This window comes from Stegodyphus dumicola, chromosome 11, assembly GCF_044657685.1.
Source record: "Stegodyphus dumicola isolate Sdum_Otavi_A_Nest chromosome 11, ASM4465768v1".
Classification (NCBI taxonomy): Eukaryota; Metazoa; Arthropoda; class Arachnida; order Araneae; family Eresidae; genus Stegodyphus; species Stegodyphus dumicola.
Window position 1 is genome coordinate 142,902,500 of NC_140778.1, and position 288,358 is coordinate 143,190,857.

General features: G+C 34.0%; 2 protein-coding genes across 10 annotated transcripts in view; both read right to left on the reverse strand.

Annotated features, from left to right (window-relative positions):
• Positions 1-50,515: 50,515 nt before the first annotated feature.
• Positions 50,516-179,523, reverse strand: Smn (survival motor neuron). Of its 6 annotated transcripts, XM_085827267.1 has the most exons (13): positions 179,391-179,511; positions 157,988-158,056; positions 150,177-150,242; positions 136,285-136,326; positions 131,529-131,753; positions 128,841-129,068; positions 111,786-111,824; positions 108,200-108,322; positions 99,772-99,810; positions 90,801-90,914; positions 84,545-84,580; positions 73,627-73,725; positions 50,516-50,680 (listed from the first exon to the last, which is right to left on the reverse strand). In XM_085827267.1, exons 1-13 carry the CDS (start codon positions 179,409-179,411, stop codon positions 50,615-50,617), a joined length of 1,167 nt encoding a protein of 388 aa, XP_085683393.1. In that variant the 5' UTR covers positions 179,412-179,511; the 3' UTR covers positions 50,516-50,614. The 6 variants fall into 6 exon arrangements, with proteins under 6 accessions (XP_085683393.1, XP_085683398.1, XP_085683394.1 ...); XM_085827272.1 differs by lacking the exon at positions 128,841-129,068 and having other exon boundaries at positions 179,391-179,523; XM_085827268.1 differs by lacking the exon at positions 84,545-84,580 and having other exon boundaries at positions 179,391-179,513.
• A 22,540-nt stretch (positions 179,524-202,063) lies between these two features.
• Positions 202,064-288,358, reverse strand: part of LOC118183171 (alpha-tocopherol transfer protein-like) — a 168,667-nt gene continuing 82,372 nt past the window's right edge. The window contains exons 1-2 of one of the 4 annotated variants that reach the window (XR_015044143.1): positions 204,477-204,997; positions 202,064-202,244 (exon numbers count right to left, since the gene is read on the reverse strand). Coding sequence is in view for 2 of the 4 variants with exons in the window: in XM_085827273.1 (XP_085683399.1) it covers positions 271,760-271,774 (15 nt within the window). In the remaining 2 variants the exon portion in view is untranslated. Of the gene's footprint in view, positions 202,245-204,408; positions 204,998-258,976; positions 259,200-271,710; positions 271,775-288,358 lie in introns of those variants that run through there. The other 3 variants (XR_015044142.1, XM_085827273.1, XM_085827274.1) reach the window with 3 other exon arrangements.

Consider the following 288,358-nt stretch of genomic DNA (forward strand, 5'->3'; position numbering starts at 1 on the left):
TTTAACATATCGAGCAAACAGAAAAAAGCTTTGAAATTTCTGGTCAGGAAACACGAATCGTATTTTCGAAAAGGAGAAATAAAGAAAATTTCCAGCGCTATTACCCAAGAACACTTAATTTACATTTTCACTTTAGATCTGCAAAAATCATCAAAAAAGCTTCTTCATTTAGTAATTGGGGTTCTCTGAATACTTTCATATAAACAATAATATTTCTTCTTTAGTTACCGACATTAATTTTCTAAACTATCTCTTCCCATTGCTTTGAAAATTCCCTGTATTACCTTTTTCACGTTTCCTTACTATTTCGCTCGACAAATCACACCACATTCCGTTCCATGTAAACTCGTCTCACTCCTCCCACTACTGAAATTTCGTTTCCCTGTCATTAAGTGGAGCCTCCCTTTTCCATAACCGACAATCAGTGCTTCCAAATGAAAATTGCATTTATAGGTTACATTTCAATAAGATCGATGTTACAAAATGAGAAGAAAGTTCCAAACTCTAATTAATGAATTAAAAATTATTGGTATTCTTGGAATATATATGTTATGGAAATATCTGCAGTGAAGGCTTAGTTTAGAAACTTTATTTTATTTTATTATTAAGATAATAAGAAGGAGAATTTTTTACATTGCCAATGCCAATGATTCAAAACCATGTACATCCACATCAGAAAAATATCTAAGTAGTGAGCAGAAAATTGCATAATTGGTTATCATGATGCACACTAGAGGGAGCTACATTAGCTCCAGAAAATTTAGGGATAAGAAAAATCAAATTTTGATTTTCTTCGGAAGTTTTATGACTTAAAACTTTTTTTGTATTTTTTAATTTTATATTTAAAAAAAAAATTTATAACACATAAATACGACACTAAAGCAAAAAGGAAAGATTTTACAGATTAATAGGCTATCCAGACAGAAATTTATTTGCCACTTGAAATTATTGGCATTCAATGATTAAAATTACGTAGTGTCTATGGTTCAAAACCATGTACCTCCTCACCAGAATTACATAAATAGGAAAATGGCATAAGTAATAAACTTGATGCTCACAAGAGGGAGCCACATGCCTCAAGAAAGTTTAGGGATAGAGAGATATTGTAACTTAAGAATATATACATTTTTTAGATATTGAAAAATTTTTTTTGTATTTTTAATTTTTTATACATTTTTGGGGGGTATTTTATATTTTTTATATACACGATACATTAATGCATAAAGCGGAGAGGAAAGATTTTACAAGATTTCCTTCATACACATAACACTGATATTGCCCTCATTACTGAAACACACGCCACGCCCGCACACTCACTAAGCATCCCAAACTATCGCAGTTACAGGGTGTGATAGAATTCGGTACAAAGGAGGAGGCGCCCTTATTTACGTAAAGAGCAGTTTTAACTCAAGCTATCATTCTTCGGATAATAGTAATGGATCTGGAGAAGTAAGAGCTACTGTTCACATTCCCAACTGGGGAGGAATCACAATATGCACCCTTTACAATCCCCCTCACTTAAACTCCAAGATCAACACCTTCTCAATCTTTTAAATAATCCATTTCCCACTTTATTAGGCGGTGACCTAAATGCCAAACACACCAGCTGGGGATGCCGTAGGACCAATAAAAATGGCGAAATTCTTTATAATTTCCTTTTTAACAACCCATTCTACATTCATCCCCCAAATGAGTTCACTTTCCGACCGACTAATACCAGACAGTACCCAGATATTCTGGACTTATTTTTATCATCCACGAATTTTCCACTTGCCACGGAAGTGACAGACAATTTATCATCGGACCATGTTCCACACACTTGGAATGGCACATGGCACACTTGGGAATCTACATAGTGGAGAAGGAGCATATTTCTAAAAGCACAGACTGGAATAAGTTCAAAAATTTGGTAAACATTCAGATCCCAAGCAAGTATCCACTAAGCACCACAGAGGATGTTGATAACGCCATACAAAATATTACTGAACATTTAAATGATGCCTTCAAGAATGCCACTTTGGAAATAAAAACAAATACAGATTATTTAAAACTACCCTCAAACATAAAAATCATGATCCGAGAAAGGAACCGACTTCGTAAGCTCTACATCTATTCACGCGACCCAGCGGTTAAGTCGTTGGTCAATAAAATGAACAGACAGATTAAAAACCTCATTGACGAGCACCGCGTCACCACCTGGAACCACACGATTGACAATCTTAACGTTAAAGATGCTGCATTCTGGAAATACGAACACAGAACAATTCAAGCCAAACACAAACCCTTCCAATCCTACTTTTATAGAACATGTAATTAACACTATCGAAAGATGGCTACTCCAACCTACTGTTTGGAACATCCCAAATTTCACTGTCCCCACTGAAGTAAACACCATTATTTCAAAATTGCATAATCGCAAAGCACCCGGCAAGGACAATATCTCAAATAGAATGATTAAAAATTTACTGAGTCGCTACATCCCCAAACTATGTGGAATCTTTAACGCCTGCCTGTATTTGAGCTACTTCCCAACTGCATGGAAACATGCAACGATTATTCTTATCCCTAAGCCCGGGAAAGATCTTAACACGGGTAGAAAGCTGCCGTCTGATTAGCCTGTTACAAACATTAGGCAAAATTTTCAAAAGAATTATTTATAAATGTCTGGATTTTGTACTGAGCTCACTGCCTGATCAGCAGTTCGGATTTAGAAAAGGACTCTCTACCACCATGCAGCTGGTTAGGATAGTGGAGTTTATTAGTTCTGCAATCTATAAACATCAGACGACGGCGTTTCTTATGCTAGACGCGGCCAAAGCTTTTCACCGCGTCTGGCATAATGGGCTTCTTTATAAAATGCTTCCTCTCAATGTCACCCGGGAGATGATTCTATTAATTTATTCTTTTATCACGAATCGCACATTCGCCATCAGATACGGTAATTTCTACTCCCCCCTCAGGCAAATTCAGGCCGGCATCGTCCAGGGCTCAAATTTAGGTCCAGATTTATGCAATGGATTTCTCGCTTTTTGACGATAACATTAACTGCATCATAGCAAGTTATGCTGATGATACAGCCACTCTGTCCTGATCTTTAAATCCCGACCATGCAATTAAACGCATACAGGGCCACATGCGAGAAATTGAGAAATGGTGTTGTACCTGGAGAACCTGTATCAATGCCATCAAATCACAGCTTTTGCTTATCGGACGACATAGAAGGAAAAACGTACACACTGAACTCACACTATTTAATGAAAAAATTCCAAAAGTTAGCAAAGCAATCTATTTAGGTGTGCAATTTAATACAACACTCACCTGGAAACCCCATATGTCAACTGCTGTCGGCAAAGCAACTGGTATTGCTCGCACACTCAACCCGATCATCAAAGCATCCTCAAAACTTGATCTTGCGCGGAAAAAGCGTATTTATACATCAATACTTTGCCCTGTGTTCACATATGCTTCACTGGCCTGGTGTACCGCATCTAAGTCAGATTTCCAAAAACTCCAAACATTCCAAAATAACTTCCTTCGAAAAATCACGGGAGCGTCTTGGTTCATCCGTAACGAGGATTTACACAAAGAACTAAAAGTCGAAGATATCAAAACGCACATTGGACATATTAACAATAACTTTTTCAAAAAAACAATTAGCAATGACACGGTTCATTTTGCCGATAACTTTTAAGTATGAACTCTTAGAAGATGATTTTAACCTACGCCCATATGCCACCCATCTTTTAACATTTGATATCTGATTCCTGTCCTTTGCAGTCACTTTTTATTTCTCATCTTTTCATATTCACAAAGGCCCTAAGGAACAATGTTGGTTTCACGTAGTAATTTCACACACAAGCATCATACATAGGGCATATTTTGATACCCTCACATCTCTGTGTTCTTGCAACATAATTACAGGCAAGGTCCTATATATATATATACATTTTCCCCCTCCACCTAGTTCACCCATTAGTGGCAAACCAAATAAGGTCTCGTACGTGTGGACTCCCTGCTAAGGGGCACCTGAGGTGCTGGTAAGAGTGCGATGAAGTTCGCACTGAGACCAGCCTAAGTAACAGTATCACAGCAGACCGTTTCACTAAATGCGAATCCAATGTTTGTTCGTGAAAGAACACTGTTGGCTATGGGAAAAAAGACGCGTGCCTCTTTGCAGTGGGAAAAGATATTTAGTCCAGCGCCGTCGAGCTGGAGAGGAGAAATTAAAACTGATTCGTCGAGGTCGGTCACGTGGGTGGTCACCTTCCCAAGTACTGACCCCGGGAAGAGCAGCTTGGCTGGAGATTGAAGAGATGGGCTCAAAGGTTCAAAAAAATTAGTAAAGAACAGTCATTATGGTGGAAATTTCTTAAGTTTCTTCAAGGTGGGGAACGAATCTTCTTCTTCCGCGAATTTCATCAAGAGTGAGGCTGCTTTGAAGCCGGAGCAAACTTCTCCGCTGTCAACTTCACTGCTTGAATCGTCTGATTTCTGTTAATGAAGCTGAGGAATCTTCTTATTTTTCGATCTCGTAGCCATTCGAAAGCTTCTGTAAAATCGTCGGGAGGGGGTTTCAGTCCTTTCTTTACTTTTGTGTTGTAGAAAGTCTTCGGAGGAATAGTATTTTCATCGGCTATTTCTTCATCTTGCTTATTGAGGGTCTGTGGAAAATCAGCAGCGGTAGGAATAGGAACTGTAGGTTTCGCGGGAATTTTCTTTTGGTTTTCAAATCTTTCGAATCTTTTTTTGTAAGCCGGGCATCCTCTGTATGAGCTGACGTGCTGGCGTGACGTAAATGGCAAAAAATGCATGTGGGTTTTTCTTCTGCTTTTAATGGACAAAGTTTGCTGTGGTGTTGCTGTCCACATTTACAGCAACGTTCAAGATTTAAACGTAAGTTCTGTGAATGGCCGAATTCTTGACATCTGTAAGATTGTATAATTCTTTGTTTTGGTGAGTAATTTTCAATTTTAATGTTGATACTGAACATATTATTTAATTGATAAATGGCTTGGCCGGCTGATGATTTCTTAAGTTCGAGTAAGTAAATTGGGAGCTTTATAATGGAACCTTCTTGCTTTTTAGTAAATTGAGTAACTTTAATTATGGAAAAATTCCATCTGGCAAGATCTTCATAGATTGCTTTTCAAAAGGACTTTAATGGGTTTCTTGCTTTCCAGTAAATAGGAATGGAAGGGGATACTTCGTGATTGCAATATTTTCGTAGCTGCGCGGTAGTCATCGATAGTTTTAAGATTATCATAAAGAAGCCTGGCTTTTATATCTGCTTCGAATTCTTCTTTACAAGATTCTGTAATTTATGTACTTACTATGTAATCCAGTCAATCAGATTTTGTTTGAATACAATGGGAGGTGGGATTTCATCTTCATTTTTCTCAGCATCGTATTCTTCTCTGTCATTAAGATATTCAAATCAGTTTTCAATTGTTATATCCATTTGGGTTTCTTCAGGAGGAATTTTAGCTGTTTTTTGAGGAGTGATCCATTCTTGTTTATCTTCAGGGTTGTTGTTCATCGGCGTCAACGGGAGTGTATAACATCCTTTTCCAAACTTCGCTATTAGCTGCTTGTTTATCTTCTCCAAGTCTTCAATTGATGTCGTTGGTCCTTTCTTCACGGCTTCTGCATTGGTTTTGCTCGTAGATGGTTGGTTCGAGTCATCATGATAATTTTTCTTAACTTTCTTTGACTTATTCTTCTTTGCATTTGGCTCCAGGAGAAAGTCTTCTTTCCATAAAGGAAAAGTTTTATTCGAGATTGAAGAGATTTCCGAGTATGCATCTCTATAATCCGTATCAATAGGTGTCTTTAAAAAGGACATTTTGCCTTATCCGAGGATAACTATCGTAATTTGTACTCTCTGACCACCTACGGGACTGGGTCAGAAACATAGAAATTTGGAGAGATCTGCTGTGCGTATTGTACACTCGCTGTCTCAGCTCCGAATGCCATAGAAGAAAGGGGCATGTCTACGCCTTCTAACTGGAAGATAGATACTGTATTCACGTCCGATGAAGGAGCGGTCTTTTCTGCAAGCTGCGAATAGCAGGATCATACGCTGGTAACTGTTGAAGTGCACGATTATCAATCTGTTTAATTTTGAGGAATACATTTTGACTTTTTTTAATAACAACGTCTATGGATCCTCATCCATACTCCAAATAGAAGATGCATAGATGAGAGAGGGTCTTTGTCCTTCTCTCTTCTATGCATCTTCTATTTGGAGCATGGATGAGGAAACGCAGAACTGAATTACCGCAATTTCCGAAAGAAACGCTGTGGCGTTTCTACCCATGCGGCGTTTAGGTGCACTAAAAATAAAATATTTCCTATGATGGTCATTGTACATAGTTTGAATGGCTTGTCATTGTCCTTCTCTCTTCTATGCATCTTCTATTTGGGGCATGGATGAAGAAACGCAGAACTGAATTACCGTAATTTCCGAAAGAAATAAAATATTTCCTATGATTGTCAGTGTACATAGTTTGAATGGCTTGTCATTGCGCATAGACTGGTGCTGTTCCCAACAAAAGACCACTTAGTTACTTTTTGCGAACGTTATTTTGTTTACATTCTTTTCCTTGAACAGACCTACATGCCTTATTCACCCTAAATGAGATCTCAGAACAATAACATTCTTTCCCCTTTCAAATCAACATTCTCATCAGTTTGAATATTGTCTCTCCTCTGCCATTCGATGAATCTTCCAGGACCCAACTTTTCCCCACTTGCCTTTCCTGCAATTTTTTTCAAAAGCGGACACGAATCCACCTGCCTCGCAATAACGAACTCTGGCGTATTTCCCCTTCAGCATGAATGGATTTTTCTTGGCATTCTGCCAAGTACAGATCCCATAAGTTTGGGTACAAGTACTTGTTGGATAGTTTTTAAGTAAGAAGGGAGCGGAAAATTTTTGAAAATGTCCCTAAACGGCACAGAAGCTATACTGCTGGTTTTAAGCTTAAAGTAATTTCACGTGCTGAACAAATTGGAAATCGAGCAGCAGCTCGAGAGTTTGAAGTGGACGACAGACGTATTCGATGTTGGAGGACTGAAAAAGAACTTCTTAAATATATGCCACAACAGAAATGAGCCAAAAGAATTGGTACTGTAAGGTGGCCAAATCTAGAGGACGACCTTGAAAACTGGATAAAGGAGCAATGAGGAAAGGGAATGGCAATTTTGATTGTAAAAATTCGCTTACAAGCAAAATTTATAGCAAAACGAATGAACATAAATGATTTCAAAGGAGGTGTAGCAGATTTATGAAAAGAAAAAATATTTCTGTGCATACTAGAACAATAGTCGGGCAACAATTACCAATGGATTGGCAGGATAAAAAGTCATCTTTTCTTAAATATGTGACAGCTATTATTGACAAAAAAAAAAAAAAAAAAAAAAAAAAAAAAAAAAACTTCTTCGGTCACAGATAATAAATATGGATGAAACGCCGTTAGCTTTCGACTTTCCTGCAAACAGAACTGTTGATGAAACTGGTGCAAAAACTGTATCTGTGTTTGTGACGGGGCATGAAAGAATGTCATTTACATGTGTGTTAGCTTGTGCCGCAAATGGTGACAAGCTAAATCCGATGATAATTTTTAAACGAAAGACTATTCCGAAGGGAGATTTTTCTAATGACGTAATTATTTGTGCAAACGCGAACGGCTAGATGTGCGAAACAATCATGCATGAATGGCTACAAAAAGTTTGGCAGTGTCGTATGGGATCCTTTTTTCAACCAAAGGAGTTATTGATAATGGATTCCATGCGTGCTTATTTCTTTGAGTCAGTGAAAACCAAATGTCAAAAATTGTCTACGACCGAAGCAATAATTCCTGGTGGTTTGACAAAACTCTTACAACCGTTAGATTTCTCAGGTTCCGTTAGATCCTTCAACCGTTAGATCCTTCAAAGTTGGAAGTCCGAAAGCGGTGGGAGTGTTGGATGAGTGAAGGATTGCATACATAAACCAAAAGCGGTAAAATGCGTAGAGCATCTTATGAAGAAATTGCAAAGTGGGCAGGAAGTGCATGGTAATAGGTAGAAACATCGTCAATAATAGCAGGGTTCAAAGAAGCTGAAATTATATCCTTAGCTAAAGAGACTGTAAACTGGGAGGATGAATGTGACGATCTGGAAGACTTAGATCAGGATTTACTAAATCTTTTTAATTCAGATAGTGAAGAATCAGATTTTGATGGCTTCATATGATGTATAGTTTGCTGTAATTCGTAAGTAAAATTTAAAATTTCCTTAATCGTCAATAATAGCAGGGTTCAAAGAAGCTGAAATTATATTCTTAGATAAAGAGACTGTAAACCAAGAGGATGAATGTGACGATCTGGAAGACTTAGATCAGGATTTACTAAATCTTTTTAATTCAGATAGTGAAGAATCAGATTTTGATGGCTTCATATGATGTATAGTTTGCTGTAATTCGTAAGTAAAATTTAAAATTTCCTTTTGTCAACCAAATTTAATATTTCGTTGTTGCAACATTTTTTATAATACAGTCAAAAGTCGTTAATCCGGACTCGTCGGGACTTCGGCGATTCCGGATTATCGATTTTTCCGGATTATAGATCATCAGTTTAAATCTCGTAAGATGGCATGCAGAAATTATAAAATTAAAAATATGAAACCGTAATTTATGAAATAAAGAACAATTATGATCTAAAGGGTATCAAAATTTGCAAAAAGAAAAAGCTTAATATTTATTTGTTTACTTTATTAAACATTTCTTTCAATGTAAGTTGTTTAAGTTTTGCTTCGTTTCATGTGATAATACTTTCTCTTTAATTCTATTAAACAGACATAATTTCTTGTTCAGTTACAAAGTTCCGCCGTTCAAGTCCTATAATTGCTGTGTCAAGAATACCGACTAATTTGTCAATCGAAATGTTTTTCTTTTCAATAACCTCTGTCACTTTTCTTCGCTATCGGAAGCGAATTATAATGACGAGGAACTTGTTTTAAATCATATCAAAGACGAAGCATATCGAGATGAAATACTACATTTGGTAAGGAATTATAAGCCAAATAAAATAAAAACATCTGCGCTGAAGATAAGGATAGTGCTGACAAATCAACTTCCAATTCATTACGCGCCCGCCGCCGAGCAGCGTGAAATTGATAAACAGATATGGATTTCAAAACATACTTTCGCTTTAGATCCTTTACATATTAACAAATATATATCGGAAATTCTATTTGATATAATCGAAAGTTTAAGCTTACTTTTATAAAATTGCTCTTACAGTCTGCAAAAAATAATAAGCCGGATGCAATTCGAAAATTAAGGAACAACGCAATCATCAACATTAACTGAAATAGATAATTATTTAGCTTATACGTCCATTATACATAAAATGCGCGCGCGAAAACGTATTCTGCACTTGCGCAAACTCATATGCGCAGTCGTAAAAGGTCTTACGCGCACGCGTGAATGCCTCTGCGCATGTGTCAACGCGGCGCATGCGCAGAAAGTTTTTAGTTTTGATGTCCGGATTATAGATCATTCCGAATTATGGGTGTCCGAATTAACGACTTTTGACTGTATAGTATGAGTATTACAAATATGGACTTCTTTAGTGGGTAAATATAAGTATATACGTGAAGGTAAATATATTTTCCCCATTTCTTACCTTTAATTTATTTTTGAGTTATGGTTTCATTTCATGCATTTTTCTTAACTAGTATGTCATATATCAGGACTTAGGTTGCGTTTTTGCATCTATACGGCCCACGACGATGTCACGCGCAATTTAATCTATTGCGGCGTTTACGCTGATGCGGTGTTTCTGTGTAATTTTAATTTTTTTCCGCCATTTTTCTCGAGTGCGGCGTTTACGCTGATGCGGCCTTTCTTCCGGAAATTACGTTAGGAACTTTATGATGAGGTGTGCAGAATGCTTTAGAAACAATGACTGTCTATGTCCTATAGAAAGGTATAATGCAGTAACTGCCGCCCAGATGAGAAAGTAGTTAGTGACTCTGACTACCGTACCGAAGGGCCAGGGTTTGATTCCTGGAGAATACGTGGATGTAAATTGTTTAATTGTTTATCTCTTCATAGGAGGCAATAATGGTCACCTGTGAGGTGCGTCCATAATAAAAAATGACCACCACTTCTGGCCTTCATAACGGCCAAAGACTAAAATGTCTACAATGCTGTGATAAATACTTACATGTATACAAAATATAAGAAATATCTTGTGTGTAAAGAAAGATATAATTCATTATGTGCTTATCATATCCCACACAATCCGCTTCAAATTAATTGTATCATATTTTATGGGTATGAAACTCTTTATTCAGGAAATAAGAAGAACACAATTCAATATGAAAAGATTCAATAGACAACTTAAAATAGCTTGACAATATTTTTCAGTGATGGCAATAACCTCTAGCTGCATGTCCAGCATGATGTGTATCATGTGATGACTTCTGGGTCTATTCAAAAAGGATGAAACATTATATAGGATTCAAAGCAAAAGTAGTGGTTAGAAATGTACAATAATATCAAAAATCAAAATACTTCTCCACTTAAAATAATTACATAAATATGATAATATTTAAGATAATCACAAGAAACTTATCACCTGTTTTCTACAGAATAGCAAAAGATGAAGTATTTTCAAAGTTATGGGACCATTTGTACTGATGCACATACTCAAAATACTAAAAGACTGTGGGGTTCAGCAAAATGATTCTATAAAAGACAATGTAAAACTATGCAACACCATTTGTATGGAATTAAAGTACTTCAAATTCTGGCTCCATGCAGACAGGCGAATTATCACTCCTTCCAAAGAAGTAACACTAAACTCAGAAGAAGGTTTAATATAAATATTTTTGTTAGAACTTTAATTAATAGCTTACACTGTTAATATGCATTATGCAATTACAGAACAAGTCACTACTTCTTTCAGGATTAATGGAACATAAAAGTCAAGATAAAACTGAAGTAAGTAATAGCAAGGTCTTACTATACATTTTAGCTTACACCTCTTGAATCATATGAGCAATTCGACTAACAAAGCCTACAGCTGAGTGATATAAATCTGAGAGCTGAGTGAAAAAAGTTTGTAGATGATTAGTGACTGATGCCAAAAAAAGCTTGCTTTTAACTCCAAAGATTCTGCTCTTATATATGTTAAAAAGTTTGCAGCGTGGTCGGAGATGATGACAATACAGTTAAAAATAATAAAATAATGAGTTAATAAACCCCTACCAGTTTTTGGATTTAAACAAATTTACATGGCACCATTCACAAAGATAGCAATTTTGTTGCCATTTTAAACATTAGGGATTTTTAGTTGCTGGAATGATTGGCAGTAATTTCAATAAATTTATTTGTCACAAAATTTCAAAGTCTGAGATCATACTTCATATGCTTATACAGTCAAAAGTCGTTAATCTGGACTCGTCGAAACTTCGGCGATTCCAGATTATTGATTTTTCCGGATTATAGATCATCAGTTTAAATCTGGTAAGATGGCATGCAAAAATTATAAAATTAAAAATATGAAACCGTAATTTCTGAAATAAAGAACAATTATGATCTAAAGAGTATCAAAATTTACAAAAAAAAAAAAAAAAAAAACTTAATATTTATTTGTTTACTTTATTAAACATTTCTTTCAATGTAAGTTGTTAAAGTTGCTTCCTTTTATGTGATAATAATTTCTCTTTAATTCCATAAACAGACATAATTTCTTGTTCAGTTACAAAGTTCCACTATTCAAGTAATATGACTGCTGTGTCGAGAATACCGACTAATTTGTCAATCGAAATTTTTTCGTTTTCAATAACCTCTGTGTCACTTTCTTCGCTATCGGAAGTGAATTATAATGACGAGGAATTTGATTTAAATCATATCAAAGACGGAGTACATCGAGATGAAATACTACATTTAGTAAGGAATTATAAGCCGAATAAAATAAAAACATCTGCCCTGAAGATAAGGATAGTGCTGACAGATCAACTTCCAATTCATTGCGCGACGCGGCGTTCCCCCCCCCCTGCCGCAGAGCAGCGTGAAATGGATAAACAGATTTCGGAATGGTTAGAGAAACAAAGGATATGCCTATATCCATTTTTTGCAGCAATTCCACTTTTTGTTTGATGAACATCGAAACATACAAACAGCTTTGTAGATCCTTTGGGAGCTCCAGCATCGGAAATTCTATTTGACATAATCGAAAGTTCAAGCTTACTTTTATAAAATTGCTCTAACAGTCTGCAAAAAATAATAAGCCAGATCCAATTCGAACATTAAGGAACAACGCAATCTGCAACATTAACTGAAATAGATAATTAGATAACTTTAGCTTATACCGTTCGTTGTACATTAAACGCTCGTGCGTAAACGTATTATGCGCATGCGCACATGCATATGCGCAGCCGTAAAGGTCTTGTCCGAATTAACGACTTTTCACTGTACCCGACAATTATATCTGATGACAACCCACCTAACACAAGATGCAGTAAAAACATAGCAATAATGGTCCGACTGGCAACAATGAGGTTGTAGTAACTTTAACAATGTCTTTGCCTGCACTGAAGACGAAATTATTTACTGCTGCATAATGGCAATTTGTCGACGTTGTGAAACAATCACTCATTTTAAGTTTTCACTCATCATTTATTAGAACTTGATTTTTAAAAGAGAATGACTAATTCTAGTCTTTTGAGAATTTAAACATTTTTTCATGACACATTTTCTAATTTTTCATCAACTTATTTCATCTAAACGTTAATGCGAAGAAACACATCTCTAGAATAAGAATATAAACTTATTATAAATAATTTTAAGTATTAAATTTATTTAAGCAGGTGTCCTAAATTATTAATTAAAAATTTAAAATTAAATAATATTAAGCATAGTTCTTAAAAATCAAAGTAATACACTACAAAGTCCGAAATTGGAACTTGTCAGGTCAATTCCGGATTTGGGATTTTAGTATGATGGCATGTAGAAATCATAAAATTAAAAATACATTGTGATTTATGAAATAATTAATAATTTATTATCTAAAGGGTATCATAATTTACAAAAAAAGCTTAATATTTATTTGTTTACTTTATTCAACATTTCTTTCAATGAAAGTTGTTTAAATTGCTTCGTTTTTGTTCTATACTTTCTCTTTAATTCCGTAGATATAATCTTTTGTTCAGTTATACTGTTGAAATCCTGTAACTGCTGCTTCGAAATTTCCAACTAACTTGTCAATCGAAATTTTCTCGTTTTCAGTAACTTCTCTGTCACTTTCTTCACTATCAGTAGCGGTATTTTTGGATCTAGAACGATACTACAGACATTGCCATTCATTAATTGATTGATGACTGAGAAGCATTGTCATCAGAATGAGAAACTTTTTTTATATCATCTTCATTTATTACCACTTCTCCACATTTCTTTACAAAATTCATTAATTGGAAAATTTCACCTTTGCTTTGTGATATCTAAAACCCTTTAAAATTGGCGGCTATCATCATCAAATTCAGCTATCCTTCACTATACATATTTGGCTATGCATCATGAGCTTGGCGACTAACGACAAGTTGTTCCGTTACATTTTATCTTGCTTCTATCGCGCACTGAGACTATTAAGCCTGAATTGTATTAGTTTAGTTATTTATAATACTTATGTCTTTTTCTTGCACACGCTTAAGGCTTATCAGAGTTCTGAATAAATAAATTTCCACATATACTTAAGCCTTATTGAGGGCCAGTGCTAGATATCTTACGGCCTGATGCTGTCTCTATGGGTCCTAACTTCTGCGACTCAGTGCGGCCATACGAGCTCTGGCACTGGTTCTGGATTTATGTGAATAACAAATCAGTTATTCTTAATTCAAATAGGCCTAAACATAATTTTTGGGTCTATTAGTATCATCAACAAAATCTATTTTTAGCATATGGAAATAAATTTTTGGTAAATTTTTCCTCGTCAACATTTTTAATGCATTTAACTTAAATCTGTAATCATCACCAAGCGCAATGTCAACATAAAAGGTTACCATACTCCTTTATTATTCAATTACTACCATAAAAAATTGTTTAGGCATCACTACATGAGTCATTACCCAAGTTGTCATGTTTTGATAAACATGCGGTGATGAAAGAAAAGTATAATAAATAATGATTCGCCAGGTTGGCATCAGATCAACAATGTATGTATGTGGAATGTTTCTGTTTGAGATGTGTACCAAGCAGATACGCAGCAACGGAGCCAAATTACTGATTGTACAAATTTATGCTAAAATGATTGTTTTTCAGTAACAAGGTACAGTTAAAAATCTTTAATCCGGACTCGTCGGGATTTCGGCGATTCCGGATTATCGATTTTTCCAGATTATAGATCATCAGTTTAAAGCTGGTAAGATGGCATGCAGAAATTATAAAATTAAAAATATGAAACCGTAATTTATGAAATAAAGAACAATTATGATCTAAAGGATATCAAAATTTACAAAAAAAAAAAAAAAAAAAAAAAAAAAAAAAAAAAAAAAAAAGCTTAATATTTATTTGTTTACTTTATTAAACATTTCTTTCAACACGCGCATGCGTAAAGCATACATTACGCATAGTCAAAATTAGAAAATTGCAATCAGAACATTATTTGATGTGTACTAGTGATATTTATAATGAGTTTGATTTAAATCATATCAAAGACAGAGTACATCGAGATGAAATACTACATTTAGCAATGAATTAAAAGCCGAGTAAAATAAAAAAATCTGCCCTGAAGATAAGGATAGTGCTGACAAATCAACTTCCAGGTCACTGCGCGCCGCAACCCCCCCCCCCCGCAGAGCAGCGTGAAATTGATAAACAGATTTCGGAATTGTTCGAGAAACAAAGGATATGACTTTATCCATTTTTTTCCAGCAATTCCACTTTTTGTTTGATGGACATCGAAACATGCTTTCGCTTTGTAGATCCCTTGCAATGGATCCTCCAGCATCGGAAATTCTATTTGACATAATCGAAAGTTTAAGCTTACTTTTATACAATTGCTTTAACAGTCTGCAAAAGATAATAAGCAGGATCCAATTCAAAGATTAAGGAACAATGCAATCTGCAACATTAACTGAAATAGATAATTTTAGCTTAGCTTAGACCATTTGTTATACATTAAATGCGCATGCGTAAATGTATTGAGCGCATGCGTGAACGCATTACATGTTGACGTATGCGCAGAAAGTTTGTAGCTTTGAGGTCCGGATTATGGGCATCCGGATGAACAACTTTTGACTGTATTTTATTTAGTGTCGAAGTAAAATTAAGAATCGGGACTCTCCAGATGTTTTATTATGCGTGGAGGGGGGAACCAAATGTGCATGCATAAAAGCCTACGAGAAACACTTTGTTGGTGGTTTTGAGATTCAAATTTTAGTTCATTCCGGATGATGGACGTACGGATTTCGGACTTTGTACTGCATAATATAAAGTAAATTATTATTAATTCATGCATTTGTAATGAACTAAAGTAAAATTCATTTTTCCTAAATATTAATAAAATGTGAAATTTAATTCTCTGCATGTGAAAATTTATTTACTAATAGTAATATAATGTGTGTAAATTTAACAATACATGTAAATTTATTTCTTTGTTAATATCTATCGTGTAAAAAATGTGTACATACCATTAAATATCTTCTATAATTTGAAATACACTCATGTCCATAAATTAAGGATAATGCAAAATCAGGCAAGGGAAGAGTTGAGCCCCGTTCACATGCAACGTCCTTCGCACAGCTGCCGTTAGCAAGGAGAGAAAAAGGAGACATGAAAGAGTTTCGTCTTTAGGACCCGTTCAGACCACCGTCTTCCTTCCCCTTTACACCTAAGCCTCTGTGAACAATCACGTCTCCGAATTGGCAGATTTCTAATACTGTTTGCACATTTTTAACGTTGTTTACTGTTGTTAATTTTGTAATCTGGACTTTCGCAACTGGTACCTGAACTTTCGTAATGGTTCCTGAAAAATATATGCTTTTTAATTATTATTATTATTATTTTATAAGCTGTTATTTAGTTCACTCTTGGTGCTTTTCGCTATTTTTAAAAGATAGTCATGGATTTTTAAACTGCTTCCCGATAAGATATAGAACTCAAACTTTGTACATACACTGCTTGTGGATGTGGTGTCACACTTTTGATTTTTAGAGGATTAGATGTTTTTCAAATTTAAAGTTAAAACGATTTTTTGCAAATATTAACAAATAAACTGAGAATCTCAGAATATTTTAGTTTGCACCATAACACATTGTGGAGAAAAAAAAAATTAAATGAAATTTTTAGCATAATTTTTTTTTAAAAATATTTTGGGAGAATTTTTGAAAATCGTTCATATTTTTAGACTTCTTGACGCCCATTAATTTGAAAATTTCATATCTAAAACTATATCGGTTACAAACTTCGGAAATTTTTACAGCTTATAAAACAAACGTTTCACATTTAAAAAAATTATACAGGAAATTCATTGGATGATTTTTTTACTTTTTTGAAAGATGTGCAATGAAGGAGAATGGGAAATATTGGTTCTTCTTGGGCATCAATTCGAAACATCGGTTTCAAAGTAATAATCTCATAATACCTCACTATTTTTATGACATTATTTATGCTATATAAGTTGTTATTGTTCCCAATTGTTAGTTCAGCGTTAGATTGGAGATATTTCTGAGTTAACTTTCTTCTCATGGAGATGCCCTCCACGCAGTCCAAGTGAAGCCAAAAAAGGGGGGAAGCATGGCCTTAGTAGTCGTGGCTTAGAAAGATTGACGTGCTCTAACCACAGCCAATTTTGTTCCTGGTAGTCGTAAAGTATCGCAGATTCTTCACGTCCTCTTACCCTTACTTTTTTCGCCATTTCATTTTATTTCTACATTATGTAATTGCAATAATTTCTACATTATGTAATTGCATCCTTTAATTAATGAATGCTAGCATTAAAAGTACTGTGAACACAGAACAGTAACTATGTACTCAAACTATTATTTGATTCTAATTTGCTTGTTCTATGTATATATAATTCTCAACTTTTTCATGTTATAAATATTACTTATGTTTCGAAAATACTTAATTTGAATAAACAATGATAGAAATATGTAAACTTTATGTTGGTATTTTAAAACTCACACAACAAAAGTGACTAAAAATCAAATCCAGTTATTATATATCTACTTCAGCACAAAATAAAATGTAGTTAAACACATAAAAGGCCTGTAATGTAATTATGATCAGACATTAAAGTAAACTGTTTTCTTTTCCATGGAGAGCTAGCCACTCCCCCTCCCCTTGTTTACTTATGGTTTTGCTATCACAGATAAGTTAATCACGAATACCGCTTTTATTATTAGTATGAAAATGTAAATCTGAGAACTATATATGTTTCTTCCTGTACTTTACACAAAGAAAATCTCAAACTCTTTCTTGAAGGCCATTGAAACACAAGTTTCGATTATTCTACTTGTATATGCACGTTCTAAAACATTCTTTTACATGGACATGAAGTCAGAAATGTAGACATTATTTCGCTGTAACAATTCAGTGACTTTCACATCTACGCATACAAAATCAGAAAACGCACTCAGAACTTGAAACCAGCTGGCGTTTTACCTCACATCGCTTAGTAAGGTAATCGTTTCCTTGCCCTCACGTGGCGTGGCTTATTTCCTTCCCCTGGCTTCAGTTTCTTCGTACTGCAATAGCAGAGACGCGATCTCCATGTATTCTAACCTCCTTGATGAGGAATATATTAGTAAAGGTCTCATGACCAAAGACTAATTATGTGCTTGAAGATCCGAGATCCGAAGTACAGTTGTTGTTGACTGATAACGTAGCACTCTGAAATTTCTCGAAAATGTTCAAACAAAATCATAAACTCTTCAGTATCAATAATCAGTACTCAAATGTAGCAACTAACTTGGGACAGAGAGAGTATATGATGATATTCATCACTAAGAGGCTAGATTCATTGTGATTAATGTCATGTATGTCATTATTATATGCTGCCTGTGCTATTGAAATACTTGGTATTGTTTTGAATATCTGTAGTGTTGCGTTTACTCTTTAGAGCTCAAAATCTGCATTATTTAAAATTTTATTTTTTGATATTTCCTAAAAAAGTATTTTATATTAATTAAAAAAGAGAAAAAATCTTCAGTACCTGAAACCCAATTGCTTTTAGAAATACTTTTTCTCTTATGTATTAACAAATTTTAGATCATCATTTATTAATTTATTAATTACATATTTAATAGTTGGTCCAAATTATTTTGTTTCACAGGACAACTTATATTAATGCGATGAAAATTTTGTGCTGAAATAGTTTATGTTTTGAAACTACCTGCTAACTTCGTACTATATAAATAATTTAAAAGTAAAACATGTGCTCTAAATAACCCTTAAATTAGAATAGGTAACTCTAATAAGTACAATCAAAAATAGCTAGATGCATGCAGGAATTAAAATTAGAATCTAGTATTTGACGATTATATATGAAAAAAAACAAAAAGGGGGATATCCTTGAAATTTCATGCTTTCTAAATAAAAATATTTTTATTAAAAAGAAATGCATAATTTCAGACAACTACAGATTAATCGTTTTTAAATTCTGAATATAAGAAGACAGGTATTTGCCTCGGGTGCCATTTTGCTCATTGTTAACGTCCCAAAGCGTAGCGGACTAGTAGTGCAATCTTGCGGTTAGTAGAAATTTCAGGCAGGCCACCGAAAACACAAAAGAACATTTTCACAGTGGCAGGCCTTGAGTATAAGCTTTCCTTGCCTCACTGAAGTCTGTGTAATATGCATAGTATAATGTAAAGTGTGTCCTGTGATGTAGTGTTAAGATGAATGTTGTATGATCTCTTTCAGTACACCATAACAATGGTGTACTGGAAAGAAGAGTGAGATTATCGCTTTACATCAGGGATGTCAAACTTATAGGTACACTTGGGCCAAACAAACAAGGTTTAACTTTAGGCAAGCTGAAAAAAAAAAATCAATATTCATAGAAACGTAGATTTATTTCGAATAATACAATAATAAACATATATATATATATATATATATAGAAAAGAACAAGAAAAATTTAATGTTTACGTCCTGATACTTGACATCTCTCTGCTATTATCTTTCCTATTTTGGGAGAAATTTTGTTTGCAGTGATAACTTTCAATGCTGACCCAAGGTGAGCATCATTAATACGTTTTCTAATAGGAGACTTATTACCTTTCATGACTGAAAATAACTGCTCGCACCGATAAGTGCTACCAAACATGGAAATAATTTCATATGCGAATTTTCGAGTATTTTCAAACCTGGCTGGTAAATATTTGTAAAATTCAGGCACGCCCACTTCAATGAATTTTGCTTTCAAATTTGAGTTGCATTGAATTTCGATCACCTCCATTTGCATATGGCTGGGTAATGAGTCGATACTTATTGAGAAAATCGAAGAAAACAAAAAAAATTTGTCTTTGAGGGAACTAAAATCATTAAACCTCGTTTCAAATTCAGTTGTTAAATTTGCAATTTTTTCTGCGTATTTTTGATACGAAGAAGTATCATCTAAATTTGATTTGTTCATGCTGCACGTCGGGAAGTGCGTCAAATCTTCATTTTTAAGTTGTTTTTCCCAAAGAACTAGTTGACATTTGAATGCTTTAATTATGTCGAACATGTTCATAATGATATGATCTTTTCCTTGTAACGATAAATTTAAATCAGTTAAGTGTTTGGTTATATCAACCAAGAAAGATAAATCTTGTATTCATATTGGATCGTAAAACAAACTTACGTCTTGATTTTTCGTTTTTAAAAACTGACATATTTCTTCTTTCAAATCCCAGAATTATTTGAGAATCTTGGAGCAAGATAACCAACGTACCTCGGTATAGAAGGACAAACCCAAATATTCCAATCTAACTCACTTAAGAAAGCAGTGAATTGACGCTGATTTAAACCTCGAGATCTTATAAAATTTATAACTTTTTTTATATATGACAAAACATTCTCCATATTTATTACTTTCGTGCATAGAACTTCTTGATGTATAATACAATGCATGTGATGAATGTTTGATTCGTGAATTTCACTAAGTTTTTTTCCTTAGTAATGCTACGAAGCCCTTGTTTTTCCCGGTCATTGATGGAGCGCCATGTGTAGCTACAGAATTTAATTTTGCCAAAGGTAGATTGTATTTCTGCAGAAGTCCAAAAACACAAGTAAATATATCTTCTCCTGTGGTAGTACCAGGCATCGGTATTAGTTCCAGTAATTTCTCAAAAATGTTAAAATTCTTGTCACAAGAACGAAGAAACACTGCTAATTGAGCTTTGCCACTAATGTCCTTGCTCTCGTCACAGGCAATGGAGAAACTTTCGAAACTAGATGATTTTGCTTTGATCTGATCACTTAAATTCGCAGCTAAATCAGTAACTCTTTCTGCAACTGTATTTCGAGACAATGAAATTGATTGAAAAGCCTTCACATTTCCAGGACAAACAATTTTTCCAGCTTTCATTAGGCATTCCTTGATGAAATCACCGTCAGTAAAAGGCTTCGAATGTTTAGCTATCAACTCGGACAAGACGTAGCTTGCATGTACCACCGCTTCACTTTCTTGCAATACTTTACTAAACATGGACTGTTGCTTTTTCACTCCTAACTTCAGCTCTTTCAACTTTTCTTCTCTCCTTAATCCTTCGTAATTGTTATATTTCAATTTGTGTTGTTCGTAATGACGTTTAATATTATGTAACTTTGGTACATTAATAGGATTATTACATATCAAGCAGATTATTTTATCTTTTATTTCACAGCAAGAATATTCTAATTCCCATTTTACTTGGAATATTCTATGTTCGTCAGCGATTTTTCGTTTAATTTTACTACCACTTGGTTTTGATATAGACATACTGAATACAAAGGTCTGGAATAAACACGGTTAACGTTAAAAGGTTAACAAAAATTTATTCTTTCCCTTGACTGAAATACCATTACAGAAAGAAAATAGTATGCCATCAGACTCCCACTCAGTTGCTAGTACTCCAGCTAAAGTGGATTTCGCAATGGATAAAAAATTTCAGAAGATTGCAGTCAAATTCCTAGAATTTGAGGAAAAATGTAAGAAAATTGATTTGCCCCAGGACAAAGTATTACTTGCCCTTAGGATGGTTGAACAGATGATAAAAATGGACTTGTACAATTTCTGTTATTCTTTTGCATGATGAATTTGATGTTAACTTTTCTTAATTTCGATTTTGCTCGGGTTTCAGGGGATAGCACCGCCCTCCGGACTCAGCGTTCCTGCTCTGGTTTGTAGACACGCCTACTTCTCATAACTGACACCTCCCTCTACGCCTGCCATGCTTTGGGTCTTCTTTTTTTATCACTTCAATAGTTCAGCTTCAACTTCAGAATTTTTAAAGTCATGTGCTTATACGCAACTCTTCATGAGCTGGAAACAGCAATAATTTGTCTGATTGATTGATTAATTGATACTAAAATAAAAGAGTGATAAATATGAAGAGAAAGACCGAGTATATGGAATATTACCCGAATGCTCATATAATATAATATGAAATCGAAATCCCAAATGCTGTGTATAGCGTATGGGCGGGGTCCAGGGTTCTGGTATTTTGAATCTCAAATGATCATGTGTTGCCTTGATACTAATCTTTGAATATTATATCCAATATAGCATAGATGGTATATCTCATTCAAGGTGTGGCTTTCATACGTGAAGATTGTCTATCTCCGATGCTTCTCTAGTTTTAACCACGTGAATATTTCGAAGTACGTCCCTTGCCTCGTGCATTATCGCTATGCCTAACGAACATCGTTCAGTCCTTGGGGACCAGTCGTATGCTGTATTAAAGAATTTTGGTCATGCTTTGGATGATCCTGCAAATAAAGAGATATACGAAGCTCTTAACAAAGTGGATGTTCTGCAAGAACAATTACGAAACGGCAGGCCTGCTAAGTCAGCACTAAGGAAACCGCTTAGATTTTCCTTGCCCTTATGGAGGAAGAAAGCCTTTCGTTGGATCAATTCTGTGATAAAGATTTCATGAAAGAATTTCCCAAAAAGCATCCGATTGTGATTGAATTTCACCGAAGGCAAGCTGAAAGGAAGAGAAAGCAGTTTCTCATATGACAGAAAACTACAGATGATGAATGGCAAACGCCTACGAAGACTGCTAAGATTTTCGCTGCTCCTGTTAAGGAACCGTTGAAAACCCCTACGAAGAATACTCTCGCTGCTACTGAGATTTCCAAAGGAGTAACGTCGAATTGTTTTGAAGCTCTCGTTACAGTTCCTGATCCAGTGGCTATGTAATTCCGTGACAGCTCATAAAAGTGAACGACTTGCACCAATTTTCTGCCCAAGACCGGATGTGAAATGGAGCGAATTGAGAGGACAATTTAACAAATTTGATGTCAAGGATTACGTTGGTGTTTTGACTAACGATAAAATCACTCTGTTTTTTAATACAGCCGATCAAAGAGATAGAGCACTAGCTGTGCTAATGAAAGATGAAGTGCAATTTAGCACCTTTCACCCTAAGAAAGATACACCGCTGAAAGTGGTTATTCGTGGATTGCCTGACGACTTGTCTGTGGAAGAAATCAAGGCTGAGTTGGTTAAAGATGAATTCCCTGTATTAAACGTAACGCAGTTTACCAAGGAAATTGATGGAAAGGAAATAAAGTTACCAGTTTTCTTTGCATCATTCAAGAGGAACGAAGTGAGTAGAAACATCTACAGAAAGAAAACTCTGCTGGACCTAAGATTCAAGTTTAGAAGATACAGATGCAATCTAAGCAACATGATTTGCTTCAGATGTTAACGATATGGACACGGTCAGATGTTTTGTAAGAATTCGCCAAGATGTCTCAAGTGTGGGCAGGGACACCTGACCTACACATGCAAATTAGCCAAAGAACTGAAACCTACTTGCACGAACTGTAAAAAGGATCATATTGCTACTTCGAAGTTATGCGAATTTAAACCAAAAATTCGTGTTGTCTCTGACAGGATGAAAAGGATTTCAGCGCGGAAGTCGCAGTCTATGAATTTGTCTCCGTTGACTGAAAAACCATTAAAGAAAGAAAATAGCATGCCATCAGACTCCCACTCAGATGCTAGTACTCCAGCTAAAGTGGATTTTGCGATGGATAAAAACCTTCAGAAGATTGCAGTCAAATTCCTAGAATTTGTTCAAAAATGTAAGAAAATTGATTCACCGCAGGACAAAGTATTACTTGCCCTGGGAATGGTTGAACAGATGATAAAAATGGACTTGTAAAATTTCTTGTATTCCTTTGCATGATGAATTTGATGTTAAATTTGCTTAACCCCTTCGAGCCGAGTAGCGAAAACGCGCGCTTATCGCTTAGGCCGGCAGTGTCTTACGCGAGCGTCTCTCCAGGGCTGGGGGTTTTTGCTACTAAGCCTAAATCCATGAAATTTCCGAAGTATCAACGCATTGTTAATAATGCTCTATAGAGTATTTAAACGGCTTATGCTTTATAAATATTTATATATATATATACTTTAATTACCTTATTTCTTGTTTAAATGCATATTTTACACATTTTATTTTAATTACTCACCATTTTATGAATTTTAACATTATACATCTGAAAACTAAATATATTACTTAAAATTCTCTTTTCGTATGAAAAATTTGAAAACAGGGATCTACACACAGTCCTACATTACATTCCTTGCACTCGTAATAACTCATTTGCCGTTTTGGAGGATTTTTCCGGGAATGTGAACAAACGAAGCATCGTCGTCTCATTTTCTTATCAGTCTCTTCTGAACAAAGTTTTGGAAAATGTCTTTCAGTTAATCTTTCAGAATCAATATCAGAATTTCAGAATCAATATCTGAAATATTTTGCATCATTTCTGCTATTTCATGCTCTGTTAAACATTTTCGACGCTTCGACATTGCAATGGTAAAAACAAAGAATTCACGTCTAACAAGATGTAATTATTATCTAAAAACTGAACTGCAAACCGAAATACCCTACGCTTTAGAGCAAATAAAACTTCTCTACTTACAGTAAACAACTACCACCTGCGAATAAAGTGCGATTTAAAGAGACGTCATAAATCACGCCATTCGGAAACATTTATTTCCCCGTTTGTTTATATAATCAAAAACACATGTATGTGAGTCATGCTTCTCTCATTTCGAGTAGAAGGTCTAATTTACATATATCTGAAACCATATGGACATACAGTGCCATCTTGTGGCAGAAATTATAGTTTGAAAAAACGTTCCAAAGTACTGGCACAATTACGTGACAGTCGGTAGAGAATGGAGCAATCCTCTGGCACGCCTGCGTGTCGGCCGGTAGGTAAGTGCGTTCGTTGCTGGCACGTATACGTGACAGTCGGCGCGAAGGGGTTAATTTCGAGTTTGCTCGGGTTTGCCCTGGGAATGGTTGAACAGATGATAAAAATGGACTTGTACAATTTCTCTTATTCTTTTGCATGATGAATTTGATGTTAACTTTTCTTAATTTCGATTTTGCTCGGGTTTCAAGGGATAGCACCGCCCTCCGGACTCTGCGTTCCTGCTCTGGTTAGTAGACGCGCCTACTTCTCATGACTGACACCTCCCTCTACGCCTGAAATGCTTTGGGACTTTCTTTTTTTATCACTTCAATAGTTCAGCTTCAACTTCAGAATTTTTAAAGTCATGTGCTTATACGCAACTCTTCATGAGCTGGGAACATGGGCGCTATCCCAGCAATAATTTGTCTGATTGATTGATTGATATAGTATAGAACTGGTGCACAGACAAAATGGAAGAAGCAGTATGAAGGATTCAGGAATTCAATTAAACATATGAGCATAACACTGAATTATATCAAATTGAATTATTGTATTGTTGGTACCAAATTGAATTACATTGATCCGTAAGACACCTTGAACACTTTGCACTGCGATATAAAAAAATTAATATTTTACAAAATTGCATTCTTTTTTAAAAATGCAGCTTTTATAAAGTTGTAACAGAACTATTTGGACGCAATCGAATTATTTTATCGAACGTAGATTCAAAATGTGAGATGCTCCGTTTTGGTGTAGATTCTTGTTGTGATGAATATTTTCTTTGTAACTGTTCCTGTGCTGTGTTAATAAATACTTTTAGAGCTAGCCGGCGTTTGTGTTTATAGGAGAACGGTTGCAGAGTTACACGTCTCAACCTCATAATGAATAGAGTAAAAATAGTCCACTCAATCGATAATCAGCGGTACAGAAGTAAATAAAAGTTTTAAGAGAAATTTTCTTTTTACCACGTCTGCTATTGCATAAATAAGTTAAACTATTTCAAAGCAAAGGGGATACTTGCGAAGGTAAGAGAATCTCCTTTGTTTATCAACAAAAAACTTCCAGTACTTCAGCAAACAATATCTCGATGTACGAGGCGATGTGACTGCCTAATCCGAAGAGCTACCATTGTATAGTTAATTATGGTTAAAGCTTATTAAATGGGGTCCTGTGTCAAAACTTGGATGGAAATAGTTATTGTACAATATTTTGTTAAAAAAGAAAAGTAGGGCCCACCAGCGTAAACGGGCGGCTAAAACCCACCGGGAACTGGAGAAATTCAACCAATCAGAGACAACCGTTGCGCCAGGAACTTTTGGCGTCATTTTTAATCGCCAAACGCAATTTTTGTGCAAAACTGGTATACAAGAAAGCAGTTGTTAATGTTATGGTAACTTGTTCGTATTTCTTGGGTAGAAGTAGTTCATTTGTTTTGGTTATTTTGTGTTGCCCTGATATGATTTAATATTTAATTTACTGTAGAAGCGATAAGTGAAGTATGTAAATCTCAATTTCGAAAACAAATACAACTTTGTATTTTACTCAATTGGCTAACTCGATACCCAATAACTTTTCTTTACTTTTAAATAAAGGGTGGAAATAATAATTGATAAAAATTACTTACTGTGAAATTTCTGGGCTCTTTGTGTATTTGAAAATGCTTGTTGATATCTAGGTTCAGATTATTTCATGTACTCTAAACATCGTGAAATTCAATAAAGAAAAATAGTTTAAGAATGTGTCTTTTTTTTTTTTTTTTTTTTTTATTTAAACTACTTTTAAAACTTTTAGAAATTTCTCTTTTGTATATTTTTCCGTAGGCAAAAAGCACATCAACAAAAGCTCCTACTGAAATATAGAAAATACAATGATTATTCAGAGAATCTGTATATTAAAATGCTGATGTGGGATAACTCATAAAATAACCCAATAACTCCCAAAAGAAAAAAAAAATAATTGAAAAAATTAACATGAAACTTGTTTATGCATTATTCTCCATCGAAATAATTCTGTTTCATTTAATTGTGTTATGTAAAAATAAAGATGTAATTTTTAAAGTCTTGGAACATTAGCACAATCAAGTAATTTTTATTCATGATGAATCTGTGGGGTATTTTACACTTTATATTACACCTTATGTGTTACTATGTACATTATTTTCTTTCATTGCCAAGACTTTTCTGAATAATATGCAGTAATTTATCACCTTCATTAGTCTCCAGAGTTTGTAATTATATTTTAGGAAATCACACAGTCTTTAAGCTGCAATTTTAATTCCACTTGCTTATGATTTCAGATGTCATGTATTAATCCCTAGCAGAAATTCTGTATAAGTTTTCTTGAAATCCAAAGCATTTTCTTTTTCTGTACAAATAAAATATTCCAACAACAGCTATCACCATTGGATGCCTCTAATTATTATTTTGTAAAGAGCAACAAATTGTATATTGTAGTCTACACATCTGCTGCCTATGTTGTGGTGAATTTTCACAATTCTGTATTATGCATATTAGAGCACGCATAAAAATATTTCAATTGGTAAGAGATTGTATAAGTGTTTTCTTTCTTTTTTTAAAAAAGTTCTGTATCAATGGTAGTAATTTATTTAATTCATTATTGCAAAGCAGGAAAACAGTATCTTCTTAAGGGTAGAAGACTTTCATGAAGTATATGTTTAAAAGAATATGACTTCTGTTCATGCGGCACAAGAGAAATATCCCATGCAGCTAGCCTGTCCACCAGTGTTCAAACTATTAGTGCTTCTTAGTCTTATCTACTCGACTGCTGATGAATACTAATTATGGAAGATAGTAATAATTTTTCTCAGTGTGAAAATTTTGTGACCATTTTATAGAAAGTTTCTCACTGTAGTCTGCTCCAGAATCTTCGGATGAAGTTATCATTACATGATATATCATAATTTATTCTTTATATTAAAACTGATTGGGGAACTTCTTTTTTTTTTTTTTTTTTTTTTTTTTCATCTGGAATAATTGTTCTTAGTAGCAGAATAACTGCACACAAAGGACTCTGTTTATAATTGTTATTCTCCAAGGAGATTTAATAAATTAACATCATTCAGTTTATTATACCAGTGTTGTATAAGAGTCAAAAACGGCTTTAAGACAAATGGGTGGTATCTGAGTATAAGTGTGCATTTAGTTACAATAATTAGTAATAATCATTTATTGTTTTACAATGGTTTACATTAATGTTATGTTTTCCTAATATCTAACATGTTAAATAACAATTCTATTTTGCTTGGTTTAAGGTTGGTTCCTAGGGACCAATGCTATATTTAATATGTTAAGAAATGACTGATGAAGTGTTAAATTGATAAAAAACAACTTACTTATACATAGAAAACAAACACTTGAAATTTTGTACTTCAAGTTATATTTTGTGATTATCCATATGATCCATGCGCAAAAAATATTTTAAAATATAGTATTAAAAAAGAAAATTTACAGAGTTTAAAAATTTATTAAAAAATATTCATATTATGCTACATAATCTGATATTTTGAGCAATATATAGTATTAAATTGTAATTTATCAACCTAGATAAAATTTTGATTAAAATATCTAGTGGTGAGCTATTAAAATATTAACAAAGAGCACACACTTTATTTTATAAAATTCAAAATACCAAATTATGTTTCATTTTTAAATGTTTTAATTTTTACAAAAACGGAATACAAAAATGGAAAACAAATAGTAACTGTGCATGAAAAAAAATTAAATAAGAAATATCATGGAAATTACATAAAATAGCAAATAAATTTCATGATGTGTACAATTTGTGCCAGAAGTTGCCCCTTAATTTTTTTCTCACATCAGTTGATAATTTGTAAGGTTTTAAGAACCAGCAGAGATTTTTCAAAAATTTTTCTATTCTGCTAAAGGTTTCCCCATTTAGCATTGTCTTTAAATCTAAAACTTCATGTGAGTCAAAGAAGGTCTTATTGTGGAAACACTTTTCGTTAAGCTTAAAGCCTGCTTATCTTCACCTCTATTAATACTAATAGACTTTATAATAACTATACCTTCCTTTACACTATTAGGAATTCCATTATGCAGTTTTCATGTTAAAACCATCTCGATGGAAATCCTAAAATAATTTATTTATATTTCATGTTTTAATGTAAAATTTAACGTATGTTAAAGTACGGTTACAACATGCAAGACGTTTTTCCCTGGAATAAGTAATAAGCAAACAAAAAGAACAAAGGACAAATTGAGCAAAGGACGCGTGCAAACTTCGTACATCTCATCACTGAAGATATCATAATGGACTTTTTGTACCCCATTTAATGTTGAAAACACCTAATATTACTGATACTAAGAATAGGCTAAATAGATTTCACTTGTATATATATCAAAGCTATATTTGCAGACATCTTTAGAAATTTCAAGTCACTTTCAACTCAGACTAATTGCCAAGCAGGCTCATTTCCATTGTAGAACTGATGGTAATGAAAAAGCTGATTTCCTCACACAGAAAAAACAAATTTACTGAGTGCATTAGATTTCACTTTCTAAAGCTTTTGACGAATTTAATTTGTAAATTTTTCATGCAGAGTCATTTCGAGCATGTAATCGAAGAACTTGGAATGCTGTTCGAACAAATCCACCTGTGGTCCCAGGTTCTAAAAAATATATAGTTGTCACAAAATTTGTCTGGTCATGAATTTCAAGATTAAAATAAATCAAGAAGGCTTAGAATGATGCAGAATTTGTATAATTCTTATTAATTTTGAGTGTTATCTGATATCTGTTCTTCAAAAGGCCAGGAATAAAAACCTTTTTTCATTTTTATTGAAGAAGAGGGACCTACGTCTGTTATTTCTTAAAACTGACACAAGATTTTATGTTAAGCTGCTATTTTTGCCTTACTTTAATTTTATATGTTTTTGTCAGTTAAGTATGACATACTTTTATCTGCTCTTGAATGTCAGAAACATTAATTTTTCTAAACCATGGGTTGTATCAAAATAAAGTACTTTGGAAGTAGATTTAAGCAAAATAAGTATGTTTCAGAGAAGACTCATAAGTATTACAGAAATATAAATTCTAATTGTATTGGAAGCCTATAACTTTAAAATACATAATTACAAATGTTTGATATGTACATATTTGGTTATATTACCTGTCCCCATACTGCTTGATAAGAGTACTCTAGCTGATGTATTTTGTGTAATATCTACATGACACATATATTTCACTGGCATGTCGGTTTCCGCAGCCACAGTAATCTTGTTTGCAGATCAGACTTAATATTGGGTACAAATACTTTATTTTTCATTTACCATTTTATACAGATCATCAGACCAGATAAGCTAAGCAAAAGGTGTCCAAATATATAGTTAGGATATAAACCTAACTATCAGTGTTCAGCAGTCTTACCATTCATGGGCTCTTTTTCAGATGATTATCAACTGCATTATATTACATTATAAAGATCTTCCCATTTTACACTCCTCATGTTATGCTAATGACAATTTTTCTAAAAATCTATTTGTTACATGTATTAATCCTTCACACATCCTTCTTTTGAAATTCGGAAAGAATTCCAGATTTTATTAGATAAACAAAACAATTTAATAAAATTTCATATTAACCTTTTCAAAAATACAGTACATTTGAGATTTTTACTATCAATTTATATATAAAGAAAGAAAAAAGCAACACATCTTCTGCATAGGCCAAATTAATAAGCCCTTTTTCATGTGCATTTTTTTCTTGATGATCAAAAAATAAATTCTTTCTGTAATTTTCAGTGCCACAAAATAAAGTGAAATGTACAATTTAGCATAAAACTTTAGCGATACAACACCATACACCTTTTTTTGCGGGAACAAGCTAGAAATTTTATTACACATTTCACGTGATAATCCACCGAATTTTCCGTATTCACTACATTGTCTTTTATAGCAATAAAAGTTAGAAAATTATTATAAATTGATGCGAAAAAGACGTAATCAAAAGATACGAAAAGAGGAATATGAGCGGAAAATAATTCCAAAACAAACCCTTCAATTGCTGGCATAAAAATTGGTCGCCAAAAACAGTCTCCGGCGGTAGCTTATTCTGATAGGTTGAATTTCTTCAGTTCCCGGCGGGTTTTAGCCGCCCGTCCAGCGTAAAAGTCGTTGAACACTGGTAGTCTGGGGTGCGTGACAGTTAGTTCGGGGTGCATGTTAAAGTGTGCTAGAAATATTTTTTGTTAATTAAAGTAATCATGTAAATGTTTGCAGAAATTAATAGTTAAATTTTAAAGAAACTTATCATGAAATCTGTTATAACAACATTACTATGCTTTTGGAACACTGACGTATAAATTTTAAATAAATTTAAATTATTATGCTAAGAAGTTTTTTCTAAAATTTATCTAGAAGAATAGGATTAGATAAACAGGACTGCTAATTAACCTAATCAATCAGGCCTCTCAATAAATAAAAGCTAATTTTTTAACCTAAAATTAAAAACTGGATGAAACTGGATAAATAAAAGCTAATTTTTTTAACCTAAAATTAAAGATTGGGAAGTTTGTGTAATATATTTGGAAATATCTCAACATATAATTCATTAGAAACGCACACTTAAATTAATAACAAGCTAATTAACAGCAACATTAAGCTTAATTTCATTCAATCTAATACAAGCAATCGATCAGGATCTCCGCATAACAGAAGTTATATTGTTATCTTACGTAGATTAGGTTCGCTCTACCAGTTTCATATCAGTTTCACAAATTGGGCACTTATACGATATTGCAATCAAACTGTTCTCCATAACACCACTCGATAACGCTATTTTTACATCTTCGTTCCAACTGATTAAAAAAAAAAATCCACATTCAGATAATTATCCATTCTGCAGTAAGCATTGAATTAGACACACTCATCAATAATCAAAACATTCAGAAGTTACGGTTATAATTTTTAAATCCTGCATTCAATCGTTTGCTATCTTAATGATACATTTGTGATTCATTTTTTGGTATTGAAGCTCAACTAATAGGTCGTCTTTTCATGCGCTCCCGTGTTCAGCTTGTTTCTTTCTTATGAAGAGTGGATTATTCGGGATTCGATTAGTGTTTTGTGTTATTCAGTGTGTTTCTACTGTAATTCTAGTCTTAATTACTGTGGATTAATGCGTTTTTGACCGTGTTTTGTGCTATGGTGTGCGTTGTGGGTGTTAAGCCTAACACGTGCTAGTGTCAGCAATGGATCCGAAGGATTACCCGCCGCTTCCTCCGCCCGAGGTTGTGAACGTTATTAAAGAAAATCTCTCTGGTTTACCCGAGGAGATATGTGCGTATGCAGACAAGGTGTTAGGAAAAGGTTGGAGTCAGCTATTAAACAAGGATTGTTACGATGCGGAGGATTATGAACTCGCGCTTCAGCAAGTGCTGCTTCTGAATGCTGCAGTTCGTGTAGATAATCAGTTAACGGAAGATGATCTCAATACATTATGCAGTGAGGAGGTTAAGCAAAAACGTCTGGATATACACCAAAAAGGGAGTGGAAAATTTTTTTAACAGCCAAAACACTGGCTTTGTTATTTCAGGGTAAGTGCGACGTTTTTAGTGCCCAAAATCCTAGTATTGTAAATTTATCATGTGCTAAGTTGAATGTGAATGTTGTTAAGCATGTCCCTAAGATGCAGGTTATATCTACTGTTAATTCTGATAACTGTAATGATACTGTATCAAGTGTAAAAAATGTTAGTGATAAATCTGGTGTAATTGCACAAACTCCTAGCGGAGAAAAAACAAAAATTTTGCTTAAACGGCCTTCGAAAAAAGGAAAAAGATGTGTGAGCGAAATTCAGGATTCAGAAGGCTTTACACAGCCGCGTAATACGGCTCGGCCTAGTAAGTTAGTCAAAGCTAATGCAGAAATTAATGTTAGCAATAAATTTGATAAGCTAGGTGAAAATTCTAATGCAGATAATACTGCCACTAATAATGATATGGAAGTTAGTAAAGAGATTGAGGTTATTGAAATGCAACAACCGAAGGTGAAACCGATAATGGTGAAGCCTCCAATTAAATTTTCGGATTTCTCTAAAAAATTGAGGGGTGAAACTAATTTAGACTTTGCAGCTAAAGTTACTGGCGAGTTTTTAAAAGTTTTTCCGAAAACGGAAAATGATCACCGTCAGATAACAAAATATTTGGATGAAAAAAGTGTAGATCATTATTTAATTACCAGAAGGATGGATAGGCCCATCAAAATAGTTATAAGAGGTTTACCTATCGATTGCCCCTCAGATGACATTTTTGAGGATCTGGTTAATTTAAAGTATAAACCTCGAAAAGTTACCCAAATGCACAGAACCAAATCTAAGGCTCCTATGCCTTTGTTTCAGGTTCATTTAGAGAATGTACCAGGGGTGCAATCTATTTATGATGTTAAAAAACTGCTATGTTTCTTTGTTGAAATACATCCTTATAAAGTGCGTGGAAATGTTGTGCAGTGTAACAACTGCCAACACTTAACCACAGTAGTGAAAATTGCAAACTACAACCAAGATGTGTGAAATGTGCGGGTGCACATCGTACTGATAAATGTAATGTTAAAAAATTAGACTCTCCTATTTGTTGTAATTGCCTGCAAGATTACCAATTATCGCCAATTACACCACCAATTATCGCGGATGTCCGAAATTCCCCCGACGCATAGTCATAAATAAAACTGTGAATAAGAGTGCAAACTCAGAAAATGTAAATAATGGTACTAAAATGCCTAGTACTTCTAATGCAAATTTGAGTTATTCTGCTGTTGCCTCCGGGCGCAGTTATGCTAGTGTAGCCAAGAGTGACGTTCAAAGATCTGTAAATACTGTTAATAATTTTAATGTTGATATGCAGTGGTGGTGCTGCTAGTGCTACTGTTGGTTCGGGTATGTTTATGGACTTTCTCAAGATAATCAAAGAGGTGTGTGATGTTTTTAAAGGCACCACAGTTATGAATGTTTTTCAAAAAATCTCGGCAGCCATGCCTGAATTGCGGGCTGCGGAGCATTCAATCGATTAGTTGTTTATATTATTTAATGTTTTTGACAGTGTTTTTTCCAATGTTGAATAATTATGTATAGTGTAAACAATAGGTACTTAAGTATTATTACTTCGAACGCAAATGGTAATTAATGAATTGCGGGATTTTGCAAGTGAGTACAGTCCCGACTTATTTTTCCTACAAGAACACAAGCTTGACCCTAAAATATTATTGTGTGTGGCAAATTACTATACCTACAAGTCGCACAGAAGTGCTACTGCTCCTCGCCCACGTGGAGGTGGCACTGCACTTCTTGTCAAACGCTGCATTCCCCATTATCACGTGAACATTCCACAGCTCTTAGCCGTGGAGGCCACAGCTATCTGCATCACAACAGACACTAACACTCCATACACTTTTGTCTCCACCTACATTCCTCCCATGAGACCTGTGGCTGTCGTTCAGGATAACCTTGAAATTCTACTCACACTTGGTACACATGTTATTATTGGTGGAGACTTGAACGCAAGACACCGCGCATAGAACTGCTACACTTCTAATGCAACAGGCAGACTGATTTATTCCTTGGCCGCGTCGGCACGGTTTAAATTGGCAGTTCCAAGTACCCCAACACGGTATGCTGCTGGGTCCACCGCAATTATTGATTTTTTCCTGTTGCGGAACACCAGTTCTCCACTGGATATTTCCTTACTGGACGAACTTTCAAGTGATCACAATCCTGTTAGGATTATTATGGACCTCAGCAGATATACTACATCAGACACCAGGGCCTTTCGTATAGACTGGCAGGTCTTTGCCAAAGCCCTCTCCAACACCCAGTACACATTACCCACGATACACAAGGGGAGTGACATTGATAGTTTGGTCAAGGACCTCACTGAAAATATACAAAATGCTTATGAGAAAGCACAAGTTGAAGTTAAACCTGGTATGAAACACAAGCCTCAAGAGCTCAGATTATTGATTAAAGAGAGAAATGCTGCAAGACGAGCGTATCAACGTACCAGACACCGTGATGATAAAAGGAACTTCAATCGCCTGTGCGAAGCGGTCAAGTTTCTTACAAATAAACTCTCACAAGATCGCTGGACTAACTACCTCAGATTTCTTTCTGCAGAGGATAACTCCTTGTGGAAAGCAGTGAAGGAGGTACAAAAAATGCTATAACGCCATTCCGCCCCTTCACGGCCCTCAACGGATCTATTACACAGGAACTGAGAAAGCAGAACTTTTAGCTCAGCATCTGGAATCTCAGTTCTGCATTAACAACATTTCAGACTCAGACACTGAACAGCTTATTGCTGACTTCTACTCCATTTTTACAACACAGCCATGCACAGACAACATTATCTCAGCCATGGTCTGTCTCTATATCATGCGAATTGCAAAAAGGAAGAGCCCTGGAGTAGACGGGGTCAGAAATGAGATGATGCGTTGTCAAGATAATACTCTACTTCACCAAGCTAGTGAATATCATACTACGATGGCAATACTTCCCAACCTGTTGGAAAACGGCCAAGATTGTCCCTCTGCTAAAGCCCAACAAGCCAGCGACTGCTCCTGAGAGTTACCGACCAATCAGTTTGCTAAGCTCAATTAGCAAAATCGTGGAAGCAGTTATTCTCCATAGACTAAACATCTTCCTGGATGAGCAGAAGATCCTCATACCCTATCAGTTTGGGTTCAGGCGTAAGCACTCGACAACGCATCAACTCTACAGAGTTGTTGAGTTAATAAGCAGTGGGATGCAACAACATCGTGTCACTCGTGGCCTTTTCTTAGATGTCGCCAAGGCCTTCAATAGAGTATGGCTGGATGCCCTCATATACAAATTACACAACCTGGGACTCCCAGGCTACATCACAAACATTATTAAATCCTACCTAACCGGTAGACACTTTGTCGTTCATGTTTCTGGTTCATTATCGACAAACCGGCCTATACGGGCTGATGTTGCACAGGGATCTCTTCTAGGCCCTACCCTATTCAATATTTACGTGAACGACATCCCCACTACACACAACACAACACTAGCCATGTATGCAGACGACACAGCGATCCTTACGCAAAGTGCATTTGTTAGTTCAGCAATACAACAGCTACAACACCACATCCACTCGCTAGAGACTTGGCTGACCAAATGGAAAGTCAAAGTGAATGTCGACAAGACACATGCCATACTGTTTACTACTAAGAAGAATTTCCCGACTCACCTGTAAATGTATGGTGTGGACATTCCCTGGGTGAAGCAGGTCCCTTATCTTGGGGTGATCCTCAGTAAATCTCTTACATGGAACCCACACGTTACACACATTCTCAGGAAGTTTCGAGCTAGTAAAGCTTCACTCTTCCCCTTAATTGCTCGAAACAGTGTTCTATCTATTGATAATAAGTTGCTCATTTACAAAACCATGTTGCGTCCAATTCTTAGTTATGCATGCCTCGTCTGGGCATACTCGTGCAAAAGTTTGAGAAGGCAGTTACAAGCTGCCCAAAAAGGGGGTATTGCGTATGATATGTAATGCCCCCTGGTACATTCGGAATAGCCAAATTCGTAAAGAGTTAAGAATAGAGGATCTTTGTGATTTTTATTACTGCCTATCTAGGGCATTTTATGATAAACAGAAACTTCTGGACAATTCTGTGGTTGTTAACTATTGTTATGATACTAGGGACCCCAATTTCAGTAAACGCCCAAGGGCGATCCTAAATGTTAGTAATATGTAATTTTGTATATGTGTTATGCAAATTGTTGCTCAGATTCTTTATTGTATATTGTTCTTTTTTCCTCCTGATTGCATTTTGTTTTTACTAATGGCACTAAGGCGTCGCACTTCGTATTTTGTTTCTCTTGTGTCTACATGCATTCTACTGTGAAATAGTTGTTAAAAAATAGTTAATTATGTATGGATTAGTAATTAGGTACTTAAGGAAAAAATATGTATTTAACTATCAGCAATTATGAATTTAAACGCTTACTCATTTAATTATTTAGCACATTCAGTTATATTTCTCATAATTCGAAACTTTTATCATGTTATTCGATGAGGGGTAGGGCTATGGCGCCCAGGCACCCTGGTGGTTAAGCACCGCAGTTCAATGTATCATACATTTGTGAGAAATAACTCGTTGCGTTAAATGCTAACACTACCACACAACACACAAAAGTACAGGGTGATCAGCGAATAAGCCCTGATTTCAAAATTAAATATCTCTACGACAAAGATCGATAGAATTATGCGGTAAGTTGTACGTTCATTAGCCAAACTGTAAAAATGGTGTACAAAAGTTTAGAAAATTTAGTTACGAAAATAGTTAACAGATGGCGCTCTGCGCTGAAAACTCTTTCTCTGAAAAGAGTAAAAAAAAAACAATAAAGCGAAGCAGCAATCAAAATGCAATTTCTTCAAAATGTTCACCGTTCGAAACAATGAAGTGGGGTAAACGAACAATGAAATTTGACAATCATGTCTTGCAATGTCTCAACGGAAATGGAATTACATGCAACATCAATCAACGATTCAAGCTCATCTAGAGTAGCGGGATTGTTTCGATAGACAGTGTCTTTCAATGCGCCCTACAGAAAGAAGTCACAAAGTCACTCAGATCGGGAGAATATGGAGGCCAAGCTCTTCCTGTGTCAGTAAATTGCGGATAATCTAACGCAATTACTCTATTTCCAAAGTATTCATGAAGAAAGCGAAAAACTTTATCTGTTCGATGTGTTCGAGCTCCATCTTGCATGAACTAGTCGATACCTGGTCGAGCCTCCAACGCTAGTTGAGTGCTGACAAATTGTTCCAAAATTGTAACATCAGTAGTGATCGTTTCTCGTACGAAAAAGGGTCCGATAATGCCTCTGGCGTATTTTAAATCTCAAATGATCATGTGTTGCCTTGATACCAATCTTTGACTACTATATCCAATATCTTTCTTTTTTAAAAATGCAGCTTTTATAGAGTTGTAACAGAACTATTTGGCAGCAATCGGACTATTTTATCAAACGTTGATTCTAAATGTTTGGTGCTCCGTTTTGGTGTAGATGCAGCCCATGTAGTAACTTTAGGTCTGAACTTTAGGAATCCAGTGCTTTCTCTTCACACAAATGAGGATTTTTGGTACCCTAAAATCTCCAGTTTTGTTTATTAACGACTCCATTCAAATGAAAATGTGCCTCATCTCTGAACCAGATGCAGCTCACATCAAATCTCTGGTTGTCGACCATTGTTAGAATCTGATTCGCAAAGTCAACCCTTTGTTGCACAGCTTTCATGGGTATGGCCTGATGACTTTGGATTTTGTATGGAAACAGCCGTAGGCTATTTTTTAATATTTTTTGCGTGCTCGTGTACTTCAAACCTGTCTCTGATACCATCCGTCAGATGCTTTTCCTAGGATTTTGCTGAACATTTCTAGAAACGTTGGCTGCATTTTCAGGAGTGACTACAGTTTACCTAGGCCCAACATTTAACTTTCGATCATCAGCCACGCTGCCAGTCCGTTCAAATTTCGCGAAGAGCATGCGAATGGTTTTCGCATCCGGTCCAACTGGAGCATTGAATCGGTTTTGAAAATAGCGACGCGTGTTGCCGTAGGACTGTGTTCTAATCGGTGAAATTCCAGAACCAAAAAAAAAAAAAAAAAAAAAAAAAAAAAAAAACACGTTGTTCAATGGAATACATTATTTCACTTTCTACGCTAGCCTTTTTTTCACTAGCCAACAGTCGCACTTTCGAATTCAAAGCATATTTTTAAAGGCTATTGATAGGTCATTGCGATTAGAGCGCCATATGTTAACAATTTTCGTAACTAAATTTTCTAAACTTTTGTACACCATTTTTAGTTTTGTTAATAAACATACAGTTTACCGCATAATTCTATCCATCTTTGTTGTAGAGATATTTAATTTTGAAATCAGCGCTTATTTGCTGATCACCCTGTAGATTTGTAATTAAAAAAAATCTCGCGCAGAACGTTATAAACCTAACATGTACACTCAGTTAAAATATAATTTAAGTTTTCTTTAAATACGAAGCTATAGCATACTTATGATTTGCTTTTAAGAAGAGGCGTAACACGCAAAATTACAACATAACAATATACGTCATAAAAAGCCGTGTCCAAGCATAAGAGAAGTAACACTGCATTAACTGATGCAGCCTATTTTCCGAGTCTAGCCAGGAAAGCTAGCATTGAAAGAATTGTAACTCTTTATGCGCTGTTAAAGAAAGTTTTTTAATTTTCTTTTTTTTACTGTTTTAAGGAAGACTGCAAAAACACGTTGTATATCATCAAATTTAACACCTTATTTCTAAGCCCCGCCTTCTATAAGACTTCGTCCTGCGTCAAATGCTGTGAATAGCGTATGGGCGGGGTTCTGGGTTTGCGTATTTTGAATCTCAAATCATCATGTGTTGCCTTGATACCAATCTTTGACTACTATATCCAATATTTTTCTTTTTTAAAAATGCAGCTTTTATAAAGTTGTAACAGAACTATTTGGCAGCAATCGGACTATTTTATCAAACGTTGATTCTAAATGTTAGGTGCTCCGTTTTGGAGTGGATTCTTGTTGTGATAAATATTTTCTTTGTAACTGTTCCTGTTAATAAATACTTTTAGAGCCAGCCGGTGTTTGTGTTTATAGAAGAATGGTTACAGAGTTACACGTCTCAACCTCATAATGAATAAAATGAAAAATAGCTCACTCAATTGATAATCAGTGGTACGCAAGTAAATTAAAGTCTTACAGGAAATATTCTTTATATCAATTCTCCAATTAATGAATCCAGATTGCTTCAAATATTTCAAAGCAAAGTGGGTTCTTGCGTACGCAAGAGGTTCTACTTTGATTTAATGGAAAATTATTAGTAGTTCATTACATGGTATCTGCGTGTACAAGGCGATGGGACTGCTAATTCAAAAGACCAATTATTGGCTACTTAATTATGGTTAAAGGTTAGGAAATTTTAACCACTGCTTCCTTGTTCAATGCGGTCCTGTGTCAAGAATTAGACGGTAATGGCGATTTTTCAATATTTTGTTAAAAAAAAAAAAAAAAAAAAAAAAAAAAGGTACGTGTATTATATTGAAGAAGCCCACCAGCGGAAAAGTCCCTGAATACTGGTAGTTCGGGGTGCCTGACAGCCGATAAGCCACATAACCTACAGGTCATTTAGCCTAGACGACATTTAACCGGCAGCTCGAATGCTTGCATTTAAACAATAGTTTTGGTAAAATTTTTCCTTATGTCTCAACCAAATATATAATATAATAATATCGATCACAAACTTGCTGAAATTCTATATCAATTCACTTTTAAGTGTTTTTATTTTTTCCATGTCATCAAAAATTCCATTCCTATCTCTGTTTTTAATTCTTGTGTAATTTAACATATCGAGCAAACAGAAAAAAGCTTTGAAATTTCTGGTCAGGAAACATGAATCGTATTTTCGAAAAGGAGAAATAAAGAAAATTTCCAGCGCTAATTACCCAAGAACACTTAATTTACATTTTCACTTTAGATCTGCAAAAATCATCAAAAAAGCTTCTTCATTTAGTAATTGGGGTTCTCTGAATACTTTCATATAAACAATAATATTTCTTCTTTAGTTACTGACATTAATTTTCTAAACTATCTCTTCCCATTGCTTTGAAAATTCCCTGTATTACCTTTTCGCTCGACAAATCACACCACATTCCGTTCCATGTAAACTCGTCTCACTCCTCCCACTACAGAAATTTCGTTTCCCTGCCATTAAGTGGAGCCTCCCTTTTCCATAACCGACAATCAGTGCTTCCAAATGAAAATTGCATTTATAGGTTACATTTCAATACGATCGATGTTACAAAATGAGAAGAAAGTTCCAAACTCTAATTAATGAATTAAAAATTATTGGTATTCTTGGAATATATATGTTATGGAAATATCTGCAGTGAAGGGTTAGTTTAGAAACTTTATTTTATTTTATTATTAACCTTTAAGAGACGGGGCAGTTTGGAAAGGTTTCACTTAAAAAGACGGGAAATCCAAATGCATTTCTACCCCCTTTTAGCTGCCATTGTAAAGGGAGACTACTACTCTTTTGGAACTTTTCTGTAGGTCGCCTTTGTTAATTTTCAGATAAGGGACTAGGGAATAATGTAAAAGAATTTGTTGTCTTTTCTGCTGTTTCTTTTCCTTAAACTAGGGAAACATATTATAATGAGATTTCGTAGCTAAATAATTGTCGTATGTTGGAATATTAACTTTTGACATTGCGTCATAATGAAAATATGCCTTAGCAGCATATGCACTCCTATAATTTGTTCATAGTTTATTCCGTTTTTATCTGTTTCCAAACTGAATTTAGTTTAGAATTACATATACTAATTAACGTTTTTAATTTATACTCGAAAATGATTTTTAACATATGCACTCCTATAATTTGTTCATAGTTTATTCCGTTTTTATTTGTTTCCAAACTGAATTTAGTTTAGAATTACATATACTAATTAACGTTTTTAATTTATACTTGAAAATGATTTTTAACTATTTGTTTCTCGTATAAATCGGCAGTTCGCTTTTATTTGTTTCCAAGCATTGTGTAACAGCATATATTTATATATCAAACAAATCCCGTTGTATTTTTCTTATATTAGTTTAGTTTACCTTTTTCATTAGTATTCTTACTTATTCAGTTTAATTTATTGATTCCCCCCATTGTATCGTAAGTTATTTCATCATTCAACAACATTGTCGTTCAATGTTCTTTCTTGCAGTTTTGTGATAAAAGCTTTTTTTAATCCTTTAGTATTTTTTAAAATTATTTTTTTTTTACTTTAAAAACAGATTTTGATTATATTTTCATTGCATTGCACTCCATTGCATTTTGCATGTTTCAAACAGCAATATTAAATACAAAAATTACAATAAAAATATAAAGAATAAAAATATAAAGAAAAAAATACATTTTTAATGACACTGAAAAGTTGGTGAAACTAATCCTAGTGTCAAATTGCTAAGATTTCACTGCTGAGGGAAACGAAAGGAATTTACGAAATCCCACAGTTGGGAGGCGCGCAGAGATAAATCTTTTAAGTCCTGGGAGGCGCGAAGGTCACATCGCATAAATGGAAAGGAAATTTGATTTTCTTCGGAAGTTAAATGACTTAAAACTTTTTTTGTATTTTTTAATTTTATATTAAAAAAAAAAATTTATAACACATAAATACGACACTAAAGCAAAAAGGAAAGATTTTACAGATTAATAGGCTATCCAGACAGAAATTTATTTGCCACTTGAAATTATTGGCATTCAATGATAAAAATTACCTAGTGTCTATGGTTCAAAATCATGTACCTCCTCACCAGAATTACATAAATAGGAAAATTGCATAAGTAATAAACTTGATGCTCACAAGAGGGAGCCACATGCCTCAAGAAAGTTTAGGGATAGAGAGATTTTGTAACTTAAGAATATATACATTTTTTAGATATTGAAAAATTTTTTTTTGTATTTTTAATTTTTTATACATTTTTGGGGGGTATTTTATATTTTTTATATACACGATACATTAATGCATAAAGCGGAGAGGAAAGATTTTACAAGATTTTCTTCATACACATAACACTGACATTGCCCTCATTACTGAAACACACGCCATGCCCGCACACTCACTAAGCATCCCAAACTATCGCAGTTACAGGGTGTGATAGAATTCGGTACAAAGGAGGAGGCGCCCTTATTTACGTAAAGAGCAGTTTTAACTCAAGCTATCATTCTTCGGATAATAGTAATGGATCTGGAGAAGTAAGAGCTACTGTTCACATTCCCAACTGGGGAGGAATCACAATATGCACCCTTTACAATCCCCTTCACTTAAACTCCAAGATCAACACCTTCTCAATCTTTTAAATAATCCATTTCCCACTTTATTAGGCCGTGACCTAAATGCCAAACACACCAGCTGGGGATGCCGTAGGACCAACAAAAATGACGAAATTCTTTATAATTTCCTTTTTAACAACCCATTCTACATTCATCCCCCAAATGAGTTCACTTTCCGACCGACTAATACCAGACAGTACCCAGATATTCTGGACTTATTTTTATCATCCACGAATTTTCCACTTGCCACGGAAGTGACAGACAATTTATCATCGGACCATGTTCCACACACTTGGAATGGCACATGGCACACTTGGGAATCTACATAGTGGAGAAGGAGCATATTTCTAAAAGCACAGACTGGAATAAGTTCAAAAATTTGGTAAACATTCAGATCCCAAGCAAGTATCCACTAAGCACCACAGAGGATGTTGATAACGCCATACAAAATATTACTGAACATTTAAATGATGCCTTCAAGAATGCCACTTTGGAAATAAAAACAAATACAGATTATTTAAAACTACCCTCAAACATAAAAATCATGATCCGAGAAAGGAACAGACTCCATAAGCTCTACATCTATTCACGCGACCCAGCGGTTAAGTCGTTGGTCAATAAAATGAACAGACAGATTAAAAACCTCATTGACGAGCACCGCGTCACCACCTGGAACCACACGATTGACAATCTTAATATTAAAGATGGTGCATTCTGGAAATACATCAGAAGACAAAAAGCAAGAAAAACTAAAAACATGGCACTGAAAAACAACACTAAGCACTTATATACGGATGAAGAAAAAGCAAATGCTTTCGCTGACCACTTCACAGAACAATTCAAGCCAAACACAAACCCTTCCAATCCTACTTTTATAGAACATGTAATTAACACTATCGAAAGATGGCTACTCCAACCTACTGTTTGGAACATCCCAAATTTCACTGTTCCCACTGAAGTAAACACCATTATTTCAAAATTGCATAATCGCAAAGCACCCGGCAAGGACAATATCTCAAATAGAATGATTAAAAATTTACTGAGTCGCTACATCCCCAAACTATGTGGAATCTTTAACGCCTGCCTGTATTTGAGCTACTTCCCAACTGCATGGAAACATGCAACGATTATTCTTATCCCTAAGCCCGGGAAAGATCTTAACACGGGTAGAAAGCTGCCGTCTGATTAGCCTGTTACCAACATTAGGCAAAATTTTCAAAAGAATTATTTATAAATGTCTGGATTTTGTACTGAGCTCACTGCCTGATCAGCAGTTCGGATTTAGAAAAGGACTCTCTACCACCATGCAGCTGGTTAGGATAGTGGAGTTTATTAGTTCTGCAATCTATAAACATCAGACGACGGCGTTTCTTATGCTAGACGCGGCCAAAGCTTTTCACCGCGTCTGGCATAATGGGCTTCTTTATAAAATGCTTCCTCTCAATGTCACCCGGGAGATGATTCTATTAATTTATTCTTTTATCACGAATCGCACATTCGCCATCAGATACGGTAATTTCTACTCCCCCCTCAGGCAAATTCAGGCCGGCATCGTCCAGGGCTCAAATTTAGGTCCAGATTTATGCAATGGATTTCTCGCTTTTTGACGATAACATTAACTGCATCACAGCATGTTATGCTGATGATACAGCCACTCTGTCCTGATCTTTAAATCCCGACCATGCAATTAAACGCATACAGGGCCACATGCGAGAAATTGAGAAATGGTGTTGTACCTGGAGAACATGTATCAATGCCATCAAATCACAGCTTTTGCTTATCGGACGACATAGAAGGAAAAACGTACACACTGAACTCACACTATTTAATGAAAAAATTCCAAAAGTTAGCAAAGCAATCTATTTAGGTGTGCAATTTAATACAACACTCACCTGGAACCCCCATATGTCAACTGCTGTCGGCAAAGCAACTGGCATTGCTCGCACACTCAACCCGATCATCAAAGCATCCTCAAAACTTGATCTTGCGCGGAAAAAGCGTATTTATACATCAATACTTTGCCCTGTGTTCACGTATGCTTCACTGGCCTGGTGTACCGCATCTAAGTCAGATTTCCAAAAACTCCAAACATTCCAAAATAACTTCCTTCGAAAAATCACGGGAGCGCCTTGGTTCATCCGTAACGAGGATTTACACAAAGAACTAAAAGTCGAAGATATCAAAACGCACATTGGACATATTAACAATAACTTTTTCAACAAAACAATTAGCAATGACACGGTTCATTTTGCCGACAACTTTTAAGTATGAACTCTGAGAAGATGATTTAAACCTACGCCCATATGCCACCCATCTTTTAACATTTGATATCTGATTCCTGTCCTTTGCAGTCACTTTTAATTTCTCATCTTTTCATATTCACAAAGGCCCTAAGGAACAATGTTGGTTTCACGTAGTAATTTCACACACAAGCATCATACATAGGGCATATTTTGATACCCTCACATCTCTGTGTTCTTGCAACATAATTACAGGCATGGGCCTATATATATATATACATTTTTCCCCCTCCACCTAGTTCACCCATTAGTGGCAAACCAAATAAGGTCTTGTACGTGTGGACTCCCTGCTAAGGGGCACCTGAGGTGCTGGTAAGAGTGCGATGAAGTTCGCGCTGAGGCCAGCCTAAGTAACAGTATCACAGCAGACCATTTCACTAAATGCGAATGCGAATCCGATGTTTGTTCGTGAAAGAACACTGTTGGCTATGGGAAAAAAGACACATGCCTCTTTGCAGTGGGAAAAGATATTTAGTCCAGCACCGTCGAGCTGGAGAGGAGAAATTAAAACTGATTCGCCGAGGTCAGTCACGTGGGTGGTCACCTTCCCAAGTACTGACCCCGGGAAGAGCAGCTTGGCTGGAGATTGAAGAGATGGGCTCAAAGGTTCAAAAAAATTAGTAAAGAACAGTCATTATGGTGGAAATTACTTAAGTTTCTTCAAGGTGTGGAATGAATCTTCTTCTTCCGTGAATTTCATCAAGAGTGATGCTGCTTTGAAGCCGGAGCAAACTTCTCCGCTGTCGACTTCACTGCTTGAATCGTCTGATTACTGCTAATGAAGCTGAGGAATCTTCTATTTTTCGATCTCGTAGCCATTCAAAAGCTTCTGTAAAATCGTCGGGAGGGGGTTTCAGTCCTTTCTTTAATTTTGTGTTGTAGAAAGTCTTCGGAGGAATAGTATTTTCATCGGCTATTTCTTCATCTTGCTTATTGAGGGTCTGTGGAAAATCAGCAGCGGTAGGAATAGGAACTGTAGGTTTCGCGGGAATTTTCTTTTGGTTTTCAAATCTTTCGAATCTTTTTTTGTAAGCCGGGCATCCTCTGTATGAGCTGACGTGCTGTAAATGGGAAAAAATGCATGTGGGTTTTTCTTCTGCTTTTAATGGACAAAGTTTGCTGTGGTGTTGCTGTCCACATTTACAGCAACGTTCAGGGTTTAAACGTAAGTGCTGTGAATGGCCGAATTCTTGACATCTGTAACATTGTATAATTCTTTGTTTTGGTGAGTAATTTTCAATTTTAATGTTGATACTGAACATATTATTTAATTGATAAATGGCTTGGCAGGCTGATGATTTCTTAAGTTCGAGTAAGTAAATTGGGAGCTTTATAATGGAAACTTCTTGCTTTTTAGTAAATTGAGTAATATTAATTATGGAAAAATTCCATCTGGCAAGATCTTCATAGATTGCTTCTGTGGCTGTGGTTTCAGGTAAATTCTTCAAAATGACTTTAATGGGTTTCTTGCTTTCCAGTAAATAGGAATGGAAGGGGATACTTCGTGATTGCAATATTTTCGTAGCTGCGCAGTAGTCATCGATAGTTTTAAGATTATCATAAAGGAGCCTGGCTTTTATATCTGCTTCGAATTCTTCTTTACAAGATTCTGTAAGTAATTTATGTACTTTAATCCAGTCAATCAGATTTTGTTTGAATACAATGGGAGGTGGGATTTCATCTTTATTTTTCTCAGCGTCGGATTCTTCTCTGTCATTAAGATATTCAAATCAGTTTTCAATTGTTATATCCATTTCGGTTTCTTCAGGAGGAATTTTAGCTGTTTTTTGAGGAGTGATCCATTCTTGTTTATCTTTAGGGTTGTTGTTCATCGGCGTCAACGGGAGTGTATAACATCCTTTTCCAAACTTCGCTATTAGCTGCTTGTTTATCTTCTCCAAGTCTTCAATTGATGTCGTTGGTCCTTTCTTCACGGCTTCTGCATTGGTTTTGCTCGTAGATGGTTGGTTCGAGTCATCATGATAATTTTTCTTAACTTTCTTTGACTTATTCTTCTTTGCATTTGGCTCCAGGAGAAAGTCTTCTTTCCATAAAGGAAAAGTTTTATTCGAGATTGAAGAGATTTCCGAGTATGCATCACTATAATCCGTATCAATAGGTGTCCTTAAAAAGGACATTTTGTCTTATCCGAGGATAACTATCGTAATTTGTACTCTCTGATCACCTACGGGACTGGGTCAGAAACATAGAAATTTGGAGAGATCTGCTGTGCGTATTGTACACTCGCTGTCTCAGCTCCGAATGCCATAGAAGAAAGGGGCATGTCTACGCCTTCTAACTGGAAGATAGATACTGTATTCACGTCCGATGATGGAGCGAGGTCTTTTCTGCAAGCTGCGAATAGCAGGATCATAGGCTGGTAACTGTTGAAGTGCACGATTATCAATCTGTTTAATTTTGAGGAATACATTTTGACTTTTTTAAATAACAACGTCTATGGATCCTCATTCCATACTCCAAATAGAATATGCATAGATGAGGGAGGGTCTTTGTCCTTCTCTCTTCTATGCATCTTCTATTTGGGGCGTGGATGAGGAAACGCAGAACTGAATTACCGTAATTTCCGAAAGAAACGCTGTGGCGTTTCTACCCATGCGGCGTTTAGGTGCACTAAAAATAAAATATTTCCTATGATGGTCATTGTACATAGTTTGAATGGCTTGTCATTGTCCTTCTCTCTTCTATGCATCTTCAATTTAGGGCATGGATGAAGAAACGCAGAACTGAATTACTGTAATTTCCGAAAGAAACGCCGCGGCATTTACGTTTTAAAACTTAAATTTTCAGGGGGTGCGGCGTTTCTACCCATGCGGCGTTTAGGTGCACTAAAAATAAAATATTTCCTATGATGGTCAGTGTACAGTTGGATGGTAGTTTGAATGGCTTGTCATTGTGCATAGACTGGTGCTGTTCCCACACAAAAGACCACTTAGTTACTTTTTGCGAACGTTATTTTGTTTACATTCTTTTCCTTGAACAGACCTACATGCCTTATTCACCCTAAATGAGATCTCAGAACAATAACATTCTTCCCCCTTTCAAATCAACATTCTCATCAGTTTGAATATTGTCTCTCCTCTGCCATTCGATGAATCTTCCAGGACCCAACTTTTCCCCACTTGCCTTTCCTGCAATTTTTTTCAAAAGCGGACACGAATCCACCTGCCTCGCAATAACGAACTCTGGTGTATTTCCCCTTCAGCATGAATGGATTTTTCTTGGCATTCTGCCAAGTACAGATCCCATAAGTTTGGGTACAAGTACTTGTTGGATAGTTTTTAAGTAAGAAGGGAGCGGAAAATTTTTGAAAATGTCCCTAAACGGCACAGAAGCTATACTGCTGGTTTTAAGCTTAAAGTAATTTCACGTGCTGAACAAATTGGAAATCGAGCAGCAGCTCGAGAGTTTGAAGTGGACGACAGACGTATTCGATGTTGGAGGACTGAAAAAGAACTTCTTAAATATATGCCACAACAGAAATGAGCCAAAAGAATTGGTACTGTAAGGTGGCCAAATCTAGAGGACGACCTTGAAAACTGGATAAAGGAGCAATGAGGAAAGGGAATGGCAATTTTGATTGTAAAAATTCGCTTACAAGCAAAATTTATAGCAAAACGAATGAACATAAATGATTTCAAAGGAGGTGTAGCAGATTTATGAAAAGAAAAAATATTTCTGTGCATACTAGAACAATAGTCGGGCAACAATTACCAATGGATTGGCAGGATAAAAAGTCATCTTTTCTTAAATATGTGACAGCTATTATTGACAAAAAAAAAAAAAAAAAAAAAAAAAAAACTTCTTCGGTCACAGATAATAAATATGGATGAAACGCCGTTAGCTTTCGACTTTCCTGCAAACAGAACTGTTGATGAAACTGGTGCAAAAACTGTATCTGTGTTTGTGACGGGGCATGAAAGAATGTCATTTACATGTGTGTTAGCTTGTGCCGCAAATGGTGACAAGCTAAATCCGATGATAATTTTTAAACGAAAGACTACTCCGAAGGGAGATTTTTCTAATGACGTAATTATTTGTGCAAACGCGAACGGCTAGATGTGCGAAACAATCATGCATGAATGGCTACAAAAAGTTTGGCAGTGTCGTATGGGATCCTTTTTTCAACCAAAGGAGTTATTGATAATGGATTCCATGCGTGCTTATTTCTTTGAGTCAGTGAAAACCAAATGTCAAAAATTGTCTACGACCGAAGCAATAATTCCTGGTGGTTTGACAAAACTCTTACAACCGTTAGATTTCTCAGGTTCCGTTAGATCCTTCAACCGTTAGATCCTTCAAAGTTGGAAGTCCGAAAGCGGTGGGAGTGTTGGATGAGTGAAGGATTGCATACATAAACCAAAAGCGGTAAAATGCGTAGAGCATCTTATGAAGAAATTGCAAAGTGGGCAGGAAGTGCATGGTAATAGGTAGAAACATCGTCAATAATAGCAGGGTTCAAAGAAGCTGAAATTATATCCTTAGCTAAAGAGACTGTAAACTGGGAGGATGAATGTGACGATCTGGAAGACTTAGATCAGGATTTACTAAATCTTTTTAATTCAGATAGTGAAGAATCAGATTTTGATGGCTTCATATGATGTATAGTTTGCTGTAATTCGTAAGTAAAATTTAAAATTTCCTTAATCGTCAATAATAGCAGGGTTCAAAGAAGCTGAAATTATATTCTTAGATAAAGAGACTGTAAACCAAGAGGATGAATGTGACGATCTGGAAGACTTAGATCAGGATTTACTAAATAGTTCAGATAGTGAAGAATCAGATTTTGATGGCTTCATATGATGTATAGTTTGCTGTAATTCGTAAGTAAAATTTAAAATTTCCTTTTGTCAACCAAATTTAATATTTCGTTGTTGCAACATTTTTTATAATATAGTATGAGTATTACAAATATGGACTTCTTTAGTGGGTAAATATAAGTATATACGTGAAGGTAAATATATTTTCCCCATTTCTTACCTTTAATTTATTTTTGAGTTATGGTTTCATTTCATGCATTTTTCTTAACTAGTATGTCATATATCAGGACTTAGGTTGCGTTTTTGCATCTATACGGCCCACGACGATGTCACGCGCAATTTAATCTATTGCGCCGTTTACGCTGATGCGGCGTTTCTGTGTAATTTTAATTTTTTCCGCCATTTTTCTCGAGTGCGGCGTTTACGCTGATGCGGCCTTTCTTCCGGAAATTACGGTAGGAACTTTATGATGAGGTGTGACAGAATGCTTTAGAAACAATGACTGTCTATGTCCTATAGAAAGGTATAATGCAGTAACTGCCGCCCAGATGAGAAAGTAGTTAGTGACTCTGACTACCGTACCGAAGGGCCAGGGTTTGATTCCTGGAGAATACATGAATGTAAATTGTTTATCTCTTCATAAGAGGCAATAGTGGTCACCTGTGAGGTGCCTCCATATTAAAAAATGACCACCACTTCTGGCCTTCATAACGGCCAAAGACTAAAATGTCTACAATGCTGTGATAAATACTTACATGTATACAAAATATAAGAAATATCTTGTGTGTAAAGAAAGATATAATTCATTATGTGCTTATCATATCCCACACAATCCTCCCACTAAACATTAATTTTGTAAGCATGCATAATGGCACAATATAGTACTTTAAGACTGTCATTTGCAAGAACTTGAGTGGCACCTTGTGTAAATCAACATCTCTATATATTGCCTAAACCTGGAGCTGAGCCTACTTGAATTTGTCCTAAACTAAAATTTTGGAATGGCTCTATCATTTTGAGATACACTTAATGCCATATTCATTAATGTTAATCCACAATTCACTCATGAGTAATCAATTTCGAATACAAAATATTATGAACAATTTTAACTACAGCAGATTCTGCATATTCAAATTAATTGTATCATATTTTATGGGTATGAAACTCTTTATTCAGGAAATAAGCAAAGAACACAATTCAATATGAAAAGATTCAATAGACAACTTAAAATAGCTTGAAAATATTTTTCAGTGATGGCAATAACCTCTAGCTGCATGTCCAGCATGATGTGTATCATGTGATGACTTCTGGGTCTATTCAAAAAGGATGAAACATTATATAGGATTCAAAGCAAAAGTAGTGGTTAGAAATGTACAATAATATCAAAAATCAAAATACTTCTCCACTTAAAATAATTACATAAATATGATAATATTTAAGATAATCACAAGAAACTTATCATACTGCAAAGTCCATTGATGCATTGCAAATGGAAAACACAAAAAAATTATTTCAACTAGGCATTGGTTATGCACCAACCATTCGCAAATAGTTAAAAGTTTAAAAAAATATAATGAGCATAAATTAGTGGATCAAAACAGATTTACAATCGAACATTATTAACAATGCAAAAAAATTTGAGTTTAATGCGCAAAAACTGTTAAATATATGTTGAAACAAATGATAAATGAATTTATCAATGAACCAATTTTTTTTAAAAAAACTTAACAAGAAATATCAAATGTTATTTCATGTCATTTTAATCCTTTTATAGACGCAAAGTAAAATATTTGTACATAAATGATCTCAGCTAAACAATTTCAATCTAATGAGTTTCATTAACAAATCTCTGCTACAATACATACAACTGAGATAATTTCATTCCTGAAAGTAATTCAGTGTTCTTTAGATAACACCCCCAGAACTAGCAGAAATTAATTTTAGTGAATATAAATGGTATTAAGTATAATGCATAATTAAAGAGAATATCGTGTTCCTTCCAAATTTTTCTCTTTCATATTTTAGAAGTAATATCACTGAAATGTTATATCAAATAGAAAATGGATAAACTTTTAATATCTAATGAATCAGATTTAGAATTACAATTAACTTGAGAAAATTATTATGAGGAATGCAAGCTCTGAAAAACTTACAAATTCCATAATTATGTTCCTGTCAATCATTTTTGAAAAATAACAACTGTTCCCAAAAGAGTGATTTAGTACCAGTAATGGATAAACATGACATCACATCATGCACATTAAATCTTCAATTTAAACCTGTTTTCTACAGAATAGCAAAAGATGAAGTATTTTCAAAGTTATGGGACCATTTGTACTGATGCACATACTCAAAATACTGAAAGACTGTGAGGTTCAGCAAAATGATGCTATAAAAGACAATGTAAAACTATGCAACAACATTTGTATGGAATTAAAGTATTTCAAATTCTGGCTCCATGCAGACAGGCGAATTATCACTCCTTCCAAAGAAGTAACACTAAACTCAGAAGAAGGTTTAATATAAATATTTTTGTTAGAACTTCAATTAATAGCTTACAATGTTAATATGCATTATGCAATTACAGAACAAGTCACTACTTCTTTCAGGATTAATGGAACATAAAAGTCAAGATAAAACTGAAGTAAGTAATAGCAAGGTCTTACTATACATTTTAGCTTACACCTCTTGAATCATATGAGCAATTCGACTAACAAAGCCTACAGCTGAGTGATATAAATCTGAGAGCTGAGTGAAAAAAGTTTGTAGATGATTAGTGACTGATGCCAAAAAAAGCTTGCTTTTAACTCCAAAGATTCTGCTCTTATATATGTTAAAAAGTTTGCAGCGTGGTCGGAGATGATGACAATACAGTTAAAAATAATAAAATAATGAGTTAATAAACCCCTACCAGTTTTTGGATTTAAACAAATTTACATGGCACCATTCACAAAGATAGCAATTTTGTTGCCATTTTAAACATTAGGGATTTTTAGTTGCTGGAATGATTGGCAGTAATTTCAATAAATTTATTTGTCACAAAATTTCAAAGTCTGAGATCATACTTCATATGCTTATACAGTCAAAAGTCGTTAATCCGGACTCGTCGGAACTTCAGCGATTCCAGATTATTGATTTTTCCGGATTATAGATCATCAGTTTAAATCTGGTAAGATGGCATGCAAAAATTATAAAATTAAAAATATGAAACCGTAATTTCTGAAATAAAGAACAATTATGATCTAAAGAATATCAAAATTTACAAAAAAAAAAAAAAAAAAAAAAAAAAAAAAAAAAAACTTAATATTTATTTGTTTACTTTATTAAACATTTCTTTCAATGTAAGTTGTTAAAGTTGCTTCCTTTTATGTGATAATAATTTCTCTTTAATTCCATAAACAGACATAATTTCTTGTTCAGTTACAAAGTTCCACTATTCAAGTAATATGACTGCTGTGTCGAGAATACCGACTAATTTGTCAATCGAAATTTTTTCGTTTTCAATAACCTCTGTGTCACTTTCTTCGCTATCGGAAGTGAATTATAATGACGAGGAATTTGATTTAAATCATATCAAAGACGGAGTACATCGAGATGAAATACTACATTTAGTAAGGAATTATAAGCCGAATAAAATAAAAACATCTGCCCTGAAGATAAGGATAGTGGTGACAGATCAACTTCCAATTCATTGCGTGACGCGGCATCCCCCCCCCCTGCCGCAGAGCAGCGTGAAATGGATAAACGGATTTCGGAATGGTTAGAGAAACAAAGGATATGCCTATATCCATTTTTTGCAGCAATTCCACTTTTTGTTTGATGGACATCGAAACATACTTTCGCTTTGTAGATCCTTTGGGAGCTCCAGCATCGGAAATTCTTTTTGACATAATCGAAAGTTCAAGCTTACTTTTATAAAATTGCTCTAACAGTCTGCAAAAAATAATAAGCCAGATCCAATTCGAAGATTAAGGAACAACGCAATCTGCAACATTAACTGAAATAGATAATTAGATAACTTTAGCTTATACCGTTCGTTGTACATTAAACGCTCATGCGTAAACGTATTATGCGCAGCCGTAAAGGTCTTGTCCCAATTAACGACTTTTCACTGTACCCGACAATTATATCTGATGACAACCCACCTAACACAAGATGCAGTAAAAACATAGCAATAATGGTCCGACTGGCAACAATGAGGTTATAGTAACTTTAACAATGTCTTTGCCTGTACTGAAGACGAAATTATTTACTGCTGCATAATGGCAATTTGTGGACGTTGTGAAACAATCACTCATTTTAAGTTTTCACTCATCATTTATTAGAACTTGATTTTTTAAATAGAATGACTAATTCTAGTCTTTCGAGAATTTAAACATTTTTTCATGACACATTTTCTAATTTTTCATCAACTTATTTCATCTAAACGTTAATGCAAAGAAACACATCTCTAGAATAAGAATATAAACTTATTATAAATAATTTTAAGTATTAAATTTATTTAAGCAGGTGTCCTAAATTATTAATTAAAAATTTAAAATTAAATAATATTAAGCATAGTTCTTAAAAATCAAAGTAATACACTACAAAGTCCGAAATTGGAACTTGTCAGGTCAATTCCGGATTTGGGATTTTTCCGGATATTTGATCACCAGTTTAAATCTAGTGTGATGGCATGTAGAAATCATAAAATTAAAAATACATTGTGATTTATGAAATAATTATTAATTTATTATCTAAAGGGTATCATAATTTACAAAAAAAGCTTAATATTTATTTCTTTACTTTATTAAACATTTCTTTCAATGAAAGTTGTATAAATTGCTTCGTTTTTTGTTCTATACTTTCTCTTTAATTCCGTAGATATAATCTTTTGTTCAGTTATACTGTTGAAGTCCTGTAACTGCTGTTTCGAAATTTCCAACTAACTTGTCAATCGAAATTTTCTAGTTTTCAGTAACTTCTCTGTCACTTTCTTCACTATCAGTAGCGGTATTTTTGGATCTAGAACGATACTACAGACTTTGCCATTCATTAATTGATTGATGACTGAGAAGCATTGTCATCACAATGAGAAACTTTTTTTATATCATCTTCATTTATTACCACTTCTCCACATTTCTTTACAAAATTCATTAATTGGAAAATTTCACCTTTGCTTTGTGATATCTAAAACCCTTTAAAATTGGTGGCTATCATCATCAAATTCAGCTATCCTTCACTATACATATTTGGCTATGCATCATGAGCTTGGCGACTAACGACAAGTTGTTCCATTACATTTTATCTTGCTTCTATCGCGCACTGAGACTATTAAGCCTGAATTGTATTAATTTAGTTATTGATAATACTTATGTCTTTTTCTTGCACATGCTTAAGGCTTATCAGAGTTCTGAATAAATAAATTTCCACATATACTTAAGCCTTATTGAGGGCCAGTGCTAGATATCTTACGGCCTGATGCAGTCTCTATGGGTCCTAACTTCTGCGACTCAGTGCGGCCATACGAGCTCTGGCACTGGTTCTGGATTTATGTGAATAACAAATCAGTTATTCTTAATTCAAATAGGCCTAAACATAATTTTTGGGTCTACTAGTATCAACAGAATCTATTTTTAGCATATGGAAAGAAATTTTTGGTAAATTTTTCCTCGTCAACATTTCTAATGCATTTAACTTAAATCTGTAATCATCATCACCAAGCGCAATGTCAACATAAAAGGTTACCATACTCCTTTATTATTCAATTACTACCATAAAAAATTGTTTAGGCATCACTCCATGAGTCATTACCCAAGTTGTCATGTTTTGATAAACATGCGGTGATAAAAGAAAAGTATAATAAATAATGATTCGCCAGGTTGGCATCAGATCAACAATGTATGTATGTGGAATGTTTCTGTTTGAGATGTGTACCAAGCAGATACGCAGCAACGGAGCCAAATTACTGATTGTACAAATTTATGCTAAAATGATTGTTTTTTCAGTAACAAGGTACAGTCAAAAGTCTTTAATCCGGACTTGTCGGGACTTCGGTGATTCCGGATTATCGATTTTTCCAGATTATAGATCATCAGTTTAAAGCTGGTAAGATGGCATGCAGAAATTATAAAATTAAAAATATGAAACCATAATTTATGAAATAAAGAACAATTATGATCTAAAGGGTATCAAAATTTACAAAAAAAAAAAAAAAAAAAAAAAAAAAAAAAAAAAAAAAAAAGCTTAATATTTATTTGTTTACTTTATTAAACATTTCTTTCAACACGCGCATGCGTAAAGCATACATTACGCATAGTCAAAATTAGAAAATTGCAATCAGAACATTATTTGATGTGTACTAGTTATATTTATAATGAATTTGATTTAAATCATATCAAAGACAGAGTACATCGAGATGAAATACTACATTTAGCAATGAATTAAAAGCCGAATAAAATAAAAAAGGACCCTGAAGATAAGGATAGTGCTGACAAATCAACTTCCAGGTCACTGCGCGCCGCACCCCCCCCCTTCCCCGCAGAGCAGCGTGAAATTGATAAACAGATTTCAGAATTGTTCGAGAAACAAAGGATATGCCTTTATCCATTTTTTTGCAGCAATTCCACTTTTTGTTTGATGGACATCGAAACATGCTTTCGCTTTGTAGATCCTTTGCAATGGATACTCCAGCATCGGAAATTCTATTTGACATAATCGAAAGTTCAAGCTTACTTTTATAAAATTGCTCTAACAGTCTGCAAAAAATAATAAGCCAGATCCAATTCGAAGATTAAGGAACAATGCAATCTGCAACATTAACTGAAATAGATAATTTTAGCTTAGCTTATACCATTTGTTATACATTAAATGCGCATGCGTAAATGTATTGAGCGCATGCGTGAATGCATTACATGTTGATGTATGGGCAGAAAGTTTGTAGCTTTGAGGTCCGGATTATGGGCGTCCGGATGAACAACTTTTGACTGTATTTTATTTAGTGTCGAAGTGAAATTAAGAATCGGGACTCTCCAGATGTTTTATTATGCGTGGAGGGGGGAACCAAATGTGCATGCATAAAAGCCTACGAGAAACACTTCGTTGGTGGTTTTGAGATTCAAATTTTAGTTCATTCCGGATGATGGACGTACGGATTTCGGACTTTGTACTGCATAATATAAAGTAAATTATTATTAATTCATGCATTTGTAATGAACTAAAGTAAAATTCATTTTTCCTAAATATTAATAAAATGTGAAATTTTTAATTCTCTGCATGTGAAAATTTATTTACTAATAGTAATATAATGTGTGTAAATTTAACAATACATGTAAATTTATTTCTTTGTTAATATCTATCGTGTAAAAAATGTGTACATACCATTACATATCTTCTATAATTTGAAATACACTCATGTCCATAAATTAAGGATAATGCAAAATCAGGCAAGGGAAGAGTTGAGCCCCGTTTAAATGCAACGTCCTTCGCACAGCTGCCGTTAGCAAGGGGAGAAAAAGGAGACATGAAAGAGTTTCGTCTTTAGGACCCGTTCAGACCACCGTCTTCCTTCCCCTTTACACCTAAGCCTCTGTGAACAATCACGTCTCCGAATTGGCAGATTTCTAATACTGTTTGCACATTTTTAACGTTGTTTACTGTTGTTAATTTTGTAATCTGGACTTTCGCAACTGGTACCTGAACTTTCGTAATGGTTCCTGAAAAATATATGCTTTTAAATGATTATTATTATTATTATTTTATAAGCTGTTATTTAGTTCACTCTTGGTGCTTTTCGCTATTTTTAAAAGATGGTCATGGATTTTTAAACTGCTTCCCGATAAGATATAGAACTCAAACTTTGTACATACACTGCTTGTGGATGTGGTGTCACACTTTTGATTTTTAGAGGATTAGATGTTTTTCAAATTTAAAGTTAAAACGATTTTTTGCAAATATTAACAAATAAACTGAGAAACTCAGAATATTTTAGTTTGCACCATAACACACTGTGGAGAAAAAAAAATTAAATGAAATTTTTAGCATAATTTTTTTTAAAGATATTTTGGGAGAATTTTTGAAAATTGTTCATATTTTTAGACTTCTTGACGCCCATTAATTTGAAAATTTCATATCTAAAAATATATCGGTTACAAACTTCGGAAATTTTTACAGCTTATAAAACAAACGTTTCACATTTAAAAAAATTATACAGGAAGTTCATTGGATGATTTTTTTACTTTTTTGAAAGATGTGCAATGAAGGAGAATGGGAAATATTGGTTCTTCTTGGGCATCAATTCGAAACATCGGTTTCAAAGTAATAATCTCATTATACCTCACTATTTTTATGACATTATTTATGCTATATAAGTTGTTATTGTTCCCAATTGTTAGTTCAGCGTTAGATTGGAGATATTTCTGAGTTAACTGTCTCCTAAGATGCATTTTGCATTCCGTTGTGTTTAATGTTCTTATTAGATTGAAGCATAAGTACTGATTATACTTAGTGATATTCTAAACACTTGTACGAGTATTTCTGTGGAAAATTCCAGAATTTTGAAGTGTTTCTGTTGATAAAAAAAATTTAATTTAGCTATCATCGGATTTGAGTGCAATGAAAATCATTTACGAACTATTATCAATCTATTACAAACCCATACACAAGCAACAATATTATAATTAATTAATGTATTAAATTGTTTTGAATGTGTTTTACAAAACAAAAACAGGTAAAGAAAAATTCTGCTTGCGTTTTATGAGTTTTTGCAATTTTTCTGGCCACATAAGGTTTTTAAAAAAAGGTTTGTAATTTATGTTTATATTTACCAATTGAATAAATAGCACTAGGTTTGATTTATATATATATATATGTATACTGAAATTCAGTAATAAAATTTTAAAGATTTGAAATCATTAAATGTCTATTTAGACAGTTTGTATTCTTTAAACTGCAAATGCAAACTGAGAAACCTTTTGCATTTTTTTCAATAAATCTTTTTACTTAAAGTCCTAAAACATATACAGGTATGGACTAAATTTTTTATTATTTTTAGTGCTTATTTAAAATTATATACTTTATAGAAACAAGGATGGGTTTTGAAAAATACTGAAAGGAAAAAATTATATGAAATGAAAATGTGACTGAGATCATATTTGTTTTGAAGATTTTAGATAAAAGTGTATTTTTTTTCCATCAGAAACTAATTCATTAATTGCAAAATCATTCCTTGAAGTTATTAAGAACAGTCTAATAAATACAATAAAAACTGGGGGGGGGAGATATTGAAAATTGTAGGAGAAGAAAGATATTTTAATTGTAAAAGTTTTCTTCAAAAATTTAAATTAAAAAAAATACTAGCAAAAACGTTTTTCAGCTTAAAATTATTTTGTCTCACAAAACCATTTAATAATATTTATAAAAAGGAGACGAAAATGCTTAAATTTGTTTTTAAAAAAATCATTTAAAAGGTACCAAGTCCCTTGTCGCGTTGAAGCTGATATGCACTTGTCTTAACTTTAGTTTTAATTTGAACAACATTTCTGGAATACCTAGCATCAGATAACCTTGTCTGTATTTGTCTATAATTTGCGTATCTTATACAGTTCTATTTAATTTTGGGGGTAATGCTATCACATCCCCAGATATCTATCAGCGTGATTGTTTCGCTGACAGTCCAGCGAGCAGTAAATAAAATTAAGTGAACCGCGCAGTATAGTACGGGAAATCTCCCCATTTGCCCTGCTCCCGAGAGGTAAGGAACATTCAACCAAGTTCTAACTCCAATTCGGCGAGGCAGTTAATGCTTGCCATATGTGAACGGGACACGTTGGAAGAACCGGTTTTCGCTACCGTTCGAATCTGCTCTTGTGAACGGGGCTTTAGAAGCAAAAAAAATTTGACTTATTTGTAAAGCTTATTTATTAAACGAAAGGTAAAGAGCAAAAAAAGATGCTATATGTTTGATATTATTAAAATAATTAGGGTTTTTTCCACCTGGAGCAAATTAGAAAAAAACCCTATTTACAAAAAACCAATATTACATGGATGGTATGATTGTTAATACATTGTATGTCTCTCTGACGATGCAATACAGTCCGTACAACGCCTAGGCATGCTGAGTATCAAATTATCCATCTGATCTTAGGGGATATTACACCACTCATACTCGCAATGCTCTCTGAAGTTCCGGTAGACATGTAGGAGGATGTTGACAGGCTACAACTCGTCGGCCAAGCATGTCCCACACATGCTCTACTGGATTCAAGTCCGGTGAGAATGCTGGCCAGTCCATACGGGTGATATCCTCCGATTGAAGACATTCGCTTACGATGTTTGCACGGTGAGGACGGGCGTTGTCATCCATAAACACAAATTGTGCGCCCATGGCGCCCTGAAACAAACGTACATGTTGTTGCAGAATGACATCCCGATAGATTTGGCTTGTCATGGTTCCAATTTGAACATGCAGGTCAGTTCTGGAACCCAGAATAATTCCACCCCAAACGAGCACTCCTGCACCACTGTAACGGTGTCGTTCAATGATGTTTTCTTGGTCGTAACAGGTACCTGGAGCTCTCCATATGAAAGTCTGCCGAGAATCAGAATGCAAGCTAAACCTGGACTCGTCGGAAAACATCACACAAGCCCACTGTTGCGGTGTCGTCAATATATTCTCTCTACTCCAGGCTAACCGCAGGCGACAGTGAGTTACAGTAAGTGGAACGCATCTGACAGGTCTACGAGCATATAGACCAATCTGCCCTAAGCGTCTGTACACGATCTGCCTTGAAATTGTCCTACCAGTGGCTGAAGAGAGCTGACGAGACAGGTCTGAGGCTGTGCTCCGCCTGTTTCTTTTGGCAGTAACTGCCAAATAACGGTCCTCATTCGGCATTGTAACTCTGGGGCAACCTGTGCTGTAACATCTGCTCACATTACCATTATCTTGGAATCGTTGCCAAAGCCTGGAGATGACACTGGGGAATTCCAAGTTCGTCTGATACTTTCAGTTGGGTACGCCCACATTCGAGACGGCCGATAATTCTACCACGTAAAAATTCATCCAAATGTGTCCTTTGTTTCATAACTATTCGGTTATTGCACTGAAATGCTTATAAAGCGCCTGCAAACAATTTTACTTCTTTGCCTGTATTCCTTATATATCACTCTCTTACACTCTCATCATTGCAGAGTGTTGCATGTAAGAGAGAAGTGAAAAGCACTGTGTAATATCATGTTTCTACTCTGCTGTTCAACGTCTTCATAGTTTAAATAAATGTTTGTCATGTGTGTGGAAGACGTCATTTTATTCTTCATGACGTACTATCGGTGTCATCTGGTTACTTTTCGAAATTTGCATATGATTCTTGAAGATGTGTGTAGTGATTTTACAGGTGATATATTTATTTTAGAGTTCGATTTCTGCGTGACTCCGAATTATCCTTAATTTATGGACATGAGTGTATTTTGCTTGCCTGGAGCTGAATATGTTATTACACGGTTTCTGTAGTTTTCATTGAATATGTAAATCAACCAATTGTCCATACAAGGTTCAACTTGCTTTTTGTTTTTACTAAATGATTTATATGGAAAATATGTATTTGTGGTTAATTTTCTTTCCAATAGATGACAGCATTTTATTTAGAATAGTTTAATCATGTGACTCTTTTAAATTATCATTTTCTTTGTTAGCCTTAAATTTATAGTTTGCCAAGCTTCAGATAGTTATTTTGAGCTATCTGAAGCTTGGCAAACTATTAATTTAAGGCTAATGAAATAGTATTTTATGAAATATGTCTTTCCGTAAATGTGTGAATGATGACAATATATTCTGTTATATTTGTGGAAACCATGCACCAGTAAAACAAAGACAAAATATCACAGATTTTGTTAAAAATGCATACTTTGCAAATTTTGGAATTAAATTAGGCGATCAAGACAAAAAGTGTGTCGAACTTGAGTTGAAGCTTTGCACCTTTGGAGTAAAAGTAAGAAAAATTCAATACCTTTTGCAATTTGAATGGTGTGGCGAATCATTACAGCGATTGTTATTTTTGTGTGATGTTACTATTTTTATAATGCAATAAATAAAGAAGGTATTGTATATTAAATCTACCTTCAGCAGTAAAACCTATAAGTTGTAATGCAAATCTTTGTTCCTCATGCTCAAGCTAAAATGGAAAATATAACTAATATAGAAATTTTTTCAAATTTGCAAGTAATTGGAGAAGAGGAAGATCTGTATATAACTGAAACTATACCAACATTATTTAATTAAGACACAATAACACGCCGAATAAATACTAATTCAGAAGTCAAACAACAAAAATCAGCGTTATATTTGCAAAATTTTCACAGGACTAGTTTAGATGGTTTTACCGAACGATCATCTTCAGCTGCAAAACCGCAAATGAACAAGATAGGAAATAATGTTTAGATAAGATAAGAAAGCCTGGACAAGAATAAGCAAGTGGCGCCATCTGTTGGCGAAACCAGAACTAAAACATAATTTCCCTAAAAGCCGAAGGCAAATTTGGATTGGAATTAGGATCGTTAACTAGAACAGAAAGATTTTTATGAATGTGAAATGCCTCTAGAAAATCCAGTTCTCCAATGGAAGACGTTTTTTGAATAATTTTGGCAGCAGAAAAATTGAAAGTGTGATTTTCAGACCAACAATGTTGAGCAACAGAAGACTTCTGTGTTTCCTTTTTTCTAACATATGCCTCATGTTCTTTGACGCGAAATTTTAAGGCTCTCTTAGTTTGGCCAATGTAAATTAAACCACACTGGCAAGGAATCCTATAAATACCCCAGGAATTCATATCCGGAATGGGGTCCTTGAGTATAGAAGTTGGAATTTTATTGATGGGAGAGTAAACAACCCGAAAGTTAAATTTCTGCAAAATATGTGCAACTTTATAGCTAATTGATGGAAAGAAGGGAATGGCAATAGAATTTTTATAATCTCCTAAAATAAGAGTGTGGCTTTTAGTGTGCTGAGATGAGAATTTTCTAACTGCTTGATTAATAATGTTGGGTGAAAAGCCCCTGTCAATAGCTATTGCTTTTAAATAATTTAGTTCTTCATCAAGGGCTAGTTTGGAGGAGCAAACTTGAAGAGCACGGAAAACATAGGAATAAAATGAAGCTAACTTTTCTTTAGTCGGATGACATGATTTAAAGTGTGGTGGAAGGCAAACCGATGAAGGTTTACGGTAAACTGTAGTACTGAAGTTGGTGTGACCAGAATGTCGAGAAACGGAAGAGAATCGCAAGTCTCAAGTTCAAAAGTGAACTGAATAGCAGGATCAATAGAATTCATTGTTGAAAGAACTTTATTTAAATCATCTTTATTACCTTCAAACAGGGTAAAATTATCGTCTGCGTAGCGGAACCATGCCGGGAAGTTTAAAGTTTCAAACAATTTTGATTCATAATAATGCATGTAGATATCAGCCAGGATGGGACTGAGGGGGCTTCCCATGGCTAATCCCTCAGTTTGCTTGTAATATTTATTTTGGAAAACAAAATGTGTTTGTTTCAAACAGAGTTGAGTGAGAGAAATTAGCTCATCAATTTCGATGCAAGAGAAATGAAATTCGCGAAGTCTGGTTTCTAGACATCTTAATGCACCCTCCACTGGGACATTGGTGAATAATGATTTTACATCAAAAGAAACCATGAGTAAATTACTAGGAGAAATGTTTTTAACCTTTTTTACAAACTCTATTGAATTTTTTATGGTGTAAATGTTATTGTCTAATAGAGTGGAAAATCTAGAAACTAAATATTTAGCTATTGGATACAAGGCAGTACCTAAATTTGATACAATAGGGCGGAAAGGAATACCAATTTTATGAATTTTGGGAAGCCCTATTGTATCAAATTTAGGTACTGCCTCGTATCCATTAGCTAAATATTTAGTTTCTAGATTTTCCACTCTATTAGACAATAACATTTACACCATAAAAAATTCAATAGAGTTTGTAAAAAAGGTTAAAAACATTTCTCCTAGTAATTTACTCATGGTTTCTTTTGATGTAAAATCATTATTCACCAATGTCCCAGTGGAGGGTGCATTAAGATGTCTAGAAACCAGACTTCGCGAATTTCATTTCTCTTGCATCGAAATTGATGAGCTAATTTCTCTCACTCAACTCTGTTTGAAACAAACACATTTTGTTTTCCAAAATAAATATTACAAGCAAACTGAGGGATTAGCCATGGGAAGCCCCCTCAGTCCCATCCTGGCTGATATCTACATGCATTATTATGAATCAAAATTGTTTGAAACTTTAAACTTCCCGGCATGGTTCCGCTACGCAGACGATACTTTTACCCTGTTTGAAGGTAATAAAGATGATTTAAATAAAGTTCTTTCAACAATGAATTCTATTGATCCTGCTATTCAATTCACTTTTGAACTTGAGACTTGCAATTCTCTTCCGTTTCTCGACATTCTGGTCACACCAACTTCAGTACTACAGTTTACCGTAAACCTTCATCGGTTTGCCTTCCACCACACTTTAAATCATGTCATCCGACTAAACAAAAGTTAGCTTCATTTTATTCCTATGTTTTCCGTGCTCTTCAAGTTTGCTCCTCCAAACTAGCCCTTGATGAAGAACTAAATTATTTAAAAGCAATAGCTATTGACAGAGGCTTTTCACCCAACATTATTAATCAAGCAGTTAAAAAATTGTCATCTCAACACACTAAAAGCCACACTCTTATTTTAGGAGATTATAAAAATTCTGTTGTCATTCCCTTCTTTCCATCAATTAGCTATAAAGTTGCACATATTTTGCAGAAATTTAACTTTCGGGTTGTTTATTCTCCCATCAATAAAATTCCAACTTCTATACTCAAGGACCCCATTCCGGATATGAATTCCTGGGGTATTTATAGGATTCCTTGCCAGTGTGGTTTAATTTACATTGGCCAAACTAAGAGAGCCTTAAAATTTCGCGTCAAAGAACATGAGGCATATGTTAGAAAAAAGGAAACACGGAAGTCTTCTGTTGCTCAACATTGTTGGTCTGAAAATCACACTTTCAATTTTTCTGCTGCCAAAATTATTCAAAAAACGTCTTCCATTGGAGAACTGGATTTTCTAGAGGCATTTCACATTCATAAAAATCTTTCTGTTCTAGTTAACGATCCTAATTCCAATCCAAATTTGCCTTCGGCTTTTAGGGAAATTATGTTTTAGTTCTGGTTTCGCCAACAGATGGCACCACTTGCTTATTCTTGTCCAGGCTTTCTTATCTTATCTAAACATTATTTCCTATCTTGTTCATTTGCGGTTTTGCAGCTGAAGATGATGGTTCGGTAAAACCATCGAAACTAGTCCTGTGAAAATTTTGCAAATATAACGCTGATTTTTGTTGTTTGACTTCTGAATCAACATTATTTAATCAAGTGACCTTGATGATTTGGTAAGAGAGCTAAAATTGCCAAAGAAAAGTGCTGAACTTCTTGGCTCACGCCTTAAAGCTAAAAGTTTACTATTACCACTAATACACTTTTCATGGTATAGACAAGGTGAAAAGAATTGTTACCATACTTTTCAGAAGAAGGCTCACTTGTGTTCTGCAATGATGTCAATGCAAAAATTAATTTCCTTGGTATTAATTACAAGTCTTCTGACTGGAGATTATTTACAGACTCCTCAAAAAGAAATGTGAAGGAAGTTTTGTTCCATAATGGAAATGAACATGCATCGATTCTAGTGGCATACTACGTTCATTTGAAAGAAACATGAAAACATTAATGGCTTTTACGTGGTGACCTGAAGATAATTGGAATGTTATTTGGACAACAATCAGGTTACACTAAATTTCCATGTTTTCTATGTGATTGGGAAAAAAAAAGATTGGCCTTCCCAAGAGAGTTTATCACCCAGTTTTAAAAATATTCTTCACAAACCATTTGTTATTGACCCCAAAATTATTTTGCTCCCCACATCACTTTAAATTAGGTACAGTACAAAGTCCGTAATCCGGAATGATCTATAATCCGGACCTCAAAGCCGCAAACATTTTCTTGTATGCTTTACGCATGCGTGTTTAATGCACTCTTCCAATAGTGAAGAAAGTGATAGAGAGGTTATTGAAAACGAAAAAATTTTGATTGACAAGTTAGTCGGTATTCTCGACACAGTAATTTTAGGACTTGAACAGTGGAACTTTGTAACTGAACAAGAAATTATGTTTGTTTATAGAATTAAAGAGAAAGTATTAGCACAAAAAACTAAGCAACTTAAATAACTTACATTGAAAGAAATGTTTAATAAAGTAAACCAATATATATTAAGCTGTTTTTTTTTTGTAAATTTTGATACACTTTAGATCATAATTGCTCTTTATTTCATAAATTATGGTTTCATATTTTTAATTGTATAATTTCTGCATGCCATCTTGGCAGCTTTAAATTGATGATCTATAATCTGGAAAAAACCCTAATCTGGAATTGCCGAAGTCCGGATGAGTCCGGATTACGGACTTTGTACTGTATTATGAAACAGCTTGTCAAAGCTTTAAATAAAGAAAATGATAGCAAGTACACTTGTGGCAATTTTTTTCTATTTCTGATGCTAAACTAAAGGAGGAAATTTTTGTTAGGCCTCAAATTCAAAAACTTATAATCGATTTCAAATTTGAAGCAATGATGTATGATTGTGAAAGAGAAGCATGTTTGAGTTTTAAACACATGAATGAACAATTTTAGGCAACAGGAAACATCCAGATTATAAAATTATTGTAGCAGACATGCTACAAAAATTAAGATTGCTCGGATGCAACATGAATATTAAATTACATTTTTTTGCATGCACATATAGATTAATTTCCAGAGATATATAATAAGTCAATGAAGAACAAGGTGAATGACTTCATCAGGATATAAAAGACATGGAAATACGGTACCAAGGAAAGTGGAATAAAAACATGACGGCAGACTACTGCTGGATGTTGAAACCTAGTGAAGAAATGTACAAGCATGTGAAACTCATGCAAAAGAAAATTCTTGAATTAATGCCTTGAAGCTAATGCTTAGATTTAACACATTCAGCTAATTTTATAACATGCATTGTATAACAGCAATATGTGGAAGTATATTTTCTGTTCTTTCCATTAGATTATATGCTTTATATAAGACACTAAATCTATTAATATATTTATGTACATAAATATATTAATAGTACATAAATCTATTTATGTAATCTATTTCTAAGTCTATTTATGTATCTATTTATGTATGGAAAGTACATAAATCTATTTATATACTTTCTAAAACATATTAGATAGATTTTTGTTATTGCGGAATTTACTTATAACATGTATCACTAAAATAAATTCATTAACATAATGTAAAATAGATGTATTCGCTAAAATATAAATGCTCTCAATTTGCGAAAAATCCTGACCTGATACAGAAATTTGGATTCCATTTTTTAAATCAGCACTGAAAAGATATACGAAATTACCTATTAGATTTAAAACATCACTTTTTTATGAGATGCAAACCAGTGTAATTAATGCACATATAACAATTAACAGAGGAAAGGTCTGATCTTCCAAACTGGCTGCAGCAATGCTAAACATTAATCGACTGGAAACTGTTTAAAATTAGTTGTATTCATTTAATATAGATGTATAATAAATACGTATCCTTTCGTGGATAATAATTCTGATAGTACTAATATTTCAGTTGTTATAACTACCAGAAAAAATTAGAATGCCTATTAGAAGACATAATGGCAGACAGACTTATGTACCTTCATCGCTGGGCACAATTACAGATAAAACAATTAAATTAAACATCAGCGATATATATGTGTTAATACTAAATAATATTTATTCGCTTAATGCCACTTGCATTTAGCAGAATTATGATGAGTAAAACTTGATAACTCTAACTGTGTATTATTTATAAAACAGCATGACATTCTTCAAGATCTGCTTATTTGCCTTGCGTATTAGCAAAGGTAAGTACTGCTTATACTAAAAAAATATATATTTTCAAATACCTTTTCCTAAAATGATGCTCTTTTGATGTATTATGTTCTTTCTTTTATTCAGTAAGCTTTTCATTGATTGCGAAAGCTTAATCATGAATAATTAATATTAGAAGTAAAATGCCATTAAGGGAACATCAAATGGCTGTAAAATATTCTTTTCCCTTAAGTTATAATATTAGATGTTACAATATAAATAATTCTTTAATACAGATTACGAAATATATTTACATGTGTAAAAACAGATATGAAATTCAAATACAGATTACGAAATATATTTACATGTGTTGATTAATTAGGTCAAAAAGAAGATTAAGATAAAATGTTTTTAATCTAAGGAATGGCATAAGAAAATTCTTTTGGTCATAATTATTAATTTTTCAATTTATATTATTATACATATTTTTGTATATTATAAACCAAGCAAACTTAAAATTTTAACATATTAAATTGATATTGTCATAAACATTTCAGATGACTAAATAACTAATTTATTTCCTGTTTAGCTTTCTAAAGATTAAATATTTCACAATGAAATGCTATATAACACAATTTTTCATAAAAAATTTCACTCCTGAAACTTAATTTCTAAAATGTTGCTTCAACTTTGAGATGGAGTTCGTGCATTTAAACAACTGCTATGATTAACATAAGTATTTTTTTTTTATAATGGATAAACGTAACTGTTTTCGTAATTGGTTCTAAATAAGTGACCTCTTAATATAACATTGTTATGGATTTTCAACTGCACAGTTTTCAATTAATATTGCATTTTTCAAAGAGAACATGTTCAGTTAGAGTTTATGTATTTAATGAAGTGCTGAGATTAATGTAAAGACTTAACATTTTTACAGTGCAAAATTAACCCTTTTATATTCCACTGCACAGATTTTTTTCATGATTTATGTCTGTGTAGCATTTCAATTCAAAAGTTCTCCAGTAAAATAGTTCTCACTAAGCTAAAATTTTTTGATAAAAGCCTATCTTTTACATTTTTAATTTATTCATCATTTTTTCTTTATTTAATTCAAAACCTGCTTTACAATCTACAGCTAATTCACTCGAATCTGTTTATGAAAATGGAAAATAAATGTATGGAAAGGCTAAACAAATAATATTTGTTAAGATTATGCACTTTGCTTCAAACTACAGTACAGAAAAACAATAAAGTACAAAGTCTCGTTGGGACTTCGGCAATTCCGGATTAGGGGTTCTTCTGGATTATATAGATGATCAATTTAAATCTGGTAAGATGGCATGCAGAAATTATACAATTAAAAATATGAAACCGTAATTTATGAAATAAATAGCAATTATGATCTAAAGGGCATCAAAATTTACAAAAAAATAATAATAATAATAATAATAATAATAATAAGCTTAATATTTATTTTTTTACTTTATTAAACATTCCTTTTAATGTAAGTTGTTTAAGTTGCTTCGTTTTTTGTGCTAATACTTTCTTTTTAATTCTATAAACAGACATAATTTTTTGTTCAGTTACAAAGTTCCACTGTTCAAATAATATCACTGCTGTGTCGAGAATAACGACTAATTTGTCAATCAAAATGTTTTCGTTTTCAATAACCTCTCTGTCACTTTCTTCACTATCGGAAGTGATATTTAATAATAAGCACAAAAAAAAAAAAGCCAGATCCAATTAGAAGATTAAGGAACAGCACAATCTACAACATTAACTGAAATGCTTTAGAATCAGTAAAAATAATTTTAGCCTAGATTATACCGTCCGTTATACATTAAACGTGCATGCGTAAAGCATTCAAAAAAATGTCTGTGGCTTTGAGGTGCGAATTATAGATCATTCCGGATAATGGTTGTTCGGATTACGGACTTTGTACTGTATATACCTGTGAAGTGTTTTGAGAAAACTTGCAGGCACTGATAATTTTGCAAGAATTTTGATATTTAATAGCTTTGATAAAATTTTGTATTTATATATTTTCTTCTTAGTTAAATAATGATAAATGTTTTTATTTTTCATTCTACATAGTAATTCATTAATAGCTTTGATAGAATTTTGTATTTATATATTTTCTTTTTAGTTAAATAATGGTAAACTTTCTTTATCTTTCATGCATAAGCTAAAGTTGAAGAGATAAAATCATTTTTAAAGTACCTCCATGAAAATTAAAATACCAGAAATTTGCTTATGAAACAAAAAAATAAATCAATGGATATATGTTTGTTAAGATTATGTACTTTGCTTCAACCTCTAGCACAAAAAAACAGTATATTCATTTAATGGTTTTTGAGAAAATTTATCTAGCAAGAATTCTGATGTTTAATTGCTTTGATGGAATTCTGCATTTATATATTTTGCTTTTACTTAAATAATGCTAATTATTTTGTTACATTAGTTTTTAAGTGCACAAGTGGAAAGGTAAAATCCTTTTAAAATTATGTCCCTAAGATTATGCATTTTGCTTCAAATTGCTGTACAAAAATATACAGTCAAAAGTCGTTAATCCGGACTTCTCGGGACTTCCGCGATTCCGGATTATCGATTTTTCCGGATTATAGATCATCAGTTTAAATCTGGTAAGATGGCATGCAGAAATTACAAAATTAAAAATATGAAACCGTAATTTATGAAATAAAGAACAATTATGATCTAAAGGGTATCAAAATTTACAAAAAGGAAAAGCTTAATATTTATTTGTTTACTTTATTAAACATTTCCTTCAATGTAAGTTGCTTCGTTTCATGTGATAATACTTTCTCTTTAATTCTATTAAACAGACATAATTTCTTGTTTAGTTACAAAGTTCCACTGTTCAAGTCCTATAATTGCTGTGTTGAGAATACCGACTAATTTGTCAATGGAAATGTTTTCATTTTCAATAACCTCTGGGTCACTTTCTTCACTATCGGAAGTGAATTATAATGACCAGGAACTTGATTTAAATCATATCAAAGACGGAGTACCTCGAGATGAAATACTACACTTAGTACGGAATTATAAACCAAATAAAATAAAAACATCTGCCCTGAAGATAAGGATAGTGCTGACAGATTAACTTCCAATCCGCCGCGTGAAATTGATAAACAGATTTCGGATTTCAAAACATACTTTCGCTTTGTAGATACAAATTACATATTAGTAAATATATATCGGAAATTCTATTTGACATAATCTTTCTAATCTATCATAATCTAATAATGACGTTTCTGCCCCCCCCCCTCTGCCGCAGAGCAGCGTGAAATTGATAAACAGATTTCGGATTTCAAAACATACTTTCGCTTTGTAGTAAATATATATCGGAAATTCTATTTGACATAATCGAAAGTTCAAGCTTACTTTTATAAAATTGCTCTAACAGTCTGCAAAAAATAATAAGCCGGATCCAATTCGAAGATTAAGGAACAACGCAATCTGCAACATTAACTGAATTAGATAACTTTAGCTTAGCGTATAACTCCGTTACACATTAAACGCGCATGCGCACAAACATATTCGCAGCCATAAGGGTCTTACGCGCTCTCGTAAACGCCTGTGCGCATGCGTGAACGCGACGCATGCGCAGAAAGTTTGTAGCTTTGAGGTCCGGATTATAGATCATTCCGGATTATGGGTGTCCGAATTAACGACGTTTGACTGTATATTGATTTACAGTTTTTTGATAAAACTTGCTTTGCAGGGATTGACAGTTTTGTAAGAATTTTCATACTGCACTGTTGGATCTGGATCATAAGTCTCACATATGGTATATATTTCCTAGAGTATTAACCAGTAAATTAGTATACCCTTGGGTTCTAGAGGTATTTTGTTGTTAAATAAAAGTGCACTATCTTGTGCACCGCATCCTGGGGACGAAAGAGAAATTTTTAAGACAGCAAAGCCCTGTGATTGAACTTAAGACTTTCACTCACTCGTTGAAACATCTATCACAAGCTGTTGAAGAAAGTCGATTCACTGAGGCCAGTCACGTGGGAGGTCACCCTCTTAAGAACTGACCCCGAGAGATGCATCTTGAGAAAACAGGCACCATGTTGAGAAATGATGAGAAAAATTTTTGAAAATGAGAATAAAGTCCAAATTTTATCAGTTCATGAAAAAGCATTTTTTCCCTAATTTCCTTCTCCAGCCAGTTTCATAATATACATAGCTGTTTTGAAGCCTACTGCAAATTTCTCGGCGTTTGACTTTGCCTTCCTAATCTTCTCAATGTTTTCGACGATGGTACCTAGGAATTCCTGGATTTTTTCGTCTTGTAGCCAATTCAGTGCTTCATCTGCTTCCTTCAGGAGAGTAATTTTCTTTTTGACTTTGTTGCTGAATCTCGGCTTTTCAGTTTCTTTGCTTTCCATCTCTGCAGATTTTACTAACTGGGGAAAATCTTCAATTTTTCTAATTTGGAATCATCATCCACCACCTTTTTTAGTTCAGGGGCCACTGTAGAGACATTAGGATTTTTTGGAAGCAAGAGACTTGAAAAATTAGCAACGCCCTCACTGGGAATCGAACCACGGACCTCTCGAATATACGCCGAGCATGCAGACCATTACACCACGAAGGCACGCTGAGATGGCGGGAGAAATATTTTATACAGTCTTGATAGTTTTGTAGTTTGCATACTTGATAGTTTTGTAAGAATTTTAATATTTAATACCTTTGATATAACTATGCACACCTGTTTATGTGTGGTGGACAGTGCCCGCATAAAAAAAATCACGCAAAACTTCACGAGTAGCTATAGAAAAAGAGTAATTTAGAGTTGACTTTTTCAGTTACCGTGTAGTCGGTGATCAGTTTTTGCTATGACTGTTGTTTCATTAGATGCTGGTATATGTCTGGTTAGCCAGATAAAAGATTGAAGCTCCCTTTTTTATTGATTATTTATTTTACTTTTTTTATTGATAACTTTGTCAATTATGTTCCAATTTTATTGAAATTTTCATACACTGCACAAAAACAGGTTTGGGTGTATTTATATATTTAAATAATGGTGACTGCTTTGTTAAATTATTTTTATCCTCCTTTATATGCATAATAAAATATTAAAAATTAATACATCATGTTTCTGGAGTTTTAATTTTAAGCATTATATTCATTAAAAATGGAATTGAATTAAATCTAATAACACAGTCATTCATAAGGATGCAAAGTAACTATTCTTCATATTTTATAGTACATTATTTTTATACTGAATACTTGCAATGTACTATCAGTTTCATAAATTTTAATGAATTTCTCTTGAAAATTTGGTGTTTTGAAATTATGTAAATTTATTCTACAAATAAAAATTGTATTATCTTCTGATTCTCAGGAAATGATAAAAATGTTTCAATTTCTTTTTTTTTTTTTGATGTAAAATGTAAAATTTTAAATTTGTAATTTTTTTGGAATGTAAAATTTTTAAAAAGAAAACAAAAGATATTAATTATTATGCTTATTTTTCTCTATAAATCATAATATGTACCACAAGACAGTAATAATGATGTTTTCACAATTGTGGAATGGTGCAGACATTTGGGTGTCATTAAGATATAATGATACTATGTCTATGCCACCTAACACAGTGCTTTTATAACCAAAATACCACTTGAAAAAGGATGCAATAATGACGTCTTTGCGACAAAAAGCTGATATGTGAGGATGTAATAAAAACGTGTTTGTGACCATTGCAAAACAGCTGAATTTGACAGACATCTGGGCGTCTTAAAGGCGACATAATGCAATGTTTTTGCAACATTTTCCACGGTGAGTTTGTAAACAACATTGCTGTGCTACTTGGGTATATAATTAACTAAATAACAATGTCTTATTCCAAACTTCCACTGGAGTGGTTACCACAAATTTGGTGCGACTTTCACCAATTCTCATGGTCAATGGTAAAATATATATCTGCTAGAAAGTTTTGTGGTTGACATAAACTTGACGTGACCTTCGCCAACTCTCATGATCAATGGAAAAATACATATCTGCCAAAAACTTTCCTGTATCCAGAGGAGGAAATGTGCAAAGATGACAAATCACATACATTTTAACATTAAGTTTACCAAGACGTAAAAAGGATGCTTAAAAGTGAAAGGTTGTACCATTTAAATCAGCAAGATTATTTATAGCTGTAATGCTTTATCTGAAATAAATGTGATTTTCTATCTGCTTTATTTGACCTTCAACTATCCAGATCAGTACACACTACACCTTGAATGACCATATTTATACTTCCAAGCAAATTTTGAACAAAAAATTAATACAATAAAAAAAGTTGCAAGCTTTACAAATGGTAACTTTACCTTCTGTAAACCTGTATAATAGCCAGCCATATACCATCCTGTCACTGCAGAGGACAGAGAAGGATTTTCTGCTACATTAGATTCAGAGCACGTATGCTTCTAAAAAAAATAATATATAAAGTTGAAAAGAAATATTTTAATGATATTCAAAAGAATTTGTTTAGGTTATAACATTTCTACATATTTTTACAAATTTTGTATTTAGATAGGTAATTTTTGTAGAATTTATAATTAAAAATGTATTTTTCTGTGTAATTTAGTCCGAGACAGATATTCAAGAGAAAGCTAAGCTGGAAAAATAAGAATACAGAGGCACATGCATTTAACATTGAGTTAATTAATATCTCGATAATTTGTATTGAAATTGAATAAATGTAATTGAGCAGTATCTTAGCTGTAACTGCGATTTCACCCTCGTATTGCTTTCCAGTAATTTCGAGCAGCAGAAAGTACTAGAAATTTCTCATGGCAGTTGGAAACTATTTAAGGCTTGAAAAGAGAGCACCTGCTGACAGTTGTTTAGTTAGTTGCTCATTATTGTTTATTTCATTGTCATCCATTAGCAAAACCTCTGGGCCAACAGCACCCCTAAACAGTCTAACTTGGGTTCCAATACCTTATCCACATATCTCTGAGCAGTTACCAAACCTCCTTGAAATATATGCAGCTCAGTGCGACTGACCATTTGCCGTGATTTCTCCTCAAACCATTAAACTACAGTCATGAATACAGGATATTTCAAAGATAAGGGAAAATAAGTTGCAAAACATGTCTAGAATCACTGTTCAGACTGTATCTGGACTGGTCATAACAATACTTGTGCCCAGTTATCTTGGCTTCATTGCACATGATGACGGCACCAATTTAAATGGGTTCCTCTGGAATCTGCAGTGAGTGGGAAACAAACCATTGGTTTTCTTGCATACAGTCCAACCTCATTAAGTCTTTATGCAGAAGCAGAACAGCTTATTCCAGTTCATGTAGCAGCCTGAAGGTCTAAAACCCTATCGGCCCGAAGGTTGAAGTCGCTTCATGGTTTCTTATAGCCGACAATGACAGAAAACAGTCTTCTAATGCAGCTGTTGCTCTTGGTTGCCTTTGATCAGGCTGTTTATCAACTGATCCAGTACTTAAAAAGTGCTTATCCAAACTCTTGATATGACGCTTTAAGGAATATTAAATCTTGGGCGACCTCCCTTGATTCTACCAATTATTCACCACTTTTGGCCTTTACTTAAATGATGCCTTTGAGCCATAACTGCTGAATACTGATAACTCTCAGAAACCACATTCACTTTAAACAACACTATAGAGTGGAATTCCAACATTCATCCATAGCGCACCACATTGTCAATCACCAAATTTGCATATTTCTAGAGCTAATTAATATATGCTCGGAAGTACAATTTTGTGTTCCGTTGTATTTAATTAACATAAATAATTATAACTTTGGTTGCAACATTAACTTAGTGAGGATATTTTTTCTCATTACCCTTAATTTTGATGACCAGTGTAGTAGTAAAGAGACAACTGCTCATGCCTTAACTTGAGTGAAGGTTCACAGCAGTCTACGTACAGGCTTTGAAACGGAGAGAAGTTCTGAAAGCTCTAGAATAAATCTTCAATGACGAACAGGATCTAATCTCAATAGCACAGTAGTCTGTGCTGATCAATAGACAACTGAGCCATAGTCCAATTTAAACCAGACAAGAGCTTTGTAAATGCACAACAATGAGCCATGTTCTGCACCCCAGGTATTCGCTAAAACCTTTACTATATTTAATATTTTAAAACACTTCTACAGCTTTGTAAATGCACAGCAAAGAGCCATGTTCTGCACCCCAGGTCCCCATTCATCAAAACCTTTAACATTTTAAAACACGTTTTCCTCAAATACTAAACACGTAGAAGGAAAGTCAGCTTTTGGCCAAATACCAACCTTAAAACTTTCAAACAAATCACCTCACCCATACTCAAATAACTGTCTGTCATTCAATGAAATCTGGGGGCCTAGCATGTAAAATTAAAGACATCTCAACAGCTGGTTAGTTCTGGGCACTTGTTTGAAATTCTACTTTTAAAACTGCCACCTGGAACAGAATTTTTCCAAATTCATTGTCTGGTTAGATGGCAGTAATTCATAATGCACAGTTCCCGCTGAACACTAGTTCGGTCTGAGGTTCGAATCCCACGAACAGGCTGGCTGCATAGGCGTTTTTGTGTTTTTCCCCATGTCTACCATGTATACAGACCAGTTTTCCTTACAAATGTTCTCCATGAAGGCATATCCCTTAGGAAGATGCTCTTGAGACTTTGCTATAATCACATGAACCAAACCAAAACCAACCTATGTAGATCCACCATATGCAAAGTATTACTTTTTGTGATGCAGACCCTCTCAACGTTACTACAGGTTCTTTTGGCATATCCCATTATATTTTTCTTGTAACATTATAGTCAAAAGTCGGACATCCATAAACCGGACCTCAAAGCTACAAACTTTCTGCGCATGCATCAACGCATAATGCGTTCACGCATGCGCGTAGTACCTTCACGCATGCGCATAATACATTTACGAATGTGCGTTTAATGTATAACGGATGGTATAAGCTAAGCTAAAATTATCTAATTATCTATTTCAGTTAATGTTGCAGACTGCATTGTTAATTAATCTTCGAATTGGATCCGGCTTTTTATTTTTTGCAGACTGTTAGAGCAATTTTATAAAAGTAAGCTTGAACTTTCGATTATGTCAAATAGAATTTCCGATGCTGGAGCTACCAAAAGATCTACAAAGTAAAAGTATGTTTTGATGTCCATCAAACAAAAAGTGGAATTGCTGCAAAAAATGGATAAAGGCATAGCCTTTGTTTCTCTAACCATTCCGAAATATGTTTATCAATTTCACGCTGCTCTGCCGGGGTGGAGTGGGGGGAACGTTACCGCACACAATGAACTGGAAGTTGATCTGTCAGCACTATCCTTATCTTCAGGGCAGATGTTTTTACTTTGTTCAGCTTATAATTCCTTACTAAATGTAGTATTTCATCTCGATGTACTCCGTCTTTGATATGATTTAAATAAAATTCCTCGTCATTATAAATATCACTAGTACACATCAAATAATGTTCTGATTGCAATTTTCTAATTTTGACTATGCGTAATGTATGCTTTACGCATGCGCGTGTTGAAAGAAATGTTTAATAAAGTAAACAAATAAATATTAAGCTTTTTTTTTTGTAAATTTTGATTCCCTTTAGATCATAATTGCTCTTTATTTCATAAATTATGGTTTCATATTTTAATTTTATGATTTCTGCATGTCATCTTACCAGATTTAAACTGATGATCTATAATCCGAAAAAATCGATAATCCGGAATCGCTGAAGTGCCGACAAGTCCGGATTAAAGACTGTTGACTGTATAAACATACTGAGCTGTTAAAGATGTACAGAAGATGACCAAAGATGGCCTGCTGTCAAAAGAAATAGCGCCCCACATCATCACACTATGGTTATGGCTGTATGCCTGTAATCAGCCCTGTAAAACAACGGCTGATTGAGACCGCTGGCCATGCGCCTCTCCAGACACAAACACGGTGGTCATCTGCTTCAAGAGTGAAGTGGGATTCATCGCTGAACACTCTACGATGCCAGTCTGATGGCAGCCACAATGATTGGCTGCGACACCACTCCAGATGACTCCGCTGATGTTGTGGGTTAAAGGCAAATGTCTTAAAGGCCTCTGTGAGCGTAACCCCACCTTAGAACAAGCGCTGTGAGATGGTGGACGGTAACACGGGAGGTGTAGATGTGGCTGTAGAGCGTCGAATAGTCGACAATGATACAGTTGGACGGGTCGGGCCTGGTGAATAATTCTATCTTGCCTCACATTTATGCTCCTTGGCCTTCCAGAGCATTCATTTTGTCTGCAATTTCCTTGTAGCATCCATTGCTGCCAACATCTTTGCACATCAGTGTCTGTACACTGCATGTAGTGGCCTATTGATCAGTATGACCACCCAGCTTCACGGAATCCTGCAATGCAACCATGTTCAAAGTATTTAGTTGTCTATAAGGTCTTTGATATCGTCATAATGACCTCTTTAGTTGCTTCTTTACGGAATTACAATGGCAGCAACAAAAAAAGATAAATTTTCTGCCGCTGTTATTGGTTTGGTTTGGTTTATTAGATTACGGCAAAGCACTCGAGGGCTATCTGCCTTAAGGGAGGGATGCCTTCGGGGAGGACTTTTTAAGGGAAACTGGCTCGTATACACGTTACACATGGGGAAAACCATGAAAACACCCATGCAGCCAGCCCGTTCGCGGGATTCGAACCTCGGACCGAACTACCAGTGTTCAGCGACGTTACCGCTCGGCCGCTGGTGGGCCGCCGCTGTTATTGGTTTTATACTCTGGGAATTGCGCACTAGAAATGCACGTTATGATCACAATTTCTCTTCATTTGGCTTGAAACTTTGATCATTTGCATGTTCGATCAAGATGTTTTTGCATACCACATTTGGTCACGATTGCAAAAGTCCTTCTTAATGCTTCGATTTTTCTTGCGAAAGAGTATTTATACCATAATTTCTGGAAGAAATGCTGCACCGTTTACGTGTTTAAAACTTACATTTTCAGTGGGTGCGTCATTTCTACCCATGCGACACTTAGATGCACTAAAAAAGAATATTTCCTATGATGTCATTGTGCATAGTTTGAATGACCTTATTATTGTATGCAGTTTGGATGACCTTGTCATTGTACATAGACTGGTGCTTTTCCCACACAAAAGACCACTCAGTTTCTTTTTGCGAACTTTATTTTGTTCCCATTCTTTCCCTTGAACGGACCTACGTGCCTAAACGGGATCCCAGAACAGTAACATTCTTCCCTCTTTCAAATCAGCATTCTCATCAGTTTGAATAATCTCTCTTCTCTACCATTCGATGAATCTTCCGGGACCCATTCTCTCCCTTTTCCATTGAAAATCTATTGCAATTTTTGCAAAGGCGGACACCACTTGAGTTGCAATAATGAATTCTGAGGTATTTCCCCTTCCACACGAATCAATATTTTTTGGCATTCTGCCAGATACAGATCCTATCAGTTTGGGTACAAGTATTTGTTGAATAGTTTTTAAGTAAGAAGGGAGTGGAAAATTTTTTAAAATGGCACCTAAACGGCACAGAAGCTATACTGCTGGCTTTAAGATTAATGTATTTCACTTGCTGAACAAATACAAAATAGAGCAGCAGCTTGAGAGTTTGAAGTGGACAAGAGATGCATGCGACATTGGAGAACTGAAAAAGAAAAATTTAAAATATGCCACAACAGAAAAGAGCCATGGCAAATTTGACTGTAAAAATTCGCTTACAAGCAAAATTTATGGCAAAACAAATGAACATAAATGATTTCAAAAAAGGGCCTTGCCCGTGTAGCAGATTTATGAAAAGAAAAAATATTTCTGTGCGTACTAGAACAACACTCCGGCAACAATTACCAAGGGACTGGCAGGATAAAAAGGGCATCTTTTCTAAAATACAAGAGAGATATTATTGATAAATAAAAACTTCTTCCATAACAGATAATAAATACGGATGAAATGCCGTTAGCTTTTGACGCTCCTGCAAACAGAACTGTTGATGAAATTGGTGCCCAAAACTGTACGGTTGTGTGTGCTTATGGCGGGTCATGAAAGAACGTCATTTACATGTGTGTTAGCTTGTGCTGCAAATGGTGATAAGCTAAAGTCGATGATCATTTTTGAAAGAAAAAACTATTCCGATGGGAGATTTTCCTAATGACGTAATTACTTGTGCAAATGAGAATGGTTGGATATGCGAAACAATCATGCATGAGTGGCTTGAAAGGTTTGGCAGTGTCGTAAGGGATCTTTTTTCCAACCAAAAGGATTATTGATAATGGATTCCACGCATGCTCATTTACTTGAGTATGTAAAAACCAGATGTCAAAAACTGTCTACGACCATAGCAATAATTACTGGTGGTTTGACAAAAATCTTACAACCACTAGATTTGTCAGGTAATGTTCTGTAGCGAATTTAATTTAATTAAGTGATTCATAAAAATCAAAATTTTAATTTGTAATTATTCAAAATTTGAGCTACACAAGTTTGGTTATATTCTTTTTGGGCCTATTAATTCTAGTGTAATATATTTTGGCTTTCCGAGTTTACGCGAACTGCGTCTTCAATCTTGTACACGCAAACAATGGATAAGTATTTTTTTCCACGTAATAAACTCAGTTTTTCATGTCAAAAATTAATTTGATTTCTTAGTATTTAATATCATTAGTTGCAGAAAAATTAGCTCTTTAATTTGGCATAACTTTCGTTTTTCTAACTTTAATTGCATTTCAGTTATGAGCTTTAATTAGTAGATTTTTCTTCGTTTGCTTGTGATTTAGTTAAAGGGGGATGAAATGCCTTCCTTCCGGTTGAAAAGTCATTTTTTGTGAGTTTTCAGCATTCTTTCGTCGGGACCCTTGCAGGGTTGTTGAAATTCCTAATTTCCCCCTGTCACAGGTGGTGTTTATTTAGCGAAAGTTTGGCAACATAGATTTTCCGTTGAGGTTTCAAAGTAATGGATTTGGCGAGTTTGATAACATGAGGGTATGCTGTTGTTGCAACTATTTTAACTTTCGGCGAAGAGTGGGTTATGCCAACTAGGCGTCCTCCCTTTTAACGGGGTGTTTTGAGGAACAAGGTCACTTTTTTGCACTTTTGACTTACCATCGGACGCTGTACTCGCTGGCAGCTGAATTTTATTTTGGAAAATGCATTTTTCCGCCTTTGGATCTACGGGCTTCTTGCCCTTGAGTTTTGAACGAGGGACTTAGTTATATGCATCATGACCTCGACTAAATTATAGTCTCATCAGTTTTTGTGTTTGAATATGTAAGTTACTCAAAAGATAATTAAAAGAAAAATGCAACGAAGGGTGATGCCTAGTACTGGTGCCGTTAAGAAGAAAATTTTTGTCTCTCCTCCACGAATAGAGTTTTCATCTGCCTCGATGTTTCACGCCTTTAAGAATTATTTTCCGCCCTGCAAGAAACTCCGTCACTGCTAGCTCTGGGGTCGCTACTACATAATGCATCACCTAACTGGAACAATGACTAACTTCAATATTGGATTGCAAATCAACTATCAGAGGAACTGAGAACCTCCTTAGTGCATCCTAAATCAATTAGAAACTTCTGGACTCCACTGAAAATTCCTCTACATATGAACTCTTCTCTTTTTCTACCACGCTCGGCAGCCGTCCTCCTTGGCATCTCGATAATTTTTTTAAATATGAGGGTGTTTTCCTCCTCCTATTCACTTGCAGCCTGTGATTCCTCAGATAAGTCTTTTTATTTGTTTTCTTTTATTTGTTGGTCTGATGTTAAAAAAAAAAAAAAAAAAAAAAAAAAAAATTCTAATAGTAATTCTAATAACTAAAATAGTTAATAGTGATTGAAATAACTTAATTAGTTGAATTAAAATATTGTAGTTGAGTAAATTAACCTAATTCTAATGAAGTCATTTTGTTTGTCCATAAAGTAAATTATTAGATTGGCTAAGGAAATATATCCTTATTTAAATTATTTAATTGAAACAGTGAATGTAACTTAGTTAGATTGGTTAAGGAAATATATTCTTCATTAAATTATTTAATTGAACTTGTGAATTTCTTTCTGGTGAAGATTGATTGGTAAGGGTGTCATTATTTGAGCTTCTTTGCTCCTCTTAGGGACTAAATTGCTTGTAGGATGTAATGGCCTGATTTTAATTAACATATTACCCGGTTAAATCATTCTTTTTGAAAATAGAAAGTTACTATGTGCAATAACGTGAATTACATTGGTATTGATTATTCTGTGTGAAATGTTTTTTTGGAAAGTATAACTTGTTAATTATTCTTTTTTTTTCCTCCCCAGGGAGGGTATTGTTAATTTATCCAAAGTTTTATCTGATCATGTTTACCTGAATGTAATAGAAATAATAGTTTGATATTATTGAGTCTAAGATAAAAGTAATATTACTCTGTAGGGGTATGCATTTGTAGAAAGCAATATTTTACAGTTCAGCTTGAATATAATTTGCTTACTAAGTTAATTCTGCATTGTGTAATCATCAATATATTACAGTTCTGATTGAATATAAATTGCCTACAAATTAATGGATTAAGTAATTCTTGAAGAATTTAATAAATAGGCTCACTTTTCTAGATCAGTCAATGTTTATTTATTTCTTTTTTTGTGTGTGTGTGCTCATGATTTTCACCCGTCTCATTCTCAAATTGATTTCAGGGTTAATCCGAAAACACAACGCAAAAATGTACAGGGCTTATTGATATTAGTATATTACTGTTGTTAGAAAATTTTAAGTGTTTTGTCAACAGAGTAGGAAACCTTTTAGGTACCAGACCTTTAAGAAACCATAACATTTTTGGTGCCGTGACTCTAGCACATAACAGTAATAAATCCTTCAAGGCTAAAGTGTGAAAGCAGTGGGAGTGTTGGATGAGTGAAGGATTGCATGGGTATATACCAAAAGCGGCATAGAGCATCTTATGAAGAAGTTGCAAAGTGGGTAGGAAGTGCGTGGAAATGGGTAGAAACATCATCAATAATAGCAGGGTTCAAAGAAGATGAAATTATATTCTCAGATAAAGAGACTGTAAACCAAGAGAATGAATATGACGATCTAGAAAACTTAGATCAGGATTTACTAAATCTTTTTAATTCAGATAGTGAAGAATGAGATTTTGATGGGTTCCTTTGTTGTACAGCTTGCTGTAATTCCTTTGTAAGTAAAATTTAAAATTTTGTTTTGTCATCCAAATTTAATATCTTGTTGTTACAACATTTTTTATAATATAGTATGAGTATGACAAATATGGACTTCTTTAGTGAGTAAATATACGTATATTCGTGAACGTAAATATATTTTCAACATTTCTCATCTCTAATCTATTTCTGAGTTATAGTTTCATGTCATGCATTTTTCTTAACTGATAGGTCATATAGGACATAGGTCAAGATTTTGAATATATACAGTCCACGATGATGTCACTTGCGATTTAATCTATTGTGGAGTTTATGCATAATTTTAATTTTTTCCCTGCCATTTTTCTTGAGTGCACCATTTACGCTGATGCGGCCTTTCTTCCAGAAATTATGATAATATTTAAATCTGTTACATACTTCACCTGGATCAAGCCATTAAAGAAATATATAAAATTGTTTGCATGCATAATAAACACGGAGAAAAAATAAAACAACATTTAGGTCCATAGTGAACAAATGTATAAAAAAGTGCTAAAATTGTGTAAAACAAAAAATTAAATAAACAGAATTTACGTCTTTTGTCACATCATAACCAGGGAGTTGGTGTAAAGAAAGAAGTAAATAGATCAGTTTATTTCTCAGCTGACAATGACACATATTTATAAATTATAATTAAAAGCTTCAACTATTTTATTACAAAACAATTTGGGTCCTTATCAGTCTGATCCTGACAGGCTGGATTGGGAAGAGCAAATGCTCGATTTTCCAAGTGTCCCAAAAAATCAAATAATGATAAAAAGTTGTAAAAAAAAATTTTTAATGGAAAAATACCCAAATAATTGGGGTTTTGGGGGGTGGGACGGGAATTCATTTTCCAAGATATCTCTACTGCAACTGTTAAAAAATTCTGCCACCTTCTTTGCAAAACAGAGAAAGCTGATACTCCAGAAAATATTAGTAATGCTCTGATTTAAATGTTTGGTGTAAGAAATTATAAAAGAGAATATTATAATAAGGAAATCATATGCCCTTCAATATCATTAGAAGATTTCCTCCCTTTTTTTTTTTGGCATGGAAGGATAATGGGTACCGCAATTTTCTGATTGGTCTTTTCTGTTCAGCAAAAACTGTTATTATTATGTTCTGTAAATTATGAATGAATATGTTCTGTAAATGAACATTTTATTACATAGTTAGCACATAATCATTATTTTATGTCTGGCTTTCATGCATACTTCAAGTTAGAAGTTCTGTGGCCTTAACAAAATAGGTACACATACTAAAGGTCATATACAAGATTTTCCAGAAGTCCTTTCCATATTTAAATTCAGTGTATGCAAAACTGAAATCATAAGCTAGGATATCGAAAATTTAGCAGTGTGCATCAGGAAAAGTCCTGTACATAAAAAAGCATTAGGAAATGGCATTTCTGAAGAATTCATAATTGCCACAGATTTACTATGAAATGGACAGACGAAAACAAGTGAAGAATGTTGAATCAGTAATGGAGAGCACTGCAATGGTGCACAGTCATCAGCTTGCAGGGCTTTGAATGAATGTGATTCTGGACGATCCTAAAGAATATTGATTGCAGTACATGCAACTCAACTTTCATGCATATGCAGGTTCAGTATACTACTCTAAGCTGCAGATACTCGATAGGCTCTTCATTTTCTCTTACTTAACCATTAAATCTTCCCTTTTCTTCTGCTATCCACTTCATGGTGAGTCTGAAACACTTCTTGTCTCCAGAACTTGATGCTACAGAAACTCTGATTTATATTTTTACCAAAATATCTGTTAAAAAATTATGAGTTTAAATATGGGAAGGACGTTTGTAAAATTGAGTACTTGCTTTGATATTAAAACGTTCTGGATAGCTACTTCTCATTATTCTCCCATTCAAATTAAACAAAAATTACCTTTTTTTTAGAGAGAAGTAAAAAAATAAAAGAAATATTTTCAATATAAAGAATGAAGAAATGTCAGACACTATTGTATAATACAAAAAGCTGATAAAATACTGAACATTTCCAAATATGAATAATATACATATATATAAATGATATTTTAAAAATGCTGAACAAGATTCCACAAACATGCCAAACAGTTAAACTTACATGCCCACAATGGTGTCCACATGATTTATTCTGGGTCTAAGTAGAACAATATTATTCATATTAATCACAAAATAAGATTCAGAAATTTGAATTGAAAGCATTGGAAACAAAAATTAAATTATTTATAAGCATATTGAAATATTAACAATTTACTTTCAGAAATTAAAGTTATTAATGCATTTATCTACCAATACTTGTGATACTCTGGTTCAGTACAAGTTTTGTATATGGTACACACCCTACCATATTATCCACCGGTAGATAACGCGTATCTATAATTTCAAACTACATTTTTCAGTTTTTAAGTATATTCACTGTATAACGCGCACCCTTTCGCCAAATATGTCATGCCAGTCTAGAAATAATGTGTGAATGGGTAATAAAAACATGGAATGAAATAAAAACGGACATAATTCAAAAGCCTTTTAAAAATACCTAACAATCTAGAGCGAACGGAAGATAATCATTTATTTATGGATCGAAACAGTGAGATGGTGAACATGATTTAGAACTTGATGATATGCCCGATGATATAATGGAAGACAAATATGACGAACTTTTAATGTTATCCAATTATAAAAACATTTAAGTTCATAAGATATGCCATTTCTTTTAAATAAACAGCATTTAGGTTACATGTAGAAATCTAATTTTTATATGCTCATCTTTTCCATATTTTTAAATCTATAATTTTTGTATCACATATAACGCACACCTGTAAATTTCGACCTCATTTTTTTAAATTAAAAGTGCTAATTATACACCAGAATATACAGTATTAATCCTATAAACATATATATCATATTCAATCAATAAAAATATCATAGCACTCAGATAAGAAATCCAAAAAACACAAACTGTATGAAATGATACATACAATCCAAAGCAGTTTGTTGCAGCATTATTACGCACAGTGGTTATTGGTGCAGACTGGTATATAATCGGTCCCAGGTTTGAATCCCAGGGATGATATGAGGGAATTTTAAACACTATCAAGCCAGCCAAGAACAAGATAAGAACAATGACTGAATGAGGTGTGATGTGATGATGCAGGCCTCTCCAGAACTTGTGGTAGGGTAAAAGGGATAGGAGGCCTTTGGTTTCCTCTATCAAGAATGGTTTGGTTTAATTGGTTTATTTAATTACGACAAAGCACACATGGGCTATCTGCCTAAGGGAAAGGATGCCTTTGTGGAGGACTTTCTAAGGGAAACTGGCTCGTATACACGTTACACATGGGGAAAACCACGAAAACACCCATGCAGCCAGCCCGTTCGTGGGATTCGAACCTCGGACCGAACTACCAGTGTTCAGCGACTTTACCGCTTGGCCACAGGTGAGCTCCTCTATCAAGAATGAATAATATACATAAACGTACCATTACTTATCAAGTGCCTACAACCTTGGCCACTGACAGATGACAGATGCAAATGTTTCCCTCTTCACCATAATGACTTCATACATCAAATCTAGACTAAATTCATACCAAGAGATAGTCACAATAACAGCAGTTTGCTGTTTTTCTTTTAATTACGTGGTAAAAATGTTTAACGATTCACTTAATTAAATAGGAATCTTCTAAAGGCAGAAGCTACTTTAATACTTCTTTTTCGAGTTTTATGTGAAATATTCAAAATATTTGAATCTCATCTCCAGAATAAATACTGTAATTTTAAATCATAGGTGTATTGAAATTAATATTTCTTATCACATAATGCTGTTTCTCTGTTTTTCTGTGTCACATAAAGCGATATGATTTACCTTATGAGAGAGGATATTTAATATTAAAATTTCCTTCTTGAATTTCACTTAATTCCTCCTTTTATTAATAAACAAGTTACATAATTCATTCAATAAATGCAATAAATTAAAAATATTTAAACTTTCTAAAAACCTGATGTCACAATTTCTGATCCTTTATTCATCTAATTTAATTATCAGCCATTTATTTACCTGTTAGTTATTCACAATCTCATTACCAAATTCACGGTTCACTGGATTACCCGTTAAAAAACACTATCAGTGTATCTTTATCCTATAGTCCCTAAAAAACTACCCTGTATTAAAAAAAGCAGACTTTAATAAGCTCGAACACATTGTACAGCCTCAAAAAATGAGTGTCATGTAAAAATTAGTAAAAGGTTTAATATGATTTAGAAATACAGTTTAATATGATTTTGAAATAATAATGATTTTTTGGTAAATACAGTTTCTAATCCTTTATCCATCAAATTCAAAATTAATTTACATATATAATGATTTAATTAATAGTAAATTTATACTTCATATCCTGTTTAGGGTTTCTTGTGGCACTCAGATTATTTCCTCAGTCTGGAAGGAGGGTTCTATACTTTTATTTTTCTGGGGGGGGGACATGACCTCGTTTGGGAACACAGGCATCTAATTCATGTATTCTTTCATTAATTTTATTAATGTACTGTAAACTAGGAAATGTTTTCTCAAGTAAGCACTTAATAATTATAGAATTCCTTTAAATTTAATTACTTTTGGTTTCAGTTGTTTTTTCAACATTTTTTTAAAATTAGATATGCTGGTAAATACTTTTAAGATAAACAAAAAACATTCTTTTATCAAAATAAATTATTCCAAAAACTACCTCCACTCTTATTGCTGTCATTTATCTTGCTTATCTGACATATCTGACAGTAACATCAGATCAAGATTATGAATTTTTTCGTAGTAAGGAGTGTTGGTTGCATTCGTTGTTGGAATAGGCCTTGGGCACCTGATAGGTGACAGAAAACATTTCCACAACTCTGCTTGAATTTTAAAAAGAATCCCTTAGGGAACAGATCAAAATGTGTCTTACCTGTCGAAAGAGCACTTGTTTGAATCCTAGAGAAGGCATGGATCTGTGAGCACATAGTATCAGTTCAGCAAGGGGACACTCAAAATAAATGGCAAGCCAAATCCTCTTGAGGGGAAAAAAGGTGGGAAACACATGGACTATGCCGAGGGTGCTCTCTGGGAATTCCAAACTGGGGTAGAAGTTTAACAGTTAGTTAGGTACAGCAATACCTCAATCATCTATGATAATACTGAGATGCTGGCCTAGTTTCTACCTGTGCCCACCCTTATAAGTACAGTAATTAGTGATGCTAGCTGCTGTATCATTGAGCCTGTGTTCAAAATCCCAGACAAGGCATAAGTTTATAGCATCTGTGTGGCATAGGGGTATTTAAAATACTAGCAAGCCAAAAAGTCCTCTCAAGTGGTCTGATAATAGGAGAGGAGGGGTGGGAGAGCATCGGAGTCATCTTCCAGAATGTTCTTCATCAATAGGGGCAGAGCTAAATAGTTAGTGAGGTGAAACTATACCTGTATGACCTACAGTGAAATTCTGGTACCTTGCCCACATGCCTGTTTCCCACTTCCATTAACTTCTCAAGAGGTCATTATCTCAAGAATATTTTAAGTGTCCAAGTGTTGCAAAGACATACAAATAAGAATTGCAAAAATCTTTTGCCTTTTCTGGAATTCAAATTATGGCAGCTGGTTAACCTATCACCATGCCATCTGGATACAACCCACTAAGCCTCGTTCACAAGAGCAGATTCGACCGGTAACGAAACCCGGTTCTTTTAACGTCTTTAACTGCCTCGCCAAATTGGAGGTAGAACTTAGTTGAATGTTCCTTACCTCTCAGGAGCAGGGCAAATGGGGAGATTTCCCATACTATACTGTGCGATTCACTTAATTTTAGTTACTGCTCACCGGACTCTCAGTGAAACAATCGCACTGATAGATGTCTGGGGATTTGATAGCATCCCCCCCCCAAAAAAAATTAGATAGAACTGTACAAGATACGAAAATTATAGACAAATACAGACAAGGCTATCTGATGCTAGGTATTCCAGAAATATCGTTCAAATTAAAACTAAAGTTAAGACAAGTGCATATCCGCTTCAACGCGACAAGGGACTCGGTACCTTTTGAATGATTTTTTTTAAAAAAAAATTAAGCATTTTCATCTACTTTTTATGAATATTATTAAATGGTTTTGTGAGACAAAATAGTCTTAAGCTGAAAAAATGTTTTTGCTAGTAATTTTTTTTTAATTAAAATTTTTGAAGAAAAATTTTACAATTAAAATGTTTTTCTTCTCCTACAATTTTCAATATCTCCCCCCCCAGTTTTTATTGTATTTATTAGAGTGTTCTTAATGACTTCAAGGAATGATTTTGCAATTAATGAATAGTTTCTGAGAAAAAATTAAAATACACTTTTATCTAAAATCTTTGAAACAAATATGATCTCAGTTACATTTTCATTTCAAATAATTTTTCTTTTCAGTATTTTGCAAAACCCATCCTTGTTTCTATAAAGCATACAATTTTAAATAAGCAGTAAAAATAATAAATAATTTAGTCCATACCTATATATGTTTTAAGACTTTTAAGTAAAAGGATTTATCGGAAAAATTGCAAAAGGTTTCTCAGTTTGCATTTGCAGTTTAAAGAATACAAACTGTCTAAATAGACATTTAATCATTTCAAATCTTTAAAATTTTATTATTGAATTTCAATACACACACACATATATATAAGTCAAACCTAGTGCTATTTATTCAATTGGTAAATATAAGCATTAATTACAAACCTTTTTTTAAAACCTTATGTGGCCAGAAAAATTGCAAAACTTCATAAAACGCAAGCAGAATTTTTCTTTACCTGTTTTTGTTTTGCAAAACACGTTCAAAACAATTTTAATACATTAATTAATTATAATATTGTTGCATGTGTACGGGTTTTAATAGATTGATAATAGTTTGTAAATGATTGTTATTGCACTCAAATCCAATGACAGCTTAATTAAATTTATTTTATCAACAGAAACACTTCAAAATTCTGGAATTTTCCACAGAAATACTCGTACAAGTGTTTAGAATATCACCAAGTATAATCAGTACTTATGCTTCAATCTAATAAGAACATTAAACACAACGGAATGCAAAAAGCATCTTAAGAGAAAGTTAATTCAGAAATATCTCCAATCTTGCGCTGAACGAACAACTGGCAACAATAACAACTTATATAGTATACATAATGTCGTAAAAATAGTGTGGTATAATGAGATCATTACTTTGAAACCGATGTTTCAAATTGATGCCCAAGAAGAACCAACATTTCCCATTCTGCTTCATTGCATATCTTTTAAAAAAGTAAAAAAAAAAAAAAAAAATCCAATTAATTTCCTTTATCATGCTTTATAAATGCGAAAAGTTTGTTTTATAAGCTGTGAAAATGTCGGAAATTTGTAACCCATATATTTTTAGATATGAAATTTTCAAATTAATGGGCGTCAAAAAGTCTAAAAATATGAACGATTTTCAAAAATTCTCCCAAAATATTTTTTAAAAAATTATGCTCAAAATTTCATTAAATTTTTTTCCCTCCACAGTGTGTTATGGTGCAAACTATAATATTCTGAGACTCTAGTTTATTTGTTAATTAATATTTGCAAAAAGTCATGTTAACTTTAAATTTGAAAAAAAATCTAATTCTCTAAATATCAAAAGCATGATATCACATCCACAAGCAGTGTATGTACAAAGTTTGAGTTCTATATCTTATAGGGAAGCAGTTTAAAAATCCATGACCATCTTTTAACCATAGTGACAAGCACCAAGAGTGAACAGCTTATAAAATAATAATAATAATTATAATTATAAAGCATATATTTTTCAGGAACCATTACGAAAGTTCAGGTACTAGTTGCAAAAGTACAGATTACAAAATTAAGAACAGTAAACAACGTTAAAAATGTGTAAACAGTATTAGAAATCAACCAATTCGAAGACGTGATTATTTACAGAGGGTTAGGTGTAAAGGGGAAGGAAGACGGTGGTCTGAACGGGTCCTAAAGACGAAACTCTTTCATGTCTCCTTTTTCTCCCCTTGCTAACGGCAGCTGTGCGAAGGAGTGTTGCATGTGAACGGGGCTTAAGAGTAAATAAAATGAAGTTTTATTTAAAAAAAAAAAAAAAAAAAAAAATCCAAAATCTTAGCAATAAAATTCACTAGATTCTTCCCCTACCTCAACAAATAAATAAATAAATAATAAATAAAATAACAAATTCTTATGTTATTTTTTTTTTCCAAAGTCTCAGACATTTATATTTTGTATGATGCACATATTCACAACACACTTTAAAAAATTTCAGAAGTTACTTTAAATACTATAAAAAGTTCATACTAAACATAATATGAATATTTTTTGCCAAAAATAATCTCACCTCGTAGAAACCCGTATAATAACCAGCCATGTACCATGCTATTAAAACAGGTGCTGTAGCTGCATCTGGATTGGTCGGCATGGGTGGAGTTGGAGGCTGATTTAAAACAGTATTCTGAAATAAAAATGATTTAATTATAAAACATTTAAATTCATTATTTTTAAAAGAACAAACTTACTTTTAAATGTTCATATTTGTCCATTTAAACCACATTAATAATTACTAATTTCTTGAATTCATCCCACATGCTTTTTAAGTCCACTACATTAACTACAATAACAATTACTGGGGTTAACTAATGCGAATCAGTAACTGATAGCATCAAATGGAAGGTTTGAAATAATTTCAGAAGAATTTGTTTTCATGTTTCCTGTAATTATGGTTATTTAACAACTGCTAACTGGTCATGTATGCTTGGTATCCAACCATTACTTCATTTCATTCCAAAGATATTCAATGAGAGTGAGCTTGGGGCCTCAGGCCAGCCAGTTACATTTTTCTTCAAGTTATATCAAGTACCATAATTTTGCTTTGTGAGATATACTAAGATAACAATGAGCCTACTCTAAATTGCTGCCATAATTTGGGAACATCATCCTTAAAGAAACTGTCTCAATAGATTTCAGACTTTACTATGTAGAGATTTAAAGTAAAATACTTAATCCAAATCAAGAACAAGTCACAAACCATTAATGTGAATTTCATTCTTGGCATTGTTGCACATTTCCTTTTGAGGCATTAATAGATATTCACCTGACCAATTGCGGCAAAATAAAAAAAAAAAAAAATTTACCAAATTTCAATTCTGCTTCACCTAAATTCTAAAAATTTCACCACTCTTAAATTTTGTTGCTTTTTTTCTTCCCTAAATTTAAAAAACTTTGCCACTTTTAAATTCCATCTGGCACTAGCCTCTATGAGACATATCCTTCAGAATACTAGGTCGCACACCAGCCTTATTTTGCCAGTATTTGCGTATTTCAAAATGTTATTATTGGAAAATATGAAGAATGACAGTTAAGCAGCAGGAAAGTGGCCATAGAATGCAACTGCTTTCAAGATGCAAAAACACAATGGACACTTTCTAGTGCTGGTCACCTACTGGATGGTGACAGTATTTTTGAAATGAAAACATTTGCAGTAATAAAGCTCTTAGATGATTTTATTCAACTATACATTTCAGATATTTCTCCTACCAATTTGCTATTTTCATTTAAACAATAGATTATTATTGGAAAACAAGAACAATGATAGTTAAGCAGCAGGAAAGTGGCCATAGAATGCAACTGCTTTCAAAATGCAAAAACACAATGGACACTGTCTAGGGCTGGTCTCCTACTGGAGGGTGACAGTATTTTTGAAATGAAAACATTTGCAGTAATAAAGCTCTTTTGCTTAAGATGATTTTATTCAACTATACATTTCAGATATTTCTCCTACCAATTTGATATTTTCATTTAAACAATAGATTATTATTGGAAAATATGAACAATGATAGTTCAGCAGCAGGAAAGTGGCCATAGAATGCAACTGCTTCAAGATGCAAAAACACAATGGACACTTTCTAGTGCTGGTCACCTACTGGAGGGTGACAATATTTTTTAAATGAAAACATTTGCAGTAATAAAGCTCTTTTGCTTAAGATGATTTTATTCAACTATACATTTCAGATATTTCTCCTACCAATTTGCTATTTTCATTTAAACAAAAGATTATTGGTTAGAATCTATACTTCTCTTGAATTATAATAGGAGGATAGTTGATCAAATGACAATTTGTACAAAAATTATTAATTGAATTTATATTTCTTAACATCATGTTTTATGGGAATTAACTTAACCACTTCTAATCATTTAATTTAAACACAAAACACTTAAATATTCTTCATATATTCGTATCTTTAGCTTTGTACCATTTTATTTACATAAAAGGGCTCAGGTGCAATGTATCTAGTGACTGAGGATATATAGTATAAATTTAATTTGAAAGTCTACAAAAACAAATTCAAATTTTTCAGTGAAAAAATATTTTATTTCTAGTAAAGTAGATGTCACTTAATGTGACTTCAGTTACTGTTATCGAACTGGCGAAGTCCCACATGCTCACAAATAAAAACATATAACATGTCTTCATAATGGACTTTATGGAGAAAGCTGGCCCATATTCACAACACATGGAAAACCATGCAAAATCCACCACATATCCAGTCCATTGATGAAGTAATTTCAAACCAGGTAGAACTACCAGTATTCGGTGGTGTTAACCACTCAGCCATTGGCAGGATTTAACTACAAAGGCATTGTTTGTCATCAATATGCTACACCTGATCAGTAAGTAACCAAGGAATATTATAGCTGCCAACCTCGAAATCTGAAAATCAGATTTTCTTGTGTGAAGATCAGAAGGATCTTCATGGATTCAATAAATTTAATTTATTACGGGGAGAAATCAGAAGGTTTTTCATACTGCACAATACCACCATTTCAAAAGGATTTCAAAATAATGAAATTAAAATGCATGATTCAGGTTAAAGAACTGTTAATAACATGATTGTGATTGTAAAACATATTAATATTTAATTAGATATTCTAAATTTTATTTTCTTAAACTAGTTTCAATTTATTAATATTCTTAAACTTTTACATCGAGAAAACCCTGAGTATGAAGGAAAGCTTTTATTTATAAAAGCACTTTTAAAATGATGAAAATAAAATTAATCATCAATGTACTTAGTATGTGCATGGATATACTTTATAATGTACCATAAACAGAAGTAAAATAAAAATAAGAATAAATATTAATTGATTAAACATTGAATAATTCTTCATATAAAGTTCTACAAATGTCTAAATTGGATTGAGACAACTAAGATCAAATGAGATTTTAGCAAGAAAAATTTAACAAGGTCATAAAATGTGATAAAAATTAGTAGAATTAAAATAAAATAGGAAAATTTATTCTAAAATTACTAGTGGTAGGGGAATGCAATTTGTACACTTTAAGTTTCATGGATTCAATAAATTTAATTTATTACGGGGAAACATTTTGTAGCAGCTGGTGGCTGAGGAATGCTAATCATTGGAAAATGCCAGAATTGCATATATCCAGCAAGTGGCAATGCCACCAACAAAATGCCTACCTATTCATCTTCCCTGCTGCAGCACTTTTGAGCTAAACACAAAATTGCATACATCCAGCAAGTCAATTATTTACTGATTTTGACCCCTATATATGACTTGACACAAAAATCAAACTCCATTGGATAGGAATGAGACTTTTCAAGATGTTCTGTAAATCCAAGAGGCAAATGAAAGAAAATGAAAACAATAGTTCTGGTATGGTTCCAGCAACAAAAACAATGTTGGGTAAAGTATTTGGCTTCAGAAGGTGACTATTCCAAAGGAAATTAAATGCAAACCTTAAATAGGTGCACTGAGTTTTTAACAGCTGAAACCCTAATTCCTCTTTTTTTTTTAAAAATCACATCTCATAATTGTCAACTGTATATAATACTTTTTTTTTCTTTTGAAAAATACAAAAATGCTAAAAATATAAAACCTTCAAATCAGTTATGTAATTATAGCTCCCTTTAATTACGTACAAAATTGTTAGTAAAAACACTAACTTCAAATGCATACATTATGATACACAAACTACACTGGTGTGCAAAAATTAAGGACGAAGTCGAAAAATTAGCATATCAGCTGAACGAAGAGGCAGAGCGGACAGAAAGACCAATCAGGAGATTAAGTAAGGTGATGTACGGTAGCACATGCGTAGATATGCAGGTAGACGTAATGGAGGAGTGTCTGAGTAGTATAAAGCATGTTGTCGGTGTAAGATCAGTATTTCTGGCAAAGAGATTGCATGCCGTATAGCAGTTAAAATCACACCAAGTTGCTGCCTCAGCGAGAAATGGCAAATAATCAATCTGTTAGATGACATCTGGATGTGCAGTGTGACAAGTGTGGCTGGAGAGTTCGGAATTGCTCACAGCATCGTTTGACGACTTTGGAGACAATTTCAAACTACAGGAACAGCTATCCGGGGGTTTAGTAGTGGTCGTCCACGAGGAACCACATCCGCAGATGACCGGTATATTGCCTTACAGGCCAGAAGAAACAGGCGGCAGACAGCGGGAGAAATCGCTAGACACATGACACAGGCGACTGGACGACCGATATCGCATTTTACCGTGGCCAGAAGACTGCACGGTGGTGGTCTGTTTGCACGACGCCCTGTACGGTGTGTACCTCTAACGCCTGCCCATCGGAGAAGGCGTTCTCTGTGGTGCCGGGAACACCGGAATTGGAGACACAATGAATGGGGATGAGTACTCTTTACAGATGAGAGCAGATTCAGTCTGAGTAGCGATTCTCATCACATACTCATCTGGAGAGAGCGGGGAAGACGCAATCATCCCTCGAACATCATTGAAAGAGACAGGTATAGAGGTGGCGGTGTTCTCGTTTGGGGAGGCATCATGCTTGGTAGTCGTACAGACCTTCACATCTTCGACGCAGGTTCAGTCAACGGGACCCGTTATTGTAACGAGATTCTTCTTCCATATGTGCGTCTTTTTAGAGGCGCTATGGGTCTGCAGTTCTTTTTCATGGACAACAATGCACCATGTCATTGCACAGTAGCTGCCGAACAGCTCTTAGAGAGTGAGGATATTGAACGTATGGATTGGCCGGCACGATCTCCGGATCTCAATCCCATTGAGCATGTATGGGATTTTCTAGGCAGACGCTTGGCAGCTCATACCTTACCACCAGTAATGATGGAGCTTCTGTTCCAAAGGAGCTTTGATTGGCGCTGCAAGACGAATAGGCAGCAATGCCTCAACAACTCATTGACACTCTCATTCTCAGCATGGGCAGACGCTGTGAAACCTGCCTAGCAGTCAGAGGAGATCATATCCCCTATTAAAGACCAGATGTTTCTTGCTGGACGTCCATCACAGGGATGTTTCGACCTTCAGTCGCATTGCGCTCCATGCTACTTTTTCAATAAAGCTTCTTTTTATCCCTCTGATGTTAAATGTGTTGATTTGGAAAGCTTTTGTACAAAGTTACATTGAAAAAACTGTCTCGTCCTTAATTTTTGCACACCAGTGTATTACAATCATTATGGCAGAATATATAGAAAAAAAAAAAAAAAAAACATTCTGCATTTAAATTTAAAAGTCATCTACAGTGAAGAATGAGATGTTTCAATTCCTTTTCAACTTCATAACTTCATTGGAAGCTTATAAACCCACTTTGCTTAATTGGCATATATCAGTCATTGAGCAAATTCAATGAAAAGTAGAGCAAAAGCTAAAAATTTACGATTTACAATTTTCAAACACTTTGCTGATTGTATAATTACACTGTCTCCTAATTTTAATAACTGACTTCTTGCATAGAATGCACATTTCAAGTGAATTACACATCTCCAGCACCATCATTAAGGAATATCAAAGATGAACTTGTCTGTAATGTCACTTTGTCACTCAAGGATTGTTTCTCATTTGCAGACATTGCTGATGCCAAATTTCTGCAGGATAATGTTTTATAGCTTATCTTTACCTGAACAGCAACCATATTCTATTATAAAAAAATGCCTTTCAGTAAAAGTCTATGAGCAAAACAACTCAATGTAGCATAAAGACGAATTCTTTTCATTCCAAGGTTCTAAAACTTACCATACTTGTAGTTTAAGTAGGAGACTTTATTACCAGCAAACATATCTTAGCTAAATAATTAACTAGAAATGACAGATCTTCTCACAGTAATTGTACCAAAGATGAAGGTTCATTAATTACATAAAAGAAACTCAGGGATATCTGCCTATGGAAAAGGATGTTTCCTTGAAGGACATTTTATGGGGGAAAAAAAAAAAAAAGGCTCGATTCCACATTACAAACAATGAACCCACAAAACTTCCATGCAGGCAGTCCATTCACTCGGATATGATCCGAGGTCAAACTACCTACGTTCTGCGACTTTTTGGGCCCACAAAAATCAAGAGATAGCTACCAACATTTCATTGAATCTATGCCTTGTTGAGTAACAGAAAGACATATAGCATAATAGTTACGATGGCTTTAGCAATTACAATATAGTTTTCTACATTCTGGCTGGTTGATGTAAAGACAAAAAGAAATTTGGGTTTTGCTTTCTAAGTGGTAGTATTTGATGGAAATTAAAATGTGCAAACTACATTTATTAAAGATGAAGAAATGTAAAGACTAATTGTTTTGTTTATTTCTTGCTTAACAGCAAATAAAACAAACTCAAACAATTTGTATAAAATTTACCTTGCTAGGGTTTCTTTCACAACTAAAAAATTTGCATTCATGCATGATTTAATAAATTTGATATTTAAATTGTCTGAAAAACAATTATTAAAATTTATATACTTTCAAATATTTCATATAATATACCTTTCCTCTAAACCTTAAAATGTTAACATGCAGTTAATGTTGCAGCGATTTCTATACAAAATATACACAACTAAAGCTGAAACCGCTTCACATTCTCTGCATTAGAGAATCACACACTGAACAGTGTTCATAAATATATTGAATATGAATATATGAATATGCATGTTCATCTATATATCTCATGCAAGGTATATTGCTCATTGAAAATCTAAAGTTCACTATAGGAAAAATATACTGGGCACATAAGTTAAATTCCGAAATTCACAGCTTGATCACAGTAATTTAAATTTGCAAACATCTAAAAACTCTCTAAATGGTATGGGTGATGACGATATCAACTACTTAACAACTTTAGTTTCATTTACTTGCCATAATGTGACCAAATATAAGCATATCTTTAATAAACAATTTTGTATTCTAATCACTATTATATCAATTCAAATCAGTCAAAACTGTTACAAGTACTGCATTAATTAATTTAAGCTAATTTTTAATTACAGTGAGAATAAGACATTTTTACTTAAAGTTGGCTGTTTTCTGACAAAAATGTGAAACTGGAGAGAACACTTTACAGGAGATAAATGTAACAGAAGTAAATTCACTATGAAAGGAAATTATAGCAATGATGGAGGATTACTAGTACCAATTTCACAAAAGTTCTGAATCTGAATTGGATCATCTGAACTTTCAGGACTACCAGAATCACTTATAGAAAATTCAGATCCAATATTAGAATTATATTTTGTTATGAGCCATTCACTGTCACCCATCGTCACAAAGCCTAATACACTGAACATGTGCAAACAAACTCGTTGAATTTCTTGGCCTAATGAAAAGTGGTAAAAACCTATCCTAGAACTGATTTTACAATCCAATCTCTCCTGGGACTAGTAGAGACATCTAACAGAAACACTACAAAGTAAAAATATATGAAAAAGCTGGGTAAATCAGTGGACTTTTATAAGAAAATATACTGCCCTAGTGGTATATGGACAAATAAAAAGTCCTCTTTCATGGCACTCGAACAGTGTTTGGGCAAAACAGTTAAGTAGTTAGAGCAAAGATGTTTATGCATAGTTTACTTGTATAGACCTTTCCATTAAATATGCTCCAAAAAATGTCTGAGCTATTGAGATCTGGAAAACATTCATCTAACTGAGACATTTGCAAACACAGAATACCTGCAGAAAGAAAATATTCTTTTTCAAAATTTGCTGTCACAATACTTTAAACATCTCCTCAAAATGCGCACCAACGCTTTTTTTTTTTTTTTGCTGCCTTTTAAAACAGTAACTCATTTACAAGATTATACAAGCTTTCACAACCCCTATGATTAAAATATCAACATAACCAATTATTAGAAACCTACAATTTTAAGTAAAATTAAAAAAATGACTGTTGCCAATAGCATAAATCATCATATCTATTAAAAAGCCAAATTTTAATACTGCTGTATACTTCATTTTTTAGCTGTTTGAGAAGGATAATACTTGAATAAAATAGCTACAAACAGGAAACAAAAATTCTTAATATAAATCTAACTGCACATAAGAAGCACAAACTGCATCAATCATGAAATGAGAAATATTCCTTGTGACAAGTTATTTCTATACTGCATTGTAATTTTCACTTCAAGTGCCTAAATGTAACATAATACATTTACAAGCAGAATTTCTGTTAAGATTCTTTCTTATTTATTATATTATTCTTAATATTATAATACTTTTGTACATACTGACAACTAAGATTTATTTATTTAAACTTTGTTATTGATTTTAGTTATATTCAATAAATAATTTATGCCTGAAAATTATTTTGTGGTAATTGTAAATTAAGTTAAAAATGAATAACATTTTAAAGAAATTAAGACTGTATATCCCCACTTGGTGCTTGAAAAATAGAATTACTTTTGCTGGCAGCTGGACTTAAAGCATATTCTTATGCAAAAAATTTGGAGAAACTGAAGCAAGACAAACTTCAGTGAGCAATTTCAAAATATTTAAATTGTTCCAAATTACTTTTAAGAGCAAAGAAATAATTATATATTCCTAAAAGCAATGTGTAACTTGACTTTTAGCAACCGAGCTTTTATAAATATTTGATTAATTTTGGCCAGGCATTTGGTGCAAAATCAGTAGTATTTTCTTTCTAGAAGCAATCTGGCAGTATCTGTAACTCAGTACTTGGCTTGTTACATACCCTTTAGGCATAATTTGACTTATCTGTTGTCGCAGATAGGTCTAGGAGCAATTTCAAGCAATGGACTTATTAATTCAAAGATTTTTAAAAAAAATGAAAAATTGTTATAAAAGAATGCTAATAATTTCTGCAAACTGTCTCCACAACCGAATTAATTTAACAACACACAGAGAGATTAAACCCTTTTATTACAAAATTCTGCAATTAAACAACATATTTCACTGTAAAGATGTATACGACACTGAACAAATTTTCAAACAGCATAAAAAAGCATAATGTTAAATTTTGATTTCAAATGGTATCAACATTTATTCTTCAATGATGACAGCATCCTTGACTTACATGTCCACATCGTTGCACACACTGAGACTGCTTTTGGCCCTGTTAAAAGAGAGAGTAAATTATTTATTACCTACAAAATTTAATGAAAAAAGTAAAACACAATGTACAAATTTATGCAACTTAAAAATTAAAACAACTAACTGATGCAGTAATCATTAAAATCCTTAACAGGTTTCAGTAGAAAAAAACAACTTTTAACTCCACATTGCTTTAAAAAAAAAAAAAAAAAAAAAAAAGATTAAACAGTTCTTTATAAAAAAATTTGCTCTTCTTGCAGTACATCAGAAACTGAAAATCTGCTTTGATTACAGTTTGAAAACTTTGTAGATTTCTCTAAAATACCATTCTGTAAAGGCTTCATAATATTTCTGTATGGTTTTTCAAAGCAGTATTTCTATAGAATTGCGATGTGTGAAAACTTCGTACAATTTATGTAGAATGCATACATTGTTAAATTTATTATTGTAATTAATCACATAAAAAAGAATCTGAGAGCTTTCAGATTTTACATTATGCCCAAAGTTTTTTTTTTTTTTTTTTTAAACATTTAGTGTGGTTCCCTTTATTTATTAAATATCATGGTCTTCGCACTTAAACCATAAAATTCAATTCAAGAGCAATATCGTGAAATAATTTTAAAATGAGTATATCTTTGGAATTTCCAATACAGTCTCGCACGCTGGAGATAAAAATGCTTTTTTCCTTCCCGTAAAGTGTTGCCAATGTTCGCTTTGAAATCTTTGAGTTTGTTAATCAAAAATTCATTAGTGTTTCAAAATATGAAATTGATAATATAATTCCAAAGTTGGGCTTCCAAATTCCCAAATTCAGTGGAGGATTACATTATTCAAAATTTGATGGCTCTAGGTACCATTATTTTATCACAATGCGAGAAACATACATGCAGATTCTTCATTAATTTCTTTAAATATAACATAGGGCAATCATATTTGGTGGCAACAATTTGAAAAGTGAACCAACATTTCAAGTTTTCAATGCAAAATGCCAACACAAAATTAATAGCACTTCTGTGCTAATGTCCTTTGGGCTAAAAACCACCTAATATTAATTCCCCCCCCCACTGAATTGGAATTGTAACATTTCTATTCTTGATATACATTTTTTATGTAGACAACTAACTTGGCACACAAAGCACACCTTGCTCTTAACAAAGCTTCCTTCTTTAAGACACTGTGGTACTTAAGGTTTGATTTGGTTCATCTGATTATGGCAAAGCATACGAAGACCACCTGCCTAAGGGAAGGTATACCTTGGTGGAGGATTTTTTATGGGAAACTATACTCCCAGTTACACATGAAAGAAACCAAAAAAAACGACCCATACAGCCATGCCATTTTCCTGAAATTCAATCCAAATTCAATGGAGGATTATGTTTTAGCCACTGGATGGCTGCGGTTAGTAAGCAAAACAGCAGTCTAGCTAGGAAAGAAGCAGAGAATGAATGCAACATCTCCAAAATGAAAGTTTGGTGTAGAAATAATCTAGTCTTAGTTCAGATTTGTCCCCATTGGCTAATTTTAAATTTGACTCCCAAATCTGAGTTATTGTTGGCTGAATCACAGTCAGTATTTGTCATGAACGTTATACAAGAATCATATGACATGATTTTGAAATAAGGCAGCTTAGAGCAATTTATTAAATGCAGTTCCCATTTTTAGAATAGAAAGGGGAAATACAATCCAAATTAAAATGGAAAGCTAAGGAATTATAGTAAATGAAAATCAGAACTTTGATCGACATATTCTTATCTTAATGATCTACACAGGGGTAGTCTGAGCAAATGGGCAAAACTTTAGGGTGATAGAAGGCTACTATACGAGCAATATCACAGAATGTATGGCTGGACCTAAAATGGCGAGCTGCTAGGTTGCATTGTAAATAAATGATAAAAAAAAGAGTTAGTCTTCACGGCCAATGGCATTTTCTACCATGGACTGCTGAGAGGATTGCTGGCTATACGAACCATGAAATGGAACCTGGCATTTCCAAGGTGATGTATTGGTTGAGGTACCCCCCCCCGGTGGTCGACGTAGAGAATTCTGCGAAGCTACTGGCTAGGATCTGTACCTAGGCAGTCTCGGCCACGGGGGTATAAAATTTATGAACTTGGTGGTTCTGAAGGCTCTGGGAAAGGTCACTTATTGGCCGGCCTCGGAGTCTGGCACGTCCTAGCGCGGCGTGGTGCTAGTAACCCGTGGGGATTTCCCCCGGGGTCGCTGGGTAATGTCCCGCCACGACGGGCTCACCCGAGCGACTGGCAGGAGCAATTGACGACCGGTGCTGCCTGGTGACGTATCCAGGTGGTGTGCGGCTCTGCTAGAGGGTAATAGTGGAGGTTGAACCTCCACGACGTGCCCGAAGGCAGAGTCGACCTGTAGTGAGCTAGTTCTCGGAACGGGGAAGCCCAAAACCTGTATTGGTTGAGGTAGTGTCACAGGCTTAGCCACCAAGCTCACCGGGTCTCTTGTGTTCGGACGTTTTCCTATAGGGTCATATGAAAAGCCTAAGCTACGAATGCCCGATTGAAACCATTATGGATCTTGTTGCCATGATCACCGCTGTTGCTGGGAGAAATGCCTGATGTCTTTGCAAATGTGCGTCAATCTGAATTTCGCAAATGTGCGTAATCCCAATTCCGCAACTGTGAAGCATGGAATTACACATGACAGGATGTTTTTGGACCAACTTCTATGAGCATGTTCTGTTAATAAAACATTTTCTGAAGTATCTCCTTGTGTTCCAATCATACATCCTATGACGAATATTGCTCATATAGCCTTCTATCACACCCTAAAGTTTTGCCCACTTGTTCATATTCAGCCTTTATTTATACAAAAGCAAATTGTTGTTACAAACTGACATGGATTTGGGATGCAAATTGAAGGGTTTTTTCCCCCCAGTTTTCAAATTGGTTGTTTTTACAGGATTGCCACTCAAACAGGAGAATGAAATTCCCTGACTTTTCCAGGTTTTCCCAGGTGCATTAAGAAAATTCCAGTCTATCTGCATAATGCATGTTGGCTGTGCTAGGAGATACATTAATTATGGTATTACTTAAAAACAGAAAAATTTGCCAATTACATGCAACTTATATCCTCAATCCATTACTATTATAATTATAATAAGAGTTGTTTTCACCACTGAAGATTGAGATTAGAATCAGCTCAATCTGGAATAAAAGAAAGCCTTTTTTGCAGATATTTTGTAGTTAAAACGAAAGAAAGAAATCTATTTAACGATATTTTTTAAATAAATTCAGGTATTTTACATTTATTTCGCAGCATACATGAGCAAAAAATATGGGCATTAAAATTCGTGATGGTATGTCATCATACTATTTTAGCGAATATAGTTATATTACATGGTTAGACAAGATGACTGATTACTATTTTTTTTTTTATTTTATTGCAAAATGACAAATAAGGCCTTTATATAAAAAAGAAAAAAAAAAAAAATTGCAGTAAAATCCTAGTATACGATAAGGCCTTGGCACGATTTTGATAACTGTCGCCAAAACCAAAATGAACCCTTTACTGCTCATCATCATGTCATCAAATTTCGTGTGTACCGTACATGGAGGTTATTCTAATCAAAGAACATCTATGTAAAGAAGAAAAGGTTTCGTAGATGTAATGCTATCATGCCACTACAAAGCGGAGGGAACATTTGCCAAGTGATTTGGCGATGGAATCTAGCGGCCAGAATTTTCCTCTCTGTGATGTGACAAAACGTTTCTTCTTAACACGGATTTTCATAGTTTTTTTTTTTTTTTTTTTTGGGTTCAAAATAACTAATTCATTAATTTATTTACTTGTATGAAAAAATATTTTCTTTTCCTTTAAAGAAATTTTATACGATATTCATTTTATGAACTCCTGATAATGTGACCTTTGAACTCCGACACCGGCTTTGAACTTTGGCAACAGATATTTCGCGCATGCGCAGCTGTTTCGCTCTACGTTGGAACGGAGCCTCGCCTGTTGCAGAAAGGTTTTCCTTCTTTACAATACATATTGTTTGATTCTAACTGCCATATTACCGTATACTAGGATTAAACCCATTTTGTTTTATATAAGTATTTTCTTTAGTTCAACATGCAGTGCACATGCGATTCTCGAGGTTACTGGAAACTTGTTTTGCCTTTATAAAAGACAATCTAATTGGAGATGCGAAAATTGGCTCTATACCAGCTGCTCAAATGATGCTCCCGTGATACTCAATTCGCCAAGAAAGTGATCACTTCCAACATCGGCACAAAACTCGCTTATTTGAGGGAGATGGGTCGCTGTATAAAATTCCCAGACTTTTCCCTGAATTTGTTGGTCAGTTTTCGAATTCTGACCTTTTCCGATTTTCCAGGTAGCATGGCAGCCCTGCTTTTATTCTGTTATGCAATATGCAGCTACCATTAAAATTATATAGGATGTCCACAAATGTTTACAAAACATAACTCGTGATTGTGCAAAACTAGTGAAACAAGCGCTGAACCTAAAATGCATAAACTCTTAAAGTTTATAATCATATCAAAAACATTTAATAAACTTCAACATGTGTATTCCTGGTAGCATGCAAAATATTCAACAAGTACTCAATTTCATGCCATACATTCAACAATTCTGGTCTGTGAATAGCCTGTGTGATGTGCGGTTACATCAGGAACTGCTGTGTGAAACATGATGTCTTTAGCATACCCCCTAAGAAAAAAATCAGATGTGGATACCACATGACTTCCTTGTATGACTATTAAATAATAAACATTTTTTCTACACTTCATTTAAAACCTACTTTATTTAAAGTTCCAAGTCAAAGTGCACTTTTGGCACAGCCAACTGCAATAAAAAACAGAGGTGCACAATTAGATGTTATAGTAGGCCTTTACACAAAATTTCAACATTCTACAACTAATCATTTTCGAGTTATGTAAGATATGCATTTATAGACATCATGACGAAGCCAGTCAGAAGTCCCAAATATAAAATTTCAACATTTTACAGTGACATATGTACATGTCATAATTTTGAAGCACAGTCGTGATGGTTGAATGGCACGATGAATGGAAGGAGTTGCTACCAAACTAGATTTAGTCAATTGTCATCTTTATTTGCAAATTTCCAAGCACACTAGAATGAATCCTTGCACACAATATACTCTTTAATCATAGGAATAACGATAATTTCTTATATACAATTTATACAGGTTAATGGGGTGACATCATTTTAGCAGAGCACAGAAGATATGTTAGCTAGGGAAAGGAATGCAGTAGAAGAATAACGTAATTAACTACCAATGGTATTTATACCAAGTTTGATGCACAAGTCCAGCTAATCTATGATTGGTTAGTTTTAGTTGCCCCTTTTCAAGTAGCATTATATAATGTAGAAAAATCTTGAATTTGGGAGAACAGATGAATTTAGGGGAAGATTGCCAATTATTTTTTTTAAAGCAGCTATTGTATTTTGTTATATCTTACCCATCCTTCAAAACAAAGGTCGAGATGTGTGTTCTATTATTAGGTATGAAAACCTGATCTCAATGTCTACAGAAAAAAGTGAAATTGCAACAGTAAATGAAGATAAATTTCAGTGTGCCATATTTGGTGGCTTTAACCCTGAAATGGAGGAGCCAGCGTACAGAGTACGCCAATGCCATCTTTTGAGCTGTAATTTTTAGACAACCCCTTCCTGAGCTTCCTCCCTTCCTCTACCCTCCTAGAAACATTCCATGAGTGCAATGTATCTGGTATTTCTGGTCAGTCTGGTTTTCGCCTTCCTTCTGAAAGGTTATTATGAACATGTCACATAGGCAAACGCAGTACTCCACTCCTCCAAGTATGTACAGAAAGAATATTGTACCTCCTGAAGAATATTTGCGCATTTTAGAAAAAGTCTCAGTTGATGCAGACTCTTGACAATTTGGATAACGCATCTGATGTCGATGAATCGGAAGTCATCAAACATTCTGATCATGAAAGTGACTCAGAAATCGAGGGAAATGTTTTTAAACATCCTCCTTTTCCTTCCTCATATGATGTTTCCCCAACAAATGGCAATTTTAGTGATGTTGAAAATGACATGAGTGATTTAAAATATGAGGACTTTTTTTTTGTAAAAAACAATTTACAAAAAGAAGCAAGTTGGAGGAAAGTTTCTGAAAGAAGAAAAGGAAACTTATAAGTGGAATAAAGTTCCCCTCAAGAGCAAATTCGCCAGAACGGCTTGAAAAAATTTGATGAAAAAAATATTCTCAAGTGCCAAAACTTGTGACGATATAAATGATGAGCTTTCTGCTTTCCAGAAAATTGTAAATACAAATATGACTAATGTTATTGTACAATATACAAATATTTATTTTAAATGTAACAGGACTGCAGATTATCTCCAAAACATCTTAAAGAGAAGCATGTATGACACTAATACAGCAGAAATGTTGGCCTTTTTAGGAATTTTATTCTTATTAGGGTACAAAAAAATGTTAAAACTCAATTTGGAGGAAGCATGGGCAAAAGATAGTACTGGAATTAAAATTTTGCAAGGGGTCATGTTTCTCAAGTGATTCAGAAACCTGTGTGCTGCTTTAGATTCAACGATAAAGGCACAAGTTCTGTGCGAAGAAAAACTCATAAGCTTGCTGTACTAACAGAATTTTTTGAATCTTTCAATCAGAACTGTCAAAACAGATGACGAACTCACAATCGACGAGAAATTGGAACCCGTTCGCGGAAGATGCTCTTTTATTCAATTCATCCCCAACAAGCCCGCAAAGTATGGTCTGAAAATTTTTGCAGTTGACTCACAAACATTTTATACATTGAAGCTTGAAATTTATTGTAACAATCAACCCCTGGGACCTTACGAGGCTTCTAATTCAAGTATTGACATTGCCAAAAGGCTAATTGGGGCATACGAAGGTTCCAACCGTAACCTGATGACAGATAATTGATATACAAACTACCCGCTAGCTCAATATCTTCTTACCACTTGGGGCATGCTCGAAAAAATAATAAAAAAAAGGAAATTCCAAATGAATTTCAGCCATCAAAAACAAGAGAAGTCGACAGTTCAGTGTTTGGTTTTCAAAAGGATATGGCAATTGTTTCATATGCAATGAAAAAAAAAAAAAAAAGTGTGTAATACTGATCAGTACTTTACACGATGATGACAAAATTGACCAGGAAACGAATAATCATGGATTATAACAAATGTAAAGGCAGAGTTGATACCGTAGACCAACTTTGTAGTTATTTCACTGTCGTCTGAAAAACCAAGAGGTGGACAATGTCAATATTTTTTGCACTGCTAAACGTAGTGGGCATAAATTCGCAAGTGCTCTTGAACTTCGCCAAACCTGATGCAACCATCAAGTTAAGAAGATATTTTTTGAAAAAAATCTAGCTACATCTTTAAAACCACATCTTCAGAATCGTCTGAAAATACCATTTCTCCTGTTGCTATTATTAGAAGGCTGGTAACAACAGAAGTGGACAAGACGGCCAAAAGGGACGAGGAACCACCTGCAAAAATGATCAAAGGATGCTGCGCTGAGTGCGGTAGAATAGAAAATAATTACACTACCATAAAATGTTCTGAGTATATCTGCAAAAATCATCTGGGCAAGACAGTACAACTTTGCAAACCCTGTTGCAGTGAACAGGGACAATCTGAAGAGGATTAAAATAGCAAAAGGTTTCTAACTTTTTCATTTGTGAAAATTTATTACTTACCGAACTTTTCTTTACGGAATATTTATCATTTGTAAATCTGATTTATGATCTTATAATTTTCATACAGAAAATAATACAGAATACTATATACCTTTAAATTACATTTCCAGTGCATTCCACTTTTTGAATTAATTAAAAATTCGTAATTTCCATCTTCACTGCTTTTTTTCTGTTATTCTTTTTCTTATATCATTTTTACTATGACGAATCAACTTATTAATGCCATGTATAAGATTAAATAGTTTCAAACACGAAGCAGAGGCTTGAGAAACGACCTGGCGTACTTCATACGCCGCCCCTCCAGCTGAGGGTTAACAACCACTGTCTGGTATACTAGTTTCGCACAAAATGTCCTCTAAACTAAGTTTGAATCTCAATAAGAAAATGCAGTGTATATACTCGATCAACACATTACGAGCTCTTGAAACCTAAAAAAAAAAAAAAAGCTCAATTTGTAAACAAAGCAGTCTAAGAAAAGACGTCAGAGATGTTTAACAGGAAGCACATCATACTTCAGCATGATAATGCCAGACCACATGCTGCTTTGGTGACTCATCAGAAAATAGCACAGTTCCAAATCTCTTCACTTCCCAAATAGACAGAATTTTCCAGTATAAATTACATATTTAATAAAATGTAAATCATTAATTAGCATAAGTAGCTTAGATTTTACAAAAATTATCTTACCTCAAAGAAACCAGTGTAATAACCAGCCATATACCAAGCTGTCATTGCAGCAGACAAAGCAGAATTTCCAGATAGATCTGAACCTACGGGCATTGGCGGAATTTGTGGCACAGATGAGACAGCCTAAAAGATAAATATGAATTTCAAAACACATAGAAAAATATGGATCATATATTTAATATACAAATTATTGTGCAATGACAAAAAAGTACTTGGAATGAGACGTTTAAAGTATGCACATATAACACACTTATAATAAAGCTTTTACAGAAGTTATGACTTTCATAAATAATTTGCAACAAGTTAAATTTCATTTCTTCTTATTGCTTGGAAATAAATTCATTTTTAATGAATAAAGAATTTTTTTGTCAGTTTTTCAAAATCATGAATGCAAGAACAAATAATATGAATTTATATTAATTATAATTTTGCTTTCACATGGGAATTTCTGCTACAAAAATATCTAAAATACTGTTTACTCTTACACTAGATGGCCTTACTAGTAACACGATACAGCATATTGCAATCCAAAATAGCATTAGAAATATGATATAGGAGGGCAATCCCCCCCCAAAAAGGTCTCCTATTTTTGGGGAACGTAGAGAAACTTTTAATACGGTTGTTGGCAACACTGTTGTGAGTGGTGCCTTCTCCACTACCACATAAGCACGCAGGCGCTTCGCTCGGATGCTCAGTCTTGGCTTGGCAGCCATTCGAAATGGAGCTCCCGATAAACATTACCGCCAAGTGCGAAGTGAGCGCAGTTATTCGATTTTTGAAAGCAAAAGGCATTAAACCGGTTGAAATTCCCCGCCTATTGACGGAAGTGTATGGACAATCGTGCATGGATGTCAAAAACATTCGCAAGTGGTGTGGAGAGTTTACAGCCGGTCGTACTGAAATTCACGACGAAGAAAGGAGCGGGAGGCCGTCAATTGCCGATGAGACAATCACGAAAGTTGAAGAACTCATGGGTAAAGATCCGAGGATCACTCTGGATGATGAGGTGAAAGATGAGGTTCAGCGCTTCCTGAAGCTGGTATGACATGGGAACTGTAAAACTGCCACAGCGTCTACAAAAATGCATCGACCGAAATGGCGATTATGTTGAAAAATAAAGCATTCTTCAATCTTTAAAGTGATGTATCAATTATAGAAAATAAACGGTTCTTTGTATTTCTAAAAATATAGACCTTTTTTTTTGGGGATTGCCCTCGTAGTATTGTAGTTGACACAGATTTCAGAATATAGCTGATCTACAGCATACTGTTGGTTGGGCTAAATATTGATTAGATTATATTTAGTAGAAGTAATTTAATTTTATTAAAGTTATAAAAATTATGTTTTGGGCACCATTTAGATCAGCAGCTAGTTATCAGTAGTAAAGAGCATTTGAGGACAACCAAGCTACCAAAAAACAAAGAGTTTTTGAGTCATATAAGATGTTTAGGTAAAGCAAGGAATATCCCAAACATGCATAATGCCATGCTAGACCATCCACTTTGACTAATGAGCAACTACATACCCAATCTAAGATTTGATGTTTTAACTATTCTTGTTGAACAATCTGGGATACTACTTCAGCAGTTCGATATCAATGAACAAGTTTCTGTATCACTTGTATCCTGTCAAGATATTTTGAAAGATAATTTGGACTTACTTTCTCCCCTCTTTCTGCATGCCTTCATAGTGAAACGGTTGGCACACTCGGTGTGTATTCGCGAGGTCCAGGTTCGAGTCCAGGCAATGGCATTGCTCACTTTTCATGTACTCCTGCTTCAAAAATACCTAATGTCTCTATAGTGGCACCCAAACTAAAAAGGTGGTGGATTTGCATTAAATACTACTCTTTGAGGCCAGTTTTTGTTTGTCAAAAATGATTGATAAGAAAATATGTATGTATTGTAAATTGTGAGATCCAGGTTCCAGTCCCAGTGAGGGCATTGCTAATTTTTCATGTCTCTTACTTCAAAATATCCTAATGACTCTACAGTGGCACCCGAACTAAAAAAGTGGTGGATGATGATTCTTCATCACCAGGATCTGGCGATTGGATCCCTTAATCCCCACAGTCACCCTTTAAAAGAGGTATATAAGGTATTTTCTTCCTCCCTTCTGCATGCCTTTGTGGTGTAACTGTTAGCACACTCGACGCATATTCGAGAGGTCCAGGTTTGAGCCCGCTTGTTTTTCACACAGTTCTCAAGTCGTTCTAAAAAAATATTGATTTTTTTTTAAGATACTCCAAGAACATGTTTTCAAAAAGAGTCTTGCTTAAAATACATTATAGTAGATGATATGTGAAACTATGCTTCTGAAATAGAGCATTCAAAGGAATGGCACTTGAAAGATGAAGCAAGTCAAAAATCTCGACTATTTTCTTTGAATGTTGTGCTGCTGTCCATAATGAATTTCTACCAACGGGCCAAATTATTAATTATTTTTAGAGACCTTCAGCACTTGTGTAAAGCAATTCATAAAAAATTATTTGAATTATGGTTGATTATGACTGAATTTTAAATTACTCATGATCTTTACACTATGAAAATGCACCTTCTCAGAACACTCATACTTCACGAGTTTTCGTGAAAGATTCAACGAATATGGCTCAAAGAGCTCCATAGACACATTATATGACTGATGAGTTTTCTTATTTCTGTGTCCATTATTTGAGTCGACTGATGTAATAAAAGAAAATTCTATGTGTGTCCTGAAGGAATTTCAATAAAAGAACTTGCAAACATTTTTTCTGAACAAAAAAACAGTTGGCAGAAGTATATTTGAGACTAAGTGGATTGTTCTAAAGGGAATGCATGTTATATATTGACCAATAAATTAAAATCTTGCATAATATGAACTTCTCCAATATCTTTTGAATGCAACATCTCTAATACTAATAAATCACACAAAAACAGCTTGTAATCTGAAAACTTTACCCATAGACATTACAATCATATAACACATTGTATTACATCACATTGCAATCTCCCATAGACTTTACCATCATTTAACAAAACAAATGTTTTTAAACACATTTTACAAATAAAGATAATACCCAGTGCTGTCAACTCACAAAAGTGAATCTTTATGGTTGAATAAAATTAACCCCCCCCAAAATTTCAAATCTCTAGTATTTCTGTAATTTTTCAGCACAAAACAATACATGCATGAAAATGTGGAAACATTTAAACTTTTAAAAGTGAAATTCTTAACATGCTACAAAATTTCACCACAGCCACTTAAAGTTTTATTTTGGAAATGGACAGCATTATACATAAGAAATAGTCAGAAATTTTGCAATTTATATATTTTCAGGTATCAGAAATATACTTATTGTGCTTATAACAGAAAACAAAGCTTTATGAAAATGTCATTAAGTCAAGATAAAATAATTTTCCAAATGATTCACTTATTTATGCTGATGAGCAATGATCTTTTACAATATCAAAAATTAAAAAACCCTGTTGATTGGAAACAATATGGCTCTCATAAATGTAATCTTAATTTGTACCCTAATTTTACAGCTAGCTGAAAATAATACCTCTTTGAGATGTTTTGGAAAAAAAAAAAAAAAAAAAAGACTAACCATTGGCATCGGTGGAATCGGTGGCACAGCAGGAGTAGCCTAAAAAGAAAACACAGATTTATAAAAGTATATAAATTACATTTAAAGAGCTTTCCTAATATCTGTAATTAAAATATGTACAAAACTTTACCTAAATATTTTGCTATTCTTTCTTCAAGTCTCCAAGTTTTATCAATTTAAATTTGTTAATTTATTTATAATTTTTTATCTTTTTTATTAATTTAAATAATATACAATAAAAGAGAACAACACATACATTTTAAAAGCTTTAGTTTGATTTTGATGACTGTGCATTTTATATAAGACAAAAAGGTATTGCATATTATATAGTCTTAACATATTTATTTAACCTAATCTCGGGCACAGCACTGGTGTTCGAAAATGTCACGCCCGAGTATTTTTCGGGGTAATTTTTTTTTTTTTTTTTTTTTTTTTGAGTGCATCGTATTGTCATACCCGAATATATATCGGGAGATGTTTATTTTGGCTACATTTGGTTTTTCCAATAAAAAAATTTGATAATTTGTGTACCCAAATCATCAAAATAACTTGACAGTTAAAGGGTTAATATGGGATATACAATACTAAAACCATAATATAACTTTTAAGAATAATAAAAACTACTTTTGAAAAACTGATTAAGCAAATTTTATGATATTACGCCAACAACATGGAATTTTTATTTTACAATATGCAGCATAACTGTATCATTCATTTATATAGTTGATTAGTATTTTCATTAACTTTCCATTATGAACTACTCATTTTTAATGAACTCTTGCTCCAGTCCCAAAAGTTATGATCTCTCTAATGTCATTCCTAATTATGAACATTCAGTTTTATGAATTGAAAGTTTGTAACTAGGAAGTAGAAAGTTAATTGCTTTGCTGATTAACAATTGCAAATTAAAATTCTATTTGCATAGTGATGAACCTGAATAAAGGTGAATGCATCTTTATACTACTTGAAAACCTACACCTATAGCGATGATCCAGCATAAAGTGTCTTCTTTTTAGGAAGGTTACTTTTAACAAGTTAAGAACTGACCTTGAAAAAGATGCATGCACTTTATGCTAATTAAAACCTTACTTGCATAATGATGGCCTGGCAGCATAAAGTGGCGACACATTTTGAAAATTTTGGTTTTTGCAAGTTCAAAACTGATCTTCATAAAGGTGGGCCACCTCTTTGCCAACTAGGTAGTTTCCAATATAATTAAAAAATACATATTTTCCTTAACATCACATTGCTCAGGAATGTACTATGTGATTTTAAAGATAAATAAAACTATTATTAATAAATCTTCTAAGTACATCCACTTTACAATATTTCCCAGATGAAGACCTGAAAACAGACTAAGTCCAAGATCCAGACTCATTCAGAGCAATTTCGGATTTGGGATTTTTCCCGATATTAGATCATCAGTTTAAACCTAGTATGAAGACATGTAGAAAATTTTAATTAAAAAAAACATGGAAAAGTGGTTTATGAGAATAAAGAAGCATTTATGACTTTAAGGGAATCAGAATTTATTTAAAAAAGCAACTAAGTAATTATCAATATCTTCATTACATATTTCTTTGAATAACTATTGTTGATTATCACAAGATTGGGGATTAAAGCTACGTTGTTCCACTGAATTCCGTCTTGCATCTGTCACAGGCTGACGAAGTTAAGCAGTAATTATATTTGTTTAATTATTTATTATAATTATACCTATTTTCCACACATGCAGCTTATCCGAGTTCCAAAATAGTAAATTCCCATATATACTTAAGGCTTATCCAGGGTCGATGCATTTGCAGTCTTTTTTTAAAACACTACTTGCATAATGATGGCCTGGCAGCATAAAGTGCCGACAGTAGAGACATGTTTGCAGTCTGTAAATAGACATTTTGAAGTCTGGTGCAGTTTCTGCGAGTCCAAAATTCTACTGCCAAATGTCTCCCAAATTCTAAAAACTTTATATCGAGTGGCTTTCCTAAATTTTGAAGATTTTATCATCCTTAATTTTATCCAAATTTTGGGGCAGTCCTGAGCTTATTTGAATGACAAATCAGTTATTCCCAATTCAAATACTAAGTATAATCTTTTGAATTCTATTTTTTACATATGGAAAGAAAGTTAAATTTCTCCTCATTAACAAATTCAACATTTAGCAGCACAGTCAGCTGAAACCTGTAAATCATAGCCAAGCAGAATGTGATCATAAGAGTATTGAATTACTCTAAAAAATATTTTCTAGACATTAAGTTGCCATGGGCTGATAATCATGCAAAGACACAAGCAAAGACTAGTCTATATTTTAAGGTACCCCTTGCATTATTGCCAAGTTGTTGTTTCATTTATGGTAACCATTTTACATTGAATGTTATGGAAACCCTATTATGGCACGATAGGTTGTAATATGTGATTGCAGTGATTTTGACTGCTAGGAAAATATTTCTCAGGGCTTATTTATGCGTTGGATGTTGGTTAAGAAGTATGCTGCTTATTCTGTGCTTTACACCGTAATATGCCTGCTGGTAGTACGATTAACCTGGAGTTTTTGCATGCTTTGGAAGGAATGGGAAAGAAAACATTGATTGACAGGTGTGTAAATGAAGATTTAAATGGCTTCATTCACCTCTCAGTAAATTACGCAGTGAGATATAAGGATTTGGAACCAGAGCTCATATCAACACTATGGAAGGTGTGGCGTGTAATAAAAAGGGGTTTTCGAAACAAATGTCAACACCAGCCCAGTAGTACGGAGGATACTTCTGATTTTTACTTTTTATGTGGTGACAGCAGTATACAGATTTAGTTCAGATAATTTTACACAGTTTTTGGATGCTGTTAAGGAATTCTGCGTGCGAAACACCAATGACACGAAAATTTGTAAATAAGGTTCGTCGATATTTCCTTTTTGTACTGAGCAGATTAGATAACATGTATTTCCATTTTTATGTTAGTTCCTCATTTTATTTTGATTTAAAGTAGGATGCTATTTTACTTGGGAGGGTGTAACACGTAAACAAGAATGGTGCCAAAAAAATTGCCAATTTTTAGTAAGGGGTAAACTGAAATATATCTTTCCCACAAAAATAATAAGTAATAATCCGCCAAGTTGACTTTAGGGATATACAATATTTAGTAGGTTTAAAATCAACAATGTTTCAATTTAGGATGTTCCGGTTCAAGATGTATGCCAAACAAAATGGCAACTACACAGCCAAATTATTGATCATATAAATTTATGCTAATAAATGATTTTTCTTCAGTATGGAGGTATTTTATTTAGTACTGAAGTGAAATTAAGAATTAGGACTCTCCACGTTTTATAATAAAAAAATATCAAACATACATGGGTAAAGCACAAAAAAATTTTTTAAACAGTTTGCTGTAGTCCGTATTTTAGATCATTCCAAATACTGAACGTGCAGTATGGACTTCGTACTTAGTACTTATAGGAATTAATCTTCCTATACTTTCATTTTTTTCATAACAACCATAAAACTTTCCCAAATACATATACAGAAACTGGGAGACTGCACAAGGGTTGCCACTCAAACAGGAGAATGAAATTCCCCGACTTTTCCAGGTGTGTTTTAAGGAAATTCCAGTCTACCTGCGTAATGCACGTTGGCTGTGCTAAGAGGTAAATTAATCACAGTATTACTTGACAACACAAAAATTTGCCAATTACATATGACTTATATATGTCTATCTGATCTCTAAAGCATTACTATTATAATTATAATAAGAGTTGTTTTCTCCACTTAAGATTGTGATTAGAATCTGGATTAAATCTAATCCTAATCTGGAATAAAAAAAATGTCTTTTTTTGCGAACATTTTGCAGCTAAACGAAAGAAAGAAATCTAGTTAATGATATTTTTAAATAAATTCAGGTATTTTATATTTATTTTAGCAGCATACATAAGCAAAAAATATGTGCATTAAATTTCGTGATGGTATGTCATCATACTAATAGAATTAATTTCAGGATTATGCCAGAGAAAATTTCCTCAAATTTGTAAGTATTATTTACAAATAATAAATAAATTTAGAGGGAAGAAGCAACATTAAATGATATGAATAACATAAAGATAATTACTTAAACATTTAATATAAAATTCAATGATATTTTAACGAACATATTTATATTAAATGGTAAGGCTAGATGACTGATTACTATTTTTTTATTTTACTGCAAAATGACAAATAAGGCATTTATTAAAAAAAAAAAAAGGTTTAAAAGATTTTTGCGTTAAAATCCTATGGTAAGGCCTTGGCACGATTTTGAAAATTGTCGCAAACACCAAAATTTACTGCTTGTTATAATGTCGCCAAATTCCATGTGTACCATACCTTAAAAAGAAAGAAAAAAAAAAAAAGGTTTAAAAGATTTTGCCGTAAAATCTTAGTATACGTTGCCGCCTTGGCAAGATTTAAAAAATTGTCGCCAACACTAAAATTAGTCATTTACTACTCATTATAATGTCGCCAAATCTCGTGTGTGCCGTACATGGAGGTTATTCTAATCAAAGAATGTCTATGTAAAGAAGGAAAGGTTCTACAGATGTAATATTTTACGCCGCTAGAAAGCGAAGGAAAATTCGTTAAGTGATTTGGCATTGGAACCTGGCGGCCAGAATTTCCATCTCCGCAATGTGTACAGGAAATTGAGGAACACGTGGTAAGAAGACAGAACGTTCCTTCTTTGAATTTTCGCAATAATTTAAGCACGGGGTTTCATAGTTTTCCCCCCTCAAAATAACTAATCCATTAATTAATTTTGAGCGAAAAAATATTTTCTTTCCTCTTAAAATGTAAATAAATTTTAAACAATATTCATTTTATAAACTCTTGATAACGTGACCTTTTAACTTTGACATCGGCTTTGAGATTTGGCGACACATATTTTGCGCTTACGCAGCTGTTTCCCCTTACGTTGGAACAGAGCCACTCCTGTTGCAGAGTTTTCCTTCTTAAATACATATTCTTTGATTCTAACCTCCATGGTACCGTATACTAGAATTAAACCAATTTTGTTTTATACAAGAATAAGTATATTGTTTAGCACATGTGCATGCATTTCTTAAGGTTATGGCATTTCTTAAGGTTTACAAAAGCTGCTGGTAACTTACTTTACCTTTCTAAAAGCCAATTTAACTGCAGCTGTGGAAACTGGCTCTATGATAGCAGACCGAATGATGCTCACTCGATACACAGTTCGCCAAGAAAGTGATCGCTTCCAACGTCGGTGCAAAACTCACTTTTTTGGGGATATCGCTTTATGAAATTCCTAGACTTTTCCAGATTTTGACTAAAATATTTTAATTTCCTGAGTTTTCCCTGAATTTTTTGGTCAATTTTCGAATTCCCCGACTTTTTCCAGTTTTCCAGGTAGCATGGCAACCCTGCTGCATTAAAAGTTAGATTTTGTTATCTTTTGAAATTATTATTATTTTTTTAAATTTGACACTGCCCAAACATGAATAATTTAGTCATTTAAAACACTTCTGTAATTAGAAGCATATGACTAATATGGAGGACTTTAAAACCGGGTAAGGTTGTGTGGGTATGTACACATGTTTGGTACTGCCGACTGCAATAAAAATGAAGGTGCACAAGTAGATGTTATAGTATTCCCATATACAAAATTTCACACTCTACGGCTAATCATTTTTCAACTACGCATAGGCCACTAATGTTTCCATAAATGGGGATGCCACTGCAGATTGTAATAATGCCTAGATGGATCTGTATTGTATAGCATATGAATTGCAAGTTGCAGAATATAGCAGAAAACAAATACTTTGCATATTCTAAAACACAAAATGCTGTATTCACCATTTTGAAACTGGAATTCATATCCACTACAGAAAAGTTTGTATAAGAAAATTTAAAATTTAAGATTATTTTCTTTTGCTATGTAATTATCAAGAACATACAGAGCAGTGAAAAAACTTCTGCAATATATGACCCTTAGTGTCCTATCTGCACAACCAAATACAACAGAACTTTAGATATTGTTTATTTGAAGGTGTGAGCTAGAGATTGCGATGATTTAAAACAACACCTCTCATAATTACAATAACAGTGAAAAAATTTTTTAATTTTCATATGTGGCATTGGAACAATACACATATGATAAAAACTGCCAGCATAAAACACTTGCAAAGAAAAGCATTATAAAGGACCACAAAAGAAAGGAGAGGAAAAAAAAAACTTTGATTGGAATTGCAAGTTTTCAACATGTACACCGTTTCAAGATATAGTCATGTCCTACAACTTTGCAATTCCTTGGCCAGTGCAATCCTGATATCAATCCTATGGATTTCTGGTTCTGGGATTATCTGAAATCTAATATGTACACAAAAATCCAGGAGATTTGGATGAAGTGAAAGATGCCATGAAATTACACAGATTCCTTCTGCAATGTTACATTTGTCACTGCTGTCAACAATCTTCCACATGCAGTGCGTTATTATCTATGGAGATATGCACGTTGAAAACTTTTAAAACCAATAAAAGTTTTTCTTGCTCTCCTGTATTTTTACTGGTCCTTTACAATGCTCTTCGAAAATGTTTTAAGCTGGCAATTTTTGTCATACGTGTATTGTTCGAACATCATTTATGGTTTTCCAATGCACTGATCAATATGTTGACGAAGAAAGTGACTGCTGCCACTTGAAAATTGTTTCACTGTAACAGTAACCATGAACCATTATTTGAAATCATCACAATGTCGAGGGCATACCTTCACAAACAATATCTAAAATTTGATTTCAGTTGGTTGTGCAGATAGGCTGAGAGGGGTTCATATATTGGGGATGTTTTTTATGATACCTGTCATACCTTAAAAATTACACAACTTTAAAACCCAATAGAAAATTTTTACTTTTACGACTAACAATTAATTTCAAAAATTGAAAAGCTTTTTGCCTCAATTAAAATACGACCGTAACACATGAACCGATACTTTCCTCACAGCTACGTTTCATTTCAAATTCATACAATGCAAAGCATGTTTTTTGGCACTAAGAAACAATGATTTAAATAACAGAGAAAGACCCATGAAAGTGAAATAGCACCAGCTTCTTACTCTTGCAGAATGCTAATTTTTACATAGTGAAAACAATAACACCTATCTTCAAATGTCAAATATAATTGAAAAATTATGTACTTGATATTATTATAGCATTTTAATTATTAGTGTTACATATTATGCTACAAAATAAACCACTGAAAAATACGTTGTACACCTTGCATAAAAAGAGGGGACAGTTCTACATCTACTGGACCGATTGTCAAAATTTAAGTTGCATTTTCCATGTCTCGAAACTGTGACTTGAGATATATATTAGATTTATATATAGCATTGTTCTAACATAGGTATTTTGACACAAAATCGGATTTTTCTGAAATAACATGCATATTTTTCCCTATTTCGATTCTATAACTTAAATTATGCCTGAATGATAAATTTTGTAATTTATGGTGAGAATTTATGGGAGAAATTAAAAAGTTTACCTTGGTGCATTTCTTGGCTCCAAGAATCATTCACTTGGTGAAGTTCTTAATTTATAGCAACCTATTTTTCTTTCCTTTTCTTCACTGAACACGAGTGAAAGAAAGGTCATTGTTCATACCTTCAAATAATTTTTAACGAAGTGCATAAACCACACTTTGTGCCAATATGTTAATTAATTTACAAATGTGCCAATATGTTAATTCACATATATCTTAGGAAATTTTATATTAACCAGTTAACTGTGGGGCTCTCGTTTAAGAGTGCGCACCGTTTTGTGTCGCCAGAATCCAGCCATGACGAGTATATTCGTCAATCACAGAGTAAGTTGTGCTGGCAAGATATTTGATGAAAAAGATGAATTTATTCTATAAAATTGAAAATTTTATTACTAATATTTACTTAACATAATATAAGCATATATTACATACATGTTAAACTAAAAATGCAATAAATTAAATATTATATATATAAAAGTAATAATTTAAATTCCTGCTGTCGAGTGATATTCAGCGAAAAAACTGCTGTCAGTGAAAAAGGGTATCATACACAATGGGACTTTGCAAATCGAACATCAGTAAAGCGATTCCTTCCTGATCTTACATTTGTAACAATGTGAACACCTTGGCTTAGGGTTTTTTTTTTTTTTTTTTTTCCATGTTCCGGGTACATAATCCGAAACATGAATTCCTGCCTAATTGGCTTATATTAGGTCTAAATGGCCGAGTTTGTGTCGATTTATTTCTTTCAATTGGATACATTGCAAAAGTGTCTTGAATAAATTTGAGCAAAAAGTTCATACACAACAACATTCCATTATTTTTTTTTATATAATATGAATGCATTCAGACATATAATGTCTAAGAAATGGAGAAATATCTTTTTGTAGTACTTTTTGAGTCATTTTCTTACTGTGGAGCCCGCTGTGATAATCCCATCGCTCATATCCACTCCCCAATTTTTTTTTATTATAGTCAATCACTAGCACCGGTTTCTTTGTTATTATTTTCCTTTTCTCTGTTTCTATTACGGTGTCATTATGTACAAGACTTACTAATAAACCTCTCTCTTATCTTTCCATTTCATTATACGCATAACGAGTATACTCGTCAACACACAAAAATCGTGCCGCTTCTCCATGACAAGTATACTCGTCAATCATAGTTAACTGGTTAAAAACGCTTAATTTTTTGCAGGTATGCTTAGAAATACATCTACTTTAAGATTATGAGAAAAATTTTTCAGGTTCAAAAATTTTTTTCCAAAAAATTTATAAAAATTATTTTAAAATACAAATTAAAAAAATAAATCATCCATAAAATTGATAGATTCAAACATTTTAATCTAACCATAAAATGTGAGAATGAATTACAGAAACGTCTTTACTGAACAATGGAAATAACAGACTTTGGATAACAGAAATAAAAATCATTCATTTTTCTAGCACTACTAGCTTCTGAGCTCTAGTAAAATCTTATATTTGGTGCCATTATTATAGGAAATAAGAACATTTTAGTCTGACAGCTGCGATAATACTGCACTATTAAGAACAGGAAGAATGAGAATGGTGAGAAAACAGTCAAGAGCTATTTATGAAAGGCAGGTATCCCTTCATAGAAGTTTTTTAAGGTCAACAGGTTCACATTCAAGTTGTAAGTAGGAAGAATTATAAAAATACACATGCAGCCAACCCATTTACTGATATTCAAACATGGGTTGAACTACTAGTGCTTAATGGTCTCAAAAATGCATTTTGCTATGTTACACATGAATGTTCTTGGCAAACATTCAAAACTTAAACCCTTTTCTCAAGTGCTATTTAGCACCCAGAGGTGCTACTGCCTCTCTACTCCCTACTAATTCTAAAGATATACAGTTTTTAAATATGTTATGATTTTGCTGTTGAAATTTATGCAGCACAAATATGAAAAATTTGATAGTTAATTAACAAAGTTAAAAGCTAAAAAAAATCAATGAAATGACCAAAAAAGCTGTGTAAGTCAACTTACTAAGAAAATTGAACGTTGATATGATGAACTGAGAAAAGGTACAAAAAATTAATGGCAATGCGTAACACTATACTGGGAATTCTAAACCATGTTCTTTTTCAAAATTTTAAGGTTTTGCTATTGAAGTTTATGTGGCATAATTATGAAGAAAATTATGTTTGATAAAAAAGCTAAAAATAAAAAAGTTGTGTTAGCATGAGCGAGACCAAAAGCATACTGGTAAATTGTGAAGTCAGCAAAAGAATAAAAGGCCTTAACAAAGTCTGTAATTTGAATCCTTTCAGGTTTTCCCCACCTATATCTATAAACTTCGAATAATAGCTCTCTTTTTCCCACAAAGGATTGTAAAGTGGATTTAAAATGGATTAACAAGAGATTTTTTCCATGATGTCTGTACATACGCACGTATGTATTTATCTCGTATAACTAAAAAACGAGCAGCCTCAGAACATTGAAATTTTGTATATAGGACAGTTATAACAATGTAATTGTGCACCTCCCTTTTTGGTTGCAATTGGCCGCACCAAAAAGTACATATATATATATGTAATGATATTTTTAAATCAATTGATTAAATTAAATTCTAATAATATTGCTTAATAATGTGTTGGGGATTCTCTACATAATTGCATCCCTGTTCCTAAATTTAGGCGAAATCCTTTCTTTAGTATAAAATATATTAACCTGTTGGCGCCCGCCAAATCGCCAAACTCATAAATCTGTCATATTACATAAAGTCCTTTAGAACACTCCTGATGAGAAGATAGCATCACCTCATGATTTCAATTAATATCGCTGATTGGAGGAGCCTCGTGACGCACACATATGTATAAGTAGGGCTTCTGCTCAAGGTACGAGGAGAACGCTTGTGAGATGGATGCTAAAATAAACCTACCACTTTATATTCCAAAATTTGTCTCATTCCTGTTGCCCCGGCTGCACAAAACAAATAATGTATGAGAAATTACATTTCAGAAAGCCGGTAGGATACCACCTTCAAAGGGATTATCTAAAAAAGAAAATACCCCAAGGATTATACGGATAAAATGTTACGCACTTTAGATCGACTTCTATGTTTTTACATTTTTCTCTAGGCGTTTTTGCTTCAAGAGAATCATCCTTCTGCCCCTGTGATGTGTGATCTGTGTTTCCATCAAAAGTTATATTGATTTAATAATAGTGTTTTTATTTTGAAAAATTTTAAAAGTATTATTTTGGTATAAATGTATTTTCAATTTGGTATTTAAAGGATGTATTTTGATTTTAATATTGTTTTGGAAAAAATTTAAAGAGTATTATTTTTGAGTTAGTTTTATTTATGGAAGTATTATTAAGAGAATAATGGCTAATGAAAACATCTCTGATCCTGATGATTCATTAATGCAGCTAGCGCTGAACCTGAAACAAGTATAATTCCCTTTGACGCGCAGAATGATATGGATATAAATTCATGGCTTGAGTACTTTAACAAAACTCATTTAGATAAAGATGAAACGTGGAAGCTTAATAATGTAGCTCGATATCTAAAAGGTTAAGGCTCGATATCACTTAGCGTATATGTCAAAAACTGCCATAAAATTACTAAATATGTGAAATTAGTCCAAATTTTAAAGGAAAATTTTTTCGACCCCACTTTAACTACGTTTGGTGATTTTGCCAATTACAAGTACAATCATAAAGAGAACATAACGCAATATTTTCGCAAAAAATTGGATATTGGTAAAAAATTAAATCTAACTCATGAAATGATCTTGGAGGGTCTGACGGATGGCCTTCCTATAGAATTAAAATCCTTAATGACGATCAACGCACCCTCTGACCCCATCTCTTGGCTTACTCATGTCCATAAGCTTATTAAGATTAGCGAAAATCAACAAATCAAAAGTGCACCTCCCAGATTTGTTACTCCGATTGGGAACAGTCCCCAAGATTACAATCGATTTAACAGAAGTAGAATTTCAGCTACTGTGAGACAAGATTCTCCTAGACCCAACAATTTCCAACGTTTTCAGAGACCAAGTAATTTTTATAATCGGTTCTGTGGTCCAGGATTTACAAGCCATCATAATTATAATTCTCAAAATAGATTGCCTTTGCCACCCAGTCCCTGTAGACTTTGCACCCGGAACGGAATCCCAAATGCTTTTCACTGGTTTCAGGTTTGTCCTTTCAGAGTGGAGAGATCTGATATACCTAATGTTACGCCCCTTGCAATAGAACCAACCCCAGAAACTCCTCACAGTAGTTGACTATTAAAGGTGTCGGGATATTTGCCCAATAAGAAACGTCTAGAGTGTGTTGTAGACAGTGGTGCCACCATATCAATAATTTCTTCCAAAACAGCTAGACAATTACGTTTAAAAGTACAAAGAGTTAGATCATTTTCAGTAACCCAAACTAAAGGAAAAATAATCTTCAACAAAATATGTTGTATACAAATGAAAATTGGACGGATTAGTAACCAAATTACCTTGTTTGTTCTTGATAATAATTTGAATTACGTAATTTTAGGACTTTATGAATGCAAATTATTTGAGTTGAGTATTGATTGTACTAATTTAAAAATTAAACAGAGAGCTATTGTACTTAATGATGACTGCCATTTTGACAGCCGACCCATATCTTTACACCTCCAACTTCAAGGTGGTACAACAAATGTTTGTCCATGTGTTAATAATGATGATGATGTAAGAAATTTTCCAACCTGTAAATCTCGGACTACAAATCCAAAGGAATTATTTTCTCAGTCTAACATTTATGTGAAAAATGCTGTTTCTAATACTGTCGATAACAAAGAGTATAACTTGGAAAAATTGTTAAATGATTATTCATCTGTGTTTTCTAAAAATAAGTATGATGTAGGAAAAATTAATATTGAACCTCAATAAATTAATTTAAATTCTGATTTGCCTGTATCATTAAGACCTTATAGAACATCCCCTATGGAAGAAGAGGAAATTAAGACCCAAATTGATCAATTATTACAAGCAGGTATAATTAAAGAAAGTTGTAGCCCATATTCGTCCCCCGTGACTTTAGTATTTAAACGTGAGGAAGGTAAGAAAACTAGATTGTGTATAGATTATCGAAAATTTAATTCCCTGGCTAAAACAGATGCAAACCCTCTTCCTCGCATTGACACTTTGTTGGACAAATTAAGTAAAGCAAAAGTATTTTCTACAATTGATTTGAGATCTGGTTTCTGGCATATCCCGATTCACCCTGCAGATACTGAGAAATTAGCTTTTTGCACGAATTTTGGATTATTCGAATGGTTAAGACTCCCTTTTGGTTTCAAAAATGCTCCTGCAATTTTTAACAGAACAATTAGATGAATATTAACAAAAAATAAAATTAATTTCGCTTGCAGTTACTTTGATGATATAATCATTTACTCTTCCTCTGAGAAGGAACATTTAGAACATTTAAAAATTTTATTTGAGGTGTTTAAAGAGGAGCATATTAAATTGAATCGAAACAAATGTGTGTTCGCCAGAGATCAGATCACATTTCTTGGCTATGAAATAAAAAATGGTAGAATAATTCCCGATAACCATAATATAGAAGTTATTAAGAAACTTAAAAACCCCAGTAACACCAAAGAGTTACAAAGAGTTTTGGGAAGTGTGAATGTGTATCATAGATTCATTCCGAATTATGCAACTATTAGAGCTCCATTAAACAGACTCTTGAAAAAAGATGTCAAGTGGGAATGGGATGACCAATGTCAAAAAGCTTTCGACGAAATGAAAAGAATACTGATTTCCAAACCTGTTTTACAATTGTATGATTCCAGTAGGCAATGCCATATTTTTGTTGACGCTTCTCAAACTGCTGTTGGAACTGTTTTGAAACAACCAGATGAAAATGATGTCCTTCACCCTGTATCATATCATTCCCGAACTTTAAGAAATTATGAGAAAAATTATACGATTACTGAGTTAGAATGTTTGGCCATAGTAGATGACCTAGACAAATTTTATTACTATCTGCATGGACAAAAATTTGTTATACATATGGACCATGCGGCCCTCGTTTGGCTCAAAAATGTTAAAAATTTAAAAGGTAGACTCTTCCGTTGGTCACTCAAACTAAGTATGTTCAATTATGAAGTAAAGTATCAGAAGGGCTCTACCAATATTGAAGCTGACATGCTTTCTAGACATCCTGTTTCACAGCACCTCCAACATTATGTACATTTACTTGATAGAAATGAAATAATCCAACAACAAAAAACTGATAATGTCTCCGGAAAAAATTACCAAGAGATAAATGATATGATGGTAATTAAGAAAAAGAATTTTTATAAAATTGTAGTACCTAAATCTTTAAGATTAAAATTGTTGAATAAAACCCATGAAAATTTTGGTCACCCGGGAGTTCAAATTATGCTTAACTTAATCACCCCTCAATATTATTGGCCTCATATTAGCGAAGATATTGGAAATTTTGTTAAACATTGTCATACTTGTCAACTTAATAAAAAGAAAAAACAGAAAAAATTTGGTCTTATGCAAGACGTACCCCCAATCGACAAACCTTTCGAATGTCTCTCTATTGACACTGTCACAAAGAAATATTTACATATAGTTATTGACCATGCAACAAGATATGTCTGGGCTTTTCCCTCTAAAAGTGTAACTTCAGAAACCTATGCCAATTGTCTAAAACAAATATTTCAAATACAAGTCCCCGAAATAATTCTGAGTGACAGGAATGCAGCCTTCACTTCCTCTAGATTCAAAAAATTTCTTAAAAAGCATAATGTTAAACAACTTTCAACTTCATCTCACCATCCCCAGACAAATGGTAAAGTAGAAAGAGTAAATAAATCAATAGTAAGTCGACTAAAATGTAAAGTAAATTCTTCTTCTAAAAAGGTACCATGGACTAAAGTGCTAGAGCAAGTTGTTATCGAATATAACAACTCCCCTCATACGGTAACTGAGTTCACCCCAGCATACTTACTATTTGGTAACCTCCCTTTTGAATCTCCAATTGATCAAAATAAATACCCTTCCTTAAATGAAGCAAGGGCTTTAGCAAAGAAAAGAACTATCGAATACCACTGAAAGAATAAAACTAGATATGACATCAGATTTGTAGAATCTAAATTTCAACCTGGAGATTTTGTCCTTTACGAGGAATTCGAATACCCAAATACTAGAAAATTGACTTCACCCTATTCAGGCCCTTATCAGATTATGAATAAATTATCTGAAGTTAATTATGAAATCGACAGGGAAAATTTTCACACGAAGAAACCAACTGAGATTGTACATGCGTCAAAATTAAGGTTCTATTATCCACCCGAGAACTTTAAATTACATCATGAATAAATCAAAATTTATAAATCAATAAACTATCCATAACCCTTCTTTTAGTTTACATCCTGTTGTCCCCCTTAATAGTTGATTTATCTCTCAGTGTCTGAAAAGTTTGTCTGCCCTTTTCTTTTACTGGGCTCCTTCAAACTTGAGTTTCAGGTTCAATGCACTTTCCGTGTGGGAAACACTCAATTGAGGCTATACTACAAGTAGAGTACTATACCCTCACATTTCCTTGAGCTCATGTTTTCCTATGTTTGTGTTATAAATTGTAGCAACAGTTGAAAAAGTTAAATTTCAGTTGTTGAAACTTCTGAATTTCATTTTATGTTTCTGCAGCATCGTGTACAAAAAACTGGTATGGATGTTGGAAGTTAAATTTTGTTTTGTTATCATTAATAAGAGAAAAATAGAGTGACAAAATATGTTAAAAACCTAGCAAAATGTGTATTTTCAACAAGAGTATAAGAGCTCTAGTATCGTGACATAAAAACTCAAATGTTTTCAGTGCCAATGCTAATCTATGATTCTAGCGCTAATTAAATGATCCGGAGATCTCCAAAGACCAGTAAAATACTGAAGATGAGCCTGAATGACAACTTTAATGATTGTATGGACTCATACACAAACTGTGAATGGCATGCCGTAAGATATAAACTTACAAATTCAGTTATATTACTATTTCCTCTTGCCGCGTAGCTAACCAGCAATATGTTATTAGTGCTTTATTTGTTCTGCACTTAGTTACTATATTATAATTTCATTAATCATTTATTATATTTTATATACTGTATTCATTATATTCAAATATTTGATGTCATATTTTATGTAAACATTTTGTGTGCCTTGAGGTAAATCCAATCAGTTTTCCTACTCACTTAATTTCCTAATAACTAAATTTTCTGCTCTCACTATCTGGACTGTCTTGGGTCGACGACCGCGACTGCAAGCCTTTTCAGATGGGGGGGATAATCTGTAATGATATTTTTAAATCAATTGATTAAATTAAATTCTAATAATATTGCTTAATAATGTGTTGGCGATTCTCTACCTAAATTGCATCCCTGTTCCTAAATTTAGGCGAAATCCTTTCTTTAGTATAAAATATATTAACCTGTTGGCACCCGCCAAATCGCCAAACTCATAAATCTGTCATATTACATAAAGTCCTTTAGAACACTCCTGATGAGAAGATAGCGTCACCTCGTGATTTCAATTAATATCGCTGATTGGAGGAGCTTCGTGATGTACACATATGTATAAGTAGGGCTTCTGCTCAAGGTACGAGGAGAACGCTTGTGAGATGGATGCTAAAATAAACCTACCACTTTATATTCCAAAATTTGTCTCATTCCTGTTGCCCCGGGTGCACAAAACAAATAATGTATGAGAAATTACATTTCATATATATATATACACACACATACCCACTTTGTTACTCAGCTTGTTGAGCTTTTTTCCAATTCTTATATGTTGATAAATTGTTCACTTTTTGTTTTAAAAATGATTGACTTATATTGTTGTTATGTTCCAGTTAAAATTTTTATGCCTTTAGTTAATCTGCATGCAATAGTTGTAACATTATCAACAATTTAAAAGTTGTTCAAGTGCAGCTAAGCTTAATTTTTTGCATCATAGCAGCCATATTTGTTTACATTTGAAATTTAGCAGAATAGTGAATTCAGTTTCTGCACCTTCAGTGACTTTAGTCCAATGGGACCAAAAGTCAGCTTTCGTTTTTGTGCACCGAAAAATTTGTCTTCTTGTCCGCTGGCCAAATGGCTTGTTTTTGCACATGAACTCTAATTTTAATTGTACAATTTTTTAAGAAAAATTTTAACTATATTTGGTGTTTTACACTTTTTTTATGTTTTTTAACTTTTACGAAAGATATTTTAAGGTTTTATGTAATATATATATATATATATATATATATATATTTTTTGCCTTGCCACGAAGTGAGAACTGAATTAGTTGAATGGGAAATATACGTCTTGAAAAAAATTTTAAGAAATAAGTTTAAATGAAATGTAGCAAAAGACGGGTATAATTCAACATTCCGTGTACATGGAAGTCATGTGGGGTACACATCTGATTTTTTCTTTTAATTAACTGAAAAACAATTAACTGATTAAAAATAACTGATAAATTATTGTTAAACTGCCCATCTATGGAAATAAGAGTTCTGACTTTTTACTCACAGGGAAAGTGGATGCTTGTCGATATTCAACATGAGCACACGGAGAATGCTCACAAGAGATTTCTGCATCATGCCTTTTTCTACAAGATCGTGGGGCTCGAGGAGTTTCAGTTTCACTGTCATCAACAGTGACTGTTTCTGCATCATGCCTTCTTCTAGAAAATCGTGGGACTTGAGATGTTGCACTCTCACTGTCATTTACAGTGACTACTTCACTTTCAGTTTCATCCTTGAAAAGCAATCAGCATATCCATCAGTATTGTTTATTCTCCAATAAAAACAATAATTTAAGCATAAAAAATTATAAAATGAGTTAAATTCAGAAAAATCTAGAAAGGATTCTGAATAATTATTTTATTCAAACCCATTCAACTGAGATATTTTTGCTGGGAAAACAAGAAAAATTTACAAAATCAAGAAAATCTTAAATCCATACTTCACTACATTCATACTTCCGAACAGTAGGATTATTTTCTTTTAACTCAACTACATAGCTATTTTCGCTTTTTACTTAATATATATGATCACTGATCGAATTAATACAGTTATATGACATCGCAAATTCCAGGAGTAATGTGTCATTTAAAATGCAGTGCAGTCACTATCTTATCAATCCTATTTGGTGTTTTCAAAAGCAATGAATATGTAAGAAGTATTGCAAGTACTGTATTACTGCAGTTTTCTACATTATTTGCAAAGAGAGGTCAAAATTTGTGAGTATGACATTTCTCTTCCCACTGAAACCCTTTAGTAACTCAATAACCCTTAACTTTTGTGTACTACTTACAGCATTTCTTACATATTCTTTGTTCTTACTAATATCACACTGAATTGTAGTACCAAGCTCTATTGCACTGCAGTGGTTACTCCAATCACAATGCAAAATTCTAACATATTTTATGATATCTCAACTTTCATTTGATAAACATATAAAAGTATGAATATTTTAGAACACTCACTGCACTGAAAGAGGCATCCCATAAATTCAACAGTCTGAGGAATATTTGAACACACCAGTATCTTTAAATCACTACACTTTTAAATATCAAGAAAAACTTTGAGGTTTAAATTAAAAAAATTCTCACTTTCCTTGACAAAATTTAGAACAATTCACAAAGAAATATCTTACAAAAAATACTTGTTATAGAAAAACTTGGTAATACCTGAAGAAAAAAGGAATAAATATTTGGATTATGGCAAAGCATGCAATGGCTATATTGCCTAACGGAAGGGATGCCTTCATGCAGAAATTTTTAAGGGAAATGGCTCTTAGTCATGTTGCAGATAAGAAAAATCACAAAAATATGAATGCAGCAAGCCCACTGAGCTGAATTTGAACTCTGGTCAAACTGCCAGTGTTGAATGATTAGCTGCTTTTGCACTCCTGGGGGGGGGAAAGAGAGAGAGAGAGAGAGACATTACAAGAATGGACTGGGGGAAGGAATCTGAAAAAGTTTCAGATTTTCTGATGTTTCTCCTATGGATTACTGTGCATCTGGACTTTTAAAACAAGCTCCTTATAAACGACATCCCTAAACATTGGATGGACTCTGGAAGATTGTGAAAGAGAAGTGGAATAAAATTAACCTTGATGTTTTCAGAAAAGGACTTTTATCTTTAAAATCAAGATGTGATAGTATAATTCAACAAAAGGGCTATCAGATTGAACATATTAGAAAATAAAATTCTACGGTCTGTTTATATATAAATCTTTGCAAAATTGTTACAAAAATGTGTGAATACAAGAATCTTTTAAATTTAAGATTTTCTTGCCAACAAAAATGTGTGAATACAAGAAACTTTTAAATTTAAGATTTTCTTGCCAATTTAAGGCTAAACTATCTAAAATACAGAACAACTCTTTTTATGACAACACTCTTACATTCCATCACTGAGTACAATTACACTTCCAACCATTTTGTTTGAAATTTTGCAGCTAGGTAAGTTAATTTTAATTTCCTTCATGACACTGATCTTAAAACTTTCTAAATAATTACTTTTTAATATTGAAGAATATTTAACTTTTGTTTTTACTTTTGAACTTGTGTTTAAAATGAGAGTGTTGGGGAATAATTTCCTAAAGTAAGGATCTCGTTTAGTTATGTTCTTAATGAATAAATTAAATGAAAAAGATTATTTTACTAATTTAATATTATTAATTTTTGTTTATGACAGTTCTTTTGGTTTAAATGAACTAATATCTTTCTTTTAATTGCGTATTGTTTGTGACATATGATCTTGCTCTAGTAGAATAATAATTTTGCCCCTACTTGAAAAAAAGACGAAACACTCTCACTTAATTTAGTTATTGTTAATTGACTGAAGATTGGTTTGTTCCCCTTGACAAGTCAATTAATCTGCAGTCAGGATTCTTCTCTACAGATTTTTAATGGTTTTTCCTGCAATAGAGGTCTAGATAATACTAATTTAAAATACTAAATTACTGACTAAAAATGTTTTATTATAATAATTCATGGTTTTAATTCAATTTCTGTTCCTTGGAGATTATATATGAAAACCTTTTTCTAATATATATAAATATATACTTATGATTATTTAATTACATATAAGTGTTGTTCATTTTTTCTATAATTTCAGGCCATGTATGCCATGCACTGTAACAATTAATGCAAGAACTGAAACATTAAAAATTTATAAATATTTATTAATCAGAATAAAAGATACTTACAACAGATGAAACAACACCGGAAAAGTACTTTTTGGCTTTTTTAATCTGCTTATTTTGAGAACGCTTTCCGCGACTAGGCACCAAATTATTCATGTTCACTTCCAGTTCATCTTCATATCCCAGAAAGCAAACAATACACTTTTCACCTGATATATGAACAATCTCAGCTTCATATCTCAAATTATCCTCAGGATATATGGCTCGGCAATAATCACCAATTCTCCACTGTAAAAAGAAATCAGCTCATTAGATAATTTTAAGCAAAAATGTTATTCTGAAACATGTTTTATATTGGTTGGACCAATGGTCTCGAACTCAAAACTTATGTGCATCGAATGAACAGTGTAAAAACAGCTTACAAATTGAGTTCTTTTTCTATTTTATTTTATTTAATCCTACATTTAATCAAAATGAACATGCTTATTTAATGAAATGAATTCAACTGAATTTCAAATTGTATTTACAAAAAGTTAATAAAAATATACATTAACAGTAACTAGACGGCTACATGCTGTCCCCATCAAAGGAGGCCCCAAATATTGAATTTTTTCAAACATCAGAGGTACAGAACTTATATCCTTTTTCATAAAAATTAAACTGCATTATTGAGGATTCAGGGGTTTTTCCTAATACAAAGACAAAATTCTTACGATTGTATCGTGACATATCACGATTATCTATACGTAGCCTAAATGACACTATTTGGCTACAATGTATGTAACGAGCTTTATAATGGTGTTACGAATCTCATTAATATTTGAATGAAATTTTTTTTTCTAAATATTCTGGTTACTTCAGCCTTCTAGTCTGTCTAGTAAATATCAGAAAGTCAGGCTTTTACTGTACATGTAGACACACACTAGCACTGAATGTTTTGCAATAATATATGTATGCTTTTATAATTATTGCCAAAGAATATTGTGATGGTAGTATTTTGACAGTAATAGTTATTCATTTGATACTTTAAGTTACAGTCAAACCCTGCTATAATGAACTTCAAACGACTGAAAAGTTTGGTGTGTAATATTTAATCTGATTTTTTAAAAAATGAATCCTTTTACAATATAGTGTAAAAATTAAATGATAAATCACACAGAAAGAATAACAAAAAAGAGCACTGTCACATCACCCAAAAGATGTTAACAGTAACTCCAATTTTAAACATATTTAAGTTAGTTACAACCATTATTATTTCAATTTCATTATATGTTAAGCATTTTACATAAAAAATTACTCAGCATTAGTCATGGTTTAGATCCATTCCTCCAGATAATTATTTCATCTAAAATAAGCATTTACAATTAAGTATGAGCCTTGAATATGGCACTGTGTTACAGCTCAATAAAAGAACTTGTAAGGAATCAAAGAACCAATGGCTTTGAATGCTAGACCTGCCTTGCATAGTATTTCTTTTCTTTTCTTTTTTTTTTTTTTTTTTTTTAATGGAGAAAGATGGTGGCGAAGATAAATGAAAAGTAACCTAAAGATGTTTTTCAATATATCCACAAAGTTCATCACATCTGAATTTTATAAACTTGAAAGCTAGCTATAGCCATATAAAATAACAATAAGTTTACAGGAAATTAGATGGAACCCAAATAGTTGTTTGTTAAATTCAGGGGTTAACCATAAACTGTATTCATTATAGCAGGATCTAACTGCAAAAATGAGGAACTGAGAATTACACTAGACTATAAGAGGATTTCATTCATACAGTATTTTACAGGGTTCATAGCCACATTTTAGTTAAAAACATAAGCACCTATAAGCACTTTTCAAGCACATTTTAAGAAAAAAATAAATAAGCACCTGTCTAATTACATCATACACAACTGCATAACCTTAAAAATTAGAATTGTAATTTAAAATATGAGAAATGAAGTGCTTATTAAGAGAGAATAAGCATTACCTTAACCATGGAAAATAATTACTTTTTTTAAAAAAAATTTTAAATAATAGTTCAATTTACAGAACTAGTTTACAATGAGAGAAAAAAAAAAACTTTGAAGAACTAAACTATATTACAAGATTTAATGATGAAATTTCAGTTCAAAATAGAGAAAATAAATAATAATAAGGCATATTTATTATATTCGTTTGGAACATAATAATAAATACAATTTATTTTTCCACTCATATTGATATTTAAATAATTTAAATCTAAATTCTGAACATTCTCTAAATTTTCATTGTGTATCAGTTTTCTCTTAACAGAAATTGCAAGCAAAGTAATTTAAGTAAAAAAGAGGAACATTTCTGAAGAAATTTGCTTCATGCAGCCATCTTTAACAGTAAAAGCTTAACTAACCTGCATACTTGGAATTGGCGAATATTCGGACAGTCGAGCATAACTTGAAGGAGCAGAGGGGGGGGGGGTAGACTGTAGCCGCTCTTTAGATTTTTCCGCTAATAAATGCTTTTGACATTTCAATATGTGCATCATATAAAAATAAGCCAACGGAACTAAAAAATATTCTGCTTAGCAAGCACAGTAAAACTCTTTCAGTTAGTAAGTAAGTGTTCATAAACAAATCTCGGACTGAACATCAAAATTAATTATCTCTGCAAAATATCGCAAACGTTATTGTGTAATACGTGCACCATAATTCTTCCCTATGTGATATTACGCAATTGGAATCAACAGCTGCCGGTATTGGGAGAATAAAGAACTAAATAACTGGGGTGTTTTTCATTCTAATTTTCAACAGACGGCGTTAAATTTCCGGAATAGAATCATTCTTCGCTTGGGTTGGTAGACCGCAGAACTTTTAGCTTTATTCAATCCAGATTGGAAAGTAACAAAAAAAAAAAAAAAAAGTCCGTTGCTTGTTTTGCAGCGACCTTTGTACTGTATAATATATTGGCCAAAAAAATGAAATTATTTTGACTATTCGATTACTTTCCCTTTATTTAAGCCATTCCGAATATTATTCCTTAGAAAGCTAATCTGTGTTAAAACACAACCATTTTTGGAAGTTTACTATACTTCAGCAGTTACTGCAACTATGTTATTATAAACATTCATACATATGCTCATAATATAAGCATAACGATCATAATAAACACGAATATGAACTGACCAATACAAATTTTTAAGGTCTTGATAGAAATCCAAACGTGTGTAGTATTTGGGTGGGAGGAAAAGAATGCCGAATGTAGCGGAATTTTCTACTGCTTTCGCAATTCTTTGACCAATAGAACGCAGGCACCTGTCTGTACTCTTCGTGCACACCAAAGGTTATGTTAATGCAGAGAAAGGGGGAAAAGCTATTTCCGGGAGTATGACTCACCATCTGACATTCCATATTAGGAAGAAAAGTTGTTTATTTAGTTTCGGCTTTGGTACGGGGAAAAATAGCGCATTCATTAAAAAAAAATAATAATAAAAAGCACTAAAAGCAAAAAATAAGCACTAAAAAAAAAAAAAAAAAAAAAAAAAAACTTTAAAGAAAAAGTAAGCACCTATAAGGGCCTTTACATTTTGTTTTCAAATATAAGGACTTATAAGCACTTGTAAGGACCGCTACGAACCCTGTTTTATTTATTATAAGGCACAACCACACAATATGATGTCTTAATACATAATTTTTTTAAAAAAAGTTACTATAATTTTGAAAGACACATTACTATAATTTTTTTGCTTTAGAATAGGCATTTCAAGACTATCCCTTACAAACCATGTTGCAGAGGGGAAAAAAAGGGGGGATCTTCAATTTGCTAAAATACCTAATTCTTTCTATACAGGGATGATGAGACTAGAAGTGTAAGTAGAGAAAGGGTTGCTAAAACCTTGAAATGTCTATTTTTAAATAATAAACTATAAAAAGGGAGATTATAGACCAGTTACATTTTTTATTCAGGTTATGTCAGATAAAATATTTTCTGAAACAAAAATAAAGATAACAGTAACTCTGCTTTCTTTCAAAAGTGGCAATTATTGTTTTTTAATGCTTAAAATATAAAGTTTTATTATTGAAAACAAATCTGCATTTCCCTGACTTTTTCAAAAAATACTTTATTTTTCATTTCCTGAATTCTTCAACACTACACTGTATGTTAAGCTATTTTAACACCAGATGTGCTTTCAGTCTCAATTCTCACAGTTTTGTCCTTATTACTTTTCAAATCAAAGGATAATGCCAGAAAATGTTATTGCAATGTATTGAAGAAATAATATAGCAAATATATATATATATATATATAAAGGTATGTCAACATAAATAAAAGGATGTTTTTAACAAATGTCATTACCCTGCATTACTTTTAAAGAAATCACATAGCAAGCATAACAAAAATGCACTGCGATACTTAACACTCTATCAGGAATTTTAAAAGATTTGCTATTTTTAAATATTTGTGATTTTGCTGTTGACTTTTATGTGGACTAAATCTGCAGAAAGTGATGTTTAATATTAAAGTTAAATAAAAAATTCTGTAGGTCATCTTGTTAAGAAAACTGAATATTGATATGAAGAACTAAGAAAAAACTAAAAAAACAGAAAAATATATGGCAACACTTAACATTCAAACAAAAATTCTAAAAATATGCTTTTTTTTTTTTTTTTTTTTTTTAAATTTTACTATTGAATTTTATGTGGTGTAAAGTGCAAAGAAAGCAATGCTTAATGTGGTCTAAGAGTACATTGGTAAACCATGGGCTCAGCAAAAGGATAAACAAACCCTCTGGTTCGATATTTTCCTTTCAACTTTTATGTTTAAATTTGCTTAATTATGCAGAATACTCATTCTATATTACCTTTTTCGTTTCTCTTTCTCTCTCCTGTTTTCTACCTTTAGCCTGTAACAAAAATTATAAGATTTGCTAAAAAATACAACTATAATAATGTTAAGCACATATAACAATCCTGTAATGACTGAAATCTGGTGAAAAAACACTAAACTTTCACTAAAAAGAAATACTCAAGAAAACTTCACACTCAAAGAAAAGAATTATATATCAATGTTAAATTATATATCCACAAAACTAACTTCTCTTGCATATGTTTTAAGTCCCCCAAAAGTTTGAAAATAAAATTGTTTATTACAAACAACATTCACCCCTGTGATGCCCTTTCCTTTTTTAATGTAATAAATTCTATTCTAAAGGATCAAATGAAAATTTTAGCATTGATTTAAAGCCAAAGAAAACTTATCGATTACACAGTAAAAATGATAATCCTTCCACTGAAGGAATTGGATTGGATTATTCAAATATGGCAAAGCATACGAGGGCTATCTGCCTAAAGGAAGGGATGCCTTCGTGGAGGACTTTCCTTAGAAGTTAGTTTCTTCCTTAGAAAGTCTTCAAGCTAGCTCATATACACATTACACATAGGGAAAAACCACGAAAACGCCCATACAGGCAGTCCGTTCGCGGGATTCAAACCTCGGACTGAACTACCAGCGTTCAGTGTCTTTACTGCTCGGCCGCTGGTGGGCCCTTCCACTGAAGGGATAAAAGCAATTCGCCTTGTTACAATCTCTTTTGATATTCAAAGCAAACTTTCAGCAAATTTTGGCCTAATACATTTGTCCAAGATTAATGCTTAAAATTACATTCTCAATTTCCCATATAGTTCCTTATAATTCAATGCCCACCCAATTCAAGAGTGATTCAATGAGCATCAGATTTCAGCTTGAAAAAAAGTTTTGTCACACCCATCAAACCATTCTGGAAGAGTATTATCATTGTTGCTGCAACCTGAAATACACAAATGTGGCTTCAGTTTTTGAAAGAAAAGAAATCACTATGAACCTATGTCTGGTAATTAAGATGGATGGGAGAGAAGCTGACATATGGAATATCGAATAGCAGTCTAGGAAATCTGAGCCTTGAGTGCTGGAGACATGTCAGACAAAAGTAACTCTCCAGTTTGAAGGAAGTTACCTGTTATCATATTATATGCCATAAAATCAATAAACAGCAATACCTCTCAGTTTCAGAAAGTGGTGCCAAATTAGCTTCTTCACAGATTTGCACTGTGTTTTTATATCAGGCTGCCTTGCTTTGTTTCTCAGTTGCAGTGGTGAAGCCATGCCTTTTTGCCTAACTAACAGTAAATAAAAAAAAATATTAGCACTTATCATGGGGAGCAGTTCTTGTTTTCTCATTCCTAGTGCCACCGTATTAGGTATCCCATTTGGCACTGATTTTCATCTCTCCAACTTTTCACACCAAATTTCTATCCATTAATCTAACAAAGAAACCTAGTCCCATAGCAATATCATATAATCATATAGTATATATGTTTATCTTCCAACACATATTTCTTGACTTTCCAATATATTTCTTAATGGTCGCATCCTGAACACATTTATTAGAAATATGCCTTTTTAATTAACAATTCAATCACCAAAAGAATGTTTGATATTTTTAATACAAAAGGATATCGCAGAATAATATTAATAGCCTCTAAAAAATCAATAAAAATCTGCTGTACATGATTCATTTTTATACTTCTAATAAATGATGTAATAATTTCACAACCATGTTTCGTCATTCCACAATTATTACATAAAACATAGGCTTAAAACTTATAAAGTGTCCTTGTAGGAATACCACAAAATATGCTAATATCATCATAGAAATTAGTACTTATTCCACATGATTTCAGGATTTGACCACTGGTGTCTTTATGCTTTATCTGACCACTGGTGTGTTAAGTGTTTATAATAAAAACACTTAAAAACACACTGTATAAAATGCTTTTGAAAAGCCCCTAAGCTTATTAACTGGTATGACAACACCTTTAAAGAGCCAATGTTAACAAATTCCATTTAATTCAAGATCTTTTTACAGCCAAAGCTCTATTTGTATTTTTTTCTGTGGAAGAATATCTTATTGAGCTGCCATGCAACAATACACTAAAGGCACAGTCTGACAGCATGAAACTACTTGACTTTTTAAATATTACAAAAATTATGCGTGAATGCACATTTTTTTTTCAAATGTGTATCTTTTGGTGAAATAAAATATACTAACAGTAAAAATAATTGCCACACTTGCATTATAAAGATGCCCAACAAAAAAAGTAGCCCACCTTCAATACTAGTGCCATAGTCTTTGGGGAGGTCGTAACCCCTTGTTCTCTATCTGTCCAGTAACTTGGTGTTGCTAAATAGAGCAGTGCTCCACCTTTACTTTGCCTTTTCATTTTATTCATATGTGCACAAAACACCAGAAAGACAGTGTATATCTTATCATACTATCACCAGAACTAGGCTACTTATCCTTAGCCCACCTTTGTATAACTATAAATACTCTACAAATACAGAAAAGAAAACCATCATCTGGGCTTCAACTTTCTGAATCGAAAATTTCACCTCAAAACTGGTTATGGCTTTGCAAAAACAACTCCATCTGGGTTTTGAAAACTAACAAATGAGCCCATTATAGGACTTGGCTGGCATGACTGGATACTATTTCAGCTAACTACAGTCATTCAGATGGAAAGTGGGGCAGGAAACCAGAATTTTCCACCAACTGTACAGATGCAGTCCACCCACATCAGCTGTTTTACCTCCATCTCAGTTTTGATGGAGAACATCTCAAGGCACTGTTTGAGGAATTCCCACCCTTTTTCCCTACCACCAAATCACTCAAGAAGTCTTATCGATTGCTGTACATTGAGTGTGTCTATGCTGCACAGGCACTATATACTTAACAGAATTTGTGATTTCTCTGGGATTCGATACTGCAACTAGAAAAACTAACCACTATAGTGTTTAGGGCAGCTGATATTACAGAAAACAATTCTGTAGATATTTTAACTTTGTTTGTTTCAAGATTTTATTAGGCTGTCTGAGAGAGAAGCTGAAAAACTAAGGGATGGCAAATACCTGAATAGGTTTAACCCTTTAACATATTTCCCCATGTCTCGCACAGGCAATATTGTATCTCGCATTATTTTATTTCTAATGCCTGAGATCCGTTTTAGTAAAAATAGATAGGTTAGATTATAATTAAGCTTATTTGCCATAGGTGACACCACGATGCAGCATTTTTCTTGTGTAAACCACATGGTGCAACTTCATGATTAGCTATAAGTTTGTTAGGAATTCTTGCTGGTTAGGAACACTTGCTGGGTATGGAAAAGGTAATATAATCATTTTTATTGTGTTGTCATAAATTACTTTTTACTAAGTGTTTTTGTAACTTTTAAGTTAGTTTTTAGTTAGGGTTCGGTAAAACCATCGAAACTAGTCCTGTGAAAATTTTGTAGGTATAACGCTGATTTTTGTTGTTTGACTTTTGTTTTAGTAAGTGTTTAGTAATTTTTTTGGAAAAGTTATCTGATAATGAGCGACCTCAACGACTTTGACGATTTTGAATATGCCAATTTACCAGAGTTTCAGCAATTAAGCGATGATCTATTTATTGAGTAATGGAAGTGAATTTGAAGATAATGATGATGAGATTTTGGCTGTAGCAAGAAATTAGTATCAAATTAGTAATATATAAAATATGTTGCGGCAAAGCCAGCGAACTATTAAAAATAACATTACCCTTTTTGTGAATGGCATCACAAGCAAGACAAGCCATTAAAAAAGTCATAAAGACTTGCCTTCCATGTAAAGTACTGAAACAAAAGAGAAGTGAACAGATAGAAGCTCCACTACCAGCTGAGCGAATTCAAAAGTCATCTCCTTTCAAAACTACCGGAATTGATTTTGCTGGACCACTCTACGTTAAAAATAATAACTCCGTTACAAAAGCCTACATTGTCATCTTCACATGTGCTACAACTCGAGCTATCCACTTAGAATTAGTTTCCGATCTGCGTACTGACGTCTTCCTACTTGCATTACAATGTTTTGTCTCTAGACGTTCACTTCCTCATACAGTGTACACTGATAATGCCACAACTTTCTGCGCTGCGGACAAAGAGCTGAAGTTATTGTGGGATACTATATCCTCTGCCAAGGCACAACAGTTTTATGCCCACCACAACATCAAATGGAAATTCATCGCCCCCCCCCGAGCGGCTTGGTGGGGAGGATGGTGGGAAAGAATGATTGGCTCAATTAAGCGATGCCTTCGGAAAACATTAGGTAAGGCTCTTTTGGATGACACTGGTTTGATCACTGTATTATGTGATATTGAAGCCGCTCTTAACAGTAGACCGATTGTCCATGAATATAGAATAAAAGATGACTCTGAGGAAGCTTTAACACCCTCGCACTTCCTCATAGGGAAGAAATTAACCACTATTCCTTCCAGCCCCACAAATCCTGAAACAAATTTAAATCATATGTGGAAAAATCGTCAACATTTGATGGACTCCTTTTGGAAAAGATGGCAAAGGAATATTTGATGGACTTGCGTACATTTCATCAAGTGCGGAATCCATCTGAAACAAATAAAATACGGAAAGGGACATTGTCCTACTACAAGAAGATGTTAGACCTCGCCACACCTGGAAGGAGGCCCGCGTTGAGGAGCTAATCCTTGGCCGCGACAAAAGAGTCCATACTTGTGTTCTGCGCACCAATGGACATACCATTACCCGACCTGTGCAGCTGGTCATCCCCCTGGAGGTTGACCAGGGTGGGGAGGATGTTGCAGCAAAGCCAGCGAACTATTAAAAATAACATTACCCTTTTTGTGAATGGCATCACTTATGTTTTTTGTATTTATAAATGTCTTTTGCTTGTTCTATACTTCATGTTTATGTTAGGAAATAAATAAGTATAAAATACTATCTCCTAATATCTGGTGCCGAAAAAACCATTTATGAAACAGGACCTTGAACTTATACTTCCTACTGTTGGATTATTCTTGCTGAATTATTTTACTTCCGACATTAAAACTTAGTTTTGATTTTGTTCTTTTCTACTACTCGGGCAATGGCGCCGACCGGTGAAGCTGTAGACAAAATGACGCAACTGAAACGAAAGCGGAAAGCCGTGCGAAGTAATGTTTCTCACTTTTCTACTGAAATTGATACTTTGAACGATGATTTCTCAATTGAGAAAGTTGAATATATTTGTAATCGCTTAACAACTGCTTTAAATGATATGAAACTAATAGATAATGAAATTCACAACTTCCTTTCTGACGATGAATATGAAAGTGATAATTTGCAGTGTGAAAACTACATAGATACTGGTGAATCCGCAATTTTCAAAGCACGAAAAATTATTCAAAATAAATTATCGCCAACTGCAAATAATGATACTGCTTCGAATATGGATACCAATGATTTGGCGATGACATTTGGCGACCATTTTACTACAGTGCCTGTGACTCAACCATATACAGTTAAATTGCCAACAATTAAACTACAGTCATTTACAGGAGAAATTGAACAGTGGCAATGTTTTTGGGAACAGTTTAAATCTTCTATAGATGCCAATCCACATCTTTCTGTTATTGATAAACATGTTTTCCTCAGAGGTTATTTAGATGGTGAAGCTAAACGCCTTGTTGATGGAATTAGTGTAATAGGAGACACCTATGAAACAACAAAAAAATTGTTGGAGGAAAGATATGGAAATAAAGATTGAATTATCCAATCACACTTAGATTATTTAGAACATTTAAATGTTATTCAAGACCCATCTCCTACACATCTAAATGATCTTTACATAGAATGTAACAGAAGAATTCAAGCTTTAGCTGCTCTGGGTGAAAATATTGAAGCATACGGTAGAATCCTAGTGCCAAAAATTATTCGTGCATTCCCCAATGATATTTGTTGCCGCTGGATTATCTATGCCAAACGTGAAAAACTAAACGAAGGTAATATTACTAGATTGACGCAGTTCTTGGCAGAAGAAGAAGTGGAAGGTGTAGTTGCAGCACAAAGAGTTAAAGGTACGTCTTTTTCTGATCACACCGGAAAGTGCACTGTAGAAAATTTTAATATCAATTCCAAAACAGTAAACAAACGTAAGAAAATTTCACCATTTTGTTCATTTTGTGATACTACAGGACATTGGCCTCAATATTGTGAAACTGTTACAGACTATGATACTCGTGTTCAGAAACTTAAAACTTCAAATCGCTGCTTTCTGTGTACTAACCGTGGTCATAGTTTCAAACTGGCCAAGAAAAAATACTGCACGGTGCACTAAATGCAAGAAAAGGCATCATGTTTTTATTTGTCCTCCTGTTGAAAACAATCAACTGCGGATAACTAACAGTGCTGTAAATCACATAACCTTTCCTAAAACAATTTTCACACATTTGTAAACTGCTCATGTGTATGTTACTGGCCCCACAGGCATTACTAAATTAACACGTTGCATTTTAGATGGTGGTACCCAAGCAAGTTTCGTTCACACAAACCTCATTGAAAAACTGAAGCTTAAAGTTGTCAGTTCTGCCTCACTTTCAGTTCAAGCATTTGAATCTTTTACTTCACAAGAACAACGTAGATGTGTTCAACTGTCACTTTAAAGTTTGTGGAGCAACCAAGCATTTTTGATCTCCGCATTTGAAAGCTCCAATTCCTATACTACACATCCTACTGCTCCACCAGAAATAGTTCACTTTGCTCAGAAGAAAAGATTGAGAATTGCTGATTCTCCGGATGACTCTTCACTGCCTATAGAAATACTTATTGGTGGTGATCATTATTGGCAAATTGTTCCCACAGAAGCTCCAATCAAGCTTTCAGAATCATTTGTTATGGTACCGTCAGTGTTTGGATGGGTTTTTAGTGGAACAAGAACACATACTACAATCGCTGAGAAGACTTCTGTCCATCAAGTTTGTGTGCAAGTTAAAACTGATTGTTTAAATGATCAGCTACATCGCTTCTGGGAATTAAGACTCCATAGGGATACAAGATGCGCAGAAACGAAAAATGACTACTCGAGATGAAGAAATTTTATCAGAATTTCACAAAACTTACAACACTGAAGACAATCGAAGAATTGTGTCTCTGCCTAGAAAACCATTGGTCACACCTTTGCCTACAAACAAAATTATAGCGAAAAACAGATTTCATTCTCTTAAAAAAAGACTTGCATCTAGTGATGTGTTAAAGACACAATATGACAAATGCATGCTGAATTACATTGAACAAAAGCATGTTGAAGTTTGTTCCATAGATGAATCCAATGAGAAGCCAGTATATTACCTTCCTCATCATGCTGTAAGAAAGAAAACACAATCTGAAACCAAGTGGAGAATTGTGTTTGATGCTTCTGCGCATGCTCCAGGAATGATTTCACTGAACGATACCCTGGAAGCTGGCCCGAATCTTCTTCCTGAATCTATTGGTTGTCTACTAAGATTTCAATTGCATGAATTCGTTGTTACATGTGATGGTAAGCAAGCTTTTTTACAGTTGTCACTACATAAAGAAGATAGGGACGTCACAAAATTTTTCTGGTACAAATTAAAATCTGATTCATCTCAACCTACTACTTTTACAGATGAAATAACTGTTTACAGATTTACTCGTTTACCATTTGGCCTTACTTGCAGTTCGTTTTTACTCTGTGCTGCGACACGAGAATTGGCTGCAAATCATATTGTAGAATTTCCAATTGCTGCACCAATGATAGATAAACATCTCTATATGGATGACTTTCTTGCTAGTATGGAAACTGAATCACACATTATAATGCTATATCACGAGATCAAGAATTTAATGTCTCTAATAAAATTGCCTATGGAAAAATGGGCTACAAACTCTTTGAAACTCAAAGATGTACTACAAACACATGAAGAATCTCACAAAACGGAAACAACTGTCTTAGGTATTGGCTGGAATACAACTTCTGATACTTTGAAGCATGCATTCAAGACTTCCCTCTGTGTTTTTACAGACAAACCACTTACAAAGAGATGGTTACTCCGCTGCATTGCTAGTTTTTATGATCACTTAGGCCTTTTTTCACCGTTTACTATTCTTGGGAAAATCTTATTCCAAGATACATGGATTCTTGGAATCAAGTGGGATGAATTACTACCTGCTAATTTATCAACTTTATGGTATGCAGCTGTGAAAGAACTTGATGACATTTGCTCCCTTCAAACTCTTCGATGCATAGGGATTTCATCACATGTTCCTTTTGCTATTCATGTGTTTTGTGACGCATCTGAACGTGCCTATGGTTCACTTCTGTACATTGTTACATTTAAAGGTGACCAATCGAATGTGAATTTAGTGTGTAGTCGCAACAAACTAGATCCTATAAAGAAAGTTACCTTACCTCGTTTGGAGCTCTTGGCCGCCCTGATGGGAGCACGATTGTTGCAATATTTCTGTGCTGAAACAAACATCTGTTCGTCAAATGCAACATTGTGGAGTGATTCTCAAGTTGTCTTAGGGTGGATACGCAGTGACCCCAACAAATGGAAAACTTTTGTTAGCAACAGAGTAACAGAAATTATTTCCTATACCAATCCTTCACAATGGAGACACTGCCCTGGCAAAGACAATCCAGCTGACAAACTTTCTCGAGGTGTTTCACCATCAACACTAAAAAACCTGGAAATTCGGTGGAACGGCCCTTCATGGTTAGTCAAATCTCTAGAATATTGGCCTCATTCTGATACTATTTCTCAAGATTACAGTCATAACTTCAAGGCAAAGAAAGAAAAAGTTCAGACCCTTCACATCGTATCTACTCAACCAATCATAAAGGCTGGAAACTACAGTTCTTACGTTCGATTGTTACGTGTAACATCTTGGATTCTTCGCTTTATTCACAACTGTAGGAAACAAAAAAAGTTAGTGGGTGAGTTACATGCCACAGAACTGAATCAAGCTCGTATTTATTGGATACAGACCGTTCAGAAAGAATCCTTTCCTTCAGAATATGAAGCTCTGTTGACAGGAAAATCACTCCCTAAGAAATCAAGGATAAAACAATTTAACCCTTTCTTCAAGAAGAATATTATACTTCTTGGTGGTCGACTACAATTTTCTGATTTATCTCATGCTGAAAAACATCCCATATTATTGGAAGGTTCTCATCCTTTTACAAGCCTACTGATACGCCAAACACATTTACACATGCATCATCTCGGTGTTCGGATTGTACTTTCTCAGCTTCGTTCAGAATATTGGATATTAAGAGCAAGACAAGCCATTAAAAAAGTCATAAAGACTTGCCTTCCATGTAAAGTACTGAAACAAAAGAGAAGTGAACAGATAGAAGCTCCACTACCAGCTGAGCGAATTCAAAAGTCATCTCCTTTCAAAACTACCGGAATTGATTTTGCTGGACCACTCTACGTTAAAAATAATAACTCCGTTACAAAAGCCTACATTGTCATCTTCACATGTGCTACAACTCGAGCTATCCACTTAGAATTAGTTTCCGATCTGCGTACTGACGTCTTCCTACTTGCATTACAATGTTTTGTCTCTAGACGTTCACTTCCTCATACAGTGTACACTGATAATGCCACAACTTTCTGCGCTGCGGACAAAGAGCTGAAGTTATTGTGGGATACTATATCCTCTGCCAAGGCACAACAGTTTTATGCCCACCACAACATCAAATGGAAATTCATCGCCCCCCCCCCGAGCGGCTTGGTGGGGAGGATGGTGGGAAAGAATGATTGGCTCAATTAAGCGATGCCTTCGGAAAACATTAGGTAAGGCTCTTTTGGATGACACTGGTTTGATCACTGTATTATGTGATATTGAAGCCGCTCTTAACAGTAGACCGATTGTCCATGAATATAGAATAAAAGATGACTCTGAGGAAGCTTTAACACCCTCGCACTTCCTCATAGGGAAGAAATTAACCACTATTCCTTCCAGCCCCACAAATCCTGAAACAAATTTAAATCATATGTGGAAAAATCGTCAACATTTGATGGACTCCTTTTGGAAAAGATGGCAAAGGAATATTTGATGGACTTGCGTACATTTCATCAAGTGCGGAATCCATCTGAAACAAATAAAATACGGAAAGGGACATTGTCCTACTACAAGAAGATGTTAGACCTCGCCACACCTGGAAGGAGGCCCGCGTTGAGGAGCTAATCCTTGGCCGCGACAAAAGAGTCCATACTTGTGTTCTGCGCACCAATGGACATACCATTACCCGACCTGTGCAGCTGGTCATCCCCCTGGAGGTTGACCAGGGTGGGGAGGATGTTGCAGCAAAGCCAGCGAACTATTAAAAATAACATTACCCTTTTTGTGAATGGCATCACTTATGTTTTTTGTATTTATAAATGTCTTTTGCTTGTTCTATACTTCATGTTTATGTTAGGAAATAAATAAGTATAAAATACTATCTCCTAATAAAATATAAAAAAATATAATTCAATTATATTTTTTAATGATTGTTTATATAATAATTTTATAACTTTTACTCCCTCCACTCTGCTCCCTAGTCATCCCCCCAACTGAAATTGCAAAAAATAACTTATAATATACCTATATATTGATTTTCTGTTAAAAAAAGACTATCATTTTTTGCCAGTTTTTCCGAAAAAAACTCATGCTTTAAGGAGTTAATTCCAAGTTATGACATTGCGAGTCTAACACATTGTTCTGCTTAATGAAATAAATTTCCATCATAATGTGATAAGAGACAACTAATTCTCCATTCATGAGGGTAAGCAGGCAAGTGGAAATGACGTGTACAAATGTATGAGCTGCCCTGATGAATATGGTATTTAGCAATGCCAGCATCCTTTGAATCTATGAAAGACATGACATGTTTACTTGGAAAGCTGAATGTCCATATCAGTAAGATAGGGTTTCATGTTAATGGGAGGATTTTTCGCAGGTTGAGGATCACTAACATGTTACTATGATTTAAAAATACTGTCGATTTTCTCTTGCATATTCCCCTCCAGGATACTCCATATTATATAAACATATCCTTTTATCTCATATTCTTTTTATTTCCAAAATTGGATTTGTTGTGCATGTGATATAAAGACAATCATCCAAATTGTCCCAAACTATAAGTTTTCTTTTTTCCAAAAGAAAAGAATTATAGTAAATTTCTACTTACACAAAGCTAGAAAAACCTGGCACTATCTAAAAAATTTACTATGAAATGATAGAAGAATAACTATGACAAATTAGTGTCAAATTATATTGCCTCCATGCAAAACCAGTAACGAAAGTGAGGATGTTTAAGATAACAAGAATAACAGCATATGATGAGAAATTGCAAGTTTTTTTTATCCACAACAGTTCAATCCAGCTAAATCAACAGTGACCTTTTTTACAACTAAAAAACACCTGTATAACTACAAACCAAAGTTGTATTTCGAAGCTCAGTCCCTCATATACGAAAAACATCCCAAATACCTAGAATTAATCATTGATCCCAAATTCAATAGCAACAGACATATAGATTATTTGGTTTTGAAGGCATGTAAGTGCCTAAACATTCTTAACTCTTTCAGAATGGGCGTCCCATATATACATTCCCTAAGAACGTCTGTTACAACTAGGCGTCCCATCCATGCATCACTAGAGATTGAATTCAGAGGACGGGGGATGGGTATATGCATTTTAAGCTGGAATGTTTTTCTGAAGGCCACTAGATGGCATCCTGGACATAGGAATTTTGGACATTCTGGACATTTTGAAATGAACACAGTTTTAGGTTCCTGACCTTGAGTTCCACTGACTTGAGTATTCTGTCTGACTTTGGTATTTTACCCATCAACTGTTGCGAGGGAGGGAGGGAAAGCGTAAAGAGAGGCGGGCTCTTTAAATTGCCGTGTGCTAATATTCGCACGTCTGATTTATATCCAATTCCTTTTTTTTAATTCTATTTTCTTCCTCTACTATATACGGTTTTTTAGGGTTACTTATGTGGAATTCTGTTACGTTTTGCATTGCCTTCAGATATATTTCCATTTTTTCTTTTTTTGTTTCGGAAAGACTCACCTCCACTCTATTATGGCGGGAAGGCGTTACTTATCAGAGGAAGAATACCCTCATATGGTTAATGAACCATTTATTAACACAGATGAGATAATGTAATGATTCTTTTTCTAAAGAGTTAGAAAGTGATACTTTTTCTAAGAGTTAGAAAGTGATACTTCTCCGTGCTTAGATTTACCACAGTCTTCATTTAAAATTTTGTTAACTCTACTGTAAATAGTCTTAATTGTGTTGTTTTATTAATTTTAAACTTTATTGATGGATTTTATCAATTAAAACTTTGGAATAATATGAATAGCGCTTCCGAAAATTATTTCACAAGATAAGAAAATTTTTAAGTATATTTTCATGTAAAATAAAGAAAAAAATGCTATTAAGTGCTAATTTTAACATATTTAAGAGCTCAAGTAATAATCTAAAATGATACCAAAAATTACGATGCTAGAAGAGAAACTTTTTTTCTGATTTTTTTTTTTATATATATATATAAAATTAGGCTTAGCGATGCAAAACATCCGTCCTGTACGGTGACTGCCTTCGATTCCCTTCCGCCCTGCACGAGTGTCTTAAACAAAGATGCGCCGTTGCGAAAAGGTTAAATATCTAGTTGGCAGAGATTGGGAAGCTAATGCAAACACTCTTAGAACCACATATATTGCACTCATAAGACCTATTCTAGAATATGGCTACTTAATTTATTCCTGAATGTCTGAAACCAATCTTCAGAAATTAGAACGTGTACAAATGATTGCTGCTCAAATTATTCTTGGACTCAGAAATAGCTGCCCTTCTGGTATAGCCTTGTTCAAGACCAACTTACAGCCACTGCATATAAGAAGAAGAGCCAATTTAGTTAAGTATTTTAATAAAATTTACAGCTACGACCACCAACATAGTACTTCGCTGTATCTCCATACTTAGCACAACAATCAAAGACTCAAGAAATACAGCCCTTTTAGCTTAGCAGAAACTCAGAACCTGATCTCTCGGGAGGTTGTACCTCTGTGTCTAAGATCCTTTATTGATACCTCAGTGGGACTACCAAGAGTTTTCTTCCATTTTAATCGCCTTGCCTTGGCCCTTTCAGTATTATTCAAATACTTGTCAAAATCTAATTCATGAATGGAAGAGGATGACAGACTCAGTTGCAATGTCTGCAGTTTAACTGTCTTGATTTGAATACTCCAGTTGTTCTGAGAATAACTTCATTATTAGTGAAAGTTCCTAGATGTCTTTCTTTGCCTTTTTAATTTGTTCATCATCTAACAAAATTCGGTGTTTTGAATCTACATATATTGAAACTAGCAAGATCTTTGTCTAGCAAACTAGTTTCTCTTTTCTTCATTGAGGAATCACATCCATCCTCCTCCCTTATATTTATTTATTAATATGTTAATCATATGAAAAATAACTAAATATTATTATCCATAAACAAAAATACCTTTTTTTTTTTTCAATTCACTTTAATTTCATTTCAAATTGAAACTACCCAACATAAACTGAAGTAGGAGTTGGCGCATTTTTAGCGACTCCAGCTCTTACTCCTTTTTACCCAGAAATCTGCCTAACTCCGATTACGACTCCATGACTCTGGAGTCGGAGCCCTGCCAGTCTCACATACAAAATTTTAGCATTCTGTCTATGAGTTACACAAGATACGTACATACAGATGTCGCAAATTAAGACAATAAATTTAAGTTACTATGATTTGATCATTAAAAACTAGATGGACAATTAAGTTTACCAGTTTTAGTAACTAAGCATGATAGCTATTTTAACAAGTATGCACTTTTGTCGATTTAGTGTTCATCATAAATATTACCTTTGAATAACTGCCATCCACAGACGAGTTATCGCCTCCTGCTTTTTTACGTGCATCTGCTTTAGCCTGAAACAAAAATCCAAGACTTATTACAGAAATACAGTAAAATATCCCTGAAAAGACCAGAGTTCAAAACAATTTTGGTCTTCTATACAGAAGGCCACCTAAGGGAACATAACTATTTTTAATTTTATCCTAAGAGATGCTGTTAACTTCAAAGATGATCATTATAGGAAAATTGCTGCCGAGAAGTTTCACTACGCAATGCAGCCAAATAAATAAATATATGCATAAATATTATAAATCTGAGATAAATAGAATTGATTTCAAATTTATTACAGCACTTACGTATTAGCACAATCTCCTTATTACAGACTGACAAATTTTAAGGAGGCATCAAACTCTGACAACTATGCAAATAACGATTAATATGATTTAATGTTCTAATAAGTTATAGAAACAAATCATGATATTTTTGGTCCTAAACTCAATTTTAAAATATGTGCTTCGCGAATCTACCTTGGAATGGAAGAAATTACAGTAAAATCTAGGCAGTAATGACGTGTTTTGCCCCAAAACTGCCACAAAGAACAAATGCTTTCTATGTACAGGGTTGCCACTCAATACAGGAGAATGACATTCCCTGACTTTTCCAGGTGTATTTTAAGAAAATTCAGTTTATCTGCATAAACATTTTTCATTTTGTCACATATTTATGAAATCTTCTAGAATCATGGGTCTATAAATCTTGCCTTCAAATCCTTCTAAACTTTCTAAGCTGCAGTGTCTAAAATTCTAAAGAAAAATTACCCTACCAATTCTGTAATAGCAAAAAGTCAGAATTATTTTGTAAAAGAAAAAAGGGGGAAGTGTAAAATTGATTTTATAGAGAAAACTGATGCATATTCTGAGAATGCTGAGACAATTACATGGAAAAAACTCTTACTATGAAAAAATTAAAAAGAAGACATATTTATTGCATAGCTAATTTTGCTTTTGCTGAGAACTTTCATAAATTGTGCTTTATAGCATTATACGTTTATTTCTCAGATTCAAAATAATGTATAATATGTTGCCGAAATGGAACTTTATAATACGAGAGCGAAAAACAAAAATGTTTTATTTTAATGCTATTTTTTTTTAAATATAATTTCAATATATTACCATTATTTTAATGAAATCTATCAATGTTACAATGTTTTAAAAATATCATCCAAAAATTCCCAGATCTCGGAATTAAAACTTTTTTATACAAACTGATCTTACAGGGTTCGTACACATTTCTGTACATGGAAATTGTACTTTTAAGGGCCATTAATGAAAAAAATTAAGGACTTATCAGCAAATGGGAGCTGAATAAATTCAATTAAAATTCAATTAATTTTTGTCTGAACTCCATTTTTGTAATAACACTCTAAGAATAAAATAGATCCGTAAGTAGGATACGTTTTACTAACAGTTAGCTTTTTATTGGTTTTTTTTTTTTTTTTCTTTTATGTCTCATTTTGCCACATACTTAGTCTAAAAGTTAAGTAAATAGAAGGTAAATTTTATGTCAAGCATCATAGGTCAAAATGAGATGTAATATCACATTCAGCATGATTCAAAACAAAAGACTGGCTGTTGTCACCGCTACTGCTTGCCTACAGAGAGATCTGCCGATCAGAACAAACCTGAAAGGCCTGATATAAGCACGGTTGGCAAGTTTTGAAAGTTAGCTGGGCTCTGTCTGACGAGCTAGTGTTGTAGTTTCATGTAGAGTTCCAGGGCTTGTAACTCAGTTAATATATATTAAGGTTCTAACAATCCACTAAAGTACCAGAGGTGGTAAGTTGTTTTGCATTATTTTAAGTCTCACTAAATGCGAAGAATAAGTTTTACATGAATTTTTACATTTTTGTGTTTTATCTTGTGACCACAGAAAGGGTTAAATGAAAGTCAATAACTCACTTTAGTATGCAGAGATAATTTTTAAGAATAAGCAGTTAGTTACAAGCAATTAAATTAGGTATTAGATAACCTTAGTCATTATGGATTTACATGGTCGCTATTAAATCTTATTTCTTTTGCCCTATTAAAATCACAATCTAATAAAATTTCACAGGTTAAATTAAAATGCATGTAATTTATGACATTGATTCTTAAATGATATTAGATAATTACACATTAAAAGATACAAACCATTTACATTTCGTAACAACAACACTCAACAAAATATTTATGCATCTTTTTAATTTGAGGTCTTCCCAGACATTTTGGCTAATTTATATAGACTTTCTTCTTTTTAAGCATTTTTTCTAACAATTAAAAACTTGTCTCAGTATGCAAAACAATGTTTTCACTAGTTTTTACATGTTTTATCTCCTAATCTGTCAACCTCTCCACAATCCACCTATTAGGGTTTCACTTGAGCTAGTAAAAGTTAAATAGTCCAACCTCCTCCCCCCAACTGAGGCAAAGCAAATTATCGCTGTGCCTGAAAGTAACTACAAAGTCAGAGAGGTTTAAATAAGCTTCTTATTTAAAAAGAAGTTAAAATATAAAAGCATGTTCTTATGCTAACAAAGTCAACTACAGCTCATAATGATATAAATAAAGAAGAGGAGTCAGATTCAAGCTAAAAATATGGACTAGTGCTCAAAGACTATACAATTTAATTTCATCTTAAGCTGGCTCAGTAACTCTATCATCATAACAAATTCAAATGTCGGCAGCGATTATGCAAAGACAAATAATTACAAACCATAAAAGCTGGCAGGAACTATTAAGGAACAAGTGGAGGTCAGAAACACGCTCTTGTCTTACATTTAAAAAAACTGTCTAAGTGATTTGTATTCTGGTGAGAAAATATAAATGGGAAATTACAGTAAAGGCTGAAAACGACTGAGTAATTTACATAATAATAACTGTACACATCTTTGAAGAATAATCTTCTTTCTCTTCATGTATTCGGTTTCTTTCTTCCACGTTTCCTTTTCATTTTAGAATTTTGGGATTTAATTAAAGATTTTTGTTATTCTAAAAAGACTAAATGCATTTAGAATGTAAAGAAAAAGCTGATAATTTTATTTCTCCAGTAATATGAAAATTCAGAAGAAATATGAAATGTATATGGTAAAGTCCAGTTACAGAGCTGGTGTGGCAAATCTTTAGAATTTAGTGATACACCGAGCAACAAAATCTAGAAATGGCAAAACTTTTAGAATTTAGAGCAGGCATTAGAGGCAGAATTTAGAAAGGCACCAAGCAGTAGAATTTAGGATCCACAGAGATTGCATCAGGTCGGGAAAATGCCTAGTGCCACCCCGTGCATGATACATTAAGACATATTAGATGAATCTTTTAAATTATCAGTTTTCAATTTCTATATTGATAAAAAAACTTCTTTTCTATAATGCCTGTTTCTATGATAAGATTAGAAGCATTTTTGATATTTTCCATGCATGTGTCTAGTGAAAAGTAGAGAAAATAAAGGGAAGATAAAAATGTTAAGAAAAAAATTCTAGTATCAGAAGTAAAACATTCAGCTATTATGGTTTCATTGTTCTTCCAGATGTTCTCCAAAAAGTAAGAAATTACGTGTTAATACCATGGAGACATTTTCCATTTTGTCACATTTTTCTAGAATCTTTTAGAATCGTGGGCTTATAAATCTTGTTTTCAAATCTTTCTAACCTTTCCAAGCTGCAATGTCTAAAATCCTAAAGAAAAATTACCCCTACCAATTCTATAACAGCAAAAAGCCAGAAATATTTTGAAAAAAGAATCGGAAGAAAAAAGTGTAAAATTTATTTTATAGAGAAAACTGATGCATATTCTGAGACAATTACATGGGAAAACTCTTACCATGAAAAAATTAAAAAGATGTTTTTTTATTAATTACATAGCTATTTTGCTATTGCTAAGAACTGTTTCGTAAATTGCGCTGCTATAGCATTATACCTTGCTTATTTTTCAGATTCAAAATAGTGTATAATAAGTAGCCAAAATGGAATTTATAATATGACAGAGAAAAATACATTACATTTACATTTACAATACATTACATTTACTTTTATGAAATTTATCAATATAACGTTCTAAAAAAGTCGTCAAAAAATTCCCAGATCTTGGAATTAAAATATTTCTATAGAAACTAATCTTAAAACCGTCACTACGTTGTTAAGTCATGAAATCTAGAACCGTTTAATAAAAGAAAATAAAAGAATGTACATCCCCAAAAGCGAAAAGTTGTTCAAGAGTTCTTCATTAGAAAAAATGAAATACTTTCGAAATTCTTATGTCTGACTTTATTTTTATTTTGCTCAGAAACTTTATTCCACATTTATATTAGAAACAGGAACAAATTATAACCCACTAATGCAATTACCCATTCAAAGATATTTTCAAAGATCATATTTGTCAGCGAATCACCAAAAATATTCCTCCAAAATGCTAATTCACACTCAAAATGACAGTCATTAAAACAAACAGAAATTTCAGATGATTAAAACTAAGGACCTTCTGCCTATTTGGCCGAAATTAAGGGCTTTTAAGGACCAAAAATCAATTAAAAAAAACTTAGGACTGTATAAACCCTGTTTTAAAATAGCCAAATTGTTGGTAAGTCACCAAATTTAGAACCGCTGAATAAAAGAATTCACACCTGCAAAAGCGAAAAGTTGTTTAAGAGCTCTTCATTAGAAAAAATGAATTTCAAAATGCTCATGTTACACTTCTTGCTTAGAAACTGAAACATCCCACCATTTACATTAGAAATAGGTACAAATTATAACCCATTCACATATTTAAAAGATAGCCATATATGTCAGTGAATCGCCCAAAATATCCCTCCAAAATCCTAATTTCCACTCAAAATGGCAAAAATAAGAACAGGCAGAAATTTCAGATGATTAAAATTAAGGACCTTCTGCCAAATTTGGCCGAAATTAAGGACTTTTAAGAACCGTACGAACCCTGCTTTACTTTTTTCCAAAAGGCAATCTAATTGGAGCTGGAAAATAATAGGTACAAATTATAATAGGTACAAAATAGGTACAAATTATAACCCATTCACATATTTAAAAGATAGCCATATATGTCAGTGAATCGCCCAAAATATCCCTCCAAAATCCTAATTTCCACTCAAAATGGCAAAAATAAGAACAGGCAGAAATTTCAGATGATTAAAATTAAGGACCTTCTGCCAAATTTGGCCGAAATTAAGGACTTTTAAGAACCGTACGAACCCTGCTTTACTTTTTTCCAAAAGGCAATCTAATTGGAGCTGGAAAAATTGGCTCTACGCCAGCTGCCCAAATGATGCTCACACGGTTCATAATTTGACAAGAAAATGATAGCTTCCAACATTGGCGTAAAAATCACTTTTTTGGGTGGGATCACCGTATAAAATTACTCGACTTTTTTGGTCAATTTTCGAATTCCCCGACTTTTCCCGGTAGCATGGCAACCCTGTTAAAATGACTGCCACAAAATTTTCAAGTAACAAAAGAAATAAAAAACACTTTTAAGTAGTTTTACCAATTGATTTTCATAGGCTGTCATTTGGCTATCTATGGCTTCAATCGCAGAAGTTTTCATCAAAGTTAAAATTTTTTATCATACTCTTGCGAATTATACTGAAGACTCAACATTTCGTTTGCAATTACTATTATGTTTGCATATATTAATTTATGAAGAACATGTCATAGATCAAAACATGATGGTTATGATTTTGCCGAGTGCTAGAAAACTTTTTCAGATGACAATACTGATCTCATTGAAGTCATGCCATTAGGAATACATTTTTCATAGCAATAATTACTAGATAAACATCTCCCCCTTTCCATGAATTAACTGATGCAGGTGTACCACAGAAGTTGAAAACAGCAATTCTTTTACTCGTACTGCAATGCAGTCGTCTACCAGCTTAGGAACTCCATACCACATTACTTACAGAATTTGTAGCATCCTCAGATAAGTAAATATTAAGAAAGCATTGAGTATATATCAATGTTTTTCTGTGCAATTAATAGATTATGATTCTTCATTAAAAACATTTTTTTTAGACTTTAAAAATTTACAATACGTGTGCAAAAATTCTTTCTAAATATAACAAAACTATACATTAAAGGCTCCAGTACATCACAAAATATCACTGAATGGCATTTAAAGAGAAAAAATCAACTATGAATTATTCTAATTTATTTTTTAACCGATGCTCAACACAAATTGAAGATATCGAAAACTACATTATTTTGAAATTAAATATCTTATTCAATTTTTGTCACACACGAGTCAAATTTTTTGCATTTTATTTTTAATATGCAGTACAAAATTTCCTGAATGTAAGCAAAGGAACATATTAAAAATTCAATTTCGTTACTTTTAAAAAGAGATTTCTTGAAATTTAAGAGTGTTAATTTTTGTAAGTACAGTCAAAAGTCGTTAATCCGGGCTCATCGGGACTTCGGCGATTCCGGATTATAGATCATCAGTTTAAATCTCGTAAGATGGCATGCAGAAATTCTAAAATTAAAAATATGAAACCGTAATTTATGAAATAAAGAACAATTATGATCTAAAGGGTATCAAAATTTACACAAAAAAAAGCTTAATATTTATTTGTTTACTTTATTAAACATTTCTTTCAATGTAAGTTGTTTAAGTTGCTTCATTTTATGTGATAATACTTTCTCTTTAATTCTATAAACAGACATAATTTCTTGTTCAGTTACAAAGTTCCGCTGTTCAAGTCCCGTTAATTGCTGTGACGAGAATACCGACTAACTTGTCAATCGAAATTTTTTCGTTTTCACTAACCTCTCTGTCACATTCTTCATGTCTTTATCCATTTTTTGCAGCAATTCCACTTTTTGTTTGTTGGACATCGAAACATACTTTCGTTTTGTAGATCCTTTGAAAGTTCCAGCATCGGAAATTCTATTTGACATAATCGAAAGTTCAAGTTTACTTTTATAAAATTGTTCTTACAGTCTGCAAAAAATAATAAGCGGGATCCAATTCGAAGATTAAGGAACAACGCAATCATTAACATTAAGTGAAATAGATAATTAGATAATTTTAGCTTACACCGTCCGTTATACATTAAACGCGCAGGCTAAAACGTATTCTGCACTTGCGCACACGCATATGCGCAGTAGTCAAGGCCTTATGCACACGCGTAAAACGCCTGTGCGCATATGCCAACGCGGCGCATGCGCAGAAAGTTTTTAGCTTTGAGGTCCGGATTATGGGTGTCCGAATTAACGACTTTTGACTGTATATGTCTAAAACCAACTGTTGTAAAAATAAAGGCTGAGTAAGGATTTTTAAGGACACTGTGCATATTATATAATACATACTATATTACAAGTTTGCCAAATCTGGCAACTAATTTGATTTGGGTGACTCAAAGAGGTGGCCACTTTTATGAGAAAGTACCGTACTTTCTTTTTACTTTATTACTCACTTTGGAAAATAATTTTCATAAAGATGTCAAACTAAACTGGAAACACCTGATGCCAAAACAAAAAAAAAAAAAAAAAACTTTCAGGAGGTACGATTTTAATACAAAAGAACCCAAAATTCAATGAACATTTGAAAACTATATTTCAATTTTGTGTATTCTCTCTTTAACACATACTTTTATCCTTTTTGGGAAAATTATTATTATATGTAGGCACAATCATTTAGTTCTTATTTATTTGCTTGTTTATCAAGGCTAAAGTTATTCTTTACATCTTTTAATATTAATTATTTTTTCAAACATAAATAACTGCAGTATAGTACTGAGTGCAATTAAATTCAAATAAATAACTTTAAACTCTTACTTTATCTTTCATGCTTCTATTATAAGATGCAATCAACTCTTTATCATCCCAGTCTAGGGCATGTAAATCCTATAAACAGCAATGAAAGAAATAATAATATTTATTTTCCAAGAATAATTATACAATTAAAAATGCTATTAAAATATACTACATTAATAAAATTTTTAAAAAGTACAAATCCTAAAAATCCGATGATAGTCTAAATGATAATTTTTAGTACATGTAATAAAATCACAAAAACTTCAATTCTAATCACTGAATTGGCATTTCTGTATTCCTTAAATTATTAGCAAAGTGTGTAAAAACAAACACAATGCAAATAGAATTTATTTGTATTAACCAATCTATACAGAAAATATCTAAATTTTTAAAAAAATCTGTAATTACAATAATACGTCCTTTGCATTAAACCTCTTTAAATTAAAAAATTTACAGTACTTGTGTATTTTCTCATCAACCATTTTTAACAAACATAATTGACCTCAAAGACCAGTATTTAATGCAAATGAAGTTTAAAATTAACATCTTTACATATTCACAGGATCATTTACTTTGGTTTTATGTAACTACGACCCTCAGTTTCTATAAAGAAGGATGTACAGTAACTGCTATTTCTCTATTTCTTTTTGCTTTTTTTAAGGATAGATGTTGTAGTCATTAGGTTATTTTAAAGAAGGAAAGGTGAAAAATGACCAATGCGCTTGTCAGGACTCGAACCTGGATTTCTCGAATACGCACCGAGTGTGCTAATTATTACACTATGAAGGCATTCTGGAAATAGGAAGAAAATACCTTATACAGCCCCCTTTTAAAGGGTTACTGGGAAATTAGCGGACACAATCGCCAAATTTTGGAGCTGAAGAACCATCATCCACCACCTTTTTAGTTTGCGTGCTACTGTAAAGACATTGAGTATTTTTTAAGCAGGAGTACAAGAAAAATGAGCCATATTCTTGACGGTACTCGAACCTGCACATTGCAAATACACATCAAGTATGCTAACAGTTACACCACGAAGACATGCAAAAAAGGAGTGAGTAATGGGGGTATCATTCCTCTACCATTGTGGTTAATCGGTTTACTGTCATTTCCAACATTCTCTAAAGCAGAAGTCGCCAAATTTCAGAACTTCATGGACCACTAAATGTATATTTTCTCATTTGGCGGACCGCTAATACGAATTTAGAAAAATAGGTAAATACATTTACATAATAATAATAATCAGAAACTGTTTACTTTATTAATGTGAAATGCATCCATTAAAGGTAACAAAGTTATAGAGCAATTACTTAAAAAAAATGAAAAAGTTAAGTATTACACGTTTTCAGTGAGATATTTGTTCCTGTTCATTTGAAATCAGTTTCTTAATTTTTTGTTTCTAGTGATATCACTGCAAGAAGAAGAGCCACGTTTATTTCAAGACAAGACCTGTACCGAGTTTGAATTGCTGATACAATTGAAAATGCCTTTTCACACAAATATGTTGTTGAAAATTGAATTAAAATTTTCATTCCTTTTCCACTTTGATGGGTATTAAATTTTTTATAGAGAGACAAAAATAAGGTCTTGATAAAGATGACTGGAATTTAGTTTTTAAATTGTATTGCAAAACAGGTTATCTGGCTTTCTTTTTCATTTATGCTTAATTTGCTATCTTCAATGTTTGCTGACAATGGATACATTATCCACATATTTCCTTGCCTAGGATCTTCTTGCTTTAGGTAATAAAACCAAAACATTCTGCCAGTGACTGTAAGTGCTATTGAATAATGGATGCCACTTGCTGGTTGAGATCCTTCTCTCCCATAATTTCATTAAAATTTACAAACATTTGTAGATTTCTTTGTACAGCATTTGCCAGTGATATTGTTTTTGAAAAGCATCTATTTTACTTGTACTGCAAACACATGCTTAAGTTGGCCTTACATATATTTAGTTCTAATAACAGAGGAAAAGCATCTGTCACGTATGCAAGCTTGGCTATCCACTCATCGTTGGACAAGAGTTCTTTAAATTCCAGATTATTCTGCTAATGAAAAATAATTTGACTTCTTGAAGAAAAGTCGAGTCAGTATTTAGCCTCTCAAAAGCCAAGTCAGTGTGAAGAAGAAGGTGAGTATACTGGATACCCATTTTTTCACAAAATGTTGCAAATACAGTCAAAAGTCTTTAATCCAGACTCGTCAGGTCTTCGGCTATTCTGGATTATTGGTTTTTCCGGATTATAGATCATCAGTTTAAATGTGGTAAGATGGCATGCAGAAATTATAAAATTTAAAATATGAAACCGTAATTCATGAAATAAAGAGCAATTATGATTTAAAGGGTATCAAAATTTACAAAAAAAAAAACTTAATATTTATTTGTTTACTTTATTAAACATTTCTTTCATTGTAAGTTGTTTAAGTTGCTTCATTTTATGTGCTAATACTTTCTCTTTAATTCTATAAACAGACATAATTTCTTGTTCAGTTACAAAGTTTCGCTGTTCAAGTCCTGTAATTGCTGTGCCGAGAATACCGACTAACTTGTCAATTGAAATTTTTTCGTTTTCACTAACCTATCTGTCACTTTCTTCATGCCTTTATCCATTTTTTGCAGCAATTCTACTTTTTGTTTGATGGACATTGAAACATGCTTTTGCTTTGTAGATCCTTTGGCGGCTCCAGAATCGGAAATTCTATTTGACATAATCGAAAGTTCAAGCTTACTTTTATAAAATTACTCTAATAGTCTGTAAAAAATAATAAGCCGGATCCAATTCAAAGATTAAGGAGCAACACAATCTGCAACATTAACTGAAATAGACAATTAAATCATTTTAGCCTAGCTTATACCATCTGTTATACATTAAACATGCATGCGTAAACGCATTAATGCATTTACGCATGCACAGAAAGTTTGTAGCTTTGAGGTCCGGATTAAAGACTTTTGACTGTAGCGGAGAATTAATCACTTTGTGTCGAATTTCATTTATGATATTAAAAATATGTGATAATATTTGGTGTAGTACTGGGGACATCTTTTTCACCACAAGATGCTCACTATGTGTAATGCAGTGGTGTAGACAGAAAATCTGGGTGACTAACATTTTTTACCTTTGCAACAACTTCTGAGCCATGTCCAGTCATTTCTTCAATTCTGAGCTTAACAGTGTTACCAGAATTATTACTTTCAGTTTTTGTACAGCTTTTTTTCCCAAAACCTCTTCATAAGCTTGCAATATGCTAGGCTTAAATAATTCTTCTCCGTATATGGCTTTTTGTTTTTCGCTATCTAAAGTGCTATCAGATAGAAGCCTTTGATAGGGACTTATCTTAAATTACCATATTTTTTAAGGTACCTATATTTTAGCATATTTTCATGCATTTTTTTAAAAAAAATATTCAAGCAGTTTCTTAGTTAAATCTGGGTGTTTTGATTTCAAGCGTTTTTCTGTTGCACATGTACATAAATATTACATATTGATTACATAGATATATTAGTGTTGTGTTACCATTACATATAGAAGTGATCCATAACTGTGCATTAATCATAAATCTATACATAAACATAAAGTAAAGTAATACATATATTATTAAAAACACATTAAAAGTACATGAGTGATCAAAACACTCATATAACAGTGCACAATAGTTCATAGTTAAGGTATTAATTTGTTATGAGACATGAGGTCTCAATAAACATGAGGGTTAATTGCATAAAACATCCTTTTTAAAATCAAAAAAATCCTTTTTAAAAATATATAGTAGATAATAAGCATATAATAATAGTAAAACAATCATATTGATAGCTGTTATATAACATCAAAATTTCTAATAGACATATCTGTCATATATAGATAAACAAGTTCCTCATAATCCAGTAAATTCATAGATTAGAAATTACTGTAAGAATCCTATTCTATAAGATTATGATTCTTTCAGTATTGATCTTAAATATAGGCTGCATTGATTTAAAGTTTTTATTTAGGAGTAATGAAAAGAGTTCCCAGATGATGTTTATTTTAGGATATTATTTAACGTTTATTATACTATATGGGTAAAAGGTACCCCTTGGCAAAACTTGGCGATACATGGATACCGATTTTGTGCAATTCTTTGACTCGTTATTTTGGCTTGCGAAGCGGCGATTTTTATGCCAAAAATCGCCGCTACACAAAGCCAAAATAACCAGACAAACAATTGCACAAACTCGGTATCCATGTACACATCGATTTATTTTCACTTAAAAAAAATCCCCGAATTGCACAAAAATGGTATTGTGCACTCCTTTGACTTTATCCATGTACACATCGACCTATTTTCACATAAAAAAAAAAAATCCTCGAATTGCACAAACTTGCATTGCGCCCTCCCTTTACTTTGTCCATGTACACATCGATATATTTTCACTTAAAAAGTCAAAGAAGCACCAAATTCTACAATATAGGCAAACAAAAAATACATAATCTCAATAAAATACACTTTAAACCAAACAATAAAATAACATAAAAAAGGAAAAACATGTTACACATTTAAACACTACCAAAAGCAAATATTCACTTTTGATGATTCACTTTTCATGATTTTCGAGTTCGCTTCGTACACCCAGAGCCACGTAAAAATCAAAATATCAATCATACTCAAATGACTTTTTTTCAAACCAGGTACTCTTTCTGATCGAACGCTTCCCATAGTGACCATCTGAACCTTTCTCCCTACAAACCCATCTAAACAGTTTTTATGTTCGACTAGACGCATATCCTTCCTACATACAGGACACTTACAATGGCTTGTAAGTAAACCTTCATTTACACACCAGTCAATTAAAGCTCTTTTCCCCTTTCGTTCCAAATCATACAGAAACTTCAAATTAATCTTATTACATTCGACAATTCTACCGTCTAAAGAATCAAACCAACACACACCACAGAAACGCTTACAAAACATCCCATGATTCAAAATTTCCCAGAATCATGCACCCGATTACGTCACAATAGGGTTTCCATAACATTCAACTACTCAGGCTACCTTAAATGAAACAACAACTTGGCGATAAATCAAACAACTTCGCCATAATACAAGGGGTACCTTAGAGTCTACTCTACCCTACTATATGACATTTATTTTAGGAGGTATATATATATAGAGAGAGAGAGAGAGAGAAAGGAGGGAGAAAATACCTTATAAGGTGATGAAATTTTTAGCCCATCTTCTACAGTAAAGCATGTAGTGGAGTATTTTCAAAATTGTGGGATAAGTTACACTGGCATGCATATTGAAAACGCTTTAAAAAATTTGGCCCTTGCCAAAATGCTGCAGTAAAAAATACAATGCAACTGCGTGACATCATTTACATTCATATTTAAATGAATTTATGTTGTACCTAGTTCATTAAAAAAAAGGACTATTTTATTGGTCTAAGCTCACAATGCAATTTTGATGGCTGGAATGACTGGCAGAAGTTTCAGTAAATTTGTTAGATAATCCGAAAGCTTGCGAGCCTATATTTATTCAAGTTTTTTATGCTACAGCAATAACACATATCTACTAATTATCTAATGACATAAAGAATGAGCTATCTGTGTTTATTTAAGGAGAGAAGAATCTGTTCCTTCAAATTTTTGCCACAATGACTGATCAGCAAGATCTATGGTGACTTGCATGTTCGAATACATAAGTAACTAAATTTATGTAAGAAATGCACACAATCACCAACCAAATGCTTTCTGGTGAATCAGCTGTTCATCTTGTTTGATATCACAGACCCCCCTGATCATTTAACTACATTTAGAAGGAGAGAAAAGACTTCCTTCCTGATTATTTAACTAAATTTAGAAGGCAAACTGCACCTCTATTTGCAAGAGAAAGTAATCTTGTTTATATTTATCGAAAAACTTTCAGCAACTGAACACATAAATGATTTGTGAAGTATCCCTTTAAAATTAACTTCTAAATTTCAGGCATAATTATACTTCCAAAAGGAGAAGTGAACAATTATATTTCTAAAACAGATGAATGAATGGATAACTAGAAGTTGGAAATGAGAGCTGTAAGAGGATAGGAGCTGGGTTAAATATTTTTTATTTTTTAAAAGAAAAACAGGTTACAGTAACAATTAATTTAATTTCTTTACGAAAAAGACAAACTTTAATTTATATACAGTAAATATGATGTTTAACCATCTAGATTTATGTATATTTTGCCAATTTTATGCTTAATATTGTGTTTTAAAACATTTCCAATTAGTAGTTGTCAGCAGTACTAAACTCATTTAAACAGTATCAGTGAGTTCAAAGTTGCATAAAAAAAATCAAAGCATTGGTTCTTTCTGATTACCTGCACGAAAAGCCACCAACTTATTGCCGAAAAACATGTTTTCTTTCACTACGTTAACAACTCAGAGGAACTACTCTGTTAATAAATAATACTACAGAAAATGCATTTTATAAACTCTGGAACTCTACTGCTCATAATAAAGTTCCAGAGTAATGACCTCAAAAAATACTCTAGAAAGAGGAATGTCAATTAGAAAAATACTAATTAAATGTTGCACATATTAAATCCATGTGCATTCAAACACACACACACATGCATGGCTGATATCACATATATATTTGGCTAACATGGCTATAACGAGCACTGAAACCAAAGGTATGGATAATCAGAGAGCACCTTTTTTTTTAAAGCAATCTGTATATATTCAAGATTATGTATATTTAAATTACATACAATGGATCAATAAAAACAGTTCCCAAATACTAATTAGAAATTTGGTTAGGGTAAAGAAAAGGGTACCCCATGTATTATCACGAAGTTGTTTCATTTATGGTAGTCTGAATAGATGAATGTTATGGAAACCCTATTATGACACAATTGGTTACATGATTACGGTAAATTCATAAGGGCTTGTGTGTGTGTGTGTGTGTTGGCTAGGAAGTATATTGCTTGTTTTGTGGATTAGACGGTAAAATGGCTGAGTGTGTTAAGATTAATTTGAAGTTTCTGTATGATTTGGAACAAAAGAAGAAAAGAGCATTACTTGATTTGGTGTGTAAATGAAGGTTTACTTAGTGGTCATTATTAAGTGTCCTGTTTGTAGAAAGGAAATGCTTATGCTCGAACGTCGGATGATAAACAGCACTACGGAGGATATTTTTTACTCTTATTTTGCGAATTTATGTGGCGATGCCAGTACACAGATACTAGTTCAGACAATTTTAGGAAGTTTTTGGATGCTGTTAAGGAATTTTGTTTGATTGAAGATGTGTTAATTCGTAAATAAGGTAAGTGGATATTTCCTTTGTGTATTTCAAAGATGAATTTTCTTTTTTGTTATTTCATTGTTTGATTTAAAATGTAGTTTATTGAGATTATATATATATATATTTATTGGCTGCTATTTTGACTTTTTACATGAATATAGTTCGATGTGTATATGGACAAAGTCAAGAGAGTGTGCAGTGCCTAGTTTGCGCAATTCTCTGATTTTTTTTAAAGTGAAAATAGATTGATGTGTACATGGATAAAGTCAAGGGAGTGTGCAATGCCAAGTTTGTGCAATTCTCTGATTTCTTTTAAATGAAAATAGGTCTGATTTTTTTTAAAATTAAAATAAGTTGTTTTTTTAAATGAAAATAGGATACTGAGTTTGTGCAATTCTTTTGTCTTGTTATTTTGGCTTTGCACTACACAAGTCAAAGAACTGCAAAAACTCGGTATTCATGTACCACTAAAAACTGCCAAATTTCGTCAAGGGTTACCACCTGTAAATATATTTTTACCAAAAATTTATTATAAAAATATAAATTACGTAGTTAAAACTGTTTAGCCATTTTTTTGGTTTCAATCGATCAAAATTTTGAATTTTTTCTTTGCTTTACTTTTGCATTTTTTTAAAGTTTTAGCTCATATATGAATCAATGTTTTCCTATTATTTACTGTTCATTTACTGCTTATTAAAGCTTCTTAAATTTTGTGATAAAACTCTTTACACTCTTTTTGCTACTGCCTTAAAAATGGTAGGGTAAAAGTATAGTTTAGGGCAGTGCTCCGCAACCGGTGTGCCATGAGTAGGATATAAGTGTGCCGCAATCAAATACATGTATTTGACATTTTGCAATTTTTTATCATGTATTTAATACACAATGACAATTTTTTTTTTCCTTAATAATGTCTATTTTAAATGTTTTTATATATTTCACTGTTGTGTGGTTGTGTGTGTGATTGTAAGTGTGTCAGCATTTGAATTTTTTCGGCATTTCCTTGATAACTCGGAACTCTTTGGTGTGCCACGAAATTCCAGAAAGATTTTTTGTGCATCGCAGGTGAGAAAAGGTTACGGAGCACTGGTTTAGGGTACCCCTTGGCGATTTTTGGCGGTACATGGATACCAATTTTGTGCATTCTTTGACTCGTTATTTTGGCTTGCGAAGCGGCAATTTTTGCGCCAAAAATCGCCGCTACACAAAGCCAAAATAACACGACAAACAATTGCACAAAGTCGGTATCCATGTACACATCGACTTATTTTCACTTAAAAAAAAAATCTCTGAATTGCACAAAAATGGCATTGCGCACTCCTTTGACTTTATCCATGTACACTTCGGCCTATTTTCACTTAAAAAAAAATCCCCGAATCGCACAAAAATGGCATTGCGCACTCTTTTAACTTTATCCATGTGCACGTCGACCTATTTTCACTTTTGAAAAAAATCCCAGAATTGCACAAACTTGCATTGTGCACTTCCTTTACTTTGTCCATGTACACATCGATATATTTTCACTTAAAAAGTCAAAGAAGCACCAAATTCGGCTGATCTTTGGAATATGGTAACAGGTAGTTTGGCGACATTTTAGAGGCGATAAAGGTTACCTAGGACTTTGGGAATAATGTGAGAAGTACTCAGTTCCGATTACGCATTATTTTGTGTGAGGGAAATGAGAGATCATGAGATATGTCATGTGACATTAATGGACGAATCAGTGTTCTTTAATCGGAAAAGGGGGTAAATTTGTAAAAAGTATCTGCTGTATAGCATTAGTTTCATTTATGTTCTGTGAAACAGTGTTGTTTAATATTTGGATCCCATGGCCGTATATAAAGTAAATCTGAGAATTTTATTGTGTTTATGTGTAATTGAAAAGAATTGCTTAGTTGTGGATAAGTATGAATGTCGAACATGTGGGCATAAAATGAGATTGTGTGAAAGAAGGATATTAGAGATAAGTTTGAATGGCGGTGCAAGAAATCTGGTGAAAATGGACATTTTGTGATCCGCCATGCACTCAAGATTCTGTAGAAGATTAGATACCGTATATACACACGTATAAGTTGAGATATTTTGGACAAAAAAAAGACTTCAAAGTCGGGGGGGGGTCGACTTATACGCGGGGCCATAAAAAATTAAAAGAATCGGAAGTTCAAAAATTTCTTTACATAATGCAGTTGTTTTCTTCCCGCACTAAAATTGGACGACTTATCAAATAAGTCACTTACTTGAAGTAATTTCATGACTTAGATTATGTGATGAACTAATCACAGAGTTTCATACTTTAACTAGAGTAAGTTTCGATTAAACCAAAGAATTTTCGGGCCCCGAACAACCGATCAATATCGAGCAATAAAAAGTTTCGCCAACATGCCAAGAAAACAGAAATGCAGATGGTTTTTACGTATGTATAAGTCTTTATAATAGTTACTGTTCATTCATGAAATACGGAACTACTCTGATACGCGCCCTCAAGTCGCCAAATTTCGCGCCAAATATTTTTGGCGAGAAACTTCACGCTGCCATATTACTATCTAAATTTTTTGTCTACATTTCGAACTTTTAGCCTAAAATGTCTCCAAAAACTACGTTTTCAACATACAATTTAGCTAAAAATCCGAAACAAAAAAAAAAAAAAAAAAAATTTAGAGAGCAAAAACGTAAAGTTTCTAACCAAAAATATTTGACAAAAATCCATGTACACGGCGACATGTTTTAACTTAAAAGAAACATCTACGAATGGCACAATGTAGGCAACGAACGAATCTACAAACTACGCACACCTCGCTTTAATAAATTAACATAACAACAATAAATTTCAAAGAATACCATGTACACAGCATCCTGTTTAAACTTAAAAAAAATTCTACGAATTGCACAATTTAGGCAAGGAAGGAATCTACGATCTACGCACTCCTCGCTTTAATAAAATAACATAACAACAATAAATTTCAAATAATACCATGTACACAGCATTCTGTTTCAACTTTAAAAAACATCTACGTCTAGACACTAAACAACAAAATAAATTTCAAACAATTTAAAAAAACAACAATAACGACAGAAATTCATACTAAAGAACCAATGAACATAACATTCTACAAAATAAGAACAAGGATAAAATAAAATGCACTTACGATGAATTAATGCATTTTCGAATAGCAGAAATATAAATTTCATACCGCCTTTAACATGCCGCCACGTAATCACTATCGTATTTACATGACATCCAGACACACTATCCAGAAAATTTCTACTATGGTTCACAAATAAATAAAATCACAAATCCCTACTTCTATCATGCACTGCCATTAAAAATAATCTCCCAGACCCTCTTTCCACACTTCCAAATACCCACTACCCCTCAACAGGATAGCCACAATCATATTTCTTTTTGCCAAACTTCAATTCAACAACTACAATTTTATCTTTCTCTCCCATCTTCTCAGACACAGAGGTGAATCAACGAGCTTCAGCGAAAGATTTTTCAACGTCAACAGGGTTGCCATAGAACACGCAATCGTGCCAAAAACCAGCGCAGAACACATATCGCCACATTTGGTGAAATTAAGGCGTATATTAGAGTTGTACCTGAAATACTTTTGTTAACAGGCGTACACGTCAAAATTTAAAAAAAAAAACCACGCAATAACTGAACAGTTTTGAATATTTCTTTTAACTCTTAAAAAGGAAAAATGCAGATATATTTTACGTATGCGAATCTTTTCCGGAACAAATTCTAGAAGGTTACTATATCCGATCAACTTCAAATTCTAGAAGGCAATATTAAAAAGCCCGATATTACATTAATTGCTCAGTGGGTTAAAAATGCTTGGAATGAAATACCCTCTGAAATGATTATAAAATCATTTAAAAAATGTTGTATTAGCAACGAACTAGACTGCACGGAAGATGATACCGTTTTTGAAAGTGAAAATGATGACGAAGGCTCTAGTAGTGATTGTAACAATACAGAGTTCGAGACTGAAAATATGTATGATGACGAGCCAATGACGACAGAAGAGTTCTAAGAAATGTTTGGCGAATCTGACCATGAATCGGACGTTGAAGGATTTTGATTTTCTTTATTTACCAAGGTATTTTTTTTATCGTATATTTACTTTTTTTTCTCAGATGATTCTGAATAAATGTAGTACTTAAAAAAAAATTTTCAAAGTTTCTCGATCGATTTTGGAAGTGGGGGTCGATTTATAAGTGGGTTTCTTATTTTCTACGAATTTTTTATGTCGAAGTGGGGAGGGGGGTCGACTTATACGCGGGCATATACGGTAAGTTAGTATTTTTAATTATTTGAGGATATAGTTTTTATGCATTGTTCTAAATGTAAGGAGTAAATAAATTAATATGGTATTATTGGAAAATTGTTATTAGCTATGATTTAGTTTAAAGTAATTAGGATCGTAAGCTAATTTTTATTAATTTAATATATGTGCTTATTTATATTTTAAGTAGTGTTTTTTAATTTAATCATATTTTAATTTAATGATCGTGATTTTGAGAGTTCTATGTGGTTGATCTTTACATTATAGTAACTTGGCGATTTTTTGGCGAAAATTTGGCAACCAACTCTCCTATAGCAACCCTCTATCTTTTTTTCCCCGCCGCCATTTTGTCTTCACGAAGTAAAGACATGTTTCTTTTCTTTTTATCTACTGAACACTTCTTCCAACAATCTAGTAGCCGAATTACACTTATGCTAGAAATTTTATCAAACAAAACTGCTTAATCATGACAAATATTCACTGCAAAATTGGGAAAAAGTGCACAATACCATACTCCTTACGCATTTTTCAAAATAACACATACACATAAACCATGTACACGCCGACTTATTTTTACTTAAAAAAACATCCCAGAATTGCACAAAAATGGCATTGCGCACACTCTTCACTATATGCATGTACACTGCTTTTTTCTCATAAATTAGAAAAATTTCACGAAAATACATGACAATTTTCTCAATCTTTAAACCCGGTAAAAAGACCATATAAGAAATTAACTGATCGCGAAAAAGTATTTACCCTTTACAAATATGAACATTTCCACATATAAAATAAATAAAATATCCAAAAACTTTTACCTCTAAATCATCTATTACATTATACACGTCACCAACGAATTCATACCGCAAGCATTACAAATACTTAGTATCAAATATTTAAATTATTTCCATGCACGTTTACTTCAACTTAAACGTATACGAAATTCCTACAAACATAAAATTCACAAAATAACTATCATTTAATTAAAATATCACTAAACCATGTACACGTCGACTTATTTTTACTTAAAAAAACATCCCAGAATTGCACACACTCTTCACTATATCCATGTACACTGCTTTTTTTCTCATAAATTAGAAAAATTTCACGAAAATACATGACAATTTTCTCAATCTTTAAACCCGGTAAAAAGAACATATATGAAATTACCTGATCGCGAAAAAGTATTTACCCTTTCCAAATATGAACATTTCCACATATAAAATAAATAAAATATCCAAAAACTTTTACCTCTAAATCATCTATTATATTATAAACGTCACCAATGAATTCATACCGCAACCATTACAATTACTCAGTGCCAGATATTTAAATTATTTCCATGCACGTTTACTTCAACTAAAACGTATACCAAATTTCTACAAACATAAAATTCACAAAATAACTATCATTTCATTAAAATATAATTCAATTAAAAAACACTACTTAAAATATAAATGAGCACATACATTAAATTAATAAAAATTACCTTACAATCCTAATTACTTTAAACTAAATCATTGCTAATAACAATTTTCCCAATAATACCAAATTCCTTACCACCTTACATTTAGAACAATGCATAAAAATAATATCCACAAATAATTAAAAATACTAACTTACCTAATCTTCTTCAGAATCTTGATTACGTGGCGGATACACTTTTCTAATTCATTCAATAAAATTATTGAAAGATTTTTTGTGCGAATTTTTCCTCCATACTTCCTCCGCTAAATAAAAAGCAAACTTCTCTTTATCACAATGCCTATATACCCATTTCGAATTCACTTTAGTTAGGGCCATGGGATCCAAAAATTAAACAACACTGTTTCACACAACACAGAATAAAGCTAAATACAAAATTTCCACATTTTTTCCAGATTTCCCCCCTTTTCCGATTAAAGAACCGTAATTCGTCCATTAATATCACATGACATATCCCATGATCTCTCATTTCCCTCACACAAAATAATGCGTAATCGGAACTGAGTACTGCTCACATTATTACCAAAGTCCCAGGTAGTAACCTTTATCGCCTCCAAAATGTCGCCAAACTACCAGTTACCATATTGTAAAGATCAACCTTATATGTTTGTAGTATTTTGGAATATGTTTGAGTAGAAGTAAATATGCAAGGAAAGAATTTAAGTATTTGACACTAAGTATTTGGAACCATTTTTAATGTTTGCCTTAGAAATTAGCAGGTGAGGTTTATAATAGATAATTTAGAGGGAAAAGTTTTTGGATATTTTATTTATTTTATATGTGGAAATGTTCATATTTGGAAAGGGTATATACTTTTTCGCGATCAGGTAATTTCATATATGTTCTTTTTACCGGGTTTAAAGATTCAGAAAATTGTCATGTATTTTCGTGAAATTTTTCTAATTTATGAGAAAAAAGCAGTGTACATGGATATAGTGAAGAGTGTGCGCAATGCCATTTTTGTGTAATTCTGGGATTTTTTTTTAAGTAAAAATAAGTCAGCGTGTACATGGTTTATGTGTATGTGTTATTTTGAAAAACGCGTAAGGAGTATGGTATTGTGCACTTTTTCCCAATTTTGCAGTTAATATTTGTCATGATTAAGCAGTTTTATTCCATAAAATTTCTAGCATAAGTGTAATTCGGATAGCAGATTGTTGGAAAAAGTGTTGAGTAAATAAAAAGAAAAGAAATATGTCTTTACTTCGTAAAGACAAAATGGCGGAAAAAAAAAAAAAAAAAAAAAAAAAAAAAAAAAAAAATAGAGGGTTGCTGTAGCAGAGTTGGTCGCCAAATTTTCGCCAAAAAATCGCCAAGTTATCATAATCCAAAGATCAACCCCAAATTCTACAATATATTCAAACAAAAAATACATAATCTCAATAAAATATATTTTAAACCAAACAATAAAATAATATAAAAAAGGAGAAACATATTATACATTTAAGCACTACCAAAAGCAAGTATTCACTTACCATGATTTTTGAGTTCGCTTCGTACACCCAGAGCCACGTAAAAATCAAAATATCAATCATACTCAAATGACTTTTTTCAAAACAGGTACTCTTTCTGATTGAACGCTTCACATAGTGACCATCTGAACCTTTCTTCCTACAAACCCATCTAAACGGTTTTTATGTTCGACTAGACGTATATCCTTCCTACAGGACACTTATAATGGCTACTAAGTAAACCTTCATTTACACACCAGTCAATAAAAGCTCTTTTCCCTTCAAATCGTACAGAAACTTCAAATTAATATTACTACATTTAGCCATTCTACCGTCTAAAGAATCAAACCAATACACACCACAAAAACGCTTACAAAATATCCCATGATTCAAAATTTCCCAGAATCATGCACCCGATTACGTCACAATAGGGTTTCCATAACATTCAACTATTCAGGCTACGATAATGAAACAACAACTTGACAATAAATCAAACAACAACTTCACCATAATACAATGGGTACCTTAAAGTCTACTCTACCCAAATGGTATTTGATACAGTCAAAAGTCGTTAATCCGGACTCGTCGGGACTTCGGCGATTCCGGATTATCGATTTTTCCGGATTATAGATCATCAGTTTAAATCTGCTAAGATGGCATGCAGAAATTACAAAATTAAAAATATGAAACCGTAATTTATGAAATAAAGAACAATTATGATCTAAAGGGTATCAAAATTTACAAAAAGGAAAAGCTTAATATTTATTTGTTTACTTTATTAAACATTTCCTTCAATGTAAGTTGCTTCGTTTCATGTGATAATACTTTCTCTTTAATTCTATTAAACAGACATAATTTCTTGTTTAGTTACAAAGTTCCGCTGTTCAAGTCCTATAATTGCTGTGTTGAGAATACCGACTAATTTGTCAATCGAAATGTTTTCGTTTTCAATAACCTCTGGGTCACTTTCTTCACTATCCGAAGATAAGGATAGTGCTGACAGATCAACTTCCAATCCGCAGAGTGAAATTGATAAACAGATTTCGGATTTCAAAACATACTTTCGCTTTGTAGATACAAATTACATATTAGTAAATATATATCGGAAATTCTATTTGACATAATCTTTCTAATCTATCATAATCTAATAATGACGTTTCTGCCCCCCTCTGCCGCAGAGCAGTGTGAAATTGATAAACAGATTTCGGATTTCAAAACATACTTTCGCTTTGTAGTAAATATATATCGGAAATTCTATTTGACATAATCGAAAGTTCAAGCTTACTTTTATAAAATTGCTCTAACGGTCTGCAAAAAATAATAAGCCGGATCCAATTCGAAGATTAAGGAACAACGCAATCTGCAACATTAACTGAATTAGATAACTTTAGCTTAGCGTATAACTCCGTTACACATTAAACGCGCATGCGCACAAACATATTCGCAGCCGTAAGGGTCTTACGCGCTCTCGTAAACTCCTGTGCGCATGCGTGAACGTGGCGCATTCGCAGAAAGTTTGTAGCTTTGAGGTCCGGATTATGGGTGTCCGAATTAAAGACTTTTGACTGTATTATGAAAAGTGGTAATATTGTTGATCCCATAAAACAAAGTAATTAATGCATTTAATATTGTTGATCCCATAAAATACATACTTATTAATGCAGTTTCTAAGTGCACTTTCAAATGTTTTTCGTTATTTTTCTCAAACTTCTGTTTTGCATATGAATTCTTTGCATGTTTACAAGATTCATTCAAAATCACAACCATCTAATACTGCAATTTGATGAGTTAGTGATTTTCTAAAACATGCAAAAATAACCCATATGGCAAATTTTTCAAAAAAGTGCCAAACACGCCCATAATATTTAGTTTTACTGAGAATTAATTATTTTATTCTTTTGAACCCTATTAATACTTAATGAGAATTGGCAGCAAAAAAAGTGGTGCATTTTTAACAGACGCTGTTCTAACGGAACAGTAGCCTTTTCTGTTATCGAGACAGATTCAGAAACGTATTTATATATTTTGCATGTATGTACATATGTATGAGTGTATGTATACGCACATACAGAACTAAGGCAGTATCTGTTACATACATACATATACATGTCATGAGCGTTACATATAAATACATATATTTGTATACAGGTAAATTCGAGCTTCCAGGTGCTTATGTCTGAGTGGAGGATTACGTTATTCAAAATTTGAGGGGTCTAAGTACCATTATTTTTTCACAATGCAAGAACGTACATACACTCTTTTACATTTGATTTCTTTAAATATAACACAGAGCAATAATATTCATTCAAGTTAAATTTTAAAACTTATTTACTAACTACAGTCAAAAGTCGTTAATTCGGACACCCATAATCCAGAATGATCTATAATCCGGACCTCAAAGCTACAAACTTTCTGCGCATGTGCGTTTTGTTGGAAAATATAACTTATTTTTAAACCTTTTACTGCATCATCTCTCCTCCTTGAAATGTTTATTTAGTTTAGTCCTTATTTTAATGTAATATAGTAGTTACTTCTACTTCTTTTTCTTGCTGCCACTGTTTGCAGCGAGAACGGACTGTTTCAACCTAATTGAGATGCAAAAACGAAACATGGTGTTACGTCATCTGAAAAGCCGATTCGTGCCGATAGCTGATTTGTTGCCGTGAGATGACGTCATTCCTACTTCTGCTATAAGTATCTCGCGTCGCTCTGGCTCAACCCTTCTAGTTCCTGCTTTCCCGGCACGTGAGTGAGCGGTTTCCAGCCCCTTCAAAAGGATGCATGCAGTCCGGTGAATAAAATGCCTTGATTCCGGTTTGCGAGATGATGGTTCCAGAGGCTACCATGTGAGTGACTGCCGTGGGCGGCATCCATGTTCTTCAATAAAGGCGGCTATTAAAAATACGTGAGCGGCGACTCCTTGTGCAAACGGGGTTAGACATGTTTTAAGTGCTTTCAAGAACTTCATTTAAATTTTCAGGTGTTTTTCTTGACCATTGATTATGGACTGATTAAATGTGTAGCCAGCTTTATTTTTAGGCCGCATAATTACTGTTTAGGGCATTTTTGTTTGTATAGAATGCCAGTGTTTTGGAGACCAGGTAAAAATATTTGATGAATGATGATTATATTATATTTTTCCTAAGATTCTAATATTGTTGACATTTATTTTCTGTGTTTTTATTCTTTATTATATTGTTAATAAATTGGTTAAGTTCAAAATCCTTTATTGTCTTCAATGTCTGCACAACATATCTCAGGGAGCTTTCATTGCTACTACTGCTAAATGTTTAATTTCTTTAAACTTTGCTTTAGCATCACGTTTACGTGCGCGCATAAGACCTTTACGGCTGCGAATATGTTTGTGCGCATGCTCATAAAACGTTTACACATGCGCGTTTAATGTATAACGGACGGTGTAAGCTAAGCTAAAATTATCTATTTCAGTTAATGTTGCAGATTGCGTTGTTCCTTAATCTTCGAATTGGATCCGGATTATTATTTTTTGCAGACTGTTAGAGCAATTTTATAAACGTAAGCTTAAACTTTCTATTATATCAAATAGAATTTCCGATATATATTTGTTAATATGTAAAGGATCTAAAGCGAAAGTATGTTTCAAAATCCGAAATCTGTTTATCAATTTCACGCTGCTCGGCGGGGGAAACGCCGCGGTACGCAATGAATTGGAAGTTGATCTGTCAGCACTATCCTTATCTTCATGCAGATGTTTTTATTTTATTTGGCTTATAATTCCTTATCAAATATAGTATTTCATCTCGATGTACTCCGTCTTTGATATGATTTAAAACAAGTTTCTCGTCATTATAAGTCGCTTCCGATAGTGAAGAAAGTAACAGACGTTATTGAAAACGAAAAAATTTCGATTGACAAATTAGTCGGTATTCTTGACATAGCAATTATAGGACCTGAACAGCGGAACTTTGTAGCTAAACAAGAAATTTTCTGTTTAATAGAATTAAAGAGAAAGTATTATCACATGAAACGAAGCAACTTAAACAACTTACAATGAAAGAAATGTTTAATAAAGTAAACAAATAAATATTAAGCTTTTTCTTTTTGTAAATTTTGATAACCTTTAGATCATAATTGTTCTTTATTTCATAAATTACGGTTTCATATTTTTAATTTTAGAATTTCTGCATGCCATCTTACCAGATTTAAACTGATGATCTATAATCTGGAAAAATCGATAATCCGGAATAGCCGAAGTCCCGACGAGTCTGGATTAACGACTTTTGACTGTAATAAGATTAGGAAAATAAATGCTTTTTTAAACCTTATTTAGGAATACAGATAAATTTTCCTCCACGCTTACTCTCTTTAAGTAACAATACTTTATAGAGCTGTATTGTACATTATATTCTCAAAATAAATACCTTTTACTAGCATAGTAAATTCACATTTATTACTTATTTTAACACAGCCTCTGAGAATTTCTAAATGCATTTTGCAGTACTGATGTTTGACTAATTTTTTTCATGGTAATGTTTTATTCTTAATACAGAATTTATTTAAGTAGTATTGCTATTGTAAATCATTTGTAGGTCTAATGGATTCACACACGAATTTCAGAACTTCTTTTTCTACGAAAACAGATGACAGGAATTTTGGAACCTGTCACAAACAATATGCTAGAAAAATGCAGCATATTAATTAATAATATGTGATAATAATAGCAAAAATGAAAACCTAAAACATAAAAGATAACATTTAGGAGAAATTTAAATGTATAAACGTTGGTAGGTTCAAGAAATTCATGTGTAATAAACACAAGAAAATTCGGTAAAAGTTTACAATTGGGTGCCCCTTCTTTTTTTTTTTTGGAAATTCTTTTTTGAAGCCAAGATCAGTGTCGAGATAGCCACTACAGAAAACCAAAATCAAAAGTCAAAGAACTGGATAAACTCTGTGTCCATGTACACATTGATCTTTTTTCACTTAAAGAAACATCAGAGAATTCCACAAAATAGACATTGCGCACTACGTTAACTTTCTCCATGTACACATCGATCCATTTTCGCTTAAAAAAAACTCAGGGAAGCACTTCCGCAGAGAACCCGGTAAATGTAAACATCACCAACTTTGAACAATAGTTCAAACCTGTAAAAATAGTTCAAACCTGGTGGTAAAACCTGTAAAAATAGTTCAAACCTGGTAAAACAGAGTATTTATCCTATTCGCTTGTTCGAAGTTTGCAACTATTCCTCGTGCGTTCAAATTTTGTTCAATATCACTGTCGTTGTTTGCATTTGCAAATTTATATTATTTCTCTCTTATTTATTATTTTTCTGAATTTTTTAACAACGAATAGATATAAATATTTTCGTAAATAGATACCAGTTCTCGGTTTGGGATGAAAGGAAGAAAATACGGCGGGAGGGGTGAATGCTAATTTGTAACACGACTGTTTACGTTGTGTTCTTAATTGTTAACAGCTCCAAGAACCATGAGGTTTCCAACCTCTAAAATAATTGTTTTTGTAGGCCGCAAAAACGTGCATGTGCATTTTAAATAATTAAGTAATACTTTTATTTTTATTATTGTAATCTAAAATTATGAGAATAAATCAATTTTTACGGCGTAATATTTTAACAAGGTAACCCATTAAGTTACCATAATGTAAAGATCAACCAAAATTTCTAGCATCAGTGTAATTCAGCTAGTAGATTGTAGGAAAAAGTGTTGAGTAAATAAAAAGAAAAGAAACATGTCTTTACTTCAAAGACAAAATGGCGGCGAAAAATAAAATAGAGGGTTAATCGCCAAATTTTTGCCAAAAAATCGCCAAGTTACCATAATCCAAAGATCAACCTATATTGTCAATGCTTTTCCAACAATAACCTTTCAGAGGATGGCAGGTGTGACATAAATAGATGATTAAATTGAAACAAAAAATATTACTGATTATTTAAGATGACAGAGTAGTTTGATGCATCACCATAGTCATCAAAATTAGCAAACCACTGCTGGTGTAAAGAATATATTGTTTTCTGAGTTAACTGTAATTTATGACAAATTTATTTTCGTATATCACGTTTAACCGGTTAGTTTTACATCTACATGCGTATTATCTGTGAATTTTTACTACCATGTGCTTAATATATTGTTTTCCCTGCTAACTTGAATTTACATGCACTAAAAATCACGTTTACAGCTCGGCTCTTCTTCTACTTCTTGAAGCTTGGCTTCCCTCTGGCGCCGGCTCGGCTCATCGTCGATGAACCGCGAGCTTGGCGAGTAAAAATGCAACGGCGCCAACGGGTTCTTTCTCGAAGCGCCAACGGGTTCTCTGCGGATGAAAACCCAAACTCAGGAAGCTAAAACAAAGTTAAAATTATCATGGTAACGAGAAATGGGGTTTCATGGCTAAAACTGAACAAAATTTGTCTCTAGTCGAAGGGGCACCCAATTCTATACTAGAGCCGAAAATTCTTTATAAATATTATTTCAAATCTTGGTACACATAACTCAAGTTCTTTCGACACAAAAATTTCTAATTTAGAAAAATCTAAGCCATAATTACTGAAATTACTGTAACTGAATAACCTATGTTACTAATCAGTAATGGTTTACTAAATTGCATTACTACAAAAAAATAATTGCATACTTCAGTGCAAAACGTATATTAATGCGCTTAAGAAATTCCTATGAACATTTGAAAAAAATTCTACCAAAGCCGCACTGATCGAAAACTAAAACTTTTCACTAAACTGCGTTATTTTAATTTGGTAGCACAGCTCTTAATAACTATTTATTTAACAGAATCTTTTCACTATACTACGCTACTTTAATTTGCCAGCACATTTGGTGATTATGTAACATTTTTGGATATAACCAAGATTAAAACGAAATTAAGCCTAAAGAGATAAAATTCAGCTCTTAAAATTAAGGAATTCATTGAAACTTACCTTTATTTCCCAAGCACTCATTTTTGCTTTACTAAAAACGTTACACCAAAAAATGCAAAATCCCCGGCGAGAAATTATAACAATGACGGTAAGTTGAGATGTTGTACAACTTCTTCTGGCAAAGAATATTTAGGCTAAACTTGAATATCCTATTTTCTGAGCTTTACATACTAGTCCTCGGTAGACCCCTAAGTACCGGGTTATTAACCCACCTCCATTGAAAAATTTAGTACTTGCTAGCATATCATCATGAAACAGATAAAGCTCTGCTAAAATTTAAATGTTCAGTAAAATAAATCATAGATGATCAGAAAAACATAGCCTTCGAGCTAGTGATTAAACGGCAAGAACAGAAGACACAACATAGAAGGATCAATGCAAATCTAAAGGACTAAATAACAATTTAAAAAATATATCACTCCTAGACAAGGTACAAAAATTAAAGAAATTAATAACCAACACAGTCACAAACTGTTATAAACTATCCACAATCAATAAAGTACTAACTACAAAGGCATCGAAATTGCAAATGCTAAAAATGTATATTTAAGAGAAACTAAGTATATCTAGAAAAATTTCTTCAAGAATATTAAAAACTACAAATATTTTATTGATAGATGTAGTTGCTTCCCAAAGTTAGAGGAGGAGGGAAAGTTCAACTCCAAGGATCAAGGACGGTTTCATTTACTAGTTTTACAGAATGAGATACATTCCACAAGAGAAGAAGAGGAAAAAAGTGGACACGTGATCTAGTAACAACAATCTCCGCACGTGCGCTGTTTACGCGCAGTGGCTCATCTCATCAAGGAGGTTAGAATCGCACCGACGGCTATTCACACCACCTATATTCGCCATGCGCACAATCAGCCCAGGTACCAGCATTTTACGACAATTTCCGTAAGGCAGGCGGTAATGAGAGCGAAGGTTGTTAACCCTAACTCAGCAATTGAAAGGGTTGTTTATAGTCCAGAGTCGTAGCTAGGGTTTTCAGCGCCCAGGAAAAACTGAAGATTTCGCGCCCCCTACTGCCTGCCAAGGATGGAAAACATTTAATTCTAAAATGTCGTAATATCAGTTTGGCGCCCCTTGGATTCTGCGCCCGGGGACAGATGCCCCCTCGCCCCCCTCTAGCTACGCCCCTGAGTTCACCAGCAAGAGAATAATTTGCAAGTAATAATTATCAGTTACAAAGACGAGGTCAATCTATATACATGATAATGTTAAGGAAATGATTAGATAAAATAGGGGTTTAATGATGGTTCTAATTGCAAGCGAGGACGAACAATTAGTTAAAAAATCTTTAGTGTATTTACAAAAAGGCTACAGAATTTACTTAAATTCTTTTATTTAACAGAGGAATTTTTATGCAAACTTAGATCCTATTCTTATAGCATAGGATTGTCAGAATTTGTTATCCAATAAGAAAACTTATTGAAAATGATAATATTCTTATATATTCATCACTTTTTCAGTATCCACACAGGTTTATAGGTTTAAATGCCATATTTCAAAATCAAAGTTATTTATGAAATAAAACCTTACAAAATCTGATAAATTATTTGTGTGTGCAAATTTTTAAATCTAAATCTCTTACATTAAATTATTTCTGTCTTTTAAATTACATCCCGTTATTTATTTCAATTTACTTAATTAATGTGTTTGTACTAATATTTCCAAGTTCTTTGAAGCACTTTTTGTGTCCTGAAAATGCTAAGTATTTCTATAAAAAAAAAATAAGCAGGCATACAGAATAATTCATTTAATAGTTGATATAATCGCTTTTAACTTATTTCATGTCTAAATTTTCTACATAGAAATCCTCTGTCTAATTTTTACCATCTTTTATCGACGAAATTTTTCAAAGAGGATGATTGCGCAAAACACATCTTTATAGGTAAATGTATTCTAAGAAGTACAAAAAATGTAAACAAGATATTGTCCCCCCCCAAACCAGTCATTTAAACTATTCAAACCGTTCAGGAAAACGATAAACATTGCGAACATAAAAATCTGCCATTTTTTATATATACTTTAATAAAAGAAAATGTGTTCCTTCTTTTTATAAGAAAAGAAACCCACTTTCCTTTCTAAACTTTTGAAAGTCGCCAACGCTTAAAAAATGATAAACTACGCCAAGGTAGAAAGCCGCCTTTTTTTTTAAAAGAAGATTCACTACAACAGTTAGCGTAAGTAGAAATTGTTCCTTTCGATTGGGTTCAATTGACGGATCTGATAACTCAATGCGCATGCGTGGTTAATGTTGTGCGAACAGCTTAAGCGGCTAATAGCACCACCGGCCCTGTTTACGATGGAGTCTATAGCAAATGTACCACTAAAATTAATTGATTTTTCTAATTTAGAAATTTACAGCTATTGCAAAAAATTAAAAAGTACGCTTGGAAGTGATTTCTCTTTTCTTGATGTTTATAAAAAGGGCCTTCTCTTGTTCAAGGAAAAGCATGTGAATAACATTTGTTAATGCCAGATAGTAAGGTATTTAAAGTAAGCTGAGTTAAGGCAGAAATGAAGAAAACAATAAATTATAAAACGTCTGTGCAAATTTCTCCAGAAAATTAGGTAAGATTCATAAATTTTCTTTTATTCATAATAACTACCAATATTCATGTTTTACTTTATTAGGAATAGTAAGTGTATATCAATGGTTAAAAAATATTCTCGATACCTTGAATAATGTTTTCCAAACATTAAAATGCAAACATATCAATGTAAATATTTGTTAATAGTTCATGATTAGTTGTTCTAAATTATTGAAATAGTTGAATTCAAGATCTGCTTATATGCAAAAACATAAACACCAAGCCAATTTTCTCTTATTAATTGCAGTGACATAGAGCATGTTATACCATTGAATGTTTATTAATTTCCTCACGTTTTGTTTTAATAATGTGGCTGTTACAATCAAGTTTTAATCAATACTGTTGTGTAGCGAATTTAATTTAATTAAGTGATTCATAAAAATCAAAATTTTAATTTGTAATTATTCAAAATTTGAGCTACACAAGTTTGGTTATATTCTTTTTTGGCTTATTAATTCTAGTGTAACATATTTTGGCTTTCCGAGTTTACGCGAACTGCGTCGTCAATCTTGTACACGCAAACAATGGATAGGTGATTTTTTTCAAGTACTAAACTCAGTTTTTCATGTCAAAAATTAATTTGATTTCTTAGTATTTAATATCATTAGTTGCAGAAAAATTAGCTCTTTAATTTGACATTACTTTCGTTTTTCTAACTTTAATTGCATTTCAGTTATGAGCTTTAATTAGTAGATTTTTCTTCGTTTGCCTGTGATTTAGTTAAAGGGGGATGAAATGCCCTCTTTCCGGTTGAAAAGTCACTTTTTGCGAGTTTCAGCGTTTTTTCGTTGGGACCGTTTGCAGGATTGTTGAAATTCCTAATTTCCCCCTTTCACTGGTGGTGTGTATTTGGCGAGGGTTTGGCGACATAGAATTTCCGTTGAGGTTTCAAAGTAGTGGATTTGGCGAGTTTGCTAACATGAGGGAATGTTGTTGTTGCAACTATTTTAACTTTTGGCGAAGAGTGGGCTGTGCCAACTTGGCAGTCCAACGTCCTCCCTTTTAACGGGTTGTTTTGGGGGACGAGAACACTTTTTGACACGTCTTCTGCTGTTTTTGAATTCCTTTCGGTTGCTGTGCGCGAAGGAAGCAGATTCTGCCGAGAAAATGATTTTCTTAACCGATAATGTTACGGGCCTCGTGCCTCCGCGCCTTGAGCGCGGGCCCTGGTTTACGGGTATCTTTGTCTCCACCTAATTCTTAGTTGCTTCATCATTTTTTTTGGGTGTATGCGTTTACATTTAAGTTCTCAAGAAATTTAATGCTGAAAATCGTCGTCTAGAAAGATGTCTCTACCTAGTTCTCTACCATAGAAATGCTTCATTTGTTTCTGGCTTACTCCAACACCCGCTTCTTCTTCGAACTTGGAAGTCGGACTCGCATTTTCCACCGACTGATTCCTGAGCTGAAATTTTTTCCTTGCTGACAGCTGTCGTCTCCAAGTCCTGGACTGTATTTCAACTTTCTTAAATGATGGGATCTTCCTTGTTCATCCTGTATCAAATAGAAAACCTCCTCGGCTCCCGTGATAACCTCCATATAATCGACGAACTCCTTTCCTGCAACCTGCTGCCGGCTTTACTCCTGAACTTCAAGGGACAATTTTGTTTCGCAAGGTCAGATTTTGCCTGCTACTCAGCAACTGCTTACCTCAGATAAGTTTATTTTTTTTATATGTTTTCTTTCCCGATTAGATAAAGGGAAAATGAATTCGGCAGTTAAATGATTGAATTAATTGATGAGTTGAGCATTAAATTTTTTTTGTAGTAGACCAAGTTAACCTAACTCTATAGAAATCATTTTTTTTGTGTGTGTGTCGATTATGTAAAGTATTAAATTGACTAAGGATTTAATTTTTTATTATTGTAACTTAATTTAATTGTAAAGGAAAAATAAGTTCTTCTTGTAATTATGTAATTCAACTTTGGAGTGCCTGCTTTGTGAGGATTGATTTGTAATATCTTTGTTTGAGCCACTCTGCTACTCTCAGGGATTAACTATTTTGGTAGGATCGTAATAGCGTAATTACTTAACATTTATCCGGTTAAACACTACTTTAATAAACAAATGAAAAAAAAATGAAAATTATTATGTGCAATAACTATTTTATTTTTGTTGGATGGTATTGAGTGCAATAATATTTCTTCTGTATTGATTATTCTGTGTGAAGTGGAAGGTGTAACTTGTTAAAATTTATTTTTTCTGTGGTAAGAGTATTCTGGTGTTATGGTGAATTTGTAGGGTACCTTTTGGTAACTTAGGAAAAATTAGAAGTAAAAAATTCAAAAAACACCATAACAATACTCATAAATGTAGTATTTTATTTATCGCTTTCTACTATAAAATAAAGAATTATATATGACCAAACGATTATTAATTTCACAGCTAGAATTACAGCGCTCTCAGTTGTGCAAATCCATACAATTTTCTTTTATACTGTAATATAAAAAATACATGTTAATCTGAAATTCATTCTATCTATAGATTTAGAGTCAGTTACGAACAATTAAATTTCAAGGGGTACAAAATTATGTATTAATTTTGAACTGTGTATAATATTAGTATCACTACCGTCACATAATGTATATACATATTCAGTGTAGATTAACAACATACATGAACATTATTTCCTCTTGCAGTATACAGAATTATTATTGCAAATGATTCATGAGATTTCAAAAAAGTGCTGGAATTAATTTAAAAAAACAAAGTTAACTAATACTATATGAAATCAAGCAGAAATATTTCAAATTTTACTGATAAAAGTATAAATGTTCAATGTGTGTTGTTCTGGTTTTATCATGTACACAGAAATGAGTATCATAATCCTCCCAACATGTATTGTAACTTTTTCGACATTGTTTCTTTAGAAATGCTTGGCCATCTAAAGTTGTTGGCTTTACAACTATTAGTCTTAAACTGTCAATACCATCTCATATTCTGGTGTCTTGTTGGAATATACAATTGCATTGTAGTGCTTTGAAATAATTTTGGGTGTTTTCTTCCGCAAAGGATCTTTTGACGGCGGTGTGTATTTATTCGCCAACTGCTAATCGATTGTGATTTTAGCAGTGTATAGTTAAGTTGCAAGATATTTAGCATATAGAAGCCATGATTTTAGCGGTGTACAATCAAGTAATGAACTAATTAGCATATAGAAGTAAATAATAATAATAGTTTAGGCTGCCCTGCTCCGTGAATTCAATCACACTGCAGGTGTACTCCCCCTTTGGGCACGTCGTGGAGGTTCAGCCTCCACTATTACCCTCCAAGGGAGCAGCGCACCACCTGGATATGACACCAGGCAGCACCGGTCGTCTAATGCTCCTACCAGTCGCTTGGGCGAGCCCGTCGCAGCGGGACATTACCCAGCGAACCCGGGGAGATCCCCCGGGCTACTAGTACCACGCCGCTCTAGGACGTGCCAGACTCCGAGGCCGGCCAATAAGTGACCTTTCGCAGAGCCTTCAGAACCACCAACTTCATAAATTTTATACCCCCGTGGCCGAGACTGCCTATGTACAGATCCTAGCCAGTAGCTTCGCAGAATTCTCTACGTAGACCTCCGGGGGGTATAGAAGAAAAATAAATAGGTTAACGGTGACATTAAGAGGTGTATAGTTAACCCGGGAGGGCGCGCGCTGTATTATGTAACACGAGAACGTGCGTCGCAATTAAATGATATACAAATGAAACATATTATTACAATTCAGTAAAATAATGCATTCTGCATTGATTCATTCAATTATCATTCACTCCCGCCGATTTTCACCACCTCGTCCGGTAGTGACGCACCGCTAGTCACCCGCAAAACGAAACCCCGAACAGACAAGAAATATTCTTTTTCAAGCAAGTGCTTGTAGAACCAGGTTGCTACCTCCGACAAACGAATTCGGCCGGGTTACCAGATTTAACTTTTATCGCCATTTTCGGCAATGTTTACATTTCACGGATCCTTTGCAGAAATGCTTCCATAATTTTGCATAGTAACAAAAATGTAAATGTTGCATATTTCCAAAACACGAAATACTTCCTCAACATTTTCATAAATGAACACTTATTGGCTGCATGAGATGAACACAAGAATGTCTCTATATGTAAAGTTAAATATTAAAGATATTTTCTATTGTTTTATGAATGTGTGCGTGATGCATAACTTAAAAATTATTGAATTTCATTAATTTTCATACTTTTATTAAAGATTCAGACTGCTATTTGTGAGTGCCCTGGTGGATCTAATCCTGCAAGTTGCAAACATGTTTTTGCAATGCTTTATGCATTGGTTGATTATAGTAAAAAAAAAAAAAAAAAAAAAAAAAAAAAATTATGAAGCCCCAACTGAACAGCTACAAAAATGCATCAACCTAGGACAAAACACTTATCTCCAAAAAAGAGTTCAGATATATTTAAGCCACATGCTTCCAATTATTCAACCATGAATTCTGGTAACTATTCAGAACTTTTTGGAGAAAATTGTAATTTCCCAATATTCTCTGTATTGGAATGTACAGACCATCTATTTAAAGTCGGAACAATTTCCCTACCTGCATTGCTATGTACCAGGCTTAAGACTAATACTTGTAAAGGCAACAACTTTAGATGGCCAAGCATTTCTAAAGAAACAGTGTCGAAAAAGTTACAATATATGTTGGGAGGATTATGATACTCATTTCTGTGTACATCATAAAACCAGAACAACACCCATTGAACATTTATACTTTTATCGTAAAATTTGAAATATTTCTACTTGATTTCACTATTATTATAACTAATATAAAACTATAAAGTATTAGTTAACTTTGTATTTAAAATTATTTCCAGTACTTTTTTGAAATCTCATGAATCATTTGCAATAATAATTCTGTATATTGCAAGAGGAAATGCATAAAATAATGTTCATGTATGCTGTTATTCTATGTATGCTGTTATATATATATATATAATTACTATAATAATTTCAAGTCACAATTTTATCAGCCTGACAAGCACAAAATGTTTTTAAAAAATGTTAGACAAAAATGTTCTGCCACATCAAGTTTTTAGTTCGAAATTAGTTTCTTTAAAGTCACTGTCCCTTTTAACATTTTCAGATTTAAGAGGAATGTTCCTTTTATGAGAAACAGTTGGCAAAGAATTTCTTGTACAGACAACTTTCCCTTCATTATATTCTCAAACTTTTTACATTTATTGTAAAAACGCAATATCCAGGCTATTAGTCGCAAAATCTCTGAATGCTTAGAAAATCGACATAAGTACCATTGCTCGCCTGAAACAGAAGTGTTAACTAAAGCAGTTTCTTCCTTCTTTCGCTCTTCGTAAACTTCTTCAATATTGCTTTTGAATCTGAGATTTGGGCCGGTTGTCTTCGGACTGCTTTAGCCACTCTGGTTCCTCCCACCATTTCGATGTAAAGAGAAATTTTGGAGAGTAACCTTTGGATGGGAGGTCCGCCGGATTATGACTGCCAGGAATATGTTTCCATGAATCCACTAAAGTGATACTTCGAATTTTCTTAACCCTATTTATAACGAAAGTACTCCAATTATCTTCATTCTTAATCCAAAACAAAGCGGTTGAAGAATCCGTCCTACATGTCGTTGGGAATTCTGTCAAATTCATTTCTCTTCTAATGTAAGATATAATGCGTGCTCCTACACAACAGGCTAATAATTCCGATCTGGGAATTGTTGCTTTCGGCAAGGGAGCAACTCTGCTCTTAGCTTGAATTAAATAAACTTCTACTTCATCACTGTTCTCTTTACGAAGAAATACAACTGCGCTGTAAGTAGATTTACTAGCATCTAAAAACGTTGGAAGACTTAATCCACCTCGGGAACCATCATAATCAACATATCTTGCAATTTTAATTTCCGATAATAAATGAAGATCTTCTGTCCACAGTGATAACATTTTACAAACACTTTCAAGACATACCTCATCCCAGCCTAATTTAAGAGTCCAACTTTCCTGTATTAGCCTCTTCATGCATACAGTTACTGGGCACAATATTCCAGTGGGATCAAAAATACTGTTGACAGCTGAAAGAATATTTCTTCTTGTCACAGGTTCTTTCTTAAAGGAAACATTTTCTAAGTTACAAAAAATGGATATCTTTATTTCTGTCCCACAATAATCCAAGAACGGGAGATTCCTTTTCCCTTTTATCTCCAGTTAAAGAGTATATTCCCATCCATGTAAGTCGAAACATGCTGAAGCTAGAATTTGTTTAGCCTTTTGTACAAATTGCAATAATTCCTTTTCATCAGATACAGATATTACACAGTTATCTACATAAAAGGCTTTTTTAACGCACAGTTTCTAAAAAATCATCACGGCATTCCTCCAAATGAAAATTAATGACTGCAGCTAAGAGGATTGGACTGCATGTGAGTTCAAAAATTACCCTTTTATGACGATAAATTTTCAATTTTCTTTGCTCAAAATTCTCCCACCATAAAAATCTCAAATAGTTTTGATCTTCCGCAACAGAGATTTGTAAGAAAGCCTTTCTTATGCCCGAAATGACGCCAACTGATCTTTCCCGAAACCTTAGTAGTAGTGGGAGGATTTTATCTAAGAGGTTTGGTTCTTTCTCTAGAATATCATTGAGTGATGGAGAATGACCGGATCTACAAGAGGCAACGAAAACAAATCCAACGCTTGTGGTGAAGTTTTTCTTGAAAACGCCTCAATGGGGTACATAATGGCATGGAATTTTATTTTCTTCCTCACGTGGTACTTCTTCAATAATATTCTCCGCTAACCATTCCTGGAAAACAGCATCATAATCAGAATATCTGCTTTCCTTAATAAGTTTCTCCGCAGTTGATGCACACTTGTGCTCTGCAACCAATTTGTTTTCCTTCAAAATCTCCTGTTCTTTTATCCACGATGTAACGACCTTCTTTATCCCTTCTCATCGCTCGCTGGAACTGTTGCATAACTAATAGATGTGTCACTTCTTTAGATTTCATTTCAACAGGATCTCTGATGCCTAGATTATCCAAGTTCCACGCATCAGCAATTGATGCATTTTTTATCAGTAGAGAGGTGATTAAGTTTGCAGAGATATTCACAGGATGCTCTTCAAACATTTTTCCCGTAATCAGCCAATCAAAAAGCGTTTCTTGTGCGACTAAGCCACACTTAAGATAATGAGTTTTCCCAGTAAACAAATGACCATAAAAAATCAGCTCCAATCAATATCTTGATATCAGAAAAATTCTCTCGATAATCATTAAGCAATATCTTCTTTTTCTTTAAGTCTTTTTCCCATTATCTTCCTTTCTTCAGTCATGGAATTTTTCCACAGATCTACAGCTTCTATCTTACAGGAAAATGTACTATTTAAGGATTCAATGTCAAGTTCATACTAACGATGCCGCTTCATCTCTGTCGTTAATCCTCCAAAAAGTATGTGAATCAAAAACCTCTTACCAATTGGTTCCATGCCCATACCTTCTACAGTTGTCTTCAATATGTATGAATGCTGGGAACCACTATCGATGAGCACCCGTACTTGTTTTTCCTTATTTTCTGATTTCAATCTAACCTGTAACGTCTGAGGTAGAACTTCTCCAGAGTAACAATGATTTGACAGGCTATTATCGCTTGGTTTTCACTGTTCAGATTTAAAAGAATTATTAATTTGTTAGTTAATTTGTTAATTATTAATTTGTTAATTTGTTGCAGAGTTTTCAGCTCTGCACACATTAAAACCAAATGTCTTTTTCCACAAAAAATACATTTAATATTTGTCTTGCAAAATTTTCACCGCTGTCCAGCTCTTAAACATATAAAGCAGACTTTCTTATTCTTTAAAATATCTTGTTTCTGTTGGAAATTCAGAGCTTGAACCTTAAAACAATCTCTGCTCTCGTGTACCTTTTCACAAAATACACAAGCTACATGTTGTTTTCTCCTTTCGAAAACTCTTGAAAATAAATCTGCAACTGTCGGTGGATTAAAAGCTTTAGTCATCTTTTCTTTCTCCCCTTTTTCATATTTATTTGAAAACTCAGATTTCGCTAAGAGAACTCGCTCCTCTCCTTCTACTTCCGTTTTCAGAAAGAGTAGCAAACTTTTTAGCTTCTCACTGTATGGATTCTCCGCTGACTGATCCAGTGTACTAACTATCGGATTTCGCAACCACACCCTAAAATCGTCCTCCGGTATACAAGATTCAATGAGAGGGAAAAGCATGGCAGAATATTTATCCGAAGTCAAACCAATGGATTCCAGAGCTCACAAACAGGATTCCAGTTTATCATAAAGTCTATCAGTATCTAATTTTCGGTTATTGCTCGTAGAATTGTTTATGACTAACTTTAACAGTTCTCATACGTAGAACTCATTTCGACCAAAACGAGATTTTAGGCATTAACCACTTTATTATAATTTTCACCTGTTGGCGGATAACTGTTTACAATATCACGAGTTCTCGTGTCTTCCGACATGCATTTATTAAATACTGAAATTTATCCTCATTTACTATATTTTTATCTTCATGAATTCTTTGGAACTGACTCTGAAAGGCAAGCCAGTTCTTAATTTCACCAATAAATTTAACGAGTTCAATCTTTGGTAATTTTAGTTTCCTTTTAACTTGAACGGGAGAAGAACAAACTACACTGATCCTTCAGAATTCTATTTATACAAATGTCTACTTTTACTGTAATACTATCCATCTTCTCATTGTATTCTTCAATAATCAAATACTCGCGCTCATATTTTTCTGCATCAGAATCTGCAACTAATAAATCACTTATTTCAGAATCGAAACTAGAAAGCTGAGCATATATTCTTTTTAAACTACCAAAATTTCATCGAATTTCTACCTCGTTAAGTTTTTCCTGATTTAATAAATCATTCAACGTATTAAAAGTTTTAGCAAAATTAGCTCTAACAGGCAAGCGTTTCCTTACTAATAATTCCATGCTTAAAAGTTTAATGGCATTTACCTTTAAAATCCAGTGAGATCACGTCCCGGTTGTTACCACTAATGTTGCGTTGAATCTACCTGAATATTATTTCATTCAGTCGCTTTCGCCTTTAAATTAAATCTGACTCTATTCTATAACACTTGAAAAGAAATATTTTAAATTAGAAATTACATTTTCTTGCTTAAAATAGCTAAACTTTATTTGCTTACACACTTAAGGAAGAAAAAACATTATTCTAATCTTTCTTACTGTTGCCAAAATACAAAAAACAAAACTCCGCCTAAAATAAAATGAAAACGGCTGTTGAATATCGTTAATAACTAAATCATGGAGCTCACAGCACCACTCTTAGATACTTATAAGCAGGAACCCAGGGAATTGGTTCTCCGAAGTTAGGTAGATTGGGGAGAGTTCTTCGGATAGTGGCACATTTTGCGACATTAATTTTGATCTTCCACAGTCCGAGTCAGAGCTCTAGGCTTGAAAGATAATTTTGTAGTGCCGAAATTACAATGGAGGTGTTGGAATGTTGAGTCATGATGGCTGTGTTGTCTGCATATAAGGCTAGATCGACATTAGGTGACTTACGAATATCATTTACATATACGAGTATATTGAATATTTGAGGTGAAAATAAACTCCCTTGAGGAACCCGAGCATAGATCGAGTGGGGGATTGAGTATTCGTGGCTAACTCACACTTGAAAGGATCTACCGGTCAAGTACAAGTTAAGAATTTTAATGAGTTGCGCCGAAAAACAAAGCCGCATGAACTTGTAAATAAGCCCGTCGTGCCAAGTGCTGCCAAAGGCTTTGGCAATGTCAAGATAGACAATTCCAGTTTTCTTTCGTTTACGAAAGCCCTCGTGAATGAATTCAACTACACGGAGTAACTGGTGTACCATGGAGTGTTCAGGCCGGAAGCCAAATTTTTCCGGGATTATTAAATTTCGATCACGGCAGAATTCATTCAGGCGTTTAAGTAAAACAAATTCAAGACTCCTGCAAGGAAGTCTGTCATTGCAACATTTTCTTTAGTCCAAAGGCCTTTGTCCCTGAAGGACTATTGTTTTCGTTTTGTGATTTTGCGTCGGAACCTTATAAACGGCGTATAGCTTTTCAAATCGTTGCCACCAAATACTATCGCCCTGTATTATATTTGAAGAAATAATGAAGAATCTGCATAAATGTATGTATTTTTCTCGCATTGTGATAAAACAACGGTACCTAGAGCCGTCCAATTTTGACTGACATAATCCAATTGCGAATATGGGCATCTGAAAACCCAAATTTGAAATTTGGAATTAGTTTTATTATCGATTTCATATTTTGTGAAACTTTAACGAATTTTTGATTAACAACCTCAACGATTTAAAAGCGAGCAATTGCAACACTCTACTGAAGGGGGGGGGACCTTTTTATCTCCAGCGCATCGAGCTGTATATAGGAAAATCTAAAGATATGCTCATTTTAAAATTATTTTGCGACATTTCTGTTGAACTTAATTTTATGGTTTAAGTGAAAAGAACATGATATTTAATAAATAAAGGTAACACACAAAACGTTAAAAAAGCCCCTTTGGATGTAATTTAAAACCTGAAACCTTTCAGTTTCTTTTTTTCTTAATTTTTGAAGCATGGGACCTCGTGTTGCCTATGGATGCACGAACAGATTTTCTAAAAGATTCTTGGGATTACTTTACGCATTTAAGTATTGATTTTGTTTATGTAATTTGAGAAATATCACAATGCCATGTTATTTTCTTTTCACCTGTGAATAAAGGACATAGTAATAATCAAAATATGTTAAATACATTTCAATGTTTCTAATTATAACTGGTATCTTCGTTCTTTAACACACGATGATATACTAGGATTTAAACTATACAATTAGAATGTTTTAGGTAATTCGTTTTATAATTTTCATGAAAAGTAAGAAATCAATTGTTACTATTTTTATGAATTGTAAAGGTGTTAAATAAAATAATGCTTCTCTTTATGTACTAATTATTATTCATTTTTAAGTTTTATGAATTGCAAAGGTGTTAAATAAAATAATGCTTCTCTTTATGTATTAATTATTATTCATTTTTAAGTTTTGTGAACTGTTAGAAAAATAATTTGTGCATGTGATCAAGATAAACTGTTTTGTTGTTAAAAATTGTTTACATAAACTTGCAAATTTCTAGGCAGTATAGCGATGAAAATAAGTAAAATATTTACATAATTGAATATGTGAAAAGATGTATCCACAAATTTATATAGATATATATCTGTAATTCAGATTAATTCAAGGCAGTTTCTTTCAGAATGATAAATATCAAACAAAGCATAAACTGAAAACATTAAATTTACATAAACCTGTGTTATTTTATTAATATTTACGTTCATGATGTTACAAGGTTGTTGATTCTGAAAAAGATCTATTTAAAACTTTCATTTAAAAAATACAACCTGTGACGATTTTTTTAAATAATTATCTGCTAATAATTTCAAAATATTCATTATTTTAATTTAAAAAAAAGAAAAAATGAAATACTATTTTTATCAAATACCAGTCTCCTGAAATTAGCTCAAATAATTAGCTATTTCAGTAACTGCTGAAGACAATAAAAAAATATGTGAAGTTCTGTTTTAGTGTATTACAAATTAAAGCTGAAGTATTAAGCATACTAAAATAAAATAACGTTCTTTTCTACCTCTTTAAACATTTGCATATGAAATGATTCTTTAATAAATTATGATAATATTGTGAACAAATCAGAAATATCCCTTCTTAAAAGAAAAACTGGAAAGTGCACCCAACAGGTAGCTAATAAAACTTAAACAAATCCTTGAAATATGCAGAAACATCATTTAAAAGGCATTTAATGTGATACGCAGGCATTTAGATTTCGAACTATTTCTTAATAATTCTCTGTACATAGTAAATTATACATATCATCATCTTTATTACTATAAAACAAAAATTGAACAGTAGTGAAGTATTTCATTATAAATTTAACATATTTTTACAGGAAAATACATGCACGGAACAGCTTAGAAACACGTACGCTTCACTGACGTGATTAGTGCAATGTTTTGGTTTTTCAGACATGGCCGCATCTTGTTAGGTAGAGTTTCATTTTCAGATAGTGGAGGAAACAGCGAACCATCCCTCCATCTGATCTAACCTCCTTGGTGCTTAACTAATTTCTCCTAGTCTGCCAGTTTTGGTTTTAATAACGTCGAGATTCAGCAAAGATATTTTTTTGACTTCATTGAAAACATTAAAAATACAGTAAGACCCCGCTTAACGCTGTTTCGTTTAGCGCTGTTTCGGTTTAGCGCTCTTTTATTTCAACCCGGGGATTCCACGAAATCGCTCGCAGCATACGGGGATTCCCCGAAATATTATGCAGCGATAGGTTTCAAATACATATCCGAAAGAGTGTACTTGTATTTCTTGTTTGGTGCGGTATTGTACAGACATATTTTGAAGGGGTAAATGTGGAAGATGTCGAAGAAATAATTCAAGAAGCAGCGGCTAGTCTTTCTAATGATGAGCTCAAGGAATTAACTGAACAAGAAGAAAACAAAAATGTTGACAGCAGTGATTCAGAAGAAGAGCAAAAAGAACTTTCGATGGCGTTTGTAAAAAGGAGTTTGTCTACCATAACTGAAATAATGGATCAATTCATTGAAAATGATCCGAATTTTGACAGGAGCTCAAAAGTAAGGGGTGGTGTTAGAGATGCTCTATCCGTTTATGAAGAACTTTTAAGACAACAACGCAAAAGAAAAAGGCAAACAACATTAGATGCTTTTGTCACAAAAAGGCAGAACACTGAAAACGCGGAAGGCTAACTAAATATGACTGACTTAGAATTTTATTTGTTATTTTAAGAATATTCGTTTTGTTATTTATATTTTGTTTTTATTTTTGCAGAAAATAATAATGTGGTATTAATTTGGGCTTTAAGAAATAAATGTTTGGTTTTATTTTTATTAAAAAAACATACTTTTTAAATTTAATACCTAACCAATTTCCTAGCCATCTTCCCCTAACCCCAATATTTACATGTAAAGATAGCCTCGTTTAGCGCTGTTTCGCATTACGCTCTACTTTGATGGAACGTATCCCCCGCGTTAAGCGGGGTCTTACTGTATCCGTAAGTATAACAGAAATACTATCCGAGTTGCTTGGTTTTTTTTTCCTTCCTTGAGGAGTTAGGCGTCTCAGGCATATTACTCCTGAGTGTTTTGTCAAGAAGAGTTTTAGTGCTGTTCCCTTTTATGTTTATCGTTCGACCGAGTAAGAACCTCGAGATTTCCCGCATTTTCTTGCATGGCTAAGTCTGGATCTTAACGACGTGCTCTGGAATTGGTCATAGGATTTTCCAAATTTTTCTTTGTATATTTTTAGGATTTTTCGGGTACTTAGAATAATCGGCTGCAGAACTTCCACCACAGTTACAACAAATTAACTAAGAAAACCACTTAGCTTGACACTCAGAACTTTTATGAGGAAGTGAACATTTTACACATCTCGAATCGAGTTTACATTCGTCCGAGGAATGAAAGAAATATTGACAGTTTTGACATTGAGCCACACCCCCCTTTAACCCTCTCGCTGCGCATCCCGCGATTTTCACAGGCAACGTAAAAGCAGCAAAATTTGCGCAACCCGCGATTTCAGCGGAGATGAATTTTTGCCGTCTATTTAACTGTGCAACCCGCTCTTTCCCCGTTCAAGGCTTCCTTTCGGCTTTTCTGTGATGTTTAATTGTTTATTTAGATGTAGGCTAAGAGATGGCGTTAGTTGTCCACATGTCTGCCAAATATACAAGAATACGTAATATAGCATTTTACGCGCGCTTTTCAGAGCTCAAAGAAGCTGGCAGGAAGCGTTTCGCGAGTGACGTAACCTATATTCCTGACGATATTTCTGACACTGATAGTAGTTCTGACTCTGATTTCGAGTATATTGAAGATAGTTATAGCGAAACTGATGAGAATTTCTCGGATTCCTCTGCAGATAGTGATGAATCTGAAAATTCAGTTTCTATTGAAAAACGTTCGACAGTGGTGCAAAATGGATACGTAAAATATTACATTATGCAAATATTTTTGTTAGTATATATATATGTTTTACCTTTATATTTTATAAAATAAATCATAATTTAACCAATATTAATTTTCAAAATTTTCCTTTTATATCATTATTCTTCAATTTCAGTATTCTAACAACCTTTTTCTATGATCTGATTCTATATTAAAAAACAACTCTTTTACAAAACATTTTTGTAAATTTTAACTCTAAAGTATATGTAGATTTGAAATATGTAATAAAAAAATACGCAATTTTTGAACCTATTTTGATAAAAAAAAAGTACGCAGTGAGAGGGTTAATTTATACGCCTCTATAGATACAGAAAATATTCGCTTCCTGCCAGCTTCTTTGAGCTCTGAAAAGCGCGCGTAAAATGCTATATTACGTATTCGAAACGCTTCCTGCCAGCTTCTTTGAGCTCTGAAAAGCGCGCGTAAAATGCTATATTACGTATTCTTGTATATTTGGCAGACATGTGGACAACTAACGCCATCTCTTAGCCTACATCTAAATAAACAATTAAACATCACAGAAAAGACACACACAGTTAAATAATAATATACCAAATTCGTAATATCATAAATTTCAAACCCAAGTTTATTCACTAACTGAATCCGAAACATAGGCATCTGGACACAGTCCTAAATCTAATCATTTGCGTTACCTTAATAATATTAAAACCTTCACGTATCAGTTCTTTAATGTCATCAGCGGGGCAATCCGAAGGTATTTCTTTAATAACAGCCTTCAGCGGTCGCACTTTCTTTGCATGCACTACATAATGTTCTACTTGATTCCTAGATAAATAATCAGTAATTGATGTATGATCCTGCGCATTAGTCGGAAATATTATTAGAAAATCCACCCGAAATTCTGTCAGTAAACGAAGTCGAAATTTCCGCAATCAGTTTCTTCACGTATTCACTATATTTTAATGGGGAAATTATCGTAATGGGTTTGATTCTAACTGCATTGAGAACTTCCGCCGCCACAGGGGTATTGCTTTGATCCATAACTTGAGTAGAATCTTTATTATCTCTACAGAGAATATCTAACACCCACATCCAAAAACTTTCTACTAAATTTCTTAATTGAGCAGTGTTTTTAGCGGAAGTGAAACCATCCTTATCGTGTTCCTCATGAGTGCGCTTTTCAGGTTTATTACCACTTGCAGAATTTCTTGAAATACTAAAAAGCAATTTACCTAACTCAAAACTACCACTAGTTTTAACAACATCAGAATACAACACAATTTTTTCATGAACAGAATTGTAGAACTATAATCACCACATGAACATCCTTACTTTCAAACTACATTACCAATTATAAATTAACTGTCACGAACATCATTTGCTACACCAACACTAGGGTTATTAAGAACATAATTACCATCTAAAGAATCACATAAAGGCTTGTTATTAGCCCTAAAGGAATTCGCACTTCACTTTTATGTCATTAAGCTTTTGGCTCATTTTCTTAATTTGAACACACTCCATCTCACAATCCTTGTCTGGATTTTCCTTAAGGTAGCATGCATAGCGAGCATGAATTTATCTTCGAAGCCGATCGAATTTTTCAGAAAAGCTTTATCATTAATAAAGTCCTTTTAGCGAGTAAATCCGAACGAATTTGATCTTTGTCAGAATAAATATCTAAGTAAGTATTCTTAGAATCATAGTCCGAAATCACTTCACAGTCGTTTTGCATAGTAACAGAGTATAGACTCACAATTCACAACACTTCGAACTCAAGATAATCAACACAGGAGCAGCTAATCACCCCTCCTACACTGACGATGTTCAACAAACCTTCTTTACATGCTATGCACTTAAACCCAAGATATAATGAAAAAGACAAATACGTATTTCTAAGCAGCACTGGTAATAATTAGTATAATATTATTCTCTATGACCATTATATGAGATGAACACAGTAAAGTCTTCATAATAATGCCCCATCATCAGAATCAACGCTGGGCCTTTTTCATGCTAGGGGCATTCTTTTCTACTCCAATATTCTCCAACCCAGAGGCGGATTAAAACTTTCAAAGGCTCTATGCACCTGAAAGATTTTTGTGTCCCCTCATATGTTTTAAGCCAGCTTTTTATCTTCATTCCTTTTCTATTTCGGTTTAGAAGAACCACGCATTCTGTAAAATAAAGAGGGTGCACTTTCAATTTTTTAAACTATTTATTTATAAGACTAGAGTATGATATATTACAGAGTACAGCAATGCTAATTAGAATTCTATTTTTACATGCCTTCATACCTTTCCTAGTCACAAGTTACTAATATGGAAGTTAGAATAGACTTGTCGGCACATAAATATTAACTTGGGCAAATGCCACTAGATGGCTGCACTATGCAGGAAGCAGTTTATTCACAGTTTCAAAGATGGCTTGCCTGCTAGTGTGGAAATGTAGAAAATAATAATAAATTATAAAGTAATGATTAATTGTAAAATAAAAAATACTGTTTGATTGTAAATATTACAAATTAATTTGTAACGTGTTTTTTGTAATTTTTCTGTTTGTTTAATTGTTTTAAGTTCCTAATTTTTCACTCGGTGTTTTCAACTGCAACTTTTGAACTGAAGAAAGAGAGTGTCTCTGAGTTGGGAACTATGTGTTGGACTGTGCATGTGGAGGGTGTGTTAATAAAACTCTTGCATTATTTAATTTAGTTTTTTTTGCTGATTTATTTTACTGTATCAATATTGGTTTAATCACTAAAATAATTTCTTTCCAAACATGGCCATTTGATACCTCCGAGGACAGACTCCATGGTTACTAAATGCTAGATGTTAAATGTTGCCATTTACAAATAACTAAATATTGAATGTTACATTTTCCTTTCTCTAAACGAGTTCACAATTTTTTTAAAGCGTCCAAAATAAATCTAAATACCTGACCAGCGTTGTAAAAAGCAATTTACCTAAATCAGAACTGTCCCACTTCTACTCCTTGGATCACCATCCCTTGTTTCTCAGTTAGTGGAGTTTGGTAGTTGGTTTTCTCAACAATGCTCTTGAGAACATGTGAGATTTTTTTTTGTATTACCTCCTTGTTCTATTCCTCTGATATTCTCTTCAGCAACTGAACTCTTTTTATAGTGTCTCTAATATCTTTTCTACTTCTTCTAAATGCAGTTCTACCTGATCTGTTTATATGGTATATATACTGAGTATATATGACACTATATAGACTCGGTATGTATGATATCTTCCTTGGTTGATCTTTTTTTACGTTTTTCGTAACTTGAGGTTTTAATAATTTTTCTGATGTAGGAAGAATTGCTTATGTTCTTCTACTTACAAGTTGTTAAGCTGATGATCCTAACATCTCATTAGTTGGAGTGTTCCTGTGAGCTAACAATGCTAAGTAAGGATGCGCATGATTTGCTCGAGCTTTCTTTAAGAATTTCTTCGCGTTTATACCGAACGTTCTGCTAATTCATTCAACTGCAGACGGAATAGAATGTTCATTGCATGTTTAAATTGGTATTTCTTTTCAAATTCTGCACATTGAGGTTTATTATCAGATATGTCTATCAATAGTATATCATATCTTGCAAAGTGGTATTTCATGTAACTGATCACTGCCTGACTTCGAGTATCTGGTAATTGGGAAATTTAAAAAAATTGGTATCGTAATCTACAATTAATAATTATACATATTTATTAATCTCAAATAAATCTGTTCCATATTCAGTACCAAGGCAATTTAGAAACTTCATGAGGTATCATAGATTTCCTTACCTTTTTGTTCCGATATTCATTATGTATAGGACATTTCGAAAATTTATATTCTCTCTGCTCGTTTATAAGTTACAAAATAAAACATAACTCTTTTCTTACATTTTTCTATACCAAAGTGACCTCGTGATTTAAATTTAACAACTCTTTATGCACAGATAAAGGGATAATTACTCTCTCTCCTTTGAAAAATAAATCTTGTCAACTCATCTCTATAGTCCTAAAATATTTGAAGTTCTAGCTGATGTTCGCTTTCTCGCCAACATCCCAGAACATCTTTCTTTGAACACTGCAGTGTGACTTCACATTCCCCTATAAGGTATTTTTCCCGCCTTCTTAGCATGCCTTCGTTCTGTAGCGGTCAGCACGCTGGATGTGTATTCCAGAGGTCCTTGGTTCGATTCCCGGCGAAGGCGTTGCTCATTTTTCCCTTCTCCTGCTTCTAAAATAACTTATGTCTCTACAGTGACGTCCGAACTAAAAGGGTCGCCGATGATGATTCTCCACACACAGGATTTAGCAACTGGGTCCCCTAAAAACCCAGTCGTCCTTTGAAAGGGGGGTATATGAGGTATTTATCCTGCCTTCTTAGCATGATTTCGTAGTGTAGTGGTCAGCACGCTGGGCGCGTAGTCCATAGGTCCGTGAATCGATTCCCGGCGAGGGCGTTGCTTTCATCACTCCTGCTTTAAAAATAACCTAATATCTCTACACATCTTCTATCGGATACCGATTTCAAAACTCGGGTATAAAACGATATTCCTAATACTCAAAACTCAACTATTGTACAAAGTACTAACACAACACTCCTTTTATTCTTTGTAACATTAATAAGTACAAAGTTTATATTTTAAACCATCTAACTACGAATATGAAGACCATTCTCTCGTTGAATTCAAAAGCATAAGAATACACTCTTCAGTTGCCAGACTCAGAATTACAAAGCTACAAACATTAAACACGTGGAGTTACCTGACATCAATACTTGTATATAAATTAAACACTCACTTTTCTATATCCTCAGACCTTGAGTTGAGAGACTTCACAAATCAACAAATAACAATCGCGTTACAAATCAAGTCTTTCTGGTACTCGGATACGTCTTCTAGATTGAGTTGTATCAGTTCGTGTAAAAGGCTCTGCAGCATCTTGAGTGTGTATGTGTATGTGAATATGGCAAAGCCTCGAGGGCTATCTGCCTAAAGGGAGGGATGCCTTCGTGGAGGACTTCCTAAGGGAAACTGGCTCGTATATACGTTACACTCGGGGAAAACCACGAAAACTCCCACGCAGCCAGTCCTTTCGCGGGATTCGAACTTCGGATCGAATTACCAGTGTTCAGCTACTTTACCGCTCGGCCGCTGGTGGGCCCCTTCAGCATCTCGAATACTGCAGTTTAGTGATGGAGGCCGTGTCTGCATGTAATCTTTTACCAGAATGTCTCTTCCATGTAACCGACCTCACAGTTTTTCTTCCATTTAAGATCCCGAAACGCTCCCTCCGAGGATGAGCTTACTTGACCATTGCACATATTTCAAATCATCATTGCACATCTGTACCCACATTTTCCTGATAAAATACTATTTCCATATACCCATACATCTCGCACAGCATGTTATAACACTCCCTTAGTGTTTTTCCAAGTTTGAAACAAAATTTTACATTGCTGCATTTCACCTGTAGCAGCATTGTGGTGCTGTTCCCATTATTTGGATAATGTGTACACAAAAACTGCATATCAGGACATCTATCAAGCTATATCTAAAATGGGTAACACATTATTACAATACACAATTTAGTTTTGAATTATATCAAATTATAATAAAAATTATTCAATAATTAAAAATCTACACATTCTCCAATTAGTTTTCATATTTAATTCATTGCAGTCCACTTGTGGATTTTGTATAATATTCCAGCTTCAAAATCTATAAGCTAATTCATAAAATGTATATATAAAATTCCTTCTGCAAATCCGTGTTTGGCAATTATGGTATAGAACATTCAAAATAAAATTTAGAAAAAAGGAATAAAGCAGAAATAAGTTCAGTTTAGGGAAGAAAAATCAAGACACTGCTTTTGTGTTAGAAAGAAAGATTTGAATGGTAAAGTCATTCCATTCATGTACAGAGAAATATTCGGTTAAAAAAGACAACTATATAGCAGTTGAAATCCACTAGTGGTCAGATGGATAAAAAAATTAAATCCCAGTATTTTGTAAATCCAGTAAAGGCATAAATATGTTACTAATAAGTACACATTGTGACCAATGTATAATGATACTGATCAATACACTTTAAAAATACTTTTATTTCACATAATAATCAAGAGATAATGAAATAACACTGAAGAAAAAACTGTATAGATGATCTTGCCATCTTCGAGAGGTAACACATTGGTCATAGAACTTTTTGGATGTTCTAATTTTCGTCAAAGAAAATCTGCAAGTATCCATACAGTACAGGCCGATACTATATTAAAATATACGAATGTCAATATACACTCATAATATATAAAATAAATAAACACTCATAATATAATAAAATTCCTTAGACAACAAAAATTAAAAATAATTTTATAAACCTGCTTGAAACTGAAAACATTAAACATTAGAAAAATTCAGATTTGACTATGGTTACACACACACGATTAAATATAAAATATTTCTATCAAAAATATTTTAAAGATTTAATACCAGAGATTTTCTTCTTATTATAAAAATACACAGGTTTTATGCCAAAGTACGTAGAAAAATAGTTGTCCATAAAAGCTGCTTCACATGTCTTTTAAAATGTGAGCAAATGGAAAAAATGAGCTTTATAATTCTGCACATTCAAAGACAAATATTCTTTAATCTATTTTGTCAGAATCTCTGGTTATAAGTATTTTACATCTCTTTTTAGAAAGCTTAACTCTAAGCACTAGAACATAATTATAATTAATATAATATTAGTTTGTATATAAAACACTTAATTTAAATAACACAGCATGCAGTGTAAAGCAGCAGAAAATGACTAAAATAATTAAAAAATCAAGTCAAATAACAACACCTATAACCACAGCAAATTCTGGAAATCAAATGGCAGACAATGATCTGTATGTCTACTATTGGCATAAAAATGCAACTAAGGCAACCTTTCAACCAATATCGCCAGGTATACTTTCCGTGTTTGTCTGTACATAATTGTGCAAATTGTGTAATCATCATTCTGAAAACTTCCATGTGGAAAAAACATAAAATACATTCAGAACCTTAAATATATATATATGAAATGAATAAAAAAACCACATTTTTATTTAAATTTGTGAAATTTATTCTTTTATATATATATATTCTTAAACAGTAATTAATTATATATATATATAAAAATTTAATAAAGTATTTTTAAATAGTACAGACATAAATAATGTTATGCATGATTACATAAATAAAGTATCTAATATTACATACAAAGATGCCTGGCACTGGGGGGTCAAATTTAGAGGCATCGGCTGACAAAATTTTAAGAGCAGCAAAGATTATGCAAGGTGAACATTACGCATTGACTCAAAATTCTCTGAATTATGAATCATATTGAAGCTTTATATGCAATATGATATCTACTCAAAGCTTTCCCGTTAACAATTATATAAAATGAGACGGCAACTTTCCAAAATCTCATTTTCGTTAACTATGTTATTTACTTTCAAGTATAATCATATAATTTACTTACGACCATTATTATATGTCGGTCAAACTTTCAAATCGATGGGAAAAAAGAAGTTCTCAGAATTGTCAAATTAAAAATATTTTTGTTAAACTGCACTTGAAAAATAACTATGATTCAACGTTGATGCAAATATTTACAAAATACAATAAATAACTGCATATATTAATGGCAAAAACAACTATGATAGGGAAACATTAAAGCATGATTAAAATGAAAAAAAATCCATTTCTCAGCTAATCACTAGCTTTATAACATTATATGACATCTGTTTGAAAGAAAACAATTCTGATTTTTCAAATATTCTCTTCTAATGAAACACATTATATTAGAAATAAAAAAATTCATCATTTTCAACATCTGTTTGAAAGAAAACAATTCTGATTTTTCAAATATTCTCTTCTAATGAAACACATTATATTAGAAATAAAAAAATTCTGAGATAATTTCAGATGGATTTTAACTAATAGCCAATGCATTAATGTGATAATATAAATACATACATGTATGATAATTCTTATCACCAGTAGTGAAAATCAGGCATTATACTGCAGTTAACAGCAATGCAAAAAGCATTTGAGTAATATGAATGAAATTTTTTCAACAGCACATAATAGCAGCATTAACATTTAATACAAAAAGATAGATCAAAGTCAGAAGACAGTTGCATTACAGAAAATATAGGAAATTAAGCTGAACTTTTTTATTTCCAATGAGATTTTTCTTTACATATTCTCTGGTTATTTCAACTAAGGAACTATTTCATGATAATGATAAAAGTACAAATATTTACAAGCTTTCGATAGTATAAAATTATTACTATTAGAAAAATAAACGTTTTATTTGTATGCATATAGAATACTAAATTTAGAAATGAAATTAGAAAATGCTTATACGTAAAAAACTTATGCTGGAAAGTAATACATGCCTGTTTATAAGTAAGCAATAATTCCCAAAATATTTCGGCTTTTCTTACAGCATCTATCACATACACACCTGAATTTCCATAGAATATCCAGCAACATTTAAATAAAGCCTCATTTCCTAGCATTAATTCTTACAGCCAAGCGAACCATTCCATTACCGATAATTCGACAGAATTGTACTGATCTTTCAAACGCCAGAAATTAATCATGATTGTGATTTTGCTGGTCATCAAAATAATATAACTTCAGCCATCTTGTTTACAAAAATGCTGTTAAGAGAGTTTGCAGGCACTCCGATCTGGTCGCAAAATTTGCTATAATCGTGACGTCATTTTCAGAGGCGTGTCTTCAAAGCGTCGCACTTGAATTCGGTTTACCAGCTAACAGGCAGTTGCGACTGGTAACGTCACACTTGAATTCGCCCCTAAGTGTCCCGTCGGCTAAGTGTCACGGACCCGGTTAGAATACACATCCTTGAGTTCTAACCTCCTTGGAGGTAATACTTATTGTTTTGGGGAAGATGGCTTTAGTTTTTAAAATATGCTGTCAATGATATTAAAATACTCGGTATTCAACACTAACAGTATCAGAATTTTATATTCCCTCCGTCCCAAACTAGTTGCTACACTTAGCTAGAAAGTTTTGTTCCAAAGTAGTTGCGACATTTCGAGTAGGTAGAGTCATAATTAACGTTCGATGCAGTTTAGTAGATGCACATCAGTAACATTATACAGTGTACTACAAGGAATGTAACGCTGCATATTAGGTTTTCATTCCCAGTTTTTATTTTCCACAAATGTAGCACTTATTTCGGGAGAATTTCATCGACGCAAATCTAGAGAGTTCGCACGCTCTTAAGGCACGCCCCAATTTGAAAGGACTCTACCGCCGGTATTTCAGACAGATCCTGTTTATGCGATTAAGGCAAAACCTGGGGGGCTGTCTAAAGTGAGGGATGCCTTCATGGAAGAATTTCTAAAGGAAAAGCGTCGTATAGACGAGGCAGATCATTGAATTTATATTTAATTAGCAAGAAGATTTTAAGCGTATGCTGTTGGAAGAGTCTTTACAAAATGGGGCGTGGCTTAAGGATGTGCGAAATCTGAATATTTGGTACTGATTTAAGAATGGAATGCTTGGCAAGTAAAGTTGTTGTTGACTGATAACATAGCACCCTGAAATTTAAGGAAAACATGCAAACAAAATCATAAAATCTTCAGTATCGCTAATCAGTACTCAAATGTAGCTACTAATTTGGGACAGAGGGAGTATAAGACTCATTGTGATTAAGGTCATGTATGTCATCATTATATGCTGTCGATGATATTGAAATACTAGGTATTATTTTGAATATCTGTAGTGTTGCGTTTACTCTTCAGAGCTCTAAATCTGTATTATTTAAAATTTTATTTTTTAATAGTTCTTAAAGTTTAAAATATTAATTAAAAAAGAGAAAAAATCTTCAGTACCTAAAACCAAATCTCTTATAGAAATACATTTTTCTCTTATGTATTAACAAATTTTAGATCATCCAAATTATTTTGTTGCACAATGAAAATTTTGCGCTGAAATAGTTTATGTTCTGGAGCTACCTGCTAACTTCGTACTATATAAATTATTGAAAAGTAAAACATGTGCCCTAAATTACCCTTAAATTAGAATAGGTAACTCTAATAAGTACAATTAAAAATAGCGTATATCTAGATGCAAGCAGGAATTAAAATCAGAATCAAGTAACTGACGGTTATATATGAAAAAAAGAAAAATGGGATAACTTGAAATTTCATGCTTTCTTTCTAAATAAAAGTATTTCTAAGAAAGAAAGAAATGTATACTTTCTGACTGTTACAGATTAATCGTTTTTAAATTTTGCATATAAATTTTGCATATAACAAGACAATTATTTGTCCCGGATAATTATTTGTCTGAATGAACAAGAGATCTGTCATTCTGCTCATTGTTAACGTCGCAAAGCGTTGCAGAATAGTAGCGCCATTTAGCGGTCAGTAGAAATTTCACAGATGCCACCGAAAACACAAAAGAATATTTTCACAGTCGCAGGCCTTGATTATAAGCCGGCCTTGCTTCGATCAACGAACTTTTCTCCCAACAGAACTGAGGCGTACGTAATGTGTCTCTTCGGTCTGACGGATCCACATTTGCCTTGATGAACCTTTACTTCTTCTCCTTAGAGATTCTTTGGCTCACCAGCAGCCGAGCGGTAAAGTCGCTGAACACTGGTGTTTCGGTCCGAGATTAGAATCCCGCGAACGGGCTGGCTGCATGTGCGTTTTCTCCATGTGTAACGTGTGTACGAGCCAATTTCCCTTAGAAAGTCCTCTGCGAAAGCATCCCTCCCCTTAGGCAGATAGCTCTATTGTGCTTTTCCAAATTAAATAACCCAAACACAAACCTTAGACATTCTTTGGTCGCTGAGTCTTCTGCCTCCTCTCCAAAGAATCTCTAAACATGAACCTTATAAGAAATATTTATATATTCCTTATATTTCTTATAAGGTCCATGTCTCTAAGGAGAAGAAGTAAAGATTCCCCGAGGCAAATGTGGCTCCGTCAGACCGAAGAGACATATTATGTATATCCCTGAAGCTTACTTTAAAGGGGCAAACCATCCCAAAGCTATCCACCCTCCGTACCTCACTGCGCATGTGTGAAATAACATCAGGAGGCAACAAAGCAGCATGCCGTCGGCCATATTAGCAATCTTTTATAGCATTGTTCGAAAAGGTTCTTTGGTGTTGTATTCAGAGGTACTTGGTTGTAGTTATGTGAAATTCTTTTAAAGACTTTTTAATTGTAATGCTGTAAGTGAAATGGTTTTGGCTATTGGGTGAAAACTTTGCGGTTGGTTTTCACAATTGTCATTCCAAATAATTGTCTAAAAGTTTTCATGGTAATTTGTTTTTAAAGTTGTCGGATAATTATAATGTATTTCAGTGTTTTCAATTTATTTAGGGGTGCCTTTAATTGTCTTTAATTATTTTTTCTGTTTCAGTTAGTTATTGCAAATTTTGCTTTTAAAATTTCACTGTAAAATTTTAACTATGGATTCATAAAAATTTATTACGTTTTGTATGGCATGTGTTTTCCCCCATTTTTAAGTTTACTGAAGAAAAGAATTAAGAAATTTATTTTATTCAAATTTTGTCTTCGTATGGCTCGCTGTTTAAATTTAAGTAAAAATTGGACCGTTATTTTAAAGGTGTGATCATATTATATTACAAGTCATATTTTATGTATTTAATTTTATTTTCTGTTCAAGTAAATATTTAATAACAGGATTTAATTGGGGGTGAAATTTGTGGGAGTTTTAAAAATAACAATGCAGAATTTAAATATTATTTTTTATCATTGTTCATGTAATTTAATATTTTTCAAACCGTAAGTAGTATTTTTAACATGGAAAATTGAGAATTATACCTGTATATATTTAGAATAACTAAAATATAATCAATTAATGGTTTGAGTATTTATTTATTTATTTTCACAATACCTTTATTGCTAGCATTCATTAATGACAGCATGTAATTACATAATGCATTTCTGATTTAACTCATTTTAAGGGAATCAGTCCCTTTGTACATATATTTTTCCTCTGCAATCATTAGAATTGATACAACTATCAGCACTTGCAGCCGTTTCCTTGGATATGTTTTAAACATGCACAGCAAATTTTTATCTAACTTTGAGCAAAGTATAATTAAATAAATGATAGTATATATGTTAAAAAGAATATTTACGTGTGAAATGTAATACCGGATCCTGCTATTCTTCTATTTGTACAGCCGAAAGCGACTCAGGAATTTACCATTCTGGCAGGAATAAAAATTGCTTCTCGGAACAATATTGCAGCCGTCTACAAGATGATAGAAAATGTAGAAATAAAATGGAATGGCGGGAAAAAGTGAAGAAAAAAGCGCGCGAAGAATTCACGGTCTTTAATTTACGAAACTGGGTGTGGCTAGGTTCTGCCTCATTGGCTGAAGAGCTCGTCAATCTTTCTAAAGCCACGACTACTAAGGGCATGCTTTCCCCTCCTTTTTGGCTTCACTTGGACTGCGCGCAGGGCATCTCCATGTATTCTAACCTCCTTGGTGGCATAACTTTCTCCCTGCACTGTGCATCGCTCTTGGGCACCCCCTGCTCCACTGCATAGCAAGAGAGCGCCTCATTTTTAAACATATGATACCATCATCTACAATTTACTTTCAGTTTAGCGTAGAGTATAAACGTACGATTTAAATTTATTTTTATATAATACTGTTTTTACTTCAGTACTGGTAGATACAAGCAGTTTCAGTTATCTATATACCGTGGTTGTTTTTTATGCGTATAATATTGTTTTCCCAATATAATTCGCTTGAAAATTTAACAATTATCACAGATCACGCAAAATTAAATTACAGAATGTCTACAAAAATTTCGTAAAGATTGCTGGAACTTTTCCGGAGAAGCAAATGAACGGAGCTTGTGCTTCTCTTCGCTTAGACAAACTACTGCAGAGAACAGATTAAAATGCGTTTTTTTCTTGTACGATTATTTAAAACTTTCGATAACATAGCTGATTTTGAAGCACAGAAAAAATTATGAAATAAAATGTCATTGAGAAGAAATGGAACATGAAAACAAACCTACTTATTAGATATTTATTTTAAAGTGTGCCGTTCCCTCACTAGATGGCGCCAAGGGCTCCACTAGTGACAGAAATTTTAAAACTTTCCACAAAGCGAACTTATATGCGAAAATATTCTTTTGTGTTTTCCGTGGCCTCCATGAAATTCCTACTAACCGCAAGATGGCGTTACTATTCCGCTACACTTTGAGACGTTAACAATGAGTAGAATGGTACCCGAGACAAATTGTCTTGTTATATTCAAAATATAAAAACAATTAATTTATAGTAGTCAGAAATTTTACATTTATTTTTAATAAAAATATTTTTATTTAGAAAGAAATCATGAAATTTCAAGTTATCCCATTTTTTTTTTTTTTTTTTTCATATATAACGGTCAGCTACTTGATTCTGATTTTAATTCCTGCTTTCATCTAGACATACGCTAATTTTAATTGTACTTATTAGACTTACCTATTCTAATTTAAGGATAATTTAGGGCACATGTTTTAGTTTTAAATTATTTATATAGTGAGAAGTTAGCAGCTAGCTTTAAAACATAAACTATTTCCGTGCAAAATTTTCATTGTATTAATATCAATTGTCCTGTGCAACAAAATAATGTGGAGCCACTATTAAATATGTAATTAAGAAATTAATAAACAATGATCTAAAATTTCTTAATACCTAAGAGAAAAGGTATTTCTTAATACCTAAGAGAAAAAGTATTTCTTAAAGAGTTTTGGTTTTAGGTATTGAAGATTTTTTTCTCTTTTTTAATTAATATAAAATACTTTTCGGAAATACGAGGGTTGGGGCAAAAAGTCATGGCAACTATTTTTTCCTTCTTGTAGATACGTGAACGTATCACAAAACGTATATGTGTCGTGAGGGAGTTCTGCATGCATAGTGTGTATGCAGAACAACAGATGCCTCTGTGCAGAACAACAGATGTCAGTTGGTGAGTGTCGTGCGAGATGGAAGTAAGCTGTGTTGAGCAGCGCGCTTACATCAAAATAGCCGTTCTCCGAGAGAGAAATGCGATAGAATGCCACAGTGAGTTTGTAGAAGCCCTTGGGAATAATGCCCTACCATATCGTACGGTGGGTAGGAAAGTTTCAGCAAGGACGTGTGTCAAACAATGATGAGCAACGTTTGAGACGATCGGTGACTGTGCAGACTTGGCACGTGCCGTCTTCGAGCTTCTCATGGATGAAGACAGACGATGAACGTTATTGGAGTTAGAGAGGGCAAGTGGCATCGAGAAACGCACCTTCACAGGATATTGCGTAATGAGCTACACCTAAGAAAAATCGCTTCGAGGTGGGTACCGCACGCACTGACGGAAGTTCAAAGGTGGGTGCGCTATGCAATATGCTCCGACGACTTTGCAATCTGGCAACAGGGCGGTGATCAGTTCTTGTCACGAACAATCGCCATCATTGAATTTTGGGCCAGGGCATACGAACCAGAACTGAAACGTCAGTCCGCGGAGTGACGACATTCTGGATCACCAAGGCAGCAGAAGGTCCGTTAGAATCCTTCCCCAATCAAATTGATGGTGATTGTAGCGTATGACGTCAGGGGTCTCATTGCTTGTCACTTCATTCCTCATGGCAGAACAGTGACCGCACAGTACTACAGGGACTTCCTGGTGCGACAGATACGACGTGGCGTTCGGGATAAACGTCCGGATCTTGTGGACAGTGCAATAATTCTGCACGACAATGCAAGACAGCATAAAGCAGAGTGTGCACGGCAGCTACTCCGACGCTGGGGATGGGAAGACTTGGGGCGTCCACCGTACTCTCTTCACCTTTCGCCCTGTGGCTTTGATCTCATTACCAAGATTAAGGAACCAATATGTGGTAGTCGGTTTGCAACACGAGAGGACATTGCTAATGCTGAGCCCCAACAGATGACCCGATTCACACATGGTGCGGCAAATGCTGAGGCTGATGGTATTCAACGCCTCCCACATCGTTGGCAGCGTGTGGTGACAGTAGCAGAGGACTAGAGTGAGGGTCTTTAGGCCCAGGTTTGTCACGTCAACTTTATGTGTATTGTGTTACGATTTTTTGCACTGTGAAGGCCATATTGCTCTGTATACTGACGTAATAATTTCGTGTGTTACGATATTTTAGTGCTACTCATTGTCCACACATGTAGTTAAGACCTTGTCCTTTTCGTGTGTATGGGTCACATTTTACAACCGTACAGGTATCTTCAAGAAAAAAAAAATAGTTCCCATGACTTTTGTCCCAACCTACGTATTAAAAAATAGAATTTTTAATAATGCAGATTTAGAGCTCTGAAGAGTAACCGCAACACTACAGATATTCAGAATGATACCAAGTATTTCAATATCACCGGCAGCATATAATAATAACATTAATCACATATACTCCCTCTATCCCAAATTAGTTGCTATATTTGAGTACTGATCATTTATACTGAAGATCTTATGATTTTGTTTTCACATTTTCCAGCAATTTCAGGGTGCTACGTTATCAATCAACAACAACTTTACTTTCCAAGCATTCCCTCCTTAAATAAGAACCAAATTAATTTCAAAAATCCAGCTTTCGCACATCCTTAAGCCACGCCCCATTTTGTAAGGACTCTTCCATCAGTAAACGCTTAAAATCTTCAAGCTAATTTATTTAATTTATCTAATCTTCTAATTTATTTAATCTTCAGGCTAATTTTTAGGCTAATATAAATAAAATCATCTGTCTTATCTACACAAGCCAGTTTGCCTTAGAAATTCTTCCACGAAGACATCCCTCACCTTAAGCAGACAGCCCTTGAGGCTTTGCCATAATCGCACGAACACGATCTGTCTGATATACGGGCGGTATAGGCCTTACAAAATGGGGCGCGGCTTAAGGGCCTGCGAACCCTCTAAATTTGCGTCGATAAAATTGTTCCAAAATAAATGCTACATTTGTGGAAAGTAAAAACTGAGAATGAAAACCCAGTAACGCAGCGTTACAGTCCTTGTAGTACAGACTATAATTTTACTGATGTCCATCTACTAAACTGCATCGAAAGTTATTTATGATTCCACTTGAAATGTAGCACCTAATTTGGGACAAAACTTTTGAACGAAATGTAGCAAATAGTTTGGGACGAAGGGAATATAAAATTTTGACACTGCTAATTTCAATATCATTGACAGCATATTTTTAAAAAATAAAGCAATATTCCCTAAAACAAAAAGTATTTCCTCTATTAATTACGTATATATATATAGTATATGATGTACCAGCTTTTGTCCAGAATAAATAGATTGGTGAAGAATCCTAGATGTAGTCGTAGCTTAAATTATCAGACGATAAGTTTAAAAAACAGCATCCATTTATTATTGGTCAGGAGAAATAGCAGTTACAAAATCAGATATCGGGAGTAAATAAAAAAAAAAAAAAATATTAATAACTTTTTGTATGAAGTTTACTGTATCGTGACATTTAAGAAAAGCCCCGATATTCCTTTGCGATTACTTTTATAGCCTCTGGAAAGGCGGAGCTTCCAAGAAATGACGTCAGCCAATCCAGTTCGCTTTAAATATTTCCAGAACATTTTATAACTGTACGTGTAGAAAAAGCGGGAAAAACAACTTGACTACGGGGCTGTAAGTTAACTCCACGTACTTTCAAATAAGAGAACGTCGTTATTAAAAATGAAAAGAGCATACAGTTAGAATTTTAAGTGTAATTTTGACTATGGAATTTTTTTATTACAATATATATATATATTTATTCGACATGAATCTCTATTACTTCAAGTGAAAGCACAAAACACTCAACCAGGTAGACACAAATTCATCACACTAATTAAAATGAGATATGCGCTTTAATATTCTGAGGCTAGTACAGACAGCATTCAAATGTTTCTGGATCAAAGATAACAAACAGGAGAGTTAAAAAAGCTAACGCAATTAGCATTTCTTATAAAATATATACGTGGATGCATTCTTAAATTTTAATTGTATTGCACAAAACAAAGATTCTCTCGAGAATGATAAAATAAATTATGATACTTTTATTTCAAAAGCCGAAAACATGACATGAAGCGGAACACACGTACACACACATATTAAGAAGCTTGTTTATATACAAAAGCTGAGCGAAAGAAACATATCAAAAGATTTTTTAAAGCTTTAAAATTTTACGTAATGATTGCTTTTGTTTAAGAAATTGTGTATTATGTATTTGTATTAAATCTGTATTACATGAAACTGATGGAAATGCTATCCGTTCAATAGGTTATATGTTGCGCATATGTTATTTAAATACAATCGTATTTTTTTTTTAAAAGGAAGAAAACTTTGCAGTATAGCAAGCAACAACATACCATCATATATTACTATTAATAACAGCCCCATGTTTTAATAAAATACACTTTTTCTTAATAACGAGCCACATTACAAATACAGAACGTATAGCAAAAGTGTAGCAGAATGCGAGCGCCAGCTAGTGATGAATTTCGCGAAAGCCACTGAAACCTGGGAAGCGGAATTTCGTTCAGTCTAGCAGTCCTTAACTAAAAGTTGGCCTTGGTCTAACAAAGGAAAACTCAAGGCTTGCCCAGTGTGAAAATATTCTTTTGTGTTTTCGGTGGCTTTTCTTGAAATTTCCAGTGACCGCAAGAGGGCGCTACTATTCCGCTACGCTTTGCGACGTTAACAATGAGCAGAGTGGTACCCCAGACAAATAATTGTCTTGTTATATGCAAAATTTTAAAACGATTAATCTGTAGTAGTCAGAAATTATACATTTATTTTTAATAAAAAATTTTTTATTTAGAAAGAAAGCATGAAATTTCAAATTATCCCATTTTTCTTTTTTCATATATTAACGTCAGCTACTTGATTCTGATTTTAATTCCTCTTTGCATCTAAATATATGCTATGTTTAATTGTTCAGTATTCATCATATTAATATCAGTTGTCCTGTGCAACAAAATAATTTAGAGCCACTATTAAATATGTAATTAATAAATTAATAAATGATCATCTAAAATTGTTAATACATAAGAGAAAAAGTATTTATAAAAGAGATTTGGTTTTAGGTACTGAAGATTATTTCAATAATACAAAATACATTTTTAGTAAATATTAAAAAATAAAACTTTAAATAATGAAGATTTAGAGCTCTGAAGAGTAAACGCAATACTACAGATATTCAAAATAATACCAAGTATTTCAATATCCCCGACAGTGTATAATAATGACATGCATGACATTAATCACAATGAATCGTATATAAGATTTTAAGGTTGTTAGTGATGAATCCCAAGTATGCCATTATCACCTACAGCATATAATAATAACATGTATGACATTAATTAACAATGAATCATACACTCCCTCTGTCCCAAATTAGTTGCTACATTCGAGTACTGATTATTGATACTGAAGATTTCATGACTTTGTTTGCGCATTTTCCGGAAATTTCACGGTGCTACTTTATCAATCAACAATAACTTTATTTTACAAGCATTCCCTCCAGAAACCAGTACCAAATTAGTTTCAAAAAACCAGCTTTCGTACACCCTTAAGACACGCCTCCTTTTGTAAGGAATCTTTCGTCAGTAATCGCTTAAAATCTTCAGGCTAATTAAATGTAAATTCAATGATCTGTCTTGTCTATACGAGCCAGTTTGCCTTAGAAATTCTTCCACGAATGCATCCCTCACTTTAAGCAGACATCCCTCGAGGCTTCACCTTAATCACATAAACACGATCTGTCTGATATACGGATGGTATAGTCTTTACAAAAGGAGCGTGGCTAAAGAGCGTGCGAACCGTCTAAATTTGCGTCGATAAAATTGTCCCAAAATAAGTGCTACATTTGTGGAAAGTAAACACTGAGGATGAAAACCTAGTATACAGGCGTTACATTCCTTGTAGTACACCTTATAATTTTACTGATGTCCGTGTACTAAACTGAATCGAAAGTTATTTATGACTCCATTTACTTGAAATGTAGCACCTAATTTTAGACAAAACTTTCGACCGAAGCGTAGCAATTAGTTTGGGAGAAGGGAAAAAACAATTTAGAGACTGCTAATTTCAATATTATTGACAGCATATTTTAAAAAATGGAACCATATTCCCTAAACCAAAAATTATTACCTCTATTAATTACATATATATATGGGTTCGATATAAATCTCTATTCAAGTGCAACCAGAAAACACTCAACCAGGTACTCACAAATTCATGCGCAGCATATTGCTACATCACACTTATTAAAATGAGATGTGCACTTTAAATTTTTGAAGCTAGTACGGACAGCATTCAAAGGATTCTGGATAACAGATAACAAATAGGAGAGCTAAAAAGTAATAAATTTCGTAAAAAAGCTAACGCAATTAGCACTTCTTATAAAATATACACATGGATTCGTTCTTATATTTTAAATGTATTAAATTCATATTTATATATATATGGTAGCTTAAAATATCATTTATGCAGAAAACAGACATTATCTCCAGTCTAGTGGCTGAGGCCGAATAATTATTGGTTGATACTCTCAGTAGTAAATACCAAGAGTTAGAACGACGACTTGACTTGACCAATAAAGTATAAGTTGGCCTTGACTTGACTTGACAGTGTAGCTGCATTGCCACCAGGTGGCGACACATGCTGAAATTTCGCATTGCTCCTGTCTCTCTCTCTAACATCTCACGACTTCCTGTTTCAGGATCAAGGAGGTTAGAATACATGGAGATGGCGTCTCTGCTATTGCAGTAGAAGAAACTGAAGCCAGGGGAAGAAAACGATTATTTTACTAAGCCAAGTGAGGTAAAACGCTAGTTGGTTTCATGTTCTCAGTGTGTTTTCTGATTTTGTACGCGTACATGTGAAAGACCTAAAAGGCACTGAATTGTTACAGCGAAATAATGTCTACATTTCCGACTTCTTGTCTATGTAAAAGAATGTTTTAGAACGTGCATAAAAAAGTAGAATAATCGAAATGTGCATTTTAATGGCCTTCAAGAAAGAGTTTGAGTATTTTCTTTGTGTAAAGTACACAAAGAAATATATATAGTTCTCAGATTTACCTTTTCATAATAATAATAAAAGTGATATTCCTTATTAACTTATATGTGATAAAACGATAAGTAAACAAGGGGAGGGAGAGTGGCTAGCTCTCCATGGAAAAGAAAACAGTTTAATTTAATGTCTGATCATAATTACATTACAGGTCTTACCTTTTATGAGTTTAACTACATTTTATTTTGTGCTCAAGTAAATATATAATAACTGAATTGATTTTTAGTCATATTTGTTGTGTGAGTTTTAAAATAACAACGTAAAATTTACATATTTCTATCATTGTTTATTAAATTAAGTTTTTCCGAAACATAAGTAATATTTATAACATGACAAAATTTGAGAATTATATATACATAGAATAAGTAAAGTATAATCAAATTATAGTTTGAGTACATAGTTACTGTTTCGTGTTCACAATACTTTTACTATTCATTATTTACAGGATGCAATTGCATAATGTAGAAATTATAGCAATTACATAATGTACAAATTATAGCAATTACATAATGTAGAAATAAAATGAAATGGCAAGAAAAGTAAAGAGGCGTGAAGAATCTGCGATCCTCTGCAACTACCGGGAACAAAATTGGGTACGTCAATCTTTCTAAGCCACTACTACTAAGGGCATGCTTCCCCCCTTTTTTGGCTTCACTTGGACTGTGTGGAGGGCATCTCCATGAGTTCTAACCTCCTTGTTCAGGATCCACTTGATTTACCCTTACTGCCAGGTTTCTTCGGGACATCTTACATGCTACTGGGAAGTACTGCCTCAGTGCAGTAGAAACCCAGTATAATTCACTTAAGTATCTAAGTATCAGTGTAGCTGAATGCGAACGCGACCTAGTGATGAAATTCACGAAAGCCACTGAAAAGTGGGAACCGGAAGTTCATTCAGTTTGGTAGGCCTTGAGTATTAATTTGGCCTTGGTCTAACTCACATTTTTCCAAAGATAGAATGCAAAACTGTTGTACCATTAAGTAGAGTTCACTGGCTAATTCCTCTACAATTGTGTAGTCTCTATCAATGCCACGAATAAAAATGGCTACTTGTGCAGTATCTGTTGACTCATCCATAGCTACAGAACAAAACACTCTAATAATTGATATGACTTGAACCTGTGATGGACAAAGCACATCTTCTGTTAACAAGGCCTTGCTTATTTTGTTAGTATGATTTAGCTACTTGTGTATGGCAACAGTAGGAGATATTCAAGTTTGAGAACGATGTAATGAAGCGAGGAGCGTCACTATTGTCACCACCAGCATTGGCGTTGCCATAGATCAAACCCTGCTGGTCGTGGCCTTCTAAAATGGGCTCAGTGCGCCCAAATTAAAGTTATTGCGCCGGATTCCCCTACTAGATATGGTTCACGGGGTGCCCCTTCATTCATTGATTTGGCACTCTTTCGAAACATCCCTTTTGGATATCACGTGACTGTGGAAAACTGTTTATCCTCAGATCACAACCCCGTAATCATAGACCTTAATTGTACTATCTTTAATCAAAATTCTCCGGCACTCGTCTCTACAAACTGGGACAATTTTAGTTTCAAACTTAAAAATAAAAGTTTGCCCTCCCTTGAAATTAAATCCAGCCAAGATATAGACTCGGCAGTTGATCACTTAACGACCATTTTAACAGATACTTATAAGGAAGTATCAAAACCCACCCTCAGACCCAATTTTCGTAAATTACCTCAAGAAATTAAACTCAAAATTAAAGAAAAGAATAAAGTACGGAGACTTTGGCAAAGAAATAGAAATCCTGGTTTAAAAATTCAACTCCGTGCTCTCCAAAATGAGATCAAGGCATCATGTGACCATTTCTTCCAATCACAATACACGAATTACATTCAGTCCCTAACGACCAATGATAACAGTCTTTGGCGCGCATCAGCCCGCCTACGCAAACACAAATCTAACATTCCGTCCTTAGCTACGGACGCAGTGGTGGCTCACACAGACGCTGAGAAATCCGAATTAATTGCGGATTCTCTTCAAACTCAATTTACACCACATAATGAAGGAATTTTTGCGAACAGCGCAAGTTCTTTCCCACAGGAAGTTGAACGTTTCCTCTCCTCGCCTTTTGCGAGAGAAATACAATATACATCCATGAGCGAGGTAAGTGAATACATTACCAAGCTCAAACCCAAAAAAGCCCCTGGTATGGACTCTATTTCTAATCGTATGATTAAAAATTTACCCACCCACTATCTATTTTTCTTAGTAATGCTTATAAATTTTATGATACAGCATTGCTATTTTCCTCAAAGCTGGAAACAAGCACTTATTGTGCCCATTCCAAAACCAGGCCAAAGCCTTTCTAACCCTCAAAATTATAGACCTATCAGCCTCCTATCCTCGTTATCCAAGATATACGAGTTTGTGTTACTTAAACGCCTGAATGATTTTCTCCGAAATCACAACGTTCTGATTGATGAACAATTTGGATTTCGAGCAAAACACTGCACCACGCACCAGCTGCTGAGGACAGTGGAGTTCATTCACGAAGGGTTTCGTAACAAAATGCTTACTGGCGCTTTATTTCTTGACATAGCCAAAGCATTTGATAGGACTTGGCATATAGGAATTATTATCAAGCTCATACGACTTGACGTTTCGGCCCATTTAATTCATATAATTAATTCGTACCTCACTAATAGATCTTTTTCTGTACGAGTTAATTCTATCATTTCGACACCCCGTCCTATACTAAGCGGCGTCCCCCAAGGGTCACTTTTAGGCCCAATTTTGTTCAACATTTTCATAAATGACATACCAAAATCACCAAGTATCACTCTTGCACTTTATGCAGATGATACGGCCATCCTAGCTCAACACAAACGCCTGGAAAACTTAGTCCAAAACATTCAGAGTTATCTCTCTAGCCTTGAGCACTGGCTCATCACTTGGAAAATAAAAATTAATGTTGCTAAATGTGCTGCTATGATATTCAAACGTAGCCCCCTCCCGTACCCTTCCATTAATATTAAATTCTTTGACGACTATGTTCCCTGGTCAAACTCTTACAAGTACCTAGGAGTTGTACTTGATTCAAAATTAACCTGGCGCCTTCACATTGAAAATGTTCTCAACAAAGCAAAAGGTGCCAGAGCCCAACTTTACCCATTTTTAGCTCGAAAGAGCAATCTGTCAATTAAAAACAAAATCCTTCTCTATACTTCCATAATAAGACCTGTCTTTATGTATGCATGTACAATCTGGGGTACTGCTGCAAAAACTCATGTGAAAAAACTTCAATCTTTTCAAAGTAAAACCTTACGTATGGCCCTAAACGCAGCTTGGTACGTCCGTACAGATGTGATTCATTCGGACCTTAATATTAAACCAGTTGATTACCTTATCAAAAAACATAGTCAAAATTTATTCCTCAAAATTGAACAGATTGATAACCGAGCACTTCAGCAGATGCCAGCCTATGATCCTACTATTCGCAGCTCACAGAAGAGACCAAGAGCCGTGATTGGCCGAGAGTTCGGCATCTACCCTCCATCTAAAAGGGCAAGACACGCCCTCTCAACATCAGTTCCAGCTCCCGCGCCATGAAGGAAGGAAGTCTCTTCAGCGAGCTGCCATATAATTGCTTATTACCATCTCTACCTGCAACCAAGATCTTCAAGCAAAGTTATCAATCTGTTTGCATAGAGTCACATCTCCCGCAGATTTTTTAAAATCTGCCTATGAATATTTTCAACGCGTTCATATTTATTATTTGCACTATCCTACACAAGCCACATGCCAATGAGCCTATTAATCTTAAAATCTTTCCTCTCCGCTTTCTGCTTTAGTGTTGTATTGTGTATTAAAAAATTTATAAAAACCAAAAAAAGTATAAAATATAAAATACAAAAAAATTATAAAACCTAAAAAATTTTTATTAAATATTTTGATTCTTAAGTTTTTATTATCTCATCTCTATCCCTAAACTTTCTTGAGCCAGTGGCTCCCTCTAGTGTGCATCAGGTAATTCACTTATGCAAAATTTTTTCTCATTTCTGCTCGCTTTTAGTAACTCTGATGAGGAGGTAAATGGTTTTGAACCATAGGAACTCCGTAATTTTAAAATCATTGGCATTGGCAGGAGCGTCACTGTTTCTTTCGTGATAATAAAGTTTGTTTTCGTTGAAACCAAGGAGGTTAGAATAGATGGAGATGGCGTCCCTGCTATTGGAGTACAAAGAAAGTGAAGCAGGAGGAAGGAAATAAGCCACGCCACGTGAGGGCAAGAAAGCGATTATCTCATTAAGGGAAGTGAGGTAAAACGTCAGCTGGTTTCAAGTTCTCAGTGTGTTTTCTGATTTTGTATGCGTAGATGTGAAAGGCCTAAAAGGCACAGAATTGTTGCAGCGAAATAATGTCTACATTTCTGACTTCATGTCCATGTAAAAGAATGTTTTAAAACGTGCATAAACAAGTAGAATAATCGAAATGTGTGTTTCAATGGCCTTCAAGAAAGAGTTTGAGTATTTTCTTTGCGTAAAGTACACGAAGAAACATATATAGTTCTCATATTTACCTTTTCATAGTAATAATAAAATTCGTAATTAACTTATATGAGATGGCAAAACAATAAGTAAACAAGTGGAGGGGGCGTGGCTAGCTCTCCATGGAAAAGAAAACAGTTTACTTTAATGTCTGATCATAATTACATTACAGGTTGTACCTTTTATGTGTTTAACTACATTTTAATTTGTGTTCAAGTAAATATATAATAACCGGATGTGATTTTTAGTCAAATTTGTTGTGTGAATTTTAAAATAACAACGTAAAATTCACATATTTCTATCATTGTTTATTCAAATTAAGTTTTTTCGAAACATAAGTAATACTTATAACATGAAAAATTTAGAATTATATATACTTAGAAAAAGTAAATTATAATCATGTACATAGTTGAGTACATAGTTACTGTTCTGTGTTCACAATACTTTTAATGCTAGCATTCATTAATTACAGCATGCAATTACATAATGTAGAAATTATTGCGATTACATAAATTAGAAATTATATTAATTACATAATGTAGAAATAAAATGAAATGGCGAGAAAGGTAAAGGAAAGAGGACCTGAAGAATCTGCGATCCTTTACGACTACCAGAAACAAAATTGGGTGTGGTTAGAGCACGTCAATCTTTCTAAGCCACGACTACTAAGGGCATGCTTCCGCCCTTTTTTGGCTTCACTTGGACTGCGTGCAGGGCATCTCCATGTATTCTAACCCCCTTGGTTGAAACATTCTATTGGATAAATAATCACCACAGTTATAGTGTTTTAATGATAGAGACTATCTTTAAATCTATGATGCGAGTCTTTAATTAAAAGCTACTTCGTGCTGAAGTGGGATTTATTATTTTAAGTACTGAAAGCAGAATAATTCGGTGATACTTTTTTCTAGTAAGCTTTAACATCTTCTGAACTCGGAAGACATTCTTTTAAAAATTCTTCATCAGTAAATGGTTTTCCATGCTTAGCAATTTTTTCTGCTATCATATATCTAACACTAACCCTATTTTCAGATTTGCAATTTCTATTCGCTGTCGTGAAAAAACACTGCTGAAAATTTAGTTTCGATTTTAATTCACTGACCTAATCACTTCGAAAATGATTTTCCAATGCAGAATATTTCTCACTGTGCTTAGTATCATAATGTCTCTTAATGTTGCATTCCTTCATCACAGCTACACTGTCATTGCAAATAACGCAAACTGCTTTACTGTTATGTACAACAAAAAAATAAACATCTGACAACTTTACTTGAACAAATCGCACTTTTCCTTCAACTTTTTTCCTTTTGTTATCACGGCTTGCCATTGTGCACTCATTCAAAGATCAAAAACGCTTCTGAATTTTTAGAATGTAGAATGAGTGTGAGTAATCTAGCTGAAAATCAGCTGTAGAAAATCTGCTTATTGCCAAATCACACAGGATGTTTACGATAATAGTTCCCTTTGACAACTAAATGCAACATTAGGAGAAATAGAATTCTGTTTAATTTATTCGCCCTCCCCTCTATAGTAGGGGGCCTTTGGTGAAGTATTGACTAAAGATTGGTATCTGTTGCAAACCTGTTAGAGATAAGAATCTACCCTTTTTATGAAACTGTATGCCCAGTCAAATTTTTTATTTTTTAAATTACATAAAATAAACAGAAAATTTTGGAAAATTTTATCTCAAATAATATCAGTTATGTCAATAAATTGCTTTAAATTTCAAAAATAAGAGGAAAGAATTTTTTTTTTTTTTTTTTTTTTTTTTTTTTTTTTTTTAACGACAGAAGCTTATAAGGTAATGTTTCTTGAAATCAAAATTTCTTCAAATTCAAATGTGGGGGACTAAAATGCCTCCAGTCGGCCACGAGTTGAAGAATCCTAGTTTAAACAATATTTTTGTTTTTAATGTAGTAATAGAAAAGTACACACACAGGAAAAGCCCAGTTCAGTTTTTCAGTTGACTCAGAATTTGGTCATTCTGAGTCAAATTGCTAGTCAAACCAGTTAGATGTTGCAAATGCACACAAAATCATCGCAGTAATACATGAACTTTAAAAGATAACGAACAGCCTTAAAATGCACAAAACACAACTCGCTAAAATGCAAATACGTATTTGCTCCAGCGTCATGGACCTTATAAGAAATAGATTAACCCAAATTGGTTTTCTCCCTCGTCTAGGCGTTCCCGGCTGTCACCTCAGGTCTTAGGTCATTCAATAGGTATATGACACTGAAGTCTTTACCTATCTATCCTTAGTAAACCTTAGTAGGAATCCTAAAAGAGAAAAAAAAAAAAATCCAAATACTGGAATAAACCTGTACACTTGAAGTGTTGAATGACATTCAATGTGGCAGTATGTAACAGTGGCATAACTTGGGCAAAAAGCAATTTAACATCTGAAGCATACCTTTCACATCGTAAAAGAAATTTAACACATCTGTAGCATAAAACTTTGGCATAACTTTCTCCTCGTTGGTACTACGGCTGTGTCCTCCTTCCTCCGTGTCTTGGAGCAACAGAATATCCTGGGCATAATAGTTGAGGCATATAACAGTAGTGGGCGGAGCATAGTTGCACTGACCAAACGTTGAAATTTTATACACATAATACAAATCAAAGTCCTGCCTCCGGGGACGCAAAGTCCATATCGCTTTGCAATAATTAAGTAAAAATAAATAGTAGAAAAAACATTAAATTCGCTATGTACATCAATCACCATAACTCGTTATGATATATCGTTCTTTGTCTTTTGCAGAGTTGAATGACTGTATAGTCATCTCCTATGCTACATATAGCTTCACTTTCGTGATTATCACATTTGGTGTAGAAATTATGTGAGGCAATTAAGATCTCGCTATCTAATGGTTTGATTTTCATTCCACGATGTATTGCAGTGTTTCTTACACACCACGGTGAGTCTGTGATAGTTCTAAGAAATTTATTTTGCAGTCTTTGCAAAATCTGGATGTAGCGGCCCATGCCAACTCAGCCTTGATTTCCTCTACAGACGAGTCGTCAGGCAACCCACGAATAACCACTTTAAGCAGTGTATCGACCGGGGTCCCACATCCGGTCTTGGGGCTTCCACATCCGGTCTTGGGGCAGAAAATCGGAGGAAGTCGTTCACTGTTATGATCAGTCTTAGCATTAGAAACGAACATAAGATCTTTATCAGCTTTCTCGGAATTATCAGCACAGTCCATAGCCACTGGATCAGGAACTGTAGCGAGAGCTTCAAAACAATTCGACGTTACTACTTTGGAAACCTCAATAGTAGCGGCAGTCTTCTTCGTAGGGGGTTTCAACTGTTCCTTAACAGGAGCATCGAAAGTCTTAGCAGTCTTCGTAGGCGTTTGCCATTCATCATCTGTAGATTTATCTGATATGAGAAACTGCTTTCTCTTCCTTTCAGCTTGCCTTTGGTGAAATTCAATCACAATCGGATGCTTTTTTGGGAAAGTCTTTCATGAAATCTTTATCACAGAATTGACCAAATGAATAGATTTTCTTCTCCATAAGGGCAAGGAAAATCTCCGCTTTCCTTAGCGCTGACTTCATAGGCCTGCCGTTTCGTAATTGTTCTTGCAAAACATCCATACTGTTAAGAGCTTCGTATATCTCTTCATTTGCAGGATCATCCAAAGCATGACCAAATTTCTTTAAAACAGCATACGACTTGTCTACAAGGACCGAACGATGTTCATCAGGCATAGCGAAAATGCACGAGGCAAGGGACGTACTTCGAAATATTCATGTGGTTAAAACCAGAGAAGCGTCAGAGACAGACAACCTTCACATATGAAAGCCACACCTCGACTGAGGATGACTGTCATGAATTACTGTGAATTACAGTAGTCTGAAGTATTCGGCCTATCGGCCTTTACTCGAAAAATTAGTATCCCTACTGGGCAGTCTCAGTGAAAATCTTAAACAGTACAATTTGTACGTCTTCCTTGGCGAAGCAATAGATGACGGCGAGACTTAGCGAGATTAAACACAACACCTAGTGCATTCTGTTTGATTGAACATGCAGAGTAGTCAGGTGAAGAATAATGACTTCCAATATCATTAAAAATTGTCCGAGTAATAAAGTTTTTGTATTTTTCGTAGGATAAATATTCAAAGTTCATGGAAAAATACCGAAATTTTAAAAAAGATGAAGTAGAATTAATGAAATAAAAATTGTGGGCAGGACTTATTTACGACACGTTACGATCAGTGCTATGATGTCCAATAGTCATCTGACGAAAACACAGTCTGAGTAAATTGAGCAAAGATTATTTAAATTACGATACGATTTCAGTAAAACTTGAACTTCTGGGATATATATTAGCAATTTGAGCTAAAAGATTTAACAAAGATTATTTACAACACGTTACGAGTTCTAATTAAACTTGATCTTCTGGGATAGGTAACAGGATATATAACGAAATTTCTTGAGTAAATATATTCAAATGCGTACATAGATGTTTGACTACTTCCGATTATTATTATAGAAAATTGTCCTAGGACGTTTATTTGATCACATCCGAAGGAGTAGGGATGACTTGCAGAAATTTAACAGTGATTATCTATTGCAGCGTCTATAATTGTCAAGAAAAAGCTGGTTGTAGTGCCCCATTTCACAAATTAGAATTTCTCCATATATTTATTTTCGAAATTGAGATTGATTTTTAAAAATTTAGCATATTTATCAAGCATAACTAGTGTTCCAAATAATTATAAAGCTATTGCATGCTTTCAGAACTGGATTTTTTTTTTTTTTTTTTTTTAGCTTTTTCTATGCTGTTAGGAAATTTGTAACTACTTCTTTTAGAAAATAATATTTTAAAACTGAACTAATAGAAAATTTCAAACAAGCAATTTTCTCTTGCAATTTTTATGTTTTTTATTGGTGTAAATAAGTAAAAAGTACTAAAATATTTAAAAACGAATTTTTGAAAATTTTGCTTAAAATTCTAAATTGTGCTGCTTTTTTAAAATTATAGATGAATATTATAGCACAATTTCTATAAAGGAATTTTATTTCTATTATATTTATAAAAGGAATAAAATATATATATATTATATTTTATTTTCTATAAAGGAATTTTATATCTATTATATTTCTATTATATTTATTTTTTTCTATACATCATAATGAGAAACACTTTTGACTCCTTAATAATATTTATACATTTAATTCTAATATTTAAAATGTATTTAACCGTAATAATTAATTTTGCTCGTATTTCATAGTGATTATATTTTAAATTTATTTTTAGTTCTGAATAAGATTTTTTTTATTTACTGTTAATTTAATTTATTATCCCAAAGGGGCGGTAGCCTATTGCGCTGTTTTACTATAAATGTCCGTGTCTCCTTGCAAACTGTTGTTACCAAATATTATCGCCCTATTATATTTAAAGAAATTAAATAATGAAGAATCTGCGTGAATACATGTATCTTTCTCGCCCTGTGACAAAAACAACAGTATCTAGAGCCATCAAATTTTGAATAATGTAATCTACACCTGAACATGGGCATCTGGGCGGCTGAATTTCGAATTTGTTTTAATCTATTTCATATTTGTAAAACTTTAACGAATTTTTGATTAACAAACTCAACAAGTTCAGAGAGAGCACTGTCCAGAAAATAACAGTTTTATCTCCAGTCCGGAAATTCTAAAGATATGCTGTTTTCAAATACATGTGGTTTACCGGCGAAGAACATGATATTCAATAAATATAGGTAACACAAAAACGATAAAAAAAAAAGGTTCCTTTTGGGCGTAATATATCTTAATGCTTCTAGATTTTATTTTCCCTTTTTTTTTTTTTTTTTTTTTTTCCTTCATTACACTCCGAAAATTTTATGCTCCAAATTTTATAAATTACTAAACTAAATATTCCACTTTAATGTTAATAAGTTAATGATGATATAAATAAAATAAATGATTGTTTTGTAATATTATTATAGTTTTGAAAATCACTGCCTGAAAATGGTCATTAAACTTTTTTAAAAAATGTTTTCAGACCTTGTTTAATTTTACCTAATTTATTTAAAAGCATCACGTACTATCGATCTTATTTAATTTTACTCTATTTGTACTCAAAATTCAGTTCATAAATTTTGTGCCTCGACTTTTTATCGTTTTACCGAAGTAAAGATGTTTGTACAAGAATTACGCGTGAAAAAATGCGCGAAATGCAATAAAAAGTGCTTTAATGAGATATATTAAATCCTGTTTGAAAAAAACTGTGACGTTCATAATCTCATCACTATACAACGTATCACATTTATTAATTAAAAACAGTTATGTGATACAAACGCCATAGGTTTCAGTGTTAAAGTAAACCAGATCGTCCCTACTCTTTCTTGCCGACATATCGGTGACGCGCACCCCCCCACTGGGTTAGTCTATCTCTTATAAGGTCCATGTCTCGCGTTTACGATTATCATCGCCGAAGTCGAATTTAATGTGTATACTGTAATGTGAAGATGAATGACTTGTGATGTAATATATAATCTATTCTACTATACCGCAGGAATAGGATACTAAATTATATAGTGACAATTTCGCTTTGTAGAGACCAGAATAAAACTCTTTTATTACTCTTTAAACTATTTTATGTCGTGGCGTAACTGTAGCTTTGATTTTATAGGGGCGGAGCTTCATAATATATAGTTCAAAGCGCGAAATATTTAATTATTATACGATAAAACGGAACAAAAAAGTGCCATGAGTAAATATTACCAGCCTAAATGGAAATTTATAGAAATCGATCTGTGAAAGAGATAAAATAAATTGGAAGATAAAGAAAGCGAATATAGAATATGGCATACTAATTACAAAGGCTGTGTTTAGCGTATGGGCGGAGTCCAGTCTCTATTTGGATATTTCATATTTGAGATGATCGTATATTGTCATGATAGCATCATTGACTGCTATAGCGAACAATGTATATAATTGTGCACAGAGAATATCAGAAAAACAGTATAAAGAGTTGAGGAATTCAATTAAACATATACCACAATTAAATACATTATACCACAATTAAATCAGTAAGATATAAAGACACCTTAAGACATGCTTTGAAGTCTTGCGCTATGTAACCGGCTTAGTACATGAAATGCCATAAAGACTCTAAACGTAAAATAGTCTGAACAGCTTGACTGAGAAGGTGAAAATGCTTTTTATTAAATAAAGAATTGAAAGAAACAGTTTTATAAAGTTAAATCTCTGGAATAGTACCAAAATTTATTACCATTATTAATTAAATTAGTACCAAAACATACACGAGGAGAAAAATTAGTAAATAGTCACGGGTATGAACGTAAAAATACTTTTGATGAAATTTATTTATTTCAGATGTTAGTGTCTTTTCCGCGTCTAAAAATTCAAAGTGAGGCCGATTCTTCGTGCAATGGAGTCAGCCTTAATTAAGAAAAATGTCACAAACCTGAAATCTACTTCTATCAAGGTTGTATTACTTCTATGGAACTCGTTACATGCGTGGTGATGCCATTTGATGATATTTAGCGTACCTCCTCCTATATAGTTGCTTCTGTCTGTTCTATTAGTTCTAAAACTTTGAAATTTTAGCAATCGTTAGCCCGCAAGTGAGTCTCGTTAACGAGAAAAACTTCAGTATCATGAAAGTTCAGAAAATGGTGACTTCTATAATTTTGTGCTTAATTCCATTAGCATTAAAGTAAGCAATACTTAGACTGCTGTTGGTGAGTATTTGCATTATTCATTTGAGAACTAAAATTCATAATTTATATTCGAAATGAGTTCCCAGCCAATTTGGATTTTCTCCATTATTGATTTTGTCTTGATAAATCGCTCAAACAGAGCTTTTCCTTGTGCAATTAATTTTTTGATCCAAACGATAAAGTTCGGGGCGGAGCCTGCTTGTTCGCTCTCTTTGCTTGCGCGCTGATTGGTCGGCTGGTTTCTGGCCTCATTAGAATTTTCCGCTCTGTTACGAGGGTTCTGAGCAGAGGGTGGAGAAAAATTTTCTAAGTTCCGGAGGCGGATTTTTTGTGGTTCTCCAAGCTTTTTTTTTTACGAGCAGTAATTTTTCGTTTTATGTTGTCTGGGTGTATTTCATATCCACGCTACGAGCTGACATGTGTGCCTCTACAAAGACAGCATTTGCTCGAAATATTCCTGTCCTTAGTACATTCAGTAGTAACGTGGTTTTGTCCGCATTTTAGGCAGCCAGGTTTGTGTTTACAGGGCGCACGACTGTGGCCATATCGTTGGCAATTGTGGCACTGCTTGTGCCCCGGAGTAGGTTTAAAATGCACGACTTTGACTGCTAAGTCCAGTATATACGTTATTTTGTAAATTGCCTTACCTTCGAGGCAGCGTTTGACTTCTACTACCATAGTAGTAGTAGGTAGGTAGTTTTACAATTTCGTTATCAAATTTTTTGGTCATCTGTCACTTTTAACAGGGATTTTATCTCTATAATAAAAGAAAGAGTCTGTCTGTGTGTGTGTGTCTTCCGTTCGCGCTGCGCGTAAGCTAATAGACCCACGGCTAAGAAATTTGGTACATAGGTGCATCTAGACAAGAACCAGTGCATCTCGAAGCGATTTTTTCGAAATTCGAATTCGAATTTTTTTTTATTTTATGTTTTGTGACGAAATCGCGTCATTTTGAGACAAAATGGGCTATAGGAAAGCGAGATTTTACTCTACACCATTTTCACATCGTCATGAAACGTAGGCACTTAGCTATTTTACGAACTTAAAATTAAATTCGTGTTGCAATAAGTCGATTAAATACGAATTTATTTAACAAAGGTAGTTTAACACCTTTTCAACGGGATTTTTTCTAAAAAAGTTTATTTTTAAAAATGTATATTTTATTTTTCTTTGATTTTTGGACACGTTAAACTTTCATCCTTGCGACTGCTTTTACAAAAAGAATTTTGGGAAAATGATAATATTTTCTATTTTAAAAATTTTTTTTAATGAAGCTACCGAGTACACTTCTCACATCTTTAAAAATGTGATTTTGGCAACAATTTCCCTGTCTTACTGTTGTTGATAAATTTTTGATGAAATCGGATCATTTTGAATAGTTTCCTTCTTTTAGAATTATGGGTTTGGCGACAATTTTTCATCGTATTTCTTATGTCACTGTTTTTAAGATATTGGCATATTTCATTGTCATTTATATATATATATATATATATAAACCCTTTTTATTTATTTTTTTTTTTATAAAGTTGTTCTGCAGAGTAAAATTCTGCACGGAATTTTATGTTTTTTGAGTTGCTTTCATGTTATTTTTTGCTTATTTCACTGTTTGTAAGATATTGAAAAGTTTTGCATGATTTTTTTTCTTCAACGGAAAGTTGGTTAATTTTTTTTATTAGGATAATTAATATTTGTATTAACGGATTTATTTCAATGTAATTTTTTTCTCTTGAAAATATAAGATAAAATATCATTAATTATACTTTGCTTTAATACTTTTTTGTGTTTTGTATTCTTTTATGTTATTTATTGTTCATTTTACTGTTTTAAGATATTGAAAATTTTTGAGTGATTTTTTTAGGAAACAAAGTTCTTAACCTCCTTTATACCCTATGAGTTCTTCAGATTTTGCAAAGGGAAGTTGGTTAATTTATTTATTAGGATAATTAATATTTGTATTAAGGGATATTGCTTATTTCGTTGTAATTTTGTTATACGTAATAACTTTGTTTCTATGAAGTTGTTCTGCAGAGTAAAATTCTACGCAGTTTTTAAATTTAACGTTTGGTGTTCCTTTCAGTCATTTTTCCGGTACATTTAAAAGCCAGACGAAGGCTGGCAGCGAAGCTGCTAGTTTTCTATAAGTTCTTGAAAAATGTCCTCAGGCTTTGTATGCACGGACAATTTTTTGATGACCACGCGTATTGGATTATTTTGAGGGAGAGGGAAGGTGTGATAGGGAATTTCTTTTTCATCTACAAATATAGTAACTGCACGATAGTTAGTATCTGACTTAACTTTTATATGTATATATCTCCACCCTTTTGATGGCATTCCATGGAGAAGGTGAAACTTTTTATTCTATATCTTAACGGTTTCCAGTCCGTGATATCTGAAATGATAATTGGGGGAATCCTATTGGATGTTTCTTTGGGAGAGATAAATTCGCCGTCATTATTTCCGCTACTTGCTTGGGAATCCTGTGAATTGCTAATATTATTATATAATATTATTATAAATATTATTATCATTATTATCAATGATAATATTGATGTCCATCTCATCTGTTGGTTGTAATTTGGCATATCTATTTTTGACTGAGGTAATCGAGTATTACTGAGTGTACTCAGTACTTACTCAGTGTACGTTAATGTACTTTCTTGGGAGTTATCCAATTATTGTTATCACAATTTTCCTCATCGGCGTTTTCACTACTGTCTTCAGCGGGTAAAGCTTGCGTGTTAGGCATGCTACCACGTTTAGAGGCGCAGACTAATTTCAAAATACTCTCATCCTGTTTTAATTCAATGAACCTGCTCGCAAATTTCCTAAGAACTTCATCATTAATTTTTTCCAGCCACTGAACCAATTCCGGAGGAGCTTTTCGCATTCCATTCCTTATCAGATTAAGTGACAAATTAACTTCACTATTTAAAATAAACCCAGCTTTAGCGCGATAGCGTTCAAAATCGCTATAATCCATCTTACTCCTAACACCCTAACGCATTACGAACAAGGCAATGTCCATAATGAACTCATGCAAAAAATCAAAGCAGTACTTACGAACTGTGAACATGCGCTGAACAAACTATGTCCAACTCTTTGTAAATCCAAAGCTCGAATGAAGAAAACCTGCCAGTGCCAATGATTATACGTTACAGAGTGCCTATTTTTCAAAACCATGTACCTCCACATCAGAAAAATATCTAAGTAGAGAGCAGAAATAGGAAAATTGCATAACTGGTTATCATGATGCACACTAGAGGGAGCTACATTAGCTCAAGAGAGTTTAGGGATTGGAAAAATAAAGTTTTGATTTTCTTTTGGAAATTTTATGATTTTAAACTTTTTTTGTATTTTTTAATTTTATATAAATTTTTTGATATATATATATATATATCAAATTTAAATATATATATATATATATTAATTTTATAACACATAAATACGACACTAAAGCAAAAAGGAAAGATTTTACAGATTAATAGGCTCATTGGCATATGGCACTAATCGTGGCGAATTAAAGATTAAATTTTCGCGACGAAATATCCAGGGCAGCGAGCATGATGTAATTAAATAGTGAACAGATTGATAAGAATGCAGAGGTGGCCACATTACAGCAATACTGGAGTAGGAGAATGGTAGAGCAATTACATGGCTAGGTACGCCTTTCATGGGCCCAGCGCTGGTAGTGAGAACAGAGCTTTATAATTATTATAATAGCTTTATAATTATTTGGAACTAATTATGCTTGATAAATATGCTAAATTGTTAAAAATCAATCTCAGTTTCAAAAATAAAAATATGTAGAAATTCTAATTTGTGAAATGAGGCGCTACAACCAGCTTTTCCTTGACAAATTATACACGCTGCAATAGGTAACCACTGCTAAATTTCTGCAAGTCGTCCCTACTCCTCCGGATGTCATCAAGGTGACAGCCGGGAACGCGTCAGACGAGGGAGAAAACCCATTTGGGTTGGTCTATTTCTTATTAGGTCCATGGCTCTAATGCCTGGAAACGGTTGCTTTGCGAAACGTCCATCTTATCCCTATTTTTCTGTACCTTCGCTTTTTTTTTTTTTTTGGGTGATTGCCACTCCATTTCTGTCTCGCTTTTCTTTTCCGCATGTTTATCACGTTTCTCAGAAGTTTCCCGCGTTGAAATATTCTTCCCAAGAAGAGGCTCCACTCAGTCTGGCCATTTGCGTCAGTGCGGCCCTTTTGCATTCGGCAGGCTGTCCATTGACCCTGACTACTAGTAGATGGTTCTTCATCTCTCGCAGCCATTACTTTCTCTTTTTGCTTCTATTTTTTCTTTTTTTCGGTTTCTGCTCTATAGAAAATTCTCTTTCCTCAAGGAAGGTCTTGTTTGACTGGAACGAGACTTCAAACTCTCCTTCACTAACTTCTACGTCCGAATCGTTGTTTTTCCAAAAAGACATCTTAATTTACCCTGAGGTAAATACTTAAACAAAAACTCAATCACTGACCGCCTACGGTTACTGAGTCAGATACGTAGCAAAAAATATGAGAGATCCGCTCTGCGAACTACATACCTGCAGTCCTCGACTCATCCTCCTAATATAGTACTAACTGACTGACTGATTAATTTATTGCCGGACTACCACACAGTGTGCAGTTTTTCCGGCTCAATCAAATTTGCCACATGGGCGCATCACATTGGACTATCTGCCCGTGGTATCCTAGAGGGAGCGGAGGAGGTGGAAACAAGGGAGGACCGAGGCATCGTGCGATCATGGAGAGCAAGTGGATTGTCCTAAGTTAATTGAAGGAAAAGCATCTTAAAGTAACAGTACAATACAAATACAGAGAGAGTAAAAATATAACGCAAAAATATATACAATATGTACACTATATACAGGATATTGCACGCTACTAATCATTAAGTAGGAAAGTTAGAGTCATTTGCGAGGTGGGCCGCTAGTGGTCGAATTTCAAAGTTCTCGTCTAAAATTGTATAATTTAGTTGTTTAAAATAGACAAATGTGCACAGTTAAGCGCTTTCATGAAGAAATTCCTGTCGAGTTTGTGTAAATGCTGCTCAATTGTACTAAGTTTCAAGTCTCTGTGTAGAGTGGTATTGCTGACGTAGTAATGAGCGTTAGTAATCATTCTAAGTATTCTATTCTGAATTACTTGCAGTATGTACAGGTCTCTATTTTAGTCGTATTCCAAGCTGGCGAAGCATATGTAATGATAGGCCGTACGTTCATAATATACAAAAGCCGCTTTCGATGCAGATCTAATTTTGAAAACTTGTTAAGAAGAGGCTTTAAACTGTTGATTACAGCAAAGGCCTTTTTCCTCACATTAGTGATATGGTTGTTTCAAGGTAGTTTTTGATTCAGTACTACCTCGAGGTGCTTGACTTTCCTGACTTGCTGCACCTGTTCATTGAAAATATAAAGTTTCCTTTTGAGTGGGGTTCTCCTGATTGACAAGTAGTTGCGACTTTTGCTCATTGATCGATATCCTCCATTTAGTACACCAGGATTGATTCAATATTGGGCATAATGTCCTGAAGCTTCTTTAAAGCATGATTTGCGTTAGCAGACTTCACTGTTAAAGCTGTGTTGTCCGCATAATATCCTAAAAAGTTATTTTTATCCAAGTGGTCGCGCGGAAAGTCTGCAATATATAATAAATATAAATTGGTCCTAAAATGCTGCCCTGTGGTACCAGCATTGATTTTTCTAGGGTCAGAGACGTCTTTTCCGATGGAGACAGAAAAGCTTCTATTTGTGATGAATGAAGTAATGAGCTCAATCATTCCCCTTTCGAAGTTGAAATTAATTAGCTTGTAAATCAGCCCTCGTGCCAGACGCTGTCGAAAGCTTTCGCCACGTCCAGCATGAGGATGGCAACATTTTTGTCTGTGGTGATAGCCGTAAACGCTGAAGCAATCATGTATTTGCGTTTCAACGAGTTGTGTTTTGTATATTTAGGCTGTTCGTTACCTTTTAAAGTGCATGCATTACTGCGATGATTTTGTGTGCATTTGCAACATCTAACTGGTTTATAGCAATATGACTCAGTATGACCGAATTCTTGACAATTGGAACACTGAACTGGGCATTTCCCGGGTGTGTACTTTTCTATTACTATATTAAAACCAAAAATATTGTTTAAACTAAGAGTCTTCAACCCGTGGCACGCTGAAGGCATTTTTGTGGCCCCATATTTGAAACTTTTTCCCCTCTTGATCTCTATATTTAAAGCATCTTATTGATATACCTAATATTATTTCAGATAAAATTTTCTAAAAATTAGAAATTTTTTAAAAGTTTCTGTTTATTTTATGGAATTTAAAAAATAAAAAAATTTGACTGCGCATACAATTCCGGAAAAAGGGTAGATTTTTTTTTATCTCTAACAGGTTTGCAACAGGTACCAATCTTTCATCAATACTTCGCCAAAGGTGATTTTGAGCGTGTCGCTACTATAAAGGGGAGGGAGAATAAATTAACAGAATTCTATTTCTGCTAATGTTGCAATTGGTTGTCAAAGGGAACGAACGGCGATCGTAAACATCCTCTGTGATTTGGTTTTAAAAGATTTAAAAGCAGATTTTTCTACAGTTGATTTTAAGCTAGGTTACTCACGCTCATTCCACATTCTAAAAATTTAGAGGCGTTTATAGTCTTTGAATGAGTACACAATGGCAAGCCGTGATAACAAAAAGAGAAAAGATGAATAAAAGTGCGAATTGTTCAGGTAAAGCGGTCAGATCTTAATTTTTTTGTTGTACATAAAGGTAAAGCAGTGTGCCTTATTTGCAACGACAGTGTAACTGTGATGAAGGACTGCAATATTATGATACTAAGCACAGTGAGAAATATTCTGCATTGGAAAATAATTTTCAAAGTGATTAGGTCAGTGAATTAAAATCAAAACTAAATTTTCAGCAGTGTTTCTTCACGACAGCGAATAGAAATTGCGAATCTGAAAATAGGGTTAGTGTTAGTTCCTTTTGCATATAACGTGACTGTGGAAAATTGTTTATCCTCAAATCACAACCCTATGATTATTGACCTTAACTGTAATCTTATTAACCAAAATTCTCCGACACTCGTTTCTACATATTGGCACAATTTCAGATTTAAACTTAAAAATAAACTTCTACCCTCCCTCGAAATTGAATCCAGCCATGATATAGAAACGGAAGTAGATCAATTAACGACCACTTTAACAGATACGTATAAAAAAGTATTGTAGCGGCAGCGCCAAACAGGCGATTGACTCAAAACCTCTGGAGAAAAGCTCCAATTGGCGAAACAGTAAACCTGCTTGACAACTCTAGGGGCTGACGGGAAGAGAAAAATTTTCCCCGGCAGTTCTGGGTAACAACTTCAGTCTGTGTGTGTGCGTCTGTGAAACAACTCGTCTTGTGCTTTGCACGTGATATGTAACTGCGATCTGTGTTGGGACTGTACGCTTCCTTAAGCCGTTATTATATGTATCTATATTACTTCTTCTTATTAAATCTCATTCTTAATGTCAAATGCCTATCTCAATTAAGATTGCTATTTTTCTAGGTAAGGTTATCTATACTTTTGTAGACACGCGTTACTCGCGCGTACCTCACTGGTCAACCTATCTCTCGCTCCTTCTATTTCAGATTCCTGATGGCTATCTGTCTCAATCTTTCTTATAAAGCTAAAAATATTTCTTATTTTGATGAGAATGCTCTTTTTTCTGAGCGATAACTGATCCATCCTATTTATTTTCCTTAATTTATTTCTCATTTTATGGTACGGATTACTCGTGGTTTATCCCGCTGTTAAGGAGGATTTATAGATATGTGGTCAAATTTTTTTCCTTATCTGTGATTGGTCTTAATGTGCTTTTATGATATATTTTGCTCTAAAATTATAGTTTTAATTTAAACTTAATTATTCATTGTTTAAAATTGATCTCTGTGTAATATTGGTGCTCGCAATTTTATTGAGATATTGAATGACTTCATTATTTTATTCTAAACTGATACGTAAGTCCTAAAGCATAGTGCAAAACATTAAGTTAACGATTTACGATATATTTATAATTGTTAACCATGCCAGGATCGGAAGGCCAAACCAAAGACGAATCGAATGTGGTGGCACAGGAGCCACAAATCTCACATGTGGCGGTTAAAATTCCCCCTTTATGGAAAAATAATGTTAAACTTAAATGGTTTATTCAAGTTGAAAGTAACTTTGCTCTAGCAAAGCTCAGTAACGATATTACGAAATATAACCACGTGATGTCTTCCATAGACCCTGAAACTCTGTCTGCAGTATCAGATATTTTATTTAATCCCACCGCGACGGAAAAATATAATGCCCTAAAAGCTAGGTTAATAGCGGAATTTTCGGATTCGGAAAACGAACAAATACGCAGACTTATTTCTGAATTGCATTTAGGGGATGACAAACCGTCTCACTTATTAAGAAAAATGAGAGAATTGGGTGGAAAATGTATAAGGTGCATGCCATTTTATCAATGAGTTTTGAATCCTTAGATAATTTAGCAAAAATGGCTGACAAGATAGCTGAAGTGCGCACGCCAACGAGCAATAGCGTGTTCGCTGTCCAGGCAGCTTCGGCGAGTTCCCCAAGCGATCTGAACGATTCTTGTAGCCCCCTCGAAGAGCTTAAGGCCTTAAGGAGTGAAATTTCTGCCCTAAGTAAACAGGTCGAGCGACTCTCCCGCGAAGAAAACGAGGAATAAATTCCCTCGGGATCCACATAACAGACCACGTGTTTTTCACGTGGGCATTCTCGAGAGCACGTTAGCAATTATTGTTATTTTCATTCGCGATTTAGTAATAACGCACGAAAATGTCGAGCACCTTGTTCTTTTTTTCAGAATACTACGGCCCAGGAAAACTAGAAGTAGCGGCTGTCGACCTAAACTCGTCAGCAGTCGCGCATTCATGTCGTTTACATGTTTACGATAAAAGATTAAATTAAAAATTTTTGATTGATTCGGGTTCAGATATCTCATGTGTGCCAGCGACTTCTAAGTTTAAAAAAATGTATCCTGATTCGTTACAATTATTTGCCGCGAATAATTCCACAATATCTACGTATGGAACAAAATTGTTGAATGTGAATTTAGGACTTAGACGAAACTTTTCTTGGAAGTTCTTAACCGCCGATGTACCAGTGCCTATAAAAAGAGCCTATTTTTTAAGACATTTTGATCTTTTATTCGATTTAAAAGTAGGTAGGCTTATCGATAATACTACGAAATTAACTCGAATTGGTTTTCTTTCCGATTCTGAAAATTATTTTTCGGTAAAGCTAATATCGGGTGATTCATCGTATCACAGAATCTTGAAAGACTTTCCGGATTTACTGAAGTTAAAATCTGATTTGGGCAGAGTAAGGTTCATTACATCGAAACAAACGGTCCTCCCGTGCATAGTAAACCGCGTAGGTTAAGCCCTAAGTTATACGAAGCTGTAAAAAAGAATTTCAATTTATGATAGATTAAGGTATTTGTAGGCCATCAAAATCGGCATGGTCATCACCTCTTCGTGTAGTTTCTAAAAGTTCGGGCGATATACGGCCAGTAGGAGACTACCGAAAATCAAACGCGTGCACCGAACCCGATAGATCTCCTATCCCGCATTTGCAAGATTTTAATAATACACTTAGCGGAAAGAAAAGTTTTTCAAAAATTGATATCGTTCGGGCATATCATCATATACCAGTTCATCCAGATCATATACCGAAAATTGCAGTTTGCACCCCATTTGGTCTTTTTGAATTTCCGTTTTTAAATTTCGGAATGTGCGGAGCAGCTCAAACCTTTCAGAGGTTTATGAACGAAATTCTTGGAGATCTAAAATTTGCCTATGTCTACTTAGATGATATTTTGATATTTAGTGATACAGAAGATGATCATAAATCTCACTTACGTACTGTTTTTGAAAGATTAACTACATATGGATTGACAATAAATGCTTCGATATGTGTTTTTGGCGTTTCCGAAATATCTTTCTTAGGACATTTAATTAATAAAGATGGTACCAAACCTCTGACGAACAAAGTTGAACCGATACTTAACTACCCACTTCCTAAAACGGTAAAAGATTTTTAGGATTTTTAAATTTTTACCGTCGATTTTTACCCAACGTAGCCCAGAATCAAATACATTTAACTTCGTATTTAAAAGGGCTAAGAAAAATGATAAGGCAACCCTGAATTTGTCTGGGGAAGCGCGTAATGAATTTCAAAAGTGTAAACAGTTAATCGCGAATGCGGTTCTTTCAACACACTCGAAGAAAGATGCCCAGTTGGTTTTACAGGTTGATGCGTCAGACTTCGCGATAGGCGAAACGCTATCACAAATAGTTGATGGAAACTAACAGCCTCTCGCATTTTTGTCACGAAAGCTTTTGCAAGCAGAAAGAAACTATAGTGCGTATGATCGAAAGCTATTGGCAGCTTATGCTGCTATTAGGCATTTTAAGCATAGGTTAGAAGCACGGAACTTTTCTTTAATCACCGATCACAAACCGCTTACGTATGCATTCCGACAGCGTTTGGATAAGTGTTCACCTCATCAGGCTAGGCACTTAGACTTTATCTCACAATTCACCACTGACATATACCATATAAAAGGTTCGGATAATATCGCCGCGGACGCACTTTCGCGCATAGAAGCGATAAGCATGCCTAATCCTATCGACTATGAGGAAATTGCTAAAATGCAACAAATTGATCCAGAATTACGAACTTTACTTCAAGATTCAAAAGTTCTACAACTCAAAAAAGTTACCTTACCTAATTGTAGTTTACCAATATATTGTGATTTGTCAACAGGTACCGCCCGCCCTTACATTCCCCCCGGCATTCCGTGAGAAAGTTTTTCAAGCAGGTCCGTGAGACCTGCTTGAAAACATTGCAGAATTTTTCTCACCCCGGCATTCGTGCATCAACAAAGTTAATATATTCTCGATTTGTTTGGTCTTCCATCCGTAAAAATTGCGCACAATGGGCAGGACAGTGCATTCCATGTCAGAAAGCAAAAGTAAGCAGACATACTAGAACCCCGTTAATGAAGTTTCCAGACCAATCACAGAGATTTGATCACGTCCACATTGACCTCGTTGGTCCGCTACCTCCTTCTCAAAATAATTATTAATGTTTAACTATGATAGATAGGTTTACTAAATGGCCCGAAGCAGTACCCATACCAGACATAACTGCATGCACAGTAGCCCAAGCTTTCTATGACCACTGGATTACACGATTTGGTTGTCCAGCTGTTATTACTACTGACCAAGCGCGACAGTTTGAAAGCGGCTTATTCCGAGCCCTTTCCCAGTTATTGGGAATCAAGAGAATCAGGACGTCTCCGTATTATCCACAGGCGACTGGACTTATCGAGGAATTCCACCGTCCTTCGAAAGTTCACGTTTTCACAAAAATCCTTGCTGAGTTCTCGATCGAATTTAAAACTAAATTTCTCACTATTTCTGATGAGGAATTAAATGTTCTTTTGTCATTCAACTCCACATATTTTTTTATAAGACTTATTTTTCAGCTTTAACGTTGAAACATATCGCAGGTTCTTTATGTCCAGCAGTGTCAAATATCGGAGCCACATTTAATTTGTTATGGAATAGGAAACGAGCACATCTGTTTCATTAGAATTTTCTTTTAATACTTGAATGTGTGGGATGCTTTAAAATATTCAGTGAATTTCGTACAATTTCAGTGTGCCAAATTCCCCCTCCCCTCGGGGTGTCGACTTAGAGAATTCTGCAAAGCTACTGGCTACTATCTGTTCCTAGGCAGTGTCGGCCACGGGGATATAAAATTTATGAACTTGGTGGTTCTGAAGGCCCCGGATAGGTCACTTATTAACTCGGCGAGTGGTCTGGAGAGTTCTAGAGTAGTGAGGCTCTAGTAGCCTGCGTTCGCTGGGTAATGTCCCACTGCAACGGGCAGCCCAAGTGACTGGCAGGTAGAATCTAGATGACCAGCGTCGCCATATGGCGATTAGTGTCAGTGTCTTCGAGGTCCAGAGAAGGAGGGCTGGGCCCTCGCAATTGTTCTGAGGGAGCAATGGCCGCGTAGTGCCAGCACCTAGGCAGGCAAAGCATGTAAGTTAGAGCTGGAAATTCCTCCCTTGACCCTCCAGGAGTTGATAAGTGCACTCTTAGAAGAGTGGCATACTGTTCCCCATGTCTTGATCAACAAATACTTTGATATCGTATGAAACCAAGTAGTGTAGCAAATCAAGATATGAGGTATGCGTATCTGTGTGAGGTGACCTTAACTCATATGAAACAAAAATGTTTTCTACAAAAGGTGACTTAATTTTTCCACCAGTTTTCAAGTTCCATAAATGCGAATACGTATATATAATAAAATACATAAATAAATCATCATTCTACAGGAAGTATACATATATCTCGAACATTTCGTTTCAGCAAATGCTGATTAGGCAATCTTACAGTTACTACTCTTATTTTGTTATCCCTACCATGAAAAACCTCAGCTATTCTCCCCATTAACCATTTGGTTGAAGGCAAATTTTCATCTTTTATTAATACAAGAGTTCCCAACTGAACGTCATCCTTTAAAAATTTCCACTTGTGACGTTCTTGTAAATTATTAAGATAATCACGTTTCCATAATTTCCAAATTTTTTGTGTATACTTAGTGATTCTTTGCCATTTAGAAAGTCTGTTTTCATTTATGTTGGATAAATCTGGCTCAGCTAGAGTTGTGATAGGTCTACCAACCAAAAAGTGACCTGGGGTCAAAGTTTCAAAATTATTGTAATCAGCTGAAATTGGAGTAAGAGATCTTGAGTTCAATACTCCTTCAATTTCAGTTAAAACAGTTAAAAATTCTTTTAAAGTTAAACACTGATTACCAATAATGCTCCTCAAATGACTCTTAAATGATTTAACCCCGGCCTCCCAAATTCCGCCGAAATTTGGCGACTTTGGAGGAATAAATTTCCACTCAATACCTTCAGTGGTATTAAGTAATGTATTCAGTGGTATTAAGTATTCAGTGGTATTAAGATGGTAAAGTCGCTAAATTCTCATCTGGACACTCAACCAATTTTTGCATTTTTTTGAGTTCTACACTATTAACAATAAAGCTTTTAGAATTATCACTCATTATTCCAGTACATTTTCCCCTTCTAGAGAAAAAACGTAAGCTCGAAATAAAAGATTGGCTAGTTTGGTCTGTCACAAAGTCTAAGTGTATGGCTTTTGTACTCATACATACATATATTATCACATAGATTTTGTTAAAAACTCCCTTACGTTAATTCTTAAACTTTATTGCAAATGGGCCGCAGAAATCAACACCAGTAATGTTAAATGGGTATGATGGTGTGGCACGCTCTTTGGGCAACTCGGCCATTATTTGTTGAACTGTGATGGGTTTGTTCTTAAAACATGTCACACATCTGTAGATGATATTTCTACAATTATTTCTGCCATTGAGTGGCCAGAACATTTGTCTTACCTGATGTAACAGTGATTGTGATCCTAAATGAAAGTATTTCAAATGAAAATGCTCTAAAATAATAGTAGTTAAACGATGTGTAACTAGGTAAAACTATAGGGTGTTTACTATTAGCGGGTAGGTCCGAATAGGACAATCGTCCGCCCACTCTAATTAGCCCCATGTTATCAAGAAACACATTCAGTGACGCTAATTTACTTTTGAGGTTTACACACTTACCTCTTTTTAATTGACTAATTTCTTCTCTAAACTTATTTTTTTGGGCCTCTAACAAAATATACACCTCAGCATCCTTTATCTCTTCTAAAGTAAGCACTCCGTACCTCCTTACCAGAGGATTCTTAAGATTATGGATAAACCTGAAAATGAAACTTACAATACGAATAAGTTTAGTATAATTAGAAGACAAATTAAGAATATCATTAATGAGGTTTGGTTCATTACATGCAATTAAAACTAAGTTAGAATCATTATGCAGTTCATTGTCCTTTTTAAGTTCATTTGGACACACTTCTTCAACTACCTCAATTGATAAGTCCTGATGAGGAATCTCTGAGCATGTTAGAAAGTCACAGCATGACCACCATTTGGAACAGTTCACAAGGAAGCCAATTTGAACGCCACGCGTCATAACATCTTCTGGGTTCTCTTTTGTTGAACAATAGAACCACTCTGTCGGCTGTGTTAACTTCCTAATCTCGTTAACTCTGTTGGCGATGAAAGATTTCCATTTGGTACTGGTACATTTAATCCAGCATAGCACTATTTTGGCATTAGTCCAATAAAATATTCTCGAGGATTTCTTTTGATCGAGCAATTTTTTCACTCCAGAACCTAAACGCGCTGCTAGTAATGCTTAAGTAATTGAAGACGAGGTAACGTAATTCTTTTCACAGGTGCAACACGACATTTGATGCGACGAAACTCACAGAAATTTCTTCTTGCTTACGCAGTTTTACGTAGACAACAGTACCGTACGCCCTCTGACTGGCATCTGAAAAGCAATGGATCTCTATGGAATCGGCTTCGGGTTTCAAAATGAATCTTGGAACTGCAATTTTACTTAGATGATGACACTCACAGCACCACTTTGCCCACTCTTGAGGGATATCTGTAGGTAGTTCATCATCCCACGTCAATTTTCGAACCAAAGTTCTTGTAGCAAGAATTTAAGTCTAACAGTAAATGGAGTTATTAAACCAAAGGGATCAAAAATCTTCCCGGCAGTTTTCAAGATGAACCGTTTAGTATTACGCTTATTCTTAAGGAATTCCATCAAACTGTCTGTGTCTATACTCAGACTGTCTTCATTAGTATCCCAAAACATTTCCAAGATCTTAAGTTTCTCGTTTGAGTCATTGATTTTATGTGGATGGATCTCGAACAACTTTTCTTCTCGTTTTCTCATCAGCTCAGGATCATTGGATACCAATTTACGCAAGTTCATATTTGCTGCACTCATATTTTGTTTAGCTTTACGCGATAAGCTTAGAGCCTCATCTATAGTGTCCTGTCCAGTAATAAAATCATCAACATAAACACAAGAATTCAATATTTCAAATACATCTGGCTGCTCATCTCGATATTTTCTAATGTGTTCTGTAAATTTTGCAGCCAACAAAAGCGCACTTGACTTAATACCAAAATTTACGCGCTTGAATCTATATGTCGCTAGTTTTAGATCATTTAATTGTGTGTTTTCCACAAACAGAAATCGCACTGCGTCTTGATCCTTTTCTGCCAGAGCAATCTGCAAAAATGCCTTTTCCGCTGAAATTGCAACTTTATTTAATCGGAAATTAATTAGCAGATGGAACATATTAGGATTTAAATTTGTCCCTGTTCACAGACAATCGTTCAGTGATAGCTGCCCGAACTCATGTGAGCTGCCATCAAACACTATTCTAGTCTTCGTTGAAGCAGTAGCTTCTCTAAATAATGGTTGGTGTGGTAGGTAAAATACTGGTTTACCGATAGGTATATTTCCATCGGACACTTTCTCAATAATACCGTGCTTGAGATAATCATCTAGTATTTCACTATATGCAGAAAACAGTGTTTTGTCATAATTCATTCGCTTTGCAAGAGTTTTTAATCTATTTTCCACTACTCGGTAATTATCAGCTAATTCACTCCAGTCCCTTTTCCAAGGTAAAGTAACCTCGTAGCGACCAGCTTTAAAACAAAGTGTCTTATTAAATATTTCCAATGCATTGTCTTCCTCATGACAATAAGGATCATCTTTAATTCCTAATGATTCTAGTTCGAAAAACATTTTGAATTCACTCTCTGAATTATCATTTATTAACCCACAATACGATAAATTATTTCTCCGTGAATCATTTATATTTCCACTAACTATATATCCAAACACACTATTTTGTAATATCAAGCCTGTGTTAGGAACATAGATTTTACCAGTTCGTAACATATCATAAAAAACTTCCGCGCCGAGCAACAGGTTTACTTTCTCTGGTTTATGAAATTCCGGATCCGCTAAATTCACATTCTCAGGAATTACAAGGTTACTAACATCGATAAACTTTGCGGGAGTTAAACCTGCTATTTTTGGAATTACCAAAACCTCTAGTTTCCTTTTATACGTTTGTTTATGATTACAGATAAGGGCAACTGTTTTTCTTTTTATCGTAGTTGTAATACCTGATATACTGCAAACCGAAATATTTGTCTTTTCCCTTTTTAAATTAAGTATATCCGCTAATTCAATGGTACAATAACAAGAAACACTTCCACTATCACATAACGCTTTCACCTTAATTAAAGTTCCATCATTAGTCTCAATGAATACAAAGGCAGTAGGTAAAATCATGTTTTTCCCACTGTTAGTATCCGTAGCGGCTGTAAAGGTTTCGTTTAGAGTTTTAGCTTGAAATGCAGGTGCATATACATTTAATGCATTGCTGTTTTGATCATCCAACTCCTGATCTGAAGTGTCTGCTCTTCTACCGTGGTGCCAACGGAATTATTTTCGTTTTGATAACACAAGAGAAAGCTATGTTTTTTCTTACACTTCTTGCACAAGTAATTAGAACGACAATTTCTCACACTGTACAAATTAAAACAACAAAAACATAAATTCTGTTTTTTCACAAATTCTACCCTTTCTTTTACACTTAATTTCTAAAATTTAGGACAATTATAAAGCTTGTGATTGGTCAAATTACATAACCTACACGAATTCTGCATATGTTTTTCATTTGCATTAGAAACGACAGCGGTAACTCTATGTGTAACGTTTTTTGTGTTAGTCACCCTATTTGAAGCGTTGAGAGTTCTTGCATGATCTTTAAGAAATTCTATAAGATCTGTTAAATTAGGCAAATTCTTTCTCTAATTTTCTTTTCCACCATATTTTGGTGTTAGGATCTAATTTTTGCCCTAAAATGTATGCAAGTACATTGGAACTAACTAACTAAGATTTTTACCGCAGCTCGTGAACACAATCACATTCTGGGAACGGGAAAAATCCCGAAAGCGTCACCCACCGATGACTTGAAACACTCCTGCTGGGCCACACCCCCGAGACACCAACAATTTTATGGTACCCTCTATTGATCGCTCAACGATCAAAAGCCCACCGCTAAACACGGGCCGGTCAAGACCACCGTCCCGGCCGGACCGAGACCACGGTGGGGTGGGAGATGGAAACTTAGGGTCGATGACCGGCCGTTAATTTGGGCTACCTGCCAGCACTACACGGGATGCCCCTCTCCTTAGGCTTTTACATGGAATACCAAGGACAGCAGGGACCAGACGCTCAATGGCCCAGTTTGCTATTTGGCTACCAATACCCTGGTGGAAGGGACTTACACCTCCCGGCCCATGAAGAGCAAGTATAAACCTACCCCATGGACCATCGGGAACCGCCAAGTTCATAAATTTTATACCCCCGTGGCCGAGACTGCCTAGGTACAGATCCTAGCCAGTAGCTTCGCAGAGTTCTCTACGTCGACCCCCGGGGGGGGGAAGTACATTGGAAGAAAAACCGTTAACTCTCTGATTTAAAACTTTTAATGATCTCACGCATTCATTTGCAATGTCAATTAAGTTTAATATTGCTGACGCGGACTCATTTTGCACAGGATGCATATTCATAAATCGTCTCAGATGAGCATACACTTCTTCGCGGTGATTAGAGAACCTTTCTTCTAGTAATGAAAAGACTAATTTATAATTACAGTCAACTATGGATACTAACTGCACAATACGATAAGCATCTCCTCTTAGCGCAGATTTTAAGTACTGTAATTTGACTGCATCTGTTAAATTAGGATTTGAATCAACACTGGCTAAAAAGATATCTTTAAATGAAAGCCACTCATGTAAGTTACCCGAAAACGTTGGCAAACTAATTTTGGGTAATTTAACATTGTTCTCAGTATTCGTTCAAACCGAAGGCTCCGATTTAATTTCTTTGGAAAGTTTTGCTAATTTAGGATTTAATTCGACTTCTACATCTAAGAGAATATCGTCAATCTCTTCTTTCTCTTTTACATAAGCATCAATGCTTTCTTCCGTACATAACCCGAATTTATTCTTTAGTACTTCCAAGCCACTTCCTTGGACATTTTCGTCCACAACCTTTTGTTTTAACTTTGTTAACTGTGTTTTCAATGTACGTTTTTCTCTAATATCTCCTTTAGTGACATTTTAATTAGTAAAGGTCAATAAACAAATAAAGAACTTTAAAAAGGAACAATGAGCTCCAAAAAGTGGGAGAGTACTTACCCTTTTGTTTCTACAGAACTTCAATTTGGAAGTATCCTATGTAATTCTTCGTTTCACAAAACCGAAAGTAAATTCACAGTCTCCTAAACTTCATTAGCTGCTCCGGCTCTGTGCGGCCAAAAAACTTGAATTGACTTATTCTATTTCCCGTCGATAGCTATGTATCATAATAAAATAACACCACACACATTACACAGAAATAACACGCTCTAATTTTCAATACATTTATTTTCCATGGCGACTCTCTGGCGCTAGGTTTCACATCACAGCGTAGCATATGAATCAAATGTACATCAAATGTATGTACTTCAAATGTACCACAAAAATCAAGTTTCTCACAGGATATATTTCAGCGCCAATTCTGGTGGAGCATTGCTATTAGCCAAGATTCTGCTCTGTCGCCAAGTATTTCTCAGCTAATACAAAACAATGGTGTTTCATCCGGCAATTTTTTAATTACTTAGTAGCTAATTTTATCATTTGTTCAAGAAGCAGATTATTTCTTAAAATATTTATTTCATAACTTCATATGTATTATTTTTATGTTCATAAATTTTTTGTATCCCATCACTGAATATATATTATGTACTTCCCCCATCATTGTTAAATTACACATAGTGGTAGAGAATCATTTTTAAATAAAAGAATTGTTTCAATTGCACATTTGTATATCTATTGAAGTATCTACGCTAAAATAAAGGTACATTTTCCACTGGAAATGTTAATAGCATTACATCCTACTTTGTACATCTAAATACGTTTACTGGGAATTCATATAGAAATTAAGAGATTACCAATATTCTCCCATGTAAACGCATTTTAAGGTCACTGGGGAAAAAAAAAAAAAAAAAAAAAATGGTGGAGTGATAATAAAATTTATCAACCAAAATATATTATTTAAAATGGTGTGAACGGAATTCAAAAGCCACCAAAGGAATGTAAAATTTTAGTAATGCTAATTAATTTTCCGGTCTGCTAGCTGGTACGGAGTTTATTAAAGCACTTGAAACAGGGATTCATAAGAGATTAAAAATCCAGTTTCTTGCATTAAAATAATTATTCCAGCATTGTGCAAATTTCGGATTGATTAACATCTATTTTATAAAGTAGAATGTAAGATTATATTTGTCAATCTAAAACATGTTTTGTGTACATTTTAATCTGCGCAATAATTTTCTCATATTTACTGCTAAAACATATTTCAGGTTAAATTATATATAATTTCTCAAAAATGACCTTGACAGATTTCTGAAGTGCTATTTAATTAAGTTGGAAAATAAGGCAGCTTAAAAAAAATTACTCAATTTCCTGAATATTTTTAACACGGTTCTTAAATTAATGTAGATTTAGGATTAATAATTTCGTAATAGTAATAGAAGCGTAAAACTTTTGAAGAGCCTAATTAATGTACTATAGACTTTGCATTCTGAAAATTTTGAAAATTTAAATTGAATAAAGTGTACCCACACCTTTTTAGTACGAAATGTGTAATTTAATCAGTGAAGAAATTATTTGAATATGGTGAAAATACATTTTGAGTCATAAAGCAGGCATACTTTTACTGTAATTGATGATTATATAAATAAAACAACTACAAAAAAAAAAAAAAAAAAAAAAAAACTTTGTCTCAATAATTGCGCTAATTTGCAAGTTGATACAGTTTTTCAATGATCCCCTTTAATTGTTAAATTCATTACGTGAAACCTGTTATTTATTATTTAGGACTTGTTTTTTTTTTTTTTTTTTTTTTTTTTTTTTTTTTTTTTGTTCTATGAATCTGGTAATCAACTATGCATACTTCTCAGGTATCTGAATTAACACATTTCACAAGAATATATATTGGTTAACAATATGTTAAGAAGAGGAATTCATTACTTGATCATTAAAAATTTTTAATGACTTTTATTAAGCTGATTTTTATAAAATGCACTCTTTTGTAAGTACTAATGCATTTTAATTGAGTACGCTTAACTTCATTTTTTACATGATACGTATATGTAGCGGTTTTTTTTTTCGCAGTTTAAAAAATAAATGAAATTAGAAAAAATAATTAAAATTTTCTACAGTGCTATCTAAGATAACGTAAAGTTTAGAAAGAAAAAAAAAATCTGAAGTTTAATTTGCAAAAACTGTATTCGAAATGTCAGTAAATTCAAAAATAACATGTTCATTAATGTATTAGCATATTTATTTTTACGAAAAGAATATTAATAATAGCTAATAGCTGATTTGGAAAAATGTTTTATCTGATTTGGTGTTGCCCCAATAAATTTCAATAGATGAAATTCTACTTGATCACAAGTACTTCTTTCTCAAAAAAAAAAAAAAAAAAAAAAAAAAAAAAAAAAACTTATTTTATGAAAAGAGTTTTTTGTTTTAACATAAGACTTGTGAAAATTATCGGAAATTTTTGTCATTTGGTTGCTTAAAACTTATTTTTTCGTTTACGTTATATTATTTATTATCACTCTTATGCTTTTATGTTACGTTTATGTCAGTTTACCTCAAAATTATATTACACTCACTTATTATACTGATATTGAGCAAAGCGATTAAAATTGGTTTGGATTTTTGTATTTGCCAAGTATGTGATATAATGCCAAAATAGAGTAACCCGAGCAAAATCCAGAATTTCTAAGCAACCAGATCAAAGAACGTCTATGTAAAGAAGGAATGGTTCCTGAGACGTAATCACGGAGTGCAGCGAAGGATGTGAAACTGCTTAGTAGAAAAATGTCGCGATCACTAGATGCCGCTGCTGTTGGATCTGAGCGGTTCCAAGTGTAAACATTTATTGAGTAGCCAGGCGGCTAAGCTTCCTAATGGATAAAGAAATGTTAATCTTTTTATGCGATGGATTGCGTTATTACATTCATCTAAAAAATACTTTCTTTTCCTCTTAGTTTAAATTAATTTTAAAAGATTTTCGTTTTACGGACTCTTCATAAACGCGACCGAACCTCAACCTCCGCTTCGAGACTCGGCGACAAACGTTTCGCGCATGCGCTGATGTTTTTCTCTATGTTGGTAAGCAGCCGCTTCTGCGGAGAAGAACCAATTATGCAATTTTCCCCTTTCTGCTTACTTGGATAATTTTTGATGGTTTTGAACTATAGGCTATCGGTAGCTTATAATCATTCGTATTGGCTATCTTAACCATACATATTCTTTGGCCGAATATAGTTGCAGAATTAAAAGATTTCGGGTTGATGACACGGGGCTGTAAACATGTGTCTTTTACATTCAAGACAGACTCCATTGCGCGAAGAATCTGCCTCGCTTTTAATTTATTCGAACCGACCAGGCAAAGACAGTACTGCGTGGAAATAAATAGATGTCACACAAGACGTTTTACTTCCATACTCGCGACTATTTACTAATTTTTTCCCTTGCGTATGTTGCAATGAATTTTGGTAATATTCATGAAACATAACTTTATAAAACTGTTTGATTTTTAATAAAAAGCATTATCACCTTCTCAGTCAAGCTGTTCAGACTACTTTATGTTCAGAGCCTTTATGGCATTTCATGTACTAAGCCGGTTACGCTGCGCAAGACTTCAAAGCATGTCTTAAGGTCTCTTTATACGAGTATCTTACGGATTTAATTGTGGTATAATACAAGGTATATGTTTAATTAAATTCCTGAACTCTTCATACTGCTTTTCCGATATTCTCTGTGCACAATTATATACATTGTTCGCTATAGCAGTCAATGATGTTATCATGACAATATACGATCATCTCAAATATGAAATATCCAAATAGAGAATGGACTCCGCCCATACGCTAAACACAGCCTTTGGAATTTGTATGTCATATTCTATATTCGTTTTCTTTATCTTCAAATTTATTTCTCTTTCACAGATCGATTTCTATATATTTCCATTTAGGCTGGTAATATTACCTCATGCCACTTTTTTGTCCCGTTTTATCATATGGTAATTAAATATTTCGCGCTTTTGAACTGTATATTATGAAGCCCCGCCCCTGTAAAATCAAAGTTACAGTTACGCCACGGTACAGTGTAGTAAAAGAGTTTTATTGTGTTCTCTATAAAGCGATAATGTCACTATATATTTTAGTATACTATTTATACGGTGTAGTAGAAGAGATTATATATTACATCACAAGTCATTCATTTTCATATTACAGTATACACATTAAATTCGACTTCGGCGATCATAGCTGTAAACGCGGGAGCAAACACGTAGATCGCCGTAGAAAGCAATCACATATTTGCATTTCAGGGAGCTGTGTTCTTTGCATTTAGTCTGTTCGTTATCTTTTAAAGTGCATTTATTACTGCCATGGTTTTGTGTTCATTTGCAACATCTAACTGGTTTATAGCAATTTGACTGAGAATTGCGGAATTCTTGACAATTGAAACACTGAACTGGGCGTTTCCTGGGTGTGTGTTGGTGGTGTTGGTGTATTTAATTATGCCTAAAGGGAGGGATGCCTTCTTGGAGGACTTTCTAAGGGGAACTGGCTCGTATACACGTTACACATGGGGAAAACCACGAAAACACCCATGCAGCCAGCCCGTTCGCGGGATTCGAACCTCGGACCGAACTACCAGAGTTCAGGGACTTTACCAATCGGCCGCTGGTGGGCTTCCTGGGTGTGTACTTTTCTATTACTACATTAAAATGAAAAATATTGTTTAAACTATGAAATAACTTCGTCTGAAGAGTTTCTATAGATATATATTGAGAAAAGAAAATATATTGGAAAAAAATAAAAATAGAAAATATATTGGAAAAAGAGTTTTCTGGTCATCATTCTTTTTGGAAAATTGTGTTACCTTTACAGTCACTCGCTTTCGGTTTCAACTACAGGGAGTTTCTACTAATAGATCAACTATGCCTTAGGCCTTTCATATTTATATCAAATAAAAGATATACTATTGGTACATTAGTCACCCGGAGGCGTGGAAAGCATTAAAAAACTAAGGTTTGGAGTTGTCTGATCGTCGGGAAGCAAATGTTTTCATAGATCTTAAATAGTAAAGCAAACAAAAGTGGTCGCATTCTGTCACTGCTAAGAAGTAGTTCGGAGTTAAATAGCGTTCATTATTGAGAGCACTTATTTCAAAATAAAAGAAGTTTTAAGTTTACCTTCTAATAATCAGTAAAAATCTTAAACAAGCACCAAGAACGTCAAAGTTCCATTTCAGTTCGGTCAAAAACACAAAGTTCATAAGAGTATTCAATTATACGAAACGATTTTGGTCAAACACTAAAAGTTCATAAAGTTAATATAATTTACGTGCACAAAATAACGACTTTGGTCAAAAACACAGAGTTCATTAATTTAAGGAATTAAAACACAATGTCACTACGTTTAAGCTACGAATGTAACTTAAACATGGACCTTATAAGAGATAGACCAACCCAGTGGGCGGGGCGCGCGTCACCGACATGTCGGCAAGAAAGAGTAGGGACGATCTGGTTTACTTTAACACCGAAACCTATGGCGTTTGTATCACATAACTCTTTTTAATTATTAAATGTGATACGTTGTATAGTGATGAGATTATGAACGTCACAGTTTTTTTTCAAACATTTAATATATTTCATTAAAGCACTTTTTACTGCATTTCGCGTATTTTTTCACGCGTAATTCTTGTACAAACATCTTTACTTCGGTAAAACGATAAAAAGTCTAGACACAAAATTTATGAACTGAATTTTGCGTACAAATAAAGTAAAAATAAATAAGATCGATAGTACGTGATGCTTTCAAATAAATTAGGTAAAATTAAACAAGATCTGAAAACATTTTTTAAAAAAGTTTAATGACCATTTTCAGGCAGTGATTTTCAAAATTATAATAATATTACAAAACAATCATTTATTTTATTTATATCATAATTAACTTATTAACATTAAAGTGGAATATTTATTTTAGTAATTTATAAAATTTGGAGCATAAAATTTTCTGAGTGTAATGAAGGGAAAAAAAAAGGTAAAATAAAATCTAGAAGCATTAAGATATATTACGCCCAAAAGGAACCTTTTTTTATCGTTTTGTGTGTTACCTATATTTATTGAATATCATGTTCTTCGCCGGTAAACCACATATATTTGAAAACAGCATATCTTTAGAATTTCCGGACTGGAGATAAAACTGTTATTTTCTGTACAGTACTCTGTCTGAACTTGTTGAGTTTCTTAATCAAAAATTCGTTAAAGTTTTACAAATATGAAATAGATTAAAACAAATTCGAAATTCAGGTGTCCAGATGCCCATGTTCCGGTGTAGACATTATTCAAATGTCCAGATGCCCATGTTCGGGTGTTTGACATTATTCAAAATTTGATGGCTCTAGATACTGTTGTTTTTGTCACAGGGTGAGAAAGATACATGTATTCACGCAGATTCTTCATTATTTAATTTCTTTAAATATAGTAGGGAGATAATATTTGGTAACAACAGTTTGCAAGGAGACACGGACATTTATAGTAAAACAGCGCAAAATGCCGCTTCGAAACTAACAGCCTTTCTAGGCTACTGCCCCTTTGGGATAATAAATTAAATTAACAGTAAATAAAAAAAAATCTTATTCAGAACTAAAAATAAATTTAAAATATAATCACTATGAAATACGAGCAAAATTAATTATTACGGTTAAATACAATTTAAATATCAGAATTAAATGTATAAATATTATTAAGGAGTCAAAAGGGTTTATCACTATGATGTATTATAAAATATAATAGAAATAAAATTCCTTTATAGAAATTGTGCTATAATATTCATCTACAAATTTAAAAAAGCAGCACAATTTAGAATTTTAAACAAAATTTTCAAAAATTCGTTTTTAAATATTTTAGTACTTTTTACTTATTTACACCAATAAAAAACATAAAAATTGCAAGAAAAACTTGCTTGTTTGAAATTTTCTATTAGTTCAGGTTTAAAATATTATTTTCTAAAAGAAGTAGTTACAAATTTCCTAACAGCATAGGAAAAGCTAAAAAAAAATAAAAAATAATAAAATAAAATAAATAAATAAATAATCCAGTTCTGAAAGCATGCAATAGCTTTATAATTATTTGGAACACTAATTATGCTTGATAAATATGCTAAATTTTTAAAAATCAACCTCAATTTCGAAAATAAAAGTATGGAGAAATTCTAATTTGTGAAATGGGGCACTACAACCAGCTTTTTTTGACAATTATAGACGCAGCAATAGATAATCACTGTTAAATTTCTGCAAGTCATCCCTACTCCTTCGGATGTGATCAAATAAACGTCCTAGGACAATTTTCTATAATAATAATCGGAAGTAGTCAAACATCTATGTACGCATTTGAATATATTTACTCAAGAAATTTCGTTATTTATCCTGTTACCTATCCCAGAAGATCAAGTTTAATTAGAACTCGTAACGTGTTGTAAATAATCTTTGTTAAATCTTTTAGCTCAAATTGCTAATATATATCCCAGAAGTTCAAGTTTTACTGAAATCGTATCGTATTGTAAATAATCTTTGCTCAATTTACTCAGACTGTGTTTTCGTCAGATGACTATTGGACATCATAGCACTGATCGTAACGTGTCGTAAATAAGTCCTGCCCACAATTTTTATTTCATTAATTCTACTTCATCTTTTTTAAAATTTTGGTATTTTTCCATGAACTTTGAATATTTATCCTACGAAAAATACAAAAACTTTATTACTCGGACAATTTTTAATGATATTGGAAGTCATTATTCTTCACCTGACTACTCTGCATGTTCAATCAAACAGAATGCGCTAGGTGTTGTGTTTAATCTCGCTAAGTCTCGCCGTCATCTATTGCTTTGCCAAGGAAGACGTACAAATTGTACTGTTTAAGATTTTCACTGAGACTGCCCAGTAGGGATACCAATTTTTCGAGTAAAGGCCGATAGGCCGAATACTTCAGACTACTGTAATTCACCGTAATTCATGACAGCCATCTTCAGTCGAGGTGTGGCTTTCATAAGTGAAGGTTGTCTGTCTCTGACGCTTCTCTGGTTTTAACCACATGAATATTTCGAAGTACGTCCCTTGCCTCGTGCATTTTCGCTATGCCTGATGAACATCGTTCGGTCCTTGTGGACCAGTCGTATGCTGTTTTAAAGAAATTTGGTCATGCTTTGGATGATCCTGCAAATAAAGAGATATACGAAGCTCTTAACAATGTGGATGTTTTGCAAGAACAATTACGAAACGGCAGGCCTATGAAGTCAGCGCTAAGGAAAGCGGAGATTTTCCTTGTCCTTATGGAGAAGAAAATCTATTCATTTGGAGCAGTTTCTCATATCAGATAAATCTACAGATGATGAATGGCAAACGCCTACGAAGACTGCTAAGACTTTCGATGCTCCTGTTAAGGAACAGTTGAAACCCCCTACGAAGAAGACTGCCGCTACTATTGAGGTTTCCAAAGTAGTAACGTCGAATTGTTTTGAAGCTCTCGCTACAGTTCCTGATCCAGTGGCTATGGACTGTGCTGATAATTCCGAGAAAGCTGATAAAGATCTTATGTTCGTTTCTAATGCTAAGACTGATCATAACAGTGAACGACTTCCTCCGATTTTCTGCCCCAAGACCGGATGTGGGACCCCGGTCGATACACCGCTTAAAGTGGTTATTCAGGGGTTGCCTGATGACTCGTCTGTAGAGGAAATCAAGGCTGAGTTGGCATGGGCCGCTACATCCAGATTTTGCAAAGACTGCAAAATAAATAATATAAATAAAAATATTTCAAAGTATTTTATATTCTTAGCATGCGACTGCGGAGTAAACGGTGACTGTATTTTCGATGAAAATGGAAAAAAGACTTGCCGATGTTATAGGACTTTTGAGGAATACAATGCAATATGTGTGTGTAAGTATAATTATATTTGTATGGAATAATGTAATGAATATATTAATAATTATATTTCTATGGAATAATGTAATTAATACATTGATAATTAATATGCCTATGTCTTAGTAAGATGCAATCGAACATTAACGGCCTTTCCCAATATATGATACTTGACTTTTAAGTGCTTGAAGAATCGAGTAAGTTGTATTCAATAATATGGAAGTACTTGTACACATGCTGTGCTAGAACTCAGAGATTACTAGCGACGGAGGCACCCGTGCCGCCGTCCGTAGAATAAGTAAACTTTGAACAAATGAGGCGCTATCTATTAGTAGGGATCAAAAGCACTTTCGTTGACTGGAGCTCTCGTTGCGCAACCTCTTGCAGGATGTATTGTAAGGCATTTTTAAAATTTCATAAAAATTGTTTTTCTGATAAGCAATAATTGATAAGTAAAATGATAAAAAACACAATTTGCAGTACATTGAAACGTTTCACAAGTGTAAAAACTATCTACACTCAAAGTCTACCTGCTTTGTAATTTGATATAGACGCCCCTAGAAAGAAGAGGGAAAATTCGCCAAGGGATTTGGCTACGGAACGTGTTGGCGAGAATTTCACCCTCTGTGATGTACCGGACCTGGCCGAGGTACAGGAAGTTGAGGAACCCGGGTTAAGATGAATAAGAAAATTAGGTGAAGTTTCACTTTCACTGGCTGTTGAACATGTATTATCCATATCGAAGTTTGATGCAAGATTTTATGTCCGTCAATATGGAGGAAAAAATGGGAGTCACACAGCTTTAAACTCTTGATAAACGCCAGGAGGTCATGGACCTTGTAAGAGCTAGACTAACCCAGTGGGCGGGGCGTGCGTCACCCACATGTCGGCAAGAAAGAGTAGGGACGATCTGGTTTACTTTAACACGGAAACCTATGGCGTTTGTATCACATAACTCTTTTTAATTATTAAATGTGATACGTTGTATAGTGATGAGATTATGAAAGTCACAGTTTTTTTTTTTTCAAATAGGATTGATTATATCTCATTAAAGCACTTTTTACTGCAATTCGCGCATTTTTTCACGCCTAATTCTTGAACAAAATCTTTACTTTGGTAAAACGGTAAAAACTCTAAGCACAAAATTTATGAACTTAATTTCGCGTAAAAATAAAGTAAAATTAAATAAGACGCGATGCTTTGAAATAAATAAAGCAAAATTAAACAAGATCAGATAATTTTTTTAAAATTTTAATGAACATTTTCAGGCAGTGATTTTCCAAACTGTAATAACATTAAAAAACGATTACATTTATTTGATTATATGATCATTAAATTATTAGCATTAAAGTGGATTAGTTATTTTAATAATTCATAAAATTCGGAGCATAAAATTTTCTGAGTGTAATGAAGGGGAAAAAAACAAAATAAAATCTAGAAGCACTCATATTTTATATTACGCCCAAAAGGAACCTTTTTTTAAAGTTTTATGTGTTACCCGTGTTTATTGAATATTATGTTCTTCGCCCGTAAATCATATACATTTGAAAGCAGCATATCTTTAGCCTTTCTGCACTGGAGATAAAACTGTTATTTTCCGTACAGTGCTTGCACTGAACTCGTTGAGTTTGTTAATCAAAAGTTCGTTAAAGTTTTACAAAATACGAAATAGAGTAAAACTAATATGAAATTCGACCGTCCAGATGCCTATGTTCGGGTGGAGGATTACATTATTCAAAATTTGATGGCTCTAGATACTGTCATCTTTTGTTCATTATTTAATTTCTTTACATATAATACAGAGCGATAATATTTCGTAGCAACAATTTGGAAGGAGACACGGACATTTATAGTAAAACAGCGCAAAATGCCGCTTCGAAACTAACAGCCTTTCCAGGCTACCGCCCCTTTGAGTTAATAAATTAAATTAACAGTAAAAAAAATCCTATGCAGAATTAAAAATAAATTTAAAAGATAATTACTATAAAATACAAGCAAAATTAATTACTAGGGTTAAATGCAATTTTAATATAAAATTAAATGTATAAAAATTTTTAAGAAGTCAAAAGTGTTTATCACTATGATGTATGACGAAATATAATTGAAATAAAATTCCTTTATAGAAATTGTGCTATAATATTCATCTATAATTTTAAAAAAGCAGCACAATTTGGAATTTTAAACAAAATTTTCAAAAATTCGTTTTTAAATATATTAGTAGTTTTTACTTATTTACACGAATAAAAAGCATAAAAATTGCAAGAGAAAATTGCATATTTGAAATGTTCTATTAGTTTAGATTTAAAATATTATTTTCTAAAAGAAGTAGTTACAAATTTCCTTACAGCATAGGAAAAGCTAAATAAATATCCAGCCCTGAAAGCATGCAGTAGCTTTATAATTATTCGGAACATTAATTATGCTTGATAAATACGCTAAATTTTTAAAAATCAATCTCAATTTCAAAAATAAAACTATGTAGAAATTCTAATTTGTGAAATGAGGCGCTACAACCAGCTTTTTCTTGACAATTATACACGCTGCAATAGGCAACCAATGTTAAATTTCTGCAAGTCGTCCCTACTCCTCCGGATGTGATCAAGGTGACAGCCGGCAATGAGGCTCAGACGAGGAAGAAAAAGTGTTTGGGTTAGTCTATTTCTTATAAAGTCCATGTGCATAGCAGGTTTGCATTCTCAGTTTTTAATTTTCACAAATGTAGCAGTTATTTTGGGACAATTTTATCGACGCTCGCCCTTTAGCTACGCCCCATCTTGTAAGGACTATTCCGCTTGTCAGAAGGCTCGTGTTTATGTGATTAAGGCAAAGCCTCGGGGCTGTGTGCCTAAGGTGAGGGATGCCTCCTTTTAAGAATTTCTAGACAAACTGGGTTCGTATAGAGGAGAAAGATCATTGAATTTATATTTAATTAGCCTGAAGATTTTAAGTACTTACTGATGGAAGAGTGCTTACAAAATGGGGCGTGGCTTAAGGTTGTGGGAAAGCTGGATTAGAAATTAGGATAAAAAAATTAGTAGTCAGAGGTATGGTAGTAAAAATATCTTGAGTGAAAGTTATTTATTCCAAGTCTTGGTGTCCTATAGGGTTTGATCGAACCTTTTAAAAGTAAGGCAGATTCTTCGCGGAATGGAGTCAGCCTTGAATACAACAAAAAAAAAAAAAAAAAAAAAAATATCATCCGTGTAATCAACCCGAAATCTTCTATCTCTGCGTCGCTATTCTGGCAAAAAATATGCATAGAAACTCCTTTAATGCCAACTTATGCTCAAGGAAATTCCGGTTCCGAGTTTTCAGTGGCTTTCACGAAATTCATCACTAGGTCGCGCTCGCATTCTGCTACACTTGTGCTATATAATTTTCTATTTGTAATATTGCTCGTTATTAACAAAAAGTGTATTTTATTAAAACGTGCCGCTGTAACTAATAGTAACATAGGATGGTTGGTATATTGTTAGGCAAAGCATCTCTAAGGATTACAGATTCTTTGGTTACGTGCTATACTGCAAAGTTTTCTTCCTTTTAAAAAAATGTTTACGATTGTATTTAAATGATTATTCGCAACATATAACTGTAGGACGGATAGCATTTCCATCAGTTTCATGTAATACAGATTTAATACAAATACATAATACACAATTTCTTAAACAAAAGCCATCATCACGTAAAATTTTAAAGCTCTAAAATTCTTTTGATATGTTTCTTTCGCTCAGCTTAAAAAAAAGCTTCTTAATGTGTGTTCAGCTTCATATCATTTTTTCGTCTTTCTGAAATAAAAATATCATAATTTTTTTAATCAGACTGGAGATAATCTCTGTTTTCTGCATAAATGATATTTTAACCTATCATATATACAGTGTCTCACAAAAGTGATGGGACATTTGGGCTTTACAAAAGGAAACTGTAATAAAATAAATTTGAAAAACATGTAAAAATTTTTTGTGGGTGTGTTTCATATTTAAATTTAGTAATAATTATTACATAAGATACATTACCTCAAAATATTAAAATATTAATTTAATAAAAATACAATTGTTCAGAACGGAACAAAAAATGGCTCACATAAGTGATGGGACACCATTAGATACTACTACGTACTACAATAAAAATATTTTTTTGGGTTTTTTTTTTTACTCAGAAGCAATTGGCAATAATTTATAAAATCGTCTGCAGTATTTCTCTCCAGTTTGTTTTGGAAATTTTGTGTTTTTTAGCTCTGTGCAGCCATGAATGCTAAACGAAAAGAAACTTTGCCTGAAATTCGAAATTTAGTTATTAATTTGCATATTGAACATGGAAAATCTATTAGAGAAACTTCTGAAACAGTTAACTTGAGTCATTCAACAGTTTTCAATATCATTAAACGATATAAAAAGAATCATATGACCTGGCCGACCATCAAAGCTATCCAATGGATAAAGCGAAATATCGTTCGAAATATTAAAAAAATACAAGAATGAGTGCTCCTAAAGTTGCTGCTGATTTACAAGCATTATATGGAGTAATTGTTAATCCTGAGACTATTGGAAGAGTAATTCGATCTGCTGGATATCACGGTAGAGCAGCCAGGAAAAAATTCTTCGTAAGTGAAAAGAATAAAAAACTCAGACTGGCTTTCGCAAAATCCAACATAAATAAGAATTCTGATTACTGGAATGAAGTTATATTTGCTGATGAGAGTAAATTTAATATATTTGGTTCTGATGGTAGAATCTTGGTGTGGAGAAAACCCAGGGAAGAATTTCGCAAACAGAACTTGGTGCCAACAGTAAAACATGGTGGAGAAGGAGTTATGGTATGGGGGTGCATGTCGTCCACTGGAGTTGGTAATCTCGTTTTTATTGACAGTATAATGGATCAATACAAGTATATTGAAATTTGAAATCAAAATTTGAAATCTTCAGCACGAAAATTGAACCTTCATAACAATTTTAAATTCTACCAGGACAATGACCCTAAGCACACTGCTTTGAACGTTAGACTCTGGCTGCTGTATAACTGTCCTGAAATAATAAAAACACCACCACAATCTCCAGACTTAAATCCCATAGAGAATATTTGGCAAGAATTGGAATCAAGAATTCGCAAACACACCATTTCTTCAAAACAACAATTAAAATCGGTGCTTCAAGAAGAATGGGGTAAAATCGCTCCAGAAATCATAAAAAAATTAGTCGAATCAATCCCAAGAAGATTAAATCATGTTTTAAAAGTAAAAGAAAATCCAACAAAATATTAAAAACCTTTTAAAAAGTAAAATTTTTGGATAAATATTTGATGGAAAAGTAAGTGTCACATGACTTATATGAGCCATTTTTTGCTCCGTTCTAAACAATCGTATTTTTATTAAATTAATATTTTAATATTTTGAGAAAATGTATGTTATGTAATAATTCTTACTAAATTTAAGTATGAAACACACCCACAAAAAAATTTTACATGTTTTTTTTTTATTTATTTTACTACAGTTTCCTTTTGTAAAGCACAAGTGTTCCATCACTTTTGTGAGACACTGTATATATATATATATATATGAATTTAATGCAATTAAAATTTAAGAATGAATTCACGTATATATTTTATAAGAGATGTTAATTGGATTAGCGTTTTTACGAAATTTATTAATTTTCAGATCTCGTATTTGTTATATTTGATCCAGAAACATTTGAATGCTGCCTGTACTAGCTTCAAAAATTTAAAGCGCATATCTCATTGTTATTAGTGTGATGTATCAGTATGCTGTGTATGAATTTATGTCTACCTGGTTGATTGTTTTGTGGTAACACTTGAAGTAATACAGATTCATGTCGAATCCGTTAATCCATATATCCTCTATCAATCCATATATGTAATTAATAGAGCTAAGACTTTTTGTTTTAGGAAATATGGCTTTATTTTTAAAATATGCTTGTTAGAACCCAGCCTCAGTTGTTATTTTTCTTTTCATAGTTTGTCACTGGAAGAGTGGCAACTATCTGATCTTTGTTGTAGTTTCTTGAAGTTCTACGATTTTGAAAATAAAGATGATGCTTTAGAATTTTATATGTAAAGTTATTTTATTTTAAGTTTATTAAGAGAACGGGTAGTTCTTGCAGATCTCGAACAATTTTGGTGACGACGGAAGTGATCGGTAAAACAAGTCAAGGTAATTTTATTGGTTTTATCGAATTTAATTCTATTTGACTTTATTGAATTTATTTTTATTGAAATGGAATCGTTAATTGAGAAACGAAAACCTGTCAGAGCGTCTTTTACGAGAACAATTAATGCAATTTTGCAGGAATTAGAAAAGGAAATTCCCGATGAAGAATTTATAAAAACGAAACTTGTTACTTTAGAACGTTTATCTGTTGAACTTACTGCATTTGATACTCAAATATTAAATTCAGAATTTTCTTCAAATGATCGGTTTGAAAATGAATGGGCGAAAATTGAAGAATACACAGAAAAATTAGATTTAATACGTGTAAAAACGGAATTATTCTTCAATCGCTAAATGATACAATCTACTAGCAGTATTCCACTGAATTCGAACAAACGGAAACTGAAATTACCTAAAATAGAGTTAAAACAATTCGGTGGCGAAATTAAAGATTGGTTACCGTTTTGGGGACAATTTCGGCGAATACATGAAGATAAAGAAATTCAAAACGAGGATAAGATGCATTATCTCGTTCAAGCGACCGTACCCCGTACGAGACCACGGGTATTGTAAACAGCTTCCCTGCAACTGCCGAAAATTATGAAAAAGTTATAGAAAACTTAAAAAATAGGTTCGGCAGGGAAGAATTGTTGGTAGAATTCTATATTCGGGAATTATTAGGTTTGATTATTAAAAATGTCACTGCTCAATAGGGAAAATGCAGTATATCAGAACTGTATGACAAGTTAGAGTCGTATTTACGTTCGTTGGAGTCAATAGGAATGACAAGCGATAAATACGCTGCAATGCTGTTTCCGCTCGTGGAATCTTGCATTCCTGAGGAAATTTTACGAGTTTGGATTAGAAATTATGCATCAATAATTACAGCAGAAAATTCTCACTCTGAGAAATTGAAACAATTATTATTGTTTTTAAAGAATGAAGTGGAAGGAGAGCAGAGAATTTCTTTGGCAAAAGCTGGATTTAAATTAATTGATTCGGGTGCCAAGAAAGAAAGTAGAAGAGATAAAAGGTACCAGAGTGAACATTTCGTGCCTACAGCAAATGATTTATTCTCAGGCCAAAATAAAGCAACCAATTATAGTGAGAAGAATTCTTGCATATTTTGTGAAAAATTTCATGAAAGTCGAGATTGCTTTGTTGCTCAGAAGATGTCTCTGAGGCAAAAGAATGATGAAATTAAGAAAAAGAAGGGTTGCTTCTTCTGCCTCAAATTTGGACACAGGGCCAAGCAATGCAAGACAAATGTACGATGTTTGATATGCTCGAAAAGACATTGGGGTGTCATGTGTCCGGATTTGCCCACCAATCAAAAGAGCAATGATGTTGAAAAGAATAAAGAAGAGGAAACACAAAACGTATCACTTGCGAACACTAATTTCCTAGATGAAGTGTTTCTTCAAACACTATTAATTAATATAGACGCAAACAAAAAGCAGAAGACAGTAAGGGCACTTATCGATACAGGATCGCAACGTTCATACATATTAAAGTAGACTGCTGTAGACATAGGGTGCCACACAATTGGATTTGAATCTTTAATCCATGCACTTTTTGGAGGAGTAACAACAAAGAGAGAAATTCACAAACGCTATGAAGTGAACGTTAGAAGCCTAAGAGGTGATTTTTCTAGACGACTAATCTTTTTGGAACAGTCGGAGATTTGTGGACCAGTAATCAGTTTACAGCCTGGACCATGGACAGAAGAAGAATATCCATGCATCTGAGGTAGGAAAAAAGGATTTGAAAATAGAAGTTCTTATTGGAGCTGACGTCGCAGGTGTTCTATTAACCGGAAGAATTCAGAAATTAGAAAATGGGCTGACTGCTGTGGAATCATTACTTGGATGGACAATCATGGGAAAGATAAAAGATAACGTTTCAGAAAGAAACTCCTTGTCCATGTCTTCAACCGTAACGTCGATGTTGACTCACAGCAATGACATAGAAAACTTGTGGAAGCTAGAAGCACTGGGAATTACAGATGCCATGAGGTTTCCAAATCCTAAAATAATTTTTAAATGTATAAAGTTCTAGTTTTATTAACTTAACAATGCTACTGAAGAAAAATTTATTACTGTTGAAGGTTATTTGTATTGTGAAATATATTATGAAAAAGGACAGGTATTTGTTGCAACGTAAAATGCTTTAAGCTGTATGCAAGTAACTTGAAAAAAAAAATACTGAAAACTATGTAAAATGGATGTATTAAAGGTCATGCATTCATTAATTTATTACATGGGCATGGCTCTTACCGAAATACATCAATCAACAGGCTAAGTACTTAATAATAAAAAATGACACTTGTAATAGAAATATTAGTATTCTATATGAATTAGAGAAAATACATAGAAGTATAATGTAAACGTAAGTATAACAATACTAATTTTTATTTTTTAAATGAATTTCTACTTCCCGTTATGCTTAATATATTGTTTTCTGTGCTAACTTGAATTTAATACAAATTTATTTTCGTATATCACGTTTAACCTAAAACTAACCTGTTAGTTTTATATCTACATACTTATTATCTGTGAATTTTTACTACCATTGTCTGCTAACTTGAATTTACATACACTAAAAACCACGTTTACGGCTCGGCTCAGCTTGGCGAGTAAAAATGCAACGGCGCCAACGGGTCTGCGGATGAAAACCCATTATTTACCCTGCGGGGTACGTCTTAGTGAGAAGGACTGACTGACTGACTGATAACTTATAGCCAGAATACCACTGAGATCAGTAGTTTATCTGGCTCAATCAAATTTATGCCGGATGGGCACAATAACATAGAACTATCTTCACATAATGTCCGCAGTAAGGAGGAGAAAGACGGATAAAGAATAGGAAGACCAGCAACGCAAGAGCTCACAAGCAAGTAACCGGTGCGGTAAAGGCATGACTAAGTGGGAGTCATAAAATGAGTGTAGAATGTGAATAAAACTAGAGAATTTAAGAAATACACAGTACAATAAATGAGTAAAATACAAAATCAAGAATGCTAATAAACACATTGGGTACATCATTTACAGGTGGGCACTAGGTGGGAAAGTTCGGGTTCCTGATAAGGTGGGCCGCAAGTGGGCGCAGTTTGGCGTCCTCATTCAATATTTCGTAGGTAAAGATATCAAAATTTCTCATATGGTCACAGTTCAGAGCTTTCTTGAAGAATTTCCTGTTGATCTTATTCAGGTGCTCTTCTAGAGTGTCCAGTTTTAAGTCACAGTGCAGTGTAGCATTGCTCACAAAAAAGTGAGCATGGGTGATAAGCCTTAAGACTTTGTTTTGCATGATTTGAAGTCTTTTTATATCCTCCTTGGTAGCCGTGCACCAGGCCGGCGACGCATAAGTCATCAATGGCCTAATTGCCGTGATATAAACTAGCCTCTTTTTCCTGAGGTCTAAGCTAGAATAATTACCCAATATAGGGATGAGACTATTCACAACAGTGAAAATTTTTTTTCTGACCTCTGTTATATGATCTCCCCATTTTAATCTTTCATTTAGCATTACTCCTAAATATTTCGCCTTACTAACTCTAGGAATCTCTTCAGAGAATAAGAAGAGCTTACTGTTAATAGTCAACTGTGTATTTTTCCTCCTTATCAATAATAATTGCGACTTGCTGGCATTAATAGCAATTCTCCAAGTCTTACACCACTTTTCTACCACTGGTAGAAGCTCCTGTAATTTCTTGATTGCATGGTGTGCTTTTGCGGACTTTACGGCTAATGCCGTATCGTCCGCATAGCACCCAAGAAAGTAATTTCTGCCAATGTGAGCCCTAGGGAAGTCATGAACATAAAATAAATACAGGACGGGCCCAAAAATTGACCCCTGTGGGACGCCTGCATTCATGGTGCGTAAACTGGAGATGTCCTTTCCAATAGCCACAGTGAATTTCGTATTAGTGATGAAAGACATAATTAGCTCAATCAGCTCTCTATCCATAGGGAGATTTATAAGTTTATAAATAAGCCCCTCATGCCAGACGCGGTCGAATGCCTTCGCCACGTCTAGCATGAGTAAGGCGACATTTTGTTTCTTGTGAAGCGCATCCCCACAAAACTCGACGAGCCGAACCAGCTGCTTCGTTGTTGAAAGCTTTCTCCGGAAACCAAATTGTTCCGGAGGCAGTAATTCAATATAGTTTTTCAATCTGCTGTAGATTAATCTCTCAAAGACCTTTCCTAGTCCCGGAAGCAAGCTAATGGGCCTGTACCCATCTGGCTTAGTGTTATCCTTGCCGGGCTTAGGCAATAAAATAACTTTTGCGATTTTCCATTTTGTGGGAAAATAGCATTGACTAAGACACGCATTGATAATACTCGTGAATTTTGTCACAACATTGCAGGGCAGATTTCTAAGTGCGTGATTATTAATACCGTCTATGCCAGGGGCCTTTTTGACTTTAAGCTTCTTTGTGATTTCTTTGATCTCACTGGGGGTAGCAGTGGCCATGTACCTCTTAGCAGTGTGGGCGTTAAGCCAATCTCTAACAAAGTAGCATGCCTCATTGACAAAATTAATGTCCATGGGCGTCATGTTAGGTCTGAACTGCTCTTCTAAATGGTCCGCAAGGACCGTCGATTTGTCTTTATTGTTGAGAGCAATAGAGTTTTCAGTATAAATCGGCTTATTGCACGTACGCTGCCTTTTCAAGTTACGCATGAACGTCCAGAGACTGCCATCATTCGGACTAAGATTCTGAATTTTTTCTTCCCATACATCTCTCTTATGCTCATCTATTTTCTTTTTAATTAATTTATGTAATTTGTTCATATCTCTTTTAACGTACGGGCTCCATGTAAGGTGCCACACTTTCCTCATCCTATTCCGGTCCTTAATCATCTCTCTAATTTCCTGTGGCAGAATGCCAGCGTTATTATTTCTTCTCACGTGTCTAGAGGCATTTTCAATAGCATTATTGATTGAATCAGTGAGGGTATCAACTGCATCATCTATATCTTTCCGCGAGTTCAGAGTATCAATGATGGGCGGATTCTGACTGAGAAACTTCTGGAACTTATTCCAATCAGTCGTGCGGATCATTTCATTTTCTGCCTCTTTAGTAGTGCCTAGGTAAGCAATGACCGGTATATGGTCAGAGCTCAATTCGTGCTTTACTTCAGTATAAATAGGGATTGAAGTATTTGTCAGAAGAATATCAAGAAGGTCTGCATTTCTTGGGTTCTGTGGTCTATACGTATACTCCTCAGTAACATGCAAGGCAACTGGGTGATTATTTATAAATTCATAGAGGACCTTACCATTTTGGTTAGTTTTACGGCACCCCCACTCGGAGTGCTTTGCGTTGAGATCACCCGTTAGGATATACTTATTAGTGTCAGAGAGAAGTTTGGAAAGAACACTTTCCGTCAGTAGTTTCCTGGGCGGATTATAAAATGAAATGAAATTCAAATTACCATATTGCGGTAAGTACACTGAGACTGCGACCATCTCATGTCCGTCGTTTCTATCTTGGCTAATCAAACAGGACTGTAGCGAGTTTCGCACATAAATTGCGGCCCCCCCACCACGGTGACTCAAACGATCGCACCTATATGTGCGGTAATTAGGCAAATTTATACGCACGCATGGCGTGGCAAAAGTCTCTGTTACAAGGGCAATATCAATATTGTGATTGTTAAGGAAGTTTAAAAATTCCGTCAATTTGTTCTGAATGGCATGAGCATTCCAGAATGCTAATTTTATGGGATCTCCTTGTGTGGTGTACCTATCCATTAAGATCTTGATTTATGGTAGTTTTGTCCTTAGGAGTAGGTGCATTTTGTCCTATTTGCTGTGTTAAAAGAAAGCCGGAGCTCTTAATGACCGATACAAGCTCGGCCAGGTGTGCAAAAACAGTTTTTGCTTCCTTGATCGTGTCTGCATACAAACCAGTAGACAGGGCTTGTGCAAATGATTTATTTTCTATAACCCTACTAGTATAGACTTTTGGCTTATCTTGTTTCTTTTTAGGGAACATCTCACAACCCCTAAAGTTCGAGGTGTGAGATTGTTTACAGTTCGCACAACATGGTGGCAAGTCAGAGTTTTTATTAGGGCATTCAAAGGACAAATGTCCCTCTCCGCATCTCACGCACTTGGGTGCATAGTTACAGCCAGTTTGCGTATGATGAAATCCTTGGCACCTATAGCATTGTAGCGTGCCCGATCTACCTTTATAATTTTCAACTTTAATTTCTAGGTCACATAAGTGAGTTTCGTTGTGTATATCTTTGGATTTGGGTTTCTTAGGCAGAGTAACTAAAAATAGCGGAAGTTTAATAACCTCCCCATTTCTTCTGCGCGTAAGTTGTTTAACTGATTCAACTTTGTATCCTAAATCCTCTTGTATTTCTACCGTATCTGTATCTCTTAAAAGACCTCTTATCACAACTTTTATGTCTTTATCCTCAGGAAGCGTGAAAGAGTGATGTTCCACTTTCGTGTCTTTTAAATAAGTAACAGTCTGCCTGTAATGTTCAGGGTTTCTGATGAAAATTTTAATCCCTTTATTATTCTTATTAGAGTTAAACTCAATGTTTCTCTGTTTAAGTGCCCTAGCTATGTTTTTCCAAGTAGGGTAATCTACTTTAATAGTTATGGGTGGTATCCGTGACTTTTTCACAAATTCCGTTTCTATGTTTTCATCTGAGCTTGTATTTTGTTTAGACGTACTAGCGTCCGTGTCCATACTATTGTTATCCTCACCATTAGTGGCATTTTCACTAAGTCTCTCCTCCATAGTGTTCATTTGAGTTGCGCCAGCCTGGGGAATATGAGCGTCAGTTCGCCCAGTCGGGCACGTGACCTCATCTGGATAACTGAGTGGTCGCGCTGCGTTTTCGGTTCCAGACCTACTCGCTGCAGCCTGTTTCTCAGTTCCTTCACGAGATGGCGCCACATTACTGTGGCTGCTGACCGCAAACTCAGAACTCAGTGTTTGTGTAATTTTACTACCTATATCCTGACTAGGCGAGATTTTTAAACTTTTGGGAGCCTTCGGTTTGGGATTTCGTTTCAAGCTAACATCACCTTCATGTCTGGTACTGTGCGTGTACTGTTCGACAGTAAGTGCGGAGTCATCATCAGCTATGTTCGCAAGAACATCAAATTTGTTTTGCACCTCAGGAGGGTCCGATTCAGTATCACTCAGAGTACGTTTCGTACTTTTGGTAACAGCAGTCCAATGCATATCGTGTTGTGAGACATCAGCATGATGGGAATCAATTTCACAAGACGCTAACCGGTTAGAACCGATTTGGCACGTACTTTATCCGATAGGTTAGGGAGAAGCTTTAATAGAAAATCGAGATCAATTCTTTCATCCTCAGTCAAAGGTAAATCCTTCTCTTTGGAAGTTAATTCCGCATATCGAGCGAAAATTAGTTTGACCAGTGACATGTTGATTTAGTCCTTAAACCAGTTCAGTCATCAGGGAAAAATAGATGCAAAGAATCAGTAAAATCGCACTAAGGCCTTTTTACTACTCTTTGGTCACTTAAGACCGGTGAGCAACCTTTTATGTGCTAACAACTGATCGCAGAAGAAAAATCAAATCGACTTCGTAAAACCGAGCGCCGTGCTAAGACAACCTTCACGTGCGACACCCTGGTCCTGCCCTGACTAACTCACTCTAGTGAGAAGGTGAGAAGTAAATCCACTTTATTTAAAGTGGAAAGTTTCTGGTGAAAACATCGTCGCATGGGTGTCGCCATCTATTGGAACATCAAGAAGTAAAATTTTGAACTTAGTTTTCCTCTTCTGCGAAATCAAGAGCAATCTTCACTGCTAAGAAACCGATAGAAAGTTTTTCTGTACTGGGTTTAGCGGATTTAATATTAACTGCAACATCGTTCATATCTTGAATGAATTTGAAAACTTTAGGATTTGAAAAAACTTGGGATATTGGATTATCATTATCTGCTGGGATCTTCTGCTGTTTAAAGACGGCGCTGAATGGTATGTTATGTTTCTTTGAATTTCTTTAATTTCAGTTTCAGATTTAAATGCGAGTGCTGGGAAATCTTTAAGATTTGGAATCTCTTGGGTTTTCTCTGCAGGTTTAGGAGTTTGAAAACGCTTTTTATAAATCGGGCAACCACGGTAGGACGATACATGCTCCCCACGGCAAAAATAGCAGATGGGTTTTTCTTCACGTTTTAAAGAGCAAGTATTAGATCTGTGATTCTGGGAACATTTACAACATATTTCTTTTTTATAGCAATTCGCCTGTGAATGTCCATAGCTCTGACACTTGAAGCATTGAATTGGTCTTTTAGTTTTAGGTGCATATTTCTCAATAGTGATATTGAAGTTAAAAATATTATTTAAGTTGTAAATCGCTTCTCCTAATTTATTCCTTTCAAGTTCAATGAAGTATATGGGTATTTTTATAATATCACTTTCTATTCTCTTTGTGAACTGTTTAACTTTTAGTACTGGGAATTTTCTGAGTTTTAGATCTTCAAATATTGCAGTTTCTGAGATGCTTCTGGGTATATTTTTTAGAATGACTTTAATGTTAGTTTTGGAATAATGTTGATACGTATGGAATTCTATGCATGATTTCTTTAGAAATTCGATGGCGCTGTTGTAATCCTCTTCAGTGGAAGTATTTAAATAAACTTTTTTGGCTTTCATCTGGGTTTCATATTCGTTTTTTAGGATTTTAGTACTTAAGATTTTCTGTAGATCAATCCAATCTAATTCAACTTGCGTGATGACTATTGGTGGGATTTTTATTTCAGATTTATGATTAGTTTTAACTTCAGTAGTTTCATTATTTTCTTCATCATTTAAAGGTTCGAATCTGTTGTTCTATTTCTTCTTTTTCGCTAGGTTTTAGATTAGGTTTGCATGTTTTTGAGCGAATTGACCAATTTTGTTCTGAATTATTATCTGCTTCTGGAACTGTTAAATTGTTATAAACTTCTCTGATGGAGTCCACTAATTCTTCGTGTTCTTTCACATTTTCTGCGTAATCTTTCTCGTCCATCGATCCGGTGTCCATTAAGTTCGATTGTTCAATCATACGCTCTTGGGATTTATTTAGATTTCAGTTAGGGCTCCGTTTCTGAGTATTTGATATCTGGGATCTTTATCTAATTCAGTTCCGAGTCCTTGAAATAAGTTAGGGAAAATATGTTTATACTTTTCCACGGTGTCGCGAAAATCTTGGGTTTTTGGAGCCGCAGTGCTGGGGGAGCTACTTTTCTTTATTCTTTTAGGCTGCTGCAATTTAGTTTCTAAGCTGGAGGGTTTTAGAAAATCTTTAAATTTTAATTTTCCGCTATTCTTAGATGAGTTGGAATAATCTGAGTCGTGATCCATGTCGTTGTCGCTTTCATGCCTATTCCAAAAACGATCTGGTGGTTTTTTTGGCCGCCATGAGGAGAAAAAGCAAAAATACTTACAGAGCAAATCAGGATGCGTGCGTCGCCCAGCGAAGCTAACCTCTGAATGTCGAAATGCAGTAAAAAGAGCTCTAATGAGATATATTAAATCCTATTTGGAAAAAACTGTGGTTTTCATAATCTCATCACTATACAACGTATCACATTTAATAATTAAAAAGAGTTATGTGATACAAACGCCATATGTTTCAGTGTTAAAATAAACCAGATCGTCCGTACTCTTTCTTGCCGACATGTCGGTGACGCTCGCCCCGCCCACTGGGTTAGTCTATCTCTTATAAGGTCCATGGTGCAAAGTCTGCACTGTTTTTGAACCATAGGCACTCCGTAATTTTCAAATCATTGGCATTGGCATCTGCACAGTGATCAAGACTAGCGGCTCAAAACAGGGATGGCTGTGAACGGCTCCCTATGAGAAAATCTTTTGAACGAACTGCGCATGCGCCGCTTCTTTTTATCGCCAACAAATGATGGTAAACATATTGTAATTTCTCGCCAGCGTTTCGCGTTTCATTTGAATTAGCGTAGGTGTTATCAGTGAGATTAAACAACGATAATAAAAAAAAGTCATTTCAAATGTTTACGCCAGTAAATATTTTTTGCTCTTTTTCACACTATATATGCTATCATCGATAGAATTAAGAACTTTTAGTAATTAGGTCAAAATTAATTTTAACGTGTGAATTTCATACTCACAAATTTGAGTACAGATTTTCATCAGATGTCTGAAGGCAGTTACTATATTTCAGTACAGCAAATCCTGGAATATAAAAGAAAAAAAATTTAATTGAAGTCTATTCTTCAGCTTCATTCTAATTCCTATCGATACATCTCTCTAAAACAGTTTATTACAGAAGTTTCAGATGTAAAAGAAGTTCATAAAAGTATTAATCAATGAAATTATTTCCAATGGTCGGTGAAATTGGTTGCAGTTTCAGACACTGTTGCAGAAGTTTTCACATACAATTGCTGTTTATTGTGCAAGTAATATTGAAACTAACTAAAGTGTTTGCATAGATTTCTGCATCTTGGCGGAAAAAATGGAACATTAGTGGAAACAAATTATGTATATATTGATACTGTAAAATTTGGGAGGTTTCAAAGACCCAGCAGAAAATATGGTGGCATTGATATCAGTTGCATGTTTACTTTTCCAGACTATTATATCTGAAAAGTACGAAAAGCATTTCATCTACACCATCAGCTTCTTACAAAAATAACTGAGGCTCATCTCAGTTATTTTTGTAATATAGTATGTGTGTAAAAGATGCTGTAAATGTAATTTGCTGTACAAGGTAATAAACATGAGTGTCGTTAGGATTTCTAAATATATGTTTGAACAATTATGTACAAAACATTCCTTCAAATTCACTTGAAAGAAATGAAACGAAACTGAAAAAATTCAAGAATCAGTAAAAAGCAACTTTTTTTTTATATTTGGATGATATTTTCTTAATGCTATGTTTAAAATCACAATTTCTTAAACTGTTTGTTTTAAGTATACATTTATACTTCTTGCAGGGTTAAAGTGGCCCTAAATCAACATAATTTATTATATTATAAATAATGAAAATTGTACATTACTTATATAAAGAGAAACATAAAGTGACATAGTATGTTAAGTTAGGTTTGCAAAGGTAATTTAAATATTTTCATTGTGCAAGACTTGTATGCTTAAGAATTTTTCAATCTTGGTGTTATTTATCGTATAAAACATCACGATTCAAATAAAAGTACTATTTTGTGGTATAATTCCATTATAGGGGCCGTAGCAAATTGCAGCAAAAATATATGCGCAAAATCTAACGAAAGCGGCGATTTCACACCACGTAAATTTAAATAGTTCTATATTTGTAAGTCACCGCCCACACGATATATTGATTAGGGAAGCTGACTGCGATACAACAAGGCCTAGGCTCAAATTCCGGAGAAGGCATGGTTATAACTGCTGGTTCCTTCATAGATTTTTCCGCACACCCCTATTGGTTTATTATGTGCCTCCATAATAAAGTGACCACCACCTGGCCTTAGTTGTGGCCAAGGAGTTCATGACAGTTCATGATTGAATGATGGCTGCTAACAGCGATGGACGTACGAGCTCTGAGCTCCGTAATGTCAAAGCGAATTGTATCCTAAATACGGCGCCGCCAGCTGGCAATCAACCTTCTTCTCCACCACCTTTGATGATTCAAACTGAAATGGATATATCTACAACTACTCCACCTGCCTCTCCTTCAGCGCTAGAGCTATCCAAGAGTGCGATCCAGATTTACTCTCTAAAGAATCGGCACACGGACCTCATTTTCGACATCCAGCGATTACAGCGAACGGACACTCCGAATAAGGACCAGATGATCAAACAGTTACAGGATGAGGGTGAGAAAGTTTTATTTTCCCTACATACCCTATGTTCTAAACTCGGCATAAATTTATTCACCCTCCCTGCCACTGAAGAGGAATTCTTCAAAGAATGTAAAAAAACCTCTAAAACCCCTGATTCGGACTCCAACACTCAAAATTCTAACCCTAAAATCCAAAATACAAATCCACCCTCATCCTCAGCCAATCAAAATCCTCCAAAAGAAAATCCTAAAACTGACTCTAAAAAACGAACCAGACCAACTGATAACGAAGGATTTGTAGTTCCTCCAAAACATTTAATTGCCAAAAAAACACTTCCCAACACTAATAGTAATGAAACCATCACAACATCCAATTCTTTCACAAACATAAACTCTGATAACACTGAACACTCGACGCAGCAGCCGGCTGTCACTCAAACACCAAAAATTCAAGCACCACCTCCAATTTTCATAAAACCGCGAGCTGATTGGTTCTTTCTCCTCAATCAGCTTCGCCGACACGCACCAACTGTTCTTTCCAAACAAAACGTTGATTTCCTAAAACTCACAACTACTAACGAAACAGACTATAGAACAGTTGTTAGATTCCTCACAGACAATAATATTGAATTCAAATCTCACACACTCAAATCAGATAGACCACTTAAAGTGGTAATTAGGGGATTACCCTCAAATACACCGCTCAACGTTGTGCAGACTGCGGTTGAAGTGCTTGGCTTCAAAATCCACAAGATCTCTCAACTTAAGAAATGGAAGACAAAAATACCAATGCCTCTCTTTTATCTACAAATCTTCAACAGCCTCAAAGCTGAAGAAATCTATTCCATAACCGAGCTCCTTGGAACTGAGGTATCCATGGAACACTTCAAAGGTCAGAAAGGTCCCTCCCAATGCTGGCGTTGTCAGGGATTCTTTCATTCATCTGAAGTCTGCACATTACCAAGACGATGCGTCAGATGCGCTGGGCCGCATCAAGCCAAAGAATGTACTAAACCATTTGAAGAACCGAACAAATGTGCAAATTGTTCGGGAAACCATGCTGCTAACTGGCGTTCCTGCCCGAAGTTCCCAGGCTCCAAAAACAGACAACCTCCAAGGCCAAGCACCAAACCCAGTCAGACCGTTGACAACACTAACAAATTTAACCTACAACATAATACATTTCCAGTTCTGCCGGCTGCACACACTCCCAGTGCAAATAATACTCGCCCTGGAGTATCATACTCTGCTGCCCTTACGGGTATGCAACAAGCTGCACCCCAAATTCTTCCAAATTTATCGGTCCCCTTAGGAGCTAATTCGACGCTAAATTGCACCGAAATCCTATTGGCAATTATTCAAATCTCAAACCAACCTGGTATTGACCAGAGCAGACTTCTTTTGGCATTCAAAAACGCCTTACCGCAGCTCAGAGTGGCTCCATCTGGTGCTGACGCGGCTTACTATATCTTTGAGAGTTATATTACTCTCCAATTCTCTGATATCCCCAGTCAGTAAAATTCAATACTTTGAAAGGATTGAAAAACTTAAAACTATGCACCTGGAATGCTAATGGCATTCTATCCAAATTCCATGAGTTTCGAGACTATGTGGAAGAGAAAGATTTTGACATTATTTTTGTCCAAGAGACCAAACTCCAGCCAGGGAGAGCTCCCAAGCTTACAAATTATGCATTATATAAAAATGACAGACAAGCTTCTAATACTCGTGATGTTTATCATGGTGGCACATGTGTCTATATTAAAAATTCAATACCACACAAAAGAATTGACACTCCGAGTATGAGTAAACTCGAGGCAACAATCATCGAAATTTTCATTCAAAATTCGCCCTCCCTTGTAATGATCTCTGCCTATCTTCCACCAGGTGGAAATTTACCTGTGGTTGATTTTAACAAATTGCTCACCTTTTCCAACAATCTAATCATAGCTGGTGATTTAAATTGTCACCACCAGCATTGGCGTTGCCATAGATCAAACCCTGCTGGTCGTGGCCTTCTAAAATGGGCTCAGTGCGCCCAAATTAAAGTTATTGCGCCGGATTCCCCTACTAGATATGGTTCACGGGGTGCCCCTTCATTCATTGATTTGGCACTCTTTCGAAACATCCCTTTTGGATATCACGTGACTGTGGAAAACTGTTTATCCTCAGATCACAACCCCGTAATCATAGACCTTAATTGTACTATCTTTAATCAAAATTCTCCGGCACTCGTCTCTACAAACTGGGACAATTTTAGTTTCAAACTTAAAAATAAAAGTTTACCCTCCCTTGAAATTAAATCCAGCCAAGATATAGACTCGGCAGTTGATCACTTAACGACCATTTTAACAGATACTTATAAGGAAGTATCAAAACCCACCCTCAGACCCAATTTTCGTAAATTACCTCAAGAAATTAAACTCAAAATTAAAGAAAAGAATAAAGTACGGAGACTTTGGCAAAGAAATAGAAATCCTGGTTTAAAAATTCAACTCCGTGCTCTCCAAAATGAGATCAAGGCATCATGTGACCATTTCTTCCAATCACAATACACGAATTACATTCAGTCCCTAACGACCAATGATAACAGTCTTTGGCGCGCATCAGCCCGCCTACGCAAACACAAATCTAACATTCCGTCCTTAGCTACGGACGCAGTGGTGGCTCACACAGACGCTGAGAAATCCGAATTAATTGCGGATTCTCTTCAAACTCAATTTACACCACATAATGAAGGAATTTTTGCGAACAGCGCAAGTTCTTTCCCACAGGAAGTTGAACGTTTCCTCTCCTCGCCTTTTGCGAGAGAAATACAATATACATCCATGAGCGAGGTAAGTGAATACATTACCAAGCTCAAACCCAAAAAAGCCCCTGGTATGGACTCTATTTCTAATCGTATGATTAAAAATTTACCCACCCATTATCTATTTTTCTTAGTAATGCTTATAAATTTTATGATACAGCATTGCTATTTTCCTCAAAGCTGGAAACAAGCACTTATTGTGCCCATTCCAAAACCAGGCCAAAGCCTTTCTAACCCTCAAAATTATAGACCTATCAGCCTCCTATCCTCGTTATCCAAGATATACGAGTTTGTGTTACTTAAACGCCTGAATGATTTTCTCCGAAATCACAACGTTCTGATTGATGAACAATTTGGATTTCGAGCAAAACACTGCACCACGCACCAGCTGCTGAGGACAGTGGAGTTCATTCACGAAGGGTTTCGTAACAAAATGCTTACTGGCGCTTTATTTCTTGACATAGCCAAAGCATTTGATAGGACTTGGCATATAGGAATTATTATCAAGCTCATACGACTTGACGTTTCGGCCCATTTAATTCATATAATTAATTCGTACCTCACTAATAGATCTTTTTCTGTACGAGTTAATTCTATCATTTCGACACCCCGTCCTATACTAAGCGGCGTCCCCCAAGGGTCACTTTTAGGCCCAATTTTGTTCAACATTTTCATAAATGACATACCAAAATCACCAAGTATCACTCTTGCACTTTATGCAGATGATACGGCCATCCTAGCTCAACACAAACGCCTGGAAAACTTAGTCCAAAACATTCAGAGTTATCTCTCTAGCCTTGAGCACTGGCTCATCACTTGGAAAATAAAAATTAATGTTGCTAAATGTGCTGCTATGATATTCAAACGTAGCCCCCTCCCGTACCCTTCCATTAATATTAAATTCTTTGACGACTATGTTCCCTGGTCAAACTCTTACAAGTACCTAGGAGTTGTACTTGATTCAAAATTAACCTGGCGCCTTCACATTGAAAATGTTCTCAACAAAGCAAAAGGTGCCAGAGCCCAACTTTACCCATTTTTAGCTCGAAAGAGCAATCTGTCAATTAAAAACAAAATCCTTCTCTATACTTCCATACTAAGACCTGTCTTTATGTATGCATGTACAATCTGGGGTACTGCTGCAAAAACTCATGTGAAAAAACTTCAATCTTTTCAAAGTAAAACCTTACGTATGGCCCTAAACGCAGCTTGGTACGTCCGTACAGATGTGATTCATTCGGACCTTAATATTAAACCAGTTGATTACCTTATCAAAAAACATAGTCAAAATTTATTCCTCAAAATTGAACAGATTGATAACCGAGCACTTCAGCAGATGCCAGCCTATGATCCTACTATTCGCAGCTCACAGAAGAGACCAAGAGCCGTGATTGGCCGAGAGTTCGGCATCTACCCTCCATCTAAAAGGGCAAGACACGCCCTCTCAACATCAGTTCCAGCTCCCGCGCCATGAAGGAAGGAAGTCTCTTCAGCGAGCTGCCATATAATTGCTTATTACCATCTCTACCTGCAACCAAGATCTTCAAGCAAAGTTATCAATCTGTTTGCATAGAGTCACATCTCCCGCAGATTTTTTAAAATCTGCCTATGAATATTTTCAACGCGTTCATATTTATTATTTGCACTATCCTACACAAGCCACATGCCAATGAGCCTATTAATCTTAAAATCTTTCCTCTCCGCTTTCTGCTTTAGTGTTGTATTGTGTATTAAAAAATTTGATAAAAACCAAAAAAAAAAAGTATAAAATATTAAATACAAAAAAAAAAATTATAAAACCTAAAAACTTTTATAAAATATTTTGATTCTTAAGTTCTTTTTATCTCATCTCTATCCCTAAACTTTCTTGAGCCAGTGGCTCCCTCTAGTGTGCATCAGGTAATTCACTTATGCAAAATTTTTTCTCATTTCTGCTCGCTTTTAGTAACTCTGATGAGGAGGTAAATGGTTTTGAACCATAGGAACTCCGTAATTTTAAAATCATTGGCATTGTGGCCAAGCTGAAGGCCCGCTGTTGGGGGGGGGAAATATTTGTAAGTCGCCATTGGAATACTGGTTTATTTTTTTTTATTCTTTTTTGATTATGATATGGATCTAACAATTTGGGAATTGCCCAATGACAAAATGTCTGCAATATAATTTTTCCAAAGAAAAGACATCATTCATTATAGAATATTATGATCGAAAAACCACGAGATGAAATTATGCTTTAGCGGTAACTCAATAGCAAAATGGAGGTGCAGGAATGAACCTGTATTCTGAAGAAAGGATTAAGAAGTCAGATATTGGATCGAAGGAACAAAAATCCCCTTCCTTATAACTGATAGGCAGGCTCACCTATTTTTAGTATCAAGTGATGACATCTATTGAATTTTGTGAACTCCAACTGAAGATGAACCACAATACAACTGTAGACTGGAAGATATGCGTGAGGTGTGTGCCATAGCATTAATTTCTCAGCCTAAGTTGAAATTCGGCGGATGTGGAAAAAATTATGAAGCAGACAAAAGCCTTTTCAGTATAAACAAGAATAACATTGGACGTCTTCTTCTGCCACAATGGGTTTTTGGTGGATTGTGCAGAGAATCAAAAGAATGTTTTAGTCGCTATTCCAGATCGATCGGTGAAAACCTTATGGAACATCATAAAGGTTTGGTTTGGTTTATGTGATTAGAGCAAAGCCTCGAGGGCTATCTCCCTAAGGGAAGAGAGGCCTACGTGGAGGACTTTCTAAGGGAAACTGGCTTGTATACACGTTACACATAGAGAAAACCATTAAATTGTCCATACAGCCAGCCCGTTTGTGGGATTCAAACCTCAGACCGAACTACCAGTGTTCAGCGACTTTATCGCTCGGCCACTGATGTTCGAACATCATAAAGGAAAATGTCACAGAAGGAAGCATTATTTATACTGACTACTAGAAATCATATAAGTTGGATGAACTGCGATATGCCGGCATTGAACATTTTACTGTCAACCACAACTAGAATTTTGTGGACCCCGAAACGGGGACCATACGCAAACAATACAGCGACTGTGGGGCAGCGCTAAATGCCGTATGCCGTAATAAACACCATCGGGGCACATTTCAATTCTCATTTGTCCGAGTTTATGTATAGACATTTGCAAAAAAAAAATAGCTGAAATCTTTTTTTGCGATGTTGCAGGATCTTAAAAATTTTATGCCTCCCGTTTAATTTCACTTATTTTTAACCCTTTTTTTTTAATAAATTAAATTAACAAAAAAGTGTAATATATGAAGCTAACCTTCCATCAACTTAAATTAATAATCTTAGATAGTTAGTTACAATAATGCTTTCTTACAGTTACAATTAGCCGTTTGTTTATATTAAATTATAATAATAAAGTGTAAAGTATTAGTGAAAGTAAACTTTCATCTAAATTAAAATAATAATACTCTTAGATAGTTATTTTTTATTATTATGCTTTTCTTGAGTTAAGGTTACTATAATTATTTTGGCATCAACAATAGTTTTGGTGATTTTTTGCGGTCCCTATAACGGAATTGTACCGTATTTTTAAATGAAAATCTAGTTATTTAAGTCCTTTGTATCTATAAAAATACATACTGCAGTTATTTACTTAAGTCATAAGGCCCTTTTCAAAAGTTTATGTCTAATTTAAAATAATTAGTCAACTTAATCATATATGTAATTATTGTAAAATCGTGGTGTTTAAAATGCTTTTCGCTACTGAAAAAGAGTGTTTTTGTTATAACTTTATAGAATTAAAAATCCCTCAAAGTAGTATATTTATAGTTTAAAATGTTTGTTAATAAAAATTTATTTATTTACATGATGTTTCTAAGAGTGAAGTAAAAAAAAAAAAAAAAAAAAAAGATTTCTTGCTTATTTATATTCATGAAGGTATATTTCTAATACAAGTAATAATAACTTTTGAAAAATGTTTCATGATTCGGGTAAAATCTGGATATAAGGGCCTTTATAGCAGTCGAAAGAATGTCGTTTCTTTTCAAATTGTATGTGCTATGTTCAAATGCATGATTTATGTGAATTCAATCACAAATTTGATTCTGCTTTGATCTGAGTGTTTCATGATTTTTTGCTGTATTGAAGAAAATTTTTTGGAAATTAGTTAATGGCATTAAGGTTCTTTAAATTAGTGTGTTCAAGATTCGCCGTATATGAATCTATTCATGCACATTATGTTTCTGAGAATAAAATCAGAAAACTGTTATCCTCCTTATTTATAAATATGTTGGTAATTTCAAATGTAGGTAATAATGGAACTCTGATGTAAATAGAATTATTATAAAAAATGTTGTATGATTCTGACAAAATTTGAATGTAAAGGGTTTTTATATCATTTGACACAAGGCTGCGGTTATTCACTTAAATCAATTAGGCCCTTTTCAGATTGTATCTGCCATGTCCAAATGCATAATTGATGTGAATTTAATCACAAGTTTGATTCTAATATATGGAGTTTTTCTAATTTTGAAGAAAGTGTTTTGGATATTGACTAATAGCATTAATACTCTTTAAAATAATGTAGCTAGTATTTAATGTAGAGTTTATGTGAATCTATTCATGCATGTTGTTCCTGAAAATGACATCATTAAATACCTGTTTATTTATATTCATGAAAAAATATTTCAAACTTAGGTAATTATTTATTACTATTGTATGTAGAGCTAATATAAAGTGTTTTGCATTTGTGTTAGAAGTTGGATGTTTGAAGTTTTTGCTTTGAAAATTATTTCAAACCTTAAAAACTATGTCTTTAGTATTACAAAGTTTGCTTTATCTAAGTGTAATCGTATAACAACTTAGGATATATAATTTAGATCTTTTATGCTTGTTCTCAGCATTAAAAATCAAGTTATGGTTATATGCAAAAAAAAAAAAAAAAAAAAAAAAAAAAAGAGAATCTTTTCAAATTATATGTCTAACATTCAGATGTTTGATTTAAGTCAGTTTATTTGAAAATGAAACTGAAGAAATTTATTACTTGATACTATTATTAGTATGCGGTGTAGCTGAAAATCAAGTAAAAACATTTTATGATAAAATTTTTGTATCCGAAACTGCAAGATAATTTTCTTTTTTCCCTTTTTGTAATTTATTATGTACTTTTCTTTATACCATTCTATTAAAACTTGTTATTGAGTTCTTACATTTCCTTATTTTTCAAGTGTTAGAATACTATATGAAATTTTTCTGCGGTATAATTGATTTTTTAGTAAAATAAAAATTTATTTTTGATTTGTGCAATTTTCTTACTTTATGAAATCACAAAACTTGTTTAAGAACTACAAAACTCGTTTAAGAACATCTTATTACAAATAATGTTTAAACATTTAATACTTCTAAAATCTAAATTTATAGGTGATGAAAGTATAAATGAAGAAGTACGTCATACTCAATTAATCACACTACATAAGAGAAACATTTACGAAAGTCAGTAAACATGTATTGCCACTATTTCATTATTATTTTTTTTTAATTTGCATTTTTAAAATTCTCTAAAATGGGGCATAAATAATATAACAATAGAAATAAAATGACTGCATAATAGGTATATAAAGCGGTTGAAATCTGATGTAAGAAAGTTAATTTTACTATATTATGTAACAATGAATTTCAGTCATGAAGTTGGAAGGTTTGTTTAGAAGGAGATTCTGATATAACCCTAGAGCTTCTGTGGAAGTTTCTATTGTTGGTCGTGAGGCATTCCTCCTTAAGGCAGATATGTGTAAAATACTTTTCCATAATCCAAATAATCCTAATCCCTTAGTTCTCAGTGAAGGTATTCCTTCTGTTAAGTAGCTAGCACACATTTCATCATTCTCAATTAAACTAGCAAACCTCTTTAAATGTAATAGCTTTGATTCCCATAGAACATTTTAAAATTTAGGAAAATATTTTTTTGTAATCTACATGAGCATTAAAGTTATATATGAATGGAAAATACTCAAATAATTATTCCAAAACTAAATAAATATGATTATGGTTAAAAATTCTGAAATTTGTAGGGTTTTTTTTTTTTTTTTTTTTTTTTTTTTTTTTTAAGTTTGTTAAAGATGTCTTCAAATCAATCCATAATAAAATTATTACTTTCAGGTTAGGTTAACTACATATGGACTATCTGCCTAAGGGAAGGGATGCTTCCATGGATGACCTTTCTTAGGGAAACTAGAACCCAAAATATTTATTTTTATGACAGGAATTTCTCTTATTTTGTTCTCAGAAGCACTATCATAATATTCGAAAAATGTCTCTTCTGCCTAGTGATGGCTCAGAAGCTGAACGTGAATGTTTTCACGGAAAGAATTTTAATATTTAACTGTTCAGTTTTCATTGTTCGCAATGAACTCTGTCTAAATAGCAGATCTTTCATTTTCATCATTTAAAACAGTTATCATATGCGTGAAAAATATTATTTATATATAAAGTGAAAAAGGAACCACTCTCACATTCGAATTTTCCGATAATTGATAGAAACAACGCCAAGTGGCGCATAATAGCCAAATGTAGTAGCCCAATGATCATTTGAAAATAAATACATTTCACTATGTCCGTGAGCATGCGCATAACAGGCCTTCCGTAAGGAGCCGCTCACAGCCATCGCTGTTTTGGACCAAGGACCAAGGCGTTTGAATTACGGAGTACCTTTGCAATTAAATGCAATTACCTCCACATCTTCGTTCAGAAAATTGGAATGATTAAGAGAAAGCATTAGGTAAAGTTTGTGAAAGAAGCAGTTAATCAAAAATCAAGATTCGATGAGTCCTCTTGTTTGGACACAGGAGGAAAGAACAAGCATTGAACACAATGGAGGGTGTTTAGCCCCCCGTCGCGAGTCAACTGCTTGTTCTCAGATACAATAGGAGAGGCAGCCAGAACGCTGAGCGTGAATGGTTGCCATGGATACGAGTCAGCTGATGGAGAGAGGCGCGGAAAACCGGGCCTCGGGAAAGGTAAGGTAACTGTATTCAAGCTTTTAGCTAAGAGCCTTGGGATGGTCGGGGTGGGGGGACGAGGTCATTGACCGAAGAAGGCGAAAGAGTCGAAAAGCGATTGCTGTGGGAGAGAAAAAAGTAAGCTGGAAAGGAATAAGCTTTGAGTAGCGAAGAACCGAAGGGTGAAATTGTTGAAATGCAGCTTGTATTGCAGAAATGAAGCTTTAGCTAGATGAAAAAATGATTTAATAATTTTTGAGTAGCAGATGGTTATTAACATTTTGAGAAGTTAAAGTTATGTTAAAATTAAGGTAGTTTTTATTGAGGTTTTAGTTTTTTAATTAATGATTAAGATATTTAAAGAATTATATGTTATTGCATTACTACATTCTTCTGGCAGCAGAGGTCTTGGCAAAGGTGGGTATTAAATAAAAATAGCAGCACGGTGATGGTTTCGCGAAAAACTATGCCAGATTAGGTCTGGGGGGTAAGAATAGTTAATTGTAGCTGGGTTAGGCCCATGAAGTACTGATAGTTTAGCCAGATGAGGTTCCCCGATCAAGCAAACAAACCCTTTTAGGCCACCTAGGGAAGATGTTATAAGACCTGTCCATGACAGCCCTAGGTCTTTTAGCAGAACTAGGTTCTGCTGGGTTATAGGCTGGAATGTTATGCAAGACCGGGTTGCTAATCTGTTCAATTCTATTGAAAAATTTTGTCGAAATGTGCTTGAAATAAGCATCCAGGGGAAGAATTTTGAGGTCAGAATGTATACATACCAGTGAGCATTAGTTAGGATGCGAAGCGTGACGTTTTGGAAAACTTGAATCTTCTTAAGGTGGGAGTTAGCTGCTGTGGCCCAGATAGGTGCTGCGTAAGTCAGAATTGGCATGATGGTGGTTGAATAGAGGAGAAGCTTGTTACGGAGAGATAGGTGGCTGGTTCTGGATATTAATTGCATCAGTTGATTCCTAGTGGTTTTGGCTTTACTTATATGAAATATGGACGCCCCAGATTAGCTTCGCATCCAGATAAACTCCGAGATATTTGTAGTAGTCCACCCAAGGTACATTTTTATTGTAGAGCTTGAGTGGTTGGAGTTGGCTGTGAACATTCCTTTTTCTGGAAAAGAAAACGGTGGCAGCACTTTTTGCAACATTAATTTTGATCTTCCAGTCAACGAGCCAGGACTCTAAATCTGACAGGTATTGCTGGAGATGATGCAAAGTGTGGTGTAGAGTTGAGTGTTGTGAAATAATGGCAGTGTCGTCTGCATAAAGTGCAAGATCAACAGTGGGTAATTGTGGAATGTCGTTTACATACAGGTTAAAAAGATACGCGCTTATTATTCCTCCCTGAGGGACCCCAGCCAGGATAGGACGGGGGGAAGAGAGAGAATTTTTAACTTTAACACAAAAATGTCGATTATTTAGGTAGGAGTGCATTAGTCGCACAAAGTCAGCCGAAAGTCCAAGTCGCATGAGCTTGAATATTATGCCGATGTGCCAACACCTGTCGAATGCCTTTGCTACATCTAAATAAACAATAGCGGTTGGCATTCCATTGCGAGCACCCGTATGAATGATTTCCACTACTCTCAGTAGCTGGGCCTGAGTGGAGTGTTTAGCTCGAAAACCGAATTGTTGTGGGATAATTATATTTCGGTTTCGGCAGAAATCTTTCAGGTGTCTAAGCAATATAGTTTCGTAAAGTTTACTAAGAGAAGACAGGAGGCTGATCGGCCTGTAATTTTGAGGGACTTTTGGGTCCGAAGCAGGTTTTAGAATAGGAATTACGCAAGCATTTTTCCAGCTATTAGGATAATATTTTAGCCTAAGCATAGTATTAATCCCTGTTTTGAGCCGCTAGTGTGATCAAGTCATTGATTCGCGTCATGGACGCCAATAGTGATGGACGTGCGAGCTCTGAGCTCCGCAATGGAAATATGGAAACCCCGAATACGGCGCCGCCAGCAGGCAATCTCTCTAATTCGCAATCTCTTCAAGTGCTCACGGACATGGACACTCATTCAACTCCTCCAGCTTCTCCTTCAGCTCTAGAACTATCTAAAAGCGCTCTTCAAATCTATGCACTAAAGACCAGGCATACCGACCTATTATTCGATATCCAACGTCTTCAAAGATCGGATACTCCAAATAAAGACTTGATGATGAAACAACTTCAGGATGAGGGTGAGAAAATTTTATTTTCTTTACATTCACTATGCACCAAACTCAACATTAATCTTTTTACATTACCCGCAACTGAGGAAGAATTCATTAGAGAATTCCAAAAATCTACCACAATATCTGAACCTGAAGCCAAAAATCCTAAACCTAACTCACCCTCATCCTCTGACGACTCAGGCGAACGCAGTTCGCTAAAGCGGGCTCCCGCGCGGTTGCGCTATCCCGGGATAACCAGTGATGGCGATTTTCTATCTTGAGATTCTACAGAGCATAAAATATTCCTGTAACATAGAGAGAGTACAAAACATGTAGTGGAAAGAACAAAAGATGGGAAGATGGGCCAGAAACATGCCCGAGCATTACAGATAAAAAGAATCGTTGTGAGAAAAGTCGCCGAAGGATCAGTTGCCCGCCACAGAGCAGGCGCTACGCTGATTGGATCATAGCGGGTGCGACAGCTGTCAAAACCGCCCTACGCCCCCTCTTAGCTAGTCATATTAAAAAGCTTAGTCAAAATTTATTCCTCAAAATTGAACAGATTGATAACCGAGCACTTCAGCAGATTCCAGCATACGATCCTGCTATTCGCAGCTCACAGAAGAGACCAAGAGCCGTGATTGGCCGAGAGTTCGGCATCTACCCTCCATCTAAAAGGGCAAGACACGCCCTCTCAACATCAGTTCCAGCTCCCGCGCCACGAAGGAAGGACGTCTCTTCAGCGAGCTGCCATATAATTGCTTATTTCATCCTCTGCCACTATCAAGATCTTCAAACAAAGTTATCAATCTGTTTACTTAAGAATCACATCTCCCGCAGATATCAAATCTGCCTATGAATATTTTCATCGCGGTCTTAATAATTATTTGCACTTCCCAACACAAGCCACATGCCAATGAGCCTATTAATCGTAAAATCTTTCCTATCCGCTTTTTGCTTTAGTGTTTGTACTGTGTATAGAAAATTATAAAAAAAAAAAAAAAACCAAAAAAAGTATAAAATACAAAAGAAATTTTTTAAAACCTAAAAACTTATAAAAAAATTATGAAACTTAAGTTTTTATTTTCTCATCTCTATCCCTAAACTTTCTCGAGCCTGTGGCTCCCTCTAGTGTGCATCAAGTAAATCACTTATGCCAAATTTTTCTTATTTCTGCTCGCTTTTATTAATTCTGATGTGGAGGTAGATGGTTTTGAACCATAGGAACTCCGAAATTTTTAAATCATTGGCATTTTTAGCTAGTCATAGCGACCTGTCAACTGATAAGAAAATCTTGCTCTACAAATCAATGATTAGGCCGGTTCTTACGTATGCGTGTCCCGTATGGGGCCCATGCGCACTGACTAACAGAAAACATGTCCAAATTTTTCAATCTAAAATGCTTCGGCAAATTCTAAAAGCTCCGTGGTTTGTACGGAACGAAGAGATTCATAACGACCTCAAAATTATGCCCATTAATCGCTATATACAGCGACTTTCGGAAAAATTTTTCAAAAATATTCAACGTGTCGCAAATCCTGTGCTTCATATGCTACCCGTATACGATCCTGCAGTTGTTTCTTCCCGAAAAAGACCCAGAGCGGTACTTAATAGGGAATATTCGGCTCTGCCATTTAAACGGGCTAGATATGAGCACACTGATAACCACGTGAATAACTACCTCTCGTTCCTTAACCCCCCCCGCCTCTAAAGTTCTTTAGTGCACACGGCATTAACTCGAGGAACCTCCTTAGCGTTTCTTTAACAAGAAACATCACAGTCAGATAGGACTGATTTAACTTACTCTAATCTCTCAACTAAAATAAAACTGAAAAAGTTCTCTCTAAAACTGATAAAGATTCTTTAAACTTTAACTTCTCTCTTCCTCTAAGAAGGAACTTTCTTAGGCGCTTAACAGCGTCCTTTTTGGCTTTTAAATACCGCAATGAATAGCGGTCAAAAAATGAAACTTCTCCCTCCCAGCTGATCACTGACAGAACCACTTTTTCGACCTGTAAACAGGTTCCCCCTCCCCCCCACCTCGAAGAGCGCGCATCGGAATTCCCCTGCGTGTCCTTCATCTGACGTATGCAAAGAAAATGATTATCAAGGTTCAACCTCAGTGGAACGGTGCCTTGGTACACCAGGGTACCTGGGCCGAAGGCCCTACCCCATGTAGAATATATTTAGAAGTTTCGAATTGCTGCTTTTCATTAAGTTTATACATATTAGTCTAATCAAGTTTTTTTTTTTTTAACATTTTTAAGTATATTTAGAATTTTTTAATTTTTTTTGGTGGATTTTAGGGATTTTTTATATATTACCAGAAGGCCAGAAAGCTGTCGAGTGATGAGAAATCCTAGAAACAAAGATGTGAAACACAAGGCAGTGCCCAAAGTGATGCCAGCCCTTGGCAAATAAATATATACAAATTTATATACATACATGAGAGTACAATAACAATAATAAAATAAATATACATACTGAAGGTGTTGCTAAGAAGACAATAATTATATAAAGCAGAGAAACCATTACTATGCTATGCCATTACATGATCCATTCATTTAATATAGCCAAAGGCCTGTGTTTGTTGTCCAGATTGTATGGGTCGTACTCAGGTATCTTAATGGCAGGGTTTCCAATCTCTAACTGCCTGCTATGAAATCGTTTGGCAATTTTGTAGTATACAGATTTAAGCGGGCGCACGCCCAGTTCCTCATGAATTTTATTGTTCCTCACGTACCATGGTACATTGGCAATTTGCCTGAGAGTGGAATTTTGGGCAATTTGTAGCTTGCCCCGATACCTGTTACATGAGTACGCCCATACAGGACATGCATAGCATAGTAATGGACGCAAAATGGATTTATAAATGAGTAACTTGTTATCTATAGTCAAAACACTGTTTCGAGCAATTAAGGGGAAGAGTTGAGCTTTACGGGCTCGAAACTTATTAATAATATTTGTGATGTGTGGGTTCCATGACAGAGTTTTATTGAGGATCACCCCAAGATAAGGGACTTGCTGGGCCCAGGGGATGGAGCTGCCGTACATTACCAGG

Coding starts and splice junctions, on each gene's coding strand:
- Smn (XM_085827267.1), bottom strand. CDS start 179,411: ATGAGTGCTTGGGAAATAAAG. Junction 131,754..136,284: donor GAGAAAGAGAAACGAAAAAG/GTAATATAGAAT, acceptor TTCTTTTTACAG/TGGAGAATTGGTGATTATTG. Junction 111,825..128,840: donor GACAAGCATCCACTTTCCCT/GTGAGTAAAAAG, acceptor TTTTCTTTTTAG/GCTACTCCTGCTGTGCCACC.